This window comes from Schistocerca cancellata, chromosome 3, assembly GCF_023864275.1.
Source record: "Schistocerca cancellata isolate TAMUIC-IGC-003103 chromosome 3, iqSchCanc2.1, whole genome shotgun sequence".
Taxonomy (NCBI): Eukaryota; Metazoa; Arthropoda; class Insecta; order Orthoptera; family Acrididae; genus Schistocerca; species Schistocerca cancellata.
This window is the reverse complement of record NC_064628.1, coordinates 537,419,015-537,702,858: the sequence shown is the minus strand read 5'-3', so window position 1 is coordinate 537,702,858 and position 283,844 is coordinate 537,419,015. Positions and strand designations below refer to the sequence as shown.

The 283,844-nt window shown below is 42.3% G+C and overlaps 1 protein-coding gene across 1 annotated transcript; it reads right to left on the bottom strand.

Annotated features, from left to right (window-relative positions):
- Nucleotides 1–51,552: 51,552 nt before the first annotated feature.
- Nucleotides 51,553–171,574, bottom strand: LOC126176790 (protein yellow-like). The gene is made up of 7 exons (XM_049923962.1): nucleotides 171,472–171,574; nucleotides 144,722–144,904; nucleotides 86,917–87,050; nucleotides 83,738–84,019; nucleotides 71,190–71,420; nucleotides 60,016–60,204; nucleotides 51,553–52,806 (listed from the first exon to the last, which is right to left on the bottom strand). The coding sequence occupies exons 1-7, from the start codon at nucleotides 171,542–171,544 to the stop codon at nucleotides 52,426–52,428; spliced, it is 1,473 nt and encodes a 490-aa protein (XP_049779919.1). The 5' UTR covers nucleotides 171,545–171,574; the 3' UTR covers nucleotides 51,553–52,425.
- Between the last annotated feature and the right edge of the window lie 112,270 nt (nucleotides 171,575–283,844).

The window sequence follows — 283,844 nt, the reverse complement described above, 5'->3', positions numbered from 1 at the left end:
CATACACTCTCGGTGGAAGGATGTAATGACGTGTCTCTCTTCACTCACGTCTTCACTCTGCTCTCCAGAAAACCGGTCGCAAGTCGTCTTCTCGTGTCGCCAATATCCTGGGCGCCGCCTGGAAAAATCTTTTGCATGCCGCACAAGCGATCGGTCTCTTACAAGTCTTATACGTAACACCGATGATTACATGTCAAATACTAACAAATAAGTTCCTTGAGGTAAAATCAAATAAGTACTTCCATGATTTAACTTATTCCTAGATGTACATTATAGTATCAGACTGGTGCACAAGTGAAAGCTTTACGTCATACAAATATAATACTAAAAGAAAAATGTGATGTGGGAGTACCTGCTTGTGGTGTGTGAATCTGGAAATCGGTTGGTCCTAACTACGCTATCTAATAGCCCGATATGGGTCCAAATGACCCCACTCTCACATTCCAATAGCCTAAGCGCCACTGTTGAAGCATTAGTGCCTTCACCCTGAATTTTAAAAAATGAAGCTTCTCTGACCATTAAGCATGACCGTTTAGCCTAACATGCACAAAATCAATTAGACGTAATAATAGCTGGCATGCCAATTACGCAATTTACCCCTCTGTCCCCATCGTTGTCTTCCTTGGGCAAACTCAGATGCTTGCCTTGGACCGTCTGTGAACAAGACAGAGCACAAAAAAAAAAGAAATTGTAAATCCACATGTCGTGTTTGGTCTCGAAAGGTCTGGTCAACATTCTTCTCCTACCTCTCATCCTTCAGTGCATAGTTACCGATTCTGGTGGATGTATCATGTGGCTTGGGGTTGATGCCCTGTGGCTACGTCACTGAAGTGCCCATTTGTGTAGTGTAAAAGATGACGATGGCTTCCACTCACACACCCCACCTTCCCCCACCCCCTTGTTTTTAGTTTCTGGAACTCACAAACCCACGTTAACCAAGTCTAGCCGTTTGGGCTCACCTCAAATAATACGCACATACCTGGCGCAGACACAACCGAAGATACCCGCGTAAATGTAAAGCACAACCCTTCAGTAACGTGGCCAAACGCAACGACACAAAAGGATTACGACGCTGTCTCTCAGCAGAAATACGACCACGTTATGGAACCTACACAGTTTAGAACACGGAAAATTGGATCAGGGCAACAAATTCCCACATGTAAACTCTATGTGAGTAGAATACAATGGTCTAGTTCACTTTCCTGAATCATTTCTTCAGAAAAGTAACAAGAATGACGTCTGCAACTTGTTTCTTTTCTCCACAATTCACAACTACCGTGCTGATTTTAGTGCACTGGACAAATACACAATTTATTAATGACACAAATCCTCACTGTCAACCATGAACGCTCTAAGTAGAAAGCTCAATTTTTTTTGGGATCCCATACAAGCTTTTTGAACAATAACCTACAATATACCTTAAAACTATTCAATCTACCATCAAAGCAAAAAAATCTCATCTTTCACCTCCTCCCATCTATGAAATGTTTTATATGGCTGACATGGCGGGCGTCGATCGACTTCCTAGATTTTTTTATGTTTCAAGTTCAATAGCATTGTAATGGGCAATTATTTTGATGCATATGCTCCATTGTAGGCAGTAAAAATTTTTTGATACACCTGCTACTGTTTGCTGGAGAGGCGAAACGCTTTAAGCAAAACGTTCTTTGTCTGTGAAAAATTCTCGCCCTCGGGCTTTCGTGTTAGATCGCTACTTCCGTCTCCTTCCTGCAATCTGTATCTTGAGCAGTGCATCCTGTACTATCTTCTTGTGCTGTTCTCAGGTTTTGGGGGAAGACAACGATTCCCCGTATCAGGTCCCTAGGCTGACAATTGTTAAGCACAGTAACAGAGAGCATCATTGTTATTCCATGGGGTAAGTCGTTCATAATATCTTGAAAATCTTTCAGGAAGATATCCCACATCGTGTGCTGTTTTACGCTCTTCTTCATCACAACTCAAAAAGTTTCACTGGACTTTAGAATCCTGGTGATTACAGGTCCCCGCACAACATTATATGCTGTTTGATCTTATCCTGTATCTGTTTCGACCAGTATACTCTGAGGTTGTCTTTATGAATTTCTCAAACGATCGACAAGTGATAGCAATATCTCTCATAGTAACCGCCACCTAACTCCGCATGTTTCCGGAAAAAAAAATCAAGCTTGTAGCGTAATGTCCAAGCAGGAGGCAAAGATTTGTAATACTGAACTAGGCATGCTTTGGCAGGTAGTGTGTTTCTGCTATCCCCATAGTTTTGAAAATTTTGCACGGATATAAAATGTTTGTGGTCGGCATCCAGGTCTTCAGTTGTGTGTGCGACTCTCGTGGGTTCGATGTTCTGTGAAACATAGTCCCGTCGACAGCTCTGGCCGTACAGCTCATTGCTCCTGTCATAGATTTGAGCTTCGAAACTTCTAATCAGCACGCAATTATGCGACTGCTCAGCTACTGTGGCGAGGCTTACCTCTTGCGTTGCGCACGCTCGTGGTGGGCAAACTTAAGTAGATTTCTACTGCGGGAATTCAACGATATTTGCCGACTCATTAACATCAAAGCGAGTGCCAGTCTGCTCGTCTCCGGTTCTGTTTGTCTCTGATATTCCTCGTCCCATTACTGTCTTATCTCCTGTGTTTCCAACTGTTTTATACAGCCGCATGTGTCTTTCATGTCCTTCATGATCTCGACTAGTCGGTCTGCGACACGCTCATAGTCTTGCTCCAGTTGTGACAGTTTTGTCTGTTGGTCTTCCAGTGCCTTAATTTTCTTATTCAAATTGGTTCAAATGGCTCTAAGCACTATGAGACTTAACATCTGAGGTCATCAGTCCCCTAGACTTAGAACTACTTGAACCTAACTAACCTAAGGACATCACACACATTCATGCCCGAGGTAGGATTCGAACCTGCGACCGCAGCAGCAACCCGGTTCCGGAATGAAGTGCCTAGAACTGCTCGGCCACAACGGCTGGCTTAATTTTCTTAGAGTGGTGTAAAATCTGTTCCTGAGTTTCCCAAACAATCTCGTGTTCCTGTTCCTGCATCATGGTAAGTACTTTCCGAGTTTGATGGGCCACACTTTTGGCTGTCCTAGCATACTTCTTGGCCACCTGAGCATCTTTCCGTGCACTAACAGCCTCCATTTTAGCAACACTAGCTTCCCTTTTTGCTTCCATTGCGACCTATTTTGCTTCGCCTGCTTGCCTCTTGTACGTAGCTATCTCTCCTAACACATCCTTGATACTTTTCTTAACCTATCTCCGAATTTTGGGACCGATCTTTACGGTCCTTCTGCTTCTCTACGCCCTTCTTCTACTTGTCTTCCCAAAAACTAGAGAATGCTGTCTATCAAATTGCTACTTTCGGTATTTGCTCTCGGAGATGGGTCTGCCCTTCTATCGCCAACCACTGATGAGTTTCTGCTGTAAACTACAGCATCGTCATAAATTGTGTCTTCCATATCTTCACCCTAGATTACTTCACTGTCAGCTTCAGAGTCCTCTGAACGTGACGCTGAACTGTGCCTATTAGCTACCTTTGAATATAATTGTTGTCTGGAGAAAACAACCGCCGGTCGGAGTGGCCTAGCGCTTCTAGGCGCTTCTGTCTGGAACCGCGCGGCCACTACAGTCGCAGGTTCGAATCCTGCCTCGGGCATGAGTGTGTGTGATGTCCTTAGGTGAGTTAAGCTTAAGTAGTTCTAAGTTCTAGGGGACTGATGACCTCAGATATTAAGTCCCATAGTGCTCAGAGCCATTTGAACCATTTTTGAACCAGAAAACAACCGGCCCGTCTCCTGATTCGTTCCAATCTATACTCTGATTATTCTCCGCGTTAAGAGAGGTCTCTACTTGGCGCTTTCATTGACGACTCTCACTCTGCTCCCAGTTATCATTCAGATGTCAAAAAAGCATCCAGAGCACGAACCTACAATGAACACAGTTCCTTTAAATACCTTTGCTATTCAAACACACAAACACTTCAGGATAATAACCGTTCAAAAATTCACGACGCCGTTATCAAATCTAGTAATCAAAGAACACATGTGATGCAGCAACCACAAAACACAAACGAACAAAACATACAATAAATTAAACACCTGAAAAGAGAGTATATTTGTTAGTACATAGCATGCCAGCAACTTAAAATGATCGAAAGTCTAATTTTTTCACAATCTCTTCCTGGCATAATATACTAAAAGGCAAAGGCTACCTGTATGACTACATATCATTAGATTCTACCGGTAAAATCCTGGCATGGTCGTCAATTTGTAAGGTTTCCTACCCTTATTACATACCCTGAGCTTACAAACATTTGTTATAATTCACGGGATCGGGATGAATATTGCCCTTTTCAGGCTTGGTTTATCACAATTCCAACACAAGCATTTTCAGAATTAGAAAAAAAAAAAAAAAAAAAAAAAACAAGAAATAAAGTAACATGGTGATAGATGATGTTGATGGCTGGTAAATTTATTAAATTGAAAGGGGTCAATCTAAAACGGTGCCTCCCTCTAGGTAATAGCAACAAGGTATTGACCAAGATTGTGAACCGCTAGCTGAATGTCAGTACAACATAGGTTAGCTAAAATACAGGGCTTCAGGTCAGATGGACTCGCTGCAGTGAGTAAGTCCTTACACAAAGATTACCAATAGACCTGCACTGCCAATATGCTCACCACTGAACTGCTCATTGTGTGATGTGGTGACTGGCCACAGGTGTGCAACTGGAAAGGGTGTGGCCGGCGTACCCTCGCGCTAAGATGTGCAGAAAATCACGGCCGGTGCACCGAAAAAACCAAGACTGACCTCTGTGCCTGCACTCTGTCAATTTGCCGAGCATACCTCGGCCGAACTGCCCAGACCATCCTGTATGACAGATATCCACCAAATTCCACGGAAATCTTTCCACTCTTCCCTCCCCAACAGCAAATCAACGTGGAGTCACCAAAAATTGTCCTCTCCAATGGTCAAGTTGTCTGCAAAAATTGCGCCAATGGTGTACTCATAACACCGCATCAGAACTTTCTCCTATACACAGCTTAGCAGTGTTCTTCCAATGAGAATGTTTGCCGCCAAAATCTATCCTCTCCCCCCCCCCCCACCCCTCTCCCCTAAAAACTTCACGCCAGAGAAACATACTTGTAGTCCTCATCTGTAGCAGACAATACTCTCCTTCCCAGAACAAATCACAAAACTAGGCATCCGTCCGTCGGTCGCCACCGGAGGTGGACAAGACGGCTGGCTATTGTCCTGCTAAAGACCGGCCGCCCTCGTGGGTGGACTTTATGGCGAGAGGCCACCGTCTGCGCTCACAAGCAAAGTGGTCAAGCTTTTGTAGAAGCCCCGATGCTTTCCTGGAAGACCCTGCTGCTGTTTCTTTGACTTACGCCGCCCTAGCCACGTCTCGCTGCCTTCCTCGCTGACATAGAAAAAATGTAGTGCCATATCTATCACTGCTAGAGGCAAACAGACTGTCATTGCCTTTGGTACCTACAATTATTCGTCCTGATGGCCCACTGCGAAGCTGCGATGGTTGCAATGCCTCTGTAGGTGCTACATAATTAACAAGTGGTGAAAGATCGCGTACCCAAAGGCTCGCAGCCTTTCAATGGAAGCAAAAACGGACGCTAGTGTTGCTAGAATGGAGGCTGTTAGTGGACAGAAAGATGATCTGGTGGTCAAGAAGTATGCTAGGACAGCCAAAAGTGTCGCCAATCAAACTCTGAAAATTCTTACCATGGTGCAGGAACAGGAACACGAGATTATCTAGGAAACTCAGGAACAGATTTTACAGCACTCTAAGAAAATTTAGACACTGAAGACCAGCAGACAAAAATGTCACAACTGGAGCAAGACCGTGAGCGCGTCGCCGAGCGACGAGTTGAGAACGTGAGGGATCTGACGGACACACGTGTCTGTATAAAACAGTTGGAAATGCAGGGAAATAACACATAGAAAGGAGATGATGAGCAGACTGGCACTCACGCTGATGTTAATTCTCGCCAGGTATATATCTTTGTTTCCCCGCAGTAGAAATTTATTTATGTTTCTCACCACGAGCGCGCGCAACGCAAGCGGCGATGCTCGCCACAGTAGCTGAGCAGTCGCATAATTGCGTGCTTATTAGAAGGTTTGAAGCGCAAATCTGTGACGGGAGCAGTGAGGTGCACGGCCAGAATAGTTGACGGGACGATTTTTAACAGAATATCGGACGCGTGAGGGTCACAGAGACGGGAATGAGCGCACACGCACACGCCCGTTTCACATCCGTACAAAATTTTCAAAACTATCGGGATAGCGGAAACACACTACCTCCCAAAGCCTGGATAGTTCAATACTAGACTTTTTCTTGAAAGGATTGATATTGGTTTAATGAAAGAATATTTGTGAAAGCATTAACAGATTGGAATGAAGTTTGAAGTCTGTATAAGACAATGAAATGTTACTATAAAATGATCTCTGGTTTTCTGAATTTACGTTGAAGTAGAATTACTACAGATTAATTGGGGTTTTTCTGATTGGAGGGAAGATATAAATGAGCAAACGTTGAAAGTATTTTTGAAGCTCATTAATGTGAACATAAGATCTCTAAAATACAATATAAAAGTATTTAACTACAACTAATCAGCATACAGAGAGGAACGCTAACTGCTGTGAGGGGTGTTTGCACTACAGACTTACTAACCAACTACGATATCATTCAATTGGCCTCCCGTGCCTGACGTTACAATAAACAAGTATGGCGGTAGTTGAGGAAAATGCATCGCACTATGAATGCTTTCAGGACACTTGTATGTCTAGTATCGTATGGTTCAGTTTGTCCTCGTGAAATATCACAATAAAAACGCGCGATAAGCCGATCGAAGTGCTCTCACTCCCAGGCACAATAGTAATGCAGTCGACTATAAACGCCGTACGTTATTTTGAAGCCAAGTCGGCACCGCCATTTTAGGTGCCCCAAAACATTAGCAGACTATTATTAACAATACATGGAGACTGTTTACAATTGCTTTTTGTTCGTAATTTATGTCGTGTCCATGCAACGATTGTTTGAAATAGTATATATTACACTCCTTGATCCAATAATAGGTCGCATTTGTCACTGTAAATGTAACATTATTTTTGTTTTTGCGTTTCAGATAGCCAAAAAGAGAAGTATGTGGTGTGAAAAGGTTGCTATCATAATGCATTTAAATTCTTCTTTCCTGAGTTTGTGTCGATAGCTGATGAAGCTAGAACTTCGAAAACAATGCTTGTTTGCTAACTGTTACTGATTATTACTCTTTACATTTTCTCCTTTGCAGATAAGTTACCAACGTTTTCTTTGTTAGTCCATGAAGTATGCAACGAGGGAAGGAGTAAGCAAGTTATTTCTATCATGACTTGTGGATGTTAAAGTGAAAGATTCTTGAAATTTTGAAGGAACAGAACTGCATGGCGTCATATCTCTACGCAGAACTGAGTTCTTCTTTTATTAGACTGTCAGTAGCTCAATGTTATTTAAGTTTACACATCTTTTCACTTTGAAACCTTACCTATGAAGTGTCATTTAGTACTTGGACAATAATAGCAAAAAACAATAATACATTTTTGAAAGCAATTTGAAATTCAATAAATGTCACAAGTAAGCAATTTTAATGGTATTAATGAGAATTTAAACTAATACCTACCCCATTAATTAGTGCAAAAGGCCACATGGTGAATAAAGGAATGGTCTCAAAAGCCTAGGCCCTGCATTTTTTTTTTCTAATGAATGATAGCATAACCTCTGTAATATGTACAGGCTTTTTAAGCTTATTTTTCACATACATTTTAATAAAAACAAGTATTTTCACACTTGATTTTTCACACTGAATTATTCTATTTTTTGTAGCAGTATCCTATTTGTTTAATGTCCCTGAATATTTCTTGCGATTAACTCTCTGTGTCAGTTTTTCAGGAATAAGCTGCTTGATTTTACTTTTGAACTTCAGTTTGAAGTTTTCAAAATACATAAGCCTGTGTAATTTGTGATAAACCAATGAAAATACTAGGATGCCATGAAACTACTGCTTTCATTTATCCATTCATTCATTATACAGGAGATCAAATTTTGTACAATCTACTTGTCAGATACGATCATGAACATGAGTGTTCAAAGTAAGGAATATTATGATACTATGTGCGTAAGATGGGTGCACAGGAATAGAGAAATGGAAGTACTGTAGTGTGCGAAGGCCTTAAAAAAAAAAACCATCAAGAAACTCGAAAGTCTGCGGTAAAGTTTTGATGTTGAGAAATCCGATCAAAGTTCACTCGATGGTAGGAAGAACGAATAAGATCGATTTTCTTAATAGATCTTTTTCCTTTTACTTTTATGTTTCATCTTATAATTCTGTAGCTTTGTGTTACTGGCTTTCCAACAACACTTATCAGTTACTCACATACCGTAAACAAAAGTTCGGATTGTTATATTGTGTAGTAACAAGCCAAAGACCGATATAAAATTGCACGACATTTTGCATGCAAAGTAGGATGGAAAAGGAGTTTTTCTCGGTAACTTGAGCAGAAACACTCATGTGTTACCGTTACCGAGATTCTGCATACAATTATTTCTTAAGTGAAATGAAGACATGGGAAATGTCGGTGAATGAAGATGGACTTTCCAGTCCTGTGCAGAACATAAATACAAGAAAGGAAAAGTGTTGGGTCGCATTTCTCACTCTTCAAAAAGATTGCGGGCCCTGAGTCAAGTTATAAGTGACTTACGACTGAAATGTTTTCAGAATGTTCTGTTTATAGAAAGGGATAGATTAATGAAGGAATTCAATCAAATGGCTTCCTATCTTATCAAAACTCACTTGACTGGACTTATTAGTGTAAATCGTGTAATGCAGAGAAGATGAAGGAAAAATCCAGATAAAGCTGCATGTCATAATTTTTTCTATGTGTATAAGATGATCATTAGTAGTGATGGACAAATACAGTATGTTCAAGTACGTCAGTCAATATACTTGACGCTGCATGGTATCACCAACAGACGTTGTATCATTTTTAATGAGGCATAAGCTGAAGATGGAGCAGGGAAAGCACATGTAGAGACCAGAGGATAGCGTAATACTACACCGAATAAACTTATAGGAGAAGCCGAATCTAAATGTATCAACATATACAGCCACTGAGAGGACGCAAATCACATTGTAGCGTTCAAGATAGTAAACTGTTGTATTTACCAGAGGAACTTACTACTGAGGAAAGTTACACCTGTTATATTCAGGAATAAATCATCCAGATCCTGTGTCATACGAACATAATCGATGGAATTTTGTGACTAGCTACAACATAAGTTTTGGGTACCGGTACCCCAGAACTGACACATGGGCAGTCTTGACGGATTTAGAGCAGACTTTTCTATACTTAATTTACAGATGAACAACGAGAGATACGAAACGCAGATACAGACTTTGATAAATAGAAACAACATCTAACTTCTTAAAATGAACTACATAAGAGGAAAGCAGACACGTTTTACGAGATTAAACTTCCAAATATTTGATGTTTAGAAAATTTGTGATTCAGAAAGCAATGTATATGGATCACCAGGTGAATCTTCTTATTGATATATTTCAACCAGTTAAGCATATTACCGCAGGTAGCTAATATTTTATTCATTCAATGTTTATTTGTGTCCTTCTGGCGAACGTGTACTTTATACATACTACGGAACACTTTCCACCAAAGGACCTCAAGAAGAGTGGCGTTTCTATTCGGAAATTTTGCCTAAGTCTGTGCATGTACACAGAGTATCCTGTTCTGGATAGAATAAAACACTTGAAGGTAATGTTTTGGGGCGACTAAGATGGCGAACGTCGGTTTCAAGTTTTTGACGTCATGACAAGCGCTCTTTTTTGACCTCTGTATGTGACCGTATGTTCTGTGATTACAAAATCAGCTGCGATACCATTACTGAGAATCTTAATTGCGTTAACCTAATAGAATTCGTGCCCCCATTCCGTTCGCATTATCCAACGAAAAGAATCTGCTGAATTACAAAATAATGTGGGAAGTACTTTCCGGAGCAACGTGGTTATTTTAATAGAAGGGCGACGAGACTGAAATTACTCAGATATTTAGCTTCATTACTTTGCTTTCAAGGGTCGGGTAGTACGTCGCACTATAACCCCCAACAATGAATTGTGCGTCACCAAAAAGGTCGCAAGTTAGCGTTGTCAGACAGGAATCATATTGCCAAAATTGTGGTTATTCCAGTAAGTCTACAGTAATGTCTTCGTCTGGTGAATGTGAAAACGCAAAAAAGAAATCAGTATGGGGGAAAAAAAATGTTAGACGGAAAAGTCTAGATATTTCATCGTCGTCGGAGGTCCCTTCTGAACTGGAGAAATCAGTGCCCTGCCCTAGGGCACACAGCATTACAAATGCAGACATGCCGAATGTAGGAGCCTCAAGGAGCCGTGTACAAGTCGGCGTATGCAGATCAGCGTGGGTACGGCACTGGCGACTGCGTGTGGTCCGCGCCCGCGGCAGCGGAGCCGATCCGGATGTACTGCCGCTTAATTCAATTTTGTTAGCATAATGAGCATTGCTTTCTGTTCGAGTCCTTGTCTGTACAACAGACACGAACATTAGGAAAGGAGGAACTGGTAAGCATGAGGGGCCACGCACTTTGCGCTTGTTGCAGGACCCACGGCTTGTGCTCGGCTTGGCGGCATCTTGTGATGTTCTTACGGCGGTCAGCCACGGTGAAAAGCCGCGGGAACTTATTTCATAAACGGGGGAACTTTTATCACTTCGTCTCGACGAAAGCATACGATAATAAAAGACGAAACTCGGTATGGCACTTGTAACGCACCATTTATTTAATATACTACTTTTTTTTAGAAGAAACTCTCTACTATAAGCAATTCCCTCCAGTAGTCGTAGAGATCGAAGTGTGTGCTGACGAACAATGAAAGTTGTTTGTAGTAGGAATGAGTGTGTAATCTATGTGAAACCATTCAACCATGACACAGTAGCCCGAACGTGTTATTAGCTGTGAATACAAGCGGAAGAGCCAAAGAAACTGGTACATCTGCCTAGTATCGTGTAGGCACCCTGTGAGATCGAGGAAGTACCGCAATACGATGTGGCATGGACTCGACTAATGTCTGAAGTAGTGCTGGAGGGAACTGACATCATTAATCCTGCAGGGCTGTCCGTCAATCCGTAACAGTACGACGGGATGGAGATCTTTTCTGAACAGCAAGTTGCAAGGCATCCCAGATATGCTCAATAATGTTGATGTCTGGGAAGTTTGGCGGCCAGCGGAAGTGTTTAAAGAGTGTTTCTTGAGCCACTATGTAGCAATTCTGGACATGTGGGGTGTCGCATTGTCCAGCTGGAATTGCCCAAGTCTTTCAGAATGGACAATGGACATGAATGGATGCAGATGATCAGACAGGGTGCTTAAGTACGTCTCACCTGTCAGAGTCACATATAGACGCATCAAGGGGTCCCATATCACTCCAACCGCACACACCCCACACCACTGCGGAGCCTCCACCATATTTAACAGTCCCCTGCTAACATTCAGGGTCCACGGATTCATGTGGTTGTCTTCATCCCGTACACGTCTATCCGCTCTATACGAGACTCGTCCAACCAGGCAACATGTTTCCAGTCGTCAACAGTCCAATGTCGGTGTTGACGGGCCCAGGTGAGGCGTAAAGCTTTGTGTCGTGCAGTCATCAAGGGTACAGGAGTGGGCCTTCGGCTCCGAAAGCCCATATCGATGATGTTTCGTTGAATGTTTCGCTTGCTGACACTTGTTAATGGACCAGCATAGAAATCTGCAGCAATCTGCGGAAGGGTTGCACTTCTGACACGTTGAACGATTCTCTTCAGTCGTCGTTGGTCCCGTTCTTGCATGATCTTTTTCCGGCGGCAGCGATGTCGGAGGTTTGATGTTTTACCGGATTCCTGATATTCACAGTGCTCCCGTGAAATGGTCGTACGGGAAAGTCATCACTTTTCGCTACCTCGGAGTTACTGTGTCCCATCGCTCGTGCACCGACTGTATCGCTACGGTGAAACTGACTTTAATGTTGATATCCCGCCATTTAGCAGCAGTAACCGATCTAACAGCTGCACCAGACACTTGTGTCTTATAATAGGCGTTGCCGATCGCAGCGCCGTATTCTGCCTGTTTACGTATCTCTGTATGTAGGCTCTCTGGTTTCATTGGCGCTTGGAATGACATACCGTGGAAATGATGGGCGTTAGGAGGTGGTCTGATACAGAGGAGGCAGCGTTTGGCGGGTGAAACAGTAAAGCAAACAGGTGCCTCAACTCCAGGAGCATTGAAGTTGTACCAGAATATTTATTAAATCATAAAATAACTTAAATTCTTAATTTGTGTGGCCACAGTGTCCGTAGTTCTTTATAATTTTTGAGGTTATTTTTGGCCTGTCGTTGCAACTGTAAAAATGCGTGAGTTTTTCACGAGACGCGTTTCGCTTTATTGAGGTTAAGCATCGTCAGTGGTCCGTAATTGTGTTATTTACATTTTGATTTGCTATTTAGATCGAAAAATAGTTCGTTAAGAATAAGTTGATTTTTACCTACGGTGATTTTTCGGCTGATTTCTCGCTTACATCTGGAAATGCGATCTGCTAGCACATCGATGTTTTTTCTGTTTTTGACACTGATAATTTTCGTTTAATTTTTAAAGGTTCTGCAGCACTATGCATTTCTCACACCACACGTTCATGCGCACCACTGCATTCTGTTTCTTTTTGTACTTCAAGCATGTGTTGTTGCTGTGTGGCATTTTAATAACAAGAGTGCAGTGAACTGGAATATTGTTGCCACTTCGTGCAGTAATATCGTTGGCATTTATGATACGAATAAAATAAGGTGATACATTTACATCAGTAATTAAGGAGAAAGCTAGCCAGCAATTTTTATTGATAACCAACATTTAAGCCCCCTAACTTTTATTTCTGTAAGGTATCGATGAAATATTTTAGAACGATAGTGATGTGTAGCTTTACACTGACACTCAAATATCGCGGAAATCCGCAAAGCTTAGCCTCCGAGCCGTGCTGGATTAACGCTGCGCACGAAACAATCAAATTATGAAGAGAGAACATAAGACACACCGGAAGTAGTTGGATAACTCATGTCACCGGTGTTATGATGATTAGTCACAAGTTGTAACTATCACCTAGATAAGCTATCAAACTGTGACCCTGAAACTTAGTGATGGTGCTAGATCTCCTGTGCATGATCACTATACAATACAACACAATTTTCCCAACAATGAATGACTTGGCGGAGATCTGGGTTGCAGAAGCTGTGGTTAGGCTGCCCAGACACGTGGCGAATATTGCGCTGGATCAGTGCATTTGTGAACATAAATGGGTTTGTATTATGGATGTAATGGTAGAAAAACTGAACACAAAGTACAGAACAAATGCAGAAGCAGCATTCAGAATCCAGACAAAAAAGTTATACTGATGATGACCTAAATATATTACGCAATTTGAGGATGGGTGAAAGCTCGAAATGCGTCGTTGCATAAAATAAAGATATACAAAAAAGTGGCTTGTTGCTATATTTTTTCAAGTAAATCAGTCGACATCCACCATTAATATGAATAATTAGAACAGCATTCCACATTCAAGATAATATCGTCATCATGTAACTGCTTCCTGTCCGAGGAAAGAAGAGGATGTCACCGGGTGCCATGTCAGGAGAATATAGGGGGGCGGGGGCGGGGGCGGGGGCGGGGGCGGGGGCGGGGGCGGGGACGCGGGGACCAGACAAACTTTCATAGCCTAAAGAAGCAACATGAGTTAAGAACAAGATGAGGCGCTCTCGTAGAGCAAAAAATCCCCTTTGGACAGCTTCCTCCAGACTCTTCGTTTTGCACTGTCCTGTAACCTTGTTAGTTGATTTCGGTAATATGCTCCCGCGACGATTTGCCTTTACGAGTAAAATCTATTAGCGTCACATTATTCCAGTCTCGCAGAATACTCAATATCTTCTTTCCTGATGATGGCTGGATCCACATGTTCCCACTGCTTGCTTTGCTCCTTTGTCTCTGGGTCGTAGTGATGACCCAACACTCGTCCGTAGTGATAAGGCAGCTAAAGAAGTCATCTGAATTCGCCTGACAGACCTACAACATTTTCGCTGATAGCTCATTTCTGTCGGCATCTTGGATGGATCGCAGTGTGGAAAATCAGTCACGGTTCAGCTTTCGACATCTATCACGAAAATCTGAACGTGACAAAAATCCTCCGAAATGACAAACAAGGAATTCGTTAAGTACGAAATTAAACAAGAATGAAAACTAAGTTTAATACATTAATGTTCACGATAAATCGTATGACAAACATTGACAGTGCTAGACTAATACCTTGGCAAGCCTGGTTAACGATCGGGGGTCTGATTCTAATAATCAACGATAAGCAGAAAACAATTATATTCGCCAAGTTGTACCGTGTTTGCGGAAATGTTAGTATTGAGGCGGATAGCGCTATAGTAAGGTATGCGTTTGTATCTAAGGCCGGAGTTGAAAGCATATTAATTGTGAAATCCGTAAACAAATCGTCATAGTGAAGTTTGAAATCACTGAAACACACAAGAGGAGCATCAGACCTGTTACTCACTGATTCTGATGATTCTTACGTGTGTTATATAGAGGTCTGTCCTGAGTACCCGGCTATCGACTTTTCCTGCGACGCTCCAATTTCCGAGAAAATCAATGTTTAAGTTTTATGCGTGTGTCCTATATCGATAACATTAAATTAGGTTTGTAGCGAGTGAGCGTTGTGCAGGGGCTAAGGATGACGGGTTCCACATTGGCGGTGCGGATTCAAACCCTGCACGTGTGCTTTTTTTTCGTGAATTCCATCGTACAGAGCATCGTTAAACAGCGTATGTCAAGCAAAGTTATTCAAAAGTAGTCATTGTCGTTGTAGCAATTTCAATAATAATTAAAATCATTACAGCACACTATCTTCATATCTGTATTCCGTTTGCTGTTTGTAGTTAAAATTCCGAATGTTTAGACATCTCGAAAGAGTTGTCAGCGATATACGAAATATCGGCAGTTTCAGAAGGATTCCAAATCCCGATGACAGTACTCATTCCCAATTTTGACCTTGATTATCCAATGAATACCGACCAAACAGGCTAAAAGTACCAATCGACGTACATTAGATCCTTTGCGGAACAAGGAGAGAAAATCGACTTGAACAAGCTTAGGCACTCTTTCACAGCACAGTATAGTGTAGACTGATAGAGAAATCTCTTCGAGGATAGATACATTGTTTAATGTTGCATCAATTTTGTTCATCTACACTCACAGGAATGATCATATATGCGTGTGATTGGCATTGAAGTTGATCGAAGAAAGAACAATCTTTTTGAATTCAAACGAACTGTGTTTCCCAATATTACTTCTGAAAAGTCCGTGCAGTTTTCATTAAGAGTGCATGGTCCTCTCCGAATCTGTGTTTCGGTCGCTTCTGAGACAAATATCATCCGGAATTCTCTTCTAGCACAGCAACCGATAGCGAGTGAGACGATTCTGCAGTGTACAGTTGAAATTCGCTAAGTACGTTCTCGGATGGTCCGATTCCTCGCTCAGTCCGACCATAACATTTCCCGCGATTGTTTACTTGCATGAGCCGCTGCTAATTCAGGACTGCACTTGAAACGTCCCCTTAGAAAAATTGTACAAGACTGTGCTTAAACTGACACACAATAATTTTAGCGCAACGCAATCTGACTATCAAAAATCCCTACAAAAGAATGGCCCAGACAAACATTAAACTATACCTTTCACAAATCACTTACCTCACAAAAATCTTCATTACTCGAACTACTGCAATACAGCGAGCGCCACTATTGCCAGCTAAGTAAAAGATTCAAACTACAGAAGGCACTAACTACTGATAGGCATAGTTAGCAATTGAAAGATGATAATAGAGAACAAACAATGTATTTACCTTAACAGTCATAATATATATAGTAGTTCATAATATCCAGTATTACAAATTATCAAAACTCCGCCATCTCTCTCCCCACATCCACCACTGCTGGCAGCTCACCTCCAACTGCGCAACGCTACGCGCTGTTCACATCCAGCTGCTCAACACTACAATGGCAGACAACAATGCAAACTAGCCACAGACTGCACACAGCCCAGCCAGTGATTTTCATACAGAGCGCTACGTAACGTTGCCAATAAGAAAACATAAGCAGCCTACTTACATAGCCCCCATGCTCCCCACAAAAATTTTTACAAATTGTTTTGGGCACTGGGCAATACATATTTGTTAAAATTTTTCATAATCGTAATTACAATAACAAAGAAATCAAATGCACACACTTATTGATACAAAGTTGATCAAAAGCTAAAATTTTCTCACAGTCCATAAAGATAGTCCTGAACATTCATCATAATAGCAATTACAGTTTCTTTTTCACAAAGTCTCATTAGTAAAAGAAATTGCACACAGAAGTAGTGGATTTCCATGCAGTCTTGAATAAGTAGTGTAGTCCTTCCAACGGAAAGACAGTGCTGACTCTTGACATGCAGACAAGTAATGGGCCACAACAGAGCAAACCCACAGCAGAGTCATTCGACGTTTTGAAGAAGATTGGTAGGTAGGTCATCACAGAGTAGACCCACTGTAGTCCTGGTAGAGATTGTGGTATTGGTGGGCCACCAGAGGTGCAGACCCACTGCAGTCCTTGTAGAAATAATGATATTGGTGAGTCATCACAGGTGCAGACCTACTGTAGTCCTTGTAGAGACGGCCAGCAGCCATCTGTTGCGACTGTGCAGGTGCACAATCACCATCGAAGAGTCTTGCAGAGAAGATAGCAAGTCCATAAACCACCACTTGTGCACGCAGAAAGTTTTTGGAATCGTCCTTAGAACCAGCAATGCTGTTATCCAGTCCCTTGCTGAATTATTAACACACGTGCAAACACTATCAGTCCCTACTTCTCACATATTGTCCATATACTATGACCAACAGAAACGTGTGCAGTGAAATGTAACTTACAAGTGAACTGCTGTCAATTACAATTTTATAACATAAGAATACAATAACAAAGATACAACATACATCATTAAAGAACATAACAATACAGAAAACATTTGTAGTACAGGCTTTACAAAAGAATCGAACTAACATATACATCAGTGTTACAGGAAATATGACATCAGTAAATACATAAAAGATCAGAATAACTTTTGAAACATCAGCTTTACACATGAGCATTAAAACAAAACAGAATAAATAATGTCTAAGCATATTTACAAGATAAATAACATATTATTAATGCCAATTATATTTGAGGAGAACGGTATTCCTCATCATAGTGAATGTAGCTTAATATTAAAAGAAGAAAAAATTCTATGAAACTACACAGAGACAGGAAGAAAACAAATACACAAGGGTACACAAACACATAGTGGTATAACACAAAAGGAAAGGACAGGGTTTGTTTTCAGTGTAACATTTGGTACTGCAGTCCAACCCAAAACTTCATTCCATAGATCTTTCGTCTTATTTCAACCTTTGCTTCCACCAAAAAAATCCTATCCAAGCATGCTTTCTGTATTTTTCTCGTATAACCTCTCAGTGCACTTCTTCAAATTCATCGCAACTCATTCTCTTATAGGCTACCCCCTCTTAAGCTAACTTAAATCTACTGAGCTCAGATGCTAAACTAAGGGACGAGGCAATGCAGCAGCACAAAACAATTAACACAAACAGCAATGACAAAAAAATGCAAATTGGCAGCAGCAGTAAATCTAAATTAACAGAGAAAATGCAACATTACAACTAATATGAGCCAATGTGCAGCAACAAGGAAAATAAATCAGTAGTAAAACTAGCTTAACAGAGTAATACAAAGTGAAAACGAGATGAAATTGTTATTCACTGATCCTAAGAGGGGAATTTTTGGGAGACTGACATTTGTGATGATAAATAAGATTAACTGCAATCAATTTGGGCGGGGAGGGGGGGGGGGAGGGTAGAGGAATTTAATGATAGAGGATACTATGAGGAGGATAAAGGATTTTGTAATGGGGAAAAAAAAAAAATTACCAAGTAGTTGAAAAGAAAATTCTGTATGCAATTCCTGTGAAGGGAAATGTGTTTTTGTGCTCCTTCGTTTTTTTTAAGTTATTGTTTATTGGATCTGTAGGCATAAAATATCTATATTAGTACATTCATAAAATTTTATTTTAAACAATGCTGCAGTGCAGCTAGAAACTAGATATTAAAGAAAATGAGCAAATAAATACACAAAGCAAGCCATATGGCATTTCTTTCAACTAGAAAGACAGTAGTCATAATCAGGTGTATAGACATAAAAATATTTCTCGTCATTTCATTCGGCATTGCAGTAAATATCATAAATTAAGAGCTCCACAGTGTTATCATGTTTTCAAGTTTGAGGATGTCGTATTTATGATGCTTTCTACAAAGGAATGTCAATAGCGAGGATAATGGCCTCCCTTTTTTTTCCTACCTGTGCCTCTGGAAAGGCACACCCTAATGGCTTTTTCTCCAGGCATCTGACACAGCTGGGTGCCCACGACGCATTATGTGCAGGTGGTCACTTAACTTTCTTACGGAAATATTTACGATAGCAGTTTCTGCTACAGTAACAGTCTCATAAAAATATTTCACAGGTCAAGAATTTGCGTTACAAATCTGTTGAAACAAAATCCTATAAATATAACAGTGTCCAAAAAATTTTCGCCGGCATTGTGATACATTCACTCATTTACACACATTTCATAACTCTTAAAGTACGATTCTTGGTTTCCAACAACCTTTTTCACAAACCAGAGTCCCTAAACACTACTCATTATTCCTGAACTTATTCGTCGACACTTCTTCAGTATTTCATCATAACAGATACATAGCTTAATCAAATAACTCATATAGCATCAGCTTATTGATCATAAACGTACCTCAGCAGCATAATACACATCGTCGTCATAAAAGTAACATCATAACACCTCAGTCTATCTCAAAAACGTCGTAGCTTTCTGCAATAATTTCAAAACCTAAAGAAAATTCTCTGCTCATTTCAGTAGTGTCATCTACCTCAAACGCACTTTAAAAATCATGATCTCATACCAAATACATCATTCAAAGCTCTCATAGTATCACAATAGTTCTGAAAAAATATGAACAGTTCACAAAGTACAGACAAAATACAATTTCGTAAGTGTGAAGTTATCCAACAGTGTAATTGCGTAAACATGTGTCACTGATGTAGTAAAAAAGTTTGTCTCCTCAGTTAAATGATCAGATAGCTGTGTAATTTATGTGTTAAAGGAATATGGTACCGATGTGTAAAGTTGTATAAGCAAATACCATATTAGCTAGGGCTCCTTGTGCTTGCCAAACACATGATACACAAAGTAAGCGTGTATCCCCCTGAGGATTAATGTAATTATACCCTCGGGTGTTACAGATTACAGCAATGGAATGAAATATATCACAGAAACCTTTCTTTGTATTTCAAAAATCTTGAAAAATAAATGGTTTAATTACAAAATTAAGCACTCAAATGCGTGTCCTGTAGCACTAAATGTGCATCTTGTTGTAAGATAATCTCTGTGGAAGTGCCGTAGTTATTTTCCTCCGAAAGCTAAGTTCTGCAGAAGCCAATGTACTTACCTCATGATAAACAAAAGTGAAATGCTGTGTGTATATATATCTTAGTTATTATGCTTATTGTTGTGATGATGAAAGTACTGTGCTGTAATGTATTGTTGTGCTATGGAAGAGGCTGTCTCATTGTAGATATACCACAAAAGTTACTCCTAAAACATGTTTTACTTTCCAGAATAATTCAGAAAAACTGTGCAGATATAAAACAGAAACACCGCAAAAGCAACATTGTAAATTGTCACTCATTAGTAGTGTCGTGATAAAATCGTGTAGCTGTCACATAAACTAACCACTGTGTCGTCTGTTCACTATAACAATGCATTCGCAATTACTTTTCTAAGTTACCTATGCTCTTGACTGGATAGTTAGTTAGCTTTAAAACATAGTTGCATATTAACAGTTAGTAAGTGTGACAAAGAGTACTAGTAACGTGAAGTGAAAAATTTTATAGCAAAGACTAAATAAAAAAACAGATTATCTCTCAATAAATGGTTTTACATGTGAGATGTGGTGTAACCCTTTGCTCTTCTCAATATGCAGAGTTTCAACTTGAATGCAATTATCATGCGGTATTCGTCTGTAAAGAATACTGGAATTTTGCTCAAGGTTAGCGTCAATGTTATATTTCCCTGAGCCAGCGGGCGCAAGTGGCTGCCTGCGGTGCGAGTCATTGTCTGTTTCTTTGTTGGCGTGCGTCTTTATTGAAATTAGGAGACCTAACTTCTACAAATTCGCCTTGCCGAGAGGGCCCAGCCCTGTTTAAATCCCACCAGTTCTGATGAAATTCACGTCTGTCGTTACGATCACATCGTCTGTCGTCATGTCTGTAGTTCCTGTAGTTTCTTTCTTGTCGGTTAAGTGGTGGAGAATTTCTCCCTGCATTATCACTGCATGGTGGACCATTGCGTCTGAAGTTATTCTGTCTCCCGTGATAAAAATTGTTCTGGTTCCCATATTGTCTGTTTCTCTGATTGTCTCTGTGATAGTCATTACTGCGGAGAGGTGATCTTTCCCTGTAATTATTACTACTCTGCCAATGGTTGTCATACGGGTGGTGTCTGTTTTGGTCACGATTTATGTTATAAGAATAGCCTTGTCATGTATTATTTCTGTCATCGCGGAATTGTGACAGATGTGACCTTTAATTGTTGTGCTCCTGTTTTCGCGATCTGCGATTGTCAGTGTCAATTTCCAGTTCTTGTAACAGTCCCTGAAAAGCTTCAATGTCGCCCTTGCAACGTCCTGCTAAAATAATATGTCGTAAATGTTCAGGCAGTTTGATTAAGCAAATGCGGATGAGTTCTGAGGGGCTGTATGGGTTTGAAAGATACTGATTCTTATGCAACATGTCTTCAAAATATTTCATAAGACTGGAAAATTCAGATTGTTCGAAACTTTTCATCATTATGATGCTATGTTTTACTCAGTCTTGTGTAGCTTGAGACCAATATGCTGAGAGGAAGGCATGATAAAATTCTCCTTCACTGTGACAATCGTGAATGACCGATCGCATTCTTACAGCTGGTTCATTCTCCAAGTAGCCACACATAAATTCTAATCTGTGTTCTAATGACCAGTTGGGAGGAAAACAATGAGAGAATTGATGGAGCCACGCTTGTGGATGAATTTCGTTGGCAGAATTCTTAAATGTTTTAAATTTGCGTGTAGTAATGAACAGCTTATAGTCAAAATCATCATGTCGGCGAGTCGCATGTCGGTCATTGTTGCGTCGTTTCGGCGGTTCCATTTCAAAATTCGGTGTACCTTGCCAATTTCTTTCATAATTTCCGAAGTGCCCTGCGTTATTATTTTGTGGCTGTTCCGTATTTCTAACTCCCTCTTCCTGTGTTGGAGCGCGAGTGTCCTCTGAAATACGTAATTCTTGTATTACCTGTGTCAGCTGATCTTGTACTTCCCGGATTTCTCTTTGGTGTTGTGTATTAATTTGATTCAGATTTTGTTTCAGTTTCCTAATTTGTTCGCACTCTTCTGTGTCATTAAAGACTACCGGTTTTGTGTCATCCAGATTATCATCTACCTTCGGAGATAAGTTAGTGACCTGATCCGAAAGTTCGGCTACTTTCTCCGATAGTGAACACATTTCCTCAGTGTGTTTTTCTGAACCAAGTTTCAGAGTGTCCATTTGTGTTGAAATCGAATCTACTGTGTCTTTTAAGTTTTCCTGAGTTTTTGCAAGTTGCGTAACCGAATCGGTAGATGCAACTGAGTCAATTTTAGCCCACAAGGTCTCATGATTTTCATGAACAATGGTTTGCAGTTCTTTTATGGCTGCTTCGTGATTCTGTAATGCATTTTCATGCCGCGAAAAAATAGGTTGAAAATGCTCACAAATTTGTGTTTTTACGTCATTACAGACTTTTTGACATTTCGATTCAATGTTATGTAACTCAGTAGTTAAATCTTCACGTGTTTGTTCAAGAGTGGTGTCTAACTTCCGAAGATTTTGTTCCATTGTGTCTAACTTTTGAAGATTTTGTCCCATTTGTTTCTGATTTTGTTCAAGCGTTGTGTCTAACTTTTGTATCCTTTGTCCCATTTGTTGCATTAACTGTAATAACAGTGCACTGGTGTCTGAAACATGTTCCTCAGTGCTATTCGGCAACGCATTTGAACCGGCAATATTCGCAGTTTGAATAGCAGAAAATGTGTCTTGACTTATTTGACAAAAGGGTGAGGACGCAAAACCCGAATCTACAGTATTTGCAAGATTGTGTCCTGTCATTTCGGATTCCTGAGGCAAGCTGTTGCCGACCGATCGATCGATAATGCTTCCCTGTTCACTAATTGTTTCACTGTCTACACCATTGTTTGCAGCCCGCTCCATTTCCCTATGTACAATTACCAAATTACTACTTTGAACATTAGTTAATTCATTACTCGGTGGCGCTAACACACTGCTTTCGTCTTCACTGTCATTTCTCAGTTTACTTTGGAGCCTAGTATTACGTTTTTCACACGCCACTATTGTCACAATATTTCACACGACAACACAGAAAATCACAATTTGAAGAGCAAAAATAAGAGAAAACATTAACATAGAACTGAAAATAATATCTAGTTAATTGCAAGCGCAGATGCGAAATACTTGGTAAAAATCTACATGCATGCCACAACTGTTTTACTGTGCAACAATGAAAAACCACAACTACCAAGGAAATTCTCTCTATAATTACGCGCTAGCAATAAACAAAAGCTACACTAAATACACAAACTACAAGAAAAAATCAGAAGATTCCAGTGAGGTATCCTAGGCTAAGGGTCAACATATGAAACGTCCCCTTAGAAAAATTATATAAGACTGTGCTTAAACTGACACACAATAATTTTAGCGCAACGCAATCTGACTATCAAAAATCCCTACAAAAGAATGGCCCAGACAAACATTAAACTATACCTTTCACAAATCACTTACCTCACAAAAATCTTCGTTACTCGAACTACTGCAATACAGCGAGCGCCACTATTGCCAGCTAAATAAAAGATTCAAACTACAGAAGGCACTAACTACTGATAGGCATAGTTAGCAATTGAAAGATGATAATAGAGAACAAACAATGTATTTACCTTAACAGTCATAATATATATAGTAGTTCATAATATCCAGTATTACAAATTATCAAAACTCCGCCATCTCTCTCCCCACATCCACCACTGCTGGCGGCTCACCTCCAACTGCGCAACGCTATGCGCTGTTCACATCCAGCTGCCCAACACTACAATGGCAGACAACAATGCAAACTAGCCACAGACTGCACACAGCACAGCCAGTGATTTTCATACAGAGCGCTACGTAACGTTGCCAACAAGAAAACATAAACAGCCTACTTACACACTTACCAATGGCTTATTGTCTGCAATATCAATCAGTAGATAGTTGATGGTTGCTAGGTGCGATAGTTCCATCACTTTTAGAATTAAATAACTACATCAAAAAGTGTTATAGTGCACACATTTATTTATAAATTAGTGATTACGTTGTTGTTACATGGACAATGCTGTCTTTATAAACGGACGTTGAGCCGAGTGACATAAGTGAACTGATGTTGAGTGCACAACGGAAGAGGAATTAACTGACGACCAACTCACTGACGCTGTAACTTGAACAAACGACGAGAACGATAAAAATAAATTCAACGAAGACAGTAGCTCTGCCGATCGAGTATTACATGTTGTTGTAGTGGTCTTCAGTCCTGAGACTGGTTTGATGCAGCTCTCCATGCTACTCTATCCTGTGCAAGCTTCTTCATCTCCCAGTATCTACTGCAACCTACATCCTTCTGAATCTGCTTAGTGTATTCATCTCTGGGTCTCCCCCTACGATTTTTACCCTCCACGCTGCCCTCCAATACTAAATTGGTGATACCTTGATGCCTCAGAACATGTCCTACCAACCGATCCCTTCTTCTGGTCAAGTTGCGCCACAAACTTCTCTTCTCCCCAATCCTATTCAATACTTCCTCATTAGTTATGTGATCTACCCATCTAATCTTCAGCATTCTTCTGTAGCACCACATTTCGAAAGCTTCTATTCTCTTCTTGTCCAAACTATTTACCGTCCATGTTTCACTTCCATACATGGCTACACTCCATACAAATACTTTCAGAAATGACTTCCTGACACTTAAATCTATACTCGATGTTAACAAATTTCTCTTCTTCAGAAACGCTTTCCTTGCCATTGCTAGTCTACATTTTATATCCTCTCTACTTCGACCATCATCAGTTATTTTGCTCCCCAAATAGCAAAACTCCTTTACTACTTTAAGTGTCTCATTTCCTAATCTAATACCCTCAACATCATCCGACTTAATTCGACTACATTCCATTATTCTCGTTTTGTTTTTATTGATGTTCATCTTATATCCTCCCTTCAAGAGACCATCCATTCCGTTCAACTGCTCTTTCAAGTCCTTTGCTGTCTCTGACAGAATTACAATGTCATCGGCGAACCTCAAAGTTTTTATTTCTTCTCCATGGATTTTAATACCCCCTAGATTTACCCCTATAGACATTCTGTGGATCAGGAAATGGCGGAACATAGCAGCGAAATTAAAGTTGTCGTCCGCTAACCAAAAGGAAATTGCAGAAATCTTTTTCGTCCTTCTCAACACGAGAACAGTCTTTTTACCCTGTGATATCTCATGGTTTTAACAGCTATGTGCAAATTAGTGGCACGCCAAAGCAGTAACATAATAAGGTATCGTTATCAGGAGAAAGAAAACTGGCGTTCTACGGATCGGAGCCTGGAATGTTAGATCCCTTAATCGGGCAGGTAGGTTAGAAAATTTAAAAAGGGAAATGGATAGGTTAAAGTTAGATATAGCGGAAATTAGTGAAGTTCGGTGGCAGGAGGAACAAGACTTTTGGTCATGTGAATACAGGGTTATAAATAAAAAATCAAATAGAGGTAATTCAGGAGTAGGTTTAATAATGAATAAAAAAATAAGAGTGCGGGTAAGCCACTACAAACAGCATAGTGAACGCATTATTGTGGTTAAGATAGACACGGAGCCCATGTCTACTACAGTAGTACAAGTTTATATGCCAACTAGCCCTGCAGAGGATGAAGAAATTAATGAAATGTATGGTGAGATAAAAGAAATTATTCAGGTAGTGAAGGGAGACGCAAATTTAATAGTCATGGGTGACTGGAATTCGAGAGTAGGAAAAGGGAGCGAAGGCAACATATTAGGTGAATATGGATTGGGGTTAAGAAATGAAAGAGGAAGCCGCCTGGTAGAATTTTGCACAGAGCATAACTTAATCATAGCTAACACTTGGTTCAAGAATCATGAAAGAAGGTTGTATGCATAGAAGAATCCTGGAGATACTAGTAGGTATTAGATAGATTATATAATGGTAAGACAGAGATTTAGGAACCAGGTTTTAAATTGTAAGACATTTCCAGGGGCAGATGTGGACTCTGACCACAATCTATTGGTTATGAACTGTAGATTAAAACTGAAGAAAGTGCAAAAAGGTGGGAATTTAAGGAGATGGGACCTGGATAAACTGACTAAACCAGAGATTGTACAGAGTTTCAGGGAGAGCATAATGGAACAATTGACAGGAATGAGGGAAAGAAATACAATAGAAGAAGAATGGGTAGCTCTGAGGGATGAAGTAGTGAAGGCAGCAGAGGATCAAGTAGGTAAAAAGACGAGGGCTAATAGAAATCCTTGGGTAACTGAAGAAATATTGAATTTAATTGATGAAAGGCGAAAATATAAAAATGCAGTAAATGAAACAGCCAAAAAGGAATACAAACGTCTCAAAAATGAGGTCAACAGGAAGTGCAAAATGGCTAAGCATGGATGGCTAGAGGACAAATGTAGGGATGTATAGGCTTATCTCACTAGGGGCAAGATAGATACTGCCTACAGGAAAATTAAAGTGACCTTTGGAGAAAAGAGAGCCACTTGTATGAATATCAAGAGATCAGTTGGGAACCCAGTTCTAAGCAAAGAAGGGAAAGCAGAAAGGTGGAAGGAGTATGTAGAGGGTCTATACAGGGGCGATGTACTTGAGGACAATATTATAGAAATGGAAGACGATGTAGATGAAGATGAAATGGGAGATACGATACCGCGTGAAGAGTTTGACAGAGCACTGAAAAGACCTGAGTCGAAACAAGGCCCCGGGAGTAGACAACATTCCATTAGAACTACTGACGGCCTTGGGAGAGCCAGTCCTGACTAAACTCTACCATCTGGTGAGTAAGATGTATGCGACAGGCGAAATACCCTCAGACTTCAAGGAGAATACAATAATTCCAATCCCAAAGAAAGCAGGTGTTGACAGATGTGAAAATTACCGAACTATCAGTTTAATAAGTCACAGCTGCAAAATACTAACGCGAATTATTTACAGACGAATGGAAAAACTGGTAGAAGCCGACCTCGGGGAAGATCAGTTTGGATTGCGTAGAAATGTTGGAACCCGTGAGGTAATACTGACATTACAACTTTTATTAGAAGAAAGATTAATGAAAGGCAAATCTACGTTTCTAGCATTTGTAGACTTAGAGAAAGCTTTTGACAATGTTGACTGGAATACTCTCTTTTAACATCTAAAGGTGGCAGGGGTAAAATACAGGGAGCGAAAGGCTATTTACAATTTGTACAGAAACCAGATGGCAGTTATAAGAGTCGAGGGGCACGAAAGGGAAGCAGTGGTTGAGAAGGGAGTGAGACAGGGTTGTAGCCTCTCCCCAATGTTATTCAATCTGTATATTGAACTAGCAGTAAAGGAAACAAAAGAAAAATTTGGTGTAGGTATTAAAACCCATGGAGAAGAAATAAAAACTTTGAGGTTTTCCGATAACATTGTAATTCTGTCAGAGACAGCAAGGGACTTGGAAGAGCAGTTGAACGGAATGGACAGTGTCTTGAAAGGAGGGTATAAGATGAACATCAACAAAAGCAAAACAAGGATAATGGAATGTAGTCGAACTAAGTCGGGTGATGCTGAGGGAATTGGATTAGGAAATGAGACACTTAAAGTAGTAAAGGAGTTTTGCTATTTGTAGAGCAAAATAACTGATGATGGTCGAAGTAAACAGGATATAAAATGTAGACTGGCAGTGGCAAGGAAAGCGAGGAGTTTGTGGCACAACTTGACAAGAAGAAGGGACCGGTTGGTAGGACATGTTCTGAGGCATCAGGGGATCACAAATTTAGCATTGGAGGGCAGTGTGGAGGGTAAAAATCGTAGAGGGAGACCAAGAGATGAATACACTAAGCAGATTCAGAAGGATGTAGATTGCAGTAAGTACTGGGAGATGAAGAAGCTTGCACAGGATAGAGTAGCATGGAGAGCTGCATCAAACCAGTCTCAGGACTGAAGATCACGACAACAACAACATGTACATATGTTGAACTTTCACTAACAGTAACAGTATATTACCGTACGATACCATGTATTTTGCTGTACATGTTCTGCTGTACATCACACTTTCGTGTAAGATGTTTTGTGTGTAAACGTTTTCTTTTCGTTTTGTTAGTGTTTTAACACAAAAGAATATGTCAGACAGTATTTCCAAATGAAAATTAAAGTTTTGCTGTACTGTATTGAGACTTTGTGGGTCAATAAAAGTGTTCCTTTGATAATCCGGCCTTTTTTGCGTTCCGACCATGATCCCAGTCCCGTAGGGGACGGATTAGCAAGGTGCTATAGTATTCTGTAACAACGTAATACACATTGTTGAAAAAAAGTGTGTTGGAATCATCTCACTTATTAATGGAACTACTACAGCAAAAATGACCATTTTAAATAACTTTGAATGACATAGCATTCAATGATATTCTCTACGATGAAATTGAAATAAAAAGTACATTAGTAGGGTCTAAAGCTGTCCGCCAGCGTGGTAGCGGTGAACCTTAGCTCCTGCACTATAACGTTAAATGTATTTAACGTTACGGGTATAAGAGGTGTGAATAAAATTTCAGGATCTATTTCCTAGGAAAATCCGCTAGCTAGGTACTCCGAAAAGGTCCCTCTACAGCAAACCTAAGACTCGTCATAATACATAATTAACATGTCTGATGGTTACCTTGTCAATAAAAATGATTTGACTGTCCCTACACTTCGTCTTGCAGCTCACCATGTTAATACGCAGATGGAATCTGAACTGTCTGCAAGTCAGTCATTGGTTTGTACCTACCAACAACTTGCGTTTTCGGCTAAGTTCAGATCAGCCAGCATAATATCTAAGTCCGCTGCTCATCTGCTGGCATATGCGCCTGGCTGTAGAGATGCTCAGGGGACAAGATCGACCCGGGATGGCCCCTGGTTGCAGAGCAGAGTAATTTCGTGCCGTCTGCTTCCTAAAAGGAGGCTCACGTCCCAGAGTTTTATGTTTGTCACATCTTTTTAACTGGCTAAACTATGAAGAATCCGTGCGCCGGCCAGTGAAAAGACGCCTTAAATGAAGCTGGTCCCCTTTCCTGGCTATTGTTTCAATCGATTAACCAGCAACGATTGGTGCTGAAAAACAGTGCCCCGCTCTCTCTCTCTATCCAATATGGTTGAATCGCTTTAGCGCAGTCACATATCTCTCTGTAACTTCTGAATTACGCTAATGGTTCTGAAAATTGCAACACCCAGAAGCAAAGGTCTGAATCACTGTAAAATAGGAGGATATGTAGAGCCGTCGAACCATAATACGTTATTAAGACTGCAGAGAGATGGAGTGCACGTCGGTCCAGCAGCATCCTCTTTTGTGTGATCGGAAGGGTCAGTGTTACTCCACGCTCAGTAGGGGCAGAGCCGTCATACGATGTGGATACGTGCGTTGGCATACCTAGTCGTTGTCAAAGGGCCTAATATCAGCTTGTCAGTTAATTCGAACTGGGCGGTTGATCAGTCTTAGGGAAACGGGTTTCTCGTACTGCGACACTGTGGCTCTTACAGGGTACGCTGCTACGGCAATGATGCCTGTGTGGAACTAATGGATGGAAGAGGAGCGTATACAGCGATGAGCGGGTGCTGGACCACACATTGTGACTACAGCGCGGGATGACCACCATCTTGTTCGCATAGCCATAACCCACAGAGCGGCTTCGTCGACAGAGTCTGTTTGAGTTTGATCATTGCAATGGGTCTGGACATGTCTGCCTCGGTGGTTCGACTCCATCTGCTGAGGGCTGTACTGCTGGCAGACGTATCACTGTGTCGGTTTTCACTTACCAGAAACCAACAACGCCCCATATAGTAGTGGACACAGCAAGCGAACAAAAATTAATTACTTACTTACTAGGTTGGCCATACAAACCGGAGTCGGTCTTTGGCCTCGCCAATCAGCCTCCTCGAGCTTCTTTGGTCTTCCACAGCGAGTACAATGGTACTCATGTCCTCTCTGATCCCATCAGTACACCTCAATCATGCCCTCCCGCTCGATCTGTTGCCACTGATGTCTCCTTTCACCACTCGCCTGCTGATCTGGACTTCTAGACGCATTACGTGTCCATACCACTTAAGTCTCCTCTCTCTAATCACAGCCACAATGTCCAGCGATTTATACAACTCCAGAATTTGGTGGCTTTTCCTTTTTCTTCAGTCGTTTCCGTCCTTGTCCAGAAATCTATCTCAGAACAGCATTATCAAATATCGATGTTTTATTTCTATTTTTTGTGTCATAGGTCAGGTCTCTGCTTCATATAGCATGATAAGACCTTCGTAGGCCTCGATAGAGGCCGGGAATTCAGCAGCTTTCCGAGTGCAAACCTAGACCTCTTCCTTACCTTGATTCTTGCCATTATTTCCTGGTCTCTCTCATTCCTTTCACTGAGTACTGCCCCGAAATATCTGAACTCTTTTACCCTTTCATAGATTTTACCATCCACATATATAGGCCTGTCATCGTTCTCTCTGTTCAGTATGATGTATTTGGTTTTCATCTTCAAGCCTGCTCTCATTGTCTCTTCCATTAATACTTTTGGCATCCAAACCAAATCTTGCTCATTCTGTGCCATTAATATTACATCATCCGCACAGGCCAGGGCGTTGGTCCTACCCAGCTGTATTCCTTCCTCGAGGCTTGTTACTTTTCTCAGTGCTCTTTCCAGGAACAGATTAAACAGAAGGGGAGAGAGGCAGTCTCCCTGTCGCACCTCAGTCTTCACCTTGAACTTCTCTGACATCTTTCCATTCACTTTCACCGTGCATGTTGTCTCTTGTGCGCATGCTTGTGTTACTTTAATTAGTTTTCTGGGGACCTGCGTCCTTTCCAGTTCTTGCCATATTACTTGCCTGTTCGCAGTAGATACGCTTGCTGAAGCCGCGCGCAGTGGCAGTGCGGTTAGAGGCGTCATGTCACTGATTGTGCGAGCACTCCCACCGGAGGTTCGAGTCCTCCCTCGGGCATGGGTGTGTGTCTTGTTCTTAGTACAAGTTAGTTTAAGCAGTGTGTAAGTCTAGGGACCGATGACCTCAGCAGTTTGATCCCTTAGGAATTCACACACATTTGAACAATTTTTGCTTGCTGAAAGTCAACAAAAAGACAGTGAACGTCTCAGCTGTTTGACAGCAATTGCCTCGTATACGAGGGCCTTCAGTAAGTAATGCAAAACTTTTTTTCTGAGAGCAGGTCAGTTTTATTTAAGATTCCAATACACCATATTATTTCCCACTCTTTTAGCTACCATCCCTATTTTTCAGTATAACCTCCGTTCAATGCCACGGCCTTATGCCACGTTACTGGGAGGCTGCCACTCTCCTGGCCACTCTAGCGGTCGACGTCGAGCCAGTGTCTTGGTGCATCAACAACCTCTCCGTCACCCACTTTCTGCTTCTCACCGAGTGCATCCTTCATAGGGCCAAACTCGTTGCTCTTTATGGTCTTCCGCTAAAGACCAAGAAGCCCAACGGGCACGCATCTTTGACTGCTTCAACTGGTGGACGAATCTGTCAGCACTATCAACAGAGACGTCCAGTTGTGCAGCGAAGTGTTTGATTGCGATCCGTCGACTACCTCGAATGAGAGTGCCACACGTCCCAACATTGTAGGAGTCATAGCTGCGTGCGGGAGAGATTTGCGTGACCTTGAGATGATGACAGACACTTCGCCCAACGATTTGCCGTGGTTTTATTCATTGCCGGGTCTCCGTAGGCATTCTGAAAGCTCCTATGAATATCCGTGTTGCTCTGACAATGACTGCGCTCCGCTTGGAACGCATCTCCGTCACAGACACCATTTTGAAGACTACGTACAGCGGCGCCACGTATCGGAACTTCAGGAAATTATAGGGGCCGCAACGGCAACATTCCAGCACCTCACACAACAAATTCCGCCTTTTTTCGACTGAATTTGGCAAAGAAAAAAAATTGTGTCGAATTACTTATTGAACATCCCTCGTATACAGTTAGGGTTATTTTTCCTTTCTAAACCCTTCTTGTTGGAATCAAAGTACCTCCTCGATGTATGGTGTTAGCCGCTTCAACAACGGCACGCTCAGGAACTTATAAGCTGTGAATAGTAAGGAAATTACTCTATAGTTGCTGCATCTCATTGGGTCTCCTTTCTTAAATGTTGGGTAGATGACGGACTGCCTCCGTTCCGCCAGGATCCTTTCTTTCCTCCATATTAAAAACTTTTTATGGTACACTCTCATCTGTCGGACATCTCTTCCCTCTTTCAGCATCTCAGCAGGTATTTTGTCTACTCGCGGTGCCTTTCATCTCTTCATCATTTTTATGACTTTTCCTACCTCTTCCATGATCGGCAGTTCATTCTATGCTGTTGGTACTGTCACTCTATCTTTTCTGTACAGTTCCCCTTCCTCTTCTTCTCATGTTGCTGTCGCAACGCTGTTGATGCTGTCATCCACAAAATTAGTAGATTCTCAAAATAGTTTTCCATTCCTCCACAGCTTTCATTTCATTTCTTATCATTTGGCCTGCTTGACCATTTGTAACCTCAATCCTTTCTTGAAGAACCTGAATGTCATGTACAAGTCAGGTTCGATCCTTTTCTGCCAGTATTATCTTGTTTTTTATATAGTCTCGCTTTTCTGTTCGGAGGACTTTTCTTACTCCTCTAGCTGCTTCCATTCATCTCAGCCACGCTCTTTCATCTTGAGTGTTTGTCAGACATAGCATTATTGGTCGATTTTATCTCGTCGACTGCATTTCTATACCTAACGTTAAACCATCCTCTGATGAATTTAAGTCAAATGGCTCTGAGCACTATGAGACTTAACATCTGAGGTCATCAGTCCCCTAGAAATTAGAACTACTTAAACCTAACCAACCTGAGGACATCACACACATCCATGCCCGAGGCAGGATTCGAACCTGCGACCGTAGTGGTCGCGCGGTTCCAGACTGAAGCGCCTAGAACCGTTCGGCCACAGAGGCCGGCAACCTTTCTCTGCTTTTCCTCTTCCTATCCAATGTTCCAGCTCTTCATCTGCGTCGTATTTGACTTCGATCTTGAGCTTGGACTATAATTTATCTAATAATGTCCCTCTACTGCCAGGACAGCATAGCTGTTCCGAAATTCACTCGCTACCTGCCCTAAAGCGGTCCTCTTTTCAGTAGATCTGTGTTTATTTTCAGTCTGCCTCTCTTCTCCTGCAGTTTTTGCATTCTGTACTTTCACGAATAATTGTCATTACAAGACAACCGTCTGATTCTATTTCTGCACTTCCTTGAGATTTTACCTTCTCAGTAACGTTTCTGTGTCTGGCATCTACTAATATGTGGACTATCTGGTTCTGAGTCTTCCGTTCGGGTTATTTCCAAGTTATCTTACAAATGTTTTGCAAGGAACGGAGGTACTCATAAACCTTAGGATATTTGAAGTCGCCAGATTGCCCAGCCTCATTTGGTTATTGTTGGAGGAATCACGTAGACTATGGCGAGCAGCGTAAGGTCTCAGAAGGATCTCTTTCGTTACTTCGTCACTGGCATCACCCAGGGACTCCTTCACATCTTACGACAATGCATATTCATATATTGATTCCAGGTCTTCATAGAAACTGTCTTTTTCACTATCGTCTTTACCTTCTGTAGGTGCATGATATGAGACCATTGTTAGGCTGTAAAACTTTCCTTTTGTTCTTGTGCAGCATATTCTTTCATTGACAGTCTTGAAGTCCGTGATATTTCCTTTTATTTGGTTGGTTATTGGAAAACCAACTCCAAGTTAATGTTTACATTCTCTATTTCCACTACAGTAGTAGCCCTCGCACTTATCTTTATGCATGCCTTCTACAGGTCATCTCATTTCTTTCAGTGTCACTATGTCTACCCTGTACCTATTCAGATCTTCATCCAGCACCTTCAACACTCCAAGTGTGTAGTGATCATACATTCCAAGTGCCACATCTCATTTTGTGATTGCTGCATGATGTTCTAGCGTTAACCTTTGACTTCCTGTGATCGTTTCAATTGTTGGTCCGTACCGAACGCGAGGCTATTTCTTGGTTTTTCGTAAGAGCTATCTTTTTTACGGTGTGGGAGGCCTGGCCCCACGCCGAATCCCCAACGTGGATGGTCAGGACATCCCAGTTAATCTGAATCATCACCTTTGACGTATCCGGCTTTTCAGACCCTAACAGCAGCAGAGCTACCACAGACTTAGATCTAAGGGTCAATCGACCACGCAAGCCCCACCACTACCACAAGATAAGGTTACCAAAATTAATTACATAACTTTATTTTTTCGAGGTGATAATTAAAACTTTATGACTAGCCCTTATAAAAATAATTTTCGTTTCTTTTATGTATACTAATTACTGTGCCCAAGTTCATTTTTACTAACAGAAAGGAAGAATTATTAACAGTTTCTTGTATTGTTTCTATGTAAGAGGATACAATTTGGCGCCAGCTTACAGGATGGGGAAATCAATAGAAAAGAAATGAGAGGTCCGAGCGCTATTTAAATATTAGTTGACGACAGCCAGGGTTGCCAACAATAAATGCAATATAAAGGGAAAAAAATGCGAGCAGATGAGACACAAACAGTTCAAATGGAGTGGAAAGATGAGATGTTTTCTTTGAAGTTAATCCCTTATTGCTCGTCTGTTAGTCAACTGTCACTTCATCACGAAAATGTCATGTGTGTGAATCTGGAGACGATGTAGTTTGGCTAGAAACGTCTGATATAAGAAAATTTCAGGAATCCAATTTTTAAGTTCTTTATTCTCTGTATGTTTCAGATTTAGTTAAAGTACCCACTGATACGTCATATGTTGTCTTAGCCAAATGTCATTGTCGTTTCAATTGAGCCAATGTTGTCTCAAACAGGTCATTTTTGCAGGGGGCACCAAGCTTCTAACTGTTCATTTACTAGGTTGGAGTAATGTACAGAGATCCAAGTTTCGAGGTATCAGCGATCGTCAGCGCCATCTATTATTTTCATAATGGACTTGTTTTGGGGACGAAAACAGGATTAGATCATCAGTCTGTCGTTAACGGAGTCCCATCGTAGCTCAGTACGGCAACTTCTTCATGATGCCATTTGAGTACTTGTCGTCAATATTAATGTGCTTCATAATGGTACAACGTAATAAAATAAACAGTCTGTAGTGAATTAAGATGCACAGGAAGAAAAACGGTAGCGGAAGTATTGTGGTGCAAATAATAAACGCTAGGAGAACGGAAATCTGTTGCTCAAAAGCCTCGTTAAAGGAAATGTAACGGAATAAACATTAGATGAAACGTATATACACTGTAAAAAATTAAATAATGGACATAATATCAGAAAAATTGGATGATTTATTCAAGAGAAAGAGCTTCACAAATGAGCAAATCTATAAAGCTTTAGTCCACCCCGACTCTCAAGCAAGGGGTTATTCGGCTTGGTATTGATTGATAGAGTTATTAGATGTCCTCCTGAGGCATATCGTACCAAATTCTGTCCAATTGGCGCGATAGGCCGTCAATATTCGGAGCCGGTGTTCTCAGTTGGGTAGAGATCCGGCTACCTTGCTGGTCAAGGTATGGTTTGCAAGCACGGAAACCAGCAGTAAAAACCTGAACGGGCATTATGTTGATGTAATGTGGGACCAGGATGGGTTGCCATGAAGCCCAACAAAACGAGGCGTAGGATATCGTCGACGGGGCGCTGTGCTGTAAGGGTGCCGCCGATGACAAACAAAGTATTTTCTTAGAAAATGCAGTGGTATCCCAGAGATGGAACGATGCGTTATTGGCTTGCTCAGTTTGTGCAGTTATTTTTCTTGAACAAATCAGTCAATTTTTCTGAAACTGTAAACATTGGTTTGCCTGTACGTGCACACCAAATCTACCGATTTTCGTCCAATTTGGATAATTCCTTCGTGGTACCACGTTTCTTCTGTCTTAAAGTGTATTAATGGTGCTTGGCTCTACTGGAGGGAACTGTTGCTGCTAAAATAAAGAGAATATGCAGGGATAATTTTTGTAATTTTTGTTGGAAGATATTTTTTCGTTGTTGCATCAATGTTCATGCATAACACACTTGTATTTAACAAAGTGAAGAGGTAGCCACACGTTTCAGCACAAAAAAAAAAAAAAAAAAAAAAAAAAAAAAAAAAAAAAAAAAAAAAAAATAACGCCCTGTAGTAAAATGATGTTTGATTCGTCAGCATATGAGTCAGACAGTTATTATACGACGTTTGGTAAGCTCAGAGAGATCTGAAGTTAATGTATGACTATTATGTAATAGCACACCAAATTCACACATTGTGATATTCGCTATTTTTGACTTCATTAAAACAGCAAATACGAGTAGTTAATACTTTCAGCCAGAAGGCAAATACTTGTTTATAAATAATGATTAATGTATAATGAGGCGTCGCATGGCGACGGTGGAATTTTCTAAATAATGTAATTCGTCGTCTTTGGGCGGCAATATAAAAAATACGGATAGATATGCGATCCTTCACTATTTTGTTCGCTGGAGAACAAATGAAGCCTTGAGCGCTAAAGACTTGTACTGTTTTTTCTCAAGAAAGACGGACGCAGATTTGTGGCAGTCTGATCTAATTTTTACTAAATGTATATAAACGTGTTATGTCTAAGTTTGAGTGAAGTGTAAAGAACTGTTATAACTTACCGTGACGACGCACGAGCGACTCAAAGAAGACAATGGCTATATAAAAGAGCGCTCAATGGACATGATACGGACATAAAAATCTACCGTCATTGTAGTACTAAGCTTAAGGTACGATATAGGTTTTAGTTATAATAAATATTTGTTTTGGGAATACTGAATCATTTAGCAGTGCTCATTCCTATTATCTCCACAGTATTATTTTCATTTTAATTATGCATTTTGCTAATATTACAGACACCAAGATCAGCAGTCCAATGTGTGTGTTACATTGATAAAAAGAAAACTGTTTTATCGACTTCTTGCATCAGCTTTAATATTGAATTTCCCTTTTGTGTGATGTTACAGTTGTTTTTGCGCCCTTAAGAACTTTCTGGTCCCTTAGGAAATTGTTTTGTCATAACACTAACTTCACAACCGGGTATGATCGTATCTACGATCATGAAGTAATTAGAAAGACGATAACGCAATTTCTTAATCAATAGCACGCTAGTTGTGACTGCCTCAAGCCACGCGAAACTGCAAGTAAAAACTATTCACATCTCATAATGCAATATTTTATGACAATGGTCAATCCATGATTCTTACGCCAATTGTGATTGATAAAACAGTAAGCTAAATCTCAATTTCCAACTTTCCATTGAATAACGACATCACTTTTATTTTGTAACGTCACACTTGGCGCCCGAACAGGGATTTGACCAAAAATTAGTTCAAATTCTTGGAAAATTTTCTATGTGCTTTTGTTAATAAATGTTCTGTCGTTTCATGTACACGACATACCTCTGGGAGAAAGACGGAAAATACGCTGGTGGATAACGCAGTTCAATTACCGAGAGAAAAGAAAAGAAAAGAGACGCGAATTTGCTGAGACAACATAGCGGTAACCAAGCCATCAACAAGTAAGTCAGAATTTTGTATACGCAATGTAGTGCTTCAGTAGCAACGTTGCTTTTCCAAGTCGATCCACATCCTTTCTATCTCCTTCCCGCTATAGAAAATCTGCTTTATTTTATCTTTCAAAGTAAAATTCTTCGTAGTCTGATAATAGAAATTATTTCTTTCCATTGTTAGTATAGCTGTATTACATTTTCAACATGGTGGATAGTGTGTGCAATTTGCAGTGAAGAGCATCTTCATTCATTTGTCTGAAACGTTTAGGTTCCATCTTGTCTTTTCGCCAGATAGAATTTCATTTGTTGCTCATGCGAGAGCGGTGCTCTTAGCGGACTCACCACGCCACTGACAAACGACGAAAGCCTTGCGTAGCACGTGATTTACTGACGAAAATGGCAGATAGTAAACAGAGACAGGTGACAACAGGAGACGGGAGTGAAGACGTTAATAGTATTCCATACCCTTTACGATCGCGAACGGTAGGTTCCCGTGTGGAAACTGAACTAACCATGTCTGTAACAGGGGAAAGTGACCCTAAAGTCCAAACTCTTCCCGCTGCAGCTACAAATGACTTCGGTGCGTTAATGGAAATGCTGAAACAACAGTTTGACGCAGTAAATGAGGCTATAAAAACACAAAATGAGACTGTTAACGCCCGATTAGATGCTGTAAGCGAATCAGTAAAAACACAAAATTAGACTGTTAACGCCCGATTAGATGCTGTAAGCGAATCAGTAAAAACACAAATTGAGGCTGTTAACGTCAGATTAGATGCTGTAAGCGAATCATTAAAAACACAGCTAGGCACAATCAAAACAGATCTGCATAAAGAAATTACGGCTGAATTAAATACCCATTTGGGTGAGGTGCAAACTAAGATCAGTGATCAAATTCAGAAAATGCAGAAACAGGTGAAAAGTGAAATAGCTGAAGTATCTGGAACATTAAACATAAAAATTCAGGCAGCTACCAAAGAAATAAACTCAGTTAGAAATGCAGTATCTGACATTGAAGGTGTAGTGGAGGATCTGTTGAGGCAGATAGACTCAATCAATATTGAAGAACAGGTTAAGAGCACCGTGAAAGCACACGCGGAGGCATTGTCAGAACACTACGGTGAATGGATAAAGGGTAAAGATACTCGTATTTTTATCGAAAAGAAGGTCAGGGAGGAGCTTAGAGAGACTGTCAAGGATTTAACATATGAAATCTTAGCTGCTCCTGGTAAGTCGGGTGACACAGTGGTTTCTGAATTGGGACAGATTCGGAGGACACTTACACGGGATCTTCCCGAGTGGAAGCAGCAAGTAGTGGACGAAGTCAGAATGCTGAGAAACTGGGTAGAAAATCCGCACACGCATACGCAAACTATAGGGAACAACTCTTTAGACGGTGACGAATGTCAGTCAACTCCTTATCGTTCACCGCCTGATTACATGCAAAACAACAGTCCTGTTGAGTCCCGAGTAGGGAAAATAAATGATCCGCCCACAATTGTGAGTTTAATGCAAGAGGAAAGTGTGGTTGAGCATCGCACTTTTCCTGTTTTTCATCCGCAGAAGCGAGAAATACACCCCATCGTGTTCCTAAAGAATTTTTCCGGCATATTTCCTAGGAGCTGGACAGACAGACAGCGTATTCAGTTCGTCACTGGCTTTATTTCTGGTGATGCAGCATTATGGGGAACGGAAATGGTAGACACGTGTAGGAATTATGAAGAGTTTGAGAAAATGTTCTTGGCAAAATTTTGGAGTAATGGGGTACAGCAAAGATTAAGGAAGGAGGTGTATGGTGCGGAAATTTTCAATGAGAAGCATGGAAGTTTCCGGCGATACTTCGAGAAGTATCTAGCAAAAATTAAATTCTGGGATTCTCCGATTTCTTCTAAGGACGTAATTATGATTCTCAAAAGCAAACTCCCTGTGTCTATTAGAGAGAAACTAGTAAATGTGTCCGAAGAAGACACGGATGTATTCCTTTCTGTGCTGCGTTCCTTAGATTTAATTAGCGAGGATGTGCACTCCAAGGTTGGCAGCGGCAAATTCTTCCCTGGCAGCCAGCAGAATGCATCGCACGCGGACAACAATGCGCCGAAGGAGAAAGTGCGCTACTGTGATCGCGGGCACCAACCTGCCAGCTGTTATGAAAACGCAAACGGCAATAACTTTAAACAGAAGCAGAAAACCAATTACAGTAATCAGCAGAGATACCACCCAATTTACAACCACCAGGTACAACATCAGTACGGAAACCCACCCTTTAATTCTGTGCCTGAGCAGTAAGGAAATTCTCCACAAACGATTGGTAATTTTTCAAATGGGCCAGTGTACAATCAAAGTTATAGGTCGAAAAATAGCAAGTGGCATGGGCAAGGCGGAGGCCACCCAGCACAACATCAGAACAACTTTTCACAGGATAGAGGACCGCGGAACAATTTTCAAACGCCACCAAATTAGAGATGGGGGATCCGCTCTTGAACTAATTCATAGAGTTGAATCTTTCAAAGGAGTGAACAATCAGTGATTCAGAAAAAAAGAACGGTAGCTCCAAACGTTTCCCACGGCAGAGAGAGAGAGAGAGAGAGAGAGAGAGAGAGAGAAAGAGAGAGAGAGACGGAGCATATCAGCAGCGCCTCTGCTGGTCAGAGCACAGTGCACGCCACACAACACAGCCAGCGCCGGCCTCTGCCCTGCTTCTACCTTGGCTGCCTGCATTGTGCAGTGCTCCATTGGATTTTGTGTTTCACATATGCCGTGCCGTCTCTGTGCGTCGTCTGCCGTGTGTAGTGTCGCACTCTGTCGGCGATCGTTTCAGTCGCACGTCCTGCCCTCTGGGCAGCTGATGCGAGCAACAGGACAGAGAGCCACCTAGCGGATAACATAGGAACTACTTGCAACAACCTGCTCGCAAGGGAACGGACGATTTGTCTCGGAGCAGGTGAGTTCACCACTCCCCCCCACCGTCGGAACTCGCCCGTTCAACGCTCACCCCACCGTCTTGACTCTAGCCAGAGCGTTGAGCAAAGCGACTCAGGTGTCACTCTGGTCGCTGCGGTCTCAGCTCACGCAGTAATACAGCTCGCGGCTCGACCTACTCGACTCAGCGCCTCTGCATTGGAGTTCGTCCCTACTGGATATTGTTCTTCGTAGTAATACCGCTATGTATATTACATTATTATGTTATGTATACATCAATTGTTTTTATTTTATTTTTATTTGTTTAAACTGATTAGATTAGGTTCCTGATGACTCCTCTTACTATAGGATTTTTATTATGGACACTCGAATTTACGCTTTAATTACGAGCGAACCGATAAATGTATCGCAAAATGTGATACACCAATATTTTCCTTGTTTTATTCTGCGTAAGGCTATATGCAGCACATTCGTTTTACAGTCAAATTTATATTTTTTTCGGTTTTAGGCATCTTCGGAAGGAAACGTTCACTTTAAAAATATATGGCTTGCGATGTATTTGTATGAGATTAATGAAATTTTAATACATTATAGCCAAATATATTGTTAATGTAAATCTCAAGTTACGAAATTTTCCGATCACCCAAAAAACCACGATAGTGCAAAATAAATCAGTAATCAAAAACTTTGTCATATTGTGGAAATTTCAATAAACAATACAAAATTCTTACTCATTATCTGTGTTCAAGATCAAAATACAGGTATAGTACTGGAATAAACCAAGTTTAAAGGGCAATGTGCCTTCCATTTATTTTCTACTGTAAATGAGTGGTGAGTCATGAAAAAGAGCTAATTCATTTCAGGGAGTGAACAGTTCTGATCCAATCTCTGAAAAGAACAGTTTTGCCCATCTCTACACCAAATGCGAACTTTCCTTCACAAGGAAGTTGTTTTGCCGGCAACCAAAAGATCAGGCGACAGCAGCCGTCTCAAGTATTCTATTCACAAGTGAATGCACCCAGTGGATTTTACCCCTTTACATCGGCATTTGTACCACATAACCAGCACTAATATGAAACGGAACAAACACTTAAGGCCATGAATGACAAACAGACTAAATATCGTGCGGAAAATTAGAGGCAGCGCCTTTCAGCCTCCTAGAAGTCGCTGCCGGTTCCAGTGGGAGTACTAACGAATACTCTGAGTATGCTAATGCGATACGGTACGACCATGAGACCGACTTACGAGATGACCTTGCACCTGACGTAGAAGCTCAAGACATTAATGACATTTATGATGAACAGGTCTAGGCTTCGATTAAGATTTCTATTGCCAAAATTCCTGTCACAGCCATTGTTGATACAGGAGCAAACATCAATGTGATGTCATCATGTCTCTTCAGACAGGTGTCTTCTGTTTCAAAAGTTTTATCATTGCTCCATATCGGGATCGATGGGTTCATTGAAACAAATAGTTAGTTTACAGAAACAGCCTCAACTGCAGATAGAATCTGTTTTCGTTTCTTACTTCTTGCGTACTGGAAATTTCCTTGTGTGAACTGTTAATGATAAGTATTGTGTTGAACAGCGCACTGACTACATGATAACGGCTACTACATGTAAACTTTAAGTATTAAATGTTAAGTATGGAAAAATTGTTTATAATGGAACTGATATTTCTTCAACAAGCTGTAGCAGGAAATTGAGGTTGCACCAAGAATTTCAATTTAATTTTAAGTTAGTATTAAGAAAAAAAAGTGCTTGCGAGGTGATTGCCCGGAGCTAAATAAAATATGTAAAGGTGAGAAATGGAGGAGGATGCGTAAATAAGCACTTCTCTCAAGGTACAAGAAGATTTATAGATTTATTTTTAGTAATGTAAGTACTTGAAGTTCTGTTGAAAAGCCCAAATTACCTGCTAAAAAAAATACATATTCAAAACGTCCAGACAGTGGACATGAGTAGAAGAAATAGCTTAAAGTTCAGTTAAAGCGTGCTGTTAAATGGAAAAACAAGTGGTAACCCACATGTGTTCACGCAAGGAGACAATACGCTGTAGTAAACTAAGTTAGGTGAAATACAGTACAAATAGAGGCAAACCATGAAGCATCAATAATGTAGCGTAAGTACTCCACGTGGCCACTAATTGCTATGAAAGTAAACTATTTCCCTGTGATCTGAGCCCAATGTAAAGAGTATATGAGGAATGTTAGCTGACGAATTGATTTCAGTAGAATCAAGGTACTAAATAACCACACAACAAGCCCCCTGTATCATAAATAAGTCCAAGTAAAGATCTTCAGAAGATTTGTAATGTAATCTAGCGACCATTCAATACCCTAATTGAAGGCTAATCTAAAGAACAAGCAATGCAGTGATATTTAAACTTAATACTGACTATAACCAGAGTAAGAGTAGAAGTAGCAAAGCATGCTGTAATGAAAGAGGTTGAAATTTATATATGTGCCTATGTTTATTATGATAATTTTATTTACATGCAGATTTTATTGCAAAAATGTCTCCTAAGACACTCCTCTTATGAAAGCCATTTACCTTGTACCCGTTCCTTTTGATCCTGGATCATTAACCCAGACCAAGGGTCGACATGTAAAAGGCACGTGTGCTTCGAGGCAAAGCAGTACTTATGAGAAATGAGACACGTAGCGTGAAGAACTTTGCTGGCTTTGGTAATATTTATTAAGGACCGGTTGCATAAACCCAGTGAAGTGTCGGTAATTCCATTCACGCGAAAAATAGTAGACACGCGTTACCCTATTTTCTTTTAACAGAGAACGATTGCTGTGTACATGAAGCGAAGAGGGAGACCTATTGTTATCCAGTCTGCCCTCAAATATAAAAAAAAATTGGCAAGCACAAAGGAAAGCACAAAAGAAAGGGTTCAGCGTTAAATGCGTACTCCTTAAATAGTAGATATGCTGCGTGGCAGTAGAAAATGCTCTTGGGTGCACTAAAGAATAAATGCAACGAGTGTTGCGAAATCTTTAGTTTTCACAATGAGGAGATGAGGCCTTAAAAGAAAATTTGAAAGAATATTTTTAGGTTCACTAGTGAAAGTAAACCTTGAGATATAAAGAGTTCATTCATAAAGCAGTTGTTCACTGTACTTAACAAAAGGAGTGACCATTAATTGTAAATATTAGCTCGTAAGTGATCTTTTGTAAATAGTAGAATATAAGTCTTTCTGTACCAATGGAGGAAACCTGCAAAATTGATTGTTTTGTAAATGAACTCTATCGGCGAAGGAACTAAGCACGAATGCTGTGTGAAGATGCACACTAAAGTGCGACGTGCATAATAAAAATAACTTCACTGTATATTAGTGGTAGTGTTGTACTGCAAGTGTAAAAAGAAGTCAAGGCTACGACAACAGGTGCAACGCAACGTTCAGTGTCGTTCTCTAAGTGCAGCGACAGCTAAAACATTCGTCGTCACTTACCTGTGAGCCTCATGGGAGGCAGTTGACAGAGAAGTATGGAGGCAGCTTCAGTGTCCGGCTCCTCCGATGGGAAACGCGCGCGAGGTGTTTGTATCGATGCACTCGTGTGATACGAAGTTCACAGAAAAAAGGAGCAATCGACGACCAGCAGCTCTGTTACAGCCTAAGCGCGAACGGATACTGAGTATTGGAGCTCACGCAACACTGTGCAGCCGCTGTGAGTGGCTGACGTGTGGGTGACGAAACAATCCAAACTTTAAACTGCTAACCGCCATTACTTCCATCGTACATACTGGAGGAAAGACATTTGTACACTTGTGTGACTACATTTTCATACGTAAATTAAGCAATTTTCTTGAGTTGAAGTTAAGATGAGTGAGAAGTAGATTGTTAGACTACTCAGGCCTTAAAGCCATTAATACCGGCACTCCTGAACACTGCTAAAATGAATTATAATCCTGTCTCTTGATGGACAAAGAAAATGAATGTGCACTATAGGAAGACCCTAAACTCCAGACCAGTCCCGATCCTTAACAAATGTATCCAATAGGTTGTAAGTTATACTAATAATTTTCCACTTCTTCTGTTTCATATTGTAAATAAAAACCCAGGAAGCCACTTGAATTCCTGGCACCACAGTGGAAAGGACAGATGTACTGCATGATGAACGCCGTAGACAGCTAACACAGAAAGTGAAAGCATCACGAAGTCTAGTGCTACGTTATTAAACTGTAATTGAACCACAATGAGTCAACAGATGCTCGAACATTGTCCACTCTAGTTTAGTGAAAATAAGCACTCACTGTACTCATGTATTAGTTGTTAAGCTCAAGAGAAAGTAATTTCTGAATTCTATCCCCTGAAGTGCGAAATGAACGTTCACTTATTGTTATAAGCAAATATGGACCAAACTTAAATATGCACATAAATGTTAATCTTGGTATTATGGAATGAAGTGACTGATGAACAAAGAATGAAAAACTTTATTTTGAAAAATGATAAATATCTGATATATGTTTATAAATGTAATTTCAATTTATGTACATAGTACGCCAGTAACATTATGTAAATGTCACACCAAAAATCACGAATATCTCATGAGGACATGAGGATCGAGGTAATCCTTCGGCATTCCCTCTCTCCTCATGGGAGGCAATGTGATATTCGCTATTTTTGACTTCATTAAAACAGCAAATACGAGTAGTTAATACTTTCAGCCAGAAGGCAAATACTTGTTTACAAATAATGATTAATGTATAATGAGGCGTCGCATGGCGACGGTGGAATTTTCTTAATAATGTAATTCGTCGCTTTGGGCGGCAATGTAAACAGAAAAATACGGATAGATCTGCGATCCTTCACTATTTTGTTCGCTGGAGAACAAATGAAGCCTTGAGCGCTAAAGACTTGTACTGTTTTTTCTCAAGAAAGAGTCTGATCTAATTTTTACTAAATGTATATAAACGTGTTATGTCTATGTTTGAGTGAAGTGTAAAGAACTGTTATAACTTACCGTGACGACGCACGAGCGACTCAAAGAAGACAATGGCTATATAAAAGAGCGCTCAATGGACATGATACGGACATAAAAATCTACCGTCATTGTAGTACTAAGCTTAAGGTACGATATAGGTTTTAGTTATAATAAATATTTGTTCTGGGAATACTGAATCATTTAGCAGTGCTCATTCCTATTATCTCCTCAGTATTATTTTCATTTTAATTATGCATTTTGCTAATATTACAGACACCAAGATCAGCAGTCCAATGTGCGTGTTACATTGATAAAAAGAAAACTGTTTTATCGTCTTCTTGCATCAGCTTTAATATTGAATTTCCCTTTTGTGTGATGTTACAGTTGGCCCTTAAGAACTTTCTGGTCCCTTAGGAAATTGTTTTGTCATAACACTAACTTCACAACCGGGTATGATCGTATCTACGATCATGAAGTAATTAGAAAGACGATAACGCAATTTTTTAATCAATAGCACGCTAGTTGTGACTGCCTCAAGCCACGCGAAACTGCAAGTAAAAACTATTCACATCTCATAATGCAATATTTTATGACAATGGTCAATCCATGATTCTTACGCCAATTGTGATTGATAAAACAGTAAGTTAAATCTCAATTTCCAACTTTCCATTGAATAACAACATCACTTTTATTTTGTAACATCACAACATGTTAGTCGACAACAGAGATTTCACGAACAGAGAATGGGGATTGTAATTAATTGCTAATTCTTTGGTGTCACCGCCAGACACCACACTTGCTAGGTGGTAGCTTTTAAATCGGCCGCGGTCCGTTAGTATACGTCGGACCCGCGTGTCGCCACTATCAGTAATTGCAGACCGAGCGCCGCCACATGGCATGTCTAGAGAGACTTCCTAGCACTCGTCCCAGTTGTACAGCCGACTTTGCTAGCGATGGTTCACTGACAAAATACGCTCTCATTTGCCGAGACCTTAGTTAGCATAGCCTTCAGCTACGTCATTTGCTACGACCTAGCAAGGCGCCATTACCAGTTACTATTGATGCTGTAAAACATGTACCGTCAAGAGCGATGTTCACCATTTATGGATTAAAGTTAAGTATTCCACAGCTACGTCCTTTTTTGCTCGTCTAATTTCCTTGACCTGTTCCAGACCTCACGCCAGCCTGCGTGAGCTAAAACGCGTGCCTTTCGGCTTCCTCTCATAACGGTGTTGGCTCTCCTGCCAACCCACAACAAATTCTATATAATAAGAAATTTTGGATCATTTTTAACCTCTGTATCATTAAGTGGCCATACACTCATATAAGACTACTAGATACGGGAAACACGACAATCAATTTTCAGTGAGAAGAAGCAAGAACACAATATATACGTCATGTTTTGCCAGTAAGCTTGGTTGCATCGCAAAGAGAAATGTTCCGATAAAGATCAGACGCGGAAAAGTCAAAGGTCATCCAGCTAACTTCTGTTGGTTCACTGCCTGAAACAAAGGAGGTTAACTGTATCTCATAATAATTTTTCAATCTCTGATGTTGTTTGTTTGGTTTTCAGTCCGAAGACTGGTTTGATGAAGTACTTCACGCTATCCTACTCGGTGTCAGTTTCTTCATCTCTGCACAGCTTCTGCAACCTACTTAGTCTGAGGGTGCTTACTGAAGTCAAGACGTGGTCTCCATCTACAGTTCTTATCTCCTATACACTCCTCCACTGACAAACTGACAATACCTTGGTGCCCGAGGACTTGGCCTGTTAACCAATACCTTCATTTAGTCAAGTCTTTGCCGTAAATATATCTACTCACCGACTGTATTCAATATCTCCCCATGAATTATTTGATCTACCCATCTAATCCTTAGCATTGCACTGTAGAACTATACTACGAAAGTGTCTATTCTCTTCTTGTCATAACTGTTTATCTTCCACAGTTCGCTTCTACACAAGACTCTACACACAGATACCTTCGGAAAAGACTTCCTAACATTTAACTTCGTATTGAGTGTCAACAAATTTTTCTTCTTCAGAAGTTCTTTCCTTGCTATTGCAGATCTGCATTTTATATCTTCTCTACACCGGTCATAGTCAGTTGTTTTGCTGTCCAAACAACAAAACTCATCATGAGTATTAGTGTTTCCTTTCCTAATCTCTGCGTCACCTGATTTAATTCAACTGCATTCCGTGACCATTGTTTTACTTTATTGATGGTCATCTTATAATCTCGTTTTAAGACACTAACCATTTCGTTCAACTGCTCTTAGAAGTCCTTAGCCGTCTCAGAATTAAAAAAGTCACCAGAAAGAAGTAAAAGTTTTAGTGTTTTCTCCATGAAATTCAGTTCCCTTTTCAACTTTTGCCTTGGTTTCCTTCACAGGTTGCTCAATGTACAGACTGTATAACATCAAGGATAAACTACAACCCATACTGACTTTCTTCCTATCACGTCTAACTGCAGTCTGGTTTCTGAAACGAGTCACAGATAACGTTCTGCTCTCTGTATTTTATCCCTGGTATCTTCAAAATTTTAAACAGTGCATTACAGTCTACATTATCAGATTTCTCCAAACAGTCTCAGACGGGGCCAGAAATGGAAGCCAACGTGAGTAGTTGAAAGGATTTGTATACAAGTACTAGAAATTAACATTGAATATTTGGAAAGGCATTTGCTCTTACGGCGTACCAACTGTCCTATACCCTCTATCAAGAGATGTGGACGGTATCTAGGAAACCACAGGCTACGCTGGCTCATTCAAAGCAGACACAAGCATGCTGTCCTTTGTTGTCGTTCTTGCCCACGACACTGTATAGCTGCTCGGTACTGCAAGAACTCGGCAACTCCTTTAACGATCCAAGTGGGAGGTGAAGTGGGGGCAGTCAAGATTTGGCGTCAAGTAACTTCAACCTTTTTCCAGAGATGAAGTAATCGGTTGGATGAAGTCCAACCTTATGTGAGGAACTGCCATTCACCGTGAGACATGGCTTCAACAAGCTACAGTCTATTTGCAGAGAAGACGGTAAAAGTTACGAAAAACATTTCATTTTTTTTATTTGCTCTAAGCACTATGGGACTCAACATCTGAGGTCATCAGTCCCCTAGACTTAGAACTACTTAAACCTAAATGACCTAAGGACATCACACACATCCATGTCCGAGGCAGGAATCGAACCTGCGACCGTAGCAGCAGCGCGGTTTCGGACTGAAGCGCCTAGAACCGCACGGCCACGGCGACCGGCGTCTTTGTGATCTCTACATCCACACATATTATAAAAATGGATATACAAATACTCTAAGACAAGAAAATGACGCACAACGAGGGAATTATCCGAATGGGACGGAAATCGGCATATATGATGTACATGTACAGAAAAACGGAAAAAATGGATGATTTACTCAACAGAAAGAGCTCCACAAATTGAGAAAGTCAATAATGCGATGATACTCCTCTGGACCTTAAGCAGTTATTCGGCTAGACACTGATCGATAAAGTTGTTGGAAGTCCTCCTGAGGGATATCATGCCGAATTCTGTCCAATTGGCGCGTGAGATCGTCAAAATTCCGAGATGGTTGGGGGTCCCTGCCTATGATACTCCAAATGATCCAACTGGGGAGAGGTGCGACAACTTTGCTGGCCGAGCACGAAAACAAGCATTAGAAGTTCTCGCTGTGTGTGGACGGGCATTATCTTGCTGAAATATAAGCCGAGGATGACTTGGTCTGAAGGGCAACAAATCGGGACGTAGAATATCGTAGACGTACCGCTGTGCTGTAAGGGTGCCGCGGATGACGACGAAAGTGGTCCTGCTATGAAAATAAATGGCACTCAGACCATCACTCCAATATGGGCGGGCGACACTCAGGTTGATGTCCCACCGGTGTCTGGAGCGTTTCCAGACACGTCTTAGACCTGGAATCTCACTGAATGAAGTAGAATTGTCTTCAGTGATGAGGTCCTCCTCGAACTGAGTCCCGACGACAAGCGAAGACATTTGTGGAGACGCCCCAGACATTTTCTTATTTGTCTTAGCGTGTGTGTATGTATGCATGTAAGCCTATCTGTCCCACATCTCATAAAACAACGTATCGATTTCAGTCCAACTTGGTACACATCACTTACTGTCTGGAGAGTGTAGGAAGCCTATCAAGGGAGCTAGGGCGAGGCTGAAAAAATAGAGTAGTTGGTGATGCGGAAATTCGCTGAGCTTGTTCATCCAGTATTTCAGAGCGAGAGCACTTAGTGACTTGCACCAAACTTTACATATGGTTATAAACCTTTACGAAACTTGTTCTCGGTGATAACACGCACAAAATAGTGAAAGGGAAAACGTTTATCGCTTACAACATTTTTGCTGTTCATGTAATAAAACTGTCGCATCAGGCATGACGTTTTAATTTATTATGTCTCCACTAACAACTCTGTTCACAAGAAACTTCGCAGAGAGTATCCGCATCTGCCGATGAATTTACCTACAAAACTGTATCGTTGTACGACACGTAGTTCAGAACATGTGACGTCATAAACACTGAAATGCCTGAATAACTGGGGCATCATGAATGACGTTTTCATTTATTGCTTATTTACTACTAGCTGTATTCGCGATACGCTCAGGGGACGGCAGATATTCTATGAGATATGACGTCATAAAAACTGAGATGCATGAAAAACTGCCGCGTCATGCATAACGTTTTAATTTATTACGTATTTACTACTAACTCTATTTGGAACACATTTCGTAGGCATTATGTAAATATGTCACTGAATGAGCCTACAAAATTTCTCATTGTACGACGTATTGGACATATTACGTCATAAACATTGAGCTGCGTGAAAACGAAACTGCAGGACGAATTTCGCTAAAGATACAGGTGAAATACGTGTGCAAATATGTGTTCAATATGTTCATTATATGTGACATTAGCGTACTGTAGCAAAGTCAGCGGTCAAAGCTCCTCTAAACCCTTGAAATTTATTTCAACCAAATTTAGCACACATGTTATCTGGAAATAAATACTATGGAGATAAGGACCAGCAACCTGCAATGGGGGGAGGGGGGGAGGGGGGGGAGGGGGGTCAGTAACATGAAGGTAGAAGGGGGGAAGGAGGAAGCGGACACTGATATGAGGTGGGAGGAAGTAGACACAGTGAAAGGGTGGTGGAAACGGACAGCGAAAGGAAAGAGGGAGAGACGGGCAGAGAGAGGGGGAAGGAAGAAATGGATAGACGAAAGAAAGATGAGGAGATGGGTAGAAGAAGGAAGGAAAGACGAAGAGGTAGATAGAGAAGGGGGCAGGAGGAGATAGACAGGGAGAGGGGAGGGGGACTTAAAGGTAATGAGGAGGGGCAGGAAGAGATGGACCAGAGAAGGAAGGGAATATAAGCTGAAGGGGAAGGAGGAGATGGACACTGGGGCAGGAGCAGGTGGACAGAAAGAGAAAGAGGGAGGACCAGATGTACAAAGAGAGGGACAGGAGGAGGCACATAGAGAGGGAGGTGAGTAAAGGAGATGGACAGAGAGAGGGGGGAAGGTGATGGGTAGAGAGGAGGGCGGAAGAGATGGACAAAGAGAATGGGAAGGAGGAGATGGGCCAGTGGAATAAAAACATACTTGAGCAAAACCACGTACTCATAGTAGTTTACTGTGATTTTGGCCCTTTCCAAGGTACCTTTATTTTAAAAAATACACTCGGAGAAACATCATGCGATGGTATCACGGAAAGAAGGAAGGAAGAATGGGTTCAACGTCCCGTCGACATTGAGGTCATTAAAGACGGTGCGATGGTATCAGATTATGAGGATAGTCACAAAACTTTAATTCAAAATGGTTCAAATGGCTCTGAGCACTATGGGACACAACATCTGAGGTCATCAGTCCCCTAGAACTTAGAACTACTTAAACCTAACTAACCTAAGGACATCACACACGTCCATGCCCGAGGCAGGATTCGAACCTGCGACCGTAGCGGTCGCGCGGTTCCAGACTGAAGCGCCTAGAACTGCTCGGCCACATCGGCAGACCAAAACTTTAATTATCAGCTGGAAAAAGTATTATCTTAATATTTGATTCACAATGAAATCTCCGTACCACGTTACCATTACCGTAGTAAGCTGTCAAGGAACCAGTTGAAGTTGTGTAGCCGACTGATGAAGCGCTTTATGTACGAGAAGTAGTCATACAATTTCAGTTATCACTTTAAAAAATAAATAAAAATATGTATGTGTAGCACGACTGCAAATATTTATCGAAAAACAAATAAAAATAATTACATAATTTATTTTTGAGGTGGTGATTAAAACTCGGAATGAAAAACTGCAGCAATATGTAGCATTCGTCAGATGGTAGTGTACTTTATACCACACATGGCTAATAAATTCTCAAGTAAATAAAATAAAAAGAGCAAAGATAAGAGTGAGAGGGGTAGTGGAGTATTAGATAATATCATGCATTTCGATATTCTGTATTAAATCTTTATTAGAAGAAAACAAAATACATAGTCTTTATGTATCATCTTTATAAATATACAAAAAACAACTGTGTGAGACTTCTGTAGTAACAGAAAATGGAACTCCTTTCAGAAATGTGCGCATTGTATTATTTTGTAAACTGCTCTCTGTTTGACAGAAGAGTTCCGTGCTAATATGGCATAATGTCTACAATGCTCTTCAAAATTCTAGCACATTACGAAACTTTTTAACAACCGTTGTGTGATGAAGGTGAAGTAGAGATTAATTACGGTTGAGCAATTTTCGCAATACTAACCAATACTAACTATGGAGAAGATACCCGTTAACCGTGAAGTACTTCAGGAACCTGAAAGTATAATACTTATTATGACATCGAAGTAACAGTGGTCCTTTGCTTAGTGGTACTAGCATATATTTCAGTAATAAGAAAGAAAAACAGACTGATCGCCTGCATGGAATTAACTTTCTAAGAGGACATTTGTTACATATTTACGAAGTAACAGAGAAAATTGAGAGTGTATTTCAGTTACACAAAGGGAAACATTTTATTTCACAGGAAACTTTCTTTGAACGAAATTAAAACGTAAGCTAGAAATAAAAAAAAAAAACAACATGAAAGTTTTTATTATTGTAAAGAGATATGATTGATAGATGACGGAAGAGGTTAAGTTTTTCGATCTTTGGTGAGCATGAAACTTCAGTTTGGCGCATACGTAATTTGACCTTACACTGCTTGACATAATAACTGAGGCTGTTAATAGATCCTCACTGAATGTCATGTACATGACGGGATTTTCCGACTATAGCACAAGTTGGTATCTTGACACACGCCAGTGACGCAGTTGTTGTTATTTACTCAACACTCCAACGCGCTGGTACAAAAGAGCACTGTTCCAGACATACGCCAGCTCCCATATCACGTACGCCTGCCGATCGCTCTCAGATCATCCCTAGAGGGTGAAGTGACCCACCGCCGTGGGCGCTCCAAAACGTGGGTGTTGTACGCGCGGCGATGGCGCCACGTACGGTGACCTGGAGCTAGAGAGCGGCAGCGTCCATTTGCCGTATGAGGGCAGCGGCTGGTCGAACGTGCCGAAGGGCTGTCGCTGGTACAGGTCCTGCGTGTAGCGGGCGGCGCCGTCCTCCTGGAACCTGGAGACCACCGGGGGGCCGGAGAACTCGCCGACGGACGGGTCGCACGGGGTGCCAGCGATCGCCGTGCTCACCGGGCCAGAGAATATGCGGAAGTTCACGTCGGAGTAGTCCAGTTCCGCCAGCAGGAACACCGGCATGCGGTCCGACATCACCCACAGGTTGCCAGCGCGATCCACCTGTCATTGTACAAGGCATACTTTAAGTGGACACTGGAAGGTGTCATCTACATCTACATCTACATCAACATGGATACTCTGCAAATCACATTTAAGTGCCTGACAGAGGGTTCATCGATCCACCTTCACAATTCTCTGTTGTTCCAATCTCGTATAGCCCGCGGAAAGAATGACCACCTATATCTTTCCGTACGAGCTCTGATTTCCCTTATTTTATCTTGGCGATCGTTCCTCCCTATGTAGGTCGGTGACAACAGAATATTTTCACATTCGGAGGACAAAATTGGTGACTGGAATTTCGTGAGAAGATTCCGTCGCAACGAAAAGCGTTTACTTTTAATGGTGTCCAGCCCAAATCCTGTATCATTTATGTGACACACTCTCCCATATTTGGCGATAATACAAAACATGCTGCCTTTCTTTGAACTTTTTTGATGTACTCCGTCAGTCCTATCTGGTAATGATCCCACACTGCTCAACAGTATTCTAAAAGAGGACGGACAAGCGTAGTGTAGACAGTCTCCTTAGTAGGTCTGTTATATGTTCTAAGTGTCCTGCCAATAAAACGCAGTCTTTGGTTAGCCTTCCCCACAACATTATCTATGTGTTCCTTCCAATTTAAGTTGTGCGTAATTGTAATACCTAGGTATTTAGTTGAATTTACGGCTTTTAGATTAGACTGATTTATCGTGTAACCGAAGTTAAACGAGTTCCTTTGAGCACTCATGTGGATGACCTCACACTTTTCGTTATTTAGGGTCGACTGCCACTTTTCAGACCATTCAGATAGATTTTTTAAATCGTTTTGCAGTTTGTTTTGGTCTTCCGGTGACTTTATTAGCCGATAAACGACAGCGTCATCTGCAAACAACCGAAGACGGCTGCTCAGATTGTCTCCAAAATCGTTAATATACATAAGGAACAGCAAAGGGCCTACAACACTACCTTGGGGAACGCCAGAAATCACTTCTGTTTTACTCGGTGACTCAATTACTACGGACTGTGATCTGACAGGAAATTACTAATGCAGTCACAAAACTGAGACGATACTCCATAAGCACGCAAATTCACTACGAGCCGCTTGTGTGGTACAGTGTCAAAAGCCTTCCCGAAATCCAGAATTACAGAATCGATATGAAATCTCTTGTCAATAGCAATCAGCGCTTCGTGTGAATAAAGAGCTAGTTGTGTTTTACACGAACGATGTTTTATAAACCCATGTTGACTGTGTGTCAATAGACCGTTTCCTTCGAGGTAATTCATAATGTTCGAAAACAATATATGTTCCAAAATCCTGCTGCATATCGACGTTAATGATATGGGCCTGTAATTAAGTGGATTACTCCTATTACCTTTCTTGAACATTGGTATGACCTGTGCAACTTTCCAGTCTTTGGGTACGGATCTCTCGTCGAGCAAACGGTTGTATATGATTGTTAAGTATGGAGCTAAGGCATCAGCATACTCCGAAAGGAACCTAGTTGGTTTACAGTCTGGACCAGAAGACATGCTTTTATTAAGTGATTTAAGTTGCTTCACAACTCCGAGGATATTTACCTCTACATTACTCATGTTGGCAGCTGTCCTTGATTTGAATTCTGCAATATTTACTTCGTCTTCTTTTGTGAAGGCATTTCGGAAGGCTGTGTTTAGTAACCCTGCTTTGGCAGCACTGTCTTCGATAGTATCTCCATTGCTATCGCGCAGAGGAAGCACTGTTTGTTTCTTGCCGCTAACATACTTCACGTACGACCAGAATATCTTTGGATTTTCTGCCAGTTTTCGAGACGAAGTTTCGTTGTGGAAACTGTTATAAGCATCTCGGATTGAAGTCCACGCTAAATTCCGAGCTTCTGTAAAAGATCGCCAATCGTACGGACTTCGCGTTTGTGTAAATTTGGCGTGTTTGTTTCGTTGTTTCTGCAACAGTGTTCTAACCCGTTTTGTGTATCAAGGAGGATCAGCTCTGTCGTTTGTTAATTTATTTTCTATAAATCTCGCCATGGCTACCGATACTATTTCTTTGAAATTCAGCCATATCTGGTCTACACTTATATTATTAATTTGGAATGAGTGGAGATTGTCTCTCAGGAAGGCGTCAAGTGAATATTTTTCGAGAATTTGGGAATTGCATTACTCAATTTTGCTACGACAACCCTGTGTTCACTAATCCCTGAATCGGTTTTGATGCTCGTTATCAGCTCAGGGTTATTTGTTGCTAAGAGGTCAAGTGTGTTTTCACAAATGTTTACTATTCGCGTGGGCTCATGAACAAACTACTCGGAATAATTTTCAGAGAATGCACTTAGCACACTTTCGGATGATATTTTGTGTGTACCTCCGCAATTAAACATGTATTTTCGCCAACATATCGAGGGTAAATTAAAGTCACCACCAAATATTATCGTACGAGTCGGGTACGTGTTTGAAATCAAACTCAAGTTTTCTTTGAACCGTTCAGCAACCGTATCATCTGAATTGGGATGTCGGTAAAAGGATCCAGTTATTGTTTTATTCCGGATGCCAACAATGATCTCTGCTCACTCTAACTCACAGGAAGTTTCTACTTCAATTTCGTGACAAGTTAAACTACTTCTAACAGCAACAAACACCTCACGGCCAACCTTGTTTAGCCTGTCCTTTCGGAACACCGTTAGGTTCTTCGCAAAAATTTCGGCTGAGCTTATATCCGGCTTTAGCCAGCTTTCAGTGCCTATAACGATTTGAGCATCAGTGCTTTCTATTAGCGCTTGGAGCTCTGGTACTTTCTCAACACAGCTACGACAATTTAGACCTGTTATACCAGTGGTTCTTGTATCTACGTAATTCCTGTGTTCAGCCTGCACCCATTTTGAATGAAACCCTTCTTGTGTTTTCCCGAGACCCTCTAACCTAAAGAACCGCTCAGTCCACGTCACACAGCTCCTGCTACCCGAGTAGCCGCCTCCAGTCAGTTGGGCTACGTCGTGGTAAGATAGAGATTTAGAGACGAAAAACCTAAGCGAACCGAAAAAAAACCAGTTACCCACAGCAGACATCACACTGGCTCTAGCCTTGATAAAACCCTCAGTTTGTTGTGGAAGGGAGCCCAACACCGTGCCGCGCGGAATTAGCCGAGTGGTCTAGAGATGCTGCAGTGATGGACTGTGCGACTGGTCCCGGCGGAGGTTCGAGTCCTCCCTCGGGCATGGGTGTGTGTGTTTTTCCTTAGGATAATTTAGGTTAAGTAGTGTGTAAGCTTAGGGACTGATGACCTTAACAGTTAAGTCCCATAAGATTTCACACACATTTGAACATTTTTTTCCAACACCGTCTCTATGAAGCATTTTCCTATTCTACGGCGATTATCCAAAAGCCGTGGAAAGGAAGTGTGACACGCATTGGTCGTCGCCTATGGAAGTCTATGTGGTGGATTTGTCTCAATTTACTCCTGATGGTATGGGTTGCTCCAATTCAAATAGACGGCGATCTGTCTCACAGTACACCGTGGGCTCTGCGGACGGGACGTGTTATGTATATACTAAGGTTGGACAAAAATATGGAAACATCGCGAGAAATGCACGCTTTGACGTAAGTACAGATGCTAGTAGTTGCGCTGTTGTACCTGACTACAAAAAGTACCTGTGCAATGTCCTCAATATGTTGCAAGAGTCAGTCGCTGTCAGAATAGTGCGCTGTGTAGTTGTGACTGCATCATATCGGAACTAAAAGAACTCGAACATGGGCAAATTGTTGGTCCTCGTATGGTAGGTACTCCCGTAATCGAGGTAGTCGAAGTATTTAGAATTTCAAGAGGCACTGCGTAGAAGATTTATACCAAATACAGGGAAAGCGGAAAAGATACCATTCGCAAAGTCACAATGCGGGAGAAATGGCGTTGAAGGGTTGTGACAGACGGTCATTGAAGAGGGTTGTGACGAAGAATAAGAGGACGACAGCTGAAAAAGTCACTGCAGAAATTAAATTCGCACTCACGAACCCTGTCAGCACCAAAGCAACACGAAGGGAGCTTATAAGCAAAGAACTGCATGGCGAGCTGGAAGTCCAAAATCGATCATCAGGACGAAAATTTCCGCACAAGGAAAACGTTGTGTTGAAGACATAAAACCTACACTATGAAGCAATGGAAGAAAGTCATTTGGTCGGATGAGTCACGTTGCACTGTTTCCTACTTCTGGCGGGATTTTCATCCCAAGACCGAAACACAATTTATATGTACATTTTGGCTGATCAGGTCCATCCAATGGATGGTCCCCAATGGTGATATTATGTTACAAGACGACAGGGCCCGTAGACGCACAGCTCGTATCGTCCAATACTGGTTTTGTGAGCAGGATGATGAATTGTCGCATCTCCCCTGACCACCAAAGGTATCAGATCTCAGTCTCATTGAGCCTTTGTGGCCTGCTTTGGAGAGAAGGGTCCGTGACTGCTATTCGCCTCCATAATCGCTACCGAACTTGTGACTCTGTTGTAAGACGGAATGGTTCAATATTCCCTTGATAGCCGTACAGTGCCTGTATTTAACATTCAGAGACGAATGGAAGTCTTTTTAAATACCTTAGATTTTCCTACGCTGCATTAGGTATGGAAATGTGTCGAAAATAGATTGGAATATGATACTGTTGTGCGCAGCGACCGTTGAACTTAAAAAATTTGAGTTTTAGGTTTTCCCGTATTTTTGTCTAACCTCTGGATTGTGACAGTAAATACAGGCTATCCTGCTCGTGATAATGGAAAACAGGCTAGGATCTGGAGCACTGTGCTCTGCAGAGGTGACAGATGTACTAGCTGTCAGTCTACAAACAGAAAATTTGCTTATTGAGGCACAGTCAGTTGGTGGATAGGAGCATGCACGAAGTTAGCCAGAGATCATAAACCAGCAACTAAGCGGAAAGGTTTCTGCGAAAAGGACTTCTCAGACAACGGCGATGGTTGGACAGTTGCCTAACGGTGAACCTGTGAACACACGTCATAATTTCACTGCTGCCGAAACGAATAAACCCGAACCAATAAAGATCTGAACAAAGGACTGCTCTCGTTTGCAAGAGCAGGCCTAGGCTGTTCAGTATGTATAATGATCTGCTCTGTGGGTATAGTAGCCTGTCAATTAGTGGCAGCGAAATGTGAGTACTAGGCGTGACAATTAAAAATATTTGTAACTTCTAAAATTCTTATGTGTATTTAAGTAAATCTTTTATGTTTCAGATCCATTGTATCTTAATTGGCAGTTGATCACGCATCTACATATATAATTAGGATCAAGGATGCAAAGGTCATAAGAAACGTACAGTGTATGCTGTACTGTGAAAGGACAGACTTCAGTATGACGACCAACAGTGGTCGAGTGCAGCTTACGGCTGGTAACTCTGAACTGAGGCCTGCCTTGCACACACCGTCAGCTAGGTAGTTCAGAAACGCTTATAAATAAGATTTGGTGTTGCCTAGCTTTCATAGTTTGAAAAATATAGAAAAAAATCTGGATTAGGCCACGATTGCGATATTTTAGTAGTGGGTTTTCAGGATTGAATAGCTTGAGCAGACGCTCCAAGCCATGCAAACGGTCACTGGGAAACTCTTGAATGTGAGCGCTGATAGCCACGGCCTTGGGCGCCCGTAAGCTCCTTGAATGTGAGTGTAAATGAAGTGTAGAACTCCGGCGAGGGATGCTAAATGTAAAAAAAACACAAGAGAACTAATTTTTAGCCGCGAGATTGAGGCCCAGTATAGAAAACTGTGGTCGGATTTCCTTTAGAAATATGCAGGACAGTATGTCTCTGCATTGTTGGTGGTTCATTGAACCTTCAACTATGTAGAGACTGTCTGTACCATGTGCACATACGATTCCTCACACTATAACAGAAATTGGTTGGTTCACGGTTTGAGCCACACATTACGTAGAAAACACTTTATCTTTAGAACTCCTCACATACTGCCTGCTTTCTTCACACATGGAGAACACTTACTCATACGAAAAACTTGTAGTAGTAAAAAGTACCTTGGTAAAGCATTTAGGTGGTTGCCTGAATGGATACTAGAAATCACTTTCTTTTTAGTTACGTATCCAGAAGAAAATGTGGCTTTTTGTTAGAAGAAAACCATATTTTAATCACACTATAAAATGGGCTCTTTTATATTAAGCCCACTTATTGCCATGCTGATATTTTACGTCGTTAGCCCAATCGAGTTTCTTATTAGCAACTTAATGTGTTAATATAACATTTTTTATTGGCCGACGTGGGAGATGAGCTTTCCGCAAAAAGCTGAAGAGAAAGTATCTATTTCATACTCCTCCAACCTATTTTTAAATCTTGCTCGGTGGCACCGCTGTAGTGTTTGCCACTTGGGATGAGTTGGCTTTCAATTTTTGCGCTCAATTTAATTTTTCATCTACATGTTTCCTATCGAGTAGTGTGACATTCACGTTCATAATTTACGGGCTGACTTATACATACTATTGATTTTTGTGAAATTTTCAGCCTTTCAGTTAGATCTCTCTGTATGTAATGTTTTTCTTTGTAACAGCTAGTTTTCTAGGCGAAATATAATTTTTTTTCTGACTGAAACCTCCAAAGACTTAAAGGAAACCAAACTGATCTTAAAATAATGGCATCTACACAAAATGTTTACATAAGCATTTTTAACGTTTTTTTAAAACTTGCACAACGCTTAAAACTTCCTTGATGAAGGAAATTTACTTAAGAAATTATTAAGAATGTACTACATATCTCACAGTAAACAACCGAGTTGCTCAAACAGTATCAGCAAACGTGTTTCGTAGACATAGATAGTAAATTTATGAAGGTATTCAAGTTAAAAGATGTTATAAACATTTAAGAAGGCAAAAAGGATATAATACATTATAAACGTATTTGTTGCGGTGGAGGAAAACAGGAATTCCCAAAACTTTCACTTTGTTCCTAATACTTTTCAGCCCTCTGCGGCAAAGACACTAAAATGATCCCTGATACTCAATGCGCCTACCTGTCGGAATGCCACGTTCCTACCACAACAATTTAAGACGAACAAAAAGCAGTCACTGTGAAGTCGTTTGCAATACTTCTTCTTTTCTTCTTCCCTGTCATTGCTAATATCACATGGTGGGGTGTAACTGTGGATAAGAGTTCTTGTCCTCCCCCTGCTGAAACTGTAGAGTATGAGCGATGCGTGATGGCGTTAGTGTAAAGAGTGGGAGGTGCAGATACGTACCTTGACGTCGCTGGGGAAGACGAGCGCTTCGTCATCCTTGTCGACGACAGCCATGTTGTGCGGCCTGTAGTGCTTGCGGCCGTCCCAGCAGCCGATGGCGTTCTGGTCGATCAGGTTGAAGAAGAGGATTCCGTCGTCGCCCATGTACTGCGCCGTCACGTGACCGTTGGGTGCCCGCTCGCCGAGGTTCTGAGCAAACAAAGCGCCGGTTATGGCCGCATACGAGCACTGACAGGAGCAAACTCGAAGTGGGAACAATTCTCTGAGCAATATTTGTGAATGGAAATTCCCAAAGTATCCGTCTAGGCTAGTTTGTTTACACGTTTTGTGTAATTGATAGCTTATAAATAGTATTTGGAAAAAGTCACATTTGAAAATCTCCAAGAGCTGAAATGTGCCTTTGGGTAGTGTGCCTCCACATAGAGAAGTGAAGCCTGGTGGTGAAGTATTCGAAAGATTGATTGACTGTGATCGGAGCATGGCTTTATTTTGTATGACATCACATTCAGAACGTTGCCATGTACGCTGTTGTAAACTTAATGATACGTGAAGATGATCAGAAGATCTAAACTGGCAGTAAATAAAAAAAATTATTTTATAGTCAGTACTCTGTGGTTTTCAAACGTGACTTCTTTCTAGAAGTGTCTGACACATGTTTCACGGAGCGCTTTGGAAAGCACTGATTGGAAAGAAAGATCTACAGCTTTTTCAGCAGGACCAGAAGATCTAATTCCAGATGTGACGTGAAGTGGGATCACAATGAATGAAGAAAGAGTCGAATGTTTTGAGATAAGGAGCTAACGGTCGGAAATTAACACATTTTCTTTAATGACATAAACTACTTACCCATCATTGCAACAACATAAATACTTACTGAGGAATGTCAGCCTCAGTGCAAGCGTTGTAACAAAAACTGGGGCTTCACAATCGTTTGTCTCCATTGCTTGCGGGTGTCGTTCGTGACAGAGATGGTGTTGATGATTTACGAGTAGTGTCCTCACCGTATTATCCCACGTGTGTGTTTCAAGGTGAATTGATCTGTACATATGAAATGATAATATTTTGCACCTTCAAGTGTAATCGTTGCTTATTTTTTATTATTGGCCAGTCCCGTCTGTTATGCGATTTTCAAGCCGTATCTGCAAGGAACAGGTCGTAATTGTTTACATCAGTGATAAAAAACAAGGAAATAATTATTCCCTCCTTCCCTGTCTTTCATATTTCCACCTGCGGCCAATATCGACTGCGACTGAGAGGCGCTACAGATTGCGGTGGACTACTGCTAACGGAGGCGTGCTCGGCATGTGATGTGGGCAGAGCTGCTTGCAGCAACGGAGACGGACAGGCAGGTGTGATTCAGTCTAGTGCAGTCCATTGCGTGAGCTGTTATCAGTCACGCCATTGTACTTAGTGACTGCGACACTGCATTGTATCTGGACTTATCATTATTGTCTTTCCTTCAATGGTTTGCTTTCGACAGACTTGGCTTTGTCTATGGATTACGCAAATTTTCGGAAGTGGACAGAAACAATGAAATACAAGAATTGTGTTCGCAGTAGCGAATATGGACAACCGTTAGCATTATAATGGAATGACTACAATAGAAGTTTATGCCACACCGGGGCATGAACCCGGATTTCCCGCTTATCACGAATTGTCACCTTACCTTGGTACTCTTCATGAAGAGTAGAATGTGTGAAGTAAATTTTTACTCCCCGCCTTCTGTTCATCATCATTAACACCACAAACACGACATTTAACCACACATTTTTCTATCACAGGCACCAACATGACAGAGCTTCGTTTATAATATACTTGAGATGGATTTCGTTGAACTAGGACATCCACTATCATATGAGCCACAGGACAAAATAAAGAGAAATATGTGTTTCTCTGTAGAGATTAGAAATAATTGTCTATAATGCACCAGCTCGTCGGATTCATTTCCGAGTCTGTCCCCCTTCTTATGTTCTCCGTCCACCAATAAAAGGTACCTTGGTTTTGTAAAGGTTCCACAACATATTATCGACTTCTGCAGCCTATCTCCCTATCACCCACCCTTACAAACTTCGTTCAGAACCGTATGATTAATATCTACAAAATTTATGTTTGTAGTTACATTCTTATTTACTTACGTAGCGACACAGAAAGTAAGTTATGCGTGTCGTTCCACACTGAGACTATAGTGCAACAGTAGTGACACACTGTCATACGAGAATATATGTTGTGGGTTTCCTACAGGCACAGTTCTGTTGTGTTATGGATAATTGGTGCACCGTATCGCGGGAGTGAAATGGTACAGGAACTGGAAAATATGTGGGATATTGCAATTCTTGCCGGAAAAACGTCTGAACTGTGCACAGATTCACAGCGAAAATCCGACAGTATATGGTCCGTATGCAGTTTCGTGTCCAGCCTTAGTGTAATGGTGCTAACACTTTGACCAAGACTGCACAGACACGGGTCATGCTGATAAGGAAGGAAGGCAATCACATCGACCGCGGACGACAATGTCCAGGCAATCAAGAGAGAACATCTCGGAAGGGGTGAGGGGAAGAAGAGATATTCCAACAACAAGGACTTTCACACGGTGGTTGTCGAAAAGCTTCATGCCCAAGGAGTGGATTTCTGTCATTGAGGAAGTGAATGATTGGTAGAACGGTCTGACCGTTGCTTGAAGAGTCTTGGTGACTATGTTGAAAAATAGTGTCGCTCTGAAGTGAAATGCCGCATGTAATAAAGTTAGTTGGCCTGCCATCATAATGTGTAACTTACTTTTTTAAGTCCCCATGTACCTTATCAATAATTTTACAACTGAGTATGAATTTTTCACTTATAATGAGAGAGAACAAGTCACTAGCTCACTATTTCCAATATTCAAGGCTACTCTTTAATGTTGATTTCACATCCAAGACATCATTTTTGTGACAAAAGAAAATTGAGCATGTATGTTGTTAACACATGCGGGATCTTTATGGTGGCTCTCCATCGAATAGTACTTTTCTGGAGTTGAGAACAAGCAGGTAGTGTGGTCATTTAACAGTAAATATTGCAATGTACGTTTGGGCCTTGCAAGCCACGTGCAGTGCATCTCAAAACACTTACGAGGGACAGAATTCTTTTACCAAGAATTTCTCGCACCAGTGTGCTTTCGGCGGAAGAGTCGGATAAAAACGGCCTACCTGGAGCTGCCCCTAGCCGCAGTTGGAACAAGGGCGCTAGAGAAAGCTAGGTCGCCTGGCCAGAGCGTCTGTAAAGTGTCGTAAACGCTCTTTGTGAACATGGATGGTGGCCATAAAAATTAGCGCGTTTGTATGTTCCCCGTGGACTAGACACTTTCGATGGAGTAGTCAGGTGGCGTCGTCCGTTTGCCTGAAGAGTTTTTTTGGGAAGCTTCAGGTCTCTGGGCCGGCCGTTGTGGGCGAGGGGTTCTACAGGGTGTTACAAAAAGGTACGGCCAAACTTTCAGGAAACATTGCTCACACACAAAGAAAGAAAATATGTTATGTGGAAATGTGTCCGGAAACGCTTACTTTCCATGTTAGAGCTCATTTTATTACTTCTCTTCAAATCACATTAATAGTGGAATGGAAACACATAGCAACAGAACGTACCAGCGTGACTTCAAACACTTTGTTACAGGAAATGTTCAAAATGTCCTCCGTTAGCGAGGATACATGCATCCACCCTCCGTCGCATGGAATCCCTGATGCGCTGATGCAGCCCTGAAGAATGGCGTATTGTATCACAGCCGTACACAATACGAGCACGAACGAAGAGTCTCTACATTTGGTACCGGGGTTGCGTAGACAAGATTTTTCAAATGCCCTCATAAATGAAAGTCAAGAGGGTTGAGGTCAGGAGAGCGTGGAGGCCATGGAACTGGTCCGCCTCTACCAATCCATGGTCACCGAATCTGTTGTTGAGAAGCGTACGAACACTTCGACTGAAATGTGCAGGAGCTCCATCGTGCATGAACCACATGTTGTGTCGTACTTGTAAAGGCACATGTTCTAGCAGCACAGGTAGAGTATCCCGTATGAAATCATGGCGGTGAATCGAGGAAGTACAGTACATACTGACGAAACTAAAATGAGCTCTAACATGGAAATTAAACGTTTCCGGGCACATGTCCACATAACATCTTTTCTTTATTTGTGTGTGAGGAATGTTTCCTGAAAGTTTGGCCGTACCTTTTTGTAACACCCTGTAGACGCTTCAGTCTGGAACCGCGCTGCTGCTACGGTCGCAGGATCGAATCCTGCCTCGGGCATGGATGTTTGTGAGGTCCTTAGGTTAGTTAGATTTAAGTAGTTTTAAGTCTAGGGGCCTGATGACCTCAGATTTTAAGTCCCATAGTGCTTAGAGGCATTTGAACCATCAGGTCTTTGGAACAATCTTAGAATGGAGCGCAACACTTTTGGCGCTCTGAGATGGTCCAGGATGGGACACAAAGGCAATTCTCTTAGTTTGACCGATGCCTCTTGTCAGACACGCTATAACGTTCGAGCCGTCCAGATAATGATCTCTGTGCTAAATGTGTTGTTCGCTTTAGAGCTAAACGGAAACTCAAAACATGCTGCCTACAGTGGCCGAAGAAGAAAACAAGTCGGGAGCACAATGTCTTCTCTTCCATGTCTGGGAATTTGCTTCTCCAAAAGAGAGAAGAATGTTGTTAACTTTAAGGACTGGCCTAGGGGTAGAGCAGACGAGTTGGAGGGAAGACCTGGATCTCATGGAGTCTGGTGACTGGCACGAAACCCTTGCAGGGATGATTGTGAGAGTGCTTTTGTGGAGTTCACCAAGGTTTGATGGAAATTGAGAAGAGGAGAGACTTGAACTTCTGATTCAGTCTCTGGTCTGGAGTGGATTCTGATCTTGACTCTTATTATGAGTGGGTTGCGCGGACACTTGTCCTGGCTTCGCGCTAGCATTGGTGTTGACTGGGCAGCCTGTGTTGAGAACTTAGCTGTACCAGCAGTTTAGATCTCAGTCATCTCGGACAACTCGCTGTGCCGAGGGCAGTCATATTTGTGACAGGTCTGCTGCCTTGACGTTTGATCTCCTTGTGTGAATTGCTGTATGAGTCAAATGGTTCAAATGGCTCTGAGCGCTATGGGACTTAACATTTGAGGTCATCAGTCCCCTAGAACTGAGAACAACTTAAACCTAACTAACCTAATGACATCATACACACATCCATGCCCGAGGCAGGATTCGAACCTGCAACTGTAGCAGTCGCGACGTTCCGGACTGAGGCGCCTAGAACCGCTCGGCCATCGCGGCCGGCTGTATGAGTCAAATTGGTCCATGATATGACCGGCGAACGGGAGTGTCCCACTCTGGAATCTGCCGAGATTTCGGGTCTCCATTAGAGGGTAATTGTGATCCGTCTAACAGATTGCCAGCTGCGACTTTACATATTTCGTACCGGTGATAGCCAATCACAACCGTCGCATATCGCTGCTCTGCAAACACTACGACTGCAACCGTCAGCTGAGACAGCGCTACACATCGAGAAAAGGGAGATGTATTGCTGGTCTGGATTGTTAGGGCAAACAGATTCACAGTGTCACCACTGTTCTCAGCCGCACCAACGTTGTATGACTTCTGGGTAGAATAAACCCATCAAAGTCCATACAGTGTTAGATAATTTCAGACTGGGCTATCCATGTTTTGAGCCAGAGTAAATAGATGAATCAGACAAACCTTAGTCTTTCCCAACCAGTCACCACCTACTGAAGTGTTAACTGTTTGTTGTGTTTATTTGTGTTGCCAACAGTTCATGTTTTATTTGCCATCATGCTTAACATGGATTGCTTGCCCAATTTTTTCATCACTAAACTTGTGCCATAACTTATAAAAGATCAAGCCCGTAGTGTTATATTAATCACCCATCAACGGCTGACTACAATAATATCAGGGCCACCATTTCATTAATATTATTTCAGCATTCAAGTTCATTTAGATTCTGAAAAATGTTATAACCTCTAATGCAGGCTAACGACAACAAACACAATCAAATGGCAAAATAAATTTAGCCGACACATGGGCCAGGTAGTGAAGTAGAAGGCTTGCTAGTTAAAGGGCGTAAACTCATAGTCGCGTGTAGCTTTTCGAATCATACCGCCAGTACAATGTAGTCTTGCAATAGAATCCTGAAATATAATTCCTCTTGGAACATTTCTTATTTTTTAATCTCCAGCACTATGTGACTGATTTAAAGTTGAGACAGATGTACAGACAAAATCCAATAATACAAATTAACGGTGCTGCTGTATCGCTGCACTCAGCTACACAGGGAGTTTGGAAAACATTCATCCGATGTCTCAAGACTATATCTTCTACATGAATGAAGAGGGACACTTGGGGTAAAATTTAATTTACGCATCGTAGTGCAAAATTTTATTTCCAAAGGAACCATCTGATTTACAAGGGTGTATCTTGTTACAGGCATGCACACAGATCCTTGAACTACTTTTTACAGTTACGTTTGGGATCAATGTTTTCGTTTACCTTCCACAGACGTTCTGTGGAAGTCCTACGGAGGTAAGGCAAACATCCAGATGATGGTCTCGCATCATACTTTTACGATCATGTTTGGAGTTACTGTATTCATTGCTGTTGAAATGCGGAGTCTCGGTTCACCAAAATATGTTGGAAGGCGAGGCACACAGACATTGTCATTGAAATATCCATAAAAATGCGTGTACAATGAGATAATATGACGTTGGGGGCGAGTGGTGAAACGCGAGATCCGTACGCCCCTTTCTCTATAGGGGGTGCAGTGACGTCTGTCGACGAAAACCACGTCGAACAGCTGTAACTGAACTGCACCTATTGAAAGGGTGAGTGCGAAACGTCTTTTATAGTTCGTTATGACCACCTGGACTCGGCGCACGACGAGTAGTGAGACCCCTATTGGTAACCACATGAACCAGCGACTTACAATTTACACTACGGGAAATGCTGTACTTAGTTTCAAGGTAGAAGTTAAAATTAACCTCAAGTTTCCATCTTCTTTTACGTAGAAGATATATTCTTGAAAAATCCGGTGTGCGCGCGGGGTAGTCGTGCGGTCTAAGGCGACTTGTCACGGTCCGCGCGGCTCGCCCCGTCGGAGGTTCGAGTCCTCCCTCGGGCATGGGTGTGTGTGTTGTCCATACCGTAAGTTAGTTTAAGTTAGATTAAGTAGTGTGTAGGCTTAGGGACCTATGACCTCAGCAGTTTGGTCCCATAAGACCTTACCACAAATTTGAATTTGAATTTGAAAAGTCCCGTGCGTCTCTTTGAAACACCTTCCATTCGTTATGCAACTGTCATTCCTTTCGCTGTTTTCTCGAAAGCTGGCATGGTAAGACCGTTAATATGTAAAAAATTAGAGGCTAATTCTTACAATAAAATAAAAATAGCAAGCAGTTACCGCTGATGATGCTATTCATTAAAAACAAATAATACCGTTATCGGTTTCGAATCGACATGCTCATCCTCTGAGCACTGTTCACGTTTTAAAATAAGCTGTACGCAATTTTAAACGTGAACGCCATCTGATGGTGAGCCTATCGGTTCGAAACCGGGAATGGCGCCGTTTGTTCTTAATAAATAGCGTTATTAGCATGGATGATTACTGGTCTTACTTAACTGTAAGAATTAAACTGGAACTTCATGGCAGATAAAAACTGTATGTTAGACTGGGACTCGAACCTGGGACGTCTACCTCTTGCGGGCAACTGCTCTACTGACTGAGCAGTTCATGCTAGACCCACGATCCGCCCTCACAGCTTCACTTTCGTCAGTAAATTTCTCTTACCCTGCAAACTTCACAGAAGTTGTCCTGAATACCTTGCGGGACTACCAGTGCTTGAACTTCCGAAAAATTTTCACGGTAGGAGTGAGCTTCTGACCGAAGTACAGCTGTGAGGACGAGCAGTGAGTTGTGTTTGGATAGTTCAACAATAACGACATAGCAAAATGACACTTCAAGGAACTTAACCCTACAAACCGCATGGCACCAATTGATCCAGAACCCACGCAAAGAGATTTGTTTGAAATGTAGTTACGTCAAACTTCAACGAAAAAATTCTATACGGAATTCATGAAACACAGCTTATTCATCTCTATCTAACAAAAATATCCGCACATGGAATGATATGAGTATGGACGAACATTAACAACCCAATCAGCCGGCCGGAGTGGCCGAGCGGTTCTAGGCGCTACAGTCTGCAACCGCGCTGCCGCTACGGTCGCAGGTTCGAATACTGCTTCGGGCATGGATGTGTGTGATGTCCTTAGGTTAGTTAGGTTTAAGTAGTTCTAAGTTCTAGGGGACTGATGACCTCAGAAGTTAAGTCCCATAGTGCTCAGAGCCAACCCAATCATACAATCCAGTGTCGCGGCAGTACGGTAATAGGTGGTTAATGATGTCTTACTTACCACGGGAAAACTAATTCGATATACTTATCGTAAACTTCCCTAAGCAACGAATGCCAAATAATTGACTCCCAGTCCCACAAATCTGTAGATAAGGCACAATTCGAAACTGGGTATGGACCAGAAGAAAGGTAGGTACAAATCCCTCATTAAATACACTCCTGGAAATGGAAAAAAGAACACATTGACACCGGTGTGTCAGACCCACCATACTTGCTCCGGACACTGCGAGAGGGCTGTACAAGCAATGATCACACGCACGGCACAGCGGACACACCAGGAACCGCGGTGTTGGCCGTCGAATGGCGCTAGCTGCGCAGCATTTGTGCACCGCCGCCGTCAGTGTCAGCCAGTTTGCCGTGGCATACGGAGCTCCATCGCAGTCTTTAACACTGGTAGCATGCCGCGACAGCGTGGACGTGAACCGTATGTGCAGTTGACGGACTTTGAGCGAGGGCGTATAGTGGGCATGCGGGAGGCCGGGTGGACGTACCGCCGAATTGCTCAACACGTGGGGCGTGAGGTCTCCACAGTACATCGATGTTGTCGCCAGTGGTCGGCGGAAGGTGCACGTGCCCGTCGACCTGGGACCGGACCGCAGCGACGCACGGATGCACGCCAAGACCGTAGGATCCTACGCAGTGCCGTAGGGGACCGCACCGCCACTTCCCAGCAAATTGGGGACACTGTTGCTCCTGGGGTATCGGCGAGGACCATTCGCAACCGTCTCCATGAAGCTGGGCTACGGTCGCGCACACCGTTAGGCCGTCTTCCGCTCACGCCCCAACATCGTGCAGCCCGCCTCCAGTGGTGTCGCGACAGGCGTGAATGGAGGGACGAATGGAGACGTGTCGTCTTCAGCGATGAGAGTCGCTTCTGCCTTGGTGCCAATGATGGTCGTATGCGTGTTTGGCGCCGTGCAGGTGAGCGCCACAATCAGGACTGCATACGACCGAGGCACACAGGGCCAACACCCGGCATCATGGTGTGGGGAGCGATCTCCTACACTGGCCGTACACCACTGGTGATCGTCGAGGGGACACTGAATAGTGCACGGTACATCCAAACCGTCATCGAACCCATCGTTCTACCATTCCTAGACCGGCAAGGGAACTTGCTGTTCCAACAGGACAATGCACGTCCGCATGTATCCCGTGCCACCCAACGTGCTCTAGAAGGTGTAAGTCAACTACCCTGGCCAGCAAGATCTCCGGATCTGTCCCCCATTGAGCATGTTTGGGACTGGATGAAGCGTCGTCTCACGCGGTCTGCACGTCCAGCACGAACGCTGGTGCAACTGAGGCGCCAGGTGGAAATGGCATGGCAAGCCGTTCCACAGGACTACATCCAGCATCTCTACGATCGTCTCCATGGGAGAATAGCAGCCTGCATTGCTGCGAAAGGTGGATATACACTGTACTAGTGCCGACATTGTGCATGCTCTGTTGCCTGTGTCTATGTGCCTGTGGTTCTGTCAGTGTGATCATGTGATGTATCTGACCCCAGGAACGTGTCAATAAAGTTTCCCCTTCCTGGGACAATGAATTCACGGTGTTCTTATTTCAGTTTCCAGGAGTGTACAATAGATCTTATCACCAAACTGGAATGGCCCCGACACTGGCACTCTCACCCAACAGGTCGAAACAACAGCGTCGCTTGGTTACTGGAGCAATTCGTGCTTCGCACAGTAGAGAACGAATGACACTCATACCTTGACAACATTTAATTTTTAATCAATGAATATTTAAAGATGATTCAAAATCCCAAGTACAGAGAGTGGATACAGGATTGCCTCGACACAACCCTCCGATATTGAATATTTTTGGTCCATGTGATCTACTTCGGAGAATTACAAGCCAGCCTCAGAACGGAGTGCTAAGGGGGAACAAGTTCTGGGTGGAATGGAACAGGACTTAATTGCAGCAGTTCAACAGATTACCTCAGTTTCTGAGAACGATCCTTCTCACACTGAGGAAAATTCAATTTGTTTTATTTATTCATTTTAAGAATGTGTCTCGGTTTAGTCATTTTGCAGACAAAAATTTGTTTTCCCAGCGGGTTCTCTATTTTTATCTCATTTTCCAAGAACTCATTCTCCACATTCATTTTAATTGTGAGAAATACCGTGTACGGAAAGATTTTAGTTCCATGAAAGTATATACTTCTCTATAAATTATATTTAGCTAACAGTGGGGATTTCAAAACAGCTTCACAAGAAGATGAAGAAGGAATTAATTTCCCAGTAAATCTGTTCAACCCCAAGAAAACATTTTTTCACTAAGGAAACTTGTTTATAACTGAACACGAACAATACGAGACTGGAATAGAAGGAAGAACCGATAAAGGTACTCAAAGTACCCTCCGCTACACACCATCAGGTGGTTTGCGGAGTATGGATGTAGATGTAGATGTAGACGTTGGCAAATTCAGACGGGAGAAGGCTGGGCAGTGACTGGTGAGGGCTGTTGGGAGAGAAGGGAGCACCCCCTACCCCTCAAAGAGAAGGTCATCCAGCAAAGCATTTGACCACGAAAGTCAAAGGTCGCAGGTTCGAGATCCGGTCCAACATACAATTGTAACCTGCTAGGATAGGTACTTCAAATCGGCGCACACTCCGCTGCAGAGTGAAAATTTTTTTTGGAAGAAATAATCTGTGTATGCCTTTATCTTCAGAGTCAAGAGAATGGCTTTTCCTCTTCGTAGAACTGTTTTCGAGTAGTCTAGAGAGCGGCGCCAGCTGGTACCTGGAAGTAGTGGAAGTTGCTGTCGACGAGCGATCGGTCGCGCAGCACGCGCGTCGACACGGCGAATTCCCTGTGGCTGGCCAGCGGGTGGAAGAGCAGCACGCGGAAGCCGTCCTCCTGCGGAGGCGTCAGCGCCATGCCGAACACGCCCTCCGACCACCACTGGAAGTTCATGCCCGCGATGTTGAAGTCGCCGCGCAGCGGGTCCGGCAGGAAGAAAGGGTGCGTCACCTGTCCACACACATAAACCGACACAGATTACCGTCACGTCCAGGGATGGAATGGATCCGCAGCACACTACACACAGGTTAGCCTATACACTTCTTGTTACTAATATTAGTTTATTTCCAAGAATAAGCAGCTTTCATTCGGTTAATACTCGGCAGAAATCAAACCTCCATTTGGATCGGACTTCCTTAACTCTTGTGCAAAAAGGTGTGCAGTATACTGCTGCATCCATTTTCAATAAGCTGCCACTCGAATTCAAAAATCTTAGCAGTAATCCACGCGCTTTCAAATCGAAACTGAAGAGTTTCCTCATGGGTCACTCCTTCTATTCTGTGAGGAGTTCCTTGAAAAGTTAAGCTGATTCTCATTGTATTGCTGATAGCGTTTGCTTAAACTTATGGACTGACCTTTTTTCATGTTCATGAGCATTTATTTTTATCTGTTATTAGTTTTATGTTGCAATTTCTTATACTGACACGTTCCATGACCTCGGACATTTGCTCCTCAATTTGGTCCTACGGAACTTGACATGTAAATAAAAAAATAAATAAAAAAATAAACTTAGGTGTTTCCATTTTTGCAAGTAGCTGCCCAAGTAGTAACCACACAAATACCAAACATATGATCGGGCACTTTTTCTTCGACTGTTGAAGGCGTGAGGCATTGGCTTTACACAAATAACGAATTGCCTTCCGGTGTCTCTTTCCCTTTAATTTCGTTCCCCTCGGACACCCAGATTACAGTTAGTGACTGATGCTGTGATGTGGGTGGTGTGGTCAACGAGGACCTATACCAAGATTAAGCACACCAGCAGAAGATCCTGGAGGAAGGCCTGGGAAACTTACTGACCATCACTTGTTACTTAGAAATCCATACAACTAATTTCCTGAACACCAAAACTCTTTACTAACGTGTTACAATGTCAAAAAAAGCTTATTTGTTTTAGTTGTAAATATTTGTCATGTATTATTTTTTTCTGACATGTTTTACATCCTGGAGGACCTCCTCACTATGGATCAATTGGAATGAAAGTAAATCTAATCTAATCCAAGCATTAATGTCTCTTTTTCTTTACAACAATATAAACTTTTAAAGAGCCCATGGCATACATTTATCTCTTTTGAATCTTTAGTCATGACTCAAGATTTTCCTCTCTCAAGAAGGAATTATATCAAACATGAATAAATTACAGTTGGTCAGGCCGAAGTCGGAACGCGGCGCAAGCCCTCAGGCGGCACAATAAACTCAGGGGTACCGCTACATCTACATCTACATCTACATACATACTCCGCAATCCACCACACGGTGCGTGGCGGAGGGTACCTCGCACCACAACTAGCATCTTCTCTCCCTGTTCCACTCCCAAACAGAACGAGGGAAAAATGACTGCCTATATGCCTCTGTACGAGCCCTAATCTCTCTTATCTTATCTTTGTGGTCTTTCCACGAAATATAAGTTGGCGGTAGTAAAATTGTACTGCAGTCAGCCTCAAATACTGGTTCTCTAAATTTCCTCAGTAGCGATTCACGAAAAGAACGCCTCCTTTCCTCTAGAGACTCCCACCCGAGTTCCTGAAGCATTTCCGTAACACTCGCGTGATGATCAAACCTACCAGTAACAAATCTAGCAGCCCGCCTCTGAATTGCTTCTATGTCCTCCCTCAATCCGACCTGATAGGGATCCCAAACGCTCGAGCAGTACTCTAGAATAGGTCGTGTTATTGTTTTATAAGCGGTCTCCTTTACAGATGAACCACATCTTGCCAAAATTCTGCCAATGAACCGAAGACGACTATCCGCCTTCCCCACAACTGCCATCACATGCTTGACCCACTTCATATCGCTCTGCAATGTTACGCCCAAATATTTAATCGACGTGACTGTGTCAAGCGCTACACTACTAATGGAGTATTTAGACATTACAAGATTCTTTCTCCTATTCATCTGCATTAATTTACATTTATCTCTATTTAGAGTTAGCTGCCATTCTTTACACTAATTGCAAATCCTGTCCAAGTCACCTTATATCCTCCTACAGTCACTGAACGACGACAACTTCCCGTACACCACAGCATCATCAGCAAACAGCCGCACATTGCCATCCACCCTAACCGAAAGATCATTTATGTAGATAGAAACAACAGCTGACCTACCACACTTCCCTGGGGCACTCCAGATGATACCCTCACCTCCGATGAACACTCACCATCGAGGATAACGTACTGGGTTCTATTACTTAAGAAGTCTTCGAGCCACTCACATATTTGGAAAACAGTCCCATATGCTCGTACCTTAGTTAGGAGTCTGCAGTGGGGCACCGAGTCAAACGCTTTCCGGAAGTCAAGGAATATGGCATCCGTCTGATACCCTTCATCCATGGTTCGCAAGATATCATGTGAAAAAAGGGCGAGTTGCGTTTCGCAGGAGCGATGCTTTCTGAAGCTGTGCTGATGCATGGACAGCAACTTCTCTGTCTCAAGGAAATTCATTATATTCGAACTATGTTTAAGAATCCTGCAACAAACCGATGTTAAGGATATTGGTCTGTAATTTTGAGGATCCGTCCTTCTACCCTTCTAATACACATGCGTCACCTGCGCTTTTTCCCAGTCGCTCGGGATTTTACGTTGGGCAAGAGATTCGCGATAAATGCAAGCTAAGTAAGGAGCCAATGCAGTAGAGTACTCTCTGTAAAACCGATTTGGAATCCCATCAGGACCTGGCGATTTATTTATTTTCAACCCATTCAACTGCTTCACAAACCCTGGGATGCCTATCACTATGTCCTCCATACGGGAATCTGTACGAGACTCAAACGGCGGTATGTTTGTACGATCCTCCTGCGTGAAAGATTTCTCAAATGCGGGGTCTGCCCCCGAACAGAGAATTCAAGGAAGACACAGGTCTGATGCAGCACGGGGCAACAGTAACACCGGCAAGCACGTTGCGACAACAGCCACATTGCTCAGTGCCGCAAGGCCAGCTCTCAGCACTCCGTTAGAAAAATACCCGCGACGGAAATAATGGCCTTGCACGGCTGCTCACACCGTCCGCTCAGCTTCCACTTCCCGTCCGCCCTCCGGAACCTCTCTCTCCAGCCCAGAGTCGGCTAACCAAAGACCCTCTCACGAGCAGGGACAGTGTACCACTCACTGAACGCGAGGTATCGACCACGCTGCACTGTTGAGCGGGTGAAGAAGCTAGGAGGTGGAAACTCTTGTGTACTATTGTTAAGTCCCTGTAAGAGTGGTTGGGCTGGGAGAGCAGGATGGGAGGATGAGAAACAAAATGGATCGGTGACTCTGTCGAGTAGCTGAGCATCGGAAAGTGTACGTTTGAGAAGGAGACAGGAGCTAAAAGAGAGGTGGCTAGGCTGTACTAATAAAAGTTTGATTGGTATGTCTGAAACTTGATGAAAGTGTCGGGGGTCTAAGAATGTAGTTACTAGGTTGTGTAGATGTCAGCGCGTTCTGGTTAACGAATGGGAAGTGTGTTAAATTTTCCTTTTGATTGGATGTGGAACGATGGGGGTGGGGACGTTTTCGTGTAGGCACGACAACGGCTGTTGTCGGTCACGACGTCGCCAACTTTATGGTGTTGGGTGCATCATAGATTCCACTCTGAGAATGCGCTTTTGTCGCCGTTCCCGTGTGCGCTGAACCACTGGACGCAAGCTGTCTATTTATTTGTCTGGTGGTAAAAGATTGTATCCCATTTGTTAGTGGTTGTTTTTAACTATGTCTGTTTCCTCACTTATTTTGCACGCTTTCATTGGAGAAATGCTAGGCAATTGTGTGTGATTTTTCGGCCATTACAACTTCTGTTTTGCAAAGCTTCTCTCAATGTAATTTTTCAGCAAGCGTGGAAACGGGACAAAGAGCGAATTTCCTTCACAATAACTACAGGAATTAGATTCGTTTTATGAAATCTTTTAGCGAGTCGTGGCAGGATATTGCGCAGTGTCGTTGATGCAGATCATTTGATGCATTCTCCACACTACTTTATCCTGTATAACTACTGTAATCCACTTCCATTCAAACCTGCTTACTATAGTCAAGTCTTTGATCTTCCTCCACAATTTTTATCCTCATCACTTCCCTCCGTTACCAAATCAATTATTCCCCGACGCCTCAGGATATGTCCTATCAACCCAACCGCTCTTTGTTCTTTTTGTTGTGCCATAATCTTCTTTGGTCTTTAATTCTTTGCAGTATCTCCTTATTAGTTACTCGATCTACCCAACAAATCTTGGGCATTCTATGTAGCACCCATTTCAAAAGCACTTCTTGTCTGAACTGTTTATCGTCCGCATTTGACTTTCGTACAAGGCTACGTTCCAGACAAATTCGTTCTCAAAAAACACATCCTAACACTTAAATCTACATTAGATGTTAACAGGTTTCTCTTTCTCAAAAAGACTTTTCTTATTACTACTAGTCTACATTTTATATCCTCTTTACTTTGGCCATCATCAGTTATTTTTCCACCCAAATAGCAAAACACGTCTACTAGTTTTAATGCCTCAGAATCATCAGATTTGATTGGACTACTTTCCGTTATCTATGTTTTACTTCCGTTAATATTCATCTTATAACTTCATTTCACTCACTAATCTGTTTTGTTCAACTGCACTTCAAAGTCCTTTGCTGTGGGTGACAGAATGACAAAGTCATCGGCTAACCTCAATTTCTTTTTCTTGAACTTTAATTCTCTTCCCAAACTTCTCCTTGCTTTCCTTTAATGCTTGCTCAACATGTAGAATGAGATAGGTGGATAAGTTATAGCCATGTCGCACTCTCTTCTCCACCATTGCTTACACTACATGTTCTTCGAGTCTTCCAGGCAACAATGCCATAAGCCTTCTCTAAATCTACAAGTACTGTAAACATAGGTTAGCCTTTCTCCAGTCTCTCCTCTGGTATACATCGTAGGGTCAATACTGCTTCGCGGGCTTCTTAATTCCTCGTGTAAGATCAGCTTCTGCTAGCTTTACCCAAGCGGTCTGAGGCGCTGCAGTCATGGACTGTGCGCCTGGTCCCGGCGGAGGTTCGAGTATTCCCTCGGGCATGGGTGTGTGTGTTTATCCTTAGGATAATTTAGGTTAAGTGGTGTGTAAGCTTAGGGACTGATGACCTTAGCAGTTAAGTCCCATAAGATTTCACACCCCTAGCTTTACCAGTTGTCTGTAAATAATGCGTATCGTATAAGTGCTTTGTAAGCAAGACTTATTAAACAGGTAGTTCGGTAACATTCACAGAAGTCAGCACCTGCGTTCTTTGGTATGGAAATTATTGCGTTATCCTTGAAGTTTGATTATGTTTATCCTGCATATCTTGCATTGTTGTTGTTGTTGTGGTCTTCAGTCCTGAGACTGGTTTGATGCAGCTCTCCATGCATATCTTGCATACGAGATCGAATAATTTTGTCACAATAATTCTGAAAGAATATCGTCTACTACAAGTGCTTTGGATCAGCTTAGGTCTTTCAAAGCTGTGTCAATATCTTCTCGCAATATTACATCACCTATCTGCTCTACATACCTTCCATTTCCTTACCATTGTTTTTAAGTTTGTTTCTTTTGCACGGCCCTTCTGTACGCTTCTTTCACCCCCAGGCTTGTCTTCTTCACTTAGTAGCGAATTGCCATCTATGCTCTTTATATTCACACGGCTGCTATTCCTCTGTCTAAAGTTCTACTTAATTTTCCTATGGCTTTTAGTAGTACTACTGCGAATGTACCCGATGTTCTGTCTTACGCGTATTACTGTGTATTGTTTAACTCGCTCATTACTCCGTTGGCTAACTCACGACAATCTTCTCCGAGCATTACATGGAACTGACTGCTGTGTAGCTATACCAAACGGACACATTCACCACTAAATCGTTGCTTGTGATCGCAACACGATCACTTGACAACTGTGACGGAAAGAGTCTGGAAACTTCAAGAAGGCATCGTATTACTTCTGCGAGGCTATCACACAAGAACACGGCCTCTAGAAGAAAAGGACACGAACCCTTAAATGGATATCCAATAATGTGACTGGTAAGGAAGTACCCGAGTTCTTAAAAGCTGGAACACTAAAACCCAAGCACAATAATGAAATATTATTGCATTTGTCTGGCATTTAACCTGTTGAAATTTGGCGGATTCACTTATGTTCCAGTATCTCCCACACTGACGGATTTTTCATGTATATTCATAGACGTATCTTCGACGCGAATGAAAATGTTACAGAATTGAAAAATACCTGCAGCTAACACTGACAAAGAACATTCATGGTTCGCAGTGCCGCAGAGTACGCTGTTAACCCAAACCGTTCTGGAATTTCTACTACTATCACCCATTCTAGACATGTCTCTAGGAGAGTCATAAACGTCAGGTTCACCTTTCCGTTTCTCAGAGAGATTAATTTGAAAGTTTTTACTGATATCTTGAAGGACGATAGAAAACAACGTAAACGATTACTCAGTAACAGGTAGAATACGCCTGAAATGTTGGCGAGCGACATCATTTTTACGTTACTCACCTTTTCTGTTCTCTTTCCCTATCGTTCACGCAGCTCCTAAATTTGCAATGTGAACTAGAAGACTATTGCAGTGTAATAAAGCAACTTTAATTTCATCGATTCGTTGAAAACTGGGTAGATCTGCCGAATCATTTATTAAACTCTCATTTTCCTCACAGAGAACGCAACTAAATGTATAACTATTTAATTTAATTCGTTAAATGCTATTACCTGTAAAATTACTTCCACAGGATCGTTTTCTCATGACAATTATGGATTTTATCCGTAGTTTAGACTCTCTTGATCTTACACTGTTGCGTTTTTTTTTTCCTAGTGGTGCCACTGTTAAAGATTTTACTACAATACTGATATTAATTATATTATTATATTGTTGTTATTAGTCTGTTGTTATGTAAGGTTTGAATTTAATACGCTTCGAATGCATTTAGGAACACTGATGAAAGCGACTTACCTTCAGTTAGTCTGTGGTCAGGAACTGCATCGTCACTGTACGTAAATCCACCTTATCTTCAGATAGTCTGCTGTCACGAATTGGATCACCACTATACATTCATCGTTTATCTGTTACCATATACCACCCGACAGACCTAGGGATCTCGCTGACTATGGGAGTAGTCCAACACCATGCAGACAATTCATAGAGACACATGCTATGTGTGAACGACCATTTTCCTTTTGAAAAATGGCATCACTGCCAGAGATACACTATGTGATCAAAAGAATCCAGACACCCCTAAAAACATACGTTTTTCATATGAGGTGCAGCGGGCTGCCACCTACTGACAGGTACTCCATATTAACGATCTCGGTGGTCATTAGACATCGTGAGAGAGGAGAATGGGGCGCTCCGCGGAACTCATGCACTTCGAACGTGGTCAGCTGACTGGGTGTCACTTGTGTCATACGTCTGTACGCGAGATTTCCACACTCCTAAACATCCCTAGGTCCACTGTTTCCGATGTGATAGTGAAGTTGAAACGTGAAGGGACACGTACAGCACAAAAGAGTACAGGCCGACCACGTCTGTTGACTGACAGTCCGCCGACACTTGAAGAGGGGGCAGACATCTATCCAGACCATCACAGCAGGAATTCAAAACTGCTCCAGGATCCACTGCAAGTACTATGAAAGTTAGGCGGCAGGTGAGAGAGATTTCATGGTCGAGCGGCTGCTAAGCCACACTTCACACCCGTAAACGCCAAACGACACCACGCTTGGTGTAAGTAGCGTAAACATTGGACGATTGAACGGTGGAAAAACGTTGTGTGGAGTGACGAATCACGGTACACAACGTGGCGATCCGATGGCAGAGTGTGGGTATGGCGAATGCCTGGTGAACGTCATCTGGCAACGTGTGTGGTGCCAACAGTAAAATTCGGAGGCGATGGTGTTATGGTGTGGTCGTGTTTTTTGTGCAGGGGGATTTCACCCCTTGTTGTTTTGCGTCTCACTATCACAGCACAGGCCTACATTGATGTTTTAAGCGCCTTCTTGCTTCCCACTGTTGAAGAGCAATTCGGGGATGGCGATTGCATCTTTTCAATGAAGTCCCTGTAATGTACTGTCCTGCACATAGTCCTGACCTGAATCGTATAGAACACGTTTGGGATGTTTTGGAACGCCGACTTGGTGCCAGGCCTCACCGACCGACATCGATACCTCTCCTCAGTACAGCACTCGGTGAACTATGGGCTACTATTTCCCTAGAAACCTTCCAGCACCTGATTGTGAATGTATGCCTGCTAGAGTACAAGTTGGCATCAAAGTTAAGGTTGTGTCAACACAGTACTTAATTCTAGCATTACCAATCGAGGGCGCCACGAACTTGTAAGTCATTTTCAGCTATGTGTCCGGATAATTTTGATCACATAGTGTATAACACTCGAGTACGCAGGATGTCCGTGACACACCATTGTGACACCAGAGTTCCCTGTCACTACCAGCCGCGACCTTAAGTTATACCCGATTGCTCCCCACGCTATGACGCCAGGAGTAATACAGTTGTGCTGCTCCAGATCATTCGAAGAATTAGATCTCTTCCCAGGTCGCCGCCGTACTAACCAACGATGGTCATCCGGGGGTAGTTAAGAACCGCGATTGATTGCTGAACACAGTGTGACGCCATTCATCAGCAGTCCGTGCTCCCTAGTCACGGCATCACTCCGAAAGCAGTTGCTTGTTTTGTGATGTCAACGGCAGCCTACGCATGTGACGCTAATTTCCTATTCCGGCTGCTGCTAGTCTTCGACCAGTGAAGTAGCGTGACACAGAATGTTGCTGCTAGTTCTTGATCTCGGATGACAGGCGCAGACGTGAACGGTTTACGAGGCGCTTGGTGCACAGTGCTGAGATCCTCCCTTGTGATGATCAGACGTGGGTGACGGGAACACTGGCGACGTGTATGCCTGCCCTCACTTTTCCATACGGTCCAACATCGGGCCAGTGTCACATCCGAATGCGGATATGGATAATGCATGATTAGTCCAGCCGACCAAATAGGCTCCTTTAAATGTCTGTCAGCTACTGATAACGCTGTCTCACAAGGCTACGCGCATCTCTATGTCGTTCGCAGTGATCAGCCAACGTCTGACACTGTTACGCCACTCATATACCCTAGCAGGACTGGTAACGACGCTAAACAGGAACAACACTAATGCACTCTGATGGCCAATCGGCGGTCTCACTCTTTTTGTCTGGATGTGAATTAAAGATACTCCGTCTAGGTAACTTTTTTCGTTTATTTGGTAAAGGTGTTTGTCTTTCTTTGTCAAAGGTGTTGGTCTGTAGTTCCGATCTTGTACATTTTCTGTAAACAGCAGCGAGCTGTTCCGATCAGGCGAGGCTATCCGTTGCGGAAGGGATTCTCGATACAGAAAAGGACCTAACTTCTAAATGTATTTAATATAAAATGTAAATGGAATTACATCATAGCCTGCAGCATCATTAACTTTAAGCAGTGTTAAGTGTTTGCCAATGTGACGGACACTAATATCTGTGTCTCTGATTATGAGTATATGCGGCAGCTATGATAGGACATAGTACAAGGAACCTTTTATGAAGTATTCGGTACCACCTTTTTACGTATTATGCGACACACATTTCACAGTATATCAAATGTTAAAATACGTCTTTTGTTGCTCTGTATTGTATCAAGCAATCAAGCAATATACAAAATGTCACACACCCATTTAGTCAAGTACAACTCATTTAAATAAATTAACAGGAACCTTAATTAGTGGGAAATTATCTTAATGTAATCATCGATTCAACGAAATTCACAGGAAAACTAATTATTTCATTTGTGTAACTATCAGACAATAATCGTGTAGAAATGTTAGTGTTAAAATAAAATCAATCATTGAATGGGAAATTTATTGTAAAATTCGATTACTTCATAAAACGTGATAGTTAGTGTTTTGTGTAGATTTCTGGCTAACTGATGCACTGAGTTACTTTCACTCTCAAGAGATTATGTTCTACAAAAACTCAAATCAGATTAATTGTAATTAATTCTGTAATTAGGCGTTCTGTTAGTTTCTGTCATAAACACACTATTACTTCGATCATTTGTTCAAAATGAGATTATTATATAAAATTTGAACCTCAAAATCTATTTCCGCGTTATGTAAAGTACTCCAAAATATGTTAGAATCAAAATTCCTGTTTTAATTAACGAGATATTAATTATTTTGTATTAAGTGTTGTCAGGCACTTTTCTTTAGCAGGAATTTCGATGCTAAGTTTGAAAAGCAATTTCAGAAATCACATTTATTATAATCAGTTGTTTCCAAGCGGGGTAGTGGCGCAGTCTCAGGCGTGTTGTCACGGTCCGCGCTGCTCCCCCCGTCGGAGGTTCGAGTCCACCCTCGGGCACGGGTGTGTGTGTCATCCTTAGTGTAAGTTAGTTTAAGTTAGATTAAGTAGTGTGTACGCCTAGGGACCGATGATCTCAGCAGTTGGTCCCATACTCCTTACCACAAATTTCCAAATAATCAGTTATTTATTATCTTCAAATTTGTAACTGTAATTTGTTATGGAACAACCGATTTTTATCACAACTCAATTAATCTGACTTTGTTGTTCAGTACTTTGAAAGAACATCTGTTGTTAAGAAACTATACAAGTAGTGAGTGGCAGTTGTTTTCAGATAGTTCGAGTACATGGTCTGTAAAGTCAGTTTCTTTGAGCTGTGCACTGTACGAATGTTCTGGAACACTATAAACATTAACACAAACATGCAAACTATGTGTTCATGTAAAGTATTTAATGATATAGGCTTTTCACATTGACTCCTGGCATTTTCTGCAGCGAAGCAATTAACGTTATACATCCCAATTAACATTAAATTGGTGGAGAAAAGTCGTCGAAACCTATAAGACGAGTACACACTCCAAGCATTTCACTGAACTTATCATAGACTCATAATCTACGAGTATGTTAATGCTAGAACCTGGTACAAGTGTTACACAGTCAGACATTGGTGTGGTATTGTCCTCCTACGTGAACACGATATAAAATTCGCAGTTTAATATTTTTGCCTTTTGTTTGTTGCTCTGTTTCAACATCAAACAAATCAACGAGATGTTGAATTGGGACGGACTGAACCAGCATTACATGAGGAGCTGAAAATCTACTAACAGCGAGTAGTGTGCTAGTGTTGCGGGATAACCACGTTATATGTCTCTGCAAGTTTTTCGCCGTGTGATGGACGTAGATAGGGAGCGTACTCACGAGGATTATTAATTTTTTCTAAAAGAAATATCGGGTATCCGGTCTATCGATATTTTGAAAAGTCGTTACCGCCCCTCGATGTTTCGAAAAAGTATCGATATGCTGACGGAAAAAATATCGACGTACCCGCCTATAAATATATCGGCTGCAGATTGTTAACATACTGCCAGTTTTAGAGCTTTATATTTCAGTATTGATTTATTATTAGATATTCTGTACATCAACAAGCTGGCAGCCCCCTTGTCTCCCTTAGAGCATGAACTGAAAAGAAAACAATGCTCGTTCACGCTTGGCGATAAACACTTTGCTAACAACGTTAACGGCATGTATGCGACACAATAAAAGGTGTCCGATGGATCCGTTGTTCGGTTTCGTCATAAATAGGATTTTTCCGGAACGCTTCATGTCGACTTCCCTAGTTTTTAATTTCTGCCAACGCCAGTGACCTAGCAGTTGTAGTGTCAAAATTGCACGGTGAAGCTAAACGTTGCTGTTTCTGTTGTTATCGTCGAGCGCCGATTGCGTCAGTATTTCCCCTCACACGTCTCCGCCCAGCTCAAAGACCAATCTTGTCATTTAGTTTTTTGTTCATCATTTTCAGCAACTGCTTTTGAAGAATGCCGCTTTTGAACAAATGTGACACTAGTTGCGTTAAAATCTGTTCTTTAACTCCATTGGTGTGCTATTTCTTCACCTCGGAAATCTTGTTATTACATTGACACCGCAACCCCACAGTGCAGTCGGACTACTTCTTTTGTGCCACATATAATTGCTTGAAGCAGTCAGAGTGAAAGCCTGGACGTGATGAATGTTAAAAAGTAGTAAGAATCCTTCCCAGAGTGAAAGTAAAATTGTGTTCAACCACAACTTCAAAAGAACAACTTCCAATATTTACCGAAAAATTTGAAAAAGATATAATATAACATAAAAACGTCGACATTCGATATTGCCATTTCGATATCGATGGATCGGGGAAAAAACGTCGCCTATGTATGACCATATTTTTGGATAAATATCTAGATGTCGATATATCGACATTTTATCAACAGCGCTAGTACTCACCCGCCACGACGTGTTCTGCTCCCAGCTGTAGATGACGAGTCCGTAGCCCAACTCGTCGGACGCGTACATGAAGGTGTCGTCGCAGCTGGCACCAATATCGACTGCGATGTTGGCGATGAAGGTGTCGCTGTTGGTGTCGTCGGGGCGCAGCTGGTAGCGCCTGAGGCGCCTGTTGGTGTGCAGGTCGTACACGTTTATCGAGTACGGGCACACGTTCTCTGTGGTGTTGTCGTACCCCACGGTGCCCACGTCCAGCACCCACAGCCGGTCGCAGGCATCAGCCTGTGTAAAACAGTACGCTATTTTCAGCGATTCTCAAGTTTCAAGACAGCAACCACACCAAGAATTGCAGATTAGTACTGAACCAAGTATTATGTTGTTTAGTATAACACTAGCAGATCTAAGGAAAGGTAAGTTAATTATAATAATAATAAAAAATAACACTAACGATAAGATAAGATCAAAAGTTTATGGACACTTCCACAGACGTTTCCAAAAACACTTCAACGGAAGAACTCGCGACATCTACAACAAAAAATGTCTCTGCACTCCTACAAAAATCGGTAACTTCAACACGGTTATCAAACCAGAAGCCCAGTATACTGGCGAAAATTCTCACCCTTTAGTAAAAGGCTACATCCAAAACTCCCTGGCAGAAGAACGCTAAAGAGTGAGAAAAATTCTCGGTCCAAACAGTGCGGAAGATGGCTACAGGCAAAAATACCGAAAAACAACAACATCAGAGGAAGAAAATTAAAGCTTTGCGAGCACATCCACAGATTCTCAGCAACAATACTTGCCCAAATGAGAGAAACTTACCCTTGATTCAAAAAGTAAAAAATAGTCCTCGTAATTTACTCGGAAGTTTTATATGGAAATACATAAAGACAAAACATTGACACATACGAAGTGCAGCCAGAAAACCGAAGTGTGAGGAACGAAGTTGACTGAATAAAGAAAGAGAGTCCATGGAGAAAAAACTGAGATCGTCATAGGAACTCAAAAAATCCTCTGCCAACGACGTCACTGGATGCGGTACGGAGGGCATGAGGTTAGCACACCGGTCTCCCGGCCGTTGACAGTTTTAGTAATCGGGAGCCGCAGATGCTCGGTCAAGTAACTCGTCAATTGGCATAGCGAGGCTGAATGCATCCCAGTCCAGTCCTTCCACCAAGAAAAATCCCCTGGCAGTACGGGTATCGAACCTGGATCCTCCACCTGGCAGCCGCGCCGACCACTCAGCTACGGAAGCGGACAGTAATAAATGATAATAATAATATCTGCTAGTTGGTAAGATCACAGGTCTACGTGAAAACAGGGAATTTAACAACACAAATAAACCAACACTTTGTCCGGAAACTAATAAGTCATGACCTAAAATCGCAAAGACTATAGCCGGGAGCTGTGGACAGAGAATTAAAACAAATGCTTTACTTTTTACGACAATACAACTTAAAAGAATTATTCATAAACTTGAAAATATTCTTTTCGAAATTTAAATTTGAAGTTTGACGTTAGTTAGTACTGAAGTGCTTTCTATAACAGACGCCATGACTGCTGTTAGTAACAACCTACTGCAAATAATGCACTACATAATGAGTAATGACACATTTAAATTGTTAAGGCATCCGGGGTAAAATATGGGATGCGGCAGATTATCCGTAACTGCTACAGCAACAAGCTTGCAATTATGACTCAGACACGGAAGAGAAGGAGTAGTTGAGAAAGAAGTGAGGCACGGTTGTTAGCTATCCTCCATCTTAATTAATTTGTACTTTAGGCAAGATGCGAAGGAAACAAAGGAAAAACTTTGGGATGGGAATTAAAGTTCAGGGAGACAAGAAATAAAACCTTCGAGTTTTGCCGATGTCATTGTAATTTTGTGAGAGAATACAAAGGACTTGGAAGCGCAATCGCACGGAATGGGTGGTGACTTGAAACTAGGTTAGAAGATGGACATCAACAACAGTAAAACAAAAATAGTGGAATGTAGTTTAAACAAACCTGGTGATGGAGAGAGAAATAGCTTAGGTAACGATACACTTAAAGTAACAGGTGAGATCCCGTTATTTCCACAGCAAAAATGCGAGATTCACCGAAGTAATGGGGATATAAAATAAAACTTGCAATAACAAGAAAAGACATTTTAATAAGATAGCTTTGTTAACAACGAATATAAATTTAAATGTAAGAAAGTCTTTTCTGAAAGTTCTTTTATAGAGTATAGTTTTATACGGAACTGTAACGTGGGCGATAAACAGATCAGAACTTTTGAAGCGTAGTGCTATAACAGAATGCTGATGATTAGTTGGGTGGATCTGATAACTAATGAAATAAAATCGAATGGGTGAGAAAACAAATTTATGGTACAGCCGGACTAAAAAAAACGGGTGCTAGGACACTTCATTAGGCTACAAAGAATAGTCAGATTGGTGGCGGATGTGTAATTGTTGAGTGAGGCCATGGGTTGAATTCTGGATTGCAGGAAGTAGCTTCTAATGGATGCAGTTTGCAGAAATTATGCAGACATGAAGTGATCTGCGCGGGATAGATCAGCGCAGAGATCTGAAGTCCATAACAACAACAACAATAACGAAGGAAATCACTAATTTTCATTTCGATGACACGTTGTTGTTGTTGTGGTCTTCTGACGGAAGATTTATGTAATGCAGGCGTCCATGATAGTCTATCCTATACAAGTAGATTCATCAACCTATACCCACTTGAACCTTCTTACTTCAGCCAAGCCTTGGTCTATCTCTACAGTTCCATCCCTCTACCCCTTACTTCCCTCCATTTTCTTATTCTTTGGTGTCCATGACGTGTTCCACAAACCTATCCATCCTTGTAATCAAGTCGTGTCACAAAGCTTTTCGGGAATTATGTTTCCTTTTCATACGAAAGCGTTATTTCTGAAAAGCATCAGTTCATCAATGTTCCAGTGGGATCCGTTGTCACACGAGACTAGTGTAAACAGAGAGTAAATTGAACGCTGGAATTCTGTCAAGGGAACCCAAGTGAAAGGCCCTTTTTTAAGATCCTGTTGGCGCCGATGGTACTTGCTGCAGTGAAAACTCTACAAAGCTGCAGTTTGGGTTTCCCTTTGCCTTGTAAACATTGAGAACCGCGACGTGAACTGCCTGATGAGTCACAGGGAGGGCGTGTAAGTTTATACGTACCTTGATACGGTAGACGGTGGTGAGACCGTTGCAGTTGCCTTCTCGGTTGGTCTCCCAGTCGGGATACGGGATCAGCTGCGGGGAGTCGGGCGACGCCGTCGACAGAGGGATGTAGTTGAGCGTCGCCGGAATTCCTGCACAACACACGCAAGCACGTTGACAAACCATGTCTCTCCTGAGAATCGTCAGGCTCATTTTCTCCAGTGCTCCGTCAGACATTTGTAATAATCGTGTTTGCAGTGTGAATATAGTGTCAGCCCAAATAAATTCTGCTCATCACTTCTTTCATAAGACGTCCAGTGTCAACAGAAAGTGTGGGTTTGCTTTCCACTGCTAACAAAATTATTTTTAAAGCGGTATTTTACGTGCACACTTAATAAAGCGGTCTAAATTAGTGTAGTCCGATATTCGCCTTAGGAACACGCATTAACAAGGACAATGAGAGGGACTGAGTAGCGTTGCTCTGTGGAGGTAGCAGTCATCGCAGGGCAGGGCGGCACATCAGACAGTGCAAGTTCTTCGTGTTTTACTGCCATTACTAATACATATTGCTAAACCGAAATCGCTATAGACTAATTTGGGACCGCTCTGTCAAATGGGCACGCGAAATATCATTTTAAAATGTGTTGTAATAGGAAACAAACCGACGTTTTCCGTAGACGCTGGGCATCGCGTGAAAAGTGTAATGAGCAGTATGAAGTTTGCGGCGATTCCAGCCATACAGTGCAAAGCGAAAGTGAAATTATCTGCCGAAACTCCATAAACATTTCCTGAAACGTTTAAGATATCATAATTCCGTTTTCACCCAATTGAATTGTGAAAGTCTTCACGGAAAGATGTATGACTCTTATCATAGCTACATTAATTACAATGATATCGCTAGCAACTTCACTTTCCCACACAAATTATAATAATTTCCGCTGCTTGTTTCGTGCTTCAAAAAGAAGTAAATTCTGTAATATTTTCAGAAACATTGCAATACTTATAACTTAATGATTATCTGTTTTGAACATGAAACCGATTGCTGTGCTATGCGGAAGTTAGTGCTTTCATACCCAAATAAGGCAATAAATCACATTGGATAAGGAGGACAGAGAGTGTTCCTCTTCCACGATACCGGTACACAAAGAGCCCAGAGGAACTGTTCACTCATTCTCTCTGTGCCGTTCATGTGAGTTGAGTGCTGAATAGTTCGGAAAAGTAAATGTCTTTCATAAACCAAGAGGAACTAGACTGGCTACATCATTACGAATACAAATGAAGGCGAAGAGAACATTTGAGCTCTATGCGCAAAGATATCCACCAAGAATGACAAGTCAGCGAATTATTGGAATAGCACTGGAATACTACGCAGTGGATAAAGAGGATGGTCACAGTGCGACCGAAATCAATTGTGAAACTAAAAAATACCGCATGATGCAGTTCCTAACCTTCAGTAAAGCTTTTGGACACCAACTACACAAAATGTTTCTAATATTTCTGAATTAGAGATCACTGTTATCTTAAAGAGAGAAAGAGAGAAATACCGATATAACTGCATTTTATTAGCGGTCAGATAGTGAGTGTCCGCCACATGAACATTCCATTTCCCTTGTCGTACAGTCACTGGGGTGTCTACGTGACAGCTTGTCAAGAGAGTATCTCAGTGTGTGGAAATCCGCCAACAGTCAACTGCCGTGGTTGACAGTTTACAGTTACCAGGGACCACATCTGATTGCAACAAGAGCTGAGCAACAGTGAGTGGAGACCATCGATACCATATGGGGCAGCACACTCCCTATGAGGTACAGAAGGCACTGCTCCACACTGGTGTCTCTGGTCACGGCATGTCCAGGGCGCACAGAATAGCATGGATACAGATACAACGCCGCCGATAACTCAGGCCGCCTTTTAATGGTAATATACCGTAGATCGTTTGAACTAAAAACTGTCGCAGAACTAGGAAGAAACATAGATCACACTTATCTACAACAAGGAAGGTAAAAGCGAGGCACAAAACCACCGTCCTGTGTTTTGATATCCACATTTTGTAGGATCTTACAACATACTGTGAGAGCACACAATGAGGTATTTCGAAGAGAATGACTTTTTCCGTGCCAACCAGCTTGGATGCGAAACAACACACACTTTCCTTACATGACATCCAAAGAGCCATGAATCAATGCAGTCATACAGAGGCAATATTTTTTGACATCCGAAAAGCATTTGACTGAACGCCACATCTACGTTTAGTTTCGAAAATGTGTCTGTAAGGGTATTAAATGAAATCTGTGACTGAGCATAAGATTTCGCAGTAAGGGCGAAGCAACATGTTATCCTGAACGGAGAGTCATCGCCAAATGTAGAAATAAATTCAAACTTACCCGAGGAGAAGGTTTTTGGACGCTTGCTGTTCACGTTGTACATTAATGACTTGGCAGGCAATATTAATGGTAGCCAAGACTTTACTCAGATGATGTATGTAGCCAAACGCAGTCTTAAAAAGCCAGCACAAATATTCAGTCAGATATTGATAATATTTCGAAGTGGTGCAAAGACTGGCAACTCGCTTTCAATGTACTGAACGTTAAGACCGTACGAAGTAATATCCGTCCCATCACTACAGCATCAAAGAATCACTACTGGAATCCATCACATTGCTCACTTGATACTGAAATACACTTTACCCTTATTTGAAATATAATGGGTAACTGTATTTAGTATGGAAAAAAGAATGAAAATGACAAGAGAATTAAATCTCAAATATACATGTTGACTTGTGGCAGTGAGTCGTGATCTTTCAATCAGAAAAACATTCATAAAACGGAAATATGCATGTTGGCAATACATAAGATTTTAGAAACATATGTGAATCAGGAAACAGCCTGGATAGGAAGACTTGCAGCTGTAATGAGAATGAAAAGGACGTGGAATTGTAGGCAGGCGAATGGATAACGAATTAGACAAGAAAATTATTAAGAGGTATGGAGAGACCGAGATGATGATCTCGAATTAGATGCTGGTTGGTTGACATTAGAAAACATGTAGGAGCAATAGGAATGAATGTGGCTGAGTACGATGCATGGAGAAACTTGAAGATGGCCTTTATTCAGCAGTGAATATCAAAAGGTTGTAGATGCTGATAACTCACGCTTGTTTGCAAAGGGCAGCTTCCTAGGAAGTCAATTGCTACAAATATTCGGTAGTAATAATTTGAAGGGATATGAAACGGAATGATTACACAGGCTCACACGTAGGTGAAGCAGGTGGCAAACTTCGATTCGTTTTTAGGATATTTGGAAAATGCAGTCTGTCCGAAGAGGTGATTACTTAGAGAATATTGGTGCGTCCCATCCTAGAATATTGCTCACGTGTGCGGGGCTCATACCAGATAGCACTTTCTGTGGATACTGAACGTATACAATAAAGGGCTGCCCGTTAGGTCATATAGGTCTGTTCCAGCCATGGGATAGCATCTGGGAATTGCTGGAAAACTTGACCTGGCAGACGCTTGATGATATAGACACCAACTGTGCTGCGAAAGCTTACTTGGAAAGTTTCAGGAACCAGCATTAAGTGAGAAATCTAGGATCATACTACAGCCCCTACATCTCAGTCCCACAGAAACCGCGAAGACAAAATTAGACTAATTACAGCGCACACAGAAGCATTTAAGTCGGTGTGGACACAAAAAGCCTGGGAAAGCTTGTTCCGGCCTGATGAATCGGGTGCACGAGCCTGAGTCAGGATAAGAATAGTCTATAAACATATGAAGTGATGCATACTCCTCTAAAATGGGTGCCATGCTGGTAGGAACTAGAGTTATTCACCTGTGCAGGTTATTTACACGCATTTGTGTCTGCCATCGTCTTTCACCGATGAATGGGGCTACTATGGCATCTTGTGCGTCCGTTTCTTCGTCTTTGACACCTCGCTAGAGGCCGCTGCCTTCAGCAAAACAAAGAATCACCAATCAGTCCCGGTTCCTTTCAGAGTCGTTTGCTAAACGCTCCACTGTGATGAAGCTGCTTGACTGGTGCTAAAGGTGAAGTGATCCTGCTGGGTACACTGTCTGTTCAAAACTATACGAACATCTGTTCGTGGACATTCATACGAGATGTGTCCGCCCTTCATCATATGACGGCTTCTACTCTGTTGGGGACACTTTCAATAAGGTTACTGGATTCCTATGGTGGAATGGCAGCACCTCCTTCTTCAAGAGATTAAACCGGAGAAAGTAGTGATATTGGACGCTGGGGTTTGGAGCGAAGTCGTCTTCTGTCTCATCCTACAGGTCTTGCATTGGATTCAGGTCGAGACTCTGGATAGGTCAGTCCATGTTAGATATTTTACCGTCCATAAACCATTGGCTTACAGATGCTGCTTTTTGACAGGGTGCATTGTCATGCTAGTGTAGTCATCGTCTCCGAACTGCTCCTCTTCTGTACGCCGTAGACAATGCTGCAAAATATGTTCATATCCCTCCGCATTTAACATTTTCTTAAGCGCAATAAGAGGTCAACTCTAACCATGAGAAACGTTCCCATAGCTTAACACAACCTCCTCGTTACCTCATCGTCGGCACTACACATGATCACAGGTAACGTCCTCCGGGCATTCGCCAGACCCTAATCCTTCCATCGGATTGCCACAAGGTATAGCGTGATTCATCACTCCAAATCACTCGTTTCCAGTCGCCTAATGTCCATTGCCGTTGCTCTTTGCGTACCCTGAAGCGTCTCTTAGTATTGGCTACAGAAATGTCTGGCTTATGAGGAGCTGCTCAACCATTGTACACTATTCCTTTTAATTACCTACCACAATCTCTGTGCTAGCTGGACTGTTGGTGTAGCACTTTGGAACTCACCAGTTATTCCTTCCGCAGCTTTCATGCGATTTTTTGCAATCATCCTCCTGGTATGTCAGTACATGAGGTTTACATGGACAAGGTTTAGCTGTGATTATTCCTTCGCGTGTCCACTTCACCGCAAACCTTGGACAACTTTAGATGGATTCAAATGTCCCTGATTGGTTTATTACTCAAGTGACATACAATTAGTAGCCCATGTCGAAGTCACGAGTTCTCTTGCCATTCTATTACCGCTTACGTACTGAGAACACAATAGTGCCCCTTTTTTTTATACTGGCGCGACCGCCTCTCGTAACATCATGGTAGACAGTTCCGCAATACCTTGGGGTGTGTGGGTGATTCTGATCAGATAGTGTGCTTGTAGGATACCATCACCCTTGAGTCAGCTCCGACCGATCTCCGTGAGTTGTAAGATGCTGCTGGAGGACTCTCCAACACTTTCGGTATCCGGTGAAGTCCATACTATCGTCCGTGTAATAAGGTCTTTGGCATACAAATACTTAGAGTGGTGGCTACTAATTGGGCAATCTGCCATTTGTCGCTGTAATGATTGCCGACGACAACCTTCGCTGAGCTAATTGAGAGCATCTCGTGGAGAGGCAGTTACATTTGCACTTCGCGTATTGGGACACCTGCAGTGTGTCTGAATAACAGGTACCGCTATTCAGAATAGCACTGGCTGTTAGCACGTTGTGAGTTAGCTGCTCCACGCACCGCATCGATCAACGCGTGAGCACTTCGTTACTGACAGGTCATGGTAATATCGCACCTGACATAACTGTACATTAACAGTCACTATATGGTCAATCAATCTACTGGATAATACAAACGTAACAGACCAGCTGGCAGTCGTGATTTCAACAAGTCTTCTTATCTTTAATCGTAGACATTAGTGTCAGTGAGCTATTCCTAATCTTAACGACAAATAAAAAAAGTACCGTACAGCAAGCTAGCTTATTAGGTCATTCGATCACTTGTAAGGGAGTTGCCCTTTGGAAACAAGTGTGCAGTATCATCATCTACAACCTTTTTCTATTCATTGTTGAATAAAGGCCATCTTCATTTTTCTCCATACATTATACTCAGCGACACTCGTCCCTATCGCTCGTACTAGTTTTCTAATGTCAACCAGCCAGCATCAATTTGAGATCGTCATCTCGCTGTTTTCATACCTCTTAATAATTTTCTTGTCAAATTCGTTATCCATTCACTTGCCTACATTTCCTCGTCTTTTCCATTTACATTACAGCTGCAAGTCCCTGTTCAGGCTGTTCCCTGATTCACATATCTTTCTCAGATCTTTGATATTCCCAACATGCATATTTCCGTTCTCTGAGTGTTTTTCTCATTGAAAGATCACGACTCACTGCCGCATGTCAGCATACATATTCAAGATTTAATTCTTTTACCGTTTTCATTCTTTTTTCCGCACTAAATACAGTTACGCAATACATTTCAAATAAGTGACAACGTGTATTTTAGTGTCAAGTATTCAAGACTGCAGCAATGTGACGATAATCGCTTAGGTAAGATCATGAGGCACTCTCATGGAAACGCTGCAGTCTTCTTTTTCTACTTATCCTGCATTGCAGGGATTAGGCAGATGCCTTTTCCGATTCTACACGTTGTCCGATGTGTTCTTAGGTCCTACTGTACACTTAGATGCAAAAAATTACGGGAAAGCGATATGCACATATACAGATGACGATAGTATCACGTAAACGAGGCATTAAAGGGCACTGCATTAGCGGAGCTGTTATTTCTACTTGGGTGATTTATATATAAATGTGTCCGACGTGATTATGGTACCAAGGTGGCAATTAATAGACTTTGAACGCGGAATGGTAGTTGGAGCTGGACGCATTGGACATTCTACTTCGGAAATCATTAGATTATTCAATATTTCGAGATCCACAGTGTCAAAAGCGTGCCGAGAATACCAAATTTCAGGCATTATCATTCACCACCGACAACACAGTGGCCAACGGCCTTGACTTAACGACCTAGAGCAGCGGCGTTTGCGTAGAGTGGTCAGTGCTAACAGACTAGCAACACTGTGTGAAAGCACTGCAGAAATCGATTTGTGACGTAAGATGAACGTATCCGTTAGAACAATGCGGCAAAATTTGGCGATAATGGGCTATGGCAGCAGACGACCGACACGAGTGCCTTTGCTAACTGTATGACATCGCCTGCAGCGCCTCTCTTGGGCTCCTGACCATATCGGTTGGACCATAGACGACTGTAAGACTGCGGCCTGGTCAGATTAGTCCCGATTTCAGTTGATTAGAGCTGATGGTAGGGTTCGAATGTGTCATTCACCCCACTAAGCCATGGGCCCAAGTTTCAACAAGGCGCTCTGCAAACTGGTGTGTCTACATAACGGTGTGGCCTAACATGGAATAGACTGGGTGCTCTGGTCCAACTGAACCTATAATTGACTGAAAGTGGTTATGTTCGGCTACTTGGAGACCATTTTCAGTCATTCATGGGCTTCATGTTCTGGACAATTCGAGCGAATGATTTGGCCAACCAGATCGCCCTACTTGGGACATAATCGAGAAATCAGTTCGTGCTCAAAATCCTGCAACGATAACATTTCCGCAGTTATGGACGGCTATAGTGGCAGCATGGTTCACTATTTCTGCAGCGGTACTTCCAACGACTTGTTGAGTCAATACCACGTCGAGTTACTCCACTATGGCGGGCAAAAGGAAGTGCGCCACGATATTAGGAGGTTTCGAGTGGCTTGTCACCCCAGTGCGTTTCTCCTGCATTTTGGATTACGTAACGTCTCTAGTTTCCATAGTCGGTAATCATTCAGTTCAGTCTCTCAATTTTTGAAGATGTTACTTTATTTTATTATTTAAAGAGCTTTTGTTCAGACATCGTAGGTTTACATTCCTGAATGGGTCCAATCAGGTGCAGCCAAAACTTTCCACAAAACTCCACTTCAGCACTAATTCAGTAATTAAAGAATTTATGAAAATCATAAGCACAAATCTAATAATTACATCGTTTCATCAACTGGAAATCTGAAACTCAACTTCAGACTTTTTGAGGCCATTTAAATTCTTCTGAGGCAGGGAAATGTAGCCACTGGAAAAAAGAATGAAGATTAAGGTCAAGCGTCACGTCGGCCACGGGGTCATTAGAAACCGGACACAGGCTCGAATAATGTCAGGCTGCATACGAATCGATGCGAAACTGCAGTATACAACAGTAGCGACCAGCGGCATCAATATTCACCCTCAAAATGAACTGAAGAATAAGCCAAACGTTACTCTAGCGGCAGCGTTACTAGCTGCTGGCTTGCCTTCCAAGATTTCAAATTACGGGAAGATTCAGATTATTTGGGTTAATTCGAACCCAAGATTAGCACGCGCTTCAGAGAGGCTGAAGTTCGTGTGGGCTCGCTCTTCCAAGTGCAGTGCATTGTCAGCTTTGATAAAGCTGTTCAGTTCGATGTAACTGATGACTACAAAAAAAAAAACTATTACGTTTTTGTTAATGCTAAGTGTCTCGCCTTGAATGGCAGTTTCTTGAATCCCACAGCCTTGTTTAATGCGAGCGCTAAATTTTCCTTCAATCTTGAGACTACCATGAAATTCTCCTGCTTTCTCAATCAACGTTGGGTCTAATACGGGAACTTCTTCCGCTCTGTTCTACTGGAGTCACAAGTGCAGTGCTTCATCTAGTTTCGCTTAATATTCAGTTTTCAGACACTTTAACTGGGATGGTTAGATTTGGCTGTCAGCTTTTGTTGCAAAATTTATCACCTTTCCTTTTCTTTTAGGGTTTCACTATTTGTAGGGCTCTCCCAAACTCCAGCGAAAATTCTTCTGCAGATTTGCCCTTTTCCAACTTATTTTAATTTCATTTAGATCGTAAGAAAACACGCTTACGTTTACTTCTTACCTTCCTGGTACGTATATACCATCCCTACGTTCACCAACAACAAGAAATGTGATATGGGTGAAGACTCATTGTCAATGGTTCATTTTAGCAGCTACGGTGCTACTGAGACCTGTTGAAGACTAGAAGAACTCGGAAATTACATTTCCCACTGCAGTGTTAAACAGTTGCTTTCATTTCGTATAAAAAAAGAAGTAAGATTTCTGAAGGGAACCGAACCAGAAGAAAATCTGAATCATTCTCTTTAAGTACCGGTTTCCAGTGTACTGGAAATTATCAGCCTGTAGTCCTTAGGGAAAGCTCTAGGAAAATTTATAGACAGGAAATCGGCAGCGACCCTGTTACGAGGACGGAGTCTCCGCATTTACCTGAAGAGTGGGAAACAATGGAAAAATATTTCAGGGATTTCCGACTGTGATTTTGGGGTCCGCAAAGTGTCTAAAACAGAAAGAACATGGATAATAGTGTATTCTAAATGAAGATATTCAATCTAATTAGAATGCTTCACGTTTCGCAGTTCATTTATTTTTTTTTAAGTCACAGAAACAGGATAACCCGCACACAGATAATCGTGAACTTACTGTACATGCAGTTCCTGTTTTCCTCTGTGGGTGACCAGTTATACCGGAACCAAAAGTACGGAAGGAGGTGTCTAGGCGCCCCTTTTCTTCTCAGCGCCCTAGGTTGCACCCTAGGCCCACCTGGCATATGCGCGAATCGTGCCATGTTTTGAAATGACCTAAATTGCCTTTGGAAAGGCATGCAACACATAACGTACGAGAGGCATTCTCAGAGTATCCCCACCGCGATGGCCAGTGAGAAAAGACGGTGATTCGTCGAGCATTATTTTTCCTCGTAGACGCAATTAAGCGACCTCGGCTGGTGTCACCAGCACACAGATCAGAAGGTTTTGCAAGAGACCTGTTATGAGGTGGAGTGAAAGGACATAAGGAGCTGCTGGGCGCAGGGCGACGCATGCCTACAGCGGTCAGTGGTTACGTGTGCGGCCTCAGGCGGGCCTTACGTAAGCCGTTCAACGGGGCCTGCTGTCTCCCGCTCTACACTTCCCAGATGGTATGAATGACCGAGGTTTATTTGCATATTCCAGAAGAGGGGTCAAGGACTGGACTGGTTTGTGTCTATTCAGGCTTCTCGCTTTTGTGTTCCTATTTTCTGAGAACATTGCTGTGAAACATTTTCGGTAGTAGCACCACGTCTTACAAGCTGCGACATAGTCGCGAATAAAGAGAGTGATCCATGTAGTACAGAATATATTTCTTTAATTGTAATCTATGACCACAACTGTGATCATCACTGCATGTATTAAGGGGCTCCGGAACGCCCTATACTTGCAATGTTAAAATAACGCTTATAAATTACATCTTTCCTCACAAAGTATTTGAGGTAGGAAGTTGAACTTTTTACAGATTATTTATTGGAATATGGGCTACAACTTAACACAGGGATTTTACAAAATTTTAGTTCACTTATTAAAGATGATTTTTTTTCAATTGCAATGAAAATTCACAATATTTTTTTGCAACTTTTTATTTATATATTTTAAAATATACAGTTTTTTGGAAAAAGGCTGTGTTAAATTATGCAGAAGGTACTGTGTAACATTTACTGAAAGTTTGAAACAAATATGTTTGGAAGATCCTTAGAAAACATGTAATTAGTATGAGAAAATAAAAGTTTTGGGAATCGAGCGACAAAGATTGGATTAACTTTTTAGTGCATTCCAGGTCCATAGGATGGATTATCTTCATCCTCTGTAAACTCCTCCTCCAGCTTCCTCTTTTTCCTCCTCCTGTTTACTCTTGCTTGTATTTCTAGACTCTTTACAGCCCTGTCTGCAGCCCGAAGGCGTTCCTTGTCTAAAGCAAGCATCGCTCGTACCATGTTAGAACCTATCTTCATTCCCATATTTCTAAATACCTTGCACCTTACAATGTTGCCATCATTGAAAGTCGCAACAGCATCATACACACCAAAGTGAAGTGTTTCTATTCCAACAAATACAGTCTTGGGGATTCTCGACCATATAACACTATTTACACTTTCATTGGGGTTTTGAGTTTTTCCGTGAATACACTTTTTCAACAGTTCAGGTGCTGCTAAGTCTCTGAAAATAGGTTAGCCACAACACATACTTTATCTCACATCACTAAAATGTACCTGATGAACGCGGACGTTAATAATAACACCATTTGACAGCAGTTTAACAGCGCCACAGTGGGTCACGCCCATGTAGAACACATTTCAAAAAAAATTTAAAAATAGTTGTAGTCTTCGGAATTGAATAAATTATATATCTATTAAAAGGTAATAGTCTGCAGATTCAGAAAACGCAAAAAAGTAAAAATTGAACTTTTCATGATTTTGAGCCTTTTCGGAGCCCCTTAAAAGAAACCTCTAGCACTACCTCGTTTTGGATTATTTAGTTTTGCGGCCTTCTACGGACGGTTCTACCCACTTGATGGCCTTGTTATAGGTTTGATTAGGTCAATGCAGATCTCCAAAGAGCGGTCGCTTTTGTTCAGTCATTCTTATCTGTGTAATACACAGAGTGTAATACACACTTCCAGGAGGATTTGATCCCGTTCCTCACAAGCGACTTCTAATAAAATTACGTTCCTGTGGAGTATCGTCTCAGTTGTGTGACTGGATTCGTAATTTCCTGTCAGAAAGGCCACAGTTCATAATAACTGATGTAAAGTCATCGAATAAAACGGAAGTGACATCTGGTGTTCTTCAAGGAAGTGTTATAGGCCCTGTGCTGTGCTGTTCCTAGTCTCCATAAACGATTAGACACGCAATCTGAGCAGCCCTCTTAGCTTGTTTGCAGATGGTGCTGTCATTTACTGTCTTGTCAAGTCATCATATTATCTAAACCAATTGCAAATTGGTTTACACAGGATGCAAAAAGTTACAATTGACTCTGAATAATAAAAAGTGTGAAGTCATCCTCGTGAGTGCTAAAAGGAAACCGTTAAATTTCCATTACACGATAAATCACATAAAGCTCAACCAAATACTTAGGGATTACAGTTAGGAGTAACTTAAATTGCAACTGTCACATAGAAAATGATGTGGAGAAAACAAAGACTGCGATTTGTTGGCAGAACAATTAGGAAATATAACAAGAGTACTAAAGAGACTGGTTACACTGTGCCGGAGTAGTGCTGCACGGTGTTGCATCCGCATCAGATGGGATTGATGGAGGACAACGATTAAAATTCAACAAAGGAATCATCGATTTGTGTTATCGGGAAATAAGGGAGCGGTGTCATGGATGTAGTTGTTGTTGTTGTGGTCTTCAGTCCTGAGACTGGTTTGATGCAGCTCTCCATGCTACTCTATCCTGTGCAAGCCTCTTCATCTCCCAGTACCTACTGCAGCTTACATCCTTCTGAATCTGCTCAGTGTATTCCTCTCTTGGTCTCCCTCTACGATTTTTACCCTCCACGCTGCCCTCCAGTACTAAATTGGTGATCCCCTGATGCCTCAGAACGTGTCCTACCAACCGATCCCTTCTTCCAGTCAAGTTGTGCCACAAACTCCTCTTCTCCCCAATTCTATTCAATACCTCCTCATTAGTTATGTGATCTACCCATCTAATCTTCAGTATTCTTCCGTAGCACACCATTTCGAAAGTTTCTCTTCTTGTCTAAACTATTTATCGTCCACATTTAACTTCCAAACATGGCTACACTCAATACAAATACTCGTACTTTCAGAAACGATTTCCTGACACTTAAATCAATACTCGATGCTAACAAATTTGTCTTCTTCAAAATCGCTTTCCTTGCCATTCCCAGTCTACATTTTATAACCTCTCTACTTCGACCATCATCAGTTATTTTGTTCCCCAAATAGCAAAACTCCTTTACTACTTTTAGTGTCTGATTTCCTAATCTAATTCCCTCAGCAGCACCCGACTTAATTCGACTACATTCCATTATCCTCGTTTTGCTTTAGTTGATGTTCATCTTATATCCTCCTTTCAAGACACTGTCCATTCCTTTCAACTGCTCTTCCAAGTCCTTTGCTGTCTCTGACAGAATTATAATGTCATCGGCGAACCTCAAAGTTTCTATTTCTTCTCCATGGATTTCAATGCCTACTCCGAACTTTTCTTTTGTTTCCTTCACTGCTTGCTCAATATACAGATTGAATAGCATCGGGGAGATGCTACAACCCTGTCTCACTCCCTTCCCAACCACTGCTTCCCTTTCATGTCCCTCGACTCTTATAACTGCCATCTGCTTTATGTACAAATTGTAAATAGCCTTTCGCTCCCTGTATTTTACTCCTGCCACCTTCAGAATTTGAAAGAGAGTATTCCAGTCAACATTGTCAAAAGCTTTCTCTAAGTCTACAAATGCTAGAAACGTAGGTTTGCCTTTCCTTAATCTTTCTTCTAAGATAAGTCGTAGGGTCAGTATTGCCTCACGTGTTCCAACATTTCTACGGAATCCAAACTGATCTTCCCCAAGGTCGGCTTCTACCAGTTTTTCCATTCGTCTGTAAAGAATTTGCGTTAGTATTATGCAGCTGTGACTTATTAAACTGATAGTTCGGTAATTTTCACATCTGTCAACACCTGCTTTCTTTGGGATTGGAATTATTATATTCTTCTTGAAGTCTGAGGGAATTTCGCCTGTCTCATATATCTTGCTCACCAGATGGTAGAGGTTTGTAAGGCAGGCTCTCCCAAGGCTGTCAGTAGTTCTAACGGAATGTTGTGTACTCCTGGGGCCTTGTTTCGACTCAGGTCTTTCAGTGCTCTGTCAAACTCTTCACGCAATATCGTATCTCCCATTTCATCTTCCTCTACCTCCTCTTCCATTTCCATAATATTGTCCTCAAGAACATCGCCCCTATATAGACCCTCTATATACTCCTTCCACCTTTCTGCTTTCCCTTCTTTGCTTAGAACTGGGTTTCCATCTGAGCTCTTGATATTCATGCAAGTGGTTCTCTTTTCTCCAAAGGTCTCCTTAATTTTCCAGTAGGCAGTATCTATCTTACCCCTCATGAGATAAGCCTCTACATCCTTACATTTGTCCTCTAGCCATCCCGGCTTAGCCATTTTGCACTTCTTGTCGATCTCATTTTTGAGATGTTTGTATTCCTTATTGCCTGCTTCACTTACTGCATTTTTGTATTTTCTCCTTTCATCAATTAAATTCAGTATTTCTTCTGTTACCCAAGGATTCCTACTAGCCCTTGTCTTTTTACCTACTTGATCCTCTGCTGCCGTCACTACTTCATCCCTCAACGCTACCCATTCTTCTTCTTCTGTATTTCATTCCCCCATTCCTGTCAATTGTTCCCTTATGCTCTCCCTGAAGCTCTGTACAATCTCTGGTTCTTTTTGTTTATCCAGGTCCCATCTCCTTAAATTCCCACCTTTTTGCAGTTTCTTCAGTTTTAATCAAGAGTTCATAACCAATAGATTGTGGTTAGAGTCCACATCTGCCCCTGTAAATGTCTTACAGTTTAAAATCTGGTTCCTAAATCTCTGTCTTACCATTATAAAATCTATCTGGTACCTTCTAGTATGTCCAGGGTTCTTCCATGTATACAGCCTTCTTTCATGAGTCTTGAACCAAGTGTTAGCTATGATTAAGTTATGCTCTGTGCAAAATTCTACCAGGCGGCTTCCCCCTTCATTTCTTAGCCCCAATCCATATTCACCTACTACGTTTCCTTCTCTTCCTTTTCCTACTGTCGAATTCCAGTCACTCATGACTATTAAATTTTCGTCTTCCTTCACTACCTGAATAATTTCTTTTATCTCATTATACATTTCATCAATTTCTTCATCATCTGCAGAGCTAGTTGGCATATAGACTTGTACTACTGTAGTAAGCGTGGGCTTCGTGTCTATCTTGGACACAATAATGGGTTCACTATGCTGTTTGTAGTAGCTTACCCGCACTCCCATTTTTTTATTCGTTATTAAACCTACTCCTGAATTACCTCTATTTGATTTTGTATTTATAACCCTGTATGCACATGACCAAAAGTCTTGTTCCTCCTGCCACCGAACTTCACTAATTCCCACTATATCTAACTTTAACCTATCCATTTCCCTTTTTAAATTTTCTAACCTACCTGCCCGATTAAGGGATCTGACATTCCACGCTCCGATCCGTAGGACGCCAGTTTTCTTTCTCCTGATAACGACATCCTCTTGATTAGTCCCCGACCGGAGATCCGAATGGGGGACTATTTTACCTCCGGAATATTTTACCCAAGAGGACGCCATCATCATATAATCATACAGTAAAGCTGCATGCCCTCGGGAAAAATTACGGCTGTAGTTTCCCCTTACTTTCAGCCGTTCGCAGTACCAAAACAGCAATGCCGTTTTGGTTAGTGTTACAGGGCCAGATCAATCAATCATCCAGACTGTTGCCCCTGCAACTACTGAAAAGGCTGCTGCCCCTCTTAGAAACCACACGTTTGTCTGGCCTCTCAACAGATACCCCTCCGTTGTGGTAGCAGCTACGGTACGGCTATCTGTATCGTTGAGGCACGCAAGCATCCCCACCAACGGCAAGGTCCATGGTTCATGGGGGGGGGGGTGTGTCATGGATATGATAAGTGAATTGGGGTGACAATTGTTAAGACAAAAGCGTGTTTCAGAATATGAAAATATTTTGTTAACGCCAGACTAAATAGCATCATAATAAAATAAGAGAAATGATAGCTCGCACGGAAAGATTTAAGTGTTCGTTGCTCCCACATGCCGTTCGAGAGTCGAACAATAGAGAAATAGCTTGGAGGTGGTTCGATGAGTCCTCTGCCAGACACTTAATTTTGAGTTGCAGAGTAATTATTTAGATGTAGATTTAGATACACTGATGATCCAAAACATGATATTCACCTGCTTAATAGCGCGTTGGTCCACCTTAGAAATGCAAAACAGGAGAGATTCAGCGTGGCAACGATTGGACACACCCACTGTAGACTTCTGGAGGTATGTGTATGCGCACAGGTCGCGCAGTTCACGTAAATTACGGGCCGATGGTTTGTGGACGCGGAGCTGGCACCCGATAGCGTCCCAACTTCGTTCCGTTGGGTTCAGAACAAGCGAATGTGGTGGCCAAAACACCCACGTGACATCACTATCACGTTTTTGAAATCATTGTAACACGATTATGTCCTTGTGGGATGGAAAGTTACCCTGCTGAAAGCCCCCATCGCCGTCGGGCACGAAGCGTTGCAGATGGTCAGCAACTATGTTCACGTAGCTACGACATTATGACAATTTATACTGGTCTACCAAATCGGAACTCTTAATTTGGAAGTATGCATTTCACGCACAGTACTCTTCAAATTAAGCCATCGACACACTACTGAAAAAATGAGATACCGTGGCAACTCGTCTCTGGCTCCTCTCCACGGCTTAAAACTCCACCATGGCGTATACTACATCTGCATCTACATATACATAGATACTCCGCAAGGCACCGAACTGTGCGTGGCGGAGGGTACCCTGTACCACAACTAATAATTTCCTTTCTTGTTCCACTCGTAAGTAGAACGAGGGAAAAACGATAGTCTATATACCTCCATGTGAGCTCCAATTTCTTGTACACCATGTGATAAAAAGTATCCGGACACCACCAAAACCATACGTTTTCCATATTAGGTGCATTGTGCTGCCACCTACTATCAGGTATTCCATATCAGCGACCTGAGTAGTCATTAGACATCGTGAGAGAGCAGAATGGTGTGCTCGGCGGAACTCACGGACTTCGAACGTGGTCTGGTGATTGGGTGTCACTTGTGTCATACGTCTGTACGCGAGTTTTCCAAATATCCTTAGGTCCGCTATTTCCGATGTGATAGTGAAGCGTAAACGTGAAGGGACACGTACAACACAAAAGAGTACAGGCCGACTTCGTCTGTTGACCGACAGAGGCCGCCGACATTTGAAGAGGGTCGTAATGTGTAATAGGCAGACATCTATCCAGACCATCACACAAGAATTGCAAACTGCATCAGGATCCACTGCAAGTACTGTGACAGTTGTGCGGGAGACGAGGAAACTTGTATTTTATGGTCTAACGGCTGCTCATAAGCCACACATTATGCCGGTAAATGCCAAACGACACCTCGCTTGGTGTAAAAAGCGTAAACATTGGACGACTGAACAGTGGATAACCGTTATGTGGAGTGACGGATCACGGTATACAATGTGGCGATCCGATGGCAGGGTGTGGGTATGGCGAATGCCCGGTGAAAGTCATCTACCAGCGTGTGTGGTGCCAAAATAAGAATTCGGAGGCGGTGGAGTTATGGTGTGGTCGTGTTTTTCATGGAGGGGGCTTGCATCCCTTGTTGTTTTGCGTGTCACCATCAGAGTACAAGCCTACACTGATGCTTCCCACTGTTGAAGAGCAATTCGGGGATGGCGACTGCATCTTTCTACACGATCGAGCACCTGTTCATAATGCACGGCTTGTTGCGGAGTGGTTACACGACAATAACATCCCTGTAATGGCCTGGCCTGCACAGAGTCATGACCTGAATTCTATATAACACATTTGGGATGTTTTGGAACGCCGACTTCGTGCCAGACCTCACCGACCGACATGGATACCTCTCCTAAGTGCAGCACTCCGTGAAGAATGGCTGTCATTCCCCAAGAAACTTTCCAGCACCTGATTGAACGTATGACTGCGAGAGTGGATGCTACCATCAAGGCTAAGGGTGGGCTGACACCATATTGAATTCCAGCATTACCAATCGAGGGTGCTAAGAAATTTTCAACTAGGTGTCCGGATGCTTTTGATCACACAGTGTATCTTATTTTTGTGGTCCTTACGAGCAATGCATGATGGCAGCAGCAAAATCGCTCGGGAATCAGCTTCAAATGCCAGCCGCTGTGGTCGAGCGGTTCTAGGCGCTTCAGTCCGGAACCACGCTATTGCTACGGTCGCAGGTTCGAATCTTGCCTCGGGCGTGGACGTGTGTGATGTCCTTAGGTTAGTTAGGTTTAAGTAGTTTTACGTCTAGTGGACTGATGACCTCAGATGTTAAGTCCCATAGTGCTTAGAGCCATTTGAACTATTTTTTGAAATTCTGAAGGTAGCAGCGGTAAAAGACAGGAAGCGAAAGGCTGTTTACTACTTGTGTTGAAACCAGACGGCGTATATAAGAGTCAAGACGTATGAAAGGGAAGCAGTGGTTGAGAAGGAAGTGAGACAGAGTTGTAGCCTATCCCCTCTGTTATTGGCTGTACGTTGAGCAAGCAGCAAAGGAAACCAAAGAAAAATTTGAAGTAAGAATTAAAGTTCAGGGAGAAGAAATAAAAACTTTGAGGTTAGCCGATGATTTTGTAATTCTGTCAAAGACAGCAAAGGATTTGGAAGAGTAGTTGAAGGGAATTGGCAGTGTCCTGGAACCAACAAAAACAAAACAGGTTGAATGTAGTAGAATTAAATCAGGCGATGCTGCAGAAATTAGATTGGGAAACAAGACACTTAAAGCAGTAATGGATATTACTATATGGGCCCCAAGTTACTGATGATGGCTGAAGTAGACAGAGTGTAAAACATACTCTGGAATTGTCAAGAAAAATGGTATGGAAGTGAAACAGGGACGATAAACAGTTTAGACAAGGAGAGTATAGAAGCTTTTGACATGTGGTGCTACAGAAGAGTGCTGAAGATTAGAAGAGTAGATCGCGTAACTCATGAGGAGGTACTGAATAGAATTGGGGAGAAAAGAGGTTTGTGGGACAACCTGACAAAGAGAAGGGATGGTTTGATAAGACACATTCTGAGACATCAAGGGATCACCACTTCTGGATTGGAGGAAACTATGGGGTTATAAATTGTAGAGGGAGACAAAGAGGTGAATACAGGTTGCAGATTCAGAAGGACGTAGGATGCAGTAGTTATTTGGAGACGAAGAGGCTTTCACGGGATAGAGTAGCGTGGAGAGCTGCATCAAATTAGCGTACAACCTGAAGACCACATCAATAATGCACCTTCTCAAACTTCATTGCTTGTTCGTGTTATTTTTGGCCAAGAACAATACTGTAATGATGCACCAGCATCCATATTCTTCAGGCAAGGGCCCATTGACTTCCTTCTGTTCCCAAAGGTAAAGAAAACCTTGAAGAGCCGTCGTTGTACGAGCGTAGATAAGACTAAAAAGGGATCGCTGAGAGAGCTAAAAGCTATCACAAAGATCGAGTTTCAGAAGTGATGACGATGACGTTTGGTTTGTGGGGTGCTCAACTGCGTGGTTATCAGCGCCCGTACAATTACCCAATCTTTGCTCAGTCCAATTTCGCCACTTTCCTGGATGATGATGAAATGATGAGGACAACACAAACACCCAGTCATCTCGAGGCAGGTGAAAATCCCTGACCCCGCCGGGAATCGAACCCGGGACCCCGTGCTCGGGAAGCGAGAACGCTACCGCGAGACCACGAGCGGCGGACAGAGTTTCAGAAGTGTTTCGAAGTTTGTAAAAAACAAGCTTCATAAGTGGATTATATCTAATAGGGTCTATTTTGAACAGGATACTACTGATGGAGACGAAGAGGTAAAATTCTTTCAAAAGAAGAATCGCCTTTATTTTTTTTATCACGTAAAATGAACACGTGGAAAATAAAATCAAATTAACGATGTAGTTATAGAACCAGTGGACGAGTTTTTGTATTTAGAACGGTTGAAGACAACAAATGGATGAACCCAAAAGAAATAAACAGAAAAATAAAGATGGAATATGTGCGGTACAAGTTTTGACTGCGTGACCTGCACTTTTAATGCGAAAATCATTCGAAAACTGAGCATTACTTGTTGAGCGATGTGGAAATTCTTGACGCTATCAATAGGAAAAAAAGAATATATATATATATATATATATATATATATATATATATATATATATATGACTGTAATGGAGAACGTAATTATAACTTTAGCTTTAATGGGACCCGTAGCCAAACAAATTGATGCTAACTGCATAAAAAAACTTTTTGCTGGAATTAAGGGGGTATGAGAAGACTGGGATCAGGACAGCGGAAGGTGGATGTATACATGCCGGAACGGCAAAGTCACACCTCTGATAAAATAGCGAAAATATCATAAAACAGGAATTTCTGCAAAACGTGTCTGGCATTACGGTACCGACTTTATTAAAGACACGTGACAGTTTCGAAGTACTTAGTCCTACATTACAACAGAGATATTTTTGGCGCAAAAGCCAATATCATTATTGTATTCCCAGTAGAAGTTAACTCTGTTCAAATGTATGGCAGAACGTTACTATAAAAAGCATACGGGGTGTCTCAAAGCTTTTGGATCACATAGAAACAGGTGATAGTGGATCCACAAGCGATTGTACTGAGGTAAGGAAGCAATGGTCGGAAATGCATATTTATTTTGTTATGGACATACACAGCGGACACCGTATAACAACAACGTAGCTCATAGTAAATGTTCAAAGAGACGACCGCCAGCCTCATCCATGCATGCCAACGGCACATAAAGTTCTGCCTCACTCTTAGAAAGATCCCTGGTGTCTGTTGTACCTGATGACAGGCAGCTTGGACCCTAACAAGCCAGTCTTCACCATTTCCTATGGAGGATTTCATACACCAGCGTCTTGACGTAATTCCAGAGGAAAAATCCCAGAGGTTTGAGATTCTACGATCGCGCTGGCCATGGGACAAGATCTCTCCTTGCAATCCAATCTCCTTCCAATCCAACGACGAGGGTACGTGTTGTCAGATGCTCGCGGACGTTAACATCGTAGTGGGCTGGTGGACCGACGTGTCGCAGTCACATCTTATGGACTTCAAGGCGTACAGTCCCCAAGAACTGTGGCACCAAATGTATGCTCTGTTGCAATACATGACTGGCAATCGTCGCTTTGAACAACTACCGTGATCTACGTTGTTGTTATGCGGTGTACTCTATTTGATGCCCATAACACAATAAACAAGCATTTCCGACCATTGGTCACCTATCTCAGTATAATCGTTTCTAGACCCACTGTCATCTATTTAAATCAGACCCAAAAGATCTGAGACACCCCGTATGCAAATGATCTAGTGAATATCATCGGTAGCTGCTAGAAGCTAGTTGCAGATGATACAATTGTCTACAAGAAGCTAGCAAATCCAGGACACTGTTGCGAATTGCAGGAAGATATATAGTTGATCGATGATTGGTGCAGAGACTGGAAAATGACCCTGGTCGTGAGTAAATGTAACGTTTTTCGCATAAAAAGACGAAGAAATCCCTAGCTGACGATGACACTAGTGGTAACAAATAACCGGCAACAGTAACTACCGTAAAAAAACTAGGGTTAATCACCTGGTGCGCCGACCGGGGGTGGCCGAGCGGTTCTAGACGCTACAGTCTGGAACCGCGCGACCGCTACGGTCGCAGGTTCGAATCCTGCCTCGGGCGTGGATGTGTGTGATGTCCTTAGGTTAGTTAGGTTTAAGTAGTTCTAAGTTCTAGGGGACTGATGACCTCAGATGTTAAGTCCCATAGTGCTCAGAGGCATTTGAACCAATCACCTGGTGCGACCTAAACTGGATGACCACATAAAACAAATTTCAGGAAAAGCAGATGCCAACCTGAGATTCATTAGAAGAATCATATGAAAATGTTATTCATCTACGAAAGAGGGGACTTAACAATCATTCGTCTGATTCTAGAGTATTGCTCATCAATGAGGGAGCCTTGTCAAGTTGGATTAATAGGGCACGTTTCGTCACGGGATTGTTTACTTGCCGAGTGAGCACCAGTGATGCTCAAAAAACTCCAGTGGTAGGCGCTACAAGAGATGGTGTTATGCACCACGGAGAGGTTTACTATTCAAATAGCACAATGCGTTCCGGAACGTACTACTTCCTCCCAAATATGTCTTGCAGAATGACCCCAACCAGAAGATCCAAGGAACTGGAGCTTTTTTGGAGGCCTAGGAATGGACATTCCTAAAAAGGGCGATAATAGAAGTTGGGAAGGAAAACATAGATACAGAGAAGGTAACTGCGAAGAAACCATGGGTAACAGAAGAAATACTTCAATTGATCGACGAAAGGAGGAAATACAAAAATGTTCCGGGAGACTCAGGAATACAGAAATACAAGCCGCTGAGGTATGAAACAAATAGGAAGTGCACGAAAGCTAAGACGAAATGGCTGCATGAAAAATGTGAAGAAATCGAAAAAGAAATAATTGTCGGTAGGACTGCCTCAACATACAGGAAAATCAAAACAACCGTCGATGGCATTAAAAGTAAGTGTGATAACGTTAAGAGTGCAACGGGAATTCCATTGTTAAAAGCAGACGAGAGAGCGGATAGGTGGAAAGAATACATTGAAAGCCTCTATGAGGGGGAAGATTTGTCTGAGGTGATAGAAGAAGAAACAGAAGTCGATTTAGAAGAGATAGGGGACCCGGTATTAGAATCAGAATTTAAAAGAGCTTTGGAGGACTTGAGATCAAATAAAGCAGAAGGGATAGATAACATTCCATCAAAATTTCTAAAATCGTTGGGGGAAGTGGCAACAAATGACTATTCGCGTTTGTGTGTAGAATCTGACTTTCGGAAAAACATCATCCATATAATTTCGAAGACGGCAAGCTCTGACAAGGGCGAGAATTCTCGCACAATCAGCTCAGCTTAATAGCTCATACATCCAAGTTGCTGACAAGAATAATATACGAAGAATTGAAAAGAAAATTGTGGATTCGCTAGATGACAATTAGTTTGGCTTTAGGAAAGGTAAAGCCACGAGAGAAGCAATTCTGACGTTGCGATTAATAATGGAAGCAAAAGTAAAGAAACATCAAGACATTTTCATAGGATTTGTCGAACTGGAAAAAGCTTTCCGCAATGTGAAATGGTGCGAGATGTTCAAAATTCTGAGGAAGATAGTGGTAAGTTATAGGGGAGACGGATCATAAAAGAAAGCTTCAGGAATGAAATTAAAATTCAAGGTGAAAGGATATCAACGACACGATTCGCTAATGACATAGCTACCCTGAGTGAAAGTGAAGAAGAATTGTGTGATCTGCTGAATGAAATGAATAGTCTAGTGAGTGAAGAGTATGGATTGAGAGTAAATCGAAGAAAGACGAGGGTAATGAGAAGTAGTAGAAATGAGATCAGCGAGAAACTTAAAATCAGTATCGATGGTCACGAAATAGATGAAGTTAAGGAATTCTGCTAGATAGGCAGTAAAATAACGAGTGACGGACGGAACAAGGATGACATCAAAAGCAGACTGGAAATGGCAAAATGGGAATTCCTGGCCAAGAGAAGCCTACTAATATCAGATCTCGGCCTTCTTTTGAGGAAGAAATTTCTGAGACTGTACGTCTGGAGTGCAACATTGTGTGGTAGTGAAACACGGACTTTGGGAAAACCGAAACAGAAGAAAATCGAAGCATTTGAGGTGTGGTGCTACAGACGAATGTTGAAAATTAGGTGGTCTGATACGGTAAGGAATGAGGAGGTTCCGTGCAGTGTCGGAGAGGAAATAAATATGTAGAAAACATGATAAGGAGAAGGGACAGGATGACAGGACAACTGTAAAGACATGGGGGAATGACTTCCACGGTACTCGAGGGAGCTGTAGAAGGAAAAAACTGTAGAGAAAGACAGAGATTGGAATACATCCAGCAAATAATAGAGGGCGTAGGTTGTAAGTGCCGCTCTGAGATGAAGAGGTTAGCACAGGAGAGGAATTCGTGGCGGGCTGCATCAGAGTCAGAAGACTGGTGACCCTAAAAGCAAACCAACAATCATTCATTGCACATACTATTCGTGAATGATACAGGAGACAGAGACAGGAGGGAACAGATAGTGGTACATGAATACCACATGCAGTAATTTTGCTTGATATGAAGACTTGGATATTTTCATTCAGTTTTGTATTAGGTACTTTAGCGGTGCAATGCCGAAAGCAGGCCATCATTTCTTCAACAACTGTGTCGCAGAATGTAGCTTCTGTTATCAACATGGGCAGCTTTTTACTTTTCTTTTTTGAATCTGTTTTTGTCCTGAAGTGCTTTCATGTTCTGCCGTTCTCGGATCCTTATCCTTTCACCGCGTGTCCCCTTGTGACAGCACGTGCTGAACTTCCGCCGAATACCTAATGCGCCGATAGGCTGTCGTCCGTGCTTTCACCCCCATCACGCGCCGCCGAAAATAAGGACGGCCGATGCTGATAAACGCGTACGTCAGTTTGTCCTTCGCTTTGTCGGCCACCTGTCACACAAACCGTAACATTATCGCTTTCGCCACAAGAGGTAAAACTCTGTCAGAGGGTTGAGTGACGACTATTAAATTAAGGTGACTGCTTTCACTGCGGCGTTTTACGCCTCAGTGTGGAGTGTCATTTGGTCGTGCTGTCAGTTACACAATTTGACATGGGGAAGCAACATATCGTCGACGAAAACTCTTTCTCAGACACACAGAATTGACCGCTGTAATACGGTGATTATGTGGTATCATTACATATAATTGTATCAAATTAAATAAAGGGTTATTAGTAAGCGCCTCCAGGGCTTCAGAAGACGCCTGCGCGAAAAGCGAAGAGACAGACAAAAAGAAACAGGAATACTTCGGTTAGGACTCGAACTCTGAGGGTTCCGTACAAACTTAATTACGTATATAGATGATAATAATACTAATAAATGGTAATTTCGTGTGGTGGCTTGATGCCCTAATGCAATTCGACGACTTGCGTGTCCCTAATCTACCCCAGTTATCAACTGCGGAAGTAGGACCTTCAGTTTATCGTGGATTCTCAGTCTCGTATTGTTTCTGGTGTTTCTTCTCGTCACTGAGAGGTAAAGCTTTGGATAAAACGATGACTCCAAAATATGAGTTCTGATTGAAATTCGATCCCGCCACCTCTCAGTTTCCAATCCTGCGCTTCACCACTTTTTTATTGTTGTTGATATCATTTTGTTCGTTATTAACCGTTGAATTCGTTCAGGGCGGACGTCAAATGACACCCACTTAAGGTATTCGATGATCCATTCACTCACATTTTTATTACAGAGAGCAGCTAAGCCTCTGACCACGGTGCCGGGCGCGATACTTCTATAAATACAATCCATTTATAGATTTTGATGTGTGAGTTTGCGAGAATGAAAATATGAGACACATCTTTTGACTGCATTGACTTGAAGTGTTGAATTATTTACACCGCTAAGGGAACCGTACACCTTGGTATTTGACACAAGTTTCAAATTGAGACCTCTACCCGTCTCTGAGAAAAAGGGATCTATATAGACAGCTGTATCTATTCATTGTACTGCCTTACAAGCTTATAGTTTTCTATACCTCCAAGGGAGCGGGGACTGTAGTATTTGACATAAATTTCAACTTGATACCTCTTCCCGCTCCTGAGAAAGAGGGGCCTTTACAGACGTATAAGCAGGCAGACAGACGGACAACAAATGACAAAAAAAAATATTTTTTATGTGACCTAATTAGAAATTAATAATTTTTGCATTTTTTTCCTTTACGTGTACTGTGAAAATAGCTTCCTGCAAAATTTTATGATTCTAGGTCAAAGGGAAGTACCGTGTAGATCATGATGAGTGAGTTTGTATCGAAACATGTGATATGAATGGCAATATCTTTTGACCGCACTATCTTAGAACCTTCAATATTTAACACCTCCAAGTGACATTAGACCTTAGTACCTAACATAACTTTCAACTTCATAGCTCCACCTGTTCCTGAGAAAAAGGGGTCTTAACTGTCGGACAGACGAACAGATGGACAGCAAAGTGATCCTATAACGGTTCCCTTTTTACTCTGTGAGGTACGGCACCTTAAAAATGACACAAGTCAGTGGATGAAGCATCTGCTCCTGTTTCGATTCGTTATACGCGCCCTGGCGTCATTGCAGAGTCTACCACTAAGGTGCGGGGACGTCAGAATTAGGGGTATGAAGGAACGTTGCGTGTGTTTTGTGTTGTCGAATGCACTAAATGTGAGTAAATTGCGACGGTTCAAGACGCTTTTGTGTCAAATATCAGTTAAAAGCTTCAACAGACAAAACAATCCATTCCGTGAGACTTGATGCAAATGTGGTGCGAAGAAATACTGGCCGGCCATGCCCATCGGCAAAGAAGGTGGAGCATGTGTTGGAATCATTCGACTGGAGTTCGAAGAAATCGAAAAGACGTGCGAGTAGGGAACAGCAGTTCCGCAGTTAAATGCCTTGGGCATTCTGCTCGAACTTCTACAAGGCAAATCATACCTATTGCACTTGTTACTCGTGCAGACTACTCGGAACAATAAGTTTAGTTCTGACTTTCGTAATAACTCGCAGCGTCTACTGGAGGAAGAGGATTTTCCACAAAAGTCAGTTTTCACGTACAATGCTACGTTTGATGTGTCTGGAAAGGTAGATCGTCGTAACGTGCGAGTTTCAGGCACGGAGCATCCACGCGAGATTATGGAAAACATTCGTGATTCATTTTAACTCTTTGAGTTATGTTATCTTCGCGTGTTTATTAGCCATTTTTCTTTACAGAGTGAATGGTTTCATGCACCTGGACATGCTGCACCTATGAATTATACTACAGTTACAGAAAGACTGTGGAGATTTCATTTTACAACGAGATGGGGCTCCATCATAGTTTATTTCAGGCGTTCGTGATTACCTCAATACCTAACTGCCTCAGTTCTGGGTTGGACGTGTTTCCAGTCACGACAATAAACACTGTTTTTCATAGGCCCCCCGCGGTCACCTGAATTAACTGCATGTGACTTATTCTTAGGAGGTTATATCAAAATTCCATTGCCAATTAATTTGAAAGACTGACAAGGAACAATAATTAGCGCGATCGATGATCTAGATTATGACTTGTTGGGACCTGTATAGCAAGATGTCGACTATCATGCTGAAGTTTTAGGCGTCACAGACGATCGTTGTGTCGAGCCTTGAACTGGAGAGCTGCTCTATCCTCAGATATGTTCCTGCAGTCAAATTATTATTGTCAGGAAACTATGATGTAGAGAAAGGTACTGTACGTGTGAAAAGCTGGTCCGATGTAAGGGAGAGCCTGATGATCCTAATCAGATTAGGCTAAACAAATATATATCCTGTGTAGTTCTCGAGCAGTTGCCTTTTGATACGCCAGAGGTGCTTATGCACAACCTTGTACGTACTATCGCCGTCGGATAAAGGGGAGTATCAATTATATTATGTGGGTCGCGTATCCTGAATACTACCCCAAAGCAGCATATGATGTGTGGTTTGTGGGGCGCTCAACTGCGCGGTCATCAGCGCCCATACGCATTCCTAATCTGAACACAGTCCAATCTCGCCACCTTTCATGAATAACGATGAAATGATGAAGACCACATAAACATCCAGTCCCTGGGCAGAGAAAATCCCCAACCCGGCCGGGAATCGAGCCCGGGACCCCGTGATCCCGGGGTAGCAAGGCTAGCTACTAGACCACGAGCTGCGGACTAAATCAGTAGAGCATGAATATGATATTAATTAGGGTTATTGTCATAACACTACACGATAGAATGGAGAAGAATACTGTATACACAGGCTAGGTGCGCTTATGCTATTTTTCTGCAAAAAGATAAATGGCCCAGTCACATTAATATGACAACCGCCTATGTTCGACGTCAACGTGCAATAACCACTATCAGATGGCAGGTGGCAGCACTAGCAGTGGAGGGTATAGAAAGCGTGTCGAGGGGGATGCGGAAAACAATGCAGTCGTTGCCTTAATTCGGAAGCGGAGCGATTTGTCTGACATCCAAAAAGTCGTGATCACTGACTTTCGAGCGGTGGGTGGAAGCATTTTCGAAACGGACAAGTTTTTAAACTGTTCGCGTGCCGCCGTGGTTAACGAGTGTCGTGTGTGGCAAAATGGCACCATCCAAAACCGGGACAGGGGTAGAAGACGGCTTCGGAGCAACTGACCACCCAGATGAAGCAAGAGGCTACCGATAGTTCCTCCTCAAGGGACATTCAGCGAACTTTGGTGCATGTGGGCATCCGCAGCAGATGCTGGTTCATGCACTCATGCTGACCGCTAGTCATAGGCGACGAAGGCTGGATCTTGCACGCTAGTGTTGCAACTGAGTGGCAACAGGCAGCCTTTCCAGATGTATCACGTCTTATGCTCCATCGGACAGATGGCCATTGGCGTGCACAGCGTGAAACGTCTGGAAGCAATCACACTATAACAATCGTCGGAACTCAGAAGTGTCCACTCTGGAGGGCGTTCCCTGGGTGACCTTGTCATTCTGGAAGGCGCAGCGAATCAACATAAGGATGCATCCATCCTTGGGGACCACGTCCACCCCTACACGCAGTTTGTTTTTCCTCGACTTGATTGCACCTGCCACCAGGACAGTGCAACGTGTCACACAACTCGCAGTGTACAAGCGTGGTTTGAAGACCACCAGGGCGAGTTTACCGTTCTCTCTTGAGCTAGAAACTCTACTGTTTTAAACACAGTCGAGAATCTATGAGACCACCTCGAGTAGGCTGATAGCGCCATGGATCCTCAACCGAAAAACGTGGCGCATCTGGCTACGGCTCAGGTGTTGGCATGGCTCCGAATACCTGTCGATATCTTCCAGAACCTCACTGACTCTATTCCTGCACATGCCGCAGCGGACCGCTGTGCTAAAATTGATTAGTCAGGGATTTGACAGGTGATCACACTAATGTGACTTGACAGCGTATGGTGCAAGCTCAGCTCGACTCGACATCCAGCCTGGTTAGAGCAATGCACCGTGTACTAACTGTAGCAACCTGTACGTCCTAAAACCACCAATAAATGCATTCATGTATTCCTCCTACTGTGCTGCATAATCATAATAAGTAAAATTTCTTACATATTATTCGGAAGAAGCATTCGCGTGTCACAAGATATTTGTTGTTCTGGTAATGTGGATGCTTCTAACCCACCTTCTGACAAGCGATGCATACTGTGAATCATACCATACGTCATAAGACAGATTGGGCACTGACGTTAAGGAAGAATGTTTACAATTGCCTAGATATGGTGAATAAATTGACGTATGTAACTCACCCTATTGCGTCATCGTACAGAAAATTGTTTTCTACCACGTCTTACGTTTTGTATTACAGGCTTGATGATGGCGCTACCGAGACGCGTTATAAGGAATGAAAAATAAATATTTTGGTGACCAAGACAACTTGAATGATTTAGTAGTGATTGAAACATAGTGGAATGTGTGACGTACCTACGTGCTCCTTCATTTCAGGTGTGTCCACATGGCAGCAGTCCAGATCTTTGTCACGTGCTGTTCCCTTATTAGAGACAGTAATACAAACTTTTGAAGGTACCAATTGTTGAAATCCTCTACAGAATAGGAAAACTTACAGAACTATGTAGTACAGGAAGCAATGTATCCCCTCAGTCTCTCTCTCTCTCTCTCTCTCTCTTCGATGCTCTCTTCCGCATGATGCTTTCCATGTTCTTGGTACGTCACGGCACTTCTTCGGAATAACTGCACGTAGCAGCCAGCGGTTTCCAGTTTTTGCACGGTCCGTAAGCAGCAGTCACCAGCAAACAGTTTATGTCCATGTACGTGACATGATCGATTCCTGTTCTTTCGTCGTTTAAACGAGGAATCAGTGCCTCCATTATTGTATTACTCCTGTTCCTTTCACCTGTGCTTGCGAGTCTGCGGTATGTGGGAACTAAGACTGTTTCCCGCAGTTCTTTCTGTCGTGATTTTGTGCGTCTTATGCGCAGCCCTGAAGACGATGTATGGTACAGCAGATGAATTGAAAGTGGGTGCATCATTATGGTGGAGAATACAAACTCATATCGCTTTAATAACCTTGAAAAGTATTAACACATGGTAATCACTCAATTCCAATAGTCACTGAAGCATCTTCAAGACATTATAGGATCTGTGGAAAATTTTTAGGTTTATCATCTTATATGGCATAGCCCAGTGACTTGATGTGGCGGAGCACAAGTCTGCTTCAATACGAAGTTATTTGTGATGTGGGCCAACATAATTCTTTATTCTTAAAACGGACTGTAAACACAATAAACTTTCCAGAATTAGTTATTTATTAGATACACCAATGCAACTCCCAGAAAAAGATCTTTTGTATTGGTTCTCGCAGTCCGAACTGATAATTTCAGTTACCGACTATCGAACTCGCAACTTCTGTATTCTCATTGGGGGAGTTGAACTCTTGCATATAGTCCATGAAAATACACTGACGAAAAATATTCGTAACACTAAGAAGGAGTTGCGTGACATAAACGAAAGTTGATAGGCATGTTTCTACATCTGTAAGAATATGTCTCTTCAAACTTCGCACCAGTCATTAAGAGTGGTGCTGATAGCGCCGCTATAAGGATGCAAATTAGGTTTTCTATAAACACACGCTGTAATGGTCTTGAGCATTAGTCAAGAATGCCCTTATGGCGACAAAGACGCCATTATCAACACATCACTGACTTTGTACGAGTCATGTAATAAGGCTACGAGAAGCTAGATGTTCCATCTGCTGTAATGCAGAAAGAACTGTCAGAAATGTAGCCACTGTACATGATTGCTGGCAGCGGTGGTTACGAGAATGTACGGTTATAAGAAGGCAAGGCACCGAATGACCACGTGGCACTATCGAGAGGGAAGACCATCGTGTTCGGTGTATGGCTCTAGCGCATCGCACTGCCTGTGCAGCAGCAATCTGAGCAGCAGTTGACACCACACTTTCGAACTATTACAAATCGGTTGCTTCAAGGACAGCTCCGAGCCAGACACCCTGTAGCGTGCATACCACTGACCCCAAATCACGACCATTAGAGACCTCGGCGGCGCCATGTGAGAGATTATTGGAGGGTAGGTTGGAGGTCTGTTGTGTCTTTTAATGAAAACTGGCTCTGCCTCGGTGCCAGTGATGGCCGTGTGCTGATCAGAAGGAGGCCAATTGAAAGCCGGCAACAAACCTGTCTGCGTGCTTGACGCACGGGACCTACAACCGAGTTATGATCTGGGGTGCGATTTCGCCAACAGCAGGAGCACTTTCGTGGTTATCTCACACACCCTGAATGCAAAATTGTACGTCAGTCTAGTGGTTCAATCTGTTGTGCAGCCACTCATGAACAGCATACTGGGGTGTATTTTCCAACAGGATAACGCTCACTCAGTACCGCTATTGTAACTCAGCGTGTACTACAGAGCGTCGACATGTTGCCTTGGGCTACTCTGTCACCAGATGCACCTTAAGTAGAGCACATATAGCACATCATCGGGCGACAAATCAAGTGTCATCCACAAACAGCATTAACCTCCCCCGTGTCGACCGACCAAGTGCAACAGACATGGAACTCCAAAACACAACCTGATAACCCACACCTGTACCACACAATGCATGCACGTTTGCATGCCTGCATTCAACATTGCGCTGGTTACGCCGGTTATTAATGTACTAGCATTTCATTTTTACACTGGCTTATCTCGCACTTACATTAACGTGTAATCTTGCAATGTTAATTACCTAAAAATGTTACCTAAAGAAATGTATTCCCGATATTTCATTACTTTACATTAATTATTCTTCGGTGTTGCGATTTTTTCCGTTAGCGTATATTAATTATCACAATACTCTGTATTGAAACTTTCCCGTAGGATAAAACTGTATTCTGACTTGGGAATCTAACCTGGAACCTTTGCCTTTCGCGGGCAAGTGCTGTGTCAACTGAGCTACCCGAACTCGACTCACGAACCGCCCTCTCCACCAGTACCTCGTCGCCCATCTTCCAAGTTTCATAGTTTTGATCTGTCAAGAAGTTCCATATCAGCGCACAATCCACTGGAAAGTGAAGATTCACGCAGGGTACTCTCTATTCTTTTCATATAATATTACTCTATTATAGCATTCGCTTAAAATTATACATATTTTTGAAGTTGAGCTCAACGCTATTGAAAAAATAAAACTGAAGCACTCAAGCCGTATTAACAGAAGTACACGGTGAAGCCGAACTCCACCAACAGAATTTCGGAGGCTGTTCCGGAATAGACTCACCGAAAAAAATAGTCTCCCTTAAAAAATCATTACAAGCATCATTTAATATCGTTTAATTCGCTACTGGACTTGATAACCGCATGGATTCGCTTAGGAAGTGAGGCCACAAGGCTGTGCAGGTACGTTGCAACCAAGTTAAGCCACTTGTTGAGGATTTGGTCGCGCAGTTCACCCGAATTGCAGGGATGCCGATGTCGGCGTTTCACCCGCTGTTGCAAAATGTTCCACAGATTTTCTGTGGGGTGCTTTTTCCAGTCATGTGATTTTGCTCGGGAATCAAGAGGTAATAGAGTGGGAAACCAGTCATGTATTATTCCAGCGCTATGAAATTCGCTGCAGTCTTGAAAAACAGCGGTGTCAGTAACATCTACATCTACATCTACATCCATACTCCGCAAGCCACCCGACGGTGTGTGGCGGAGGGCACCCTGAGTACCTCTATACTCAGCATGCCAATGTTTACTGAAGGGCAACAACTGATCATTCGTTATTTGTTGTTGTGGTCTTCAGTCCAAAGACTGGATTGGTGCAGCTCTCCATGCTGCTCTATTCTATGCAAGCTTCTTCATTTCCCAGTACCTACTGCACCCTACGTCCTTCTGAATCTGCATAGTGTATTCATCTCTTGGTCTCCCTCTACGATTTTTACCCTCCACATTGCCCTCCAATACTAAATTGGTGATCCATTGATACCTCCGAACATGTCCTGCCAACTGATCCCTTCTTCTAGTCAGTTGTGTCACAAATTTCGCTTCTCCCCAGTTTTATTCAGTACCTCCTCATTAGTTATATGATATACCCATCTTCAGCATTCTTCTGTAGCACCACATTTCGTAAGCTTCTATTCTCTTCTTGTCCAAACTATTTATCGTCCATGTTTCACTTCCATACATGGCTACACTCCATACAAATACTTTCAGAAACGACTTCCTGACATATGAATGTTTAAATAAACTTGCTGTTACACGTTGGTGGTCATCTCTGTTCACCTCAGTGGGAGGGCTCATTTCATGATAAGAAAAACACCCACAAAACGTCACCTGATCATTCAGAATGTTTAAATAAACATGCTGGTTCATGTTGTTGGTCACCTCACCTGAGTGGACCCAATTCATGATAAGAAAAACACACCCAAAACGTCACAGATCCACTTTCAGCTGTAACCTGGACTTGCTCACACTCAGGATGAAATACTTCATTTGGCTCTCGATGCACTCGACGACGTGAGTCTCTTGAATATGATCTGAAACGTGACTCGTCAGACCGCATTAATTTCCATCAAAAAATGGTTCAAATGGCTCTGAGCACTATGGGACTTAACATCTGTGGTCATCAGTCCCCTAGAACTTAGAACTACTTAAACCTAACTAACCTAAGGACGTGACACACATCCATGCCCGAGGCAGGATTCGAAACTGCGACTGTAGCAGTCGCGCGGTTCCGGACTGCGCGCCTAGAACCGCTAGACCACCGCGGCCGGCTAATTTCCATCATTCAGTTCCTGTCCATATTCGAAGATTCCATCATATAGGCACATTTTTATGTGCCTGCGTGAGCAATGACCCTCTGCGAAGTGATCGAATCCAAATGCTGATTGTAGTCCCCGTCGCAATTTTCTCACTCTAAGTTCGGAAAGCCTTATTTAACCGCCCGCTGCAATTCCTGTCGGATTTTGAAGCGATTTCGATACACAGGCAGTGAAACGCGTCTCCAATCCCTTTCAGTTACGTTCATTTTTCCGACCACGATTCAAACGTCTTGTTTCGTAACCACATGTGTTACACCACTGCTTGTAGACGTGTCCTCCGCGAAACACCAAGAAATCCAGCAACTTCACATACCGTGTTGCCATGGGAACGGCAGAACACGGTTGCCCCTTTTTTCCACTCTGTCACGTCCTTACAATTACCCATGTTTATGTAAAACATATACTTGAAAAATAAATTTCTTACTGATCGGTACTTCCTTACGCTCATGTAGTGGTAGTGCGCGCGCGGTGGAGCATGTGACTCAATCGGTAAACCATCTGTAAAGCCTTAAGGATTCATTTGTGTATGCGCACTAAAAACTAAATTAAACTCCGCCCGGACAGGCTGTGAAGGCCCAACGGTACCTACCGGCCGCCGTGTAATCCTCAGCCCACAGGCGTCACTGGATGCGGATGTGGAGGGGCACGTGGTCAGCACACCGCTCTCCCCGCCGCACGTCAGTTTAAGAGACCGGAGCCGCTACTTCTCTATCAAGTAGCTCCTCAGTTTGCCTCACAAGGAATGAGAGCACCCGCTTGCCAACAGTGCTCGGCAGACCTGATGGTCACCCATCCAAGAGCTAGCCCGGCCCGACAGCGCCTAACTTCGTTGATTTGACAAGAATCCGTGTTACTACTGCAGCGAGGCCGTTGTGCATGCGCACTGGGGTGACTAATTTGTTGTCTGGGGAGCATGTCTTGTGAGGATTTCAGTACAAGGGACCCGTGGTCTCCGGTGGCTCATCGTCGAATAGACGCATTTCTTTTGATTTGTTACCCCCCATTTTGCTTTGTGTCTGGTTTGCACTGAGAATTTCTGCAAAATAGCCCATTATGTTGACAGTACGCGCTGTGTGTAGTGTTTAGAAAAAAAAACTGTTTCCTTTCTCTCCTGGTACTCGTTGTTGACGACAGCAATGTCCACTTTGATGTTTGTCGTAAAGCTCGCATTCAGTATTACTTAAAAAAATTCGGTTCTGGTGAAGATTTGTCCGGCATGTAGTTCTTCTATGGGTCCATTGAATGCAGTGAAAGAGTTGCACAACGCCGCTCGACTAAGCTGTTACCACAGCATTGGCAACCACGTCATAGTACTTTTGCACCTGAAGGTTGTTGCTTAACTCTGTGTTTCGTGTTGCACTTTTTGATGAGTGAATATTACTGTCAAGAAGTAATTATCACAGAAACAAAGTTAACTGAGCTAACGAACGGAATGTACGGGGTGTAATAGGTGTAAGTGCAGATATTTCTGTAGGTAACTGAGGATTGTGTGCTGAACAGCATTACATCAGTATTTATATCATTTGCAGACTAATAATTATGCCTTTTACAAGTCTTATGTTTTTAGGTTTGACAGTACCTCCACGTAAATTTGGCAAGAGCAAGTCATTAATGCTTATTTTTCCCTGTGCAGCAGGTTACATGCTGCAGTGTGGATAGATGGATGCAAAACCGTCAGTCTATACTGACAGGCGTAGACCACTTAGTGGTTCAGTTACGTCTGTGAAGACAACATTAGGTCGTAAAGTTTGTGACGTCTTTATTGGAAGACAGTTAAATGTAAAGAAAAAAATAACCAACACAATGATGTACGTGCATGTTAAAAGTCAAAGACCCTCGCCGCGTTTTTCCGTTTGTAGGTGGAGGTTAGTCTTAGGAACTACAGTAGGGATTTTGATACGATTTTCGTAATAGGTAGACTGATTCGCAAGAAGGTTTGTGTATATAATCTATAAATAATTTAAGTAAATTGGCTGAACTATGATTATGTTTGGTGATTAAGTCGTGCCTTCAGAGAACTTTTGGGGTGTGTTCTGCTTAAGTCATCTAAGTGAGTCTAGAAAATGGAGTTAATACTGAGTCATCTGACTACACATTGACCCATAAACAAATGACCACTACGCCAAACAAGTCGTCCGGCCATAGATACTTAGAGCGACCCATGTGAAGCCCGGAGGGTCGCTAGGAAATTATAATTACGTTATTACTGAGTAACGAGACACCTTAGACCACTGCTCAACCAATACTCAGAAAAAATCCTTGAAAAAGATCGGAAATGTTCTTGGAGTAGTTAATTTTGCTTCTACAGTAGTAGTACAATATGAGTAAAAGTACAGCAATCGTTCGTGCTTACTAAAAGAAGTTGTAATTATTATCATTATCTTCATCAGTGAGTTTAAGTTCCTAGCATCAGTATCTTTATGCCAGAAGAAACATGAATATTTTAGTTCCAAAACGTGAAGCTCACATTTGAAGCCCATAAAAATGAAAAAAATGAGGCTATATAGGGGAATTGTGGTTAGTACGAGCCACTTAAGTTAAATTTGGTATAAAACTTTTGTTGTTGTTTTGAATAAGGTAAACTGCATAAAGCGTTTGATGTAGATGATGAAACGAAGATTTCTAACCAAAATGACATAGAGCACTGAAAGGTTTTCTCAGAGTTACGAATCGAGATTCCCAGAAAAGTGTCGGGTAGTACAGGCCACATAACAAAATACAGGTTTTTAAACAGAAAAAAATATTTTCATGGTTCAAAACCAAGCTAATCTGTTCACAAATTACAAACTGATAAAAAACAGTTGGTTAAAAATCTTTCAGCTTTTGGTCGACTCAGACTGACATAACGCGTTAAACTTGAGGACTGACGTTTTCTGTAAGAAAGCCAACTTTAGAGACTCGGTCTCAACTATCGGCATTAACCTGGAATCTAAATATCACATGTGTTTCACAATCAAATTTTTGGTAATTTTATTGCTTTGGGGAACCCCATATGAGGTGTCAGAGATGTCAACTGATTCCCTATAACAATTTTAATCTCCTTTGCAGTGTAGTTGTAGGAACATTAAAACAATCGGCAACAGCTTTTTTGCTCATTCCGCCTTACAAAACTCAGGTAACCACTTGCTTCAATATAGTATCGAACTACTCCTTATCGAACTACTACTCCCGAGCCTCAGAGGTTGACACTGGACGTTGAAAGATGGTAGGAACAGAATCCGGTTTGAAGGAGAGAATTTTCTTTATTACGATACAGTCTATATTAGACAACTTAAATATTAATACCAGTACGGTGATATTTCTTCTTACCTTTAAAAGTATAAACCGATGGCGAAAATTACAGCATTCGCTATCTTCGACATTCGAAAACAATATTTACTTGTGACACAAAATCCAACAGCTACATTATACAAGTTCTGCCAAATGGCGAAGTAATGTCTGCGCTTTATTACAAGCAATGCATTCGTCCTCCGTTTTGCGAAAACCCGAGAAACACCAAGTGCTCCACACGATATCAGGGTGCACTCAGAAAAAATTATTAATCGCTTAACCAATAGTACAAAGATTTCAGGTGAAAGGGTACAGTACCGCCCGACATTGAATATAGGTACAACATACTTCAGTATTTTTGTCAGAACAACATTTTTTTTGTAAAATAACTCAATTTCAATTAATACAGCGAAGCCGGATACCAGTGAGGGAAAGAATGACAATTTATTTATTTAATTTATCATATGTGCACTCCCACAAAATAAATCCCTACATCCAGTTTGGTGAGATCTTTTGAAATGAATGAATGTATGGTCGTCTGCTAACCACAGATTGTGAATGTGAATAGATGATCATCTTTGAGTCGATCCTTTGGCCACCTTTGGTGGAACCAAAGAGATGAAATTTACCAGAGCTTTGAGCGCCTGAAATGTAGCTGGCCAATAGGGTAGTAAGGTGCTCCCCCACTTCAGCAGAGGTGGAGAGGACCTCGAGAACGGCCATGTTTTAGGCACTCTGCCGCTGGATCCTGTACTGTTAACACCTGTTTTAGATGTGCTCCGTAATGACGAAAGAGTGGAGGCATGGTATGCATGTGGAATATTTAAGAGTAGTTTGAAATAATAATTTCTCTATTTCAGGAACTTTTGTGGGGAGAATTAAATGTCAGGCAGGTAATATTAATGGGATTGTAGTAATCTTCAGAAGTGACCAACGGTCACAAAGAAACCACGTGTAGCAATAAGTTGAAATACTTCCGTGTGCTTAAGCTAAGCTGAATTACTAGCGTGTGCACAATAAGTTGAAATATTTAAGAAATAGCGTGTGTACCATAAGTTGAAATATTTAAGAAATGGCGTGTGCAGGACTTGAAATTAGAGACGAGTACTTCCACGTGGTGAGTACGGTGTGAGTCTCAATCTGTGTATGAGACAAAGAATAAAGAGAAGTACTCGTCCACGGTATCAATTGAGGACTCGCGTGTGTGATGAATACATTAATATTACTTTGCGTGTGACGCTAGATTCAAACTCTGGGAGAGAAGCAAGGTGAGTCGGCCGTCTATCCAGCAACGCCACATGGCTTGCATTGCACAGGAAGACGTGCATTTATCTCCAGAGTTCACAGTAGGAAAGTAGAATTACAAAGTGGGGCAGTGTCGTGTGAAACTGGGATCAATATTAATTGAAGTGGGAAAGCTGAAAGTGGTAATGTTGTAATCATTCTCTGTGTAGTATTTCATATTGTTGTGTGGTGTATGTCATGTAATTTTGGTATGTGTGGTTTCCATGGGTGTGTAGCGAAGTAGTTTCAAAAGATTAGTGGGTTATGCTTGTTCCTTCTGTACCGCTCGGTCTGGAGGAAAGTTTCGTGATGATGATTGTGAGAGTCGAAGTGTGAGGTATAATAAAAGATCCACCATCCTATCCGGAAAGTGCACTGTAGCGTTAAATAAATTACGAGACCATAATATAGAGGTTCACTAATGTAAAGCCATGCCCACTGGGCGGAATTTCTCATATGTTATTGTTGTAGGTTATAGAATTTGTGTGTTTAGGTTAGAGAATTTATCGGAATAAATCAGATAGTGGAAAGAAAGAGATTGGTAGACTATTCCTTCAAATTGTATGTTGTCATAATGTCCCGAATTTGTAATGTGTGCGCCATTCATATTCAGTGGGATGGCCACGTGTTAATAAAAGCCGTCAAATAAGAGACAAAAAGAAAATGTGGTACTGCCAGTGCGTAGTGTACAGTCAGAGTTCTGTAAATCACTGTTAGTCAGATATGCGTTTCCGTTGCGTAGTAATCATATAGGAGGATAACTTGTAACTTAAGTGAGAGTACTAGAGCTAATATTACTCGATAACTAAGAATGAATCCACTCGCTTGGCAGACCACTCATCTTGCAGGCCTGACTGCTTGATGCCACAGTATGAGCAAGGCATGTGGGTGCCTCTCACAGGAAAATAAAAGAAAAACAGTCAAATAGAAATTAAAAAATACACAGGCCTTATGTAACCACAACAACTTCTCTATTACATATAACCGCCATTCCTCTATCGTCATTCAAAACTAACATAAAAAGTCAGTTTTTATGTTAAAAACTTTGCGAATCGAGTTCCCCTAACACTAGGGAGCACATTCTGTGGACATTACTATCTCTGATTTCTAAAGGAAAAATTATCACCTGCGATACTGTTGTATGTAGCTGGAGGAAAAATATTTTGGGGAAGATGGACAAGATGCGGTATGCTATGTGATGCCATAGGAACACTAGCACTGTTGTGCCTTGAAGAGCCAAGGAAACAGGTACACCTGCCTAATATCGTGTAGGGCTCCCGCGAGTACGCAGAAGTGCCGCAACACGACTGGCATGGACCCGACTAATGTCTCCAGTAGTGCTGGAGGGAACTGACACCACGAATCATGCAGTGCTGTCCATAAATCCGTAAGAGTACGAGGGGATGAAGATCTCTTCTGAATAGCACATTGCAAGGCATCCCAGATTTGCTCAATAATGTTCATGTCTAGGGGTCTGGTGGCCGGCGGAAGTGTTTAAACTCAGAAGTGTGTTCCTGGAGCCACTCTGTAGCAATTCCGGACGTGTGGGGTGTAGCACTGTACTGCTGTAATTGCCGAAGTCCGTCGGAATGGGCAATGGACATGAATGGATGCAGTTGATCAGATAGGATGCTTACATACATGTCACCCGTCAGAGTCATATCTAGACAGGTCAGGGGCCCCGTATTACTCTAACTGCACATGCCCCACACCATTACAGAGCCTCCACCATATTGAACAGTTCCCTGCTGACATGCAGGGTCCATGGATTCATGAGGTTGTCTCATTACACGTACACATCTATCCACCCGATACAATTTGAAACGAGACTCGTCCGACCAGGCAACATGTTTCCAGTCATCAACAGTCCGATGTCGGTGTTGACGGGCCCAGGCGAGGCGTAAAGCTTTGTGTCGTGCATGATGTTTCGTTGAATGGTTTGCACGCTGACACTTATTAGTAGCTCAGCACTGAAATCTGCAGCAATTTGCGGAAAGGTTGCACATCTCACGTTGAACGATTATTTTCTGTCGTCGTTGGTCCCGTTCTTCCAGCATCTTTTATCTGCCTCATCGATATCAGAGAATTGATGTTTTACCGGATTCCTGATGTTCACGGTACAGTTGTGATGTGTTCTTACGGGAAAATCCCCACTTCGTCGCTACTTCGGAGATGCTGCGTCCCATCGCTCGTGCGCCGACTATGACATCACGTTCTAACTAACTTAAATCTTGATAGCCTGCCATTGTAGCAGCAGTAAGCGATCTAACAAGTGCGTCAAACACTTGCTGCCTTAAACAGGTGTTGCCGACCGCAGCGCCGTATTGTGCCAGTTTATGTATCTCTGTATCTGAATACCCATGCCCATACCTGTTTCTTTTTTTCCTTCAGAGTAGTCATTAGTGAGCGAACCTTGGACGAGTCATACCAACTGCAAGATACCATCGCATAAAGAACTAGTCTGGTAATGGCACCTAATTTATCTAGTAGTCATGTTCGAGAATTTTTTAAACCATTTTCTTTCCAAGTAATAGAAAGCGGCAGGAAGTCCGTCCCTCGATTCTGCTCTCCCTAGACCACAGGCTTTTTGAAGTCATTAGAGTAAAAGCTGTAGACGTCGCTTCCCTTTCTCTCAGTGAATGGCGACTATTCCTCTGAAAGTATCGCTCCCTAGCACCTGACAACGGCTGATTCTTGCTCTCCAGACATCTCTAAAACCAGAAGAACGGTGCCGTTTCCACGGAAACCGCAGCAGAACAGGTTCTCAGGTAATCGTGGAGGGCAGAAGTTGTGAAAAACATACATTAATCGACAAACTGTGAAGCGTTTCTCTCAAACTATGAGTTATTAAGGAGTACTTTGGTCGCCATGGGAGCTACGGCAGAGACTGCCTCAACAGAGAAGCAATTTACTGATTTCCCGTCACGCAGCGCTTGCCCTAAAGCTTCCAGCAATCGGTGTTACTTTCATTATTGTCGACTCAACTTATTATAAGACGGAAAGGATCAGAATATATGTAACTGAAATTTCGCTGTTACTCGTGTAGTAAGGAGATTGTAATCTGTTCTTATATACAGCACAGCAACAGTGGATTAAAGCAATTTAGCACAAATATAATATTTTAGTTCGCAGTTTCGTGTTCAAATTCTGGAGTAGGAAATGAGAAAATCCCCTTCAAGTTAAGGTTTTTGGGAAGTTTCCCTGGGCGGTAAGGCAAAAGCGGAAACTTCTCAACATTCCCAATTGAAAGCCCACTGCCCCATGCTCACTTAGCTGGTATTTGGCCGAAAAGAGCCAAGGTGTACAACGGGCTTAATATCAAATATCCTACTTCACCGTTCTGGGCAGAGAATGAACAGTATAAGAAAAAATTCCAAATTTTACCAACTGAGACCTTCCTATGCCACACTATCCGGTTCTATGACATTTGTCTGAAAATAACCCAGATGTACAATGGACTAAGGGTGAAACAGCCCACCCTGACCCAACGTGAGATAAAAAGTTCCCAAGTTCCCTAATGAGTGTCGAATCCGCCTCACGGGTTAACGACGATGGCCGGTGTGCCAGCCAGCCTGGGTGTGGGTTTTATGTGGTTTCCCACACCCCACTAGGTAAATACTGGGCTGTCAACAACGTCCCGCCTCAGATACATCCCACTCTAACACCTGTAACCATTTTGCCTCACTCCCAGCTGGCCGTCATTTGAAAATGTCCAAGTTCTACAACAATTCGGCCTGCTCTCATTAGTAGGATCAGGGGATAGAAATATAGAAAAAAGTTCTTAGCTAACGTCAAAACAAAGACGTAACAGTTGAAATCTCATGCGGAGCCCTGAGACGGTAAGATCTATAGGGAGTACCTGTCCTCCATCGACAAAGCTTCGCGGGTTGTTCAGGGAAATTTTTCCCGTGATCTTTCGTGCCTTTATAGAGCACAACTGCATCCCGTTTGATTTCTAATATACAATTGCTTTAGTATCTCTATTGCATTAAACATATCTCCACAAGTGTGCAGATGTCGACGATATGCGTTGTATGTCTTGTTTAGGAGAAAACATGTTCCGATCACTTACGATCTTGCTGTCGTCAACAGTAATTCCTACATTACTCTTCGCTCTCAAGATTGCATACATTACTACTCGGTGCCACCTAGCGTTTGTTTTTCCGACGGTGTTAGTTGTACGTTAACAATGATACACAGCAGTGCTATGGATAGGTTGGCCGACCTGCATCTTGTCTGTGGGTTCATCTATGGATTCACTGAATGCAACGAAAGTGCGACGCAACGGCGTTCTGCCGAGCTGTTTCCGCATCGGCGGCAGCCACATCTTGGTACTTTCGTACATGTACGAAGGCGCCTGCGAAAAAACGGTTCCATAAGTTTTGTGGCGATGAAATACTGCAGTCTGAAACAAAAGTATTTGGCGTAATGAACCGATTACATCATAATTACATTATTACTATGTGGACGAGCCACTAGACTCTGTGCGTCCATTACGTCATAATATTCGCAGAATACCTCTGAACAACCTAGGACATTTTGTCGATGGCGTCCTGCTTAACACTGCATACTCAGTAAAGTTCTTGCATTTTTAAAAGTTGGTTTGCTGACAGAAATTTTATACTTACATGTTAATACACTTTCCTGATCTGGTAATTTCTACGGATATATGTTAGGATTCGACCCTAAGAAATGTGTCATTTTTTTCTTTTCGATGTGGCGACTCTTTGTTAACCATACAACGTGAGCGGAACTCTTTGATTTACAAGATTTTTATCACTGTAAACGTTTCTGTAATTATCATGTCTGTGCAGAGATGGACAAACTTCAACAAACAGGATGCAGGAGCGCTGATACAGTAATTTTCTTTTATTAATTTACTAGCTGAGTATCCGGCGATGCCAGGGTATGTATTTATTCCAGTTTTATTAGTCCATCTCCTTCCCCGTCTTTCTGTCCATCTCCTCCTCCCCCTCACTCTGCCCATCCCCTCTTCTCCCTCCCTCTGCCATATTTTCCTTCCCCTTCTTCTCTACGTTATTATCCCCACCCTAATAGAAGATTTACAGATAATAAGTGATATGTCTACTAAGTTAGGCTGAAATAGGTCCACTGGTTTTGGAGGAGACATCAAATACATATGCGTAAGTACATTCATTTTTATAATATGTTTGAATTAATTTTGTACTTCTCATTCCATACGAGCAACGAGTGGAGCAATCTGTGTTGCAGAGTCACGTTAATTTCTACCATATTGCTCCAATATATGACAGAGAAGAAATCTGTAAGCGAAAATAATATGGAAGCCAATTTGCAGTCTCCTCATTTCCTTTACGAAGGGCGTCTCTAAATCCATTCTCGGGGCTGAAGCACGGATGTGTGTGATGTCCTGATGATGATGTTAGTTAGGTTTAAGTGGTACTAAGTCTATGGGACTGAAGACGTCAGATGTTAAATCCCATAGTGCTTAGAGCCATTTGAACCATTTCGGGGTTGTAGGAGAATAAATAAATGGAATGCAATTAACGCTTACTGGAATAAGTACTGTGCCTGTAGGCTATATCTCCGTTAGTACCTATACCTGTCCATGTCTTGTTTGTTCGTTATAGAGAGTTGTTTGTGTTGTTGAAATTCGTTGTAGCTGTCCTTGTCGTAAGTCAACGTTGATGTCGATGCTGGACGTAGTACGCATTTGTCGTTCATGCGAGTTTCTGCGCCATCCAGCATCATTTATGACGCACTTCGCAACCTTAGAGTGAGTGGGTCACGGGTCAGTCGTCGGCTACTGCAGCTTATGTGCGCATTCGTCTCCGTACAGTCAGAAGTGGGTTCCTGACGGCGCACATTCAAGTCGGCGGTAGACTTGAGTCACATCAGATCGTCGATCGTCTCGTATGACAATGTGGAAGTAACGAAACGTCCGGTCGTCAGACACTTCCCGGTCGTCCTGTGCGGGCGTTTACGCGTGTGGAGGCGTTGTCTCTACGGTACTGTAGATCCAGCCTAGACACGGTTGTCTTCAGGAACGCAAAATTCTTTAGAAATCGCCGATATGCTATGACCCACGTATATCGAACCGGCTATCACTCCACTTTCAAAGTCGGTTCACTCGCGATGTGCTGCCGTGGTCAGCACACAGCTGTGTGTAAGGGACTGCTCAGATATCGTGCCTACACTAGCACCATACCCAACGTCTAGCCGCAATATACTCTAACGTCTTCAAGTGGGTAGAGCACTCCCCGTGATTTTAGTCCTTAGTTTATCATAGCTCTGAAATAGTGTCATCTTGTTACAAACACAATATTGAAGTAAATGTGATATTTTCGTAGTGTGTGATGGATTTTACAAATATCATACATTTTCTGATAGTTAAAGCTAATACATCCAGATGGTTGGTATACATGCAGCGAATAACTGACGAGGCAAAGACACGAGTCCTACTGGCACGGGAAAAGAATTCGTGGAGGGCTACGTCAGAGCACACAGAAGACTGACGACCCAGAAAAAGTGAACACTCTGGACTTGAAACGTTGTAATATCGATTCTCCTTTCTGGAATGAATTATTTCGTTGTCTATGCTTAGCACGTGTAGTAAAATAATTGTAATACTTCGGGTAAGTACTGCTTTAGTGCTTGTTCATAAGCACACTGGACAAAAAAAAATTGTCACTCCTAGAAGACATCGGGATACTGACGTATAATACCGCTCTTAACCTTCGTAATGGTCTCACCCTGACAAAGAAGAAAGTTCAAAACTTTGTTCAAGTGTGGCACCGCCAGATCAAGCCACTTATAAATGACTTGTTTCTATCTATATCTACATTTACATTCCGCAAGCCACCTCACGGTCTGTGTCCGGAGGGTAATTTCTGCACCATTGTCTCCCCCGCCCCCTACCCCCTTTCCTGTTCCATTCGCGAACAGTTCGCGGGAATAAAGATTGCCTGTAAACCTCCGTGCGGGCTCGAATCTCTCTAATTTTATCTTGGTGGTCTTTTCGCGAGGCAATACATTTGTCTACTCTTGTAGGAACGTCCGCTCTCAGAGCTTGAACAGTATTATACACTGTGATGCAGAACACTGCCTTGCAGCGTCTGCCACTGGAGTTAGTTGATCATCTCTGTGACGCTTTTGTGCTTACTAAATGAACCAGTAACGAAACGTGCAGCACTTATTTGGATCTTTTCTATTTCCTCTTACAGTTCTGTGTGATACGGATCACATACTGACGAGCAGTACTCAGGTATTGGTGGAACGAGTGTTTTGTAAGCTACTTACTTTGTTGATGGACGACATTTCCTGGGAATTATTCCAGTGAATGTTAGTCTGTCATCTGCCTTACTCGCGATTAATTTTATGTGGTCATTCTATTTCAGATCGCTCCGTAAACGTCCTACTAGGTACTTTACTGAAGTAATTGCTTCCGGTGATCGCCCTGCAATTGTATAATCGTACAACAGCAGGTGATTCTATCTACGTATTTGGAATACATTACATTTGTTAGTGCTGAGGGTCAATGGCTACTCCCTGCACCAGACGCACATCCTCCGCAGGTCTTCCTGCATTTCACTACAATTTCTATTGTCACGACTTATCTGTACAAAACAGCATCATCCATGAAAACGCCATGGAACTTCCGATGTTATCTACCAGTTCATTTCTACATATTGTGAAAAGTAATAGTTCTAGAACACTCCCCTGGAGCACACATGAAGTTACTCTTAAGTCTGAAGATCACTTGCTGTTCAGAAAGACATCCTGTAATCTGTTTGCTAGAAATTCTTCAATCCAATCACAAGGTTTGTGTAATATTCAGTACGCTCCTACACCGAGGTTACAAACGTCACGAGAAAGCGATGTGCACATAAACAGATGGCGGTAGTATCGCCTACACAAGGTATAAAAGGTATACACAGCGACGGGGGTGTATGTTTAAAGCTATAACTAATGTTTTGTTCGGTGACGTAATTTTTTCCAACTGAATCCTTTGTTTGCCTCCTATTATCTCTGTGAGATGTAGGGTCAAATGTTTACTAATACCGCTTTTACTTGAGGCACTAAATCAGATATCAGTACCCAAACCGTTCCTGAGAGAAAATGTTAACGACACGTCTAGAACACCTATCCAGGTAGAACAGTCTCCTCCAACCACACTTCAAGAAAAGTATGAAAAGCACACACATTCACAGAGTACGTAGATTGTTGCACACTTTTGGTGACGCGCGAGGTGGGTATTCCTTTTTCTTTTTTCCGTGAAGCAATTAGTGGCCGGAAGCCTTGGACCTAAATGTTACGTGCGCCTGTATTGAGACATCTGTGCTATGCGGAAGTGCATGCCGTGACTTCTTGCGCGGAATGACTTTGTTTCGCCAGCGCAACGTACAGACACTTCGTTCCAGGTTACTGTGCGTTGTTTGAGAGAATGGAAGACTGCGACGAGGGAAGAAAAGTTTCAGAGAGAAGTCTGATATTGTGAGTTCACCTACTATAAATTTTCTGCAAGCGAGGGATAAATTTGTTCCGTAAATACTCGTCACAAGCATGTTTTGTTTAAGTTATCTTTTCGGTTATATTTAAATCTAATATCTGAATTTTTTTTGCCATTTATGGCCCAATCGAACCTTTCTTTCGCCAGCAAGCTTACATATTGTTCCGTTCTTGTTTAGATTTAGAAAGGAGAATATGTGTAGAATTAGATGAAAGATTTCTATGGCTGTTTTCATCGGTATGTCTAGGCTTCGAAGTTGACATTCAGGGATGAATAGTTGTAGTTTGCGGGCTCAGAACAGCGAAATCCACGAGGTGAGTGTTATTTAGCGCCTAAATATATGCATACATGTAAGACAAAATCATTAGTTTTTCCTAATGTGTCACTGTAGTTTGGCTGGTGTGTGCTGCTTCTAGCTCTTCTATCGGACACAGTTTTCCCTTATAGAGAAAAAAATTCGTTTCTGCTATCGGCACCATCATGCATCATGTAATGCTTTGTAACAGTGCCACTAGCTATACCTTTTCTTTCTCTCCTTTTTATGAAAGGAGATTTTTTCATTTGTTCTATGTAATCGACTGCTTCAGACCAGAGGCTCTTGGTTCATCATAATAAATGTCAGTTCCAATGGAACATAACAGACACGAGTACATCATAAAATTATATGAAATTATCTATCTTTTTTCATACTAGTCTTCATATTTATGTTTACGTGATCAGCTTCCATTCTTTGAGTCAGGTTTCCGCAATTTATTTCTTGTTTCGAAACTATCCCTAACATTATTGACATTTAGTGAAGCTCAGAACCACCTCTCATTCGCAGAGACGTAATAGACTAGGGGGACAGCCCCTACGAACTAATTACACCAAGCATGATACGAGGGCTGTACTCAGATTCCTTTTTGACAATTTCTATAAAAAGTATTCTAAAGCAATTGAGACTTCGCAGTCGATGTATGAGACCAATACATCAATACAGCTAACATGTTTAATCTAAAAGGCAATGTTTTGATTTGTAGAGAAGAAGGTGGTAATATGGACGCCTCTTTTGGTTTTTTTTTTTTCCCACGAACCATGGACCTTGCCGTTGGTGGGGAGGCTTGCGTGCCTCAGCGATACAGATGGCCGTACCGTAGGTGCAACCACAACGGAGGGGTATCTGTTGAGAGGCCAGACAAACATGTGGTTCCTGAAGAGGGGCAGCAGCCTTTTCAGTAGTTGCAGGGGCAACAGACTGGATGATTGACTGATCTGGCCTTGTAACATTAACCAAAACGGCCTTGCTGTGCTGGTACTGCGAACGGCTGAAAGCAAGGGGAAACTACAGCCGTAATTTTTCCCGAGGACATGCAGCTCTACTGTAAGATTAAATGATGATGGCGTCCTCTTGGGTAAAATATTCCGGAGGTAAAATAGTCCCCCATTCGGATCTCCGGGCGGGGACTACTCAGGAGGACGTCGTTACCAGCAGAAAGAAAACTGGCGTTCTACGGATCGGAGCGTGGAATGTCAGATCCCTTAATCGGGCAGGTAGGTTAGAAAATTTAAAAAGGGAAATGGATAGGTTAAAGTTAGATATTGTGGGAATTAGTGAAGTTCGGTGGCAGGACGAACAAGACTTTTGGTCAGGTGATTACAGGGTTATAAATACAAAATCAAATAGGGGTAATGCAGGAGTAGGTTTAATAATGAATAAAAAAATAGGAGTGCGGGTTAGCTACTACAAACAGCATAGTGAACGCATTATTGTGGCCAAGATAGACACAAAGCCCATGCCTACTACACTAGTACAAGTTTATATGCCAACTACCTCTGCAGATGATGAAGAAATAGATGAAACGTATGACGAGATAAAAGAAATTATTCAGGTAGTGAAGGGAACGAAAATTTAATAGTCATGGGTGACTGGAATTCGTCAGTAGGAAAAGGGAGAGAAGGAAACATAGTAGGTGAATATGGATTGGGGGGAAGGAATGAAAGAGGAAGCCGCCTTGTAGAATTTTGCACAGAGCATAACTTAATCTTAGCCAACACTTGGTTCAAGAATCATAAAAGAAGGTTGTATACCTGGAAGAATCCTGGAGATACTAAAAGGTTTCAGATAGATTATATAATGGTAAGACAGAGATTTAGGAACCAGGTTTTAAATTGTAAGACATTTCCTGGGGCAGATGTGAATTCTGACCACAATCTATTGGTTATGAATTGCAGATTGAAACTGAAGAAACTGCAAAAAGGTGGGAATTTAAGGAGATGGGACCTGGATAAACTGACTAAACCAGAGGTTGTAAAGAGTTTCAGGGAGAGCATAAGGGAACAATTGACAGGAATGGGGGAAAGAAATACAGTAGAAGAAGAATCGGTAGCTCTGAGGGATGAAGTAGTGAAGGCAGCAGAGGATCAAGTAGGTAAAAAGACGAGGGCTAATAGAAATCCTTGGGTAACAGAAGAAATATTGAATTTAATTGATGAAAGGAGAAAATATAAAAATGCAGTAAATGAAGCAGGCAAAAAGGAATACAAACGTCTCAAAAATGATATCGACAGGAAGTGCAAAATGGCTAAGCAGGGATGGCTAGAGGACAAATGTATTGGATGAAGAGGCTTGTCTCACTAGGGGTAAGATAGATACTGCCTACAGGAAAATTAAAGAGATCTTTGGAGAGAAGAGAACCACTTGTATGAATATCAAGAGCTCAGATGGCAACCCAGTTCTAAGCAAAGAAGGGAAGGCAGAAAGGTGGAAGGAGTATATAGAGGGTTTATACAAGGGCGATGTACTTGAGGACAATATTATGGAAATGGAAGAGGATGTAGATGAAGACGAAATGGGAGATAAGATACTGCGTGAAGAGTTTGACAGAGCACTGAAAGACCTGAGTCGAAACAAGGCCCCGGGAGTAGACAACATTCCATTTGAACTACTGATGGCCTCGGGAGAGCCAGTCATGACAAAACTCTACCATCTGGTGAGCACGATGTATGAGACAGGCGAAATACCCTCAGACTTCAAGAAGAATATAATAATTCCAATCCCAAAGAAAGCAGGTGTTGACAGATGTGAAAATTACCGAACTATCAGTTGAATAAGTCACAGCTGCAAAATACTAACGCGAATTCTTTACAGACGAATGGAAAAACTGGTAGAAGCCGACCTCGGGGAAGATCAGTTTGGATTCCGTAGAAATGTTGGAACACGTGAGGCAATACTGACCTTACGACTTATCTTAGAAGAAAGATTAAGAAAAGGCAAACCTACGTTTCTAGCATTTGTAGACTTAGAGAAAGCTTTTAACAATGTTAACTGGAATACTCTCTTTCAAATACTGAAGGTGGCAGGGGTAAAATACAGGGAGCGAAAGGCTATTTACAGTTTGTACAGAAACCAGATGGCAATTATAAGAGTCGAGGGGCATGAAAGGGAAGCAGTGGTTGGGAAAGGAGTAAGACAGGGTTGTAGCCTCTCCCCGATGTTATTCAATCTGTATATTGAGCAAGCAGTAAAGGAAACAAAAGAAAAATTCGGAGTAGGTATTAAAATTCATGGAGAAGAAGTAAAAACTTTGAGGTTCGCCGATGACATTGTAATTCTGTCAGAGACAGCAAAGGACTTGGAAGAGCAGTTGAACGGAATGGACAGTGTCTTGAAAGGAGGATATAAGATGAACATCAACAAAAGCAAAACGAGGATAATGGAATGTAGTCAAATTAAGTCGGGTGATGCTGAGGGAATTAGATTAGGAAATGAGACACTTAAAGTAGTAAAGGAGTTTTGCTATTTAGGGAGTAAAATAACTGATGATGGTCGAACTAGAGAGGATATAAAATGTAGACTGGCAGTGGCAAGGAAAGCGTTTCTGAAGAAGAGAAATTTGTTAACATCGAGTATAGATTTAAGTGTCAGGAAGTCGTTTCTGAAAGTATTTGTATGGAGTGTAGCCACATTATGAAGTGAAACGTGGACGATAAATAGTTTAGACGAGAATAGAAGCTTTCGAAATGTGGTGCTACAGAAGAATGCTGAAGATTAGATGGGTAGATCACATAACTAATGAGGAGGTATTGAATAGGATTGGGGAGAAGAGAAGTTTGTGGCACAACTTGACTAGCGGAAGGGATCGGTTGGTATGACATGTTCTGAGGCATCAAGACATCACCAATTTAGTATTGGAGGGCAGCGTGGAGGGTAAAAATCGTAGAGGGAGACCAAGAGATGAATACACTAAGCAGATTCAGAAGGATGTAGGTTGCAGTAGATACTGGGAGATGAAGAGGCTTGCACAGGATAGAGTAGCATGGAGAGCTGCATCAAACCAGTCTCAGGACTGATGACCACAACAACGACAACAACTTTTGGTTTTGACTTAAAGGTAATTTATTTTGGAGAATTTCTAGGTTTTTGGCCTTTGATAACTACTACAAGAAGATTACTAACTGATAGGCGGCAAAGCGGTGATAAATATCAATTATTTCTATTCTGCAACGAAGATAGTCGAAAACTTCATGTAATACCACTATAAAAATGGAGGGCAAATACAGGGCCTAATGAAAAAAGTACAAAATACCTTTTTAAATGTAAATTAATTTTTTTATAGTCAAGATTAAGCTCAAAACTGCTTTTATTGACCGGCTTGCACAGGTAAGACTGTCATTTTCAGTTCTTCGAAAACTTTTTTGGTTGTATGTCATATTCCATTGTGCATTTATTACTCACGCCATATTAACATTATGAGAAACTTCAATTTTTTAAATGTTTTGACAAACTGCACAAAACAGTACAAACGGTAGTCTAGTCTACAGATTATTTTGAATGAACATCAAATCTGAAGGTCTCTTGTCTTCTCACAGCTGATCCCTAACTGGCCTCCAGCCCCGGAAAAACTGAACGGTCTCTTCTTAACGACACTTTTTTCAAGCGACTTAACTGACTCTTGCATGGCACTCCAGTGATGAGGTAGGCTCTTTCTGATATGCGTCCCCGAGTCGTGGTTCTCTTCTTTATGTTGGGGGCAGGAGATGGAAAAAACTAGATTTGATGTCTGTGGGGAACAGTGTAGTGATCCAATAGCTTCATCAACTGGCATAGCTAAAACGTGAAGTGCTTGTCTTTCAGGAAAAATTGAAGGAGAGGCAGATAATGTCGACGGTCCAGGAAAGCAAGGGCAGGAGCAAGTTATTTAGAAAGTTAATTTTCTACTGTGGAGTAAGTTTCTCTTGCAACCAACTCAGTAGAAAGCCAGCTTCGGTGAAGATATAGCGGTTCTTAGGGTATAACCCACTTACATTGAACCCATTTATTGCTACCTCAGCTGTTTGGGTACTAAAGTAGACTTGCCCAGAAGACAGTGTAATTATGATCCCCTCCCTCCTTTAAATAGAGGCCACATTTCCTCCAACCCGGCCTAGCAATGTGACCACTGTCACATGCAACCTACAGTATAAGGCATGAGTGACTAAGACATGCTTGTAAGAGTAGCCTAAGATTCTGATTTCTGCATATCACTGGAAACTATTTTAAACTTACCATTAGGACACGAAAAGAAAATGAGTTGACACAGCTGTCAAACCTCTGCAATACAGAACGAACACCTATTCACACAATAACCGACGTTGCAGTCACACTATTGAAATACGTAAAAGTTCCACTTGTTCACTGCTACCTTCTATCAAGAAGCGGCTCCGTTTACAGTCCTATCCTCTAATTTGTATTAATTCCCATATTTCCTTGGAGAGGAATGCCCATAATTACACCTGTGCCTATGTTTAGACTTTCTCCTCTATTAACTAATTAAAACAGTGATAAAAATGCATTGATTTCTTTCGAAATTCTCAGCCTTAGCAGCCGCGAGGGATTAGCTGAGCGGTCTGAGGCGCTGCGGTTATGGACAGTGCGGCTGGTCCCGGCGGAGGTTCGAGTCCTCCCTCGGGCATGGGTGTGTGTGTTTCTCGTTAGGATAATTTAGGTTAAGTAGTGTGTAAGCTTAGGGACTGATGACCTTAATAGCTAAGTCCCATAAGATTTCACACACATTTTTTTCAGCCTTAGCAAAATTGGAATGCACCTATGTAATGTAATAATGAAATGCAATAATTTGATATACATGTGACCCTACTCTGCTTTATTTTTCTTCTTTCTTTTTTGTAATGATTTTAGTTTCTGTCTGCTTCTAGCCCTTCTATTCCCATGTAACCCAGTCAATACAGGCGGGTATAAGAGTTGATATTTCCATTAGTGACTGAGGACGGTGTATTGAACAACATCACATCAGTATGTACGTCATTTACGGACCAATAATTATAGCCATTACAAATCATATGTTTTTAGGTTGGATGGTACCTCCAAGGGCATGTGGCAAGAACAAAGCATTAATGCTAATTTTACCTTGGGCAGCAAGCCAGGTGTTGAACTGTGGAGACGTGGGCGCAAAATGGTTAGTCTATATTTACAAGTGTAGTCGACTTATAGGTGCAGTTACGGCCATGCAGAAAGCATTAGGTCGTAGAGTTTGTGACGTGTTTGTGTCAAGACCGTTCGATGCAAATAAAAAACGACCAACAGATTGAGGTGAGTACACATTAAGTACCTCATATGAAAATATCTGTACTTGTACCTGTCACATAATGTATGTTACAGACATTATTTGCATGTGAACGAACCGGTAATCTGTGGGGGCCTCCAGATTCTGTTTCGTTCTGCTGTAACACCGCCATCAGACGCAGAGGACTCTGCGCTGCCGACCGTCCACACTGATTTCCTCTGCCATCTGGCGTCATACGGATGCGGTATGAAAAGGCATGTTGTCAGCACACCGCTCTCGCGGCCGTTCTCGGTTTTGCGAACGTTGGAGCTGCTACTTCTCATTCAGGTAGCTCCTCAGTTGGACCATGAAATTGAGTGGACTCCGTTCCATTCCTCCCTCCAGGGAAAAATCGTGGCAATCAGCCACGTTAACCACTTAACTACAGAGGCGCACATCGATCTAATGAACCTTGCCCAAAATGGTCCTCCAGAGTCATTTGCAACTGTACAAGCGAGAATTTGATTTAACATACACCTTTTTTTGATCCTGAATGGGATGACACTGTAATAAAGACTTCGCAGACCACAGTTTTAGTAAAAACAGTTGCTGAGCTGAAGTTGGGCAGGTTTTCAGTAAATTTTCGCTGTCCCTAGCAGAGTGAATGCAGTAAAAGCTAGTGGCTTGACGGCCGCGTATATTCGTTTCTGAGTAATAGCGAGGTGGCAACAGTGGTGGCGGACACAATGAAGCTGAGCAGACACGTGAGTTTTATATTGTGCTGGAGGCTAAAAATAATAAACAAACGTTACGCATATTTCCTGTTTGTTATTGAAGCAGTTCAGATCACTTGACAAGGAGACCGCACCTACTCGTCGTTATCGATCTCGTCCAAATTTATGGTATATGCAGGGCTTGGCCAGAAATGAAAGCGACAAAAGTGAGAGATACAGATGGCCAAACGTTAAAAAAAAATAGCATTTTTAGAGCTGATCGGGAAAGGCATCAGCCACTTAGGTTAGTGTAGTTTCCAGCCAGCAGGTGGCGCAGCGGAAACAGTACTGAATGGTAATCCGAGGGTAGTGAGGTGGCGTTAGTATGCTTTCATAAAGGGCACGGTGCGGGGTAGCCGTGCGGTCTTGGGCGCTTTGCCACAGTTCGCGAGGATCTCCCCGTCGGAGGTTCGAGTCCTCCCTCTGTGTGTTGTCCTTAGCGTAAGTTAGTTTAAGTTAGATTAAGTAGTGTGTAAGCTTAGGGACCGATGATCTCAGTAATTTGGTCCCATAGGAACCGTAGTAGTTGAGCGCCTCAGAGAGAACCTGCAGAACGTCGTGAAGAAGTTTCATGATCATACTATTGTAATTGGGGGAGACTTCAATCTACCAGGTATAGAATGGGATAGTCACACAATCAGAACTGGAGCCAGGGACAGAGACTCTTGTGACATTATCCTGACTGCCTTGTCCGAGAATTACTTCGAGCAGATAGTTAGAGAACCAACTCGTGAAGCTAACGTTTTAGACCTCATAGCAACAAATAGACCGGAACTTTTCGACTCCGTGAATGTAGAAGAGGGTATCAGTGATCATAAGTCAGTGGTTGCATCAATGACTACAAGTGTAATAAGAAATGCCAAGAAAGGAAGGAAAATATATTTGCTTAACAAGAGTGATAGGGCACAAATCGCAGAATATCTGAGTGACCACCATCAAACGTTCATTTCTGAGGAAGAGGATGTGGAACAAAAATGGAAAAAATTCAGAAACATCGTCCAGTACGCCTTAGATAAGTTCGTACCGACTAAGGTCCAAAGCGAGGGGAAAGATCCACCGTGGTATAACAATCATGTACGAAAGGTACTACGGAAACAAAGAAAGCTTCATCATAGGTTTAAGAGTAGTCGAATCATAGCTGATAAGGAAAAGCTGAACGAAGCGAAAAAGAGCGTAAAGAGAGCAATGAGAGAAGCATTCAACGAATTCGAACATAAAACATTGGCAAACAATCTAAACAAGAACCCTAAAAAGGTTTGGTCATATGTAAAATCGGTAAGCGGATCTAAATCCCCTATTCAGTCACTCGTTGACCACGATGGCACCGAAACAGAGGACGACCGAAGAAAGGCAGAAATACTGAATTCAGTGTTCCGAAACTGTTTCACTGCGGAAAATCGTAACACGGTCCCTGACTTCAGCCGTCGTACGGACGCCAAAATGGAAAATATTGAAATAAACGATATCGGAATTGAAAAACAACTGCTATCACTTAGTAGCGGAAAAGCATCCGGACCAGACGAGATACCCTTAAGATTCTACAGTGATTATGCTAAAGAACTTGCCCCCTTTCTATCAGCAATTTATCGTAGATCGCTGGAAGAACGTAAAGTACCTAGCGACTGGAAGAAAGCGCAGGTCGTTCCCATTTTCAAGAAGGGTCATAAATCAGATGCGAATAATTATAGGCCTATTTCGCTTACGTCAATCTGTTGTAGAATAATGGAACATGTTTTGTGTTCTCGTATTATGACGTTCTTAGATAATACAAATCTCCTTCATCATAACCAACATGGATTCCGCAAACAGAGATCATGTGAAACTCAGCTCGCCCTATTTGCCCAAGAAATTCACAGTGCCGTAGACACTGGCGAGCAGATTGATGCCGTATTCCTGGACTTCAGGAAGGCATTTGATACGGTTCCGCACTTACGTTTAATGAAAAAAATACGAGCTTACGGAATATCGGACCAGGTTTGTGATTGGATTCAGGATTTCCTAGAAGAAAGAACTCAACATGTCATTCTTAACGGTTCAAAATCTGCAGATGTAGAGGTAATTTCGGGAGTACCGCAAGGAAGCGTGATAGGACCTTTATTGTTTACAATATACATAAATGACTTAGTTGACAACATCGGTAGCTCCGTGAGGCTATTTGCAGATGACACGGTTGTCTACAAGAAAGTAGCAACATCAGAAGACTCGTACGTACTCCAGGAAGACCTGCAGAGGATTAATGCATGGTGCGACAGCTGGCAGCTTTCCCTAAACGTAGATAAATGTAATATAATGCGCATACATAGGGGCAGAAATCCATTCCAGTACGATTATGCCATAGGTGGTAAATCATTGGAAGCGGTAACGACCGTAAAATACTTAGGAGTTACTATCCGGAGCGATCTGAAGTGGAATGATCACATAAAACAAATAGTGGGAAAAGCAGGCGCCAGGTTGAGATTCATAGGAAGAATTCTAAGAAAATGTGACTCATCGACGAAAGAAGTAGCTTACAAAACGCTTGTTCGTCCGATTCTTGAGTACTGCTCATCAGTATGGGACCCTTACCAGGTTGGATTAATAGAAGAGATAGACATGATCCAGCGAAAAGCAGCGCGATTCGTCATGGGGACATTTAGTCAGCGCGAGAGCGTTACGGAGATGCTGAAGAAGCTCCAGTGGCGGACACTTCAAGAAAGGCGTTACGCAATACGGAGAGGTTTATTATTGAAATTACGAGAGAGCACATTCCGGGAAGAGATGGGCAACATATTACTACCGCCCACATATATCTCGCGTAATGATCACAACGAAAAGATCCGAGAAATTAGAGCAAATACGGAGACTTACAAGCAGTCGTTCTTCCCACGCACAATTCGTGAATGGAACAGGGAAGGCGGGATCAGATAGTGGTACAATAAGTACCCTCCGCCACACACCGTAAGGTGGCTCGCGGAGTATAGATGTAGTAGGTGTAGATGTACCCCAAAAAACTAAAATGAAGAGGAAAGGCAAAGGAAATTTAGGGATTGCAAATAAATTTGCACCTTAAGCGTTCACGAGGACTCTGCAAGTAAATTTACAACAAAGCACTGTAATTGAAGCTTTCTTGGAAATTTGTTTGCAATTTCATATTTTCGTTTGCGTTTCATTTTCATGCACTTTATGAAAATATTAAAAAATCTAATATACTGAGCATTATTTCGGTTTATTTTCAGTGTAAGTAACGTAAAAGATGAAAATAAAAGAAATTTCTCTCCTAGGGACTTCATCCTACTAACCTCAGACTGCCCGCTCGGTTGGCCGTGCGGTCTAACGCACGGCTTTCCGAGCGGGAAGGAGCGCCGGTCCCCAGCACGAATCCGCCCGGCGGATTTGGGTCGAGGTCCGGTGAGCCGGCCAGTCTGGATGGTTTTTAGGCGGTTTCCCATCTGCCTCGGCATATACGGGCTGGTTCCCCTTACTCGGCCTCAGCTACGCTATGTCGGCGATTGCTGCGCAAACAAGTTCTCCACGTACGCGTACACCACCATTACTCTACCACGCAAACACAGGGGTTACACTCGTCTGGTGTGAGACGTTCCCTGGGGGGGGGGGGGGGGGGGGTTCCACGGGGGGCCGAACTGTACAATAACCCTGGGTTCAGTGTGGTGCGGTGGAGGGGTGAAGTGGACTGCGGTAGTCGTCGTGGGGTTGCGGACCACTGCGGCTGCGGCGGGGACGGAGCCTCTCCGTCTTTTCTAGGTCCCCGGTTAACATAACATAACATAACATAACCTCGGATTGCCATTCTGAACTCTTTCCATCCGCTGTCTATAAGCTGTGCTAACATAAATGTCTCATCCCTCGCCCAACCCAGGCCAAAAAAGTTATGTTTTTGTGAACGCTCGGCGATCTGCAGCTCCTACTTCTGTCATGTCCATTTCCGGCCAAGCCCTGCATGAGACAGGTGATGACGAGTAGGCGCTGTCTCCTCGTAAGCCATCATATGAAGCCGTGGACCTGCAACCCTTAGCAAAACAACTACAAAAAGGAAGTAGTGGGCTTTAGAAACTAATCGTGAGGGCTCGAATTATACGCCGTCTGCTGTTATGGTGGCTGTCGCTGCGACTCACCCTGCCTCCAGCGCGGCACCGTGACGAAGAGTTTGTCGCCCCAGACCTCGATGCCGACAGGCAGGTTGTTCTCTGGGATGAAGTCGCCGGTGCGCAGCGCGTTCTGGCGCGACTGCGCGTCGGGGTAGGCGAAGTCGAGCTGCCGCCACGCGAACCGCTCCACTAGCTTGCCCGTCTCCGTACCTGCACAGAGAGCACCCAGCCGTCATTCACTTGCGGATGGCTGCCTTGTTGTCAGTGCTACAGCGCTTTTCTTTCACTGCAAGAAAAAAACACTCTTTAAAGGGTACGGCGTCGACAAGGGTGCTAGACTCTTTGGAAGGCGCTCATCCGCTGTACATTGTCACATCGACAGCTGTATGACGACGAATGTGTAAACACGAAACCGGTAACGGTGCTTTTTCAATGAAATAAATCAAAATTAAATTGCTGCTGTACTGTAAAAACATTTTATTTCACATAAGTTTAGAATCTTGAAGCTGGGTAGAGACATCAAATGTAATATACTCTTCGTATAGAAAAAGGTGATAAACTGCGAAATCATTTGCAGTAGCACAAGGTTTATTGAAAACCTCTTGACCTAGGTTTCAACGTTTTTTAGACTTTATCTTCAGAAGGGTCAATGACTAACATCTAAAACAGTTAACATTATAAACGAGTTAAAATATAGGTATAAGGCAAAAGTAAAAAAAGAAAATTACTGGCTTACACTTCCTGGTTACATGGTGCTGTGGAGGTGCGTTAAATATCTAGCCATAAAACCCAAATGAAAATCAAATTTACCTCTATAATAATAAAACCACAGAATATCTTGCTGACCGTCATTAGAAAATGCTTCACAAACGCAACTAGTGAACTATTATGCAGGTATTGATCTTTGTATGTCCATAAAAAACAGCCTGTACCGAAATACGTCTACGAAAATAGATTACAATGACAGCATCCAGCTATGCCATATGGACATGCTGGACATGCACCTACACAACAGCAATGATAAATAGTACTGCCTGTAACCATAAAGCACAGTCCCCAAAATACCAATATAAAGAATATATTCTGACAGCAATATAAAGTAGTAGGTCAGATGTAGTGATAACCAAGTATTATTACTATAGTGACAACAATAGAATGTAACTAACAAACAAATGACACAATAACCGATATCGCATCGTAGTCGAAACAAATCAGACGTATGTAAAAGTGTAGCTATATAATAATGCAACCAATTTACTTATCACCTGTAAAACTAGATGTACCAAAGTTATATGGTTCAAATGGCTCTGAGCACTATGGGACTTAACATCTATGGTCATCAGTCCCCTAGAACTTAGAACTACTTAAACCTAACTAACCTAAGGACATCACACAACACCCAGTCATCACGAGGCAGAGAAAATCCCTATCCCTGAACCCCCCCCCCGGAATCGAACCCGGAAACCCGTGCGCGGGAAGCGAGAACGCTACCGCACGACCACGAGCTGCGGACACCAAAATTATATACCGTTTACCTACAGATAACCTGTTGATTGCGAAATTGTAAAATAAAAGCAATCAAACTTAATAGCATAAGTACGAAAGACGAACGTTAACTTTCGAATAAGATTCTCTGAACACCTAAAGCACTGGAAAGCTGAAACCAATAACCTCATTTGAAAACCACTTCATATAACAGAAGCCTACCCAACCAGCATAAAAACGCTAGTAAGGAGTACAAATAAATCCTAGATAGCTAACGCCCAAGTACAGCAACTCAAAAGAGATTCATTACTGTAACCTTATGCATAAGATACCCCACCTCAATTGAACAGATTTTTGTTTTGAGATTATAGTTTATGCCTAAGATTTCCGACAGATTCGGCCTACTTGTTGTTGCTATTGAATTTGCGGGATCAGTCCATATGTTCCAAATTATATCCCTATTTTGTCATTTTTCATGATCAAAGTACCGCAAAATCCTTCTTTCTTGGAGTAAACTTACCGGTTTCTGACTGTTTATGTTTCTTGTGTGAAAAAGTTGGCCGATTCGGCGGAAGGAAAACAAACTGATTTGAATTTCCCTCCAAAGTCTGTGCGTCGGGACTATGAGATCGGCTGCATTGTCTGCGCGCACGAAATGGCGCACTAATATGAAAAGATCGTCCGTCTTCAGCCGATGTTATTCGTCGACGGAATCCACCGGTGTCGGTGCCACTGTAACCGCAGCCTAGCCAGAGTGCCTGCAGCTTTCAACTTTTCGTTTTATCCTGTCGTTAGCGAGCTCGTTAGCGGAGGAAGCATCGCAAACCCCTTATTAGGCTTGGAGAAACCACGGAAAAGTCAAGCAAGAATGTCGGGGTCGAAATTTAAATTGAACTCCTCCATACTCTGTACTCAGCATTTTGTCTTTGCGCCAACTTCTTTGACGAGACGATCCATAAACTCCACATTTAAACACAACCGAATACGTGGTTAGCTGCTCCTGGCAAACGCAAGTGACCAAAGCACACAATTCAGTTATGAGAAGTAACCTTCCCGCTAAATAAGCACTAATCTTATTTTCCGATGGAGAGAAAGTAACAGGTGTGTAATGACCTATACATCACCTTCCTGCAGATTCCTTTCGTCTGTGTAATCTGCCATATTGTAGTTATGGAAAATTCATCATCAGTCGATACGTCATAAGGAATTGTTTACTTACTTGTTGTTAAGAGCCTCATGGCATATACTGTAACAGCGGCTGAAGGAGTGAACTATCATTAGAAGACGCCTTCCGCCTCTGGTAGCTGAGTGGTCAGCGCGGCGGAATGTCATACCTAACGGCCCAGGTTCGATTCCCGGCTGGGTCGGAGATTTTCTCCGCTCAGGGACTGGGTGTTGTGTTGTCCTTACCATCGTCATTTCATCCCCATCGACATGCATGTCGCCGAAGTGGCGTCAACTCGAAAGACTTGCACCAGGCGAACGGTCTACCCGGCGGGAGGCCCTAGCCACACGGCATTTCCATTTCCATTAGAAGACGCCAATGTAACCAGAACTGTTACACTGTTTTGAAAAACGTAAGGATGAGCTCGCTAAAAGAACGTACCATATTAACTATTCGGTGGAAACGATTGAAAGTGCAGGAGCATATTGCCAGAGGTCTCCCACTGCTGCACAGTATGTTGCACGTCACTTGGCGTGACGTCAGTTTGACTATAGTGCCGAATGGGGCTGGCTCCGCAACACGAGACAGTTGCAGGAACGGGAAAAAATAGTTTGTATTAGTCAGCGAGCAGCTAGGGTAAACTGCGGTTGTGTTCTTAATTACAACATGGCTCGGTGGCAACATTCGGTGACTTTACACGAGGAAGAATCATCGGGAAACTGGAAGAAGGACGAAGTGTGACGAGTGCAGTTCAGAAGTTTGCTATTGCTCACAGCACTGTTTCACGTGCACGGCCAGTGTTGCGAACCTCAGGCACTGCTGCCCTGAGGAGAGGAGGTGGTAGACCACGGTCAACTACATCAGCAGGTTACAAATATACTGTGCAACAACCAATAAGGAACCATTATCAAACAGTTATAACCACATTTAACAGGACTGCAAATCACGCTGCACAGTGACAAGGCGACTACATGGCGGTGTCTCTTTGCACGGTGACCAGTGCGTTGTGTTCCGTTGAAACCCTGCACATCAGTGGCACCGTTTGCAGTGAAGGACAAGGGCATAGGGACTGGATAAGTGAGGGATGTGGTCGCTTCTCGGGTGAGAGTAGATTCAGTCTGAGCAGTGAATCTGGATGTGCTCTCATACGAAGTAAGCTACGAATTTTATAGTCACTCTTGTAATTTCATTCCTGAAAATAGTAATATAATATTTTGTTGCTTCCGCAATGTTTTGTGTTTTTCATGTCTACAATGTATATCTGCAGAAAGTGATGAACATTTGCAACATTGTTGCTAAAATTCGTTGTACGTCTTCTCGTACATGTCTCTGCTGTCAAAATAGGCCACTTGCACAAATATTAATTGTAGGTAATCTTCCTGAAAAGTCAAATTTTGATGTACTATTGAGAAAAACGCTTTGTCGTATTTTCAGCGCGTGTCTCGAAGACTTTAAACGGCAGTTTAAATGCTTGTAGGCAAAACATCACGTCAGATTCCAAGTATGTGAAACTGTATTTAGCTTTAGAATTGCAAGTAGGTGCCCTAGCACATTTTAATATCATTTACGCTTATTGAGTACTTTCCTAATTTCAATTTTCATTATCAGCATTCGCATGCCAGAGTAAACAATGGTTAGTTTGATTGCACACTTTAGTAGCATCCGGGAGGACGACAGTTAATACTTGCATCCGGCCATCCAGATTTAGTTTTTTCTCGATTTCCCTACATCGCTTCAGGCAAATGCCGGGATGGTTCCTTTCAAAGGGTACGGCCGATTTCCTTCCCCTAATTCCTTTCCCTAGTCCGAGCTTGTGCTCTGTCTCTACGGACCTCGTTGACGTTAAACACTCATCTCCTGCTCCTCCTTACTTTGATGAAGTGGCGTCTGAATTTTTTACGAAACGAGATTTTACGAATTACATGTACTCAAGAGTTTGGCTAATACATTGTCTAATTTATAAATTTGTCCTCTATCTCTTGCCATTATTTTGCACAACAAAGTGTACGAGTAAAGGATAACTGAAGCGAATCAGAATCGGTTATGTGATCAGACTGTCCATGCTTGGGTCACACAAGACTTTTGTAATAATGTAGCAGAACTGTCATCGTTTCTCACACTAGTTTTGAAGCAATTGATCTTGTGCTTATCCAAAAAGCTAAAACATACGATGTAATACGCTCTTGTTGGAATCGAGAGGTATTTGCTTTTGTGTTCTTGTGATAAATCGTGGCCGCCATCTTCTTGTTAGGTAAGAAACCAAGTACGAGGATCTTCGGCTGACACAATCGAAGAATGATAGCTCCAGTTGAGATTAGAGATGGGTAGTTCGCGAACGAACGGGTGCAAAGGAACGGTTCACCAAGATGAACGAAAGGACGGAGGAACGAATTCCAAGGAACGATAGGTTCATTGTTCACTTCTGTCGCGGCGGTCTACTAATAGTTCCCGGGAACGATGAACGATCGGTTCATTGTTCACTTCTGTCGCGGCGGTCTACTAATAGTTCCCGGGAACGATGAACGATCGGTTCATAGTTCACTTCGGTCGCGGCGGTCTACTAATAGTTCCCGGGAACGATGAACGATCGGTTCATAGTTCACTTCGGTCGCGGCGGTCTACTTATAGTTCCCAGGAACGAGGAACGATTGGTTCATAGTTCACTTCGGTCGCGGCGGTCACTTCGGCAGTTCTCGTTCCAGCCTCGGTCGCGTGCTCGTCTCAGTCTCGGTCTCCCTCGGCCGCACTCGTCGTTCTTCGCATGACCACCTGTCTCCGTTCCACTGCCGACTGCTCCTAGTTAGTTCAGTATCCAGTTGCTCGTTCAGTGCGCTCGCCTATTTTACATGTGTTCCCAACTATTCTTGCACTTGGGTCTGGCTATTCAGAGTCCACGACCGGTAATCAAAAAGTATTTTATAGTTACGTAAATTACATAAAAATTACGTTGTATGTAATAGGTACGTAACAAAAGGGCGTATCAGGTTACTTCATTAAATCGATGAACAGCAGAAGACATACTTATAACAAGGCAAGTTTTTTTGTTATTCATATATTTTTTGGTTTCATCGACTTGATTTAGCAACTAACTTTCAATAATTTGCTTATATTTTAGTGTAAGAAAATTCATATAAAATGATTTTCGTGATCTTTCATATACAAAACATTACATTTAGGAAGGCTCTAATTATTATTAAGTTTGATTGTTTCCAATTTGCATTACCTGCTAGTTTGGTTTCTTTGAAAAAAAAAAAAAAAAAAAAGAAGTGGGTTGTGGGTCATTTTGGCTTGGTAGGAAAAGCGGTGCCTCTCCATTTGAAAAGACATTGATTGCGATAAAATCGTATTTACTTATTATCTCAAAAACATTTGTTCAGAAGGAGCTTTCAAACCAAAAACTTTATTACTGCAAACTTAATTATTATTATTGTTGCTGCATTAACTTTAATAATGCAACATAAAAACCTAATTTTTACTAAGCGTGTGACGCAAGTATGATGAGCAAACCCCATTTTATTTTATGCTTTCATAAAGTCTACTTCGCCTACGAACTCAGAGACAACGTGAAGTATATATAGGGTGTAAACGGTTATTGTTTACAACGCAGCATAGCTATGTAGTGGAAGTCGAAACGAAGAATTTTATACAAGACACTTGTAGTCTATTAAGTTGGGAAACAGCCATCAACAGATTTACAAGACTACATGTGCTATAGCCCATGCACGTCGCGTGAGATTTTCATGCTCTCTACACATCGTCATCGATTGTTTCGCCATTGTTGCTTGCATTACCTTGTTATTCCTTCACTGTCTAATTATCACATGTTTGTCTGTTTGTTGTATCTGCTCGTAACGGGCAACACATCGTCCGTAATTGGCGAGCAGTCTGTACTCGGGGCCGGTTTTCCGTGCGCCACCCTATATTATTTCCTTGCGATCAGCCGCACAACGATACAGTTGGCTAAACGAGAGGTTCTGCAGAATCACAGAAATTACTTCTAAAAGTGTGTAAGAATTCTGTAATGAATAAGAACTCTATACTCCAGGGGGGAGGTAAGTGACCCCTCTTGGTGGCTTCCATCCTTTAGTCACCTACACTACTAGTTTTCAGTTTTTCATAAGCACTATATACCAAGCACAAATGAACGGTGAACGAGTGAAAATGAACGGTTCGCAAAAAATAACGATCAGCAGTGAACTAGTTTCCAAGGATGAACGAGTTTGCCCATCTCTAGTTGAGACAAAGATCACTAGAGATTCGAGGAGTTAACTTTCTGCTTCCGGACTTAACATCCGTCAGAGAGAAGCCAGTGCTTATGTAGGCTCTAGCCCACACGAAAAGTGTGAACAAAGAAGAGCCTCCGGCCGGTGACATCACGACAGTGGCGACGGCAGAGTGGAGCTCTGCGTGCCTTACGTGTAGCAGGTGCCCGGACGTTAGCTTTCTCTGCGGACCAGGTTCTCCGACAAACACGCAAGCGGGAGTGGTTTGCTGCCGAAATAAGGGCAAGGCAGGTCACTTTCGTCTGCTGCAGTTTTCCTCGTCTGCTACACCACCAATTGGTGGGCTGCGTAGCTGGGCACGTTACTTAATCAAATGAAAGCTGCTCTGAAATTATGAAGGCCAAACAAATTTGTTCCATTATATACGTTACAAACCATTTCTCGATATCGGGGTGTGTTTCGTAACTCAAACCAAGCATCATTCCGAAATCTGGCGTGAACACCACGTTTTACCGATGAAGGCCAGTAAGACATAGTAGGCCCTTGACTAGTTCACTTAGGAAACGCCTACGACCGTATTGGCGCTCTGATCACTTGTTGAAAATCCATTGGCATGCGCTTCCACTCAGTTACATTCACCTAACTGCTTCCTTTCTCACTAACCGTCCATCTTACACACTGAAGGGCCAAAGAAATTGGTATAGGCATGCATATTCAAATACAACGCCTATACAAGACAAAAATGTCTGGCGAACTTGTTAGATTGCTTACTACTGCTATAATGGCAAATTATCAAGACTTAAGTGAGTTTGAACGTGGTGTTATAGCCGGCGCACGAGCGATGGGACACAACATCTACGAAGTAGCGATGCAGTGCGGATTTTCCCGTACGATCATTTCATGAGTGTACCGTCAATATCAGGAACCCGGTAAAATATCAAATCTCTGACATCGTTGATGCCGGAAAAAGATCCTGCAAGAACGGGACGAACGACGATTGAAGAGAATCGTTCAGCGTGACAGAAGTGCAACCCTTCCGCAAATAGCTGCAGACTTCTGTGCTGGGCCATTAACAAATGTCAGCGTGCAAACCATTCAAGGAAACATCGTCGATATGGGCTTTCGGAGTCGAAGGCCCACTCGTGTACCGCTCATGACTACACGACACAAAGCTTTACGCCTCCCCTGGGCTCGTCAACACCAACATTGGACTGTTGAGGACTGGAAACATGTTGCCTGGTCGGACGAGTCTCGTTTCAAATTATATCGAGCGGATGAACGTGTACGGGTATGGAGACAACCTCATGAATTCATGGATCTTGCATGTCAGCAGGAACGGTTCAAGCTGGTAGAGGCTCTGTAATGGTGTGGGGCGCGTGCAGTTGGAGTGATATTGCACCCCTGATACTTCTTGGTACAACTCTGACAGGTGACACGTATTTAAGCATCCTGTGTGATCTCCTGAATCCATTCATGTCCATTGTGCATTCGGACGGACTTGGGCAGTTCCAGCAGGACAATGTGACACCCGACACGTCTACAATTGCTACAGTGTGGCTCCAGGAATACTCTTCTGAGTTTAAAAACTTCTGCTGGCCACCAAACTCCCTAGACATGAACATTATTGAGTATATCTAGGATGTCTTGCAAACATGCTTTTCAGAAGGGATCTCCAACCCCTTGTACTCTTACGGATTTATGGACAGCCCTGCAGGATTCATGGTCTCATTCCCTGCAGCACAACTTCAGACATTAATGTAGTCCACGCCATGTCGTGTTTCGGCACTTCTGCGGGCTCGCGGGGGCCCTACACGGATATTAGACAGGTGTACCAGTTTCTTTGGCTTTTCAGTGCATAACAACAACATGTACTTCCGAATTATCCATGGATCTGCAAGCGTTCTACAATATTCAATCGTGATCACAGTTTCTTTTATATGACTATCAGAGACCTATTTATTGTGGTACGCAGACTTTGCGGCTCGTGTTGATCCTCACGGTCCCCAAAGTGTGTTGCAGAAACTACAACATACGATGTTTGATAAACAGTGTCTTAGAGGTCATAACAGACGCGTGGACATTGGGCATTGACTTACGCTTACTTTAGGTAAAAGATCATCATAGCATTCTGCATAACGCAACTGTTAGTCGTCTCCCTAAGAGAGGAGTGTTACGGAAAGACCGTTCCACTCAACACCGAGCCCTTAAATAGATTTCAATTCGACGCTCATGAAAGCTTCTGTCACAACTGGAACAGTGAACGGCACGTAGCCCAGCACTGTAAGAGCGGCCACCTGGCAGCCGTGCAACCGAACGTCTCTCATAGACAATGGATCACCTCGGTGTGGCGTAGCAGACGTCGTGTGACCTCTCTCATCCGCATGAGGCTGGGACGCTGTTTTTACGCCGCCAACCTACACCGGTTGAAAACCATCGCTTCTGGACGCTGTGATCAGGACACAACGACGGTGACGGATTTGAACCACTTCATATTGGCGTGGTCTTACACAGAAAACTGTTTTCGAGGTACTACCCCCCTATCTGCTAGTCTAACAGCTTTCTTCACCGGTTCGATACATGTATTATTATCCGTGAACTATTGAAAAGACGCCGGCATCCAGCTTTGACCCATAAGTTGTGTGGATCTTTTCCTCCCACGGAATCAGCCCGATCGAAACCTGGGACGTCTGTTTGTAGTTCTACATTGCATTAAGAACTTACCTTTGTAAATCACTGCGTTTCCAGCTATATGAACTGCTGTGCATGTCATTCCTCTACGGGAACCGGCCCCGTTCGAAACCTGTGTCGTAATTTTGTGTCTTTATTTTATATTACGAACTTATCTTTGTACTTCGCACTCTTACTATGTTTCTTTTGTAAAAATTGCGCTGATGTTAACATGGCACTGTTGTAATTACTGCTGGATGTATGGTCTTCATCTTATATTGTTTTTACTTTATGTTACGAACTTAAGTTTGTTTACAGATCTCATTTTTTTTGTTCAAGTGTTGAAACTGCAATTATGTTAACAAGGCATTCTTATAACTACTGTAGGCTGCATGGTTTTTGCTGCTCAAAGCCAAAAATAAATCAACAAAAGAAATTGATTTATCTCCTACGCACAGCCGACGTCCCAAGACCTCCCCCTGTGTGCCTAGTCCAGTATGCTGACGAATCGGGCTTTCCTTGCAGTCCATCCGACCCTGCATTTATCCCAACGAATCCTCAAACTACAGCCTAACAATTTCACCTCCTGGCATAACCACCTTTCCAATAACCCTGCAGACCGCCGAGGTTTAGTTGTAGTGTTGTTGATTTATGAGGCACGGGTAGGACGGTCGACTTCTGCTTTAACATGTGCGTTCAGTTATGTAAAGCGATAGTGTTTCCAGTTAATAAGCTGATCACCATGCTTATTAGCTGGTACTGACACTACTTTATCGACTCCAAGCGCTTCGTACAAAAACAAAAAACAAAAAAAGAAGATGTTCTTTTAGATTTCCTCTAGTGGAAACTATTCACTTATTCTACATACACGGGATATATCGACTTAATGTCATATTATGTTTAGTCTCGTATGATTAAAAATGCATTTTATAGCCTACATTCTCGTGCCAATGCGTCCTGTGATTCATAAATGTCTGCGGTTCTGACGGGCAGGAAAGTAAATTATAACGAGTCAAATGGAACGCAGCCTTAGTGACCGCACGACATACACATAGGAGAACGTTGCACGAGCGAAATAATAGTTGCGAGCGTCACATCTGCTAGTAGTCTTGCTGCGAGCAGCCATTAAGTTTAGTAAAATGTGTCACCAAATGACCATCTCCGGAGGACGGACCCGTGTTTTGCTTACTGCCATATAATTAAGCCTGTATTTTGTCCTTATCGCGTTAATTAATGCATGCTGTGATTCATAAAAAGTTTGCGTACTGAAAATAAGAAAGTGATATTTTGTTTTCGATTAATTGGACAGAATTTCATTAGATATATTTTACACTGGTGAGTCAGTATTCTATGACCCCTACCCAGTGAAAGATCGAACTCCACATAGTGGCGTTGAGACCACATGATACAGTAAATTATGTAGGTTTATATTAGCTCAGCAGAGACGAATGTGGAATCATTCTATCGACGATACTGGTCAAAAATGGAAAATCCTCTGACATGGTTGACTTCGACAAGGTGCACCTTGCTATGGCACATCGCCTCGAAACGAGCATCTTGAAAACTGCGTAGCTGTATTGCTATCGCATGATACTGTCGTGAATATCTATGGAAAATCGATTAAGTATGATGAAACCAGCAAGTAGATGCTTAAAACCCACACTTCATCAACAGATCCTAGAGTTCGGAGACCTGCTCACTCTTTAAAAGAGGCCAGGCAGCGACCCCTACTTGTTCCCGTATCGACCCAAACACATCGTCAATTACGACTGGAGTGGGCACAGGATCATCGAGACTTAACCTTGGATGAATAGAAACGTGTCACCTGATTCGGTCAATCACGTTGCTTGTTATACTGCGTTGATGGTCATGCAGATACGCAGTCTTACAGGCGATGGCTGCTCGGAAGATGCGCCGCACTATGAACGCAAACCGGTGGAAGCATGTTATGCTGTGGTAGACATTGACGTGGACTTCCATGGGACAAGGGATAGTAATCGAAGGCGTAGTGATAGCTGCGGACTACATGAACATTATTGCGGACTAGCTGCATCGCTTCATGCTTGATGCCTTCCCCGACGGTAACGACATCTTCCAGCGGGATAACTGCCCAGGTTACAAGGCCAGAATTGTGTTGCAGTGGTCTGAGAAATGTCATAGTGGACTCACGTTGATGTCTTGGCCACCAAACTCGCCTTATGTTAACTTGACGGAAATCATCTGGAACGCTATCAATGGTAACTGCATGACCTGTGAATAGACGTCTGGAGCCACAAATTTGAGGAAACCTACCAAGAACTTCTCGAATCCATGTCACACAGAATCACTGCTGTATTGTGTCACAACACTCTATTGAGCAGGTGATCGCTATGTTTTAGGTGATTAGCATAAAAATCAATTACACGTATAGCAGGACGTGCGCAACTCAAACTCTGTCCGCACACCTCTCGGAAGGCCCAACGGTACTGACTGGCCGCCGAGAGGTGTAGCTGGATGCGGATACGGACGAGCATGAGGTCAGCGCCCTGCTCTCCCGACCGTTGTCGGTCTTCGTGACCGGAGCTGCTACTTCTCAGTCAAGTAGCTCCTTATCGGCCTCACAAGGGCTGAATGCATCCCTATTACAACAGCTCTCGGCAGACCCGGACGATTAGCCATCCAGATGCTGCCAAGTCAGACAGCGCTCAACTTCGATAATCTGATTGGAACATGTTTTACCGCTGCGGCAAGGACATTGACACAGATGCAACAGTTACGAGAAAAGCGGAAAGGATTAAGGTGTCTACATGTAAAATATAGACTCAGTGGTATTTTTATGCCAAACATAAATTCACACACACACACACACACACACACACACACATGCACACACACAGGGAGAGGGAGTGAGACAGGGGGGAGGGGGGAGAGAAAGAAAGAGAATGAGATCAGAGCTTGGAGCATGTTCTTCTTATGTAAGCTTTACTGTAAATTGATTTTCAGCAAACGAGTAAACCTGTATTTCGTTACAGGATGGAAAATATTCCTTGAACCTCCCGTATAAGGTCTGATGCATACCCCGTCAGTTCAAAAAATTTTGAGACGGGATTAATAAGAAAATAGAGAAATGTTAAGATGGTGTTTTAATGCTTCAGGTAGTCTCTCCCTCCCCCCCTCCCCCCCTCCCCCCCCCTAATTGAATGCAACGCTCAGAAAGTTCATACAACTAGATGAAACTTTCAGGAAAGTTCTCCTTTGTAATGTTGTTCAACTCACACACATGTGAAATTCTACAATTTGTCGTTTTGTGTTAGGCTCGTATTGATAACACAAAATCTCACCATCCGTGATGACTTTTTGCAGAAAGGAATTGTCCGCGTCTTGCATTTCAAACAAGTCGCGACAGACGTCCATGCGTTGTTTTTGGTCGGGATCCAGGTAGGCGGTACAAACTTTGCACACACTGTTCTCTTCTTCAAAATATTCCGAAGAACCTATTTGACATTTGATTTAGAGATGTTCAGTTCGGTGCTCCATTGTGATTTGTGACATAACCACGCTGACACACTACGGCTGCACGTCCATGACGTAACGCTGCCTACTCTCAACTGACTGGTCGAATGTACATCTGTTGATTGCAGTTGTCAGTCCAAGCTGACATCGCAATTACTATGCTTTGGTGGCTTACATAGCAGGGATAAAATCTGTCTCGGGACAGTGTCTGCTTAAAAACTCAGGGATACTTTTTTGCGTTTGAAGACAGTATGTTCAGCTGGAATAATATTTTGAAAAAATAATATACGAAATTTTTGTGTGTTCTTAACTATTCTGGCGATCTGTTACAGGCTCTTGCACCAGAATAAAATACTCTGTTGTGAAATCTACATTGCTTCTGTTATTGTTCTGAACTGCACAGTACATCCCAAATTCAGTCTTATTTTTAACTACAAATAGCACGAGGACAAGCGTGATTTATAAAGAATCGAACCACCACATATGATATATTTGCACTGAAAGAAGCCATGTCAAAATACTGGGAATACAAGAAATTCATGGAGATATTGTGTCATGATCTTACGAGCGACGATGGTAGCGCAAACCTAATAGTTTTGAAGTTTGGAATAACAAGGAATATTACCCTGAAAGCCTCGAAAGGGATAGTGAAATAGATGGAGGATATTCCATGACTTTTGACATAAAAATGTGAGTCACGCAAGAGGATGGATTATCACAACTCTTGTTCAACATAATAATAAAAGAAGCACTGGATGCAGCAAGCGAAGCAGAAGAAGGAATTAACACCGTAATACAAACGATTGTACCGGCCTTTGCAGATGATGTAACATTAACTGCTGAAAATCTAGATGACCTGAAAATACTTGCAAGAAAGCGGAGGAAGTTGGATTAGAGATAAATGACGACAAAAAAATTCATGTGCTTGGAAATAAGGTACAAGACAAAACACTGGAATCCATGCAGATTGGTGTGTTTCGAGAAGCAGAAGAGTTTAAATATCTGAGAGCAGTAATAACAGAAATTATGGCAAACAAGAAAAAGAAATGAAGATCAAAGTGGCATCCAGAGCGTCATATTCATTCAACAAATTTATGTCATTCAAATATTTTTCAAGAGGAGCCAAAGCAAGGACATGTGAAGCTATAATCACATCAGTACTACTATATGGGGCGGAATTATGGAGAATAGATAAGTATACAGAGAAAAAGATAAAAGTTTTCGAAAATAAAATCCTGTGGAAGATATTTGGACCTATTTTTAAGGGAGGAAAATCGCGAAGAAGAAAGAATAGGGAGCTCAAGGAAACATATAATGAACCAAATCTTGTTGCGGAAGCCAAGATAAGGAGGCTAAGACGGACCAGTCACGTCTATGGAAGTTAGGAGGGATCAAGACGCAAAGGACGAAACCTATAGGTAGAACAAAAGTAAGATTTCGAATGACGAAGTTGTAAAACTGGTGGCATTTCTTCACATACATGGAGCAAGGGAAGACGATGCCAAGGACAGAACGTTCACTAGGAGGTTACTTCACGAGATCGGTAACTTACTGCGGTTTGTGGGACCAGCAGAGCAAGAGTAAGTAGCGTTATGGAGTATATGTATTGGGACGTACGTGTAAGCACAGATCTATAACATAAATAATATTTTGACCTTAGCTGAACTGCCCCAGAAGATTAAGTCATAGGGCAGTTTTGAATAAAAGTATGCCAAGTATACTAGCGATGCTATCTGCAAGTCGACACAATGAGAAATATTCCCAAGTGAAAAACTGAGTATGTTGATAGCGCCCTGAACGGATTCTTAGGACGGGGAGAGTGCAGGGATCGGACGAAACATGCTCCGCCCCCCGGCAGCCGAGGAGGAAGAGGCGATGCGGGGGATTAAGCCGCGCTACCGTCATGCGGTGCTGGCACTACACATGTGCTTACTGCTTTGGCTCGAATGGCTCAAAGAGGTCATCAGTAACTGGTTTGACACAGGACGTCATGAAATTCATTTCCTACCGGGTACGGTCCACTGGGATACTTTACTGTACGATCGCCATTTTTGGCAGCGGCTTGACACATAACATCAGTGGGACAAAGTCGACCGACTTCTATTGATTTCTACCGATGCAGAGCTAGGGAGCTCGGATTCAGAGCATTGTGAATAAATAGTAGGTAGAACTGGGCTTTTAGATTAAATTATCCATATGCCTGGTTCCACCTAAGCATATTATCCACCTCGACACCTACTTCTTGTACCTGTACGTCATATTGTTTTGTTTGGAACTGAATAACGTGAGTTTTTGTATGGTGAAGTGTTGAATTATTTCGAATGACGAAGTTGTTAAACTGGTGGCATTTGGTATAGTATTTAGGCATTTTATCAGTATATTAGTGTTATTGGTAAATATCACAGTTTTTGAAACTTGCAAAGTCTTTGGTAAATTATTTATGTGGGTAAAGAAGAGTCGTATGTACAGCACCGAGCTCTGTGGACCTCCAAATTTAATGTTATTACACTCAGAATTTAGCCTTATTTCTGTGTTATCATTTATTAATGTGGTTCACTGTTTTCTACTGATACGGCTCCTTCCATGCACTGAGAATACCTTCAGTATTATATTGGTTTAGTTTCGCTAGTAGAATTTTATGATTCACATAGTTATTTAAAGCTTTGGCGAGGTTACAAAAAATGTAGCGTCACCATCACGTACAGAGATTGGAGAAATAGATGAAAACACTGCACGAAATGCATGCTTGAACATAAATGTAAACTCTAGCCAAGTCTGCAGGTTGCATTGTTTTATTTGACCACCAACGCATGTCCTCAATATGTTGCAAGTGTCAGTTGTGGTCAAAACTGCGTTCCGTGTAGTTGTGAGTGCATTATGCCGGAGCTAAGTGAATTCGAACGTGTGAAAGTTGTTGGTGCTCGCATGTTGGGTGCTTCCGTAACCAAGATAGCTGAAATGTCTGGCGTTTCAAGAGGCAACTTATCGAAGATTTATACCACATACAAGGAAAGCGGCAACGTTTCCCTCGCTAAGTCATAACGTGGACGAAAGTGTGTGTTGAGTGAATTTGACGGAAGTCATTGAACAGGATTCTGATGAAAAATAAGAAGACGACAGCTGCAGAAGTTACTGCAGAACTGACTGTCGCACTCTCGAACCAGCACCAAAACAACACGAAGGGACCTCCGTAAGCAAGGAATTGTAGGGCGCGCTGGAATTCCAAAACCACTCATCTTTGATGCCAATGCCTGCAATAGGAAAACGTGGTGTCGAAGCCACAAGACGTGGGCCTTAGAGCAGTGGGAAAAATGCATTTGGTCGGACGAGACATATTTCATACATTTTCTAACTTCTGGCTGAGTTTATATCTGGTTTGTGCTGCCCAAAACCTAGGGTACAGACTGCTTGTTGTCAAAAGTGAAATTTGCCGGCGGTTTTGTGACGACTGGGACAGCCATTTGGTGATATTCTGTGGGTCCCATGTTTACTCTGGAAGATCGCAATTACTGCCAAGGATTATGTGACTATTTAAGCTGGTCAGGTCCACCACGTGGTGCAACATTTGACCCCCATTGGTGACGCTGTGTTCCAAGACCACAGAGACGCTACGCACACAGCTCGTATGACCTAGGACTGGTTTCGTGAGCATAACGATGAACTGTCGCATCTCTCCTTGCCATCAAAGCCACCCCATCTCAATATGATTGAGTATTTGTGGTCTACTATGGAAAGAAGAGTACGTGATCGCTATTCACCTCCACCATCGTCACCTAAACTCGCCTCTATTTTACAGTAAGAATGGAACAAGATCCTTTGAAATCCCTATAGGACCTGTATTTATCTAGTGCGAAACGACTGGAAGCTATTTTCAATCCCAACGGTTTTCTTACACCGAATGATCCGTGGTAATGTGTTGTGTTTTTCGTGTTTCCAAATTTTCGTCCATCCCCTGTATAACGTCGTTTGGTTGGCCGCTGATCTGTTTCTTAGTTTCAAATTGGCAATAACCGTTTGGAAATTTTGTTGGTACATAAACTTTTACAGATCTTTCAAGTATCCTTTTAAGTAATAGTCTTACGACTAAAACAGCGAACTGTTTGAAGAAGCGACGACACTGTCGAATGAAATTCCAATGAAAACTAAAATTTTAAAAGCCGACGGTATTCAGCTTTTGTAGAAATTCCTTCATGTGCGTAATTTGGCAGTTAGCTGTGCATTATATAGCCTTTTTCCCGAAAATGAAATAGTATTTTTGATGAAATCTACTAGAATATTGTCCGAAACACTATTAACCCAAAGTGAATTATTCTGGTTGTGACAAAGCTAAACACCATTTTCTTTATCTTGAAATTTTTGAAATTTCCCTTTGCTGTGTGCTAGATGTTGTGATTCTCTTCAACGATCCAAGATTATTTGACGATTTGTACATGCCAAATATCGGTATTCTCTTGGAATCACTGCCCCATAGGAAGGACGCAAATCCTCGATGACATATTTAAAACCACGAGCTACGGTTAACTTGTACGAAATATTCTAAGGTCTGTTATTTTACGTCTTCATCGTATTATCCCTCCATTTTGGACGAATGTGTTCCTGAGTTTATGGCAGACTCTTATGGTAATATTTGTCTTATTGACTGACTGCTACTTGTCCAATTCATGCACAATCGTTGCTTATACAACGATGGATGTGTCTGTATTTAAATTTATCGTCATCATTCTTTTAATTTCACGCATATTTCATTTCTCTCGAGTCAGATGAGTTGCAAACGGTGTCTAGTTCATAACACATAATATTCGTAAATCAGCTTTAAATTAATAATATCAGATATAAAAACCATGGCGGGTAATATACAGTATCGATTTCCAGGGAAAGAGGGCGAACGTGACAAAAACTAGAGAAAAGGGTGAATATAATACACATAATGAAATCAGTCTGGATATTTTATACAAGAACTCTCCATCAAGGGAGGATAAAACCAGACCATTGTCAGACCAGAGGTTCTGCATGCGTCAGGAACGCTGAGGTTGAGGAATGTGGCTGCCAACAGCTGACGTTCTGGAGCCGGAAGGCGGCCGCGCGGAGGATGGTATCGGCCAGTCGTTACAGCGCCGCTGTCTCTCAAGGACCCACACGCACGTAAACTCATTAAGAACTTTGGGGTTCCTGCCGACACGAACGCTGCTTCCACGCGATGCCTCCAGATCGTATCTCAATTCACAGTCGTGTTCTGTTCGGCATGTTGTGCAAACAGGGTGCTTTCTGGGAGAAATCCGTCATATAACGCTTCCGGCTTTTGTAGCTCATATTTTTAGGAAATCTTTAAGCACCTCTAAAGTAATGAAAAAAAATGCCTCAGTGCATTTCTAAAGATTTGATTTCTGTTACTTCGCAGAGAATGTGTTGTGATCTTCAGTCCAGAGACTGGTTTGCTGCAGCTCTCCAAGCTACTCTATCGTGTGCAAGCTCCTTCATCTCCCAGTACCTACTGTAACCTACATCCTTTTGAATCTGTTTAGTGTATTCATCTCTTGGTCTCCCTCTACGATTTTTACCCTCCATGCTGCCCTCCAATACTAAACTGTTGATCCCTTGATGCCTCAGAATATGCCCTACCAACCGATTCCTTCTTCTAGTGAAGTTGTGCCACAAATATCTCTTCTCTCCAATTCTATTCAATACCTCCTCATTATTTATGTGATCTACCCATCTAATCTTCAACATTCTTCTGTAGCACCACATTTCGAAAGCTTCTATTCCCTTCTTGTCTATTCATTCAAAATCAAAAGTAACAAAATTACTAAGCGCGCTGAACAATGATTTACATTTAATTGACAAGAACATCAAGAACTGCATTAAGACGAGACAGTAAGAAATACATCTTGCTACAATCTTATTTGGAATGAAAAATATTAAACCAGATGTATAAAGTGGTTAACTTCAAGGTGCTGAGACGATGTTCCTTACTGTTCCACGAGAAGGCTTTGACTTACCGAGATGTAGAAGAAGGAAAAAGATTTGCAGATGATTACTTCCTTAAGAAAAACAAACCTGGTACAGTGCGAGTAATTAAGGTGCAGCCATCAGAGTAATGATAAACTGAAATACTAGGAAAAAATGGACAAAAATAAAGAACAACGAATCTGATTACCAAGGTTGTGCCATTGCCTTGGCCACTACGATCTTTGACGTTGTAGTCTTCAACTCGAAGACTGATTTGATGCAGCACTTCAGTCTTCATCTCGTAACTAACGCAACCTGTGTCCACTTGACTCTGCTTACTGCAATCAGGCCTTGATCTCCACAACTTTTCTCACCACACTTCTCTCCATTAGCAAATTAGATACTTCTTTATGCATCAAGATGCGTCAACAAGTTGTACCATAAAGCTCTTTTCTTCCTGATTTCTCTTCATTAGTTTTTCGATCTCTGATAGTATCTTTTAACACAGTATATGTTAATACGGATGAAAGCTCATCAAGTTGCTTTGAGTTTAGTGTATGGTTAGTTTATTTATGATATGGATTAATACAAAAAAGCCTGATTTTGAGTTGTTCTTTAATATTTTTTTCTGAATGAATAAAGCTGAATCCATAGAGCTATTTTCGAAGTGACAACGATTCGAGTAAACCTGAACTTGGCGAAACGTCGTCAGGCGTTACAGATATCGAGAATGACATTTATGGCAGAAGATTCGAAGTAGTTCCACTGTTTTCAGTCATTACCCCATGGTCTCAATTGCCGTAAGGGATGTGTCTTTCGTAAATAGCTACAATAGTGAGTAATTAAAGAAAGACACACTTCTTTAAGCTTTTTCTCTGACGTAATATTTCTAGGTTTCTCATCTAAATCTTCAGGTTTCCTAGGCTTTTACTGGTACTTAACACGACTTCAACCTCTGTCTGTACGTATGTGTGAATGACTGGTAAGTCGTTCTGTGCTTAGTACTTAACGCTAATATCCCACTACTGTCTGGACAAATTTGTTCGCAAGTATGACACAGGCACCGACTACAAGCAGTGAAAGACAGCGGTATTAAAAGCAACATTCAAGCTGATAACGACTTTACTCTTTTGCACTTGCCTCAGTATATTAAAGACTCAGTTTCTATCGATACTGGATTTTTGGCACATTTGAAGTGGTGGTGGTCATTGAACTAAGAAGCCGTTAGCGCCTGTGAGCTAATGGCGTAGATTAAGAATGAAGTTTCTCAACTGAGTCAGTAAAAATGCTAAAAGTTAAAATAAAACGTGTTCCACAACTTTTCCCATGATTCACGCTTGCTCCGTCACCTTGCTAATATCTCTCTTTCACATGTACAAACTGTCACACACAAGCAGAAGGTCAATCATGCCGCAAAAATATCAGCAAATGACCACACGGGGAACAAATTTAATTTAATGCGTCTGATAATGGGAATTATGAGGGAAAGCTAATAATGGAAAAGACACTAAAACTTACTTTCAAATAGATCAGAAAGGATACCAGAAACTATACATAAATTAAAAAAAAAAGTAAGATTCATCGTATGGACACACTTCTACAAGATGTACAACGCATACCCTTAAACTGTCGCATGCCGGAATTGTAGCATCACAAGCCCTGCAATCCGGCTGGCCGAGAATAGAAAATTGAGTGTGCACTGCTCCACTCTAAGACCTCTGTCCATCGAGACTCTCGAGAGAATAACGATAATAAGCACCGTGTTTTTGACAAATGGTGTTTTTTGCCCTATCCGTCCATATATTCTCTCAATTGCACATAACAGGTCTCCTGAATGGCGTAGAAATGGAATGCAACGAAAATAAGTTTATACATGCTTGCTCCATCAGCTTGCTTATATCCCTTGATTCCCTTGTGGCCTTGCAACCTACAGCGTCGAGCATTTCTCCCGTGTATTTGTAGGAACACCAGAACACTTACTAAGCTCTGAAGCGTTTTCTCTCGTTTAAAATATTCGTCCTATGTCAAGTAATCAGAAATAGTAGTTCGTACAAATCAAGTTCCATCTGCTGCACAGATACGCACTGTAGACGGAACATTCATTAGGAACGCATGTCTTGAAGAAAATGAGGAGCATTTGGGAGAATCCGGTTGTACAAAGCTATCGGCGTAGCTAACTGACGTCCAACTAAAATATTGTAAAATGTTTACAAGAAGATTAATTTTAGAGAGTGGGGTTTCCCTTACTTCATTAAATTTGAAATGGAGCGGACCTACTCAGCAGATTGGGTAGCGATCTGATCCATCCGTGGGTTCCAACCTGTCCAGTCACACTAACGTGACCACCTGTTAAAAGTCTCAGTAATCTAGGGACCGCTGACCTCAGCAGTTTGGTCCCATAAGAACTTACCACAGATTTCTAAATTTCCTTAATAATGACCTTTTGAAGGGCGGACTGCTGAGACCCGTGTAGATAGAGAATCAGTGAGGTTCTGGAAGGTACCGACAGGGATGCGAAGACATACCGTCTCCAGTGCTGTGGCCATCTTGACTAAGTTTTTCGGTTGACGATCCATGGAACGAACAGACCGATCGAAGCGGACCAACAGATTCTCAACTGGATTTAAACTGTGGAGTTTGGTGAGCAGGGAGTGCTGCAAACTGATCCTGAATCTCTTCGAGCCACGGATCTGCACTGGGAGCTGTGTGACCTGTTGGACTGTCCTAATGGTAGATGCCAACGTGCTGAGAAAAAAAAACTGCATGTAGAGTTAGATGTGGTCTCCAAGTATAGATGCATACTTATGTTGATCCATGGTCCCTTCCAGAATGACGAGATCACCCAGAGAATGTCACGGAAACGTTCCACGGAACATAACGCGCACCCTCCCTCGCGGACCCTTTCGATGATTGTTGCAGCGTGGTTTGCTTCACGCCGTGCGCGCTAACGGGCAAATGTCTGATGGGGCATAAAACGTGCTTCACCCGAAAGAGCCAAGTGTCGCGACGACTAGTTGCAGTTTTGGCGTGCAAATTCCAGGCTTCACCGCCGATGAACAACTGTGAACGTGGGTGCATGAACCAGGCGCCCGCTGCGAAGCCCGTACGCAGTAACGTTCGCTGACCGGTCGTTAAGGAGACACTTTTGGTAGTCCTTGGTTCATCTGGGCGGTCCGTTCCTCAATATTTACACGTCCATTCGCCGGTACACAACTCCACAGCTGTCATTCATCACTGTCATCTATGGCCATTAGTGCATCGCTGTTGCCTCGGCGCCGATTTTCGATTGCGCCATTTTGCCATGCATGCTTTAACCATGGCGGCACACGAACTGTTTACCTACTTAGCCGTTTCGGAAACGCTTCCACCCTTGGAAATCCAGTGATCATTCCCTTTTGGACGGCAGATAAATCGGCCCGTTTCCGCATTATGACAACGAGTGCACTGTTTTCCGCGACCCCCTACATGCTTCTTACATCTGCCACTGCTTGTGCTGCCACCTGCCATCTGTGAGTGGTTATTGCCCGTTGACGTCGAACATAGGAGGTGGTGGAGAGTGTAATATTTCTCTGGTCCTCATCAAGCTTCGGAAACCTGAATCTCTCTAGGCTGCTTCGTCGTTGTCAGTGGAGTGCAAGGCAGAAGTTACTCAGTATTGGTAGAACAAAAGGAATAGAAAAAGGTTCGTTAACTAGGAGAGATGAGCCTATAATTAGGGTGTCATCAAACAATGTTGGCGCTTGATGGAAAGTGGCAACACGGAAACCTCTGGTCAAAGACTGGGAATAAGCTCGTACTATACGTTCTTGTAGCCAACACAATTCACTCGTGGCGCACCGCTTTTGAAATCTTTGTATGGAAAAGTATAGCTTCAACCATAGCAGAATTATAGTCAAGATAGATTGTGACGAACGTCTCGTGGGAGTCAAAGATGCACAAGCCTTTTTGCTAAAGGAATTGAGGGAGAGAAAATAATGTTTTGGTACACTACGTACGCTTCAGCTGACGCTGTATCGGTCTGAGCACAACAGTGCACGGTACTTGTATATCCCAAAATGCAGCGTGAGATAACGTGATTTTTCAGGGAGTCATATCTCTGGTCCTATTGATCACAGTGGTCAAGTGTTTAGAACAGCCCTTGGCCTAGCGACCATTTCTCTACGTATCGGAAGAATTGCCATATTGTAGCTATCCTACGGCACAGGATCAAAATTTAAACATAACACCTCCATCACACGAAAACTGAGCAAATCGGTTGTTCTTTTGCAGTGGGTGTGGTCTAGGGTGGACCTTCGTCGGCTTTTAACAATTTTCTCAAGGGCGGTTCCTGAGAAAACCCCGAGAAACCATGTTGTTTGGGTACGAAAAGCACCAATTGTGGGTTCAAATGGCTCTGAGCACTATGGGACTTAACTTCTGAGGTCATCAGTCCCCTAGAACTTTGAACTACTTTAACCTAACTAACCTAAGGACTTCACACACATCCACGCCCGAGGCAGGATTCGAACCTGCTACCGTAGCTGTCGCGCGGTTCCAGTCTGTAGCGCCTAGAACCGCTCGGCCACTACGGCCGGTCCAATTGTGGTAATGGCCATTTGTATAATTGTTATTCGTAGGATATTGTCGAAATATTTACCATTTGTTCTTAAGCTGATGTTCCTGGTGAACTTCTAAACTGTTTTCGATATCGTTATCCGTTACAGAGGTCCAGAGGCTCAAAGTTACCGTACTTACGAAGAAAACAGACGTTTTCACACCGTGGGCCACAGTTATCTAAATAACCAAATAATTAAATAACTAAACTGAGCAAATGGCTCAAGCTGTAACTGTACATTCTTTAGACTTTAACTAGAATAGCCATTTTCCCATTTTAGAAAATCTGAAAAACCATGAGTTTTGGGTACGAAAATTACCAGTAGTGGGGACAGCCACTTCTATAATTTCTATTCATGGCAAATTGTCGAAATTTTTACCATATTTACTTAAAACCATATTCTTGGAGGACTTTTAAAATTTTTTTAATATCATTATCCGTTATCGAGGTCCAGAAGTTCAAAGTAACCTTACTTCTACACGCAAAATTTGCACATTGTACCCGGTCCGAGGAACAAATGTAGTTTTAGCTGACGTAGTGAACATATGACACGGGTTCTAGGGTCATCGCAAGGGTACTGAGATCACCAAACTTGTCCTTAGTCACCGTTTTTCACGAATAAAACTTCGTAACGCGCCGTCTCTTTTAATGGGTACTGTATGCCTACGCAAATACGCCTAATAATGCAATGACAAAAAATGGACTAAAGGGGGTCTTAAGATGCCTGAAAAAGAAGTAAAACGACTGAAAAAAGCTAATACAAAACTGGAAATTCTGCAAATTCAGTGAAATATATCTAGTAAAACTTTTAGTCTTGTAGGACACAAATCTTAAGCTGGGAGTTTCCAGTGAAGTGTAAACTATGAGGAAAGAACGCAGAAATAAAATGTAAAGGAAACGATTTTGTGTGGACCTCATATTTATAGTTTAAATGTGTCAAAGTATATAAATAGGTCGAAGTACGAAAATAAATCGTGAAAACTATATTGACCCACAGAATTCGTTTCATACAAGCAGCACACCCTGTTGTAACAAGAAAAAGAAGGGAAACAGTGGAAAAATGCTCATGTTGGAGCTCAAAAAAGAGAGAAAATGTAACTCTTTAAAACAATAAGAGAAAAGAGGGGAACCAGCTGCCTCAGTCGTCATTCCGCTTTCCTCAACAAAAGTTTTGGCATGCGAATGTTTTCGCGGTTTTCGTGCTATAGGTTGTCTCAATCGTATTTAACATTAAACATTTTTACAAACTGATTGTCCATTTCGGTATCGTAGCTACAATCTTCAGGTCACACGTAGTGTTATAAATTCAGTAGCAATGTACAACACCGTTGCAACACCCAGGACAAACTCATTTTAAAACCATCAGATAAAATCTGTTACGTACAACCACACTATCTGTGACAGCAGCTGAAACAAAAATGTGTATATTGAAACGATTATGTAATTATTTACGCTACAATCAGTAACTTCATATAGAGATTTGGCATGTAAGCTGCACTTGAAGTCAAAGGAATAATTGCATAGACGCTTCACTGTATAAAAGTTTTTTAGAACGATGCACAGGGTCTATGTTACAATTGCTGTCACTGATAGCGTGGATGAATATAAAAGTTTTTACGACACAACTGTGTTACACTGATAGTTGCATTTATAATACTACGTCTGATCTGAAGACGGTAGTAAAGCTACCAAAACTGGTCATTACTTCGTAAAAATTTTTAATGTTAAATGCGATTGAGATAATAATATATAGAAAATGTTTTATAGAAAGTTTTTAAATTTTTTTATAATTTTTTTATTTTGCTACCCTTCATACGTCTTGCAGATGATTTAGAATGATTACACAGCCGAAAAAACGTACTACTTAACAACATAAAATAGGAGGACGTGCTGAAAAGTAGTGCCACGGAAATTTTATAACTCTTCAAGTTTTTTTAAATAAAACAAACGTTATTAACATTCTACATCCTTAGTGTTCACATCTACATATTTGCAGCGCTCTGGGGATAGAAGACTCCGAACTGCAGCGTGTAAAATATCGATGTCTGACTTAACTATGCTGGTGTGTGATAAACAAAGTACAGTAATCAAGTTTCGAATGTGAAGAGTTCATCCACACATGAAGCAACCTCTGCTTCAACATAACAATGCCAGACCACACACGAACGCTGCGACATCTACAGCAATCCAACGCCTTGTGTTTCACTGTAATTTATCATCCTACATACAATTCCCGAGTTAGCCCCATCTGATATTCATCTGTTTCCAAAACTTAAGAGCCGCGCGGGATTAGCCGCATGGTCTCAGGCGCTGCAGTCATGGACTGTGCGGCTGGTCCCGGCGGAGGTTCGGGTCCTCCCTTGGGCATGGGTGTGTGTGTGTTTGTCCTTAGGATAATTTAGGTTAACTAGTGTGTAAGCTTCGGTACTGATGACCTTAGCAGTTAAGTCCCATAAGATTTCATACACAAAACTTAAAAACACCTTCGAGGACTTCACTTGGACGGTGAGGACGCGGTGGAAGCTGAGGTGAAGCTGTGGCTCCGTCAATAATGTTAAATATTCTACAGTGACCGTATGAACAAACTGGTCTCTCGTAGGCAGAAATGTGTTCGTCGCTAGGTTGATAAATATGTAGAGATGAAGAATAAAGATGTAAAATGTTAATAACGTTCGTTTTATTTAAAAAGCTGTAAGAGCTTTGACACAAAAAATTCGGAGGCATTACTTTTCAGCTCGCCGTCGAAATAGGACGGTACAGCACTAACAATAACAGTTGTTGTGGCAAACTGATGTCATTCAAGAAATTTATTCCGATTTGGAGCAGCAGTTAGCACACTTGACTTGCATTCGGAAGGAGGAGGGTTCAAACCCGCGTCGGGCCATCCTAATTTGGGTTTTCCATGATTTCCCTAAATCGCTTCAGGCAAATTCCGGAATGGTTCCTTTGAAAGGTTGAAAGGGCACGGCCGAATTCCTTTGCCATCCTTCCCTAATCCGATGGAACCAATGACTTCACTGTTTGGTCCCCTCTCCCAAATCAACCAACCAACGAAAAAGTTTGTCATGGTCTGGAAAGAGTATGGAAAATAAGAGAACTCCCACTGAAGCCCTCACTGGAGGTAAGCGGGAAAGCTACATCTCCGTGAGAGTCAAGAAGTATCACACGTGCTAGCGGTACGGCAGTGAGTGAGGCGCTCGCTTACCGTCGGAAACTGCGAGGACGCAGAAGAACATTAGCGCCACGGCGGCAGCCGTGGAGGTGGCGTGGCGCAGCATCCCGGGGGCGGTCGTGGGTCGGTGTGTGAGGGCGCGCGCTGCCAACTGCGCCGGCCGGCCGGCGGCTCGCGTTAAATAGGCGGCCGGCGCGGCGGGCAGCGACTGGCGTCCCGCGGGAAAGCGACGCCTTGCGAAACGGAGGGGGCGGGGGCTGCGGCAGCAGCGCGCCGTGTCCTGTGTGCTGTGCCGCCGGCGAGGATCGCGGGCCGCAGCCGCCGGAAGTGGAAGTGGCCGGCCAATCACAGGTGCTGGACCGCAGGCCGTCAACACCTCTGATGGGATAAATCACCTCTGCTATGTGGCAACGCATACGTGTCTCAGTCCTAGTGGACACCGCCGGCGGTACAGAGAGAGGTGCCTAAAACGGGCAACCTGTAACACGATGGGACCTCAAAAAGTAAGTTACATATTGTTATGGCAGAACCAGCAAGCTGTATTGAATACTGCACCACGCTTCAAAGCGACACAGATATATCGCAGCGTACCTCTCGCATAAATTTAATACTGACCTTAAAACTGGTGGCCGGCCGGAGTGGCCGAGCGGTTCTAGGCGCTACAGTCTCGACCCGCGCGACCGCTACGGTCGCAGGTTCGAATCCTGCCTCGGGCATGGATGAGTGTGTTGTCCTTAGGTTAGTTAGGTTTAAGTAGTTCTAAGTTCTAGGGGACTGATGACCTCAGAAGTTAAGTCCCATAGTGCTCAGAGCCATTTGAACCATTTTTTAAAACTGGTCTTTAAGGTTTGCTCAAATGAAACTGCATAGTTCCAGATACTTTTTCAAGTCTCAGATGTATATAATGTATGCATCAGACTGAAGCGTAGAATGAAAATTTATACCAATGGCGGGATTCGAATCCTGGTCTCCCAATCACTAGGCTGATGCGCTAACCACTTCGCCACCCTAGCACACTGTCTCTGCACAGCAGCAAGGACTATCCTAACACGCCTCCCTCCTCACTCGTAATTCCTATTCACGCCTTAGCCCACTTCGTATTACCCTTGAACTCGTACAGCGTTGCAGAGACTTTCCAACTGTAGTGGAATAGCACCACAGCACCGAACGGAATGGGGGATCCTGCCTAAAACCAGGCATAGGTGCCTTAAGCAAATGAAAGTATATGGCTCCAGCGATCTTTTCAGGTAGCAGATATCTGTTATTTTTGTATTCAGAGTGAAGCGTTGACTGAAAATTTGTGCGAATGTCAGAATTCGAAATACACCACTCTGGAATAGTGGTTTTGCGCTACTGCACAGACTATCCTAGCACACCCCTCTTCTCAATCCACATTCCCATTCACACCTCAGGACACTTGGTTTTCCTATTGCTTACTAAGCAGAAGATCTCGGTTCAAATCTCAGTCTACTCACAAATTTTCATTCGACGCTTCATCTTTCATACATACATTTAAAGTTTGTGACTAAGAAAAAAGAAAATTTACGTAAAGCATTCATCTTCAGATAATTATCTCGTCAAGTAGGTACAATTCAAAAGCATTGGAACTGAAAATAAATGTCAAACTGAGGCAGCTACTTTAGTTCACTTTTAATGAATTTTACTATCGCATTTATGGATTTTAATCGGGCCAATTTGCAATATTGTCTCCCGTCATTTCTTAGTGGCATTTGAACGCGTAACTTATCTGAATTCTCAATATTGACGTATCAAAACAATTATAATTGAACTTCGTTTTGAGTGAAGGCGGGTTCATTGTAAAATAACAGAAAATGTTTAACCATAGTGCACGACTGGCCCACGATCGTCTCACCCGCTAAAAAATCCAGTTCCAACTTTCTAAACGTCAGTTAATGGCAAGCATATTGAATCGACATTTCTGCGGGAACAAAATACATGATTTTCATAAATTAGTTTCACAAAATATAGTTTGACAAGAATGCTGATTATTATACAGAAAAGGTTTCTACAATGATACTGCCACCTTGACTTTAATTCAAAGCAAAGTTAAATTTGGCATAGTAATTAAAGTCCATGGAGAAGAAATAACAACTTTGGGGTTGCCGATAACGTAATTCTGTCAGAGATAGGACTTGGAAGAACAGCTGAATGGAAAGGAAGGCCGGTATCAACAAAAGCAAAACAAGGATAATGGAATGTAGGCGAAAGCAGCCGTTTCTGAGTGACACGAGACACAGAAATTAGTAGACGAGTTACATTATTTGCATGCCAAAATAACGAATGATAGCCGTAGTAGAGACGATATAAAATGTAGACTGGCAGTGCCAAGAAAAGCGCTTCTGAAGTAGAAAAATTTGTTAGCATTGAATGCGGATTTAAGAATCAGTGTAGCCGTGTATGGAAGTGAAATATGGAAGATGAATAGTTTAGACAAGAAGAGAATACAAGCTTTTGATGAAATGTGATGCTATAAAGGAATACAGAAGATAAGATAGGTAGATCACGTATCTAATGAGGAGGTACTGAATAGAACTGGCGAGATAATAAATTTGTGGCACAAGCTGACTAGAAGAAGGGATCGATTGATAGGACACATTATGAAACAGCTAGGGATCACGAATTTAGTGCACGAGGGAAGTGTGGGGGTAAAAACCGTGGAGGGAATCCAAGAGAGGAATGCAGTAAGCAGATACAGAATAATGTAGGTTGCAATAGTTATTGGTTGATAAAGAGGCACGATAGAGTAGCAAGGAGAACTGCATCAAACCAGTATTCGGACTGACGACCACAACAAAAACGACCCATCTAAACAGTCCACATCTGCAGATCAGAGAGAGCGCATAAAATCCGTTACTGACTATATGTAAAAAGAAACAAGCGATGGGCTCTTATTACATAAAGGGATTATACTATCAACATAATCGTCATTTGCACAGTACTGAGTCCTGAGTCTTGGTCACACAGTGGCTTATCGTTATTCGATTTCATACGCAGTTTTACACACTATATTGGTGTTCGATGGAGGTAGTTCAACGAAAAGAAATTGTAAAGCTACAACATGAAACTATTTTTCAACACAGCCCCCAGTGTGACACATGGTTGATAAGTGTGACACGTGGTGAGGAAGTAATAACTAGAATGGAAAATTAAAAATTTTGCGTGTCCGAACTGACGTTAATTTAAAGTGGGAAAAAGACATTTTGGAACTCCTAAAACAAACAGCCATATTTGCACCTCGACTCACAGGAAATCTTGGGGGGGAGACAAATCAATAAACGGACCTGGTAGGCTCTTCAATAAATTTCTTGGACTTTAATACAGATATTAGTGCAAGAAGACACTTATTTAGCATTAAAAAAAGAAAGAAACAAACGAAGCTACTGATACGGTAATCCATACAAGCTCCCAACATCCACAGAGTCACGAACAACTGTATATCGCCTTATATCAGTTCCATCACTTGAATCAGTCTTTCAGACAGAACATATCGCTTCTAGCAATGGCGATAGCTCTGTCCTGATTGATAATATACTATAAAGAAAGAAAATACATAAAATTATACCGCTCCTGTAAGCTGGCCAACAGCAATTTCTCAGTAATTACAAAGCCTCGTGCAAAATCCCATACATGGGTAACATTTCAAACAACCTTGCAAATAAGTTAAAGTCTGGCAACTGCAAACTTGCATTCCATAGCACTAAAATTCTTATTAAATAATAAGGACAAACTGAAACCTTTGGCACAGAGTGGTGTATATCAAATCACTTGCAAGAAATGTGAAAGAAATGTATATTGCTCAGTCAAACAAAGCTGTGGCAATTCGGCTACGTGACCATGAGAGAAGCTGGAGGTTAAGGAAGAAAGAATCAACCTTTGCTGATCATCTTTTAGCAGAACACCATTCATATGACGTAGGATGTGAAATTTTACATTATTTTAAAAAAGCAAGCTGGTGACCCTACTAGAAATACTGGAAATCAACAAATCATGACATAGAATGACATGCTAGTATTCAATGGTGAGACTCAGTTTCCATATTCCCCTTATGTTATAAATTCTAAAATCAAAACGTAAATTCATCTTTGTTTACCCTTTCTTTTAGTTAACGTAATTATTTATATGTAAACACTCTGTCATTTTTGTATCTTCTGTAACGATAATATCCGCGTAATTCGCACATCGTGTTTATCTGTGTTTGCGACATTCAGTTGTCACCTGAAGAAGACCTGAGACGCTGAAAGTCGGTTCGTGACCAAACAAATACAATTTTGCAGGACATTAGGAAGTGTTTTCCTTTTTAATAGCCGGCCGAAGTGGCCGAGCGGTTCTAGGCGCTACAGTCTGGAACCGCGCGGCCGCTACGGTCGCAGGTTCGAATCCTGCCTCGGGCATGGGTGTGTGTGATGTCCTTAGGTTAGTTAGGTTTAAGTAGTTCTGAGTTCTAGGGGACTGATAACCTCAGAAGTTGAGTCCCATAGTGCTCGGAGCCATTTTTTGAACCTTTTTAATATCATTATTATGTCCTGCCAAGCGCCGACGGGAAATTCAGTTAAATGATGTACTTTTCTTCAACACCAGAAGAAAAAATTGCATTCCTTACTTCACTACGCTGCCGCGAAAGCTTTTGATCTCTTATCCAGATATACATATCAAAAAAAGTGTTACATCACCTCGGTTTCGAGAGTTACTGAACGTGTACAGAAAATTGGAATAGAGATCAATATAAACATCATTTCCGCCATTTTTGCTGCTCATGAAAACCACACATTGCAATTTGTACCATCATACAGCGAGACCTTTAGAGGTGTTGGTCCAGACTGTTGTACACATCGGTACCTCTAATACCCAGTAGCACGTCCTGTTGCATTGATGCTTGCCTGTATTCGTCGTGGCATACTATCGACAAGTTCATCAAGGCACTGTTGGTCCAGATTGTCACACTCCTCAACGCGATTCGGCGTAGATCAATCAGAGTGGTTGGTGGGTCGCGTCGTCCATAAGCAGCACTTTTCAATCTATCCCTGGCGTGTTCGATAGGGTTCATGTCTGGAGAACATGCTGGCCACTCTATTCGAGCGATGTCGTTATCCTGAAGAAAATTCACAAGATGTGCACGATGGGGGCGCAAATTGTCGTCCATAAAGACGAATGTCTCACCAGTATGCTGCCGATATCGTTGCACTATCGGCTGGAGGATGGCATTCACGTATCGTACAGTCGTTATGGCGCCTTCCATGACCACCAGTGGCGTATGTCGGCTCCACATAATGCCACCCCAAAACAGCAGGGAACCTCCACCTTGCTGCACTCGCTGTACAGTGTGTTTATGGCATTCAGCCTGACCGGGTTGCCTCCAAACACGTCTCAGACGATTGTCTGGTTGAAGGCAAATGCGACACTTATCAGTGAAGAGAACATGATGTCAATCCTGAACGGTCCATTCGGCATGTTGTTGGGCCCATCTGTATAGCGCTGTATGGTGTCGTGGCTGCAAAGATGGACCTTGCCATGGACGTCGGGAGTGAAGTTGCGCATCATGCAGCCTACTGCGCACAGTTTGAGCCGTTACGCGACGTCCTGTGGCTGCACGAAAAGCATTATTCAACATGGTGGCGTTGCTATCAGGGTTCCTCCAAGCCATAAACCGTAGGTAGCGGTCATCCACTGCAGTAGTAGCTCTTGGGCGGCCTAATCGAGGCATGTCATCGACAGCTCCTGTCTTTCTACATCTACTCCATGTCCGAACAACATCGCTTTGCTTCACTCTGACACGCCTGGACATTTCTCTTGTTGAGAGCCCTTCCTCGCACAAAGTAACAATGCGGACGCGATCGAACCGCGGTATTGACCGTTTAGGCATGGTTGAACTACAGACAAGACGAGCCGTGAACCTCCCTCCTTGCGGAATGACTGGAACTGATCGGCCGTCGGTCTCCCTCCGTCTAATAGGCGCTGCTCATGCATGGTTGTTTACATCTTTGGGCGGGTTTAGTGACATTTCTGAACAGTCAGGGGGACTGTGTCTGTGATACGATATCCACCGTCAACGTCTGTCTTCAGAAACGTCTGTTCTGGGAACCGGGGTGATGCAAAACTTTTTTTCATATGTGTATATAAAATGCCATATAGCAAAGCTACTTTTGGAAAGAAACTGAAACAGTTTCTACTTGAGAAATGCTTCATTCTACAGACGAATTTCTATTTACGTAATGTTTAAAGAGGGTGGGTGGGAAGAGGGTGGGTGGGAACAAGCAACTCACAACTGTCTTTAAAGAAAAATTACTGTCAGGGTGCAGCATGTAACCATATTTACATATCAATGCGTAGCGTGAATGTAACGTGACTCGTTCCACATAATTATGATTAGTCATACAAATGATCCATGGAGCATGAAACAAACTTACTTACCAGCCGAGTCTCCAGAAACGCAACAAGCCACCAGCTGTTCAGATCCTTAGCTTCTTCGTCTCAGAGTCATTCGAGAACTGCTGTGTGAACGGCCTCATCGTCGAAAAAATCTCCCGTAGCCGCAAACGAGTTCTTCTATTGCCTGGACATTGTCGTCTGTGGTCGATGTCGATGGACTTCCTTCCTCATCAGCATCACACACATCTGCAAGGTCTTCCTCGAATTGTTGGCACCATTTACCTACGAACAGACACGACATTGCCTTTGGTTCATACATCGCCAGAACGTAACGGTGAACCTGTGTGCAATTTAGACATTTTATCCACAAGATTCGTACTGTTCCACGATACTTCAACGTTCTAGTACGTTTATAGTCGCTGCACCATTCCACTCACACATTGTGAGGTACCTGTTATCCGTACCGCAGCAGAACTGTACCTGCATGAACCCAGACATGTACTCTCTTTTCGCAGTGCTCCACTTTTGTTGCGCAATAGCCACAGCGTGGAACGACGTGTGGAACGTACTTTTAGAAGTCCTTTCTTATATCCAGAACAAATAAATATATCGACTTGCAATTTTCGATAAGGTGTGTTGTTGCACTCAGTCCGAAGACTGATAACAAGCAGCTCTTCACGCTAGTCTATCCTATCCAAGTCTCTTCATCTTTCCATAACTACGGCAGTCTACACCCATTTGAACCAGCTTACTACAGGCAAGCCTTGGTCTCCTCCTGTAATTTTCACCTGCCCCTCACCCTCCATACACCTCCCTCCTTTACCAAGCCGACAATTCCTTCATGCCTCAGTGTGTGTCCTATAAATCGATCCCTTTTATTAGACAGATACATACACACAACAGGAAAAATGCTCCTACTGGACCACAAAAAATTCGAATATGTTGTTGTTTAAAAGATTCTGACTGAAGAATAGGGTACCAGCTCCTGCATTCTTCCTTTCCAGCACCTTTACAATTTTTTTCCAAAAATTATGGCATGTGAACACATACGCTCTTTTTTTTAACGTGCAGCTCAGCTCAAATCGCCACAAACTCCCTTAACAGAACTCTCTGAAGCACACCCGTCCATCATTGTAAGTCACTTATACCCAACCAATTGCCTTTTATCTCTCCCTCATTCAGCCCAACTCATTCTCATTATCTCTTTGTGTCTCTCAGTCACTGTTTTCTGTATCACAGCCACAGTCGCCTTCGTTCTGTGCAACTACTACTATCTCCTTTCACTATCTCCTTCTCGCTCTGTCATACTGATAATATTTTATTCCTTCCTTCCTAATGCTGCTCTCTCTTCCCACTGTCACTAACTCTCGCTTCCTCTTTGTCATTATCATATATTTTCTCACCCACTTCTACTCTGGCTGTCTCTTTATTCCTTCCCCCTGGCCTGTCTCCTTCATTCTTTTCCTAGCACTGTTCTGTCTCTGCCAACTATGTTCCACTGCCACTATGTTACTCTCTTTCTCTCACACTACCATTGTCTCCTTCGCCCTTTCTGTTACCCAACCATTTTCTACTATCTTCCAGTATCTATTAGTTTCCTATCCCTTTGCCACTGCCATTGTCTTTTTCTCTCTCAGCACATAAAACCGCGAGTACTTTCGCATGCCAGACTTTTTGGGAAAATTTTTAAAGGTGCCGAGGAATGTAGAATGAGGCAGTGGTGCCCCACTTTTCAGTCAGAGTCTTTTAAATAAACAGGAAAATATTCTAATATTTTGTGCTCTGATAGGCGCATTTTCCGCTGGTTCTTTTCTTTTCCCTGTTGCAGCAGTGCATGTAGTTTATATGAAAAGAAATGTGTTGGTCAGCAAAATTTAGATAGTTTACATACATGAGATTGAAGTAACGTAAAACTAATTTTACACTACTACAACATGGGGTTCCCAGACGATAGCGGAGACGCTTTACAGCATATTTCTCCATGCTACATCACTTGATAAACTACGTTTTTGCCTTACACCGGATTTTGCTTGAGCGTTTTAAGTGTGCAATAGGGAAATACAAGTAGAGTCACTTTGAACCTCTGCTTCTCGGAAACGAATAAAGATATGAAGAAATTTTTCAAGGCTGTCCAAGGTCGGTCTCTTGGGATACATTCTAAAAATTAGATCAATTTGCCGTGCATAGCCGCCTCGCAATCTTCGGCTTGGTTTTGGTCACCCGGTGACGTCAAAATGTAATGAAAAAAAACTTTTTGTCGTGTTTTCCGAGGAACCAAAACGATCCTACCCTCTTGTTACCGATAGAACCCGAAGTAAGAGCACTGGAAAAATCCGTTTTTATGCGCTCTGTTTTGGGACATATTACGTACGCATGCTCTTGCATGCAAACCGACAAGTATCCAGTGATCACAGACTCTGCAGACCACGCGCTGCTTCCTCAAAATACCTCGATTCCTTTCCGTATCCGAGGCAAATTTGTGTTTGGTAACAAAGAGCTTTTTACGGGATTCGGTCGTTATCCCAATGCCCAACCCTCCTCCTTCATCCCCAATCGGGAACGGCAGCGGCTGTTGCAAGGCAACCAACAGCAGGCAGAATCTACTCATTAGTTCTCCATTTTGAGCATCTAATCTTCAGTATGCTCCTGTAGCTCCACGTTGCGAAAGCTTCTGTTCTCTTCTTGTCTGGACTGTTTATCGTCCAGGATTCGCATCCGTACAAGGCTCCACTCCAAAATCTTCACATAAGACTTCCTAAGACTTATATTCAATGGTATAAAAGTTTTTTTTCCGAAACGATTTTCTTGCTATCATCAGAATGCATATTATATCGTCTCTACTTGCCCGGCCGATCGGTTCTAGGCACTTCAGTCTGAAACCGTGCGACCGCTACGGTCGCAGGTTCGAATCCTGCCTTGGGCATGGATGTTTGTGATGTCCTTAGGTTAGTTAGGTTTAAGTAGTTCTAAGTTCTAGGGGACTGATGACCTCTGATGTTAAGTCACATAGTGCTCAGAGCCATTTGAACCATCTACTTGCCCCTCTTATGTTGTTTTGCTTCGAAAGTCACAAATGGTTCAGATGGCTCTGAGCACTATGGGACTTAACTTCTGAGGTCATCAGTCCCCTAGAACTTTGAACTACTTAAACCTAACTAACCTAAGGAAATCACACACATCCATGCCCGAGGCAGGATTCGAACCTGCCTCCGTAGCGGTCGAGCGGTTCCAGACTGTAGCGCCTAGAACCCCTCGGCCACCCCGGCCGGCGAAAGTCATAAAACATCTGCTGCTTCTAATATCTCATTTAATAATATAACTTTCTGAGCTTCGCCTGACGTAATTCGACTACGTTCCACTCCCTTCATTTTATTTGTCTTATAACATGTGATCAACATAATACATGTTCTACCACTCTCCTTAACTGCTCTGTTCCAAATCCTTTGACGTCTCTGACAGAACTACAATATTAACGACAAATTACAAAATACTGATTTCTTCTCGCTGAATTTTAATTCTTTTTTACATACTTCTATTTGGTTTCCTTCTTCGTTCGTTCACTGTATAAACTGAATGACACAGGGGACAGGTTATAACCCTATCTCAATTCCTTTTCAACTACTCCTTCACTTTCATCTTCTTCGAATGCTGCCAGTCCCTGTATCTTATCCCTGCTTTCAAAGAGTATAATCAGTTTTGACATTCCGTTTAAATGCTGTTCCAAGTTGTTTGCCATCTCTGACAGAATTACAGTGTCACTAGAAGAACCTCTCTTTTCCTTACTTTTTAGTTTTCTTCCAAAATTTCCCTTTGGTTGCTCAATGTACAGACCGCATAACATTGGCGACAGGCTACAACCCTGTCACAATTCCCTCTCAACTACCGCTTCCGTCTCATCTCCTTTGGGCGCTAATGACCATAGAAGTTTTGCGCCCTAAAACCACAAAAAAAAAAAAAAAAACTCATCTCCTTCGACACCTGCTTCACCCTGTATTTTATTCCGTCTATCATTAGAATTAAAAATGTATATTTCAGTCAATAATGCCCTAAAGCTTTAAATGTACATATGCTATGTCAGGATAGTTCGCGTGTTTCTACATATCTCCGTAACCGCAACTGATCTTCCCTGAGGTCGGCTTCTACCAGTTTTCCAATTCTTGTGGAAATTATTCGTGTCAGAATCTTGCAACCATGACTAAGATATAGTGAATAACGTGACGGATATTCGGTTGTACGCAAGTAACTTTTAGTTTTATACTGGCTGAATTATGACACAAACTGAGGCGCAGGAAAGAGCATTCGTAGAAGACAGATGACCAACTGTAACAAAATAAGAACGCCGCAAACTACTGTTCCACCGGCAGACGAGGTCCCATTAGCAACTGCCGAATTGTACCCAATGCAAGCAAGTGAGTAAAATGTTAAGTGGTGAATATTTCACCTTCTGTTTGAAATGAATATAGGTAAAAATTAAATGAAAGTTTACTAGGATTGTGAAAGAAAGAATATATGGTGATACACGAGACTAAAAATGTCTTTTGGCACAGAAAAAACTGAAGTGCGAATGAGAAGATTGTGTTCTCTGTTAATCAGATTTGGTATCGCCGGTTAGTACCTGTAAACTAATTTACGATTGCTAAGCTTTTTAAGTTCAAGTAGGGGTTAACGAAACCGTGAACATGTAAGTACTGCAACCCTTTTTTTCTGAAAGCAGGTTGGTTTCATTCAGTATTCCAATACATCATGTTATTCCCCAGTATTATGGTTGCAGAATCTTATTTTTCATCACAATCTCCGTCGATGGCCTTCCGACACCTTACTGGGAAGGCCTGTATGCCCACATCGTACTACTCTACTGTTCAACGTCGCAGCCAATGTCTTGTTGTATCAATGATATCACCATCATCCTCACACTGCTTCTTGTGGATTGCATTTTCCATTGGGCCAAACAGGTGGAAGTCGGAAGGTGCGAGATCCGGACTCTAGGCCGGGCACACACCTTTGGATATCCTAGCTGATGGACGGGTGTGGCAGCATATATATATATATATATTTCCCAATTATCGCGGGTGGTCGCCTTACCACGACCAGACCCAAACTTCCACCATGTGTCTAGAACCCGTACTCATACATCCATTACGTATATCTTGCTCGGAGACGGCAGATAAATACGATATTGCAGTGCCTGTGTTATTGCATCGTAATTCTGCATAATTCAGACAGTGCAATATCATACCGTATCGCGTCGAATTAGAGTGTCCGCACGAACATTGGAGAAGACAAAGCCGGCACGAGGGATATCAGAGAGCTTCGAGCGATCTTGTTGCGATGGTTACAGATGTCGCACCCAACGACTCTCCGTGCTTCACTGCCAAATATACGTAGGCATTCTGCAAGTGCCTATGAATATTTGCCATCGTCTGGTTTTCCGTCAAAAGAAACTGAATGACAGTTCTCTGGCTGGAACACACCTCCGTTACGGTCGCCATGTTGAAGGCTACGATAGCGCAGCCACCTTATCGGAACTTCATGAATCTATAGGGGCTGGAGCACGAATATTCCACGATATTACACAACAAATTCCAATTTTTCAACCAAAACTGACCGAGAAAGAAATGTTTTGCATTATTTATTGAACGCCCCTCTCATTTTGCAGACTTTGCAGAATCGCAATTCAGGGATTGAATCTAATTAAGGCGAATACACCACATAAACTGCGTATATGACAGTTAGACCAAAACATTTTTACTTTACCCTTGTAACTGAAGTGGGGAAACCATGGAAAACCTACATATGGATAGCGGGTCTGGTCTTTGAATCTGTTAGTCCTCAATGCAGCCACAATGACACAATCTACCTAATTTGGGCTGGATCTAAATGGAAATAAAAAGTACCTGATAAGTCTATCGTCCTGATACGATTTGAAGAGGTGTACTAAGATCTTTGACAACGTATTCAACTCGAGTCATTCGACGATACTTCATGAATCCATCAAAATGTGCGGACGGGATCGGAAGCATTATCGTTGTGTTGACAGTCTGTGCCATTAGATATGTATCCTATTTTAGTCTGTGTGATTTATCTTACACTGAAGAGACAAAGGAACTGGTATATGAATGTGTACTCAAATACAGATATCTCTAAACAAGTAGAATACGGCACTACGGTCGGCAACGCCTATATAAGACAACAAGGGTCTGGCGCAGTTATTAATCGCTTAATGCTGCTTCACAAGCAGGTTATCAAGATTTTAGTGAGTTGATGGTGGTGTTACAGTAGGCGCACGAGCGACGTGACACAGCATCTCCGAGGCAGCGATGAACTGGCGATTTTCCCGTACGAATATTTCACAACTGTACTGTCAATATCAGGAATCCGGTAAAACAGCAAATCTCCGACATAGATGCGGCCGGAAAAAGATCCTACAAGAACGGGACCAACAACGATTGAAGAGAATCGTTCAACGGGACAGAAGTGCAACCCTTCCGCAAATTGCTGCAGATTTCAATGCTGGGCCGTCCACAAGTGTCAGCCTGCGAACCATTCAACGAAACATCATCTATATGGGCTTTCGGACCCGAACGCCTACTCGTGTACCATTGATGACTGCACAACACAAACCCTTACGCCTCCCCTCGGCCTGCCAACGTCGATATTGCACTATTCATCACTGGAAACAAGTTGCCTAGTCGGAAGGGTCTCGTTTCTAATTGTATCGAGCGGATGGACGTGTACGGGTATAGAGACGATCTCATGAACCCACGGACCCTGAATGTTAGCAGGGGACTGTTAAAACTGCTGGAGGCTCTGTAATGGTGTGGGGCGACTGCAGTTTGAGTGATATGGGACCCCTGACACGTCTAGATATGGCTATGACAGGTGACACGTACGCAAATATCCTTGTCTGATCACATGCATTCATTCCTGTCCATTGTGCGTTCCGAAGGCCTTGGGCAATTCCAGCAGGACAATGCGACACTCCATACGTCCAGAATCGATACAGAACACTCTTCTGAGTTTAAACACTTCGCTGGTCACCAAACTCCTCAGACATGAACATTACTGAGCATATCTGGGATGCCTTGCAATATGCTGTTCAGAGGAGATCTCCACCCCTCGTACTCTTACATATTTACGGACAGCCCTGCAGGATTCATGGTGTCAGTTCCCTCCAACACTACTTCAGACATTAGTCGAGTCTATGACACGTCGTGCTTCGGCACTTCTGCATGCTCGCGGGGACCCTACACGATATTAGGCAGGAGTACCAGTTTCTTTGGTTCTTCAGTGTAAAACGTGATTATTGGATTCAGTAAGTAAACCCATAGAAAAGAGCATATTTCATATTGTCAACTCGTTGCACTGTCTTGTTCAACTGTGTTTTGGATTACGCTGTTCTATAAAACAAATACCATCAATTCAAAATTACAAAAAATTTAAAGTGTGTTTGCACCCTCTTGAAAACGTCGTTACAGATGGCCGTATATTTTTTCACAGCGTTACAATATGATTATTTGTCAGTTAATTTCTACAGATAAGCGTCGTCTCACACAGTCGCTTGCGAGTATCCTGCAACCTGTGTTGTGGAAATCTACGCTGCGGGAAAAAGAAATTAGTACATCAGGAAAGACGATGTCGACTTTGATTCGATGACGGCGTATGCCACCTGAAGGAAAGCAGATATACTGATAATGGTTTCAGCGCCATCCGCAAACAGATAGCGTTGTGGAAAAGCTACCAGAGCGCCATTTGTGTCTACCTTTTAATAGGGAATGCCCTCAGCCAGAAGGCTTGCTGTGGTGCAGATATGTGAAGCAAGCGGGCAACCAAGCCACGGACACGCGCTCATGCTTCCTCCAGCCAAATGAGCGTGTGTGACAAAGTTGGATATGCTGCGTCAGTTGTGAACGACGCTGGTGTCAGTGGTCAACTGAACATTCTCACACACGTAAACGGGGTTCTGGACATCTACGCAGCACAGACACCCGCCAGGATAGTCGTATTGTAAGGGCAGCAGTGGGAAATCGTCCAATACCACAGAACAGATAAGAAGACTTGTGAGCCCAGACGTGTCAACACGAACTGTTGCGAACTACACTCCTGGAAATGGAAAAAAGAACACATTGACACCGGTGTGTCAGACCCACCATACTTGCTCCGGACACTGCGAGAGGGCTGTACAAGCAATGATCACACGCACGGCACAGCGGACACACCAGGAACCGCGGTGTTGGCCGTCGAATGGCGCTAGCTGCGCAGCATTTGTGCACCGCCGCCGTCAGTGTCAGCCAGTTTGCCGTGGCATACGGAGCTCCATCAACACTGGTAGCATGCCGCGACAGCGTGGACGTGAACCGTATGTGCAGTTGACGGACTTTGAGCGAGGGCGTATAGTGGGCATGCGGGAGGCCGGGTGGACGTACCGCCGAATTGCTCAACACGTGGGGCGTGAGGCCTCCACAGTACATCGATGTTGTCGCCAGTGGTCGGCGGAAGGTGCACGTGCCCGTCGACCTGGGACCGGACCGCAGCGACGCACGGATGCACGCCAAGACCGTAGGATCCTACGCAGTGCCATAGGGGACCGCACCGCCACTTCCCAGCAAATTAGGGACACTGTTGCTCCTGGGGTATCGGCGAGGACCATTCGCAACCGTCTCCATGAAGCTGGGCTACGGTCCCGCACACCGTTAGGCCGTCTTCCGCTCACGCCCCAACATCGTGCAGCCCGCCTCCAGTGGTGTCGCGACAGGCGTGAATGGAGGGACGAATGGAGACGTGTCGTCTTCAGCGATGAGAGTCGCTTCTGCCTTGGTGCCAATGATGGTCGTATGCGTGTTTGGCGCCGTGCAGGTGAGCGCCACAATCAGGACTGCATACGACCGAGGCACACAGGGCCAACACCCGGCATCATGGTGTGGGGAGCGATCTCCTACACTGACCGTACACCACTGGTGATCGTCGAGGGGACACTGAATAGTGCACGGTACATCCAAACCGTCATCGAACCCATCGTTCTACCATTCCTAGACCGGCAAGGGAACTTGCTGTTCCAACAGGACAATGCACGTCCGCATGTATCCCGTGCCACCCAACGTGCTCTAGAAGGTGTAAGTCAACTACCCTGGCCAGCAAGATCTCCGGATCTGTCCCCCATTGAGCATGTTTGGGATTGGATGAAGCGTCGTCTCACGCGGTCTGCACGTCCAGCACGAACGCTGGTCCAACTGAGGCGCCAGGTGGAAATGGCATGGCAAGCCGTTCCACAGGACTACATCCAGCATCTCTACGATCGTCTCCATGGGAGAATAGCAGCCTGCATTGCTGCGAAAGGTGGATATACACTGTACTAGTGCCGACATTGTGCATGCTCTGTTGCCTGTGTCTATGTGCCTGTGGTTCTGTCAGTGTGATCATGTGATGTATCTGACCCCAGGAATGTGTCAATAAAGTTTCCCCTTCCTGGGACAATGAATTCACGGTGTTCTTATTTCAATTTCCAGGAGTGTAGTTACTTTGGGGCTATGTGCAGGTACACCTCTGGCCGCCTTCCACTCACGCCATTGCATCGACTTGTACAGCTCGAGTGGTGGAGTCAGAGGAAAACTTGTAAGACGGAATGGCGCAGCATGATCTTCAGCGATGAAAGCAAATTCTGCCTGCTCGCAAGTGATGGTTATTTGCGCGTACGACGTAGACATGGTGTGCGCTGTCTCGTAGAATGTATTCGTCCAAGACACACTGGCTCCACCTCAGGCCTTATGATCTGGGGTGCGGTAAGCTATAATTCTCGTTCATCTTTGGTGTTTCTGAAAGCGACGCTAACCAGCTCTCGGAATGCGCAGAACGTCGTTAAACACGTTGTTTTGCAGCTCTTGCATAAGGAAAGTGATGTATAGTTCCAATATGATTTTACTCTCCCATACACTGCCTGTGACACTCGAAGTGCTCTGAAAGACGTGCAGAAACTTTCCTGGCCAGCACGATCTCCGGTCATGTCTCCATTCGAGCACATGAGGGATGTGATGGGACTCGTGCGACTCGTCAACCAACGTCTCTTCCAGTCTACGTGAACAGGTGGAGCAGGATAAGAATGCACCATCTGTACAACAGACTGTATACCAGAGTCAGCGCCTGCATTGCCGGCTGTGGAGGCTACACCATGTACTGATGTGGGTGTTTCACATGGGTCTATATCTGCTACCTCAGGACCAATTGTGCTATTGATCTGTAAATGTAATCATTCCAGTATTCCATATGCACTGTTGCAACAATAAATCTTGAGTGAACTGGAAACCCCTAAGAGTGTGTACTACTTTTTCCCATGGAGTATATTCTGTATAGCTAACCTTGTTGACATTTTAAACCCCAGTTGTAGGTTGCTTATCTAACAGCTTCCAGGAGTAACAGAAATTTAATATTATATTCAAAATTACATGTAATTATTGAACTAATTTAAAACATTTAAAATGCTGCCATAATATAGTCATTAAGAGGCACACTGATGAGCCAAAGCATCATGAACACCTGCTTTATAGCTTGTTTATCCGTCTTTGGAAAGAAAACATCACTGATTCTGCGTATCAGGCAACTGACAGTTCGTTGGTCTGTTTATGGAGGTATGTGGCATTAGATGTCTACCCACAGGTCATATAATTCGCATAAGTATCGGGCCGCTGATTTTAGTACGCGATGGTGGCGCCCGTTAGCGACCCAAATGGGTTCAATAGGATTTACATTAGGCGAATTTGGTCGCAGAGACATCACTATAACGTCCTCAAACCTCTGCAGCACGGTTCTGGCTCCGAGACACGGACTATTACACTGCTGAAAGATGACACCGCCGTCGCGGAAGACATCAAGCGTGAAGGGGTGCAGGTGGTTCGCAGCTGCCAGCGTGTCTTCGATTACCACCACAGGTCCCGTGCAAGCACAGAGGAATGTCTCCCATGCGTAATACTTCTCCTACCAGCCTGCGTCCGTGGCGCGCTGCCCGTTTCCAGCAGCCTTTCGTCTCGATGACGGCGTTCATTAAGACGACCATCGACCTAGCAAGCAAAAATGTGATTCACCCGAAGAGCCGACAGGTTTCCATTGATCGAGGGGCGAGTCCCGATGGTCCTGTGCCCATTGCAGTCGTAATTGACGATGCAGTTGAGTCAACATATGAACATGTAAAGGTTGTATGCTGCGGAGCTCCATGTTCAACAATGTACGATGAACGGTGTGCTCCGAAGCTCTGGTATCGCCGGAGAGAGTGGTCCTCGATAGACGATAGAGGGCAGCGTCACCGCAGCACTGCTCTCGCCTAGTGAGTGCGCCACCGTCTCGCCACCTGAACACATCGGCCAATATCGTTCCTCGAGGCCGGCATAAATACCGCCGCATCTCGACTATTCGGTTACCATCCCTGATAATCCCCAATTCAACTACATCCTCTGATGTCCGTGATCAAACTGACACCTCTGCCCCTCCACTCGCTCCTGGCTTCCAGTACTTGGACAACATTCCACACACAGAACTCAACACCCCCATCACCACTCAAGACATCATTGCTACACTACACACGAAATGCAACACCACTCCCGGTCACGACCGTGTTACCTACTGTGATCTCTGTGAAGCTCCCGCATCCTTCCTCACCACCCTGGCCACACTATATAATGTGGTCTTGTCTACCGGCGTCTACCCCAACTTGTGGAAAACCTCCCAGATCCTGATGTTCCTTAAACCAGACAAACCACCGTCTGCTGTCTCCTCCTACCATCCCATCAGTCTCACCTAGGTCTTCAGCAAGGTTCTGGAATCCATCCTCACCTGATGCATCCACCAACACCTCCACCTGCACCGCCTCCTTCCCTCTACCCAGTCTGGCTTTCGACCATCCTTATTTGCAGATGATCTTCTCCTTCAACTCACTCACCTCCTCTCTGAACAAATAAATTCCCGTCGCTCCGCCACCTTCCTCTCTCTCGACACTGAACGTGCCATGTATGGCATTCTGGCCTCCTCTTCAAGCACCAAACCTTGGCCCTTCCTATTAACTACGTCCGTCTGATCGCCTCCTCCCTTTTAAACGTCCTTTCTATGTCATTATCCATAACACAGATTCCTACACCTTCTATCCCTCCGCCAGTGTGCCCCAAGGTTCCGTCCTCCCCCTCTTCTCTACCTCCACTACACGGCAGACGTGCCGCCGCCTTCACCCCCCATACACCTTCTCCAATATGCCCATGACACCGCCTTCCTTGCCCTCATCTCCACCCTGCAACACTCCCAGCACCTTCTCCAATCCCATCTTGACCAGCTCACCACCTGGTGCAACCAGTGGCTGCTCAAGGTCAATCCTTCCAAAACCCAGGCAATCATTGTAGGCAAAACCACCCCTTCCTTCCATCTCCTTGATTTTTATATCACTATCTACAGCTGTCCTATCAACCTCACCACCATCATCAAGTACCTTGGCGTCACCCTTGACCTTCGCCTTTCCTGGACCCCCATCTCCAGACAATCCAAGACAAGGCGCGCTCCCGACTCCTCCTCCTCAAACTCTGGTCGCACATTGGGTTTGGACCCTACCACCGTCCTCCACACTTAAAAATCTCTCATCTGCCCCATCCTCTGTTATGCCCATCCCACCTGGATCTCCATTCCTCCTACCTACCACAAGTCCCTTCAAATCCTGGAATGCCATGCTCTCCACCTCGCCTATCGTATCCACCTCCCATCCCCCACACAGCTCCTCTACGACTTAATTCCTTTATCACACCTCCTCCTCTTCCTTGAACGGATATGGATCCTTTACACCTCCCGCAAACTTAACCCCGTCACTCACTTGTCTCTCCCGTCCTTTCCCACCCCATTCTGCTGCTGTGCCTGTACTCCTGCATCCCACCCACTCTCCATCTTGCCACCCTCCATACTCTTGCCCAAGGTGGCTTCCGCCAACTCCCCCTCCCGGATGATGCCCTCCATCTACCCCTCCTACCAGGTTTGATCCTCCGCTTCCTCCTCCTGAGTTTTTCCTCCAGGGCTCCCTTTTTCCCTTCTCTCCCTCTTAACTTACTTCCCCCTCTCCCTCCCCCTCCTGGGCTTCCACACCTAATCCTACCCTCCCCCTCCCCCTCACTTCTTCTCTCCCACTGGTGTTATCCCCACCTCGCTCCTACCGTCCCCTATTCCCTGTGGAAGCCACCCACCCCGCCCCCCTCCCTTTTTTTCGTGCAATAGTTTGTGCAGTCCAGAATGAGATTTTCACTCTGCAGCGGAGTGTGCGCTGATATGAAACTTCCTGGCAGATTAAAACTGTGTGCCCGACCGAGACTCGAACTCGGGACCTTTGCCTTTCGCGGGCAAGTGCTCTACCATCTGAGCTACCGAAGCACGACTCACGTCCGGTACTCACAGCTTTACTTCTGCCAGTACCTCGTCTCCTACCTTCCAAACTTTACAGAAGCTCTGTAAAGTTTGGAAGGTAGGAGACGAGGTACTGGCAGAAGCTCTGTAAAGTTTGGAAGGTAGGAGACGAGGTACTGGCAGAAGTAAAGCTGTGAGTACCGGACGTGAGTCGTGCTTCGGTAGCTCAGATGGTAGAGCACTTGCCCGCGAAAGGCAAAGGTCCCGAGTTCGAGTCTCGGTCGGGCACACAGTTTTAATCTGCCAGGAAGTTTCATATCAGCGCACACTCCGCTGCAGAGTGAAAATCTCATTCTGGAAACGTCCCCCAGGCTGTGGCTAAGCCATGTCTCCGCAATATCCTTTCTTTCAGGAGTGCTAGTTCTGCAAGGTTCGCAGGAGAGCTTCTGTAAAGTTTGGAAGGTAGGAGACGAGGTACTGGCAGAAGTAAAGCTGTGAGTACCGGACGTGAGTCGTGCTTCGGTAGCTCAGATGGTAGAGCACTTGCCCGCGAAAGGCAAAGGTCCCGAGTTCGAGTCTCGGTCGGGCACACAGTTTTAATCTGCCAGGAAGTTTCAGTTTGTGCAGTGTTTCGAAGATAATCATCAATGTTTTCTGTGCAGTGTTTCTCTATCCAGTACAATTGTGTCTCTTCAGTGGCCGGCCAGGATGGCCGAGCGTTTCTAGGCGATTAAGTACGGAACAGCGCGACTGCTACGGTCGCAGGTTCAAATCCTGCCTCGGGCATGAGAGTGTGTGATGTCTTTAGGTTAGTTAGATTTAAGCAGTTCTAAGTTATAGGGGACTAATGACCTCAGAAGTTAAGTCCCATAGTGCTCAGAGCCATTTGAACCATTTTTTTTTCCCTTCAGTGTCCTCCACCGTTCGACAGGGTACGCATTGTGCCTTTGTGTACGGTTGCACTTCAGTGTCTTCAGTTCGAACGTCTTCATTATTATCATTATGTGTGTCACCTGTTTTTTCTTATTCATATTTTCTGTATATCTGTCTACATGTTATCTGTTCTCTGGTTTTCTGTGGCTGAAGAGCGGCGTAGATAGGCCGCTGCCAGCGTAAGGTTTTAATAGAACAATAAAGGAAAAAATACTACCCAGTCAGTCGTGTAATTCGTCTGACATCGGTCGCTACTATCTTCACCGTATTACTGATTACTCCTCGACGAACTCGTTTTGGTATTGGTTTTCCTTTTTGGTGTCGATTTGGAATATGGCTCATACTTGACCTGTCGACAGCTTCGTGTCTAAAGTTCTTTGCACTTCGTTGTTGCGTAGATTGCTATTGACTTGCTCTTGTTACGTCGGGCCCGCTGGTTGGTCAGCCGTTCTGCTCGACTCCACCGTGGGGTTGCGTCGTCACCGTTTCTCTTCTGTTTTTCTGAAGTGTGCGCCGGTATTTGGTCACTCGCGGATGTAACAGAAACACTTGTGCGTGCACCAGCATTGTGCCCTTTCAGCAGAGATGCCACACATCACCATCTACCCTACTTTACAGAGCAGACAAGCCTCCGAACCCCACGTTCTGTGAAGATTCGTGGTCGTCCAACAATTTAGAGGCTAGTGGTACTTTCACTGTCCTTTTACCTCTTTCTTTAGATGCTTACGACAGTAACACGTGAGCATTCGATTAGCTCCACCATATTCGAGATACTCCTTCACAGGCTCTGCTTAATAATAATTTGCATTTTTTGTCACAGTCGCTTATTTCAGTGGATTTCCCTATTTGAAGCCCATATCTTCACTAGGGTGATTCCCCGTCACTGGCCCCTCCGCTTATGTGCTTTTGTTACCGCCTCACATGCCCGCAACGCCACCAGGCAGCATCAAAAATTGCGTTGGGCAGTGGTCACAACGTTTTGGCTGATCATTGTATAATATTATGTCAAAGGTTTTTCTAAGACAAGTATTACAGTGTATTACTGTGTATATGTCTTGAGGAATGTGAGTGACGACAAAGAAATACCTACATTGTGCTCATCTTGTATTTGAGAATGATAGCATTTAGTGACTTGTGACAAACTTCACGCATTGCATCAAATCTTCACGAAACTACCCCTCCCCCCTCCCCTACGCACAAAATAATGAAGGGAAAAAGGTTTATAGCTTACTGTATTTTCTCTGTTCATGCTGTGAAACGTAAAACTACCGCATCAGGCATGACGTATTAATTTGTTACTACTTTACGGTCAGTGTTATTCGCAACACATTTTTGCATGCAGTATACACATGTATCACTGAATGTACCTGCAAAATAATATAACTTTTTGACTTGTAGTTCAGAAATTATGACGTTATAAAAATTCAGATGCGTGCAACACTTATTTTATGTAAAACGGAATTCAAATTACCCAGCCTATACTCATCCAGTGTTTGATAATCACAGCAGTTAGCGACTTTCAACAAACGTTAAATATAATTTCTATCTTTTGTAAACATTTCTCGCTTTCTTGCTTAACATAAAATATTTAACGCATCTACATATTTGTAAAATAATCAGAAGTTATACATGAGACTTCGATCCTTTAAAGAATCGGGGATTTACTGTTGTAGATTGTCTGATCAAAAGTATGCAGACATCACATAACGAGGACTTGACCACCAGGCGTCAAGGGGGGCGGACCCGTCAGTATAAAAGGTGTGATGGGGGAGAGAGTATTGTGATGTCATTACAGAAGCAGTGAATGGTTCCGCGAAATGTGAAATGGTTCCTCGAAGTAATAACCAAAACTAAAGCAAGACGAAGTAGACCTCATTTACTGACAGACACGCAACTTAGAGAATTTCGGAAGATGAAAAAAAAAATGCATGATACCAACGGAAGAATGACTCGCGAGTTCTCAAGTGCTAGCAGTAGTGCTGCTACCACAATAGCTATGCGCAGGAAGTAAAAAAGACTTGGGTGCAATGATCTTCATAAGCCACTAATTTTCATGGTCAACGCTGGACAATGGATGCTTGTAAATCAGTTACTTACAGTGATCAATCACGGTATGACTGAGCCGTGGTGCGCCTTTCCTGGCACACCAAACCAACTCTTTGGCACGACTATCGATTACCCGGCTGTACTACGATCTTGTGGTGCACCTGCCTGACGTCAACTCCGGGCGCTGCTCGTCGCCTTGCTTTGGTACCTGTTTTCTCGGACAAGACCATTTCCTCGAGACCATCTCGAACAACGCTCTCCATCGGAGATGTAAGTGGCTTTGGTGCCTTCGTTTCGTGGAACCATTAGCGCTGTAGCGACTGTCATTTGTTGGTTGGTTGGTTGCCCTAATGTATGTGTTGTTGAAATAAGAGCAACCGGCAAGGTGTGTGATCGCAAGGAGACCAGCAGTCACTACTTCCTTTAAGGAAATTTTCGTCCCCGAAAGATGTAGTAACTGAAAGCTACTGAAGATATAAGGTCAAAGTCTAGTTGTAATTTTCTGCATACTAAGCTTACACTATTGGCAGTTACATTGCAGACATATGCAAGGAAATTAAAGTGAACAAAACCTAATTTGTGCCGAGGTTGTGCATTTGAATAACGTAATATTAACTTGAAATTATTTCCATTTCATCTTTGTGCACATTGTTGGCCTTAATGATATGAGCAAATATTCTTTGCCTAACTATGAGAGGGTAAAAGCTTGATATTTTAGTCGTTTTTTTTGAAAGCACTTATTGTTTTTTTAAATTATATTATTATTTGTTGGTTCTTAACTTATATTAATTGATGTTTGCTTGGTGTTTGCCGTGTTTTCCGCGTTCTGTTTGTGTTCGTTTTTCTGGGAGTTGGGTTGTGTGGGAACGGCGCCACGTTCTGCTTCGGTGCACAGAAGCTGTGACGTGTCGTCTAATGGGAAGTGACTCCCGGTTGGGCCCCGGGGTTTAGGAGTCCTTTTGGAAGGCTGGTCTGCTGCTTCCGGCATTTTGAGTTGAGTCACCTTTTGCCCAGGGCAGCCGGCGTCACTGCACGTTTGGTAGTTATTGAACCTATTTTATATATGTGCAAAAAAGGGGTTTTTAATTGCTTGGAAATCAATTGCATTAATTAACTTGTTGTGCTCCTTGTGTTATTTGGGTTCTTAACGAACTGGTGTGCTTTGTAAATCATTTTCATATAACTGATTATTGCCTTTAAAAAAGGGGGAGAACATATGTGCCACCTTGTAAAATCACCTTCAGATTGTAACTTGTTTATTAAGTATTGAAATCTCCAGTAACTTGTTGTAATTGTACATTTGATACTGTCTTAAGAACGGCCATGTGTTGATTGCCTCCAATTTGTTTTATAAAAGCTTGTTTGAATAAATTGTTATTAATTGATGCGCTAGTTTTTGTGTTAAGGAGTGACTTAGTAGGGGCCTTGACCTTCCACGCTAAGTGTTCCCCCCTTACCGACTTCCTAAGTTAAAATGACATTTGGTAATCCGATGGAAGAGTTTGGGTTTGGTGAATGCATGGAGAACGATACTTGCGATCACGTGTAGTGCTAACAGAGTAGGTGGTAGGTGTAGGGGGTATTTACTGTGGTTAGGGCGTGGTCCCCTTACTGCGGTTAAGGAAACGCTGGATGTGGAAGGATATGAACGAATGTTACAGCATTATTACTGCGTAAAGTAGAGAAATAGTTCGGAGACGATGACTGTATCAGTATGACAACGTACCCTGTGATAAAGTAGTATCTGTGCGGCGATGGTTTGTGGACAACAATATACATGAAATGGACTGGCCTGCTTAGACTCCCGACATGAACCCAGTGGAACATCTTTTAGATGAGTTAGAACGTCGACTTCTCTCCAGATACCAGAGTCCATCCTTGTCTGGTTTCGGCTCTTGAGGAAGAATGTGATGCCACTCCACAGATACTCGGACACCTCACTGAAAGTGTCCGCAGCACAATTCAGGCAGTGATAAAGATAAACGGCGGACACACCCCATGTTAATGTCCATTGACAGGTGTCCGGATACTTTTCATCCGATGGCGTGCATTCACCTCAACTAATCTGAAAACTATAAAAGCGACACAGGAGTCACACTAACTTGGGAGGATAGTTACAAACTTTAATTGATGGTAATAATGCTAAGCTTAAAACAGTGGAGGAAAGACCGTGTGGCTCTTTGCATGGTGCAGTTGTTTTTTAATCTCGAATACACGGTGGCTCATAAGCGCAGCTCACAGTTTGGAGGCGTACAGAGTGCACTCCTGCTTCTGTTTTGTCATTATCAGTAGAACTGGAATGATGCATCCATGTGATTAAAGGCCTCATACAACAGCTGGATCACTATCAAAAGGATCTTATACTTTTGTTTCGTGTGAACGTCAAGAGACCTTTGTAGTTTAATGAAATACACTACCACTGGTACTGACAGAATACTTACAAGGGAACCTCCCCATCGCACCCCCCTCAGATTTAATTATAAGTTGGCACAGTGGATAGGCCTTAAAAAACTGAGCAGGAAGAAGTTGTGTGGAACTAGGAAAAAAATTAGCAAAATATACAAACGGAGTAGTCCATGTGCAACATAGGCAACATCAAGGAGATTCTGAGCGCAGTGGTCCCGTGGTTAGCGTGAGCACCTGCGGCACGAGAGGTTCGGGTTCAAGTCTTCCCTCGAGTGAAAAGTTTAATTTTTTACTTTCAGACAATTATCAAAGTTCAGGCACTTACACATAATCAACTTCGCTCTCCAGAATTCCAGCACATTTTCAGATTTGCTTGGACATATGCAGGATTTGACGGTCTACGCACGGAAAAATTTGAAAACGTTAAAAACATATGTTTTGACAGAACACAGGGAAAACTGTGCGACTGCGAAACTGTTGCATTCATTTGTTGCAGTTTATGTGACAAACTCTTATGTTTTCATCACTTTTTTGGGAGTGATTATCACATCCACAAGAAAACCTAAATCTGGCAAGGTAGAAGAATCTTTTTACCCATTCGCCAAGTGTACAAGTTGGGTGGGTCGACAACATATTCCTGTCATGTGACGCACATGCCGTTACCAATGTCGTATAGAATATATCAGACATGTCTTCCCGTGGAGGAATCGGTTGACCTATGACCTTGCGATCAAATGTTTTCGGTTCCCATTGGAGAGGCATGTCCTTTCGTCTCTTAATCGCACGGTTTTGCGGTGCCGTCGCAAAACACAGACACTAAACTTAATACATTGAACAGAGACGTCAATGAACGAACGGACAGATCATAACTTTGCGAAAATAAAGAAAGAAAAATTTTTCACTCAAGGGAAGATATGAACCAAAGACCTCTCGTACAGCAGTTGCTCACGCTATCCACGGGACCACGGCGCTTCTGAGCTCACAATTTCCTGTTCCGTTGCCTATATTGCGCATGGACTACTCAGTTTGTATATTTTTTTCATAGTTCAACACAACTTCTTCCTGTTTTCTCGATTGATCCGTGTTCAGTTTTTCAAGGCCTATCGACTGTGCCAACTTATAACTAAATCTGAGGGCGGTGCGACGGGGAGTTCCCTTGTTAGTGAACTTGAGGAGTTGTTTACCAAAGAAACGATGTAGAAATTATTGCAATTTTTCCATGTGTTTCATAATCCCTTTAGGTGACGGACGAATCGTTTGTTTTCCAGAAAGATCAAAACAAATTTTCTTCGTGTTCTTTTACAGATGAGTTCCATTTCTAATGACCTCGAGCTCTATGAAATACTAAAACATAATCTTCCATTTGTCTGACAATGAGAGGCTCCACACCACTCTTCAAAACAAATTCCCAAGACCATCATTTCTTCTTCTTCTTTTTGTGTTCAAAGCGCAGACATTAAGTTTGAGAACGATAGCGTAGTTGGCTGTTTTGCGGGATACAGTGTTTCAAAATAAGACGTATTAGAATTACATATCGCTGAATAATGCGTAAGATCGTGACTTTTAAAGTACGTACATAAGGGGCGATGGTAAATTTTCTGTTTGAGGGCTTTGCTGCAACGTGTATGCAACGTAGCGCGACTCCGATGCAGGGTATATAAGCACCGACATGTAGGCGAGGGACTAGGGTGGCATTCTTGTCTTTCTGACGTGCGTACGTGAACTATGGCGACCCTCTAACCAGTGGCGTCCAAAAAGAGAACCAAACGTGCTCTTATTCTTTTATTGCCTGTCGAAGGACAAACACCGGTAGACGTTAATCGGAGGATGCAGAAAATGTGTGGGGCAACATGTCTGCCGAAAACGACCGAGAAACCACTGCGAGAAGGAGTGCCGCTGCCTCACGATAACACACATCGCCATATCGCAAATGACCAAACGCGTAAGTTACGACAACTCAATTTGAAACACTCGAGCGTCCGCCCTATGATCCTGATCTGTCTCTAAGCGATAATAACAGCTTCGGTCCCTTAAAAAAGGCCATGAAGAGTCGACATTTCTTGACGGACGGCGATATGCAGCAGGCAGTTACGGACATCTTCACGGAGCAGGACACGGTGTTTTACCAAACGGGTATCTTCAACCTGGTGCGTCTGTGGGACGATCACCTGAGTGGTCACGCCGATTTTTTATGAGTGACATACCGGTCCTGGACCGTACGGTCTTCAAACGTAAACTTTTTGATCGCCACCCATACATTACTGTGCTGTGTGAGAAATAACTGTTGCTTCCCCGGAATGAATAGCAGCAGCAGTGCAGTATGACAGGAATTTTGAATTGTTCGTGATGGGCGTGGATCATGTTAGCTGGAGCATAAGATGTTAAGCATTGCAATATGTTATCGCCGTCAAGTTAACGAAATAAGCAACAGGGAATCAATAAGAACTGTAGTTTTACTGGACTGAAAGTCTCCTTGGAACACACTTCTTAAATTCTCGCGGTGCTTGACCACTTGCGAAAAAAGAAAGGAAACTATTTAAACGATAGGCTCATTGGAGATGGAATGAAAACTTCCAATAGACAATGTTGAGGCAGGAAATTGGTCGTGATCTTCCGAGCGTTGTCCTAAAGTAGGGAAACCACAGAAAATCAAAACCTGGACTCGCATTTGGGAGGACGGCAATCCTGATTAAGTTTTTCTGTGATTTCCCTAAATCACGTCAGGCAAATGCCGGGATGGTTCCTTTGAAAGGTCATTGTGACTTCCTTCCCCATCCTTCCCTAATCCGATGGGACCGATAACCTCGTGTGTTTGATCCCTTCCCCCAAATAAATTAACCAACCAACCAACCAACCAACAGATCAAAACCCGGTTGGTATGGTGGAGATATAAACTCTGCTCCGACGGAATCCGACTACAGTTTCTTATCACTGCGCCATCTCGCACCCTTTATCCACCTTAGGAATTTGGTTCGTGCGTAATGAGACAGTTCTCGATGAGCGCGACACAGCGAGACTAGAACGAGGAACCACATTGCGACTTTAAATAAACTACGGTATTAATAAATCTTATTTTCCATTACGCACAGTGAATCGCTGCTTTTTCCGACTGTCTGCCGCCGCTCTTCACGCAGTAACACCACTTAACTCTTATACCACTAAATACTGTATGCTTCTCAAATGCACACTGCCCAGTCACATTAATGTAACCACATGTCAAAAGTCTGAATAGTCCATTTTTTACATCTCGGATATGCAGGAAGAGAGTCAGTGCGGTTCTGGAAGGTACTGACGGGGATGTGGAGCCTCGCCGACAGCCGTGTCATAGGCATCTGGAGTAGATTTCCCGGTTGAGGATCCATGGCGCGAACGGCCAGATCGATGTTGTCCCACAGATTCTAGATCGGGTTTAAATACATGAGTTTCGTGGCCAGGGGAGGACGATAAACTCATTCTGGTGCTCTTGGAACCATGCAGATATGCTGTGATCTGTGTGATATATTGCGATGTCCTGCTGGTAGATGCCGAGGAAAAATGAAACTGCAATGTTGAGTGGGCATAGCTTCCAAGGATAGAGCTATTCTTGTGTTGATCCACTATGTCTTCCAGAATGACGAGACCACCCAGGGAAGGCTACGGAAACATTCTCCAGACCATAACGCTCCCTCTTCCGGGCCCGACCCTTACGACGATTGTTGGTGGCTGGTTTGCTTACAGACGTTTCATGCCGTAAATGCCAACGACCATCTGTCCGATGAAATACAAAACGTGATTCATCTGGAAAGGTCAACTGTCGCCATTCAGTGGACGACCAGTTGCACTACTGGTACGCAAAAAATGGCTCTGAGCACTATGGGACTTAACATCTATGGTCATCAGTCCCCTAGAACTTAGAACTACTTAAACCTAACTAACCTAAGGACATCACACAACACCCAGTCATCACGAGGCAGAGAAAATCCCTTACCCCGCCGGGAATCGAACCCGGGAACCCGGGCGTGGGAAGCGAGTACGCTACCGCACGACCACGAGCTGCGGACCTACTGGTACGCAAATTCCAGCCTTCGTCGTCGATGAAAAGCAGTCAGTATCGGTGCATGAACCAAGCGTTTGCTGCGGAGGCCCATACGAAGCGAAGTTCGCTGAACACGCGTTGTGGAGACACTGTTGGTAGCCCTTTGGCTCATCTGGGTGGTCAGTTGCTGGACAGTTGCACATCTATTCTCCCTTACACATCTTCATCTACTTCTACATCTACATCCATACTCCACAACCGTTGTTCAACCCTGTCATCTATGGCGCGCTTTCCTGATAGCGCCATTTCGCCATGCAGAGTGTACTTCAACCACGACGGCATGCAAACAGTTTCATATATCCTACTACGACAATGTCTGCACTGTTTTACGCATCCCGGAATGCACAATGGACATGAATGGATCCAGGGATGCTTACGTACGTGCCACGTGTCAGAGTCCTATCTAGACGCATATGGAGTCCCATATCACTCAAGCTGCACACGTTCCTTACCATTACAGAGCCTCCACCAGCTTGAACAGTCTCCTGCTCACTTGCAGGTTCCCGTACACGTCCATCCGGTCGATACAATTTGAAACGAGACTCGTCCCACAAGGCAACATGTTTCCAGTCATCAACAGTTCAATGTCCATGTTGACGGGCCGAGGCCAGGCGTAAAGCTTTGTGTCGTGCAGTCGTAAAGGGTATACGAGTGAGCCTTCGTCTTCGAAAGCCCATATCGATGATGTTTCGTTGAATGGTTCGCACGCTGACACTTGTTGATGGCTCAGCACTGAAATCTGCAGCAATTTACGGAAGGGGTGCGCTTCTGTCAAGCTGAACGATGTTTATCTAGCAGTCGGCAGACGATGGTTGAAATGATCACTACAGCAAAAATCTATTAATACCGGTATTGTTGGCCGCTGTTTTGATCGAAACTTTGGTAGAATCTTCCTAAACGTCGGTCAGAGGCCTGAAGGTGGCATAGTAACACGATGAAACTGGTCCCCAAATAAAATAAGGTTGGAAACTAGACGGCTGAAACGTGTTTTTTAATTCGACATCCTGTATCGAAACGCGGAGTGCCGCAACCATCTCGAAAAAGATGGATATACAGAGATTATCTTTAGTCGTTGCTGGTCCTGTTCTTGCAGAATCTATTTCCGGCCGCAGATTTGATATTCTACCGGATTACTTATATTCAAGGTACACTCGAGAAATGGTCGGACGGGAAAATCTCACTTCATCGCTACCTCGGGGATGCTGTGTCCCATCGCTCGTGCGCGGACTATGACACCACATTCAATCTCTCTTAAATATTGAGACTCTGCCATTGCAGCAGCGGTAACCGATCTAAAAACTACGCCAGGCACTTGTTGTCTTATGTAGGCGTTGCCGACAGCAGCTAAATATGCTCCCAGGAAGCACTAAGTATTCACTGTTTCACTTTTATGGAGGACTGAGACGCTAAACAAGAATAGATGAAATATGTTTGGCTGAAAGCAAAATTGGCATTCAGTTGGAAAAGGATAATTGTTTTCTGATCTACAAGAAAACGTGATTGAAATAGCAAATCAGGAAGAATGCTACACATATTACCAACTATGAGAGGGCAGTTCGCGAAGGAATCATTTTCACATCCGATTCGTGAATCTGACTTCAGATTGTAAAGAAACGAAAGTCTTCTTTCGGAATTTTTATATGAAATCGTTTTATTTGAAAACGATTATTCTGTCACTTTAGTTCACTGCCATCCATTTTCTAAATCGTACCTGACATTTAAAGCAGTGAAATATCTTAGAGAACTTGGAATGTCGTGAAACCGTTACTAACTGATACAAAGGAGTACAAAGAGACAATTTATTGTCCTCGAACGAAGACCTAGAATCATAATTATCACTTATTGATGTCCTTGTAATAAAGCTTTAATACGCTGCTAGACATCGTTTTTGCTTTCATAAAGAAAGAATTACGGTGCAGCGTTCCGTCAAAGTAGACCGATGAAGGCTGCTAGGCACGTTCTGATGAAATATTTGTTGGGCTGCTACTTGACGATTAAGTGCGTCATTGGTGTAGTTTTTCTTGACTGATTTCCTAATCACAGCACCTTTCGTTATCAATGTAGCAAATGTCCAGCGGACATACCACCTCCCTTGTAATTCTCCGTTGTTGTTCTTACAAACAACTAGTTCCGTGCAGTAGGCTAACTTTCAAGTGTTTTATCTGAAATTATATAAGCAACACATCAATTTACATCCTCTAAAGATGCAAAAGCTTAAGCTACTGAAGCGAAAATAAAAATTATGACATAAAAGAGGGTCGTAAGCAAACGCAAGTATCGTCTGCTGGAGGTACAGCAATCGGGAGGATGTGGGGTTGCATATGTGTCCGACCATCCAGACGTAGTCCTTCCATTATTTCCCTAAATCAAAAATCCCGGAATGGTTGCTGTGAAGAGGACACGGGCGTTTTCATTTGACAAACGAAACTTATTCTGCGTCTCAAATGATCTCACGTTGAAGAAACGTAATCTCAATTTTTGATTTTTCTTCCTTTTTTTCCAACGGTTCCAGTGGGAGTACTGCAAAACGCCAGCTGTATGAAGGAGAAGGTTGTCTAAGACTACGCATACAAGGCCTTTTCTGCGTGAAGCAAAGATTGCTGTTGAATTTTCTGTTTTGGTTGCTTGCTTGGTTGGTTGATACGGGGGAGGAGACCAAATAGCTTGGTCATCTATCCCATTGGATTAGGGAATAATGGGGAAGGAAGTCAGCCGTGCCCTTTCAAAGGAACTATACCAGCATTTGCCTGAAACTATATTGAAATGACGGAAAACCTAAATCAGGATGGCTGGACGCGGATTTGAACTGTCGTCCTCCCGACTGCGAGTCCAGTTTCCTGTTTTGACAGAAGTCTTCTAAGTTTCGTATGCAGCAGACAGGTAGTCGCTTTTATGCTTGGGTACACAGCTGATACAGATTGTTTGAAAGAATTAGTTTTCTGTTACCCTGATTATTATTTTTTTTGTAAAACCACAATTTTTCCCTTTATTTGCTATTAGTGACTTCTCCTCTGTAGGCATGACTTCCTTTAAGAAAACTGTGATGGCTGTGAACCCAAGTATAAAAAAAAGGTTCGCCTATTTTGGGAATTATGATGCTTCTATGATAAAACCCGTATTGTAGTTGCACTTTTATCATGTACATAAATAACTTCACGAATGTAGTAGTTATGTATACGGTAATATGATACGTTTTCTGTCCTTTAGCGGAAATTAAGTTAAATGTTGATTTACATTCGATACTAATACCTGTAGGACTTCAGTTTTTGTCCACTGTTATTAGCGACGACATTAAATATTGTTCTTATATTTCAGCAGTCTTCGCCGACCGCACTGCCTGCGACTGGAAATGAGATACGGAGGGTGCATAAAAATATGTAAACATTAGAAACACAACTTGTTCCCATGCCCAATACGGTGTAGGAAAAACATTGGCGTTCAGTATAACTTCCAGTCATCTCGGAAATGTATAAATGCAGACCCTCTATGGTTTTCAAGGGAATTTTTTACCAATCTTCGAATAAAACCGTGGCATTTAAATAACGCTGAACGAGACAGATAGGGGTCACGCGCCCTTCTCTCCAAAGCAGACCACAAAGGCTCAATAGTATTGAGAACTGGTGATTGTGGAGGCCAGGGGAGATGCCAAAATTCATCCTCGTACTCACAAAACCAGTATGGGATTATGCGAGCTGTGTAAACAGCGGTCCTGTCATCTGGGAACACGGCATCGCCACTGAGAACAAACTTCGTTCCATGGGATGGATCTGAAGAGCCACAATGATCACACAATGGTTGGCAGTAGTGCGACCTTTTAGAGTACCCGTGGGACTCTCCAAATACAACGATATGACTGTCCATACCATCACAGAACTCTTGGCACGTAAACTCGGCCAGAAGTTGGAAACAGCATGAGCTAAGACTGATGCAAAGAAATGATTTTTTTCCATTGCTCCATAGCATAGTCTTTTATGGCTTTGGCACCACGTTTTTCTGTTCACATCTACATCTGCATCCATACTCCGCAAACCACCTGACGGTGTGTGGCGGAGGGTACCTTGAGTACCTCTATCGGTTCTCCCTTCTATTCCAGTCTCGTATTGTTCGTGGAAAGGATTGTCGGTATGCCTCTGTGTGGGCTCTAATCTCTCTGATTTTATCCTCGTGGTCTCTTCGCGAGATATACGTAGGAGGGAGCAATATACTGCTTGACTCTTCGGTGAAGGTATGTTCTCTAAACTTTGACAAAAGCCCGTACCGAGCTACTGAGCGTCTCTCCTGCAGAGTCTTCCACTGGAGTTTATCTATCATCTCCGTTACGCTTTCGCGATTACTCAATGATCCTGTAACGAAGCGCGCTGCTCTCCGTTGGATCTTCTCTATATCTTCTATCAACCCTATCTGGTACGGATCCCACACTGCTGAGCAGTATTCAAGCAGTGGGCGAACAAGCGTACTGTAACCTACTTCCTTTGTTTTCGGATTGCATTTCCTTAGGATTCTTCCAATGAATCTCAGTCTGGCATCTGCTTTACCGACAATCAACATTATATGATCATTCCATTTTAAATCACTCCTAATGCGTACTCCCAGATAATTTATGGTATTAACTGCTTCCAGTTGCTGACCTGCTATTTTGTAGCTAAATGATAAAGGATCTATCTTTCTGTGTATTCGCAGCACATTACACTTGTCTACATTGAGATTCAATTGCCGTTCCCTGCACCATGCGTCAATTCGCTGCAGATCCTCCTGCATTTCAGTACAATTTTCCATTGTTACAACCTCTCGATACACCACAGCATCATCTGCAAAAAGCCTCAGTGAACTTCCGATGTCATCCACCAGGTCATTTATGTATATTGTGAATAGCAACGGTCCTATGACACTCCCCTGCGGCACACCTGAAATCACTCTTACTTCGGAAGACTTCTCTCCATTGAGAATGACATGCTGCGTCCTGTTATCTAGGAACTCCTCAATCCAATCACACAATTGGTCTGATAGTCCATATGCTCTTACTTTGTTCATTAAACGACTGTGGGGAACTGTATCGAACGCCTTGCGGAAGTCAAGAAACACGGCATCTACCTGTGAACCCGTGTCTATGGCTCTCTGAGTCTCGTGGACGAATAGCGCGAGCTGGGTTTCACATGACCGTCTTTTTCGAAACCCATGCTGATTCCTACAGAGTAGATTTCTAGTCTCCAGAAAAGTCATTATACTCGAACACAATACATGTTCCAAAATTCTACAACTGATCGACGTTAGAGATATAGATCTATAGTTCTGCACATCTGTTCGACGTCCCTTCTTGAAAACGGGGATGACCTGTGCCCTTTTCCAATCCTTTGGAACCTTACGCTCTTCTAGAGACCTACGGTACACCGCTGCAAGAAGGGGGGCAAGTTCCTTCGCGTACTCTGTGTAAAATTGAACTGGTATCTCATCAGGTCCAGAGGCCTTTCCTCTTTTGAGCGATTTTAATTGTTTCTCTATCCCTCTGTCGTCTATTTCGATATCTACCATTTTTTCATCTGTGCGACAATCTAGAGAAGGAACTACAGTGCAATCTTCCTCTGTGAAACAACTTTGGAAAAAGACATTTAGTATTTCGGCCTTTAGTCTGTCATCCTCTGTTTCAGTACCATTTTGGTCACAGAGTGTCTGGACATTTTGTTTTGATCCACCTACCGCTTTGACATAAGACCAAAATTTCTTAGGATTTTCTGCCAAGTCAGTACATAGAACTTTACTTTCGAATTCATTGAACGCCTCTCGCATAGCCCTCCTCACGCTACATTTCGCTTCGCGTAATTTTTGTTTGTCTGCAAGGCTTTGCCTATGTTTATGTTTGCTGTGAAGTTCCCTTTGCTTCCGCAGCAGTTTTCTAACTCGGTTGTTGTACCACGGTGGCTCTTTTCCATCTCTTACGATCTTGCTTGGCACATACTCATCTAACGCATTATGTACGACGGTTTTGAACTTTGTCCACTGATCCTCAACACTATCTGTACTTGAGACAAAACTTTTGTGTTGAGCCAACAGGTACTCTGAAATCTGCTTTTTGTCACTTTTTCTAAACAGAAAAATCTTCCTACCCTTCTTAATATTCCTATTTACGGCTGAAATCATCGATGCCGTAACCGCTTTATGATCGCTGATTCCCTGTTCTGCGTTAACTTTTTCAAATAGTTCGGGTCTGTTTGTCACCAGAAGGTCTAATATGTTATCGCCACGAGTCGTTTCTCTGTTTAACTGCTCAAGGTAGTTTTCAGATAAAGCACTTAAAAAAATTTCACTGGATTCTTTGTCCCTGCCACCCGTTATGAACGTTTGAGTCTCCCAGTCTATATCCGGCAAATTAAAATCTCCACCCAGAACTATAACATGGTGGGAAATCTACTCGAAATATTTTCCAAATTATCCTTCAGGTGCTCAGCCACAACAGCTGCTGAGCCAGGGGGCTTATAGAGACATCCAATTACCATGTCTGAGCCTGCTGTTACGGGCATTTGCATCAACTGATGAGTGGTTTTTGGAATTCCAATTCCATGACTCTGGATCTCCTTTCGTGTTGTTTTGTGGCTGACACGACCTACGAGTGCGACGGCTCTGCAGCGACTTTCGCAGCTGTCGTCTTCTTACTTTCCCCCATAATCCTCTTCGATGCCGATCTGTCACGATCACTCAATACGAACTTGCGTCCGTGTTGTGATTTAGCGGATGAAGTTTCTGCGTTTCGCTGTACGCAGTATAAGTCTTCGATAAGGTGCCTCTTGAAACGCAAAACGCTTCGCCTACCTTGGGTAAGGAAGTATGCACCATACAACACCAACTATTTGCGCGCGTTCGAAGTCACTTACGTCCGACATGATGCACTCATAACTTCGCTAAACGCTGTTATGACCGCAGCTGACACTTGCAACGTGCTGACATTGTAGAGGTACCGTTCGTGGTCAAATTCAACAGCGCAATTTACAGGGTTGGCTAACATTTCTCGCAGTGTTTCCATATTTTTGTTGGAACCCTGTAGGTAGGCTGCCCATGCAGAGCACATAATCGACTTTATTCTGTACAGACAATATAAGTGTGTATCAGAAGTAAATTAAAGATAGTCTCTCCCCACTACCCTCCACTCTCCTAGCTCTGACCACGGTGTTGAAGAGGATTCGCTTAGTTGTATGCCAAATGCCGAGACAGGAAATCCCCTTCCAGTTGAATACAGTCGGGGGTCCCTTTTGCCCCACTCCCAGCAAGCCTTGTGTTTGCCTGAAAAGGCCTGAGTCTACAGGTGGTCACAACGCCACCAGTCCGCCAGGATAGAATTTTTTTTTTTAAATAATTGTTCTCCTGCACGTCTGAGGGAACATGAAGGGATAAAAACGTATAACATATTTTCTGTATGCTGTACCAGCGCGTATATTTCCTTAAGTTCTTCTTTCTTTTCATTTTTGGTATTTCTTATTTTACTTGAAGCTGAACGTAAATTTTGTCATTGTTCTTATAAGTAGCACATGTGATAACGCCCGAAGGAATGAAATTAGATAATCGTTAATGACATGAAAGATAACGGCATTTCAAATAAAAGATCTCATCTGGAAAAATTTATTCTTTCAAGCGAACAGGCACACAGTGTCTTAGGATGTCGCAATGCTTGTTTTCCCTGCAAAAGTCATTTTAACAGCCTCTATTTCTACATGTTCGCTGAGATATGTGTTGGCTTTCTGTAATTCCGACGTTTCAGAGAGGTGTCCAGATTTGTCCGGTGAAAACAATGAGAAATGGAACAGGTAGCCGTCTACGTAATTTAATAAACTTTCCTCCTATAAATGACACATTTGTTCCGTTCACGTAAACTGCGCCTGAATAATGATCGTAGAAGTTTACAAAGGATATTATGTATTTCCAATAACGGTACATCTCAAAATTTAATCTTTCAACCACATACAACTACTATAGCAGAAAAATATATCCTTTCTGGCGCCATACCGTCCGTAATATGACACTCATGTCAAGGCATCATACTGTTGTTATAATAAATCAGTCTGAAGAAGATCTGATGTAGTTCTCCACGCTTCTTTTTGTGACAGCTTTCTCCTGATTAGTATCCTACTGGATGCGACAGTTGAGAGTTTTACATATGGAATATTTCATCCCGGAGGATGCTGTCGTCATTAAACCACGCAGTTGAACCGCTTCGCTTCGGGAAATATAATGATGCAGTATCAACATAACATAGAACAGATGAGTCAAAACATAGACTGTTGCCCCTTCAACTACTGAAAAGGATGCTGCACTTCTTCTGGAACCATAGGTTTGTTTGACCTTTCCATAGGTACCCCTGTGATGTGATTGCACCTACAGCACGGCGTTGAGGTACACAATCCACATCACGGTATTAAAGTTTATTGTTGGCAGTGGTGATGGGCGAGGGACGGATGGGGCGGGAGGGGTGGGGGGAGGAGGGGAGGGGGGAAGAGGGGGAGGGATAGAGAACAACGAATCGTTTTATAGAAGTATTATTTGTCATGTTATTTCGATCCGCTAATCTGGACATCGATGGTAAGCACAACTCCAGCCTTGTTTCTCCATTCCTGTTTTCGAACTGATTCCTCAGTTAATTTATACTGAATTCCGCAGAACAGACTTACGACCGCTTCACACAAATCAGTGACACGACAGTGCCGTGACCGACCCGTTAGACCGGCGACGTATGTGAAAGTATTGTTCTAGGAATTTAAAAGGCAGTGTTCGCACTCGCCCTTGGCGTGACCGTGACAGTGGAAACTGTGCTCCCGCCGGCGCCGTACCGTGGTCGCCGTATTTCTTGTGGCCGATACCTCACTTCAGTGAGGTTGTTCCGTTGTTGTGCAGTAGTTTATCGTCATAAACATGAATGACGAAAAGATTATCGAATTAGTGTGCAACTATCCTGTGTTGTATGATTTCTCCAATCCCAAATACGTGGACAGAGCCGAAGAACACCCTCTGAAATAAAACAGGTGCAGAAATAAAAACAACTAGTAAGTACGTACGTGTATATATCTAATTTCACGTCAATAAATACTACCAACTAGGTAAAAGATTGTTGTTTGAGAGTGTTGGCTACAGCTGTAACATTTTCTTTCCCGTACATCCCGACATCAACAGGTATATGATTACTTACATTGAGCGTCTACAGAAGGCAACTGTGTTGTACTCAGTGTGTTATACCACAAAAAAGTGGTACCAAATGCTACTCCCCCAAAACTGCAGCCGCTACACTGATGGAGTCTCTCACTACAAAGAGAGAGAGAAAGTATGAGCTGCTCTTCATCGCGACTACAACACTCCGTTAAAGCTTTTTCATCTGGAATGGCTCCAGCTTTGAAAAAATTACTCCCACATTACCGGCACTACGCCAAAGCCAATATATTTGCTGCTGTTCAGAAGTAAGAGTTCAAAATGCTTATGGACCACCAGCAGATTCCGGAATCATCTCACTTGAGAGATTATTCTGCGCCATTGTATTCTGAACTACCTTCCCCTGCCGAAAGTTCTCATCACTCTATCACAGGGAATGAATGTCGCAGTACAACAGGTAACGATCACCACCAGCATCAACTTCTCCCAGCCATTTATTGCAGCAGTTCGAAGGAATCTGTCATCAGACTACTTTAGGGAATGAATTACAAACAGCATCGTCTACTGATCAGGCCTAACAGGCCGTTGTACTAACCTATTCGTTGGAAAAGTATTTTCATCCTCCTGCCGAAGGAAAAACGAAGCTAAAAGATAGTTTTACATTTAGTTAAATCTTCAGTTTTATGTCACAGTTGTGATTCATTCGAATGTCTAAATGAATTTATTTTCAACATTCTTTGCACGTACATAAACTAACAGATAGATCAGAGATTTATTTCTGGCATCCTCTTACTTATGTAACATGTATCTGATATGTTACATGCATGTTTTGACTAGCGGTGGTGGATGATTGTTGATTTTAGATATTTATTTGTCAATAAAGTGTCCAAGTTTACTGTTATTCAAAATCCGAGCAACCTGCGACACAGATGTCAAGAATATACTCTGGAAGGATATAAAAGCATTAATAAAAACAGCTGGTTATTAAATACGTGCATGTTTTCGAATTTATATCAATGAATACAAGCAAGGTAAGCAAAAGATTACTGTTTTGACAGTGTTGACTGTACCTGCACCTTTTTCCTTTGTCTAGGTGTTTCGGAACCAAGGAAGAGACCCAGCGTTAGAGCAGAAGTATTTAGTGAATATCTCTCTTACACGAAGTGCGCTGTCGTTGCGTTCCTTCCTTGTAAATGTAAATTTTGTAATGTGTGACCCACAGTGCTCATATCGACTTGACGTAATTATTTGTAACTCTATCGCACTTTTTTAATAAAACTATGCAGTATGTAAGTGAGCATAATTATGTAACGTAAGTGCCTTGGAGTGGCTTTAATTCGCCTAATGTAAAGCCTAAATTTTTGAGGCAATATACCGAAACTGTTTCCTGATTTCCTCATGGCACGACTCAGACTAAAGATGAAGCTACGCTGTCGAGTCGATAGTCCAAATTATCTCCTGGATATGGTCGAATTAAGTACGTTTTTAGAGGGTTTAGAGAATATGTTTATCAGCAATAATTACATAAGGAACTTGAATATCAGTGCTGTAATTTTCTGGTACATTCAAAGAGCCATAGAGCCTTGTTGAAAGACTTTACCTAATTTTGAATTAGACCCCCCCCCCCCTGAAACATTGTTCTTTCCATATCCCCCAACACCAACAGCACTAAAGTTACACTGGGAGTCTACAAGAGCCAACAAAGTGATGGAAAAATGTATTTTGTTATTAAAGAAAAGTGATCCAGTGTTCGAAAGGGCCTGAACAGTAACGTATTTCCCATCCAAATCTCCTATACAGTTGGGAAATTTCCACATTTTATAAAAATCCTTACCGACGTTTTTCACGTTTCTTCTGTCGTAGTACGCTTTAATTCGTCCATCTTATTGTCTGTAATTATCTTGCATGTTTTTCATACGATCTTGTGAACCGTACTGTGCTCATGGGATAACTAGGTGAAATCGTGTTTTGCTCATCTCCTATGGCCAAATACCTGAAAAAGGTAGATAGTGGGGATATAACAAACGAAGTATTCGCAGATAGTGGTCTTAGCGGTAATAAATCGGAATCGTGAGAAATAGAAGAAACCACTCAAAACAATACAACAGAAGCCACTAATGATGAATGTTGACTTCGTATATTTAACTACCAATAAACTGTCAGTTTGTTAGTTGTAATATATACCAACAAATCTTAAGCAAATGGCGAGCCATTCTCTTGGTGTGATGGCCTTTCTCAAGTGTGTGTTTCGCTTTTTCAGATGAACGTCTAACTTATTTAATAATAAGTTGAATGAATTTTCTGACATTCTGCATTATTTATAAAATTTCACTATGAAAGCCGTTTTAAGTAGGCATAAAATGGCCTTAATTAGCAACATTCTCGTCGTTGCTGGTTAGTCCAAATCCTGCGATGAAACGGTATTTGCTCTTGAGTGAAGAAGGCTTCAACATCTGGGCAGGAATATTCCGTAGCAGGCGTTTCTAAATGTAAGCTAGAAGTACTTTGGGAAGTTGTTTGAACGCGCCGTGTGTGTACCTTCGAAGGAACACACACCACGCAGATCCAGTAGCTGTGAAAATCCCATATAGTATATCACAGCTGCAAGGTCTGCGTGGTGTCTGTTCTTTCAAAGGAACAGACACTGCCCATTCAAATAATTGGTAAGCCTGGCTGGGCAATGGATCCACTTTCTGCAGTGCGAATTCACAATACCTCCTGCGGTAATCTCTAAGTAGCGAGCAGGAGTATAATGGACAGGAACCGCGCTCAATAGGAGTGTGGATCGGCCGAGATAGTCCATGCAGTTACGTAAACGCTGTGTTCCGGATACTGCAGAGGTCACCACACCTTCCTAGTAAGTAGGTGATCCCGGGTTCGAATCGCAGTCGGTACACATTTTCGCTTGTCGCCGCTGATTCCACTGATAGCAGTGATCCACCTTCATTTTATATACTTTGGTAAGGTTTGGCTGATAGCAGTGATCCACCTTCTTTTTATATACTTTGGTAAGGTTTGGCTTTGTGCAGTACAACTTTCCACACAAAGCACATGTTGATGGAACCACTTATAGTTAACAACAGACATAATTAACTGTGATATCAAATGTACCACACCTGCCAGTCTCATAATTTGACGCTCCAAAAGGTGCACAGAACCAAAGTGTTACCGAATTTACCTATCACGCATATAGTAACCGAAGACAAACGACACTTGCCGGACAACACTATCCGTGAGTCACACACCACTTGGTTGTACTCATGCACCCACGTCTGCTGTAATAATGGACGACGCGCAATGGTGTTCCGGCCTGAGTCTTCATGCATTATACACAGAGGCGACAAAAGTCATGGGATACCTCCTAATTTCGTTTCGGAATTCCATTTGCCTGGCGTGGTGCAGCAAGTCGACGTGGCACGGACTCAAGTCGTTGGAAGTCCCCTGATGAGATATTGAGCCATGCTGCCTCTACAGCCGCAGGTAACTGCGAAAGTGTTGTCGGCGCAGGACGTTATGCACGAACTGACCTCTTAGTTACATCCCATGAATGTTCGATGATATTCATGTCGGACGATCTGGGTGGCCAAATCATTCGCTCGAATTTTCCAGAATGTTCTTCAGACCAATCGTGAACAATTGCAACCTGGTGAGAGGGTGCTTTGTCATCCATAAAAATTCGATTTTTAGGAAAGTGAAGTTCCTGAATGGCTGCAAATGATCTACAAGTAGCCGAACAAAACCATTTCCAATCAGTGATCGGTTCACCGATGACCCAGTTCATTCCGTGAAACACAGCCCACACCATTATGGAGCCATCACCAGATTGCACTGTGCCTTGTCAACTTGGGTCCATGGCTTCGTGGGTTCTGCGACACACTCGAACCCTACCATAAGTCTTTATCAACGGAAATCGCAACATATCTGGCTACGGGTTTCTAGTCGCCTAGGGTCCAACCTGCATGGTGAAGAGCCCAGTAGAGACACTGTTAGCAAAGGCATTTACATCGGTCGTTGGCTGCCGCAGCCCATTAAAGCCAAATTTCTCCGCTTTGTCTTAAGTCCAAGATTGCTCTTGTCTGTTAGCATGGACAAATGTACGCAAACGCCACGCCCTCGGTCTTTGTCCGTGGTGACAACTGATGCCTGAAATTTGGTATGTTCGGTACACTCGTGACATTGTGGGTCTCAGAATATTGAATCCCAAACGAATTCCGAAATGGAATGTTCCATGCAGGCGCGCGGTCATAATGACGTCACCTACCTTTTCACATGAAACACCCGAGTGAAAATGACAGTTCCGCCAATGAATTGCCCTTGCATACTTTGTATACACGATACTACCACATCTGTATATGTCCATATGGCTACCCCAACAACTTTTGTTTCCTCAGTACGCTGGACGAAGAATGGTTGAAAATTGAAATGAATGAAGACTGCAGCGGCTATAAAGAGACGAAGAGACTTGCGTAGAATAAAAAAGTGTGAAGAGCTGCATGAAACCATTCATCGAACTGAAGAGCACAACAAATAACCTAACTTACTGGAAAAATATGAAACATTATGAAAAGTCACACAATTTATCAGGAATGCTACAGACTGTAGGTACATCTGTGGGATCTTTTTCTTTTTTTTTTTTTGTTTTCAGGGCAAGTCACGATCTTGTGATGATCAAATGTATACTTCTCGTTCGCCTCACCTCCTCGGCTTCGTCTGCCTACCGGTTTGCCGGGAGTCTAGAAATCGCGTCGGTATAACATACACGGCATACAAGCGACTCGACAGCTGACATTCTGGTCTTTCGCAGATCTTAAGTGCCAATCGCTTTCTTGCATCGCAGTTAGTTAACGGCAGTATCCGAATAACTTTTTCCAGATAATTTATGTAAGGTGTCAGAAGTTTTGCTCTTGAGTTATGTGTTGGCGTAAACTGGCTATGAATTGAAAATGTTTACACTCACACGAATTATTATGTGTTTCGGGAATAACCGGCTTGGTTATTTATTTTTAGCTACCGTGTCAGCTTTGAACTGCTCAATCACGCTTTTTTCGGACTAGCAAATCGGACTTGGTAAATTATATGGCAAGCAGGTCATGAATAATTACTGCATCACTGCAGCTATCTCGGTGAGATGTCCGTAATGGCGGCTAAGCAAACTTCGCCCTAGCTGGTCATAATCGTTCATACAGCAAGACTCATCCGCATTTCGTTTCAAAGTTACAAAACCGGGTAATAACATATAAAGGATGGCATTAGTATATTTGGACCAAGAAAAGAGTGATTATTTTCACTTAAAGGAACTTACATTAATGTGAACACCTTACTAGGGCAGGAGGGGGAAATGTGAAGAAGGAAGTGACAGGTGAAGGATGTCAGACAAAAGACGAATATTAATATTACAAAGATCATCTGTTCCTCCGAAGTTTAACTGTTACCATTTTTTTGATATTACTTTTTAATTCCATAACTTATTATCTTATTATAGGTAACATATTCTACAGTCATACTATTATATATGTTCTAAAAAGAAAAATAAACGTCATTTAAATATGAAAGTAAAGGAAAAATACCATTGTTTCTCTACATTGCCTCCTTGATTGAGGTAAGAAAATAATTATATTTGTTTGATGAAATCAGATTAAAGAAGTGTCTTTCACTAATTTCAAAAGTTCATAAATAATAAACATCTAATCTGTCTTTTATCATTCTGAATTTTCAAGTGATTTAATAGTCTTAAAATTCATAAAGTGACAGCAGTAAGATAATTATCACAAGAAATACTTACATACTGCACTTAGTCAATCCGATTATTTAATGCGTAACAACAAAACACAAATGGTTCAAATTTCGTTTTTTTAAAAAGATTTGGAGAAAGTCTGGTTTGTCACATTATTAATCAAAGTTTTCGTTAGGAGTTCCAATGACAGGACCGGTGATGTGGGCATAGCAGGCGACGCACTAGGTGCGTAGGACTGCAGGCGCGATCGTATGATGTCCCAGGGCCCGTCGTTGAAGCCAGGACTATCCAGTAAGATTAGGACGACGTCCACATTCGGTGGATTAGATGGAAAGATACGTAGACGTGAATTAGATTAGTCGCACACACAATGTTCTTACGTGCAGGACAAGAAAAGTTTATGTTAGTGTCAGTAATTTATTTCCTTTTCACTTGACATTAATTATTATCATTTGCATCAACATTTATTTATATGGATTCTCGTAAGTATAAATTGACGCCGCTGTATCTCTGCATGGCTGTGCCAGCCTGCTTTAGCACAGTTTATTAACGGAGTGCTGCATGTAGTTCTTAGATCACGACTGTCTTGCCTTAGCACAATTTTGTGTGTACTATTCAGATCACTTTTGTTAGTGAATATTCAGTCTAGAGATAACCTAACATGGTCGTAGCACATAGTATCTTTGTGCATAGTTTTGTCATTTTAAAACTCCTCTTATTTGTCAGTTGAAAGTTAAGAATATAGGCGTCGGAATTAGAACATCGATAATAATTGAGTCTTGCGTCACCACACCGGGCAGCCGACTGACTTGAATTACGCCATGCGGCCACACTGACTGCCGTGTACACACGTGCTGTCCCTTCAGTAGACATTCAACACGACTGTATCACCAGCGATGCACAGTATTTGCTATTATTCACTGGCATAGCTGCTCACAAGACCACTAATCCGTTGTTAATTAACGAAGTTATGTAACGGTTCAACTTTTAAGTTAATTTTGAAAACCGTTAACCGACTCCTTAATTTCCGTTAACTTTCATGGAATCCGTTAATCGTTAATTGGGTACCTACTGTTTATAACAAAGACGCCGTGCCGCCCGCGGAAATAATGTTATGACAAGTTCGGATCATGTAGGTGTGTGCCTACTTCGGGCTATGCGAGGTTGATGTAGACAATCGAGTGCGAACGAGAATAGCTGTAGGTGTTGGCTGTTTACTGTTTTGGTTTACTGAGTTCACGTTAAGAACCACTTTTTATTAGTGGACTGACTATGCAACTAAATCATGGAATCGGATTCTAGCTCTACAACCGATGAAAATCCGTTAAATGATCGTCGTTTAAATGATTAAGTTAATATTACATCCAGATCGAGAGAACAAATACATTTCGATTGTAGACTGTGCTTGGCTCAAAAGACAGCAATTAGAACTCACACTTAGAGTCTTAAGAATTTGAAACAAAACATAAGAAGAGCACGAGAACCGCGGTATGTGTAGTTTAAATAAGCAAAGAAGGCATTGTCGGGTAGAGGACAGCTAAAAAGAAAATTCGATTATGGACATTTAGATGTCGACAGTGAAGCCAGTAGCAGGAATACGGTTGAAAGAACACGACAAAGAAGCATCGCTTTTGGAATTGCAGCAATCGAAAGCGGTGTGTCTCAAGCTAGTGTGGACGAATGCATAGTAAATGCATCTTACCAACATGATTCCTTTACATATCATCTAATCGAAGTTATCTGACAGATAAAAACTTTAAACCCCAGAAAATGTTCAAATTCGGGTAGAATATTGGACAAACACATCGACGATGACCATATTCGATTAAAGCAAAATCTTATTAAGGGTAATATGCACCGAGAAACAGATACTATCTTGTCCTGTGTTTTGATTCTCCTGTGTCGTATTATTGATAACTAAATAATTGTAAAACAAAATGATTAAACTGGTTTCTGTCTTCCATGTCCTATCTGTACTTGACCAACCACAAACATTTTTATTCAAGCAATGGTAATACGTTTGATCCCTTTACTCATTTCACTATACCAACAACAAAGAGTTTACTATTAAAAGTTAACGAGTAACGTTAAGTTCCGATAAATCTCCTGTAAAGAAACGCTTTAACGTCTAAAGTAGTTAACCTCTTAGTGACAAATTAACGATTAGCAAAGTAAACTTTTTGGCTAATGTTGCCCAACTGTGTTCACTAGAACGAAGCGAACACTTCTTTTGTGACTGCAATAGCCACTCGCTTTCGTAACGTCCCACCGCTGGTAATTGGAATGTGCTTTCATATTCACATAGGTTATTAAGAGAGCAACGCAGTTACGCCGCACCTAACACCGTTTCAAGTTACATCAATCACAGTCTTAGATACACATAACACAATTAGTTCCAAAACTGAATCAAACGATTTTATTCTCACGTCCTCGCCTTACTTACAGGACATTTTCTACGCTCTTAGGTCTCGCTCACGAGCTATTTAGCTAAGAGGTCATCTGATGCTTTTACATTACGTTCCAAAATTTTATACTTTTATAACTTCCTTTCTTTGTGCGGTGAGGTCATTTGAGTGACCAGAGTATTAGCATTTCGTGCTTCAGTTCCATTCACACGAGAACTCAGTTTAGTACATGTCGTGTCCTCGTCAGTTATACGTTGCAAGACAGTAACACTCAGTCACTGAAAAGTGAAGACAATAAAATTCTATTAAGCGAACAAAATCATTATAAGCACCATGAGCACAAAAATTGGGCTAATAAAAGCAAACACAGAATGAAAACGAACTGTGGTGCTTACGGAAAGATAAAACAGAAATAAAATTTATTTTTCTGAGACTTGTACATGGAATTCTATATCACCTCTCATTTACTTATTTATCTATCGAAATAATTCAGACTTTTACTATAAATGTACATCTCTTGTTTATCTGGTTATCTCCAGATGAAACTTAAAAGCCATAACTTTGTTCCTTTTATTATCGACATATTAAATAACGTGTTAATACCCATTTCGATATGAGCTTACTTACTAACTACAAGTAGTTATATAGTCATTCACAAAAATTCATGGAAATAAGAAGAATACTCCAGTTATCTTGTGCTATTCAAAATTCCGCACTCTATTCAAGAGCTTATTCAGCAGCATCCGTGGAACATGCCAAGCATCGCATTATTATTTAGTAATTGACACTATTTGATAAGTTTCTTATCACCAACTGTATACAGGGCTGACAGTTCGATTATCCAGTCAAGTGTCTCTGTATTATTCATCAGACCATTCTGTAGCCAAGATTTTCACTAGGATATGGTCATTTTAAGTTCATAGTAGAGAATTCTAAAGTTTTATCCTTCTAGGAAGAGCACAGCTCTTTCAGAATGACTTTGATGACTAAAGTCTCTTTATGTTTTATTGTATTACTAATGCAAATAGTTTATGGTGAAATTTCTTTACTATTGCTTTTACAACTTCCGTTCATTAATATGTGTTATTTATACACCAAAGAACTAAATACGCAGATAAATCATCAGATTACATTTAATAAGTTAAACGGTTTCCATAGTATTTTTTTATTTACTCTTTATATCATGAAGTGAAATGCCTACTTTAATGTAGAGAATACCAATGGAATAGTGTCGCACATAGACTGTGAATAAACAGTGCTTGGGAGTTTATAACCGAGGCTTCGGGGTAGAGTATATATACGTATTCTATTAACCAGCATAGCTAAATTTATATTTTCATAGGTGTTTGCCATTGCAGTACTCATTCATTTGAATATCTAATGACGCTGCTGTTTATTTTTTAGCTGATGTAGGCAATATTACTCTTTTGTTTGTTTGCTGAGACAGCAGGAGCTCTATCATATACATATTACACGAGATTCTTACTCACTTGCTTACTTGCCTATCAATTAAATACCATTCCTTATGGAGGCCGATTCATTCGTCTCCTTCGAAAATTCAGTACTCCCGACCAAACTGCACCTAATTACTAATTTGAGCTGTGTCCTACTGAGTAACAGTAACTAGCTGCTAAGATATCGCAGTTACTTATAAAATAGCATTAATACTAACATAGTGAAATATGACCAGTGTATCTCAGAGATAAATAGGATGTCATTCGTGTTACAGTAAGTAGACGATAGCTGTTCGTTTTTATTTTACCTTAGTTAAGTCATAGTTATGTATTCAGTGGTGCCTAAGCCTTTGTTCACCTTTTAGTGACTTACATATGTTTGGAGAAATAATTTCGTAAGGTAGCAGTGTGAACAGTGACAATCTTTTTGGTGGTTAGCATTAAATTTTCCATATTACATTCTATGGCCATCGTTTTGGTGCTAAATGAGGCGACGTCTAATTTGTTAAATTTACAGTCACATGACATGTCGCTTTGTGATCTCAACAACACTGACCATGGGCTTCTGATTTCGCCACTGTGTGTCAACATTGCGATTTAATCCAGTATGTGGTTGCTGGTAATCGTCGCTTATGTTAAACCTTAACTCACGAGGTGAATTTACTGTAGCGTATACAATGAGATGGGCTGCCTGGGACGCCTATGTTTAAACTGATATTTAAGGCGCAAATAGTTTGAAATTTTTAATTGAAATAACATTTATTTTAAAATTATTAAAGTGTTGTTTAAATACTCCTCATTGATTTTGTTGCACTAAATAAAGTCCGCAATGTTTTACTTTTTATCACACATAAACACATACTCTTGTGCGGTTTTTTAATAGTGCACACAAACTAATTTCATTCTAAAAAATTGTGGTATCTCTCCAGCAAGTAATTTTGCCCAAATAGCGAATTTCAGAGCTTAAAGTTGTACATAAAAATTGCACTCGATACGTACAAAAAGAATGTCTGAAAACTGACATACAGGGCTGGGATCTACAATTTTCTTTATTAGCACTCAAAACACATTCTATTCTAACTTACAGTTTAAGCAATTGATTGGAGAAACACAAAGGTCCCCACGACAATTATCCTGAATTTCTTTCTCTGGACAATATTCCGCCAGCAGAACTGAGGTCACTGTCCGTTGTAAAATGGTCATCTTTTTCGCCTACTCTGGATCTACGTCACTGACATATTCCTCCACCCACCAACTATCAGTTTCCTCTAACTAATGATCCTTAATACTGACACGTTTCCTGCGGATACATTTTGTGTTCTGCTAAAGGAAATCGGTACATAATTCACGAGACGCTGTCTGGGAAGCCCCTAGATACGTCAGCAACACGTGTCCACCAACAAACAAAGAGGGCGATAATGCTACCGACAGCAAAACATTGTAGGATTGGCGGCTTAATGTTGTGGTGGTGGGGGGGGGGGGGGGGGGAGGGGGGAGGAAGGGAAGGGTATAGTAGCATTTCACCAGAACTAATATTGGAGAGCGAGTTCGAAAATTTTCGCGCTGATTGAGACACCACACCTTTTGAGTTAAGCCTCCAAAGGTGGCTGATTCCTTTGATTACGATTTCACTGATTACTTGGGTTTTCATGACCAACAACAAACTGACTGATCACTGGAATGTCGCTGACTATTGCTGTTTGTCGTTATTCCAAGGATGTGCTCCACTGCTTTGATAGCCACGTTGAAATCTATCATCAGTAATCCTCCAGTTTTTGTGGTTCACATATCCTCAGACGCCTGAGAAGCCGGAGGCGCAGTGACAAAGCCAGCTCAACCGCCTGCAGCTCTCCCGTGGCGGTTGCAGTACAGTAGCGGTGGCATGGCCGTTGCCATTTGGATAGTTCTTATTGTCACTACTGTCTCTAACGTCTTCATTTATTTGATCAATTGAGCTTATCACAGACAAGAAATACTCTAATTTTGATTCAGGGACTTGGACTAGCTTTCTTCTACTTTTGGTCGGTAATTTACCTTTTAAAGTGCGTAATACCGTTTTGTGGGACACTGGTTCATCCTAGAAGTGAGTTTTATTTAGATACTTCTCAAAATATTGTCTCAAGTTTTGACGTTATATGGCTCTGGATCAAATAGCTCTTTTTAAATCTCTCCTGGATCCACTTAGACCAACATTTCGAAAGAACAGCATTTTCAAACTGTTCGTATGTATGACAATGTTCAGCATTCAAGTTGCTCCAAGGACAAGAGAGTGCCCTGAAACACTATTCGCTCTTTGACAAGGCCATTGGCAGAACGAGGATGACTTCTTATGCCAGAAGTGTTCGGCGGCCATTGCTGATTATTCTTATTCAAAATGAGCTGGTTTCGAACCCAGGACGTTTTGATTAGTTGTCAAACATGTTACCCCTATACTGCGGATGAATGATCAGTTTGGTCCTAGGGACATAGAGTATTTCTTAGCCTAGCGTTCTACATGTTGACTCCAATGGACAACGACCAAAGTACACCCTCATCATGACTGGACTGTTTTCTTGACACCGGCTGCTTAGTATGTGCAAAACAATTTTTTGTCACTGGTGACGAATAAAGTACTGATTCTTTCAAGAAGATTCGTCTTGATTTCAGAAGATTGCATCTTTCACAAGAAGAAAGTGAGAATATTTAGATAGATTTTAACTTTCGCATCTGACTGAGAACACTTTTTTTATTTTCAAAAGACTCATATGGATTTACAAGGGTAGATCTACTACATGTATGTACATAAAACCTTGGAGTACTTTTGGCAGTTACGTTAGGATCACAGAGTCATTTAACTTTCACAAATATTTTATATGTGCTCCACCGTACGATGGAGAAACATCCAGAGAACTATCAGACTCCCCCACACTTTTGCAAGTGTGTCTGGAGTTAAAGAATTCACTGAAGTTGCTGTAGGACATCGCAGTTCACTCGAGGTTGTTAGAAGCCTCCTGACTTTGCGCCAGTGAAGTTGTTCTTCCACCTTCTAGTAACTGCACACTCCACTAGACATGCTCCTTCTCTCCTCCACGCATACTCTGCTATCCCTCTCCCTTCCCTGACTTCCTCCAGATTGCTGCTTTTGCTCAGTACGTTGCATTCTAGCCAGGGTGGCTGGTGATAGAAGTCATGTGTGTGTTAGGTGTGCCTGCTTGTGTGGATGTGTTTTCCTTTCTTTTTGAAGCAGGATTGAGCTGAAAGCTCATTGTGTGTCTTTTCATTGTGCCTGTCTGCAACTCAATGTCATATCATTATAATGAGTAGCAATCTTCATAATTGTCTATATATATTATCTGGAAAAAAGTACTGTGCAGTTGAGAAAGACCTAACTCCCATAGAAGTAGGAATGAGATGAAAAGAGCTGGTAACCCCTGGTAAGTAGACTTCCCTTCATAACATGTGTGTTGTGGAGGTAGTATTAGACTACAAGCATGGCTCAGCTGAAAGAGGGGTAAGGAGGAGGTGGGTAGTATGACAATGAGGATCAACTGGATAGAGAAAGGGGGGAGGTGTAGATGGATAGGAAGATGGGAGGAGAACATGGACATAGGGAGGTGAGATGATGAGGTAGAGAGAGGAAAAAGATAGATGGAAAAGAGGAAAAGATGGGAGAGAGGAATTAGGAAGAGATGGAGGGAGGAGATGGAGGAAGAGGAGGGAGAAGGTTACAGACAGAGAGGTGGAAGAAGACACAGAGGGATTGGGAAGATTGGGACAAAGATAGGTGAAGGATTTAGATAGCAAGATTGGCATGAGGAGATGGATATGCAGAGGAGGTGGAGATGATGGAGAGAAGGAGGGGGAAGAGGCAAAGAACAAAGGGGAGGAGTAGTAGATGGAAAGAGGGAGGGGTAGGTGGGTATGGATGGAGAGAGGTGCAAAGGGACAGAAGGAGAGGAGAAAGGGGCAGGTAGACACAGGGAAAGAGTAGATAGGGGTAAGAGAGGATGGTCCGAGAGTGAGGATAGGATGGGCAAGAAGAAGGAAAGTCTTCAGGGAAGAGTATTAAGTTAGAGGGAGGGGGGAGAAGGATAGAGTGAGCAGTAGATGAATTGATAAGTAAGGGAGATGTCAATGGAAAGACAGAGAGGGAAGAGGGGATGGACAAAGAGATAGGAAGGTGATGGAGAGATAGGGAGAAGAGGATAGAAAGAGGGGGAGGAGAAGTAGTACAGAGATGATGGAGGAGTGTTGGGCAATAGATGGGAGTTGATGAACAAAGAGAGAGTGAGAAGGAGATGGACAGAGAAAGGGGGAAAGAAATGTACAGAAGTATGGAAAAGAGCAGATGGTCAGTGAGAGGGTGAAGGAAGAGAAGGATATAGAGAAGGGGGGGTGGACAGAGAGAGTGAGGGAGTACTTTGACAGAGAGGGAAGGACGAATAGTTGGACAGAGAGAGGAGGTAGAGGATGTGGATAGAGAGACAGAGGAGATGCAGATGGACAGAGAAAGGGGGAAAGAAATGTACAGAAGTATGGGAAAGAGCAGATGGTCAGTGCCAGCGGAGCATTATCCCGGACGGGAGCACTAGCCGTACTAGGTGCTCCCGTCCGCTGGCGCGCCGCCGGGGGGGGGGGGGGGGCTGGAGATGGACAGGGACAGCGGCAGGAGGATATTGACAGAGTGAGCGAGAGAAGGAAGTAGAATTAGGGAGGGGGAGGTGGAGATATAAAGAGAGAGGTTAAGAAGGTGATGGACAGAGAGGGGGGGGGGAGAAAGAGATGGACAAAGAGAAGAGAGAATGAGACAGACAGAAAGAGAAGAGGAGGATTTCGAATGATAGAGTGGTAGAGGTAAATGAAATCTGGAAGGGTGAAAAGAAGATAGATGTAGAGGAGTGCGGAAGGGATAGGTATTGAAATGGCAGAAAGGGGAGTACAGGAAGCAGGTTCAAGATGGAGCAGGGTGGTGGGCATGTGGAAAAAGAAGGTGGTAATGGACCAAGAGAGGGGAAGGAATAAACAGGGAGGGAGGCATTAGGGGATTGACTGAGGTAAGAGTAAGAAATGGATGAGGAGGGATGAAGATTGTTTAGATGGGCAGAGAGAGGGATGAGGAGATGTACAGGGGGGAGGCAGATATTGTCAGTGAGTTTGGGAGGAGATGGAAAGAGAAAGGGAGGAGGAGATGATCAGAGAGAGGAGAAGGAGGAGATGGATAGAGATACTTAGAGGAACTGGAGATAAACAGAAATAGGGGGAGGAGGAGATGGAGAGTGAAAGGGGAAAGGAAGAGATGAACATAGGGAGACGGTGGAGGTAACGGATAGAGAGTGGGACACAGAGATGATGAGGAAGTGATGAACAGAGAGGAGGGAGAATAGAAGATGGAAAGAGATAGTGTGTGAAGGAGATGGGCAAGTACATGGGGGAAGAAGGAGTGGAAATGGAGAGGGCAGCAGCATACGAGGTGCGACAATAAAGTATTGAGACTGATTTTCTTTACAAGATGTGTGAACGTTGCAGGATTGCGTAGACACAATATCTTTGATCTTGGTCTATAAGCTGCTTCTAGTCCAAGCGGCACATCGAGGCAACTGCTCAGTCGTGAGCTGTGCTGTAATAAGTTAAAACGTGTTTCTGTCTCTCGCCACGGAAATGTAACCGCATAATATTGAGCAACGGTATGCTATTTCTTTTTGCGTTAAATTTGGTGAAAAACGCGATGACAACTTACGGTAAGTTTCAGAAGGCCTTTAGAGAGGAGCTTATGTCAAGAGCTCAAGTTTTTCGTTAGCATAAAATGTTTAGTGAAGGCGGAACGAATGTTGAAGATGAAGACCGCAGTGGACGACCATCAGCCTCACGGCCTTTGCCATGGTGCGTGAAATCCTACTATCTGATCGAAGATTATCAGTGAAAATGATTGCAAAAGTACTGAACATCAATCGAGAAACGGTTCGTCTAATAATAACAGAAGATCTTGGTATGAGAAAGATTTGTGCAAAAAAGGTTCCCAAAAATCTCACACCACAACTGCGAGAAACACGGAAAAATGTGGCAGCCGATCTGTTAGAGCAAACGGAAATCAATCCAGAATTGTTGAGCCGTGTTGTCACTGGTGATGAAAGTTGGTTTTTTCAGTACGACCCAGAGACAAAACGCTAAAGTTCGCAATGGTGCTCAAAGGGATCACCCAGACCAAGGAAAGCTCGCATGTCAAAGTCAAAAGTGAAATGAATGCTTGTGTGCTTCTTTGATTCCAAGGGAATTGTTCATAAAGAGTGGATGCCTCCTGGACAAACAGTTAACCAATATTAATACAAAGAAATTTTAGAAAGACTTCGTAAAAGAGTTCTTCGTGTCCGTGCCAACATTACTGATAATTGGATTCTGCATCACGACAATGCGCCATCCCATACTGCTCTGTCAGTACAGCAATTTGTAACCTCAAAACAAATTTCAGTACTACCACAGCCACCTTATTCACCAGATATCGCTCCGTGCGACTTTTTTCTATTTCCAAGAGTCAAAACGGCAGTGAAGGGACACCATTTTCAAACAACACAAACTGTCCAAAAAGCTGTGACGAGGGTCTTGTAGCCGGCCGCTGTTGCCGAGCGATTCTAGGCTACGGTCGCAGGTTTGAATCCTGCCTCGGGCATGGATGTGTGTGATGCCCTTAGGTTAGTTAGGTTTAAGTAGTTCTAAGTCAAGGGGACTGTTGACCTCAGATATTAAGTCCAATAGTGCTTAGAGCGATTTGAACCATTTGAGGGTGTTGTAGGATATTACAGAAGATGAGTTCCAGAAATGTTACCATCAAGGGCAGAAGCGCTGGAAAAAGTGTGTGCAATCAGAAGGAAACTACTTTGAAAGAGACAACACTAAGCTTGATTAAAACGGTAAGCAACATTTTTTTTTCACATCAGTCTCATTACTTTATTGTGGCATCTCGTATGCTCCATATGTTCACGTAGGTGGTGCCATTGAAAGGTCTCTGTTGGATTCCTTTCATGTTTAATTTCTTAAATCTGTTGCCATTTATGGAATAAATTCCTCTTCTAAATGTACTGTGGCGTTTCTGACTATCTGGGAGGAGACTGAGCAGTGGAACGTGTTACTTTTACACATAAACAAGAACGATCTGTCACACTACTACACTTTAAAGCACAGTTTATATGTAATTCTTATATGTAATTCATGTCACACAGTTTCATACGGAACCTACATCCGCTTTCTTTTATATACTGTATATGATAAGATACTGTCATCCCCCTTCCCTTTTGTGTGAGAGGATGAATGAGCATATGTATTTCTAGTTGCATGCTTGAGGGTAGCAGACAAGGCTGTCTGCTAGAGAACAGTAGGACCAACGTCGGAACAGGTAGCTACGCTTCCTAAAAGCAAAGAGGTTTCTATCCTTAGTATGGTCCTGTCCGTCCGTTGTCATGTTGGTATAGGAAGCTGCCCCTCTGGCCACTTCCGTTGGTCTTTGAGAGCCTCCCTCAGGAAGCACGCTCGGCAGTAGGCAGTTGCTGTGAGGCCGTGGCGAGCGTCTGAAGTGGTAAGATCTCCGGCTAAGTGCGTGTCTGTTAAGTCCGTAGGACAATGGATTTCTTAAGTTCAGCCTAACTGAAAATTTAATCACTTTTATTTCGGGTTTAGGTCTAAAATATCCGATGTTATCTTAAATTGCAGCGCAGTGTAATTATCGTGTGAAGTTCAGGTTATTTTTCGGTAGTTGTTTTGTTACTACTTTGTGAGTAAAGTGGAACCACGTGTTGATCAGTAACTCTAACTAAGTTCATCAATCTTATATCCGAATGTGCGTGAGATTATAACGTCTCGTCTTGAGAATATTTTTTTAATATAGCAACTTTTCTTTATGCTTTTCCTTATGTTCAACCCACGTGGGGTGTACTTTGCGAGACCAGTACCACGTGCTTATATAACTGTTTGACCCATCAGGTTAATAGTAAGACGTTAGTAACCAGTTCAAGGTTTTTCTTTTGTCAATTGCTTTTCGATCTAATGTATTTTAATTATCAAAATTATTGTGGAGTTGTACGCTTTGTGTAAACCAAGTTGACCACGTGGAGCATGTGGTGTAATCATCAAAGTAGCCCTCAGCTATTCTTTTTGCGAAGACTAAACAAAGAGTTAATATGAATTTAGTATACCAGTGTGTGGTAATTACATGACGGACAGGATTGTGGTATGAACGTAATTTCTTTGGGTAAAAACTGAATCTGTTGGTTGTGGTTAATTTCTTCTTGCTTATGTTTCAATGTTCTTCGTGTGTGATTTTATGAATGCAGTGTTGTATACAGTCTCCCAATCTTGGCCCCATATTTTATGTGTTCCGTAAGATTACAATCTCACATTCTTTTCAATCGTAAATAAGGCACCAGCTCAGTTATAACTCACGTATAATATGCTGAAATTTCAATGAACAATCTTAAAATAAATTTCCAAGTATAAACTGATTTCTTTCTTTTTATTTAAATTCTCCTTTTTATATATATATTTTACCGGTTTTGTATGACTATTAAAAGATTATCATTAGTGTTAGTCTGCTAAATATCTGATGAAACAGTTGCCCAGTAATCCACGGTTAATGTCCCCAGACAGATCACGGCTTTTAACCCACTTTCATTGTCTATTAGCTCCGATTTCAGTATACCAAAATTAAAGTAACAATAATACACTTCCGCATACAAAAATAAAGTTACAACGTTACACCATGTATAAAAGGTTAGTACATAAAAAGTGTGAAAAAGGTGGAAAGAAGAAATTCTCTTAAAAATAAATGTCTTCTCTACAAAACTTATTGACAAATCTGATGGTGTAGCGCAAGTAATGTTTTAAGGAGATGACTTCGGTATCGCAAATCCTGCTGTTGCCAGAGTGTGTTTTCAGTCTATTTTAATTTTTCGCATAGCGCATTGGGTAAAGTAAAACAAAACAAAATATCATCCGACTTCCTGCTATTACTAAACTTTGTCTCTCGCGATGGAATTCTGCGCTCGTATCTTCTGTCGTGTTTCCTGCTAATGAGTCAGGAAAGCGACTTGGCTGCTGTCGGAGTACTATGTCACATATAAGATAACGTCAAGTGCTGCGTTGCACAGTATTATGCGAAGCTAGCGTGGGAAAGTCTTACACTGTGCGAAAGTGAGTAGTTTGGGACACAGTCGAGTGCTATTGAAAATCGTCTAATTCATTATGCCGTGTCATGTTACTATTGCGGTGGAACTCTATAACGTGATAAACAAGTTGCCGTAAAATCAAGTATTCTAAAATAATAACATCACGCTGTTCGGTTAATATAGTTTATGTGAGGAACAAAAATATGGAAACATAGGCCACATGAAAGGTGGTTCATAGTAACGTTGTGCTAAATCGAAGTTCCGAAAGGTCGGTTACGAAACGTGCAAGCAGGGTAAAATGACGCGTTTCGGAAAGGAAGTGGGCTATAAGATCTTATGATGTGAGTGAAGTCGCTAAACAAAAAAGCTTTACTAATCAGTAAACTTAGCCAACTTCCGTTTAGAGAAAAAAGCTGTTATTCCAAAATGCCTTGTGTACGGGGAATGTCAGAAAAGTAATGATTCTCATTTTTTTTATCTAACAAAGGTTTTTAGTCCTTTTTGTTAAACAACAATACTGACCACTTCAAAGTAGTTTCCTTCGGCCGCCGCACACTGGCGGGGTCGTTCCCTGTGATAGTAGCAGCGCTGAAAGGCCTTAACATGTCGGTCACATTCGTTCGAATGTTCTCCGGAGTACCAAAAGGACATCCTCTTAAGACATTTACCCATTTCGTAAATTGAAAGGGTAATGCAGTATGTAAAGGGGGACGAAAATCTAATAGTCATGGGCGACTGGAATGCAGTTGTAGGGGAAGGAGTAGAAGGAAAGGTTACAGGAGAATATGGGCTTGGGACAAGGAATGAAAGAGGAGAAAGACTAATTGAGTTCTGTAACAAGTTTCAGCTAGTAATAGCGAATACCCTGTTCAAGAATCACAAGAGGAGAAGGTATACTTGGAAAAGGCCGGGAGATACGGGAAGATTTCAATTAGATTACATCATGGTCAGACAGAGATTCCGAAATCAGATACTGGATTGTAAGGCGTACCCAGGAGCAGATATAGACTAAGATCACAATATAGTAGTAATGAAGAGTAGGCTGAAGACATTAGTCAGGAAGAATCAATACGCAAAGATGTGGGATACGGAAGTACTAAGGAATGAGGAGATACGTTTGAAGTTCTCTAACGCTATAGATACAGCAATAAGGAATAGCGCAGTAATCAGTACAGTTGAAGAGGAATGGACATCTCTAAAAAGGGCCATCACATAAGTTGAGAAGGAAAATATAGGTACAAAGAAGGTAGCTGCGAAGAAACCATGGGTAACACAAGAAATACTTCAGTTGACTGAAGAAAGGAGGAAGTATAAACATATTCCGGGAAAATCAGGAATACAGAAATACAAGTCGCTGAGTAATGAAATAAATAGGAAGTGTAGGGAAGCTAAGACGAAATGGCTGCAGGAAAAATGTGAGGACATCGAAAAAGATATGATTGTCGGAAGGACAGAATCAGCATACAGGAAAGTCAAAACAACCTTTGGTGACATTAAAAGCAACGGTGGTAACATTTGTAAGTAGGCTATGTAAGTAGGCTGTTTAGGTTCTTATATTGGTAACGCCGCCGCCACGTAGCGCTCTCTGTATGAAAATCACTGGCTGTGCTGTGTGCAGTCTGTGGCTAGTTTGCATAGTTGTCTGCCATTGTAGTGTTGGGCAGCGGCAGCTGGATGTGAACAGCGCGTAGCGTTGCGCAGTTGGAGGTGAGCCGCCAGCAGTGGTGGATGTGGGGAGAGAAATGGCGCAGATTTGAAATTTGTAAGACTGGATGGCATGAACTGCTATATATATTATGATTATTAAGGTAAATACATTGTTTGTTCTCTATCAAAATGTTTCATTTGGTAACTATGCCTATCAGTAGTTAGTGCCTTCAGTAGTTTGAATCTTTTATTTAGCTGGCAGTAGTGGCGCTTGCTGTATTGCAGTAGTTCGAGTAACGAAGATATTTGGTGAGGTAAGTGATTTGTGAAAGGTACAGGTTAATGTTAGTCAGGGCCATTCCTTTGTAGGGATTTCTGAAAGTCAGATTGCGTTGCGCTAAAAAAATATTGTGTCTCAGTTTAAGCACAGTCTTGTATAATTTTTCAAAGGGGACGTTTCATATGGCGACCCTTGGACGTTTCACATTAAGAGTGCAACGGGAATTCCACTGTTAAATGCAGAGGAGAGAGCAGATAAGTGGAAAGAATACATTGAAAGCCTCTATGAGGGTGAAGATTTGTCCGATGTGATAGAAGAAGAAACAGGAGTCGATTTAGAAGAGATAGGGGATCCAGTATTAGAATCGGAATTTAAAAGAGCTTTGGAGGACTTACGGTCAAATAAGGCAGAAGGGATAGATAACATTCCATCAGAATTTCTAAAATCATTGGGGGAAGTGGCAACAAAACGACTATTCACGTTGGTGTGTAGAATATATGAGTCTGGCGATATACCATCTGACTTTCGGAAAAGCATCATCCACACAATTCCGAAGACGGCAAGAGCTGACAAGTGCGAGAATTATCGCACAATCAGCTTAACAGCTCATGCATCGAAGCTGCTTACAAGAATAATATACAGAAGAATGGAAAAGAAAATTGAGAATGCGCTAGGTGACGATCAGTTTGGCTTTAGGAAAAGTAAAGGGACGAGAGAGGCAATTATTACATTACGGCTAATAATGGAAGCAAGGCTAAAGAAAAATCAAGACACTTTCATAGGATTTGTCGACCTGCAAAAAGCGTTCGACAATATAAAATGGTGCAAGCTGTTCGAGATTCTGAAAAAAGTAGGGGTAAGCTATAGGGAGAGACGGGTCATATACAATATGTACAACAACCAAGGGGGAATAATAAGGGTGGACGATCAAGAACGAAGTGCTCGTATTAAGAAGGGTGTAAGACAAGACTGTAGCCTTTCGCCCCTACTCTTCAATCTGTACATCGAGGAAGCAATGATGGAAATATAAGAAAGCTTCAGGAGTGGAATTAAAATACAAGGTGAAAGGATATCAATGATACAATTCGCTGATGACATTGCTATCCTGAGTGAAAGTGAAGAAGAATTAAATGATCTGCTGAACGGAATGAACAGTCTAATGAGTACACAGTATGGTTTGAGAGTAAATCGGAGAAAGATGTAATGAGAAGCAGTAGAAATGAAAACAGCGAGAATCTTAACATCAGGATTGATGGTCACGAAGTCAATGAAGTTAAGGAATTCTGCTACCTAGGCAGTAAAATAACCAATGACGGACGGAGCAAGGAGGACATCAAAAGCAGATTCGCTATGGCAAAATAGGCCTTTCTGGCCAAGAAAAGTCTACTAATATCAAATACCGGCCATAATTTGAGGAAGAAATTTCTGAGGATGTACGTCTGGAGTACAGCATTGTATGGTAGTGAAACATGGACTGTGGGAAAACCGGAACGGAAGAGAATCGAAGCATTTGAGATGTAGTGCTATAGACGGATGTTGAAAATTAGGTGGACTGATAAGGTAAGGAATGAGGAGGTTCTACGCAGAATCGGAGAGGAAAGGAATATGTGGAAAACACTGATAAGGAGAAGGGACCGGATGATAGGACATCTGCTAAGACATGAGGGAATGACTTCCATGGTACTAGAGGGAGCTGTAGAGGGCAAAAACTGTAGAGGAAGAGAGAGATTGGAATACGTCAAGCAAATAATTGAGGACGTAGGTTGCAAGTGCTACTCTGAGATGAAGAGGTTAGCACAGGAAAGTAATTCGTGGCGGCCAAACCAGTCAGTAGACTGATGACAAAAAAAAAAAAAGGAAACAAAAAAAAAATGTAAAATGTCACAAGGACACAGACAAGGTGAACTGTGTGGCTGTGGAACAACAGCAGTGCCTTTTAAGGTAAAAAATTCCTTGATGGGTGTGACCGTGTGACATGGAGAATTGTTATGATGTTGCATCCACTTGTCTGCAATGTCTGGTATCACTCGATTCGCCCTTTTCCTATGCCTGTCAGGAACGTCTTTGTAAAACACTTGGTTGACAATTTCGATACCACTACTGTCAAAAAAGCAAACCAGCATTGTTTGAGTCTTTGATTTACACGTTGGAGCTTTTTTTGATCGAGGAGATGTCTCGGTGTACCAGTCATCACTTTGCCGCTTTTTCCCAGGGTAGTACTCAAAACTCCATAAGCAATAACCTGTGATCACACGACTGAATCATTCGAGGTCATTGGCAGTCCTCCCAAGATCAACGCACAAGTTCCTTCGACTGTCTTGTTCACATGTGAGATTTTTCGGCACTATTTTGGCAGAAACATTTCACTTGTGCATAACTTCGGTCAAATTTTGAAAGTGTTTGAGTTTAACCAGTCACCCATCATCCATAGTGATAACCGTCGATCTGATCTCATAACAGCACACACACGTTAGACATTTTCGACGATTTTTGAAGTTGAAAGTCTCCCAGAGCGAGGATTATTTTCAACGTGTTCTCAGCCTTCCAAAAAAAAAATTGTGCCAGTGGAAAACTTGTGCTCTTGTTAATAAATATACCCCATACGCAAATTTCAACTTTTCAAAGGTCATGCTCGCGGATTCCCCTAGTTTAACACAAAACGTAATGGCATAACGTTGCTCTAAATTCCGCTGTTCCATTTTCGTATCACACAACAAAAACAGAACTTCATTGACAGCACTCTCAAAAATCACGTAATGGTTATACGGAGGTGAAACTCGGACTGAAAAATCTGAGAGGGATGAACACACCATTCCACACAAGAAGAACAACACAACGTTGCCAGATCGCTCGCATTGTTGTCAGTCTGATCACTTTTCTCACATACCTCTTACGGGAATACTAAAAATTACTACAGTTATTCCTACCAATCAATATGAACCAGCCTGATATGCGTCTTCCAATTTTTTTCTTTGATTCGAATGGCTCTTTGGACCTTCGGCAGAGAAATCCATATTTATTTATATATGTACCAGTATTTATTAAGCGTATAGTACTCCACATAAAATGCAAGAAAAATACAAGGAAAAATAAAACAAATAGAAATGATACCTTAAACTGACAAACAGTTATTGTATGCTAATGTCCAGCCTTTTTATCCAGTCGAAGATTGATAGTGTAACTATGAAAAAGTTGTCTGGATCACCCATGTAAGTTCTAGGTTTACATCCCTCGATAATGTCCCACAAAACCTGCTTTTGCGCTCCACGATCACAATTTGGACTGAACTACTTATCCCATTTACGCTGACTGTACGTGATTTATATTCTCCACTGATGCTGTGGGAGTTCAGAGCCCTTCGGTCACTGTGAATAAGATTTCACACTTCAGACAGAACATTCGTTGTGAGGATTTGACAGCCATTTGCTGTAAATAGTGAACTTTCTGTCAGCAAGCTTTTAGGCTTTTCGCAGGGGTGGATATCTGGGGCACAGTAGGTTTACTATCAACACAGGAGTATCTTCATGTTGGATATTTGAAGATTATTCATTATTTAGGAATATTCTTTCTACAGTTCTTCTTGTCTTCCTATCAGAAGAGGAGCTATGTAGCTGAGTGATCTTATTCACGTGAGAGCTGTTCAATAACACCAGAGCACAATATTCATCCGCTGAAAACAATCAACTCAGCGAAGAAATTCGAAGCATATCTGCGAATGCTCCCTAGTCAGTATTGCAGAGTTTCTGGGTAAAAATGTTTCGTGTTCTTATTTTTCAGGAATTTTTTTCGAGATATCTGCTGAAAGATAGTGTTCTATTAATAGGCATTCTGAGATAATTTGTGTGACTCTGGTAGCGAACATGTAATATGATAGCATTTTATGACAAAGTTCGCGAGTGTAATCCTGGAGGAGGTGTGTCTCTTTTCCGACAGTAAATATCATTGGCAAAGAATTTCGTATTCGAATAAATTTCTATTGAAGACCCTGGCCTGCCTCCTAAGAACGACACTACTTTTTCGATGCCAGGTGTCGAGTATATGTTACAGCATCACCCATCCGGTGCACTTGTTAAAACAGAGGGTTTTGTTTCACTAAATACTGTTTGTGCCTTCTCTTTACTCTTTAATAGATTATGCATCTTTCTTTCGCTTACGCCATAGTCCCGCAGCGATCGCAGGGTCGGCGTGGTTAGAACGGATTTGGCAAGGTTAGTTTTAGGGTGGTCGGATGCCCTTCCTGCCGCCACCCCATACCCCCAGGGATGGAATCAGTGTAGCCCAGCTATCTGCATCTAGTGTAAATCGTGAAATAGTGCGAACTTCTGTCAAATGTCTGCGACGCATGTAACTGAGGCGGAACATGGGGACCAGCCCGGTATTCACCTAGCGGGATGTGGAAAACCGCCTAAAAACCACATCCAGGCCCTCATCGTTAATCCGCCAGGCGGAATCGATCTGGGGCCGTCGCGCCTACCCGAGTCCAGGAAGCAGCGCGTTAGCACTCTCGGCTACTCTAGCGGGTGCATTTTTTGTGTTGTATAACACAAAATATTCTGAGATATTCGTAAGTATAGCATAAAACTCCCACAGAAAAAAATAATTTTTGTGTAAACTCAGTACGTACTCGTAGTAGCGAAATCACTCTTTTCTTCACAGAGCGAGGTGGTGCTGTACTGGACTCGCATTCGAGAGGACGACGGTTCAAACCCGCTCCCGGTCATCCTTATTTAGGTTTCCCATTATTTCCTTTTTCACGCAAATACCGGGATGGTTCCTTTCGATGGGCCCGGCCGACTTCCTTCCCCATCTCTCCCTAACCCGATGGGACTGGTGACGTCGCTGTTTGGTACCCTTCCCCCAAACCAACCATCTAACTCTTTTTCCGTGGTAGATAATATCACTTCTACATTATTTCTCATTTGAGACGAAACAGGAAGTGTGGTGTAACAAGAACTGCAGCGTTAAAATCAGAATGTGTAGCTTACTATGTGTGATTAAGTATGAGGAACTCGCACCTTGTCTGTTGGGAGTCTGCACTCTAGAAATGTAAGGAATAATACCTACCGGTTAAAGAAGCGTGGTTCAGTTCTGTTGATCAGTATTTTTCTGGTACAGAGTATGAGCAACAATGTGGTAAGCTCTAAAGTAATTTGTTACCTACGATTTAATGCTGACTTGCTGAGGAGCAAAAGTAATTTACTGCTAGTAGAAGCAGAACACTAACTACTTTGCAGGATAAATTTCATCACATCTGTTAGGTTCAATGTAATTTTTATGTACGTAACGCTTTTCCACTGTCGTGATTTATGTGGTGGCTATGCAGGCGATGGTGGCGATATAGCGTGATTTTTGCGTAGCTGCTGACGCTGCCAGTACCATTGAAACGACATTATCCTCAAAGAACCACTTCATAACCACCTTCCATGTCATTAGTATGAGCCACAAAGCAATATGCCACTCAAAACGTCATAGAACGCACCTCACCATGTTTGTTGACGTGGTATATAGAATGAAATCCCCCCCCCCCCCCCCATGAAACATGGACCTTGCCGTTGGGGGGGGGGGGGGGGGAGGCTTGCGTACCTCATCGATACAGATAACTGTACCGTAGGTGCAACCACAATGGAGGGGTATCTGTTGAGAGGCCAGACAAACATGTGGTTCCTGAAGAGGGGCAGCAGTCTTTTCAGTAGTTGCAGGGGCAACAGTCTGGATGATTGACTGACCTGGCCTTGTAACACTAACCAAAACGGCCTTGCTGTGCTGGTACTGCGAACGGCTGAAATCAAGGGGAAACTACAGCCGTAATTTTTCCCGAGGGCATGCAGCTTTACTGTATGGTTCAATGATGATGGCGTCCTCTTGGGTAAAATATTCCAGAGGTAAAAAAGATCTCTATTCGGATCTCCGAGCGGGGACTACTCAGGAGGACGTGGTTATCAGGAGAAAGAAAACTGGCGTTCTACGGATCGGAGTGTGGAATGTTAGATCCCTTAATCGGGCAGGTAGGTTAGAAAATTTAAAAAGGGAAATGGATAGGTTAAACTTAAATATAGTGGGAATTAGTGAAGTTCGGTGGCAGGAGGAACAAGACTTTTGGTCAGGTGAATACAGGGTTATAAATACAAAATAGGGGTAATGCAGGAGTAAGTTTAATAACGAATAAAAAAATGGGAGTGCGGGTAAGCTACTACAAACAGCATAGTGAACGCATTATTATGGCCAAGTTAGATATAAAGCCCATGCCTACCACAATGGTACAAGTTTGTATGCCAACTAGCTCCGCAGATGATGAAGAAATTGATGAAATGTATGATGAGATAAATGAAATTATTCAGATAGTGAAGGGAGACGAAAATTTATTAGTCATGGGTGCCTGGTACGCGATAGTAGGAAAAGGAAGAGAAGGAAATGTAGTACGTGAATATGGAATGGTACTAAGGAATGAAAGAGGAAGCCGCCTCGTAGAATTTTACACAGAGCATAACATAATCATAGCTAACACTTGGTTCAAGAGTCATGAAAGAAGGTTGTATACATGGAAGAAGCATGGAGATACTAGAAGGTTTCAGATAGATTATATAATGATAAGACAGAGATTCAGGAACCAGGTTTTAAACTGTAAGACATTTCCAGGGGCAGATGTAGACTCTGACCACAAACTGTTGGTTATGAACTGAAGATTAAAACTGAAGAAACTGCCAAAAAGGGGGAATTTGAGGAGATGGAACCTGGATAAACTGAAAGAAACAGAGGTTGTAGAGAGTTTCAGGGAGAGCATTGTGGAACGATTGACAAGAATGGGGGAAAGAAATACAACAGAAGAACAATGGGTAGCTTCGAGAGATGAAATAGTGGAGGCAGCAGAGGATCACGTAGGTAAAAAGACGAGGGCTAATAGAAATCCTTGGGTAACAGAAGAGATATTGAATTTAATTGATGAAAGGAGAAAATACAAAAATGTATTAAATGAAGTAGGTAAAAAGGAATACAAACGTCTCAAAAATAAGATCGACAGGAAGGGCAAAATGGCTAAGCAGGGATGTAGAGGCGCATATCACTCGGGGTAAGATAGACACTGCCTATAGGAAAATTAAAAAGACCTTTGGAGAAAAGAGAACCATTTGTATGAATATCAAGAGCTCAGATGGAAAAACAGTTTTAAGCAAACAATGGAAAGCAGAAAGGTGGAAGGAGTATGTAGAGGGTCTATAAAAAGGGACAATATTATGGAAGTGGATATTGCGTGAAGAGTTTGACAGAGCACTAAAAGACCTAAGTCGATACAAGGCCCCGGGAGTAGACAACATCCCATTAGAACTACTGACAGCCTTGGGTAAGCCAGGCCTAACAAAACTCTACCATCTGGTGAGCAAGATGTATGAGACTGGCGAAATACCCTCAGACTTGAAGAAGAATATAATAATTCCAATCCCAAAGAATGCAGGTGTTGACAGATGTGAAAATTACAGAAATATCAGTTTAATAAGTCGCGTTTACAAAATACTGACGCGAATTCTTTACAGATGAATGGGAAAACTGGTAGAAGATGGCCTTAGGTATAAGATCAGTTTGGATTCCGTAGAAATGTTAGAACACGTGAGGCAATACTGGCCCTACGACTTATCTTAGAAGACAGATTAACGTTTCTAGCATTTGTAGACTTAGAAAAAGCTTTTGACAATGTTGACTGGAATACTCTCTTTCAAATTCTGAAGGTGGCAGTCATAAATACAGGGAATGAAAGGCTATTTACAATTTTTACAGAAACCAGATGGCAGTTATAAGAGTCGAGGGGCATGAAAAGGAAGTAGTGGTTGGGAAGGGAGTGAGACAGGGTTGTAGCCTGTCCCCGACGTTATTCAATCTGTATATTGAGCAATCAGTAAAGGAAACAAAAGAAAAACCTGAGTAGGAATTAAAATCCATGTAGAAGAAATAAAAACTTTGAGGTCCGCCGATGACATTGTGATTCTGTCAGAGACAGCAAAGGACCTGGAAGAGCAGTTGAACGGAATGGACAGTGTCTCGAAAGGAGGATATAAGATGAACATCAATGAAAGCAAAAAGAGGATAATGGAAAGTAGTCGAATTAAATCGGGCGACGCTGCGTGAATTAGATTAGTAAATGAGACGCTTAAAGTAGTAAAGGAGTTTTGCTATTTGGGGAGCAAAATAACTGATTATGGTCGAAGTAGAGAGGATTTAAAATGTAGACTGGCAATGACAAAGAAAGCGTTTCTGAAGAAGAGAAGTTTGTTAACATCGAGATTTAAGTGTGAGGAAGTCGTTCCTGAAAGTATTTGTATGGAGTGTGGCCATGTATGGAAGTGAAACGTGGACGATAAATAGTTTAGACAAGAAGAGAATAAAAGCTTTGGAAATGTGGTGCTTCAGAAGAATGCTGAAGATTAGATGAGTAGACCACATACAAATGAGGAAGTATTGAATAGACTTGGGGAGAAGAGAAATTTGTGGCACAACTTGACTAGAAGCAGGGATCGGTTGGTACGACATGTTCTGAGGCATCAAGGGATCACCAATTTAGTATTGGAGGGCAGCGTGGTGGGTAAAAATCTTAGAGGGAGACCAAGAGATAAATACACTAAACAGATTCAGAATGAAGTAGGTTGGAGTAGGTACCGGGAGATGAAGAACTTTGCACAGTATTGAGTAGCATGGGGAGCTGTATCAAACCAGTCTCTGGACTGAAGACCACAACAACAATAGTATGAAATATCCTTAGATGTCGCTGACTCTCAGGTGATAACTCGTTTATTTAGAGGGGCAGACTTGGTCGAAATTCGAAAAGGACAGAGATCAAACTGTTCACAAGGTAAACAACTGGACTAGTTTATGAAGAGTGCAGAAAAGCATTATCAGGTAGACTAGATAAAATAGATCTCAACCTGTTCATGCGAAATTGTTTGATTCGTTGCAACATCTGAAAAGTACAGCCACATTCTATAAGTATGAAGAAGGTACCAGAACGTATGCAACTTCAAGTGACGTCATCCTTTACACGAACAACAGCCTGGCAATGTACCAGACTGCCTGTCATCAGGAAATGCGAACATTTACGGATCATCATTCGAAAAGATCTCTGCCTATAGAACTGGAATGACAGACTAAACAAAGACCAGGGTCACGTGTACAAAGAAGGTCACGTAACCTATTACACAGAAAACCTGGCAGATAACACAGGGAATACTGACCGACAGCGAAAATGAAAGTGCAGCTACTTTTCTAAGTAGTAACCTTTTAGGTTACTGAACTTTTGACAAGGGTTTACCCAAGGGTAAGCAGAGTAACACGTATACAATATCTACAAGAACCAAAAGAGAACACTAAGGAAGACGAAGAAAGAAGTTTTAAAATGACGATAAGTAAGTGACGTATGCAGTGTTTCTCCTCTACTATTCAACATTTATATCAAAGAAGCAATGAGAGAAAAAACTGAAAGGTTCAGAAATGACATAAAAACTAAGAATAATTGCATGATTGGTTGAACTGAACGAACATTCTACTGCCTGCGGTTCTAGGCGCTTCAGTCTGGAACCGCGCGACCGCTACGGTCGCAGGTTCGAATCCTGCGTCGGGCATGGATTTTGTGATGTGCTTAGGTCAGTTAGGTTTAAGTAGTTCTAAGTTCTAGGGGACTGATGACCTCAGATGTTAAGTTCCATAATGCTCAGAGCCATTTGAACTATTTGAACAATCTACTGCGTTAAGAAAATGGATTGAGCGTAAACCGTATGAAAACGAATGTACTGTGGAGCAGCGTACATTACATTAGCGACAAACTTAACATGAAACTATTAAGGCACGTGGTAAACGAAGCTAAGGAATTGTGTTTTCTTAGAAGTAAATTAATGTATGACAGACGAAGCAAAGAGCACATAAGAAGCAAATAACCACAGACGAAGACAGCGTTCCTGGCGAAAATAATTCTACAAATTTCACAAAGACGCTTTAATTCGACAAAGAACTTTACAAGAATATATGACTGGAACACAAAATTGTATGGATGTGAACCTTGGACTGTAAGAAAACAGGAAAAACAGATAATCGTAGTGTTTGGGATGTGGTGTTACGTAACGATGAAGAGTAGGCCAAGCGAGGGGAGGGGAAAAGAATCTTCTAAAATGAAAGTTACATCCTGAAATTTCAAATAGACGAATTTCTGGTAAGGGAATGTAACTTAAAATATGAGCCAGAACCACCGCGTCCGCAAGTGAGGGCAAGCGGGGGCACCACATGCCTCCCCCTGCTCCCCCCCCCCCTTCTGCAGGAATGCGGAGTCCATTTTATTAACACAATTTTCATACACTTCAGCATCTTCAGCTTCAAAAATGTCAAATGCACGCTCACTTTAATAATACAGAAGGGTGTACTTAGAAGATAATCATGAAATCATGGTTACCTTTATAAGTATCAAAGTAATTTACCAATATGCCAGTTCTTTGGGGGATGTCTGAGAAAAGAGACTCAATTTTTTTGATTCAGCGGCCTGGCATGTACAAGATCCAAGAGAAATCCAGACCTCGGTCGCAGGCGGGCCTGAAATAAATCCAGTGGAGACAAGTGAAAGTTTGTGCTAAACCGGGACTCGAACCCAGATTTCCCGCTTTAAGCGAGAGGTCGCCTTAACAGCTTCACCTACAAAAGCACGCTTTCCGTCCAGACCAAATTCTCAACTTGTCGCACATTACTCAGCTGGCATCCACTGTCCACTACTATCATCCGTCGAAGCTTCACGCGATTCCCGTAAGACTACGGGCGTAGTGTGCACCTGCAGTGAAGGCATCAGTATTCGCCGTGAAGGCATCTTTATGTGTGGTATCTGTTCTCTCGGATATGTCTAATGATAAACTGAAACACGCGTAACGTTTTTAAGAAAAGCGCAAGCTTCTTACACGTAAAAAAGTAAATTGTAACGTGTCAGACGAAAAGCAACACGCGTGACCGCACGGCACCCACTTAGTGGAAAGTTGCACGTTCGAAATTACTCACTTACAGCTCTCACTTCAGCTAACAGCATGGATGCTTGCGGCCATGTCTCTTAATAAGTTACGTCATCAGACGAACATTTACGGAGGACGGACCATACAAAATACTTTGCGTTTTTCGGCCGACTTTCCCTCGCACAGAATTTTCAGCCCTTACTCTAATAACCTGGAAGCTTATTGACGGAGATCCAACAGTCAACGAATAGTCTGAGGCTGTAATTTCTTTGAGGTGACCATCCAGATATAATTTCGTTACTCGTACATCCTAATCCGCTCAGAGATGAAATGAAATGAAATGTCGTGTGGCTAGGGCCTCCCGTCGGGTAGACCGTTCGCCTGGTGCAGGTCTTTTTTGATTTGACGCCACTTCGGCGACCTGCGCGTCGATGGGGATGAAATGATGATGATTAGGACAACACAACACCCAGCCCCTGAGCGGAGAAAATCTCCGACCCAGCCGGGAATCGAACCCGGGCCCTTTGGATTGACAGTCAGTCACGCTGACCACTCAGCTACCGGGGGCGGACCGCTCAGAGATGAACAGTGTCGAAAATGTAGGCTTTAAAGGCGTAAGGGAGACAGAAAGAAGCAGTGATAAAAGTGTAATATCTATATCTATGTCTACGCTGCTATTCACAGTTAAGTTGCTGGCAGAGGGTTCATCGAACCATTTTCACACTATTTATCTACCATTCCACTCACGTACAGCGTGTGGGAAAAATGATCACCTAAATATTTGCGTGCAGATCTTATTTCTCTTATTTTATTACAATAACCGTTTCTGCCTATCAAGATAGACGCAAAAAAAAATTTCGCATTCGGAGGAGAAAGTTGGAGATGGAAATTTCGTGAAAAGATTTCGCCGCAACGTAAAACGCCTTTGTTGTGACGATAGCCACATCAACTCTCGTGTCATATCCGTGACACTCTCTCCCCTGAGATGAGTCCGTCATTCCTATCTCATAAGGATCCCATACCGCACAGCAGTATTCAAGCGGAGGACGGACAAGGGTAGTGCACGCAGTCTCTTTAGTGGATTTGTTGCATCTTCTAAGTTTTCTGCCAACAAAACGCACTCTTTGGTTCGCCCTCCCCACAACGTTACCTGTCTGATCGTCGAATTGAAGTTGTTCGTAACTGTTAGCCCCAAGTATTTAGTTGAATTCACGGCCTTTACATTTGTGTGATTTATCGTGTAACCGAAACTTAACGGATTCCTTCTAGTTCTCATATGGATGACCTCACACCTTTCATTATCTGAGATCAACTTTCACTTTACCGTCGTACTGATATTTTGTCTAACTCTTTTTGCAATTGGTTTTGATATTTTGATGACTTTACTAGACGATAAGTGGCAGCATTATCTGCAGAGAATCTGAGATGGCTGCTCCGCTTGTTTCTTAAATCACTTATCCAGGGTGAACATTAATAAAACTGACAGATTGCAGGGACGGATTTCTGACTGGAAATCGTGGAAAAAGGTGCTATGAACATGCGTTAGGAAATGCATTTTTGCCACGGTAGATGGTGCTAACGAATGAAAGCTCCTTTGACAATGTGCAATGTCTGTAGCCGACAGATGACGATTATGCGGACTGATTAAGCTAGTTCTGGTAAAGGTTGCTTCGTCGGTAAAGAGGACTGATGACAGAAGTCCTGTAATTGTGATGTCTTATTACAAAAAACCATCCACAAGATTTATTCTCGTAGATAGAAATCCGCTACTGATCATTCTTGCACTCGTCGTAGGTGATAGGGATAGTCGCGGTTGTTATGCGGGATACACATAAACGTACTTTGGCTTATACCATGTTGGCGGCACTAGGTTTAGTCTCAATATCCTATAGAACCCGGTCCTCCAAAACCAGTGTACGCACACTCCGCCTCATCCTGTACGTTCGTCTATCTGAAAGGACCCATGATCATACAAACGCCCAAAAAGGGCTTGAAATGCTGTATGATGTGGTTGGTGTCTGTGAGCGTACTTGTTTTAGTATAGCCGTGCTGCCTCTAGACCGTTTCCATTTGCTTCGCCGTACACAAACACCATCTCGGCTTGTTCCCGACTTGAATACCGGACCATTCCGTTGCTTACAGTACCCCGCGTCAATTATACAGTCTGCAACACTCAAGGAAGGTACGGCAGATGGTCAGAGAAACTTTTAGTCGTCAGCGTCATCGTGGCAATGATGCATTTGCGGACACATGTTCATAGGAATCTTTTTCCTCCATTTCAAGTCAGGAATCCGTCTCTGCAGTTTGCCGGTTTTATTACTGTTCACCTTGTATAGTTTAGGAACAGCAGATGGCCTATAACTGTTTTTTTGGGAACGCCAGATACCACTTCTGGTTTACTCGATGACTTTCCGTAATTACTATGAACTGTGTCCTTCCTGACAGAAAATCACTAATCCACTTTCAAAACTGATACGATACTACATAGGCAGCAATGTGCTTGTGAGGAACGGCATCAAAAGCCTTCTGCAAATCAGAAACAGGGAAGCAATTTGAGATCCCCTGTCGATAGCAATCATTAGTTAACGAGAATAAAGAGCTAGTTATCTTACACAAAAACGATGTTTTCTGAATCTGTGGTGACTATGTGTCAATAGGTGGGTTTCTGCTACATAATTCATAATATTCCAACACAACTTATGCTCCGAAGTCCAACAGGAAATCGACGTAGTTTTGTAAGCTAGAGAATTACTTCTATTTCCTATCTTGTCTGTTGGCGTGAGCTATGCAAGTTTTTTCAGTTTTCACGTACGGATCTTTCGTTGATTGAGAGATTGATTGCTAGGTACCAGCATACTCTGAGAGGAACGTAGTAGTTATAGGATCTGGACTGGAAGAATTGCTTTTATTATGTGGTTTACGTTGCTTTGCAGCACCGAGAGTACTCGTATTGTCTGTTGTTACTGATTCGATTTCTGGAATATTTACTTCGTCTGCTTTGGTGAAGTAATTTCGGAAAATAGCTCATCCTTATTAGCACTGACAATGGCAGTAACACTACTATCGCCAACGCGCAGTGAAGGTATTAATTGTGTTTTGCCGCTGGTGCACTTTGCATACTACCAGAACATTTTTGGATATGTTGCCTCATTTAGAGAGAGAGTTTCGTTGTGAAAACTTCTGAAGGCGTCTCGCAATGTAATCCACGCTAAATTTCGAGCTTCTGTAAAACTTAGCCACTGTTGGGGGTCTTGCGTTCTTTTAAATTTGGTCTGCTTTCCTCGTTGCTTCTGCAACAGAGTTCTGATCAATTTTGTAAACCATAGGAGGACTCATTAATTTATACGGTATAAATCTCTCAATTACTGTGGATACTGTGCTTTTTAATTCAATCAACATCTCGTCTATGGTTACGTAGTTCGTAAGGAATGAAGGCTATTTCTTAGAAGAGAGCCAAGAGACTTCTTATTTTTTTGTTTAAACAGATATATTTTCTGTTTATTTTTGATGTTGCGGTATACAGTCTCGCTACGAACTTGTGGTCTGTAATCCATATTTGCACCATGCTCCCAAGTTGCTCGAGATTATTTATTGCTAAAATATCAAGTATGTTTTTGCAACCATTTATAATCTGGATGGGTTCCTGAACTAATTGTACAAAATAATTCTCGGAGGCGGCATTTAGTACGATTTCGATGTTTTATGCCTACCATCAGCTCTGAACATGTGTTTTTGTCAACATATCGAGGGTAGATTGAAGTCACCACCAACTATAAACATATGAATGTACACCGATGCGCCAGAACATTATGACCACCTATTAAATAGTATGTTGTTCCAATTTTCAAACACAATGCGACAGAGATTTTGCTTAGCATGGATTCTACAAGCCCTTGACAGGATTCCAAATCTATGTGCCACCAGACACCTACGCACATGTCAAGCAGTTCCCGCAAATTACGGGATGGTAGTTTTCGGGCACGCAGCTGGCGCTCGATATGTTTTCCAATGGGTAGAGATCAGGCACTTTTACTGGCCAAGACATCAACGTGAGTTCACAATAACGCCACTCAAACCGCTGTAGCACGATTCTGAACTTAAGAACATGGACAGATATCCTGCAGGAAGATGTCATCACCGCACAGGGAGACTTTGAACATGAAGCGAAGCACGTGGTCTGCTATAATGTCCACGTAGTTCACTGCTGCCATCATGCCTTCCATTACCACCATAGAACCCATGGAAACCCAACTCAATGTACCACATAGCATAATTCTGCCCTCACCGGCATGCGTCTGTGGCGCAGTGCATGTTCCGTTCAGCCATTCCCCTGAATTACCGCGCGTAAGGGCCCAACCATCGACCTGGTGTAACAAGAAATGCAATTCATTCGACACGCGACACGTTTCTATTGATCCACGGTGAAGACCCAGCGATGCTGTGTCCCAGACAATGTCGTTTGATCAACACAGTATCACGTAGGGGTCGTGTGATGTGGAGCTCCAAGTTCAACAATGGTGTTTCAGCGGTGTGCTCCGAAACACTTGCGTCAGCATCAACATTGTGCTGTGTCGTCAGATGTGCACAGATCGCTACGTATCCTGAGTTACACAGGGGTGGATCCTCGGAACTCCATGTTTAGTGATGCGACGTAGTGGCCCAATACCATAAAGTCTACTCGTTATTTCACCTCCTTCAACACCTTTCCATATGTGCTCACGACAGAATTACGCCAACAGGCGACCAGTTTCGTCTTTTCAGATTTTCCCGATTTGAGCCGCAGCGTTACAACAATATACCTACTGTTAAAACCGCTTATATCAGCGGGTTTCCGTATTTGTGGCCCGCATCTTCGCTATGATGACTGCCCTTTCATCTCTCCTCTGCTATCATTCTTTCCTTATTGCATCACTGCCCGGAGCACAACCAAGAGACATTCAGCCTCGCGGTGGGTAGAGGTCATAACGGTTTCGCCCATCAGTGTACCTGTCTGAGATGATACACAAGTTTCTTTGAACCTTCCGGTTGCCAAGTATAACTTCTGTTTATCTAATCTGTTAATCTTGTAAACTAATTTTTTTCAAATGAGCTGAAGTAGTTAGGCGGACACCAGTACTATTCTGTTAGAAGATTTATGTTCTACGAATGAAAACATGAAACAAGACAAAATGTGCTCGATTTGGCATTTTCTCCAGGGAGGACATGCTACTGTCGTACCTAGTTTTTATTTTTTTATCTATAAACACGGAGTCAAGTCTATTCTACTAACCATTAGAAACATTTATCTATAGAACTTCTTAGGATAGTTACAGAGATTGTTTAATAAAATCTGTTAAAGTAATTGAACGCTTCATTTATTGCTCTCCTTAGCTCATCTTTGCTTCTTTCAGCTTTCGTTTGTCAGTTAGGTTTTGACTTTTACTCAATCTGTTACGAAGCTCTCTTTGTTCACTTAGCATTTTTCTAACACGGCTATTAAACCACGGTGAGTCTTTCCCATCCCTTAAGACCTTGCTATGAACATACTTGACTAAGGAATATTGAACGATGCTTTTGAATTTTTTCCATTTGTTCTCGACATCTTCGTCCTCAGAACTGAATGTTTAATGCCGAATACTCAGATACTTTGCATTTGTATCCTAAAACGCTTGTGAAGCAAAAATATTTTCCTACCTTTCTTAACATTCCTTGTAAAACCCATTGCTACCACAACCTTATGACCACTGATACCCTCCTCTCGTTAACTGATTCCGGGATGGGTCACACGCGATTGTATACTGACTGTATTTGCCTAGTATCCTATAAATGAACCGAAGTCTGCCCCCTGCTTTACGTATACTGAGCCTATACGAGCGTTCCATTTCATACCCCTACAAACTGTTATGCCCAGGTATTTGTTTGAGTTGACTGATTCCATTTGTGACACATTGATATTTGTAGTCATAAGGTATCACGTTGTTTTCGTTTTTTGAAGTGCTCAATTTTACATTTATGAACATTTAAGCAAGCTGTCAATGTTTTGACCATTTTGAAATCTTATCAAGATATAACTGAATATTTGTACAGTTTTTTTTCAGATTGTATCTTATTATTACGAGATCTCGTCGATAACTACACCATCTGCAAAAAGGCTTAGGTTACTGTTAATATTGTAATTAGCAATATTCTTCCCATAATAGATCAATGTCAGCTGACAATGCTGTAGTATGGCACATCAATATTGTCTGATAAAACTACAGTTTAATAATTATAATATCTTCAGCAAACTCAACGGGATTCATCAATCCCCTTTTTGGGCATCTATTTACTCCTATCGCGCTCCTCACCTATATGTTATTGAAAAAATAAAACAAAAATTTAAGAAACAGTACAAATTGTGATTGAGTATATGCTGTCGCTGGACATGGAACATTTGCAAGTTGTTGAACATCTCTATTCTATTCTACAACGCATGACATATTCAAGGAGTCTTCTCTCATACAAGTTAAACTTTACATGAAAAACGCCTAGTTTTCTGCTGCAGCTCTTGCTCCGCATGCCCCTATAAATCAAAAACTACTATTCACACAGTACATATAATTCGCTCACATGTTCTTTGACATCAATCAACCACAATAAAATCTCAACAAATTCATATATATGCCCATCACTGACGAGGACTTCAATATAATATCATTAACTTTAACACTGGTCGGTGTCGACGGAAAAAAAAAGAAGAGCACAACTTCAACACTACTAACTGATAACCAAACTACGAAAATGTGATATGTCTCTAGTGGAACAGTCACCCGACATGTATCAGACACCAAATGCGTAATGAATTCCTCATAACTTAACTCTCATTCTACAAAACTCATATTGTTCACACTTGTGTACTAGGTATCGATGCGTCCTTACGTCCTACAGCAGATTTCTTACAGGTCCCCCATCTCATTACTTTATCTTGAACTTCATCAGATTGGGTTATGATAAATTTAATTGTTCTATTCATTTCACGTCCTCATTGAACACTGATATTCTACACAAACTATGTTTGTACGTCATGTGCCGAATATTCTATATTTATCTTTGTCTATCGTGTTATAGCAACCTTTTCTTGACTGTCTACATGTCTTCATAGCTGCAGTCATTTATTCAATGAAAGCTTTGATAAGGCTGACGTGGTGCACACCAGCCGACTCCTTTGGTTTTATTGCCTTCAGTTCTTATGCTTTAGCATGTGAAACCTGTCTTGCTCGCAGTGGCCTGTTGCACAGAGAAAAAAAATTGTGGCATAGCCTCATCTGTTTATTGAATAGATGGAAAGATTTGACCAGTGCCTTCTATTCTACATGGTATTCCGATGTACTTGCCATCTTGTCCCCTATCTCCTTCTTTTTCCGATCTGCTTCCTAGACTTAGTCCAATGTTAATTTAACGAGCTCCCAATGTTGTACTCTCACCGTGGGCTAGTGTTTAATTAATTCTCATATCTTACCAGGTGCTGTCTGGTTTTTGAGGTTGGTTAATGCTGTCAACAGAGTAGAACTATGTTGCATCTCTTCGACAACGTTCTTAAATTCTCTAAGTAGCACTTCCCACGTCCCATGCTGTTTGTTGCAGTACATGCGGCATAGATTTCAGAGTTTTCGCATTATCCGTTCTTCTGGGTTCAAATTCAGATGGTATGCTGAGATGTGCGCCGTTGTCCGATATTATTCTGTCCATGCATCCTACTTGCGCCATGAAGTCTCACCACAGTGCCTTGACAAGATGAGTGCTGTTGCTCTGAATAACGGTCCAAGAGTCACAAATTTAGATGTGAACTGCACAACAACTAAGGCACATATACCGATAACTGTGCCTGGTTACAGGTAGTAGTCCCATCAAGTCAACAGGTATGAGGTGCCGCAATTTCTGTGCACTGTAGGACGGAGTGGTGGCTGCATTGCCTGGGTGCTCGGTTTCGCCACTTGGCATGCCTTATAGGTCTAAAGGACTTTCCTCATCCTTCTCCAGTGCATGTTACTAAAGTGACATAATGTTCTGAACTTAAAAAAAAATTGTTCCCTCAAACCAAAATGCGCATAGTTGAGGTGGGTGTACCAGATGATTTTATCAACTCTTCTGGAGTACACAGCGACCACAATGAGTCACACTCCTCCAGTGGAACATGATTCCCTACCTAACCAAATAGACTGAGTGAAGTGGCACACTGGTTATCACGCTGCACTAGCATATAGGAGGACAACAGTTCAAAATGACAACCGGCCACCCTGAGTTAGGTTTTCTGTGATTTCCCCAAATCGCTTCAGGTAAATGCCAGGGTGGTTCCTTTGAAAGAGCACAGCCAATTTCTCTCCCGTCCTTCCATAAGCCGAGCTTGTGATTCGTCTCTAATGACCTCGTTGTTGATGGAATGCCAAACACTAATCTCTTACTCCTAACCGAATAGAACAGTCTGATTGTTGCTTCAACTGTATCTTGCCATGTTTATTTCTTACATCACTGATTCCTCTAGAATCCAGTTCAAATCCACCAGGGACTGTGGCCAACGATATATTTACGCCAAGGAGTAAGCAAGAAAGGCCACGTATTTTCATGCAAGATGGATGAAATTCTATCTGCCGAAAGCTCAACCTAAGACCCATTGACGAAAAGACTTTCAGTACGCAAAACCTTAGTAGTAACTCTTCTAGCTTTTCTGATCTGTCCATCTCCAGCAAGATGATTGTATTAATCTGTCTAGAATCTAAGATGATGCACATAGATGCAGCCTTCTTCTCGACGATTTGTAGAGGACTGTTGTACAGTAAAACTACTTGCTCAGTCACACCTTCCTGTAGTATGCATCGTATCTCCTGTTGCATCTTTGAAGGGAACCAAGGGGGATAGTGAAAGGAAGTACATGAAATCTGTTATGTTCCTCGATGTTCAAGGTGTACTGACCATTCCCCTTCATACCTGTTTTCTCAGCAAACATCACAGTTAACAGTTAAGATTTCCCACAGCTCTTCTCTATCTTCAGCGCTATGTTTGTATTTTAGCAACACTATCCAGGATTGCTAACCATTTTCCCTTCTCTTCATTTCTTCATCCTCTCTATACATCTTGTCATCTTTCGTTTTTCAATGCATATACTTATTCTCATAAACGTCGCTGTCCACACATTGTATCCCACAAATCCCCGGTATCTGAGCTCGAATTGCTTGCTCCTCAAATCGTGAGTGCATCTTCTTTCCTTTTTTTGCATAATTACTTCTGCCCTCCCCTAGTCTAATAGTGTGCCATAATCACTCAGGAAGTCCGTCCCTATGGTTAGATCTATTGTCATTTGTGGAATGACGACAAAATTACCAATTAATGTGTGGCGTAGGCACACGATTTCTAGCCTCAGTTGTCAGTCGACTTTGGTAATATTCCCTACGATAGCGTCTTATCCGGATATTTTGCAATGGCAGTTCCGGCCAATTAAAATTCACTTTGCATTTCTTGAAGGTTGTTTCCGATATTGCGAAAATTTAGCTTCCTCTGAGCGCACTCGGCGCTTGACTATCGATTCTTGACCTATCCTCTATCTGTGAGAGTAAAATGTACATATCTCTGAGTAGGGGACCGTGGATCCCTTACAAACTCTTCAGTCTAACCGCGTAACAGTGCGGACATTATTTAGACGCAGGTTTTGTTCCTTAAGCAGTGGTGCATAACTATACCGGAGACTTTCCTGAAGCTATGAAAAACATCTCCACCCGAGTTCCGCTTCGGCCAACTAGATCTAATAAATGGAGAAAGCTGCGTTTCACATGATCGACGATTGCGGAAACTATAAAATTATTACATAGGAGTTTTATTTTTGGTATACAGGAAATTCGTCTCATTGAAAGGCGCCTGCTGTCAGGCACTCTTAATGCCCCGTATTCGTGCGCAGGTCGATAGGCACTTGGCTTCTTAAAAAAAAGTCTGTGGTCGCTTGTCCGTCTGCAGGGGTAGTACATCTCTGGTTGGAAACTGTAAGTTACACTGAAGAGCCAAAGAAACTGGTACACCTGCAGGAGAGCCGCAACACGACGTGGCATGCACTCGACTAATATCTGAAATATGCTGGTGGGAATTGACACCATGAATCCTTCAGGGCTGTCCATAAATCCGTAACAGCACAAGAGCTCTATTGAACAGCACGCTGCAAGCTTCCCAGATATGCTAATAATGTTCATGTCTGGGAGTTTGGTGGCCAGCAGAAGTGCTTAAGCACAGAAGAGTATTCCTGGAGCCTCTCTGCAGCAATTCTGAACGTGTGGGGTGTCGCATTGTCCTGCTGGAATTGCCCAAGTCTGTCGGAATGCACAACGACCTTGAATGGAAGCAGGTGATCAGGCAGGATGCTTACGTACGTGTCACCTGTCAGAGCCGTATCCAGACGTATCAGGTGCCCCATATCACACCAACTGCCTTCGACTCTGAAAGCCCATATCGATGATGTTTCGTTGAATCATTCGCACGCTGATACTTGTTGATGGCCCAGCATTGAAATGTGCAGCAATTTGCGGAAGGGTTGCACTTCTCTCATGTTGAAAGATTCTCTTCAGTCGTCGTTGGGTCAATTCTTGCAGGATCTTTTTCCGGTCACAGCGATGTCGGAGATTCGATGTTTTACCGGATGCCTGATATTCATGGTACACTTATGAAATTATCGTACTGGAAAATCCCATTTCATCGCTACCTCGGAGACGATGTGTCCCATCGCTGGTGCGCCGACTATAACACCACGTTCAAACTCATTTAAATCTTGATAATTTGCCATTGTAGCAGTAGTAACCGATCTAACAACGACGCCAGATACTTGTTGTCTTATATAGGCGTTGCCGACCGTAGCGCCGTATTCTGCCAGTTTTCACATCTCTGTATTTGAATACGCGTGCCTATACCAGTTTCTTCGGCGCTTCCGTGTATATCTTAGCACATCGTGGGAGCTTTGGCGACACTCAACCACTAGCTTGGCAGCAGCATTGGTTCGCGATGTCCCATGGATGGCAGAGAAATACTGATGCTTGCCTTCCGCCTGCTGCCGTCGTGTGACTGTGAATTTGACATATCATTGTGGTGGATTGTGCTGAGAATGTTGTTGTCTCGCATTTACATGATTGTACGTTACGTGGTTTTCCAAATTGTCGGGCATTAGATTTCTTTCCTCGATGTATTCTGCAATCGAGTTATGCGTGCGAAATGCCAGATCTTTGTTCCATCATTTTTCGAGAGTGTATCCGGGATATTATTAACTCTTGTACTAGTATTTCAGCTGATAATCTTCCAGGCATTGCCAAGATGACTCGCTTGCAAGATTTAAAGCACTTTACACCTTGAGAAAGACTGAAAGGTTGTCAGCGAAAACATCGGTCAAGAGTCAGTAATATCCCTGATACACTTATGAAAATTAATGGGACGTTCTACCCTCAGGGAAAATTTCAAGTAACGCATGTGAGATCTTTGTCCGCACATTCAAATTTTCAGAACATATAGCATTAATATCTAAATTTATTTCAGTCTTTGGAGATTTTAGTGCTCTTCCACTCATCAAAGACTATTATTGATAATAAGCGGTGATTTTATTTTGTCTGTTGCATCTGGATGGCAATGTAAACGCACATGATACGTTGAATTGGATTTGTATGTGAAATGTGATACCTTGCACTCAAGTATTAAACATCACTTCTGAGCATAATTCGGCGTTTTTACGAGCTAATCTTCTACGTGTTCCATACCTCCACATGTGTTCACTCAAGGACAACAGTCTAGAAACGTACTATATTAATTCTGTTTGCATTCATAGTCGTGAGGGAATAAACCGACTTAAGCACAGATTACGATTTCGTTAAATAAAGTTTCCAACTGTACAGGTAAATTTATGGCGCTGTTGAACGTGAAGATACGAGCAAGCGAAGACGGCGACATCGAGATGATTTCTGCTAACATACTAGTTCAGCGATTTTCAAATAATTAGGTGCTGTAGGACATGGAGAGAAAAACATTTGCGTATATAAATTGTATCTGTAAGATGGAATTCTCACACATGTGTAGTCAGTCACAGCGTGAGATCTATTGTAAGAGTTACAATTTCAGTTATGTCTTGGTTAATTCTTGCTAAACCCCTTTTATTATCCCTTTGCGCCTCTCGTGTCCTTGCACTAGGAAACCTAGAGTTAGTCAGATAGCGTTTATTCACGTGCGGGCCAAATTTTATGTAAAGAGGTGAGGTTTCATCGCATAAAAACTAGGGGTCATAGTCTCTTATGAACTCACTTGTTTAATTAAACTGTAGCGGTAGGTTTGCAGTATGTGAGGACAAGATGTGTTCCACAGTTCTACAAGAAATCGACGCTAGTTAGATAGTTTTATAGTTCTGCGCGTCTGTCATACAACTTCTTGTAGACTGGAACGACCAGCACCTTTTTCCAGTTGCGTGGCACGTTCCGTTGTTTCAGCGACCTAAGGTAATCTGATGTTAGAAGAGCAGCCAGTTCCTCCGCATATTGAATGTAGAAGGCGAGACCCTGTCAAGGCCTGTGGTCTTTCCTCTTACGAGCGATCTGACCTGTTTTTTGGTCGCACGCATCCTTATTTCTATTTCTGGCATTTTGGCAACCGTGCGAGGTTGTTTCTTCCATTGACATTTTACGTATGAACCAAACTTTTTAGGGCTTTTTGACATCTCTGCAAATAAAATTTTTCTTTCGATTTTGTTAAAAGCGATTCACACAGTTGCCCTTACGATGTTTTGGCTTCGTTCTTATATCTTTTGTTAGCAAGTGTTTCTCATCATTTGAATCCACTGCGAATTTCTCTCTGCTTTCGCAGTAGCTTCTTAACACTCTTGTTGAACCACGGCGTTTGCTTACTGTTTCTCTCTACCTTTCATGGCACTAGGTTTCTATCATATGGCTTTCAGTGTGTCTGAGTTTAAACTAAAAGCTACGTATTCTCCTCCATAGAGTTAAATGTTTGATGATTACTCAGTCTGTAATCGTTTCCCTAGAACACATGTCAAATAGAAATATCTAGCTACCTTAATCATTTGTTAAACACCAGTGATCACTGATGCTGTAACAACCTTGTGGTTGTTCACTGAGTCTAAAAGCTCGGCACTGCTCTTTCTCAGTAGACTCAACGCTTTCCTCGTGTGAGTTGTCTTACCAAATGCTCCAATAACTTTCAGTATACCGTTCTGTCATTGCCTCCCCTTCTAAACGAACGAATTTCCAGTCTAGAACGGGAGGTAACTTCGTCGTACCACCCAAACCCTATCCAGAACGAACATCTAGGCTCGTTTTCCACTGAGTAAGAAGAGTTTTTAGGTACCGATTTTGTTTTCGCAATGGAGGTATATACTTATTTCTGTAGCATTAGAAGAGGACTTCAGCGACATAGCATGTGTGAAACTTGATCAAATAGCTGCAAGATAACAGCGCCACAAATCACTGTTCCGCCGTCAGGAGAAGAGACGACATAAACTCCTGCTCTACAGTATCAAATGTACGCAAACACTCAACTCAGGTACGATTCATGAGTTTATTGTTATGAGTGTCATATCAAGTTTCCAAGATCTTGTCAGAAGGTGCCCAAAAGGCAGGTAATTAAGTGTGCAAAGTGGGTGTGGCATAGGTAGTGGTAGTAGAAGTAGTAGTTGTAATTTTGTTCATCAGTAGACCTCTTTTACAAGGATACTGGACATGTCTTGGTATTACAATTTAAAAACAACAAAAATGAGGTAATTCACATTTGCAGGCATGTACACACTTACAGTTCTAGTTTGATAAGGATGCGACAGGTAGTCGATAGTAACCTTAAAGTGGGAACCATCCCAGAATTTTCCTGTAGTAATTTAGGAAAACCACGGAAAACTTAAATCAGGTCGGCTGGATGAATATTTGATCCTCCGCCCTCCAAAATATAAGGGCATTCTGTTTAAAACAATGGTACCTCATTCGGTTTATCTCTAGTGTATAATAGTTATTTAATAATGTAAAAGGCCAATGCTATACTGCTCCCAGTCATTGCACACACTATAATACATCGTTGCGTGACACTATGCACCCTATTGCTGACGTCAAGAGCATTTTGTGCACCACAACTTCTCTTTTGCAAGCCTAAACAACTAAGTCAGAAAGAGGATAAAGTTTTACTATTACACGTTGCATAGATTTGGGAGTCAGTTTTTCCGGAAAAGAAAAAACGAAGGAAAAAATGTAGTGTGTGTTATTTGAAATGACAGAAATTTTATTATCGTTACTATTATTTATTTGTTTTACATTTTCAACCAAATCCCTACTCTGTGTTATCTAAGTTGTCTTTCACTGTATAGAACGTGTTACTGCACTGACACTTCTTAAGTACGTTTTTAAATACGTTTGCTTCAGTTACCTCTCCAAACTCCTTTGGCTGTTTTCTGTGCAGTGTTATTCCTTTGTAGAAAATACTTTTTTGAGTTTTATGTTTATTGTTTCCTGGTAAATGGACAGGCTTGTTTGTGCAGTAATTATCAGTGTTGTTTCTGAGGTATACAACATCGGTGCAGTTAAAATCCGAAATATTTTGAGCAGATTTTTACAATGAAATCAACTGCTATTTTTGGTTCTTATTCTTAAAGCCCGTTTATGTGATTTGAGAACTGTGTTCATGTTTTGTGCATTTATTCCCCAGAAGGGAATTTCATAGCTAAGAACGGAGTGTACACGAATAGTATGTAACTGAAAGACGCTAGCTAGTACACACTGATGACGGGATTCATAAGGGTAGAACATGGTGATGACATTCTGTTTGCAAGTATTTTTTTGTGCAAGAATGATGTCCAGTGGGAACTCCTCCAATAATTACGGCAGCAAATCTGTTAAGAACTGTAGGTACTTGTAGCCATTTAGACTGTCATTAACTGAATTCTTGGGAAGAACACATACCAGTGTGTTATTAATTATTCACTTCTCTCAGGCAGTGTGCATTTTCAAATGACCAATGGTGCATACCGCTGGAGATTGATTTATTTTTCGATTTGTAAACGACACTTCATACCGAAACAAAAACTTACAAAGAAACGGCTCATCCCTTTGCAGTTTTCGTGGACACCATTCGGAGAACCGTAACCGGGTTTAAAAGTCATTTCCATGAAGTTTTTGCTGGCGCGAAATGTGAAAACTGAAAAGATTAGTTGAAATGTAGTATTCGCAGATACTCCTTTGCCTGATCCCATTCGTACGTTCATGCCACCTCGTCGTGATGTGTGGATAATGTGTTAACGCTGCTAACATAATTCCTTTTCTCTCATCATCAGTTTCAGCCGGCCGCTGTGGTCAAGCGGTTCTAGACGCTTCAGCCTGGAACCACGCGGCTGCTACGATCGCAGGTTCGAATCCTGCCTCGGGTATGGATATGCGTGATGTCCTAAGGTTAGTTAGGTTTATGTGGGTCTAAATTTAGGGGACTGATGACCTCAGATGTTAAGTTCCATAGTACGTAGAGCCATTTGGGCCATCATCAGTTTCTCTTCTCTTCGTTGGCGTGTTTTGTTCTTCACACTTCCGTTTTCTGAAAAAAAAAATGACGTTACAAAGATAGATCATGAGGATTTGACACGATCAACATACCTTTCAGCATACGATCACACTGCTGCTCTAATAGTTTGCTAACAAAAAACGTATCCAAATTTTTTTCTATAGTTGTATACATTGAACTCCGTCCCTCGCAGGCCTATCGATATCGACTGACCGCCGTGTCATCTTCTGCCACTGCCTGACCGTTGAATACGGTGTGGAGGGCATGGGGTCAGCAAGTCGCTCTCGCGGCCATTGTGACTTTCGTAACTTGGAGCCGCTACTGATCGGTGGAGCAGCTCCTCAACTGGCAACCCGAGGCTGAGTGCATCCCGTTCCAGTTCTCCTGCCAAGGAAAAATCGCTCGCAGTGCCGGGAGTCGAAAGCGGGTGTTGCGCATGGCAGTCAGCAGCGCTGACCACTCAGCAACGGTGGCGAACCCCTTATACACTGATGGACCAAAACAATATGAATGTTTAACCGCTTTTTACCCTTGTTTGGAACGAAATACATCACTGATTCTGCGTATCAGGGATCCGACAGTTTGTTGGAGGTTTATGGAGATATTGCATGGGGGCTTAATTTATAATAAAGATATAAGAATGCAATGCAAATACTTTTTAATTTTCTGTCGCTGTATGTCCGATTACGCTGTTTCGTAAACGGCTGGCCCTGACTAGTTTTAGTACGCAATCTGACTGCATAGAACAACAACAAAGAATGAAATGAAAATTTCAGTTAATACAATTAATTAATTAAGTCCCCAGCAACTATAAAACCTACGAAACCAACAAAGCACAAGTGTAGCTGTTCTGTATGCGGTAGTATGACTCAACGCACATCTGGCACGGTTCTTCTTCAACAAGACAAGAATTTTTAAATACCAATTATACTGACGTGATAAAAGAAAATTAGAAATACTATAATTGTGCAAGAAAACCAAAATTACACTCTAATACAAGAACACAAGCCAGATGCTTTGTTGACTGAACCTGTAATGATGCATTATTTAGGTCACTGAAATAATGAGAGAGAAAAATAAAAGTAGTTTGTTACCTTAATTTATATTGACGAAATGCACTCTGATCATTACAATGTCTCCATTAGAATAACATCTGCTATCTCTCCCATCAAATAGCTGCATAAAACATGGAACAAACACTCACTACTACCCCATCTCACTCCAACTTCAGCGACAAGCAGTGTCCACCACAACTTCTCGGCAAGAACTGCCTGCCGCTACCTCTCAATAAGCACTGCCAGTGGAGGCGGCGGAACAATACTCTCTGTCGCGATCTCTGGCGCTGTGGCTCAGTGTAGCCACCTTTCAATATATGACGTTAGATGTCTACGCACAGGTCATGTAATTCTCGTAAATAACTGGCCCCTGATTCACGTACGCGGTGATGGCGCCAGATAGCGACTCAGATGAGTTTCATAGATTTTACATAAGGCGTATTTGGTAGCCGAACATCAACGTGATTCCTCTGTAATGCTCCTCAACCATTGTAGTACGGTTCTGGCTTCGAAACACGGACATTTGTACTGCTCAACGGTGATATCGCCGTCGGGGAAGACATCAAGTGTGAAGGGATGCAGGTGGTTCGCAGCTGTCAGCGTGTCTTCAATTACTACCATCCATAGGCCCCATTCAAACGCAGGATAACATCTCCCATAGCATAATACTGCTCCCTACCAGCCTGCGTCCGAGGTGCGCTGCACTTTTCGAGCCGCCGTTCACATCGATAACAGCATTTGTTGAGAAAATCGACCTAGCGTAGCAAAAATGTGGTTCATCAGAAGAGCCTACACGTTTCCATTGATCGACTGTCGAATTCCGATAGTCCCGTGCCCACTGCATTCATTAATGACGATGTCGTTGGGTCAACATGCGAAGACGTACGGGTTGTCTGCTGCGGAGCTCCATGCTCAACAATGTACGATGAACGGTGTGCACCGAAACACTTGTGCGTGCACCAGCATTGTGCAGAGATGTCATAGATCACCATCTTTCCTACTTTACAGGGCAGACAAGTCGCCGAACCCCACGTTCTGTGAATAATCGTGGACGTCCAACCATTTAGCACCTAGTGGTGGTTTCACTGTGCTTCTACCTCTTTTCGTAGATGCTCAGGATAGTAGCATGTGAACATTCGATCAACTTCGCTGTTTTCCAAATACTCGTTCACAGGCTCTGCGTAATAATTGAAACGTTCCCTTAGAAAAAATTATGAATTACTATACTGGTTAACCCCTTACATTATTTGAACGTACTCAGACATTTCGCTGTTTACTTATTCTGATCAACACTAAACTGACACACAATATTTTTAGCGCAACGCAATCTGACTTTCAAAAATCCCTACAAACGAATGGCCCTGACTAATATTAACCTATACCTTTCACAAATCACAAATCTTCGTTACTCGAACTACTGCAATACAGAGAGCGCCACTACTGCCAGCTAAATAAAAGATTCAAACTACTGAAGGCACTAACTACTGATAGGCATAGTTAGCAAATGAAAGATTTTGATAGAGAACGAACAATGTATTTACCTTACTAGTGTTCAAAGGTCATAATATATAGCAGTTCATGACATCCAGTCTCACAGATTTACTGTCTCTGATGGACACACATCCAGATCATCCGCTCTCAAAACTCCGCCACCTCTCTCCCCACATCCACCACTGCTGGCGGCTCACCTCCAACTGCGCAACGCTACGCGCTGATAACAGCCAACTGCCCAACACTACAATAGCAAATTCCAACAATGCCACCCAGCCACAGACTGCACACATCACAGCCAGTGATTTTCATACAGAGCGCTACGTGGCGGTGGCGTTACCAATATAAGAACCTAAACAGCCTACTTACATAATAATCTCCCCTCGTCAAAGTCCCTTATCTCCGTGGATTTCCCCATTTGCATCCCACGCTAGTGTGATCCCCCGTCCGTGTCTGCTTCACTCACATACATTTCTTGCCGTGTCACGTGTCCGTAACGCCACCAGGCTGCATCCAGCGTCACGGCGGGCAGTGGTCAGTTCTGGCTGATCAGTGTACATTGTAAATGTTCAAATAGCTTCACCAACAAGATGTATGATAAGAGCAAAGCTCACATTGATGGGCTTCAAGCTCCCAGGTAGAAACAAACTATACCCGAGGTACGTGGATAGCTGCATCTGATGCGCTACGGCAGGAGTGGCGTCTTCTGCTGATAGTGGGACAATGGTTTGCGGCCTGTTATCTCCTTGCTATTGAATTACACACATTTTACGTTGTCGAAGTCCTCTTCAAAGGCTCTTCCTAATACCACAGAGAAGTACGTAGTTTCGTTAAAAACACAAATCAGTGTCATAACTTGGCAGGAGCAAACGTGAAAAATTATTTGTCTACGTCTGAAAATAGTTACATTGTCCCCTATAACTCAGCGGAAACTGGATTAAATCGTTATAGTTGTATTTGGAATGACTGGTGCCGATGCTAAGTGGTTACGATCAAGTAGCTAATATCTCCTATTCATTCCCCAGGACAGATGCAGTGTACACAGTCTCTTTACGTATAGAGTAAATTCTGTGTGCAAATGTGAGAAAGTGTTCTAATTTATTGCGTAGAGGGTATATGAGGCGTGACATGGGAACCTCTCCTGTATAAACCTAAGGAGACGTGGAAACCACCTAAAAGTCATATCCAGGTTGGCATGCACACCGACCCCTCGTCTGTTTATCCGCCGGTTGGGCTCAATTCGGGGCCGGCTCACCTCCCCGTCCCAGAAGCGGTCGCGTTAACATGCGCGGCCGGCCGGTGTGGCCGAACGGTTCTAGGTTTTTCAGTCTGGAACCGCGCGACCGCTACGGTCGCAGGTTCGAATCCTGCCTCGGGCATGGATGTGTGTGATGTCCTTAGGTTAGTTAGGTTTAAGTAGTTCTAAGTTCTGGGGGATTGATGACCTCAGAAGGTAAGTCCCATAGTGCTCAGAGCCATTTGAATAACATGCGCGGCTACCCGGGCTCGTGAGGATGACTGCTCTCAGCTACTTCGCTCTATGCAGATGACGGATTAATCTATTCCAGTTTCTATGGCATTACTGAAGAATTTACGCGTAATATTTTCCAAGATTTTTCTGAAGCCTTCCACCTGTTCGATACATGATGTGGGTCGACGATACTAACATCCGTTTGCCACTTTTACTGCCTGTTACGCCAGCCTTACTTGGGATTTAGCCTTGTGTATCCGTCAAATGTGTGTGTCTTGTGACAAAAGGCGGCGATTTGTGCGGCGATCTGATTCACGATGCAGTTTCTTCGAAGGCCGTGCCATTGCTCCCGAGACGAAGACTTTCGCCAGAGGAACGACTTTCACGTTCACGGCGGCAACGCACCGGTCTTTCCTTGTAGCCGGTGACGGTAACAGGTTTCCGAGGGTCGACGAGAACCGCGAAGCGCGGTCGAACGAGTCGCACGTGTCGTTGCGCCGCGTAACCAGCCTCATTCTCAACGGCGTGCTCCTACCTCCTACTTCCCCGTCGCGGCACAGTTCGCGTCTACGCGCCAATGGCTCCTTAGTCGAACAGGTATTTTGTAGTGATTGGTGCATTCCCAGCGTTTTGTGCTTCCTGAGCGTCGTTCATTACCTGATATCCATTTTCTAAAATGAAGAACCACACAACAATTGTGATTTTTATCACGAATTTTATGATGTTTCTGTTGTTGTCTTGTTCTTCGGTTCGAACACTGGTTTGATGCAGCTGTCCAGACTACTGTATCCTGTGCGAGCCTCTTCATTTCCTAGTAACTACTGCAACCTACATCCTTCTGAATCTGCTTACTGTACTCATCTCTTGGTCTCCCTCTACGACCCACACTTTCCTCCAGTACTAAATTGGTGATCCTTTAATGTCTCAGATCAACACATTCCTTCTTCTGAAGAGGCTTTGGCACAAATTACTTGTCCCCCTAATTCTGTTCAATATCTCTATAATTACGTGAACTACCCACCCAATCTTCAGCATTCTTCTGTAACATCACATTTCAAAAGCTTCTGTTCTCTTCTTGTCTAAACTCTTTATCGTCCATGTTTCACTACCATACATGGTTACGCTCCAGAAAAATACCTTCAAAAAAGAATTTCTGACACCTAACTCTGTAATCATTGTTAACAAATTTCTCTTCTTCAGAAGCGCTTTTCTTGTCATTGCCAGTCTACATTTTATACCCTCTCTATTTCAGCAGTCATCAGTTATTTTGCTCCCTAAATAGCAAAACACATCTACTACTTTAAGTGCCTCGTTCCCTATTCTGATTCCGTCTCCATCACCTGATTTAATTCGACTACATTCCCTTGTTTTAATTTTGTTGATGTTCATCTTCTATCCTCCTTTCAAGACACTGTCGATTCCGTTCAGTCCTTTCTGTCTTCCAAGTCCTTTCTGTCTCTGACAGAATTACTCTGTCATGGGCAGACATCAAAGATTTCATGTAATCCACTGAAAGTCAATCCCTACTTCAAATTTCTTTGGTTTCCTTCACTGCCTGCTCAATGAATAGGTTGAATAACGTCGGAGATGGGCTACAACCCTGTCTCACTCCCTTCTCAACCACTGCTTCCCCCTCATGCCCCTCGACTCTTTTGCTGACTCGTTTCTGTTCAAATTGAAAATAAATTTTCGCTCCGTGTATTTTACTGCTGCTACCTTCAGAGATTCAAAGAGAGTATTCCAATATACAGTGTAAAAGGTTTCCGTAAATCGGCAAGTGCAATAAACGTAGGTCCGCCTTTTCTTAACCTGTCTTCTAAGATAAGTCGTAGGGTCAGGATTGCCTCGCGTGTTCCTACAAACCGATCTTCCCCGAAGTCGGCTTGTACCATTTTTCGATTCTTCTATAAAGAATTCGTGGTAGTGTTCGGAACCATGACTTATTAAACTGATACCGAGGAAATTTATACCTGTCAACAGCTACCTGCTTTGAAACTGGAATTGTTACATTCTTCTTGATTCCTGAGGGTATTCCGCGTGTCTCATGCGCGTTGCACTCCGGATGGAAGATTTTTGTAATGGCTTGCTCTCGTACATAACTGACATCGTCTTGCAAGGGAACATCACCAACATGACCTCATATTTAGAATAAAGCACACTTGCTACTTGTGAGCTCCAACAGTCAATCCCACACAATTTTACACAGTTATTACTTTATGGAAGTATAGCTTTCAAAGAGGCGCGCGCACCGGGTGTTTGTCACTCACTCCATCACAATACAGCAGCTTAATGCCCGAGCGCGAAGAACTATACAGTAAAATGGGTAAGAGGTTTTTGTTTCTAATCTCGGTGAACCAACAAGCGATAGGGTGGCGCCTCTAGCAGCGTACGGGACAGTGGTCAAATTGCAACGTTTAAAAGTCAAAGAACTCCTGAATGTCGGAACTGGTAAGCACCATTATATGTGGCTATTCGTATAACTTTTATATGAGGAAGATGAAAGCATATCGAGCTTTCTTTGTGCTATTATTTATACCTTTCAGTTTAGTTGCGGAAGCCGGCCGCTGTGACCGAGCGGTTCTAGGCACTTCAGTCTGGAACCGCGCTGCTGCTACGGTCGCAGGTTCGAATCCTGAATCGGGCATGGATGTGTGTGATGTCCTTAGGTTAGTTAGATTTAAGTAGTTCTAAGACTAGAGGACTGATGACCTCAGATATTAAGTCTCATACTGCTTAGAGCCATTTGAACCATTTTGTAGTTGCGGAAATCGTAGACAAGCTGATGAAATCGTGCTAGTTATAGTGCAAAATAATGGACTGATGTTCGATGCATCTTTACGAAAGGGTGGCGATGACGATAATGAAGCTGTCCTTTCACCGCAGTCACAATAGTCGGACAGCTTCATTGGCACAACGCGACAGGTAGTAAAAACAAGGAATTAACTGACGATGAAGCCTGCTTTCAAGATATAATATCGTCGGATATCACTTAGTACCTGCTCGTAACAGAGGAGTATATGAAACGAGCTGTCGCCTTCTGGTAAGATGAAACGAAGGGAAATCTGTCTTCAAGGGGACCTGGACGTCATTACGGCCCAGAAAATGGATTTTTAAATAAAATTCTGTGATTCTTCCTGATTCTAATAATATGTGCTTTATGCTTAGTACCACATCATTTTCGTGTATAAATGCCTTTCTAAAGCAGATGCGGCGCGTGAATTCTTAGCTGTCATACAACTGTTTAACTGCCTACAATGTCTGGTTATTTAATTTTTGAGCCGCTGTTTCCGTAGCAATTCGTTTATGTGATGTCCTTGAAGAGTATACTGAATGTACCATAAGTAGGGTTTTATTGTACTAAATCTTGCTGTCGATACAAGGTTTACTTCCATTTTCCGAGTGCTTTCGTATTGTAAACTTGTTATGGCTGCGTGTCTCAATCATTTTACATCGTAAAATGCCAAAAACGAAGAAGTATAATTACTGTCGTAAACTTCACGGCAATCTGTCCAGCAAAACTGCAATGGAACGCCAAGTGTGTAAAGTAGCGAAATGTACAATGACTTCTCCTGCAGCAAGCACAAAATATAGTGAAGTGAATATTCGTATTGATTAGGTTCAAAATGGTTCAAATGGCTCTGAGCACTATGCGACTTAACTTCTGAGGTCATCAGTCGACTATAACTTAGAACTAAATAAACCTAACTAACCTAAGGACATCACACACATCCATGCCCGAGGCAGGATTCGAACCTGCGACCGTAGCGGTCGCTCGGTTCCAGACTGTAGCGCCTAGAACCGCACGGCCACTCCGACCGGCCGTCTTGATTAGGCAATGAGTTGTTTTGGGAAGGGAAGAACCCAGCCCAGATATTGTGTATTGCGATGGCTCTCCCACCAACATCTGTCAAATTTGAGAAGTATTATAAACGTTTGCATACTGTCCTAACAAAAGTCGATGTAGCATCTACACAGAGGTAAGAAGGAGCTGTAGATGTTTGTCAGTCTACTGATATTTTTGCTGCATTGGACGGTTCCTGGAAGAAGAGAGGCCATACCTCGCTGAATGAAGTCTTCAGTTACCTCAGCAAGTAAGGGAGGGTACTGGATTACGAATGTCTGACAAAACATTGCCAAGGTCGTGTCAGTAAGGTAAATGAACAATTTGAAGGTTTCAGTGGTGGTATGGAAAGCAAGGTGGCAATCTCTATTTTTAGTAGGTCAGTTTGCCAGATGTGGTTTGTGATACACTCGCTACCATGGTACTGGTGACTGGTGACTATAAAGGCTTCAATAGTGTAGCGGCTATTAAACCATATGGTGAAACTGATACTTAAGATGGAATATATAGGACATGTATAGACGAGAATGCGCTTTATTAAGACTTAAGAAATTCTGCAAGGACATTACATAAAAAAAATCTGTCTAATGGCAAAGAAATTGGTGGACAATGCAGACTCACCAAATCAGAAATAGAAAACCTCACTGAATATTATGGTCTAACCGTCAGGAGAAACCGCGAAAGTGTCAGCGAGTTGAGAAAAGTAGTTTGGATAACAGAATATCCATTGATGAGCGTCCACAGCATGGCCTGTGCCCAAAAGGAAACACATCATGGTGAAAGTTTAGTAGGTGAGAAGCAAATGGAGACAAATATAAACATGCACGCCCCATGCCAAAAACTATTATGGTAGAACTTAAAAAAATATATAGAGTTCTTCATTTGTGTGGCCATATTGTCTGTAGTTGCTTTACAATTCTTGAGGGTATTTTCGTTTTGTCGTTGCAACTAAAATAAAATGCGTGTTTTTTTTTGACCGGGCGCGTTTTGATTTATTGAGGTAAAGCATCATCCATGGTTTGTAATTAAGTTATGTACATTTTGATTTGCTTTAAGATAGAAAAACAGTTCGTTAACAATAAGTTGGTTTTTACTTATTGTGATTTCCGCTTGATTTATCGCCTACACCGGAAACTGCCGTCTGCTAGCACATCGTCGATGTTTTTCTTCTTTGGGCACTGATAGTTGTAACTAATTTTTAGTTGCTCTGCAGAACTACGCATTTTTTGTGTTTTACACAGCACACTTTTTCGCACACCACTGTTTTCTGTTTATTTTATACTTCTAAGTATGTACTGTGGTTCATCTAAAACAAGAGCACCATAGACCAAGCAATACTGAAAAAGATATGAAAATCATAAGGATCAATAAAGACAGACACCACCTCCCATTCCAAGAAAATTTCCACGTGCTCAAAGCATTAAGACAAAACAAACAGGTGCTCAATGATGAAATGAACATTGGAAGCCAAACTCTATATAAAATAAATGATGAAATTACATGAAAAAGGAAAGAGCCTTCTCCATCTTTCATCTTCTCCCACTCTCCCATCCCGTCCTCCCAGTTTCATTTCACTTCTTGCTCCTCACCTTCACCTCCAACTCACTCTCCATCGCACTACTATACACTTATGCCCACTCATCGTGGCGTCTCTCTCCACCACGAAATGAGGAGTGTAGGTCAAACTACTGGCAATGTTGTGTTGGCAGCACTACGAAACGCAAACAACGATACAAACTTAAATGTATAAAAACAAACGGATAACAGTGGTGTGCAGAAAAGTGTGCTGTGTAAAACATAAGAAACGCATAGTTCTGCAGGGCAACTAAAAATTGGAGTACAACAATCACTATCTAAAGAAAAAAACATCGATGATATGCTGGCAGATGTAGGCGAGAAATCAAGCGGAAATAAAGAAACTTATTGTTAAGGAACCGTTTTTCGATCTTAAAGCAAATCAAAATGTAAATAACTTAGTTACAGACTACTGATAATGCTTTACCTCAATAAAGCGAAACGCGTCTGGTGAAAGAAACACGCTTTTTTTTGTAGTTGCAACGACAGAAAGAAAGTATTCTCAAGAAATATACAGAGATCTTTCACATTGTAAACCGCTGGAAAAATGTTTGCATTGCAAAACACGGAATCCGAATGAAAGCTTCATTAGTTGAATTTGAGAACGCTTGTCAAAAACTGTTTTTGTTGACATATCAGCTTTTCATATTGGTGTGATGGACGCCATAACACGTTTTACTGATGGAGTAACAAACAGATTAAAAACCATGGGCAGAGTAGGCCTGAAAACAGAGGGCAACGAGAAAAGTGGGCTATTGTCACACAATGTATCGCTGAAGCTGGAAAAGCTGCTGAAAGCATGACAAAGGTGGCCAGAATAATAAAGAAAAGAAAAAAAAGATTAAAAGGACATTAAGAATCAACAAGATTATGGATCTGGAATGTTTCGACATTTTATCATTGAGAAGAAAAAGACATGCGAATCTTTAGTTTCAATTTTCCATAATCAACATTTTTGCATACTTAGGTGTCATTATCTAATCCAATATTAAAGCTACAACAACAAAATTTTTCATGATTAATAATATGCTGCTGGCCTACACAGTGAACCATATTATTCAAGAATGTGTTCAATATTTTAAGCTGGAGTATGTCATACGTTTTTAAATTAGCAGCAGAAAGAAGGCTTCCAAAATGCTTTTCCTTAAAAATAAACAGAATAACAAACTGGAAAACAGTCCTGGCTTACTGTTTTAACAAGTTAAATAATGAATTTGTTTTGGCCTTTTATTTTAAATAGTGTGGAAGTACAGTGCACCTATAAAAAAATTACTTATAGTTCAGTACGTAACAGAAAAATCAATACTCACTTCGCTCTGTATTTCTCGGTTTTTAAATTTTTTACATAGAGGCCACAATCTACTAACTATTTTTTAAAGTGTCATTTCAGTATCTATCAAAGTTTTGGAGTTATTAAAATTCACTTGCTGTTTTCTCTGTGCCGGCCGCGGTGGTTTAGGCGCGCAGTCCGGAACGGCGCGACTGCTACGGTCGCAGGTTCGAATCCTGCCTCGGGCATGGATGTGTGTGATGTCCTTAGGTTAGTTAGGTTTAAGTAGTTCTAAGTTCTAGGGGACTGATGACCACAGTAGTTAAGTCCCATAGTGCTCAGAGCCATTTTGAACCTCTCCTAGGTGTCAGCAGAACAACTTGGTCATGGATTTTATTTCTGGCCACAAAAGCTTGTCAGTGCATGAAGAGCAAGGAACAGAAGACACCGCAGTTTCTGTGTTGATGATACCATCGGCTGGAACAACATACTGTCAACCGCTGGTTGTATCTGGGTTGCACACATTCAAAGATTTTGTCCACAGATTTACCAACTCGGCTCTACTTCCCAGCTCGATAACAACTTCACGAGTATGTCATTAAATGTTTAAAAGCTGTACACGCTAATCATAACTGCCAGGAATAGGATGAAAATTTAAGAGTGGGATCGATTCTTGGGCGTGATATATCGCAAGTGCGCCATTTTCGCCGTAAAATATGGCGTCAAGTTGGTTATGTTCCCTCGTTACTTCAGTGGCTCTCCACCTAAGGGTAATTACTCCCTCCGAGAATGAAATTAAATTTTCTGAAGCGTGAAACCGAAAAGGGTCTGATTACGGTTTCTTGTTGTTGTGATCTTCAGTCTGAAGACTGGTTTGATGCAGCTCTAGAGTTTATCCCATGCAAGCTTCTTCATATCTGCAAGACTTCAACCCCCAAAACTTTCTTCCAATACCAGGTTTAAGATTCCTCGATGCCTACTGATGTGCAATATCAAATTTCTATTTCCCCAATTCGATTTAGCTGTCTTCGTTAGATATTCGACCCATTTAATCTTCCGCACCCTGTAGCACTGCATTTCAAAAGTTTCTGTTCTTGTCTGAACTGCTTATGCTCCACTCTTCACATAGTACAGCGCTTAACTTCTTACAAAGATCTTCAGAAATGATTTCCTAAAACTTAAATTTATATGGGATGTTGATAAATTTCTCTTTTCCAGAAACAATTTTCTTGTCAGTCCGCATTTATATCCTCCCTACTTCGACCACCGTCAGTTATTTAGGCTCCCAAATAGAAAAACTGATCAGTCGCTTTTAATTTCACATTTCCTAACTCACGCTATCAGTATCTGTCAACGGAACGGAAACCGCTTGTAGCATGTGCCTTTAATCTGAAGGTGACCGCTAGCTGCTCGAAACCGGTTATATCATCAGGAAACGCTCATGTGATTGTGTAATGTAGAACGTAAGACAATCACTAAATCTATAAGATGGTACGTCAATTTTTCCATAATTTTGTAAAAATTTAGAAGTTCCTGTAAATAAACATTGTATGTGTGCTTGTGTGCACGGGCACGTTTGTATTTGTCTATTACTCTAATATTGAGAAACTAATATCGTACCCTAAGATGCAGAGACCATTTAGTCATTGTTTTGATTTAAGCGTTATCGCTGTGTAAAGGTAGCAGTGTAACAAGCTGTATTGGTTAAGTGCCGTCTTTTGCAATTGTAATGATATTCTTATTGAGACCAGATGAGTTTCATTTTATTCTAATGCATCTTCGGTGGTCAGTTTTTTGTTGTTGTTTACTTCATTCCTCGTTTTCTCCTACGTGCACGTTTTGGGCGTTCAGCACATAGCATTTTCACTGCACTAAATATTCACATTTCTGTGTTGAGAAGATCTATTGTCATCTTGCCATTTCTGAAACTGCGAAAAAAAGGCCGATAGGCAAAGAATACAGCATGTATATAGCACTGAAACTTTGATCTTGCTGTATTGATGTACCTTGAAGTCAATAAAAATGGAGTATCCTGAGATGAATAAAAAACGATAAAAAATAAAGCTGAAGAAGTGGGTTTTCTTGTGACCTCTATCGTGAGTGAAGTACACTAACGTTCGGTTCTTCCAATAAATATAAGTGTAGCATCGTTTCCTTCGCGGCTAAAATTATGTGGTCATTCCACTTTGCATTGCTCGTGATACATACTTCTAGCTGCTTAACGGATGTGACACATTACACTAACTACTTACCCATCTTGTAGTCAAATGATAACTGGTTTTTTCGTCTGTTTACGCACGTTGCATTACAATTATTTATTTTTAGTGTCAGTTACAAGTATTTGTGCTAATGGTTGATCATCGGTAAGTCTCTTAAGATTTTGCAACAACATTTTAGAGACACGTTCTTGCTAAATATAACAGCTACGTCAGCGAAGAGCCTCAAGGAGTTACAGTCGGTTTTCTACGTTGTTTGTTATACAGGAGCAGTAGTGGCAGTTCTTCGAGTCATGTCAATTAGACTTCCTCTAACGATATTTGTAATTTAAAACTACATTCTAAACGTTGTCTGTAGACAGGCCTTTGATTGAATTAGAAAAGTATTCCAAAATTATATTGTATTGCATTGTATGGAACTGGGGACCTAGAAACGACCGAGAGGCTTCGTCCCCGCCGTAGCCCGCAATGGTACACAACCCCACTACAGGCTACAGCAGTCCACTCACCCCACCTCCCCGCCGCCCCACACAGATCACAGGGTTCGGCCCCCAGTGGACCCCCCCCCCACTTCCCGGCAGATTAAAACTGTGTGCCGGACCGAGACTCGAACTCGGGACCTTTGCCTTTCGCGGGCAAGTGCTCTACCAACTGAGATACCCAAGCACGACTCACGCCCCGTACTCACAGCTTTACTTCTGCCAGTGCCCCGTCTCCTACCTTCCAAAAGGCAAAGGTCCCGAGTTCGAGTCTCGGTCCGGCACACAGTTTTAATCTGCCAGGAAGCTTCATATCAGCGCACCCTCAGCTGCAGAGTGAAAATCTCATTCTGGAAACATCCCCCAGGCTGTGGCTACGCCATGTCTCCGCAATATCCTTTCTTTCAGGAGTGCTAGTTCTGCAAGGTTCGCAGGAGAGCTTCTGTTAAGTTTGGAAGGTAGGAGACGAGGTACTGGCAGAAGTAAAGCTGTGAGTACGGGGCGTGAGTCATGCTTGGGTAGCTCAGTTGGTAGAGCACTTGCTCGCGAAAGGCAAAGATCCCGAGTTCGAGTCTCGGTCCGGCACACAGTTTTAATCTGCCAGGAAGTTTCATATCAGCGCACACTCCGCTGCAGAGTGAAAATCTCATTCTGTAACCCCCAATGTTTGCGTGGTAGAGTAATTATGGTGTACGCGTACTTGGAGAAAGGATTTGCACAGCAATCGCCGACATAGTGTAACTGAGATGGACTGAGAAGAACCAGCCCGCATTCGCCGAGGCAGATGGAAAACCGTCTTAAAAACCATCCACAGACTGGCCGGCACACCGGCCCTCGACACTAATCCGCCGGGCGGATTCATGCGGGATGCGGGGGACCGGCACGCCTTCCAGTCCGGAAAGCAGTGCATGACCGAACGGCTAACCGGGTGGGCTATCCCAATATTACGTAAGCACTTATTTTATTCTTTGGGCAACGGTATGTAACTATGAAGTAGGAGTTCTGGTAATCAAGCAATAGAGCATGAATCTGGTCTCGACTGTCTATATAACCGTCGTGATCTCATTAGCTAGCAGAATAAACTGCGTCTCAGACGATGGTGCTTACTGAATTTATGTCGATTCTTATGGATAAGTTCCCAGTTTTCCACAAGAGGCACCTTACGCGACCACACAATATGTTCTACAATTCAACAACAAAAGGATGTTTCTGAGATAAGTCTGTAGTTTTTCGCGTCTGTCTTACTACACTTTCTGAAGACTAGAATTAACGTGCTCTTTTCATCTCTGTAACATTATCTGACAATTGCTAGCTATGAAATGCTCCCACAATAAAAATTTTCACGGATCACTGCCGCAAATTCGTATTGTCTAAGAGATGATATAATATTCGTCAGTATGCCACTCGGCAGTGCCTGTTATCGCGTTAATTCATGTCTTTTAAAGTCTATTTATCTAGTTGTCAAGAAGAAAATCACTGATAAAAGCAATATTTCGCTTTAGTTCTAATGCCTGGTCCCCTCCAAACCAGCGCAGCTTGCGTCACAGTCACGATACAGAAAGTAGTTACTCTCCCCCAAAAAATTACAATAAATGTAACAATTTAACACCTTCTGTCATTCTAAGATGTTCTTAAATTCTAAATTTAGTTATTATTATTATTAATGAAATGAAATTGTTCTATTCCACTTGCAGGGGAACATTTTTCGCAGATTGTGGCGTTTGGATGCAATCACGTCCTTAAACCTAAAGCTGTTCTCAGATGGGACGAGAAGGAGTTCGAGAAAAAGGGGCTGGTCGATTTTTGTGACGTCATAAGAAGGAATTTCACGTTACACAGCATTAAGTAGCTTGTAAAACTGAATAAAACAAGACAGTGTTGCTTCTTGGGGAGGAACGTGGCCAATGACATGCAAGAGTGCATTGTGTGTCACACGCAGAAGTTGGGAAATGCCATATTGGAATGTATGCTATTTCAGAGCACTAGTAACTTGAAGATCTCTTGAAAACATAGAGTTATTGCTACAGTTTTTTGTAACATAATGATGGGAAATGTCATATTGACTGTTAAAGAATTTTTGTAGTTAGTTCTTTATAGCTTATAACTTGCGTGTTATGAATGTCGCCCGTTTCAAGATAACAGCGTTTTGAAGATTTATCAAAAACGCGTTGTTCGTTTTAGGATTTATTATAACTGAATATCAGTTTATGACAGATCGGCGATTAAAGACTTCAGGGGATCGTAAGAGAAAAGACATTGCCATCTGTTACGCACATTCTCCGTAATGTAGTGGATAGAGGCGCAGAGAACAGACACAAAGAGAGCTGGTTCTTATTAGTTCAATGTTCTATAATATTCAATGTTATCTACATATTTTGTTAACATGCCGGGGGACATGAACCAACTAATTTGCAAAACTGCTACCCACGTCAGAGCCTGGTCTTATTTGAATGCAGTATTTATTTAATCATCTAAGAAAATCTCCAGATTGTGGGATACATAATTCCTTTACAAATATTGTGTATTCCTGCGAGCACAAACACGCATGTACACACACACACACACACACACACACACACACAGACGCACACACACAAGCAATTAAATGGAGTACAGAAAACTGAAGAATAATATTGCAGTAAATAACGGATTTTTTTGCCATTAATGGTGTTCTTCCGTGTGTTCTGCCAAGTTGTTTTCATTTTATGTACAATATTTCGAGGACCGGCCCGACACCTTCTTCAGGTGTTGCATGTTTTAAAGTTATGAAAATGTGAACAATTTTTTGCGATCTGGGCTGCTTTTTATTACTAATGTACGTTATTAATCTGGGAAAATCCGCTTTTAAAAAGAAACGTAGCCAAGGCGCAGTTACCACTCACAGGAAAAACATAACAAACTGGTGGATGAAGAATACATTACCTTTGTGACGAAGCATAAAACGCCAAAGTTATCGTTTAAGGTCGTAAGAGCCACCGCGGCGCTGTGTAACTAGTCGTTGATAATGAATTATTAAATACCACATTGATGTATGCAATCTACGAAGAAACTTATTTAGAAATATGCAAAAGCTTTTTATACCAGGCGGAAGACACAAATCACACAGCAAGTATAAGCCAGGAACGGCTGCCGTGATTTTACAACTGTTCATCTGAATGCGGCACCGCAATCGCGAATGTCAAATCAGTTGATATTTTACTGTTAACACTGTGCGAGTAAATCGAGAAGCAGAAATACTGGTTCTGACAACAATAATAAAACAATGCCAAGGCAGCCTTCGTAAAAACTGGTTCTGGAGTTGCGGCTAGTCTTGCAGATTCCAGCGACAAGGCTCTGCCTGCCGAACAGATGTATAGTGACGACACACATACTGTATTATCTAAGTCACTGAAACACAGACGGCAAAAATACTTATTTCCATTCCTCTTATGCATGAATATCTAATGTTCCAGTAGAAAAATTTTTAAAAAATATATCCTAAATTTGTTTTCTCGGCTGTGAACAGTACATTCTCTGTTCATTCACAGGCCAGTTACAGGGTAAACCTGACTACCGACAAAAGTTCAGGAGTTATTCAGAGATATTTGGTTAGTATTTTGGTGTAAGGGTCCCTTTGTCTCCAATGGATATTACAGAGTAATAATGTTATTATCTGTTATTCAGATTGTTATGTAAATTAACTTCGTTTTTGTGCAAGCACCTCCACATCAGTGAAAAAATCCTGTAATGTGCTATCAATGAAAAAACGCATCACAAAACACAGAATAAGACAACAACCCGCAGAGACATGCGAAACTACTCTTAAGCCCGTCTCACACGGAGCAAGGTTCGCCGCAAGTTTGCGAGATGGCGTGCATGCCTGCCGGCTATCTTCCATGCCGAAGCTCTCCCATGGTGCAAGATCGGCAGCTAGTTGTGTTGTGATCGGCTGTATGTCGTATCGAACGAAGATGGCTGCTTCAGGTACAGATGTTCAGAGCAAACTGGCGTTATTAGCTGTTTTGGTGCTAAACGATGCAGAAATGCATGCTAATGAGAGAAGAAGAAAGAAGGAATGGACGAAAAACTGGATTAAGAGGAGAAACGCTGGAAAAGGTGTGCTCTCCATGCTTCATAAAGAGTTGAGGTTAGTTCGCATAACACCTACTTTTGTTTGAAAAGTATCACCATTTCATTACTGTTTGACTTTACAAATATACCAATAATGACTGTTACATACGACTTTATTTTATAGGATAGATGGTCGTACACCCTTTGCAAATTTTATACGAATGGATGTATTGGTATTTGAAGAACTGCTTTGTATGGTTTCGCCTATGATTCAGAAGAAAGACACGGTGATGCGTCAGGTAATTTTTCATGGCAAGCAATGATCCGCCAAAAACAGTAACTTATCATAATACCATAAAGATGGTTTGTATATCTGCAAAATTGTAAGTTCATATTAACATAGTAAAATGTACATGGTAAAGCTACATCGTAATCCATTACCATTCAAAATTATGTGATTTCAAAAATCGGGTGGATATTCAGTGTGATATTTCTAGGAAATAGTCTTAAATGTGTCCGATTTTTGCAAGTAGTAGGTTTCTACATTCAACACAAAATTTATAGTTTTGTACTTACGTCGTTCATCCCAGCGCCACTGCTTTTCGATGATTTTACTTTGGCGTACTCCACTTTAAACCGAGTACTTAAATTGTGCATTTTGCTATAGCACTCCTTGCTCGTCGTATATGGTCGAACAAGACACACGGCACTTGCAACTCTTTCGAGTGCTTCTGCACCCAAGTCTTTATTATAATAGTTTGCGCTTTTCACGACGTACAGACACTGTTCTTCCCTATAAGTACATATCAATGCTTCAATCGTTTCCTTGGACCACTGCGGTGCCATTATTTAATAATTATAAGAACTTCCTACCGCACCTCACAACAGCAGAAAAGCGACTATAAACAAAGGCTTCCCGCCCAAGCGTTCCGCGTCTGACGTCACAAACAAAACGTCTCATGATTGGCCAACGCAGGTAGCCCGCAGGGAACTTCACAAGAAAAATAGCACCGGACCTATCGTGGAAATCTTACAAGGTTCCCAGCAAGATAGCCCGCTAGCAGACGACGGAGCCCGCAAGGTAGCCGTCGCGCGAGCGAGCAAGGAAACGTACAGCGAATCTTGCACCGTGTGAGACGAGCTTTAGTCGTTGCCATCGCTGCAGAACTGCTCATAAAAGCGTCTTCGTGTCGGTCTTCCGTTGCATTAAGTGAATCCATAAGTATAGGGGTTGGATAAAAATACGGAAACACCAGAAACGTAACACATTACCATGGCTAATAAACTGTAGAAACCCATTGGCATTCAGAACGGCTTCCAGTCGTCCCAGAATGGATAAATATAGGCCATGTATGGTTTTCAGTGGGTTCTCATATCATTATTCCTGCAAAATAGTGGCAAGTTCAGGTAACAGTCATGGAGATGGATAACTATCACTCAGCCTCCTCTCCGAAGCAGACCACAAAGGCTCAGTAATATTGAGATTTGGTGACCAGGGGTGATGCGACATTTCATCCTCGTGCTTAAACATCTAGTCCTGGACGATGTGAATTGTGTGAACAGGAGCGCTGTCGTCTTGGAACACAACATCACGATTGAGGAACAAATACTGTACCGCTAGGATAGACCTGGTCAGCCAGAATGGTCACATAATTGTTAGCATCAATGTAACCTTGCAGGGTAAACATGGGGCCATGGAATACTAGAATACGACTGCCCAAATCACCAACCGAACCCCCGCCATGTTACAGCAGCGCAACATGCAGGTGTGGTTAGCATCTGCATTTACGTCCAAGAACCATTTCTTATGGTGTTTTCATATATTTGTCCACCCCTGTACGTGAGCTGCTATCCGCCAACTCTTCACCAGTAAACCTGTTCCGTCTACTGTGTATCACTGTTTCCACACAACCAAGACTGCCGAAAAAACAAATCTGAGGCAGGACTAATCTAGGGCGAAAAACGCCAGCGCCGGTTTTGTAAGATCCACATTTCAGTCGTACACGAGAATCATAAGATATTTATTTTGAAGATAATTTATTGTCCGTCAAAATCACAACGATTTCAATATGAAGTTCACTGTTTCGGCAATCACCGCCCACCTTCAAGCGATAAGAGAGTTGCTGTCGCTCACTTTCACCGCTGCGGAAACCACATTGTCGATGGATTTTACTGTATTTTAACTTTGACGTGAACATGGTAACTTCTCTTTTTAACTAAATTATCTTGCAGATCTGAGGACGAGCTGGTGATGGCTGAAACCGATTATTTCATCTTAAAATTCTTGTGACTGTACCGAAAAGAATTACTTTCGAAGGTGCCATTGCCGTTTTCAACAGAAGTGCCGTGGGGAAAAGAGAAATTTTATTTCAGAACGAGACACACAGCGCATTTCGTCAACATAATTCCAGTGCAATACAGATACTGCAACGAGCGTACAAAAACCACGGTTTCCGCTATCAAAATACTCCCACATTATTCTCTGTAATTTTGAAGGTCGTGTTCTACATCTGCATCTACATGGATACTCTGCAAATCACATTTAAGTGCCTGGCAGAGGGTTCATCGAACCACCTTCACAATTCTCTATTATTCCAATCTCGTACAGCGCGCGGAAAGAATGAACACCTGTATCTTTCCGTACGAGCTCTAATTTCCCTTATTTTATCTTGGTGATCTTTCCTCCCTATGTAGGCTGGTGCCAACAAAATATTTTCGCATTCAGAGGAGAAAGTTGATGATTGGAATTTCGTGAGAAGATTCTGCCCAACGAAAAACGCCTTTGTTTTAATGATGTCCACCCCAAATCCTGTATCATTTCAGTGACACTCTCTCCCCTATTTCGCGATAAGATAAAACGTACTCCCCTTCATTGAACTTTTTCGATGTACTCCGTCAATCCTATCTTGTAAGGGTCCCACACCGCGCAGCAGTATTCTAAAAAAGGACGGACAAGCGTAGTGCAGGCAGTCTCCTACTAAGGTCTGTTACATTTTGTAAGTGTCCTGCCAATAAAACTCTGTCTTTGGTTAGCCTTTTACACAAAATTTCCTTCCAATTTAACTTGTTCGTTATTTAGTTGAATGGTTCAAATGGCTCTGAGCACTATGGGACTTAACATCTATGGTCATCAGTCCCCTAGAACTTAGAACTACTTAAACCTAACTAACCTAAGGACATCACACAACACCCAGTCATCACGAGGCAGAGAAAATCCCCGACCCCGCCGGGAATCGAACCCGGGAACCCGGGCGCGGGAAGCGAGAACGCTACCGCACGACCACGAACTGCGGACGTTATTTAGTTGAATTTACGGCTTTTAGATTAGACTGTTTTATCGTGTAACCGAAGTTTAACGAGTTCCTTTTAGCACTCATGTGGATGACCTCACACTTTTCGTTATTTAGGGTCAATTGCCACTTTTCGCACCATTCAGATACCCTTTCAAAACGTTTTGCAGTTTGTTTTGGTCTTCTGATGACTTTTTTAGTCGGTAAACGGCAGCTTCATCTGCAAACAACCGAATACGGCTGCTCAAATTGTCTCCAAAATCGTTTGTATAGATAAGGAACAGCAAAGGGCCTATAACACTACCTTGGGGAACGCCGGAAATCACTTCTGTTTTACTCGATGACTTTCCGTCAATTACTACGAACTGTGACCTCTCTGACAGGAAATCATAAATCCAGTCACATAACTGAGACGATATTCCATAAGCACGAAATTTCACTACGAGTTCAGCCCATATATATTACTAATCGTCACAATGAGGGATCTGTTCTCTGTGCTGCCATGAGTGAGATACACAGCACCAGTCGTGTAGCGTACTGGTAAATTACTTCGAGCAGCCGCCACTAAGCAGCTGTTCTCGTTACAGATGTAGTTGGATTTCGTCTTGCAGTTCAGGGCAGCCGTTGGGGTCAAGCTATGAAGCTCTTACTCTTGTTCCAATTTGAACTACGCTATAACGAAAATTTACTTTGTCTCTGAACTGTCGCCAAAGACTTAAAATTGTATGTAGTTGGACATTTATGATTGCTTTAAGACGAACGACAATTCTGCCCTGTAGCAAAGTGTTTAAACAAACGTCTTTGCAGATTGCACTGTACAGCTCTCAAAAGGTCCTAGACGGCTGTGCTATCTCGACCGAAATAATTTGGATCTAATGAACTACTTTTCATTATCTTTGAACTATGTGTCTTTTCGAAACGGTGTAACCTCCCCACAAAAAATAGTAATATTAAATATTATGGATAATGATTCTAACCTCAGAACAAAATTGGTTCCCATTTATAATCTTCGTACAGAAATGCATTCACATTTAATGTACCCACAAAATTCTTTTCTCATCTAATGTAAGCTTGAAACAGAAAAATTCGTAAACCTCGTAATAAAAAATAAATTCAGTAACCTGGTGAATTTTGGACGACAGCAGTGCTGCGTTATGGCCCTGTAAGATCATTCTGAATAAAAATCAAAAATTCTTACCTCAATAAAAACGGCGAATATATCTGCTCTTACCTAAAATTTTTCCGACACAGCTCTGTGCAATGCTGGCCGATAGATTTGTCATTTATGAAAGAAAGCAACTGATTTTTCTTTTGCAACAATAGGAATGATCATGGATTGAAGAAATTAGTAAATTCTTTAAATTGAAATGAATGTTTGTTAGAAATTACTTTATATCACGAAGATTATTATTAGCACATTTTTTAAAGATTTACATGGGAGTTCACATAACATTACTAGATATGCGCGAGGCTGCTTTTTACCTTATACAATAATACTTAGGCTCCGGCATCGCTGCACCGCGACCAGCCAGCCAACATGATACACTACACCAGACCAGAGCAGACTGAAGACAAGCGCAGACTAGCAACAACTTACTGCTACAGCTACACAGTACCTACTGCAGTCAACACTGCTCTCTGGTCAGCGATTCTGTAATGCCTTGCATATCGCAGGCCGCGCATAAGCAATACATCGAAATTACATCTGCACGGACCTCTTACATAACCCTCCACTGGGGGGGGGGAGGGCAAAAATTTGGCAGCGATGGTGAGTCAATTGGACTTGCCATCAGCAACAAATTTTTCTTAATTAACTAAGTTTACAGTCACAGAGTATATATATATATATATATATATATATATATATATATATATATATATATATATATATATATATGACAAAATGTATATGCAATGAGTACAAAACATATTAAAAAATGACATAAAGTGCACACACACTGTATATATTTTTACCATTTTACAAGAACTAGGATACGCAATGAGTATAAAACATGTTAGCAAATGACATAAAGTGCACACGCACTGTATATATTTCTACCATTTTACAAGAACTAGGATAGAAAAGGGAAGGATTGCATCATGGTTGTAGCACAGTAGGTTGCACGTAGCTGCACTGAAAGTCCAAGTCCGCAGCTCGTGGTCGTGCGGTAGTGTTCTCGCTTCCCGCGCCCGGGTTCGATTCCCGGCGGGGTCAGGGATTTTCTCTGCCTCGTGATGACTGGGTGTTGTGTGATGTCCTTAGGTTAGTTAGGTTTAAGTAGTTCTAAGTTCTAGGGGACTGATGACCATAGATGTTAAGTCCCATAGCGCTCAGAGCCACTTGAACCATTTTTTGAAAGTCCGCGTCTCTCTACAGAAGCTCAACACCAAGTGAGACAATCTGAAGTTCTCTTCCCTGAAGTATTAATCAGTGTAGCCAAGACACTGAAATGTCGTATTAATATTCAGTGTTATCATTTTGGTAGTACATTAGGCACACCGAACAGTGGGACCATAATAACATCTCCATCGTTCAAGGTGGTGGACAGCATGTCATGTGAACACCACACTCTTGCAAGGTACACCGACGTAGAATTAGTGCAAAAACCAAATATAGTGCTCCATGATCATGAGGATGGACAGGACAAACGGACATTGCAGTAATTTCTGGTAATTAGGTCAGAAGGTGAAGGACATTAAGTCTTATGCTAGTCATCATTGAGAATTACACTATCTATCTATGGATGGCACTCATTGCCTAGTTACTAAACATTTCTGTACTATGTATGAAGTATTACAGAATATTATTTCCTAAGTCATCTGATTACAGTGAACATTGGCGCTCATTGGCCAGTTACAAACCATTTTTATGCATTATTCAAAAGTGATCATTCAAAGCAAGAGTTAATTAATGGCATACCATTTACATAATTCATCTAGTTATAGTAATCATTGGCACTCATTGGCCAGTTACTAACCATCAGAAGTCATCATTCAAAACAAGAGTTAATTAATAGCATAGCATTAACATAATTCATCTAGTTATAGTAATCATTGGCACTCATTCGCCAGTTACAAAGCATCAGAAGTCATCATTCAAAACAGGAGCTAATGAGTGTAGCATCAAGCTACTGGTATTCATATATAATAGCATGTAAGTGACATAAGACAAATTTAAAATATAAGAAACAGTGGCATTCATTGGCCAGTTACTAAACATGTAGCAAGTATTGAATATTACAAAACATTTTTTATCATTCAAGTGACATACGACATATTTAAAATAATTATTGGCACTCATTGGCCAGTTACAAAGTATTCATATCGTTTTATAAAACATTATTCAGTATTATTCAGAAGTCATCATTCGAGTGACATAACAAAAATATTATTTACAGAAATTATTGGCATAGCATTTATACATTGTTACAAAACATCATTCAGTATTACTCAGAACTCATCATTCAAGTGACATAGGACGTATTTAAAGATGTAACACTGTAACTATTACTCAAGGTCTGTGGTTAGAAAACATCATTCAGTATTACTCAGAACTCTCTTAAACTGGTAGCATTATTTGGGACTGGTAATACATATTTTTTTTTTTTGGTACTAGCAATGCATTGCGTTGGGATCGATAATTAATTGCTGGGGTATGAAAATATTTCCTTTTGACTTATTGCTGTAAATAACGATTAGCAACGTCATCCGTCATGAGTCAGCTGTAGCAAGGTTATGAAACGAGTATATGTGATCACATTCATGAATGACACACACAAATGGGTAAAAAAAATGCAAGTACTAGAACAGGTTTAATGACTAACTGCTTATAGCACATTAATTTCATGAATAGCTTCTCCTAGAAAAAATACAAAATGGATTATTAAGCTGAAAGAAGAAACGCATATTATGCTGAAAAGTAGTGAACTTCGAATTAACAGGTAATGAAACGTGTACTCAATATGTACGTATTCTAGCTATCCTTTCCAAAACATTCAGTCATTGTACCATGCGACTTAAGACATACTGTCAAAACGAACTGCAACAAATACTTAAATAACTACATAGCATTTCTTAACTAACAGTAAATATATAAACTTCATCATTATCTTCATCTGCAAAGAAAAACTTCATTATTCATATTACCATAACTTCATTACTATCATCACCTGCAAAGAAAAACTTCATTATTCATATTACCATATTCTTCATCATTATTCAACAGCATTCATTATCATCTGCAAAAAGACACTTCATTATTCATTATTCATATTACCATTTACTTCATACAACTCTTCATAGTATAGAGTTTCTTATTTCTAGCATATTTCATCACTAAAACTAAGATGTGTAGTTCAGTCTGACAGCCTGCATCAATCGCCTCGTATTCTGAAAGAAAAAATTAGTTAAGACTGCTGTCATACGATGTGTATAGTATATTCTTGTTAATGCTTGTTAATACTGATCCATTTACTCTTCATGACGAGGAATTGCATCTTCTTTCGTTCATTCCGAAGGTGAAATTCCCATTTCATAGTAATCCACTATGGTTTGTTTAATTTATTTCTTTTACACGTTATTGCTTTCTGAAAATGATGAATAAAGATTAATATCTTGCATTTAAGTCATATACCCATTAAATAAAAACTGGTTTCTAGTGATATAATTAAGCATACAGCATAGCATGACAGAAAACGTATTATCTCAAAAACATAGAGAGTGTTCAGGTGCAAAAATGTACACACAGTCTCATAATGCAGTAGCCAAAAGTGTAGAATAGTCAAGATATTGATATATCATAAGGAAAAATGTCAAAGTCAACTGGTGTTTGTTACATCTTAAAGATTTCATAGTGCATACAAACAAAACAGGAAAACAATTATACATACACAAAAAACGGAAAATGTGCACGGTTAATTGGTCATAAAATATGTAAGTTTATCTGGAAAAATGTGCACGGTCTGATGTGTAACGACAAGAAAAGCGACCTGCTAACCTTACCTTGCCGGGCACTTGCCAAGAAAAAATATGATAATCATCAGTAAGTAGTCACATAAATATAATTGCATCATTGGTCATATAAAATTCAGAAAATGGTATTACAGTGTAATAAATCGTAAAGTATGTTCATTCAATAAACGGTTTAATAGGGGAGACATGGTGATTGCCTTTACTTTTTCTGGTTCTCAGAGTTTCGACGTGTACTACATTGGGGTGAGGAATGCTGCGAATTCGATATGGACCTGAGTATAGAAGCTCAAATTTACTGCATCTACTCTTTCCTCTGTTGGATAAATAGTGTGTACGTACTAATATCTTCTGTCCAATATGAAAGTCACGGCGTGTACAAACCTGTTTTTGCTGTCTTCTCCGGCGCTCTGCGGCACGTTTGATGTTGTTCAGCGCAATGTCAATGATTTCATGGTGTCGTAGTCGACGAGATGTAGAAAAGGATACTAATTCTTTAAATTTGTTAGGTGGTTCTACATTTTTCATTATAACAGACGGAGATAGCATAGTAGATTCATTTGGTATCGAGTTAATTACATCCTGGAATGACAGTATGTGTGTATCCCAATCAATATGTTCTTTATGGCAGTATATTCAACATAGTTTTCCAATTTCTTTCATTAGTCATTCACAAGGGTTCGAAGAAGCGTGGTACCTGGATATATAGATCGGAGAAATGTTTCTAGCTCGCAACATACGTGTCCATATAGCAGATCGAAACTGTGATCCATTGTCGGAAATTACTTTCAATACGTGTCCTACATGAAACAGAAAATGTTTTACAAATGCTTTCGAAACAGATTTAGCAGTAGCTTTGCGTAACGGAGTGAAGGTAACAAATTTCGAAGTGAGTTCAACAGCGACAAAGATGTAGCGAAAACCTACACTCTTGGAAATTGAAATAATAACACCGTGAATTCATTGTCCCAGGAAGGGGAAACTTTATTGACACATTCCTGGGGTCAGATACATCACATGATCACACTGACAGAACCACAGGCACATAGACACAGGCAACAGAGCATGCACAATGTCGGCACTAGTACAGTGTATATCCACCTTTCGCAGCAATGCAGGCTGCTATTCTCCCATGGAGACGATCGTAGAGATGCTGGATGTAGTCCTGTGGAACGGCTTGTCATGCCATTTCCACCTGGCGCCTCAGTTGGACCAGCGTTCGTGCTGGACGTGCAGA

Coding starts and splice junctions, on each gene's coding strand:
- LOC126176790 (XM_049923962.1), bottom strand. CDS start 171,544: ATGCTGCGCCACGCCACCTCCACGGCTGCCGCCGTGGCGCTAATGTTC. Junction 60,205..71,189: donor GCAACTTCCACTACTTCCAG/GTACCAGCTGGC, acceptor TTGTTTGCTCAG/AACCTCGGCGAGCGGGCACC. Junction 52,807..60,015: donor TCTTCCCCAGCGACGTCAAG/GTACGTATCTGC, acceptor GTACAATGACAG/GTGGATCGCGCTGGCAACCT.